General features: G+C 41.0%; 10 protein-coding genes and 1 long non-coding RNA gene across 18 annotated transcripts in view; 5 read left to right on the top strand and 6 right to left on the bottom strand.

Annotated features, from left to right (window-relative positions):
* The window catches only part of LOC115583425 (serine/arginine repetitive matrix protein 1), a 22,896-nt gene extending 7,126 nt beyond the window's left edge, over nt 1-15,770 (top strand). For 2 of the 4 annotated variants that reach the window (XM_030420249.1, XM_030420276.1), the window contains exons 2-9: nt 1,935-2,029; nt 2,396-2,477; nt 3,764-4,133; nt 6,179-6,253; nt 8,498-9,624; nt 10,362-11,191; nt 11,415-11,663; nt 13,943-15,770. In XM_030420249.1, coding sequence (XP_030276109.1) covers nt 1,935-2,029; nt 2,396-2,477; nt 3,764-4,133; nt 6,179-6,253; nt 8,498-9,624; nt 10,362-11,191; nt 11,415-11,663; nt 13,943-14,196 — 3,082 coding nt within the window. In that variant the 3' untranslated portion in view covers nt 14,197-15,770. The remainder of the gene's footprint in view (nt 1-1,934; nt 2,030-2,395; nt 2,478-3,763; nt 4,134-6,178; nt 6,254-8,497; nt 9,625-10,361; nt 11,192-11,414; nt 11,664-13,942) is intronic. The other 2 variants (XM_030420259.1, XM_030420267.1) reach the window with 2 other exon arrangements.
* Nucleotides 15,771-34,426: 18,656 nt separating this feature from the next.
* Nucleotides 34,427-43,079, bottom strand: ankrd49 (ankyrin repeat domain 49). 3 transcript variants are annotated; one of them, XM_030420653.1, is made up of 3 exons: nt 43,052-43,079; nt 40,625-40,852; nt 34,427-35,131 (listed from the first exon to the last, which is right to left on the bottom strand). In XM_030420653.1, exons 2-3 carry the CDS (start codon nt 40,844-40,846, stop codon nt 34,655-34,657), a joined length of 699 nt encoding a protein of 232 aa, XP_030276513.1. In that variant the 5' UTR covers nt 40,847-40,852; nt 43,052-43,079; the 3' UTR covers nt 34,427-34,654. The 3 variants fall into 3 exon arrangements, with proteins under 3 accessions (XP_030276513.1, XP_030276602.1, XP_030276422.1); XM_030420742.1 differs by having other exon boundaries at nt 43,056-43,079; XM_030420562.1 differs by having other exon boundaries at nt 42,935-43,071.
* Nucleotides 43,080-48,988: 5,909 nt separating this feature from the next.
* gpr83 (G protein-coupled receptor 83) lies at nt 48,989-66,587 on the top strand. The gene is made up of 4 exons (XM_030401267.1): nt 48,989-49,670; nt 50,597-50,722; nt 59,567-59,700; nt 62,847-66,587. Exons 1-4 carry the CDS (start codon nt 49,233-49,235, stop codon nt 63,562-63,564), a joined length of 1,416 nt encoding a protein of 471 aa, XP_030257127.1. The 5' UTR covers nt 48,989-49,232; the 3' UTR covers nt 63,565-66,587.
* On the bottom strand, nt 60,595-67,268 carry LOC115571767 (uncharacterized). 2 transcript variants are annotated; one of them, XR_003981983.1, is made up of 3 exons: nt 67,221-67,268; nt 66,883-67,123; nt 60,595-60,798 (listed from the first exon to the last, which is right to left on the bottom strand). It is a non-coding gene; the product is annotated as an uncharacterized LOC115571767 (long non-coding RNA). The 2 variants fall into 2 exon arrangements; XR_003981984.1 differs by having other exon boundaries at nt 66,883-67,089; nt 67,221-67,248.
* A 21,928-nt stretch (nt 67,269-89,196) lies between these two features.
* On the top strand, nt 89,197-94,114 carry cdk2ap2 (cyclin dependent kinase 2 associated protein 2). Its single transcript, XM_030418335.1, has 5 exons — nt 89,197-89,300; nt 91,063-91,218; nt 91,613-91,704; nt 92,496-92,616; nt 93,459-94,114. The coding sequence occupies exons 2-5, from the start codon at nt 91,164-91,166 to the stop codon at nt 93,524-93,526; spliced, it is 336 nt and encodes a 111-aa protein (XP_030274195.1). The 5' UTR covers nt 89,197-89,300; nt 91,063-91,163; the 3' UTR covers nt 93,527-94,114.
* A 68-nt stretch (nt 94,115-94,182) lies between these two features.
* aip (aryl hydrocarbon receptor interacting protein) lies at nt 94,183-98,782 on the bottom strand. The gene is made up of 7 exons (XM_030418317.1): nt 98,630-98,782; nt 97,905-98,087; nt 97,631-97,819; nt 97,161-97,337; nt 96,906-97,047; nt 95,549-95,772; nt 94,183-95,454 (listed from the first exon to the last, which is right to left on the bottom strand). The coding sequence occupies exons 1-7, from the start codon at nt 98,726-98,728 to the stop codon at nt 95,449-95,451; spliced, it is 1,020 nt and encodes a 339-aa protein (XP_030274177.1). The 5' UTR covers nt 98,729-98,782; the 3' UTR covers nt 94,183-95,448.
* A 510-nt stretch (nt 98,783-99,292) lies between these two features.
* tmem134 (transmembrane protein 134) lies at nt 99,293-103,699 on the bottom strand. The gene is made up of 8 exons (XM_030418327.1): nt 103,467-103,699; nt 102,754-103,013; nt 102,607-102,674; nt 102,426-102,512; nt 102,261-102,337; nt 101,708-101,752; nt 99,783-99,836; nt 99,293-99,667 (listed from the first exon to the last, which is right to left on the bottom strand). Exons 2-8 carry the CDS (start codon nt 102,967-102,969, stop codon nt 99,585-99,587), a joined length of 630 nt encoding a protein of 209 aa, XP_030274187.1. The 5' UTR covers nt 102,970-103,013; nt 103,467-103,699; the 3' UTR covers nt 99,293-99,584.
* Nucleotides 103,700-105,587: 1,888 nt separating this feature from the next.
* Nucleotides 105,588-111,110, top strand: serping1 (serpin peptidase inhibitor, clade G (C1 inhibitor), member 1). The gene is made up of 11 exons (XM_030434922.1): nt 105,588-105,741; nt 106,075-106,122; nt 106,246-106,354; nt 106,459-106,620; nt 106,710-107,012; nt 107,689-107,904; nt 109,167-109,310; nt 109,414-109,617; nt 109,697-109,836; nt 110,128-110,350; nt 110,632-111,110. The coding sequence occupies exons 2-11, from the start codon at nt 106,075-106,077 to the stop codon at nt 110,877-110,879; spliced, it is 1,797 nt and encodes a 598-aa protein (XP_030290782.1). The 5' UTR covers nt 105,588-105,741; the 3' UTR covers nt 110,880-111,110.
* Nucleotides 111,111-111,183: 73 nt separating this feature from the next.
* On the bottom strand, nt 111,184-188,177 carry doc2g (double C2-like domains, gamma). Of its 2 annotated transcripts, none has more exons than XM_030434940.1 (11): nt 188,000-188,177; nt 151,158-151,563; nt 150,633-150,712; nt 150,002-150,076; nt 144,043-144,152; nt 135,365-135,491; nt 135,031-135,087; nt 133,136-133,260; nt 121,271-121,352; nt 120,904-121,000; nt 111,184-114,684 (listed from the first exon to the last, which is right to left on the bottom strand). In XM_030434940.1, exons 2-11 carry the CDS (start codon nt 151,543-151,545, stop codon nt 114,545-114,547), a joined length of 1,281 nt encoding a protein of 426 aa, XP_030290800.1. In that variant the 5' UTR covers nt 151,546-151,563; nt 188,000-188,177; the 3' UTR covers nt 111,184-114,544. The 2 variants fall into 2 exon arrangements, with proteins under 2 accessions (XP_030290800.1, XP_030290791.1); XM_030434931.1 differs by lacking the exon at nt 188,000-188,177 and adding an exon at nt 153,871-154,147.
* cabp4 (calcium binding protein 4) lies at nt 168,361-196,676 on the top strand. Its single transcript, XM_030434951.1, has 9 exons — nt 168,361-168,469; nt 174,744-174,800; nt 175,094-175,192; nt 175,535-175,664; nt 183,163-183,193; nt 183,556-183,699; nt 191,360-191,469; nt 193,321-193,468; nt 196,065-196,676. Exons 2-9 carry the CDS (start codon nt 174,745-174,747, stop codon nt 196,091-196,093), a joined length of 747 nt encoding a protein of 248 aa, XP_030290811.1. The 5' UTR covers nt 168,361-168,469; nt 174,744; the 3' UTR covers nt 196,094-196,676.
* A 1,180-nt stretch (nt 196,677-197,856) lies between these two features.
* On the bottom strand, nt 197,857-210,130 carry lonrf1 (LON peptidase N-terminal domain and ring finger 1). The gene is made up of 12 exons (XM_030434912.1): nt 209,386-210,130; nt 206,601-206,719; nt 205,602-205,724; nt 203,087-203,278; nt 202,758-202,971; nt 202,291-202,396; nt 202,071-202,185; nt 201,828-201,949; nt 201,554-201,712; nt 201,215-201,377; nt 200,801-200,953; nt 197,857-199,528 (listed from the first exon to the last, which is right to left on the bottom strand). Exons 1-12 carry the CDS (start codon nt 209,978-209,980, stop codon nt 199,370-199,372), a joined length of 2,220 nt encoding a protein of 739 aa, XP_030290772.1. The 5' UTR covers nt 209,981-210,130; the 3' UTR covers nt 197,857-199,369.
* Between the last annotated feature and the right edge of the window lie 5,690 nt (nt 210,131-215,820).

Genomic DNA, 215,820 nt, shown 5'->3' with positions numbered 1-215,820 from the left:
AGTCCAGATGGGAGTGGAGTGGATCAATACAAAGACAGTGGGTCTGGTTGATATCTCTGCTGAATGAGTATCTCGCTCTCTCTCTCTGTTGTCTCTGTCTGTCTTTTTCTCCTCTGCTCCCTTTTCTTATTTTTCTCCCCCGTCTTCTTTCTGCTGCTTTGGTTTTTTCTCTCCTATCCCTTTTTTCTTCTCTCTTCCTCTCCTCTGTTTTTTTTTCTTTTTTTCTCTCTTGTCTGCACGCACACACTCACACACACACACACACACACAGTAATGAACACCTCAAAATCCAAAGCACGATCTTCCAATGGCCTAGATTTAAGAGCCTCCAATGTCATGCGAGTAAAAAATAGACTGACGGAAAACAATATTGAGATCTGTGGTAACAGAACTAGCCCAGAATCGGCAGAGGCAGGATCAGTTTGGCTCCTGTGAGCGAGGCGGTTTTGGCATGGATTTAGTCTGAAGAAGATAATCTCGCTTGGCCATTCTGGGCTCACACAGGTGGCTGCGTTTGAGCTCCCTGGGGTAATGGCACACTCCTTAATGGTGATCCAGGGGTCAGAGCACTCGACTATAAACACTAACTAGATTGCAGAATCTTACTGTGGTCAGTGTGGTCTTAATTCAGAGGTTACAGGAGCAATGCTCTAAAACAGGGTATTAGTTACTTTTTTCCCACCTCTCCACTGGAAGTTATTGTGGCAATTTATACATCAATTTGACCTGTGGGATTTTTTTTAACTTTAAGTCACAAGACAAAGCATCACATCCCCTACTATTCAATTTAAAGAAACAGGCATACCAGTTCATTTTCCTGTTCTTCTGTTGTTAAGATTTACATGCAGTACTTAATTTTGAACCTCAGTACTACAGACAGCTGGTATTAAACATCTGCTGAGTTTTGTGTTACCTTTTTTATTTTTTATTTGATCGAAAGCTTTCTTTTTTGTATTTATTTATTTTAGGCAGAATTCTTGTATGGCTGATTGTGTTTCGACAACATCTTAAAACATTTTCTTTTTCTCATTGGGTGTTTATGTTTAAGTAAGAATTTGAAAAATGGTTTGCTTTGGTTTCAGTGCTGAAGCACAGCTATCTTATCAGCACTATTACCAAAAATGTACATGATAGTCTGCCTTATTTGTATGATAGTGGTGGTTTAATTTTATTTTTGTCGATACAGTTTCTGTGAGGCCGTTTTCTGTTTATATTAATTTCGTACTAATTGATAATCGACTTATCATTGCAGCTCTACTGTGGTGGCAACCCTTTTTGCCCTGGTTCAGCCTGCATACACAGTTTCTTCAATATTTACTAGAATCTACAATTCCATAGATCTCTTTTTAGGGAAAAGGGTCCAGAATGCATAGATTTGTGATATTGTGGTAAACGGGACAGTAGTCACATTCTCAAGTGAATATTTAAAAGTAAAAGTGAAATGGCTGAAATGCAAGAGGGTACTCTGATAACTGTGAGCTTCTAAATTAAAAAACATTCAGGCATTTTATTAACATTCAGATGTATTTTGGCCCTGAGCTTTTTCAATTGTGTGAAGTTTCAGAGGCATTATGTTTAAGACTCCCTTTGGAGAGAGTTTAGCTTGGACTGAACTAATTTCCTTTAGATCATTCAGAGCAGATCATCTAAATCTAAAACCATTGTACTCATGTTCCAGTAATACACAGTAAAACGCAGTTTTAATTATCACCATGTTGTTGCTGTGTGTTTTGTTTTTTTACTTTTTTGGCATTTCATTTGCTATATGGGAGGCGAAACACAGTTTGGATCGACCCATTAGGTGGCCATCAGCTTATTGATCACTTTCCAACCTGATTGATGTTAAGTTTGGCCAGTAGGCCGATTGATTAAATGATAATTGCTTGTGTGTGTGTGTGTGTGTGTGTGTGTGTGTGTGTATGTATTCTCTGCAGGCGCGGCTGTGGAAGGAAAAGGAAAGGGACACCCGTCAAAGTCTTTGTTACACACACTGAGGAGGAGAGCGTGCCTGAACACAGCTTCAGTCCAGGTGTGTGTGTGTGTGTGTGTGTGTGTGTGTGTGTGTGTGTGTGTTATATCTGCATATTCTCACTGCCATCAATTGTTCTTGTGTGTGTGTGTGTTTGTGTGTGTGTTTGTGAGTGGTGTGTGCATGTGCATCTGTCTGTGTGGCTGTTTGATTGGTATGGGGGTGGAGCGTGTGCAAGTGAGTGTGACCTACTTTTGTGCGTGTGTGTGTGTGCTTGCCTATGTATGTGCTGCGATGTGCACCTGTGTATGTGCTCCGGGAGATGAGGTGATGACCTTTGTGTGTGTGTGTGTGTGTGTCTGTGTGTGTGTGTCCTTGCATACTTGGTGTGTAATCCTTTTATACTGACTGTTGCTGTGCTCTCAGGTGATCGTAAGGAAGTAGCAGAGAATAAACGACTCACACTGGAAGGGCCTTTCTGTAATACAGAGCCTGCTGCTCAAAACTGGTGAGTGTACATTCTTGTTTTGTATTGTTTTTTTTGCTGTTATGTTAAACATTTTGTACAGATATCAATGTGTGACACTTACTGGAAGCCTGTCTAAAGGCTACGTCTTTCACTCAGCTACAAGATTTAAACAAGAATGAATGGTGGCTGATCTTAACTCAGCGCTCGAGGACAGCTTTGCCTGTGAGCAGCACTTATGATTCCTTGTCCTCAGGACTTGCCAACCCTGTTGGTTTTCATTTTAGCTGTATAATCAGGCTGATGTATAACCGAGATGTCAGAAGAATGCAGTTTACTAGCCAGTAGGATAGAAAATCAGTGGCACTGTGAGGACTAGGATTGAGAATCAGTGCCCTGAAGCACTGGCATGAGACTGTATGTGTGGATTCGTACTGTTTGCTTTACACTCATTCAGCTGCAGTGGATCCCTTCTGCAAGGAAATGAACCCTACGGTTACAGAATGTACAATACAATGAGGAAAAATAATTACAATAAAGTCACGTCTGCTTACTTACCTTATATGGAAAAATCCCTATTAAAGCAATTTGTGACACAGACAAACCCAAATCATTACTTAGATCCATAGCAAAGCTCAATTAAAGAACTGTTATCAACCTTTAACCCATATATCTGACATATGACCCCTCTACATAATGTCTGTACAGTACTCACAATGAACCGGATTAGTTAGAATATGACAAAACAGAAAAAATGATTAATTTCATTATCATTTAATAAGACAATTATTTTTAACTCATTTTGTCGATAAAGTGACTGAAAGTTTCCAGAACCCAAGGTGAAGTCCGCTTTTGTCCCATTAAAAGTACAAAGAATTAGAATGGTACTGAGTACCTCCGCCAAAGCCCAACAGTCCCCTTTTGTACTCACTCATAGAGCCATCAGCCACATAATTGTACCCGATTTTGTTCATCAAGATCCATAAATTATCCCCTGAGAAATTAACTAAAATGTTGAAATATTATCTCAAAATGTCAAAAAAAAAAATCTGAACCAAGAGTTTATAGGGTCTATTCTGGGCCAAGGCTCATCCTCCATCCAGGGATAAGTGGATAGTCCTCTTTGGCCGAAGTAATGCATACCTGTAATACTTGTGAAAAACATTTTAAAAACTGGAATATGTCAATATTTGGCACTTTAAATTGATAACTAAAGAATATTGATTAATTTCTGTCAGTTTACTTTTTGTTTAGAGAGTAAAAACTCATAACAGATACACGACACGTCTTTCCAGTCTAAATTAAAATTTTCCATCTTCACCTCCTAGCAGTCCATCAGAGCAGGCTCATGGCAAAGTCTCTTCTGGATCCAAGACCAGCTCCTGCCCGGTCTCCACACCAACCCCAGCTCCTGCTGCTTCCTCTGCCCCAACCCCGACCCCAGTCCCTGCTCCTGCCCCAACCTCGGTGGCTTCGGCTCAGGCCCAGTCTCTGACCCCCGCATCCACAGCTCCAGCTGCCCCGACGGCCTCTGCTCCAGCCCCGACAGCCAGCTCCTTCCCCCCCTCCCCTAACTGCCGCATCCGAGAGGTCCACTGTGGCAGCCAGGTGCGACTGGTCGTTATCGCCATCCGAGACATCACCAAGGGGGAGGAGATCACTGTGGATTACAGCCTGACAGAGTGGGGAGAGAACCTGGTCAGTGCCTTGAATAACAGACACACACATTAGACACACAGGTATTAGACTTGCGACCACCTATGAGACAATTGATTCCTTCATCCTCAACAGCCAATGTCTTGCATTTTGTTGCCCTTGCTTCCTTGTTTCACACTGGACAAAAAAACCCACAAAAAACATAAAAAAAAAAACTGTCTTTAATGTGACTCTGTACAGTCGGCATCCACTCCCGCCTTGAAAGACTGACAGTACTTGCAGGTGATTATCAGCTCTAGCTCTGAAAATCCAGGTGAACACGCTAATAATTGCCCCTTGTAAGCAACAATACGACTTTTCCAACTCTTTCCAAGCAGCACTCGAATATACATGCATGTGCAACTCTCAGCAAGATTACTTTCTTCTTCTATCATAACAACCAATATGTCTAACTTAGAATGTCTTTGATTAAGACTTTTTGAAACAAGTTTTAAAGTCTTCTGGGCTTAGTCTAGTGAAGTGTTCTGATCCCTGCTTTTTACTGTTTTTCCAGTGTGTTTGTAATGTCAAACATAACACATGGGAAAAAAACTAATCTGGAAAACTTGTCCTTGCAACTGGAAAGGAGTGAATCGCCCATCTTTTAGGGGTTTTTCCTTCAGTTAAATTACATGCATATACATGCAGATTTTGGTATAAACCTGACAATGTCCTAATGTTTCCAGTGCAGCTCGAGTTGTCAGCAATTCAACAAATGATCAAAAAACATCAAAACTTGATGTTGAGATTCTGGACTCACCATTTAACACTGATGCTCAACAGGCGCTCAGGAAGAAATTAGATGTAAAGAACTTCTCGGCTAACAGAAGCATCAATAGACAAGAACACAATGCAGTTATAGGGCATTATGTTTTGATTGAGCAGAGCTCTTCATGCTTGGTCTCACTTTACTATCTAATTTCAATTCTTATCCTAACCTCAACCAAAACACGATTTTGACCTCAACCCTAAACTCAATTTCCAATCAAAAACAGCCACTTTATCTCAAATGATCTCACATTTCAATTTTCTGTCTGTCCTTGGTTACTTGGTCCTCACAAATATGGAAAGACATTCACACACTGTGCACACTCTCTGATGACTTCAGATAGGCAACCATATGTGTATTCACACACTGTTGATCAGCTTTGCACACTCACTGTCAGTCACGTAGACACACACACGCGCACACACACACACACACACACACACACACACACACACACACACACACACACGTACACACACACACACACACACACACACACACACACACACACACACACACACACACAGCTAAGCAAGGCATGGGGTTACCATGGTGATGGCAGAGCTCCATTTCTCTCTCTACCTATAGTGCTTTAGCAACAGTATCCAGGGTTATAACATTACATCTGTTCCTTTAATGGATCTCATCAGATTGGATCAATTTACTCAACTAAATGATGATGATGATACCAGAATCCATTTATGGAAATTTAATTGACAAAATTGAGATATTGACACTGAAGGCTTTTTAAGTGGGACCACAGTTCCTACAGAACCATATTTTAACATCTGTAATTTGGCTGAGATGAAGTCTGACACAGATGTTTTCAGCTTTCTATTATCAGCTGATTGATTTGCTCTGTGCTTGGTAATCCAGCCTGAGGGTGTGGAGCGTTTTTTCTCTGGGAGAAGCACAAACTGCTGCTTATGGAAAGTGACAGTATATAAATGGAAGCAGACTGACATTAGTTAGGTAGCTAAAAAAAACAATAGACGTTGGCACTCTGTAAAAAAGACTCTATATGGACACTCACCCTGATTGACAACCCTCATGCTTATTGCTCATGAGACACTCACAGTGTTTCAAAGCACATCTCTGTTCACTTCTTTTGTTTGGCTTGTTAGTGGAAGATTTGGAGTCCTAATCAACCTCTGTGCTCATGACCAACTGTGGAGGGGTGTCCTCCTGCTCTCTGAGTGACAGTTGAGGCTGATTGTGATGGCAAACATTAATGAGCAGTGTGCCGGCAGTTTTAATGCGACTGCTTTATATCCCGCAGGGTTTCCGTGGTACCGTGTCTCCAGCACAACACGAGTGTAACTCTGACACAGAGAATAACAACAATATCAAAAAGGTAAGAGAAAACGCCACTTTTTTAAAAGAACTGAGACAATCCATTTTATTATTTTAATAAGAGACGACTAGATGGTACACACCAGCCAATTTTAATTGAGCCAGCTGCATGGTACGTTGTGTTTCGAAGAAAAGGGTGTTGCATTGTGGCTCATTTGCGTAAAGCTGAGGTTTTGGCTCGTTTATGCAAATAAGGGACATCCTCTGGAAACTCCTGAAAACTATAAAGAGTTACCCATGTCAAGTTAAAACAAGGATAGACTCTAAAACTGCGTGGATTATTTCTGGCCAAAAATTTTTTAAAAAACAATTTTCAGAGAAAGTTTCCTAATGAGCTGGTTTGAAAGCCCAGTCCAGACAGCCCATGAGTGCTGTTCGTCCAATCAGGTGCAGCCAGTTCGTTTGTGTTTGTGTTGTTATCAGGGGGTGTAGCCCGTGTTGGTCAAGCATGTAAGATGTGAGTCAAGGAGGGAAAAATTTGACACTAAGTTAGGTTTTATAACATTTTCTTGATTCATCACTTGAAATATTGGTAAATCTTAACTCCTTAACATCCAGTTTCCTATTCTTTCCCCTGGACAGTATGGCATGAACAATTCGAACCAAGACTATGTGATCCATTCTATCAAATGTGGAAATATTCAAGATATCTGGCACATGTAAATGTGTAGTTACATGGACTACAGGATTATCACCTGAACCTGTTGCTTGTCTGTTTGGTGCTACGCAGAGAGTTTGAATTAATTGTTCGACTGTCCAGCCTTTAACTTTGCTGGTTCACGCTCACTGCTCTCATAGCACTGTTTTTGGCCACAGCAAGCATTTGTTTTCAGTGAAAAGGCGCTGGTGAACATAGTGGAGTGTGTATCAGCTAAAGACACAGATATTTTTACCCCAAGAGTTGATAGAGACCCCAAACAGAGCATGATTCATAGACTTGTGTTTATCAGACGGTAACTTTTGGTTAATAAGTTCACCATATCAACTTGATAACAGTACTTTCATAGTTGATTCTGCTGCCCCATAGTGACCCAAAGAAAATAATTGGTTGCCGGTTAATGACACAACTTCCCCCAAATCCATCCTGACATATTTGGTTTCTTGGGAAACTTTTTGATCCTCACTCTGATTCAAAATAAACATCTGTGGGTTTGTTTGGCTGCACAGCAGAGTTTGGACTGACTGTGTTTCTGCCAGAACAGTGGTATTAAAGTCCATTTATTTTCCTTAGAAGAAAAAAAAAATTAACGAACCAACATCAACTGAACCTTCACTGAGAGACTTCTCACATACAGTAAAAACGTTATTCTGCTGTCCATAGCGTGCCTCGTACTTTTAGCTTCAACATCTATGCAGTAAAAAAAAACACTGAGTCTCAATTCAAACACATTATCGGTCAGCAGCTGTTTATGGAGTTGTGATGTGATGCTGTGCCTGCAGCAACACTGATGTTGGACTTACTCCGCCTCCTCTTGACAATGGATTTATTATGAATAAAAGGCATATGTTATCATCAGGTTTAGGTCCTTCAAATTATAACAACACAAGTTACTCGACCTGTTAATGTTTAGTGTCATTGTGCTGTCTGTTGTCTCACAAATTGGTCTGATTGGCAAACACTGCATCACTCACTTTGTGTGCACACAATTCACTGTTGACACATTTCTGTGTAAATGATAAGTGTAACCAACTAGTATTTCTGGTACTAACTAGTGAGGATAGGAACATTTAATTGAGTTGTGAACTGATCATGCACATCCCTGCTGTTCATCGAGTTAGTCTGGTGAAGATTGAGCTCAGTAATGTCAGCAACAACATTCAAACTATGATGGTGCCAACCTGTTACATCGTGGTGACATCTTTGGGTAGTAAGTTTAAAGATCTCAGTGGTTTTCTGTGAGTTTATCAGTGACAATGACGCTTGTTGAGGAAAAGCACCTCTGGGGCTGACGGAACTTTTATCTTTGCAAGATATTGAGCCTTAAGATCCTGTAAAACTGATTTACTAACTCGTTATTAAGTCAGCTGAAATAAACTTAGCTTAACTCAAAATAAGGAAATGCAGGTTTGAATAGTTAAAAAAAGGAAAATATATACATTAAAAAAGTAATCTGTTTCTTGTTAAAACAAAAGAATAATTTGAATGCAACACGTCTCAAATCTTTTTTAAACATTGTATTAATTCAACAAAAAGCAGGCAAAATGCTCTTATTTTTCTCACCCTGTCACTGTCTCTCACTACCAGGAGGATGAGCCTCTTCCTCTGACAGCCCAGAGGCAGCAGCAGCGGCAACAACAGCAGCAGCAGCAGCAGCAGCAGCAGGAGTACGTCACCCCATCTTGGTCCCTCTCCCCTTCCTCCTCCCCCATCTCTCATTCTGATGCCAGTGACTCAGACGCTGGAGATGAGGACACCAGCCCTCGAGGGCGCGCACTACGCCGCCGCAAAAAACGGCGCAGCACTCCTTCAAAGAAAAAGACCCCCCATCGGACCCCACCGGGGCGGCCACCATCAGGCCCCCCTGCCAGCATTCCTCCTCACAATCGTCCAATTCCTCCATCCCACTCTCCAGCCCAGTCCTCCTCTCCCTGCTCATCTTCCTCCTCGTCAGCTAAGCCTGTGTTTAAAGCTCCGGCTCCGCTGGGCTCCAACACCACAAGCAACATCAATGTCCCCAGAGGGGGAGTGTCTATAGACTCCATGCGCCAAACCTGTGAGTACTGTGGACGCCACTTCCGCTCCCTGGGCCGCCACTTGGATAAACACCATGCACACCAACCAGAAGTGTGCTCTGCCCTGGTGGAGCGCTACACACAGATGCCCCGCCTGCATGCACAGAGCACAAACCCAACGACAGCTCACACACAAACTCAGCAGCACTTGAAGTCGCCACAAGTCGCCGGTCAGAGTCGCAGTTCAGATCTTCCACAGAGTGACGTACAGGACCTTTCCATGTCTCCGCCCACTCTCACAGCAGCCAATCATTCCCCCGCCTCGTCTGGAATAAACTCCACCCCTCCTGTGCTGACTCCTCCTCGTGGACAGAATGCAGTGCCGGTGTCTGTCTTAAAGCGAAGCCCCCCACCTGTGACAGTGGCACAGTCCAGGAAGGGAGGAATGAGGAGGCTGAAGAAGGAAATAGAGGAGGAGGACGAGGATGAAGAAGATGTAGAGGTTGTGGAGGTAAAGAGGCCCAAAGAGGAGGACGATGTTGAGGTCCTGTGCCCCCAGTCCTTCAACAACAAGTCTGCCAAAGAGACACCAAAGGAAGAGGAAGATGAGGAGGAGGAGGAAGAGGATGAGGAGGAGAATGGAGTGATGGAGGTGGAAGATGAAAGCGGGGGAGAAGATAAGGAAAAGGATCTGCTGAGGTAACTTGAGCTCTTTGCCTGCTGCATGACCAAATTTGAAAGAAAGGCAGCAACAGATGATTGTTTATATGATTCACTGATTATTTTGTTCACAGTTTTGTTTTTAGGTGAGGGTACAATTTTAAATAGTCAATAACTTATGCTCACAATGTGTGACTTTAGGAGTATTAAGGATCAAAGCAAGGGAACAAAAGTTATAGCTGCACTGATGAGTTGATTAACCAATTGATGATAGTTTGACAGAAAAATAAACTGGCAACTATTTGAATAACTGAGTAATTGTGGTTGTAATATTTTAGGTGAAAATGCCAAATATTTGTTGGCTCCATTTGCAGATTGATCTATAATGAAATAAATAAATATTGGTTGCAGCCCTAAAACAAATAATTCATTTTGTGCACAAATCAACTTAAAGTTCACCTCTAATAGTCTCTGTGCTCTTTAGTAACATGATTGCTTGTATATTAAAAATGTTGTATGGTACAATAGTATGCTACCAAAGTTTTCAAAGTGCTTCTTTTGTCAAAGCGACAGTACAAAACTCCTTATTTACTGTCATAAATGATGAAGAAAAGAAGCACAATTTCACAGTGGAGAATCTGAAACCTGCTTTAAAGATTACTCAGTTAGAAAATCAGTAGTACGATTCATCTTTGCTGGTTAAGTTCCTGTAATGTTCTTGAAACAAATAATTTAGACATACAAATAAACTAACTGCACATTGTCTCTTATTACAGCGGCTCCGGGCGTCACCACCTGCTGCCCCTCTTGTCCTCCTTGTCCTCTTTGGTGCTGTACCTCCGCCGTCTGCAGCACTCGGCCTTCCTGTCTCTGTCTCGGCAGCTGCAGTCAGCTGAGGCCTGGCGCCTTCTTTGCCATTCCAGCCTGGCTCTCCTCATCCTCTACAACCGACGACGTGAGTGTGAGGTCTCCAAGCTAACCATCACCGAATATCGCGCTCGTGTAACTCCCCAGTGCCCTGTTCCTGTCCCACCTGGAGCCCCTCCAGCTCTCACCCCATTGGAGGCCTCCCTGTCCCCCTTCGAGCGCCTGGTTCTTCCTCACCTCCCTAGAGTCGGGGTGCAGGGTAAACGTGGACGGGTCCAGCCCCTGATCCTCCCCCCTCACTGTGAGCCCTGTCTGGAGCTCCTCCTGCAAACACGGCAAGATGTGGGAGTCGATCCCGCAAACCCGTACGTCTTCGCCAGGCCCTACCACTCCCCGGCCACACCCCTGCGAGGCACTGACCTCCTCCGTAGCCTGGCTCGCTCAAGCGGAACCCGCAATCCCCGCGCCCTGACCCAGACCAGGGTTCGCCGGCAGGTAGCTATACTAACCCAGCTGTTGCTCTTGGGAGAAGGCGAGGAGCCTGGGCAGCCTGGAGGCAGCGCTGTGGAGAGGCTGGAGCACTTCCTGGAGAGAGAATACCATGTGACACAGAACTGTGCCGGAATTGGCCAAGACCCAGGCCTGATGGGCAGAGTGGGCCGAGTCGTGCTTTGTGGAGAGAGAGACGGAGTGCTGTTCAGAGGAATGAGCCTGAACCACATCTGCCTGGAGCTGGATGGTGAGATGTTTGGATGGCTGAATGAATGAATGAGTGGGACTGGTGTCTTTTTGTGTTGTCCAAGAAGAGCTGTATCATCCCTCCCTGTGTGGTGTCAAACATCCTCTGGCTGGAAAAAGGATTATGACCCTTCCTCCAGTTTTGTGTGTGAATGGGAGGTGTTTATGGAGAGTAGTGACAGATTAGACTGACAAAGTGTTTTTCTTACTTGCCTCCTTTCCAGTTATGTCAGGAAACTCTGCAGACTCGTACTCAGAGGGAGAGTCTGAAGGGGAGCCAGTGAAGGAGAAGCCTGAGGCGCCTGCCCCCGCCCCTGCTCCGACCCCCACACCTACCCTGCTGTATGTCAGGAAGGGCAAGAACAACGGGCGTGTGGGACGACCCAAGAAGCTCAAGAACACCCAGCCACCCCCTCCACCTCCTCCACCTCCCCCGGCAAACCGCAGGAGAGGCTCAGGTCAGCCCACATCAGGTTTGTTTGGGTTTAGAATATATGTGCAATGGCACAATTACAAAAGAAGTACAATTACAAAAAGAACATTGTGCTGGTGAGATTTAAAAAACATCTGCTTACACCTAAAAAGATATTAAAAATAAACCAAATAAAATAAAATAGAGATGATGAAACAATGAACAATGAACAACAAATGAAATCACATCAACGATAAAACAACAGGAAGGAAACAAAAACTATGTAAAATTTTGAAAAGAAGTTAAAATAGAGTTCACTCGTGTGTGTTTGCACGTGTATCCAAGGAGACAGAGGAGGAAACGTTCACCTGATAGGCAGTTCAAACTGTTCGGTTCCTCAGACAGGCTCCAAGTCTCTATCTGAAGGTGAAATTTACTGGTACATGTTTATCCCAGCAGGCGAAGTTCACTTGTCAAATTGCAAGAAAGCCACACTGCTGAGAGCACATTCAGCAGAAACAAAATAATGTGGACACGTTCAGAATTCCCCATTTTAAAGTTACAGAAGAGCTTTGTTAAAGAAATGTCTGCTTATTGCAGCCAGAGTTCTCCCTGCTCAGTCCCATTGGTTGTTAGATGTTGTTGTTCACTGATTAACAAAACGTCATTGTCAGAATTTGTGTTTATAATGAGAACCAATCAAAAATGTTCATATCTGAGAAGATCCAAATTCATCTTTTATGAACTGTGATTTCCATTTCAAATTTTAGTTGTAAATCTGATCTAGAGCTGCAACTAATGATGAGTCCAAGGTGATATCTGAAGTTGTCTGTCCAGCAGAACAAAAGTTGAGTAATCTATTAATTGAGGAACTGTTTATCTTAAAACTGATAAAACAAAAGCTGAGGGATACATTTGCCTTTCAAGTGAAGTGAGGAATGTTAGTATCTTTGTAGCTGAATAAAAATGCTCTCATTGGAAGTTGTATCTTCATCAGTCCCATCAACTCCAATCTACTTCTGAAATTGATACCACAGACAATCAGTGCTTGCTCACTTTCATATCACGGGCTGAAGGCTGAGGGCACCCTAACCTGAACTTGAGAGCGTCACCTGGCTGCATTGGAACATTTTCTGCCTTTTCTAATGGATTTTTTTAGGAACACAGTTTGCCTGACGTTGAAAAGTTTTGTCAGGCAGCTTGCAACAAAAATTGGACACTGCAAGATCCCTCCTTGTCTCATAATTGTTAGTCTGTCAAGTTGTTTAGGATGAAAAAGAAACCAGTGGACAACAAATATGGACAGTTTGCATTTTCCTAAACTGTCAGGAATAAATGAAAACCAGTGACTTTGGAGTTTAAGCTGAAACTTCCAACAGACGAATCAAAGTTTTTCATATTCAAGCCATTGCCAGATGAGCTCCATCCTGCACTGGCACGCGTGTAGCTGCATTTTTCATCACCTTATGGCAGAGAAACCTAACTGCCACAAGGGGGAGACAAAGGTTAGATACTCCCACTCTATCATCCCCCTCATCTATACAGTGGCTGGAAAAGTACAAACACTGCAAGTACTTTTGGACAATGTGGCTCACGTGAACAAAAACCATTCAGAGTTTTGCCAGAATTTCCGCCTCGATAACAGCAGCTGACAAACAACCTCATCAAAAGGTCAAATTAGTAGCCCATCTGGAGCTTTTGATCGTATCACTTAAGCTTTATCATCAGATGGAGAATAACATTTGAAACCCTGCTTTTAAGCCAACATGAATGATGAGTCCTTCAAGAAAAAACAGAAAAACAAACATCTGTAATTCTGTGAGTGCTCGTCAAACTCCAACTGTGAATGAAGTTTGTTGAAGTTCGTTTGTTATGATTGAAGGCTCAAGAACAGCAACTAAATTGAGCTTTTAGTGAAATAGTGTTTGAATCTACAATGATGTTGCCTTAAATTTGACTAAACATATTCAAATGTAGAGCATTAAAGCATTTTGACTTGCAGTGTAGATCACCATTTCCATCCCTACTTTACTTAATCATTATATTGATTGTAAAGGAATAATTAGCTGACCAAGAAAAATGTATTTGTTTCTTTATCATACATTTTACTTTAAGTGGGACCATATTTACAAAATCAACATCATAAAACTAACGACTGAGCCCATATACCTCCTAGAGAAATGTTTAATGAGGTAATAAATCAGATGAGATGTAGGGTAATTTTCTGACAAGAGTACCTACAATACAACATCTTTTTGCAACCAGAGAAGTCGCCCACTGCTGGCCATTCCACTGTGGTTAAAACAAGTATAAACTCTATTATTCTCTCTGCACTTGCAGGAAAGCGAGGGGTTCTGAAGCGTCCCTGGTCGGAGGCGGAGCGCGCGGCAGTCGAAGAGCACCTGACCCAAAACATCACCGAGCTCCGAGTCCCCGCCAAGGCCGACTGTGAACGCTGCCTGCAGCAGTGCCCTCTGCTGGTCAGTAACCACCGCGACTGGCGAGCCATCAAGTTCTACTGCCACAACCGCATTCAGCTTCTGAAGAAAAACCAGCGGCGTGAGAGTGAGCCCCTGCCGCTCACAGTCTGCTGAGAGGGGGGAGTGATCGGGGGCGGGAGGGGTGTTGTGCAGCTGATCAGAGCAGATTCTCAAATGGTACCCTGCTGCCCAGGAAATGCACTAATTTTGAGACGACAGTCCTAAATTTCACTCAACTCTTGTTTTTGTCATGGCTTCTAATTTGACACCTGATGGCTTTTTTATTTTGAGCCATACAAGAAACAGGAAATTTGAATCTTTGCTGCTCTACTTTACGGTCTTAAAAATTACGCAAGAGTCTTGTCGGTGCTCCTAAAGTCTTGTCAAAAGCAGTGCACGTGGACGGGTGTCGTTTGAGACATGCCTCGGTGGGACTTTAGAGACCACGGCGCCGGCCACAGCCTGTGTCGTATTGTATATGGACTTTGTTTTCTCTCCTACCAAAATGGACACACTAAACTGAAATGTAAACATGGGGAGGCAGTTGAGCCCTACAGTGTTGTTATATGAACGTCGTGAAGTAGCATTTAGTGTTTCATGCACTTGGAGACGTTAATAGGACAAGTGGCCTGTGCTCGGGCCACACTTTTCTTAATAGTGGCTATATACATTAGAGTAGGCCTAACTACTGTTAACATAGAAGAATAGCCAGATCTTTCCTCCAACAAGCTAGTTCTTCTTTTCATACAGCTGACTGTGCAATTCTGACTATGGTTTCATTTTATATGGACCTTGATTTACATGTAAGGTACTAGTTGATGAGTGAGTTACACTTTTGCAGTTACTATGATGCTTCTTCTTTTAATCAAAAAATGGAGCGCAACATCACGACGGAGATGATTTTCCTGAGTGACAGTTGTGGGTTTCATGAGAGAGACAATTAAATGGCCTCAGAATGTTGTGACGTTACGTTCGGATACCTAAGATGTTTAGTTCAACCACATCAAAAAAACTGTTGTCAAAAAGCTACCATTTCATACCATTTCCTGTTGTTTGTTGTTGTTGTTGTTGTTTTTTTTTAAGCCTGTTGCACATTTGTCATTCATAGCGGTAAAAAAGGTGCTATAGGCCGATAAGCTGGACATCACTTTATATGTGGAGAGGATATTCCTCTTGGTTGTGTTAAAATTTCTGGGCATTTATCAGAGAAGTGATTGTTCTTTGTCACCTGTCTGTTGCATTGTCTGTGTTGTTTCCCCCCCCCCCCCCCGACGGCTAGAGCTCCTCCTGTCCTTTTCCCAGCCACACTACACGGTTTCCATCTTGACCAGATTTTTGGTTTCTCGTCAGTGTTGCTGGAAATCTGCGTCCATCGGACTAAAATCTCCATGAAACCTCATGACGGATACTTGAAGTTATTTAAAACCTTTTGCAGAATCTTTATGTTCTTTCTCGCTCTAGCCTTGCCAGTTACATTGTACATAACAAATATATTATCATTATGCTAACTGGTTGTTTGTGCTAGACTATATGTAGCTTTTTCCATTTCTGAGTTATTGCTATCTGTACATAAGCCTGTTTGTAAATACTCCTCAGAGAAACAAAGAAAAAACACAATGTATGACATGCCTTGGTTATTGTGTTATGTTTTTTCTTTTTTATAAGTCTTATAAAAATTTAAAGCTCCATGTTTTTGTGATGTGGTTATTTGTTTCAATCATAATAATGGTCAGTAAGTATTTACAGTTTTCATGAAGTACATTGTTTGAAACACTAGATGGAGGTGTTGGTTCACAAACAAGAAACAGTTCAGTGACTAGTTTTGAGAGTTCCTACTGCAGTTACAGATGTTCAGATGAGTAAAGAAAATATCTTCCTTCCCTCGGTGTAAAACTGGTAAGTGTGCAAACACACACAGACAGTATGACTCATATGTAGATGTCAGAGAAGGCAGCAGGTATTTTCATCGGGCCTCCGGCCTCCATTCTCCATCCTGGTGACTCTTGGTTGGCTCCTGATCAGACAATGTTTTACCACAGTTCCTTGTCTTTACATTCAGTCATGGAGTGCCAGGGAACACACACCATGAAGTGTCATCTGCAGATTAAGTCTAAATATACACACACCTTAAAACATGACAGTTTCTGCTGTACAAGTCATGCAGACATAGACTGATGGCTAACAGAATAAGAATTGCCTTTATTGCCAAGTAAGTTTACACATACGAGGAATTTTCTGCGGTGTAGGTGCAAAACAACGAACAACAGTAACAGTACTTAAGAGATGACAATAAAAACTATAAAAATATAGAGCGAATATGAATATAAATAGTGTGACTGATTTTGAAGTTGGTGAAGACTGTCCAGATTTGTCCAAGTTTGACCTAGATTGTATAAGATCGCAAGTAGATACTGATGCAAAATAAGAGCGTCAGTGACTAAAACTTACATTAATGTAATGTAAGTGAAGGGGGAGGGAGGGGGGGTCAGGTCACTAACACCCCTGAGAATGGTGCTGGAAGTTAAAGTACTAAAATTTGTAAAATTCCTGCATTCATTCAGAAAAAGTATGCATGTATAAATCAAAACATACCTTAAATATCAAAGTAAAACGGCTCCTTGTGCAGTAAAATTGGAGAGACGTTAAACTTTATCTAGTGTGTGTGTGTGTGTGTGTGTTTGTTGTTTCGTCTGTGTTTGGGTCAGCTCACCAAGACAAATTGCGCTCAATTGTGTTCATGTGGAATCAAAGTATTGAATCTTGAGTGTTGAAACAAACCACTAGAGGTCAGCAAAGACAAGATGTTGAAGTTTAAACAACATTGAGCCGCTCTCTCCATCTTCCTGGAGCATTTGCCAACACTCAATATAACCTGGCTCCATCAGTGTTTTGCGAAAGGTTTAATGAAGATTTAAGTCTGGTGGCTTTGTTGCGCCTCCTCCTGTTTTGGCTGCTGCTGCCTTGTTTCCTGTCGCAGATGTCAGTAGGTGTGATTAGGTCGTCATTCATTGGGAACACCTGGGCCAAGTGTTGAAAAATGTGTCTTTAATCTGTTTAAATGTCAACCACTTTTTTTTTGTTTTTACACCTCCTCATCCTTGTTTTTCCAATATGAATGTTTGCTCTGTGTTGGTTTGAACGACCTGAGCGTGGTGACATTTTGGCCTCGAGATGAAGATCAGTTTCCCAAACCCATTAAATGTTTCTCGAGTGGGACGTCAAACTCACATAATACCCTGAAGATGAAGAATAGAATAGCCTTTATTGTCATTGTAGTGTGGGGGGTACAACAAAACTTAGGGTGCTCTCACAGAGCCACCGTGCATCACAAAAAGAAGACAAACAGTGCAAAACAGCATACCACAAAAACATAAACAGCATACAACAAGACAAAAACAAAAACAGGCAAAATATTTAAATATGTACACAGCAGAATGTAGAAATATATATATGTATATATATATATAGGACTTCTGTCCTCCGTGGGAGGGATCTCCTTCCATTCACTCAATGCATTCAGGATTTTTTCATGCTGATCTATGATTGGCTAAGACACGTAAAATGACGCGCTAAGGGAGGACGTCCTCCCTTACCAATCAGCAACCAGAATACAAGATTGACAGCAGGTTGGTCCAATAACATTTCCCAAATTTCATTCTCACGTTTATACAGCCGTAAACAAAAAATACTTCTATGTACCGTATTGACCCGAATATAGTACGAGTTTTTTTTTTTTTCGATTAAAATTATGTGAAAAAGTGGGGTCGTCTACAATAATAGAACGTCTCTGGTCGTCTTATAATCGGGATCTAACCGCTGACACATGCTGATAGTTGTCTGGGTCGCTACGCGACCGCAACGGCAGAGGGCGCCAGCTTATTGTAGAGACGTCACTGACACTGTGGCTGCGGTTATCTGTCAATCACAGCGGAGAAGAAGTGACAGGAGATGAAAAATGGAGAGACGCGGTGATTTTACGGAGCAAAGTGGATCAAGTGTGGCAAGTTAACAGACATCTGAGGCGGAGCTATGAGGCTGATTTTAAGATAATGAGATCAATGCAGCGGAGGTGCCAAACAACTGTCAGCCAGCCAAGAAATATGGAGTTACGGAGTGTATCGTCCGAAGATGGCGGGTCCAAAAAGATCGTCTGAAAACGCTAACAGTAAGAGAAAAGCTTATCGTGGTCCTCTAAGCGGCCGCTTCCAAGAGATTGACAGGAAGGTGTGTGAGTTTGTTACTGTGAAACAAATTTTGGATATCAGAGTCTTTTTCTGATGATTAGTCTTGAAAAGAGGGGTCGTCTTATTATCAGGGTCGTCCTATATTCGGGTCAATATGGTATTTTACAGCTTTCACTGCTCGCCATGCTCGGACAAGAAATATGGAGTTTTCAGCGACATTGGAATCGGTTTCAAAGGAAATATAAGCACATTTCTGATAGAAAAAAAACTATTGGGAGAAATCAGAGCGAAGCAGTCAGAAACATAATTCATAGTTTTCGTTTCGTTCGTCCTGCTGGAGGAAATAACGTTAGCGGCACGACCGGGCGATTGTGATGAGTGATGTGTTTGATGTCCTGTGCTGTCCTGAAGTGTGTACATTGATTGCTGTGGTAGCACAGTGAGTAGAGCAGGTGACTGGGGATCAAATTCCGTAAGGGATATACAGTGGTATTTTTTTTGTCTTGTATATTAGCCATTTAATAAAATGTTTTTTAAAGAATTCTTTTAAGTCATTGTTTTATTGCTTAGTTTTCATTAAATATAAGAAAGTAGGGATAAGTAGTTGTCTTGTATAAAATAACATGACACCGTGGACTGGTTTTCCTCCTGTCCTCCTCAATTTTTTCAGTCACCAGCCGCCACTGGTGGCGACAGAATCAATTTTCAATGACCTTGGCATACAAGAAACTTTCTCTTTCTTTATTTTTTTTCAATTATCTTTTTATAAACCTTCTCCTTCTGAAATGTTGGCACTTTGCTTTCAGAGGAGTTTTAAACTGTGAAGGTATTCGTGTTTTGAACATTTCGAGTAAATATTGTGAATGGATGCTGCTGAATAACCATAATACTGTGAACTGTTTTTCCCTCTTGTCCGAGATGGTGGTAGCAAAGAGCCCAGAACGAAACAACATCTCATCAAACAATTTGAATTTTGTATAAGACACATAAGGATGTGTAGGCAGGTTGACATTTGCCTGCTAAGAGCAACTCTGTGTTGCTGAAGTCCTTTGAAAAATAACTTGACATTTAACACTCTTCAAGCATCGCTCTGGAGAGGTGAATCAACGTGTACGCCGTTTTCCTCTCTGTTTGATCCTCCTCATGAGGTCTAAACCAATCCTGAAGAAGAGATGCAGGCTGGTACTAATGCCTATAAATGACTCCTGGGTCAGCCTGACACCATGTCATAGTGTCCTAGATCAAGACCCCAAAACACCTCCGGATGGACCTGTCCATGGTGTGTGCATGCACTAAATCATATGTGTGAGTGTGAGTGTGGATGAAGCACGGTCCCCACACAGAGGCCTTTCACCAAACCACTATGACACCTTAATATCCAGGGAGCAGCAGCTACTGGGTATATGAATAAAGTAGCAAGTCACAAAGCCTTAATGTGTTGAAATATGTGAGAAAACCCTGTAGACCATTGAGGTGTCTGGAGGACAACACATTCTGACTTACTTAAGTTAGATTCAATCATGACTGACCCACTTAGTTTGAATTCAGTCATGACCAATTGATTTTCATTGTGTGAATAGAAATCCAGGAGGTAGCTTCCAACTGTAAGGGTCAAAGGTAACAGATGATTAAGTGCTTAGCTAAGCTTGACCTGCATGCCAAATAATAAGGGATGACTAAGCACAGATAGAACCCCTTTGTCTTCTGTTAAGTAATTTGGCAAGGGAACCAATCAGAAGAAGTGGGTGACTTTGAGGAGAGACTCTTAAAAAGGCCCTGACAGAAGGAACGGGGGGTGGCATTTGGAAAAACCTTGTAAGAGCACAGGCTGAGGTTTTGATGGAGCAGAGGACAAGCATTTTGGCATTGTTTTGTCCACAGATTTGAAAATATCAGAATGCGGCCGCTTCTGATCCCGGACTCAAGGCATTAGATTTTGTTTAAATAAAGATCGCTCTATTTTCCACCCGGCCTTGCCTCCGCAGTATCCTTTATTATCGAACTACACGCCGACACCTTTGAAGAGGGAAGCCCAGACACATCACCATCTCACTCTATAATGTCTGTTCTTAACCATTAAAGTGTTGGAAAGAGCTTTGAGATGTCAGTAGAGTGGATAAGTCAATTTACCATACATCTCATGTTCCAGGAGCAGTAGAATATATATGGACCGTCTGCAGGCCACACAGCAAATTGAAGGAAAAAAAAAAGTGTAATTCAAGACATTTTCTTTCATAATGTGATAGAACAGGACGTGCTGCACGCTCTCACGTCTGCAGCAATGCTTTGGGGTAATTTCCTGCGTCATCTTCGGCAGATATGGCACCATGGTCTGAGTTAATACTTCTCATTTGCTGCCTCGTGACTATCTTGTGACAAAACTTTGACTAGTGTTAGGGCAGAGACCTAATTTACCTGCTGATAAACACGTTTGCTGATTTCTCGTATCTCCGCAACAAAAATCACCAGCCATCCAATAAAAAAGAAGAAAAGATATCTTATTTGCAACACTAGGTGTAGTCTCTCGGTGCTTCATTTTTCGTTTGTAAGCAATCATTAGGGAATTTGACTCCTCTTAGCATAATGTTAGCTTCCTGGCTAATAGGTGAGCCAGAGTGTTTCTATGAGCTGAGCGGGCTTGAGCACAAATATTGCCACATGTTACCAGATGATACCCAGACTGATAACTAGTACATCGTGGCCTTTTTCAGACTGCCATCCAAAACGTGTTTTTTTGCCGTACGCAGATCGATTTTTTAGGAAGTCTGGACAGCAAAATATGGACTTCTCCAGATGCGTCTCAGTCCAGATTGCTCTAACTGCTCAAAACAGATGTCTTATGTGTCACTTTCAACGCAAAAAACAAATGACAATATGAACTCCAGAGTGACAGAAGAGCATCACCACGGCCATGTTGCTACGTCGCCCACATTGTTACCACTGCAGCCTGTTCTGATCGGGTGGTGATGATGCCTGGACACGCATATCCAATGTAATCACTTGCAAATAGCATTGCGGGGAGCGGGTCTTAAAGATCTGATTTGAGAAGAAGATGAATCAAATCTGAAGCAAAGCTGATTATAGAACAAAATGATGCTTTATAAAGCCCCTGACCCACTCACCATTTACATTTACAAAACACCAAGATTGAAAAGTTGACAGGAGCACTGCTGTGTGTCCTTTCTGTTGTACCATTGGAGTGAATCAGGCCTGACACATCACCTCAACACAAAGCGCTCGGAAGAGAGCTCAGAGATCAAACCTAGAGGAGCCATTGATGACATCATGAGAACTTGTTGTATCTCCACCTGTCATGTGGAAAAGAGACATAAAAGAGGACGACAGTTTGAATGTTATGTGTTGTGAGAAATGAATTCAAGGATTAAAAGTGCCCCACTGGCTGCTGAGCGAGCTCGGCAGAGCCATAACAATGAAAGGCAACTCATGACCTCCGATTCAGTCTGTCAGTCAACAAAAGGAAACCATTAAATATTGACAGAGTCTCCAAAGCACATGCTGTCTTCTCACAGACAGATAATCCTTCATATGAACCCCCCAGGATTTTCTTTGCCTTTCTTTGTAAACTTTGCATGTTCTAACCTTATTCATGTCAGTAATGTCCACACACATTATAAATATATTTTAAAAGTGCTTCATTGGAGGGTGTGGATTTAGTTCTGGCCTTCTGACTATAACGTTTCATTCTACTAACCCTAACCCTACTCTACAACTCACCTGACGCATGTTGGGATATTGAGCCAAGTAAGCAAACTGAAAGAACAGCTGCATGATAAAGCACAACATTTGAAACTTGTGTTGCTTGGAGTGAAATATATTGAAGCAAAAAAAAAGCATTTTCAGGAAGAGCAAACAGAGAAGGTATATTAAAAGCATTTAGTTCAGGCAGTGAGCTTGTGTCACATTTGCAAAACAAGCGCATCCTTTACTTGAGAGCTTTCGTTCAGTGTATTAAGATGGCCGGTGAGATCAGTCGCTCAAGGTTCCTCAGTTCGACGAGGTGATCAATCAAGAAGCACTCGCTCCAGAATAAAGTGATATCATAATATTATGCATCAGTTTTCAACAGGAAAGCTTGAGAGCACCTGTGACGGAGCAACCCTTAACAGATGGGATGAATAGTTTTGACTGCAGAACTCAATATATTACCCAAATACAGTTTATTAAATTGCAATTTCATAGCCTTTCCTCGATTTTCATTATTCTACTTCACTTTCAAGCCAGAGTTCACAAAACAAACTGTATTCTAATGTGATCTTGATCAAATTTAAACTTCAAAATAACTTATGAACCATGTGCTATTGTGGCATTGCAGTTCTCTGGCTGCTGTCTGTAGTTTGGACACTACTTTTTAGTTAATTGGGCAAATTGAAACATTTAGGGACATTAAGAAGTGTCCCCCTGTCAAATTCACACTCATACTTCCATAGTGAAGAAAAATGTGTCGTGTTTTATCTCATCATCAAAACATCGGTAGTTGATTAACTTCATATCTTCATTTCATTTTGTTTCCCCACACTTAATTACTGTTTATCTTTAATCGCCGGCGAATTCATTTAAAAATGATTTTACCTCATACTGGCAGACAAAACAATGTTTGTAGATGTGCACAGCTGCAGGTGTGATCATTGGCTCAGCTGGGACAAAGACATGACATGTATGTTTGATCAGTCCCACAACGTCCATGCTTCAGTGACTGGAACAACATTTCAGAAATCTGTCCAACAACATTGAATATTTATGTTTTTCATTCCTTCAATCAGAAGAGCAGCCCTTTGGCAAGGCTTAACAATTTTTTCCTTCCCGGTCTCAGGAGCTTTAGGGCAGCTATGCGTCGCTGACTGACAACAATGCAGTTGCATATATTCTCGTCACTTCCAGCACTGCCTCAGATTGACGTTGAACACCTGACTTTGATGTACTGGCACAATATAAACATTATTTATGCACGTCTTTGAAAAAAAGAAGACCCACATTTAGACGTTTGTGGTTTTCTACTACTGATAAGGTTTCCCAGGAGGGAGCTGTATGTTGTTTTGTGCGAGGCTCAGCTGACTTACCCCTAGATAGCCTCAAACAAACACTTAAATGCCCACACACGCAGTCACAGGCTGCTGAACAGCCCCGAGACTGTGTTAATTAGTCAGTGTTTACTTCAGTGCTGCTTCCCTCCCCTGAAAGAGACTGAGGTCAAAATAAAAATGAGCACACGCTGCTGGTTGTGTACAATAACATATAAAAAAAAGAGAAGTTGTGAAAATTGAATTCATTTAATTTAAAAAAGACAAGTTATGCTCATCTTCAGGTTAAGGTCAACTAATGGAAAAGGTTTTACATGCGTTGATGCTCAGAAAACACATCGGCTTTCTAGTACTGTCCAGAGATCTGTTTTTGTTCCTGTTTCTTTAAGCCTCCCCCTCCTCAATTATGCAGATATGTGACATGGTGAGGTAGTGTGATGTCACAAAGTCCCAGAATTACAGACGAGGCGTTTTCAGATCAGTGTTTTCTGTGGGCGAGATGAGCGCCTGTTCGTGCAGACTTAGAACTTTTTAACTTTCAGGATCTTTTACATGCAACAAATCTACAAACCGAAAAGGCGCGACATGTTGCCTTTAAATCAAATAAGAGATGAGATAAAAAATATTTTCACGCTGTTGTAAAATGTGTCCGAATGCAGAGCTATAACCATAACCAACTGTGTGAATGGCGATGTCATCTCATGTACAACACTTACCCATATGCCAACAATTTCTTTGCATACTGATGTTGATGAAGGTTCTCAGTCATACAGGTCATGGTAATGACACGGCAGTGCTGTATCATAGGCAACTGGACTTGCTTCAGTTTCTTGAAGACGTTGCCTACGATACAGCACTTCAAATACTGATATTGAAGTTTTACATTAAAACATAGTCACACTCACTCCCCAGAAATTCACAACATGCTTCCCGCAGCTGTATCAGCTCCTCATATTAGATGAGTGAGTCACAGCTCTGTGACTCACAGTCTGGAGGTGTGTGTCTACTGTGTAAACAGGGTCTGAAGCACCGTGTTGTGTCTTATATTTCTTTGTTAAGTATAGATTTAATGAAATCACAGGAGCTTGAGTAAATTTAACTCCCAATTTAAAAAAGGTCAAAGAAGTGGTTCATAATAGGCTGAACTTTAAAAAAAGCAAACAAACATTGAGTTTGATAAGTGCTTAGTGACTGTAAAGTGATTGTTAGAACTTAACCAGATAAATTGAACATTCAGCCTCTAATTAAAGAGCAAGCATGGACACAGGGTGACATAGTATGGAACTGACATGTTCATGCTCACACGTACTCCGTGTGCGATGTGCAAATTAGCCAGATATGACACGCATGATTTAGTTATTTCTGAAATGTCACCTTTTTAAATTTTGATGTGAACATCAGGGTGGCAGTGCCGGAGCAAAGACAGCAGGACAGGTTGAGTCACAGGATCTCACGGTGTATGGTCCACGGTTGTTCGGAGGTTCCTGCGTCTCCATCATGAACCATTTAAACAGACAATTTTCCACAATGTGCCTCCGCTATTACTCGACACAAACATGTTTAATTCACCCAGAATAAATCCATATTCCACGTGCGACCAACACCTCCCCCGATCAATATTAGATGTTTTATCTTATATAATAAACTAATGGAAAATCATTGTGAGCTCAGTCGAAACCCTTCTTGTACACTGAAAGGCAAAAGAACACATAATCTGCTTTATAGTTGTTATGAAAAGGAAAGAAACAACAGAAACGAGTTCAGTTTCATTGAGGCTGGTCCAACAAGCTGTAGCGAGTACAATCTTTCTCTGTATTTTTAGCGAGATGGACGTCACAGTATGAATTTACGACCCCAAACTTCTTTGTATGAATGTTATTATGTTTTTACTTTTCTATTTACTTGGTAACATTATTACGACCACGTCTCACTGAATCCATTACCGCAAGATTTGAGGTCAGCTAATGTGTGAGCCAATGTATATACCCTCACCACACTTATATTTACAGAGGCTTTAGTGGATATATTTTATAGTAGATCAATCACCTGAGGCTGCAGGTCCTCTTAGCTGAATGGTGGTATATGGAGAGCAGGGATTCAAACTAATCAGGTGAAGAAGGTGTCAAGGATGCAGATCCCTTGGGGGGGATGAAGAAAAACATGAAGAACAACATTAGAAAATATCGGTTTTAAAGTGTGGCCTAACTGTTGATTTTAGCATGAGGCCATTGGGAGACTCTCCCTAGAATTCATGTAATGTCTCACATCGAGAGAGAGCAGAAAGTGGTGTTGAGGTGCATTGCGTGCACTATACAGTAACAAACTTCTTCAAACAACACAAATATGCGTTATGCACAACAACCTGAAGGATCAAATGGAAAACACAGTATATCTCGTTGGAGTTAAAGAGAGACAGATAGTGGGCTTGCTTGGTTGTCACAGAGACAGCTAAGCCTGAAAGCTGCAGTTCGAGGGTGTGGTAAAAGCTTGCCAGTGGACACAGTGGTGATCTTTTGTAAAAAAAAAAAATCATTTTAAAGGTCAGGAAATCACAGCAGTACAGCTCAGTATACCCGTTATTTGCCTCAGAAAAGTTTCAACCAATACAACGAGCCAGGTGGAAGAACAGCGAAGCCTCGACTACCAACACATGACCATGCTGCAGCCATGTGACTGCTCCAAGATCCCCCCCAGAGGCTGCTTTAATTGTGAAAATCGAGCTCTGGCATTCACAAAAGAATTCATTTCTCCCTCCTGCTTGATCGACTACCAGCCAGTTATGTTACCTTTTGTATAAATGTAATGGAGAAATTGAAGAAAATTATTCCTATGAGTCATGCTCAGAAAACCATCCAGCAAAAAAATGTCTGAGACATGTGTTTAGGTCACAGGGAGCATTTTACCCCTGCAGCTCTGCTTCGCTACAAAGACATCATTGTGAAATGTGCAAAAACATCCCACAGTGTAGTCTAACTCATGTTCCTCTCAGTAACAATGTGCTTGGTTGACCATGGCCATCGCTTTTGTATCTTTGCCTCAGTACATGGTGAGCAGGGCAGTGCTGATCAGTCTTGAAGCCACCGGTGAAATAATTGATATTCCTGCACACTGTTTTATTTGCAGCCTTTTATTGTGCAATAAATGAATCAATCAGCGTGCTGTTCGCCCCCCTTGGTTGTCTGCCTCCCTACAGCTGAGAAGCAGGTTTAAATCTTTGTTCCTACTTGTCCCTTTCCATGTAAAGTTTTGTTTTTGCATCATCAGAGCGACGCCGTGATTGTCGCCTATTCTTGAAATTGAGGTGAAACCTCAAATAAACGCATAAAAGCAATCCAGTGACAGACATAAAAATGGCAGTATACACTTTTTGAATATGATCGAGATAAAGGTGTCTCATGGACTCAAGACATTAAAATGATATCCATCTTCTCATTGAACTCTTGGCAAGAAAGCAGATGAGGTTTTCCTCATAATGTCAAACAATTCCTGTAATCCCAAAACCGCATTTCTACCAAGGGACGCTGAGGTTCACATTTAAACTGGACAACAGTTCATCACAGAGGCTAAAAATCCAGTGTTGTTTGCTTTTATAAACTCTGCTGGTTTATAACCTCTTACACGACACGATGCAATACTTTGTTGATAGCAGAGATTGCGGTAAATTGGGTAGAACAAAGGACACGATAGTCTGCAAATAACTTGTCTGTCAAACAACTGTTGGTGGAAATTATTTTGCAGAACAGGCAACCACTGCAATCTGCTTTTCAATTTATATATGCATATCTTACACCTGAGGGTGCTGCTGTGTCCTGAGGCTTCTGGCATCCACGGCTCTGATTATCAGATTATCAGAAGATCATAGTTAAAAAGAGAAACGAATGATATACAGAAGTGTCTCATAAAGAGACAGCTGTAGTGTCTCCACAGCTAGCGTGTGGTGCTGAACCTTTTCCAGTGTTAAAACCAATGACGATTTCATTTTCAGAGTGATTTTGTCAGCGGGTACATTTTTATATGTCATTTCTTAAAACAGCTGGGAAGGTCCTGCACTCCTGCAGCCACAAACATCTCGCTCGCACTGCTCCATCTCGCCCTTTTCATCAATACTCTGAAGGCGTCATTACAAGTGACTTAGAGTCACAGGTGGAAATCATGGGGGGGGCCTTGAAAAAATTTGTATTTGGGGTTTCAGTTCTGGCTTTAGCAACGAAATGATGCAAGTGAAAGTGACAGAAGCAGTGAACACCATCAGTTCAGAGCCAGAGACTTTGGAGGAGTTAAAAGTGGCGTAAGCAAATGTTTTGTGTGGTTTATACATTTGGCCCCTGGCGTAAGCAAATGTTTTGTGTGGTTTATACATTTGGCCCCTGGTTTTGTGTCGACATAAAGGGCAAGAAAAATTTAAGGGTTTGCCTTTAAAAACATTCAGGGATGTCCTTTACACGAATTGCTATTGAGAATGTTTTCTGTTTGTTGCCCCCCCTCATACCTCCTCTATACACCATATGAAACGAGGACATTGTATTTTCCTTTCACTTTCTTTCCTTTATAATCTGGATCTTGATGCACATTTCAAGGACACATATCGCACAGTGTAGACACATTGAATGAAGGATGTGACTCAGTTTGAAATTAAGTAAGGATTCATTTGAAAAGGGTAATAGGTGAGTGTTTTGGCAGAGATTCAGCAGCTGCTTCACTGATTAAATGTTAAACCATTCATCACAGACAATAATTACAGAAGCAGACCTCATCGTTGGCTCATCAAACACACTTTGCTGTGGCTGTGTTGGCTGTCCTCACATTGAGATTGATCTGAGTAGATTTATCTGTATGTGCTTGTACTGTTTGTGTTTAGTTGGTGTTTAGTTTGTGTTATCTGTTGTCTGATGCCTGCACACAATACTGTGACCGGATCAACAAGTCCTTCAAATAAGACAGTGTTTTTCTGATCTGACGCCTTATCATCAGAGCGCTTTAGTCGTTTGAGCCTTACAACACTGATGCAAACCCCTGTTTGAAGAAGTAGAGCAGATTTCCGATGTAAGGTGTTTTAAGAGATCATGGTTGGTGTCAGGCTGATTCCATCACTGAGGTTAGAGGAAACTTTGATGTCATAGCGACAGTATTCAACACCTGGCTGAGGTGGATGTCTGATGGAAACGGAAAGCAAACAGCTACGTCCTAAATGTTTTGTTGACTCCATGCACCCTGACCTTCACCCTGGGGACATTGTCACGAAAACATCACCCAAATCCCCCTTTTGCTTCCATTTGAGTCCCTATGGCAACTACAGGCCTTTTTACTCTGTTGTTCTGGGGCACTCGCTGCTGCTCTTCTTCTTTGGTGGACGGGATCATTGTTTTCAATATTTGCACTTTGTGTAGCACTAATGAAACATTATCTAAGCTGCACTATTTTTCTTACTGATGCTGTAAATAATGCCTATGTTTAATCTAAAAGGAAGGTAATCGTGAGTCACTCAACTCTGTAGCCCCAACAGGAAGCTGTTCTTTTGGTTACTACCTGCTCAGCATTTAACCTTAGTCAAACAAAATTAGCAACTCGATGGTGAACACTCTGCAGTTAAAGATCAGAACAATATTTCCCCTTAGGATTTAGTACAGGCAAAAAAAACAATGCGAGGGAGTAAATATCGTTATTATGGTATGTCTGGAGGCCACAGACATGGCGGTCAATGAATAATAACGATGCTGCCTGTCGGCTTGTTGAGAGAGCATTTGAAAAGAAGATCATCCACTTTTCTTTTCTCAATTTAAAGCTCACCCACAAAGGAAAATGCAGTGGTTGCCAATTCACCCTCATGCCGACGGAAAGTGAGGGGGATGTTTTCTTAGTCCACAAAACATTTCTGGAGTTTCACAATAGAACAGCGTTGCATCATTCTCCTAAACAACTGAAGCAGACGGGGACTTTTATTTGAAAACTAAAAAAAAACTGTAAAAAGCTCTTCACCTACATGAAGGCTTTAAAAATGGTACAAAAGAGATCTACTCAAATGAGTCTGGGATCTCAGGACATCCGGAGACTTGGATTGTGCCAGAGGAGCTGTATGGAGCTATTTTGTGCTTTTACGTTGTTTGACGTCTTAAAACAAATCCCAATCTACTTGAATGGATAGGAAATGGACTTGCATATCTGTGTCACTTTTCCAGTCTACTGACAGCTCAAAGCGATCATCAACACTTGTCACGTTCACCCATTCGCACACACATTCGTACTATGATGGCAGAGGGCTGCCATGAAAGGTGCCAACTGCTCATCAGAGGCAATTTTGGGTTCAGTATCTTGCTCAAGGACACTTTGACATGCAGCTGGAGGAGCGACCAGCGCCATTGCATTTACTGGATGAGCTCCTGTACCACTTTGTTTGTTTAGGAGCAACACTGGTTTGCTGTGAGGCTCCAGAAATGTTTTGTGGACTACAAACCTCCACCTGGCTTCCAATCGGCATAGGGGTAAGTAGATAAAGACTGAATTTTCCTTTTTGGGCAACCTCGTCCTTTAACATAAACCTTCACAATGTTCCCTTTTAATAGACGCTGTTTTCTTCTCTTGTTTTCACCCTGAAATAAACATAATTACGTCATCGTAAGCTTAAAACACATAACAACACATTACGGTATGAAACCTGCTCTAAAAGCTCCTGAGCTATTTCCTGCCAAAGGGAAGCTGCGCTGGCTCACGCGTGTGTTAGCGACCAATCAGAGCATACTGGGCTTTTCAGGATGGCTGTCAAGAACTAAAACAGGACAGTCTCTGAAAGTCTCAGACAGGGAGAATACAAAGCTGCAGCACTGCACAATAGGCCTCTGAGCGAGACATTGCGTTTGAGCCTGATGAGTCTCATTTAAACAAAAACAACCCAGTTTTCAAGACAGACTGCATAAAATTGCTTGAGACATTTTATAGGCAGGTGTCGGATTTCCAAAGAAATTTCCCTGAACTGGAAAATCAAACTTCCATTTAAACACACTTAATTATGGATTTATTTTTTGCAGGTAAGTCTGTGCACTGTATGTGTATCTACAGTTGCACTGAAAAAAGGACTGTCTTTGCCATTTTTGCGAGTCCAGCTGACCTGCAGTGTGCTGACCAAAAGACGTGAAACTGAAGCAGTTGAACACAAACTCAAATTTCTCTTGAAGTGGCACCAATTTCAGGATTGCTGGAAAGACCTCCTCAGACTTCTTTCCCTGAATTCATTTTCTACAAAAAAAAAAACAAAAAAAAACAGGAAACCATGGGAACTGAAATATAAAGCATGAACCCGTTGGTCCTCCACTGTCCACGACAACAAAACACTTTAACAATATGTACAACACAACACCAACTTTGTATCATTATTTCTTCTCCTCTGTCTTGTCCTCCCCTTAAAGCCAAATTCAAAGTTGCACTTTGATTATGTTCTCTTTATGCCAATTTCTACCTTTACTCCACTACATTTTAGAGGGAAATGTTGTACTTTCGACTTACAAATGGATTATTGACACATGATCATTGTTTAAGTAATTTTTCTTGCAAAAACATTTTATGGTTCTCATATCTGAGGATTTGCAGCTTTTCTTTTTATTTTAATCTATCCTTAATAATTTTGAGGTTTGTATTATTGCTTGGGTTCTGGGCAGCTACGTCAGCAGATTAATCCATATTGAACATAATCAATATTTGCTAAGATAAATAGCAAATAAAACCTAGCCTACAACAGTAAAATCCTGCTTTTTTTAATGGATAAGTGACAATAATCTAAAACCATATACAGCAGTCTAACAGTTACACGGGCCTTTTACGTGAATACTTTCGGTTAATTTCCTTGATGATACTGGAATAGCCTACTTTTCGTCAATATTTTCAAAACATGGATCTTAATTGTAATAGAGTAGTCTGTTTATCTGAATTTATCTGAATACTTTCTTCACTTCTAACACCCACCATCTGTTCGGAGTACAAATTCAACAAGTGGAAAATTCTCACATATTGCAGCTTTAAATCCATTCATAAAAACAAGATACTTTCTTTGCTTGTGATATATGTTTTGAACTTTTTCAGCTTTCGCCTGCAGTAGTTGGGGTGCCACCCACTGTGCACAAGTGTGAGCCCTTGAACAGCCGTAGCATTGCCCTCGTCAGGGCATGCTCAGTATTCACCTTCTGAGACCAGGTCGACCTTGCACAGGAAACCAGCTACATGTTCTCTCATTTAAATGTAAATATTACCTCGATGAAGGCACGGACTCATGCAGGAGAGGCTGGGAATGAATATCAGCCTCAAATTAAGATGTTTACAGACACCCTGCTAATATCCTTGTTGGAGACATAACACACCAAATCAGCAGTATATTTGTGCCCTGCATGTCTGTGATGAAGCTGAACACTGAAAGAACTCTTTAATTAGAGGGAAAGACATGATGGTCCCAAACAATGGTTATCACCAGATCATAGCAACCTGTTTATCTGGGCTTCTTATAAAAATAGCAACAGCTGCACACTGATCCCAAATGACAACAGTATTTAACAACACAGCAAGGTCAAAGGTCCTTTTTGACCTGATAAAGATGCTCTTTCTTGCATCCGGTCTTCTTAACCAAGTTGGCAGAACAAGCTTACCAAGCAACCCTAAATTAAAGCTAAAACTGTTGGCCAGTTACTTGATTAGACGGCCGACTGAAAGTTTTTTGGGGGAAATATTCAAATAATTGTTCTCAAGCAAAGAAAGCGTCAAAGGCTCTGGCTGCTCAAATACCAATATTTTATGTTTTCCTGTGTCATCGGCATGTTATAAATATTTCTGGGCTTTGAACGTTTGGAAAAAACAAGACATTGGAAGCTGTCAGATTGAACTATGATGGAATTTTTTTAATTCAATTTTTCCAATATCTGATGTTTAGTAAGCCACATGAATAATATAAGGAATAACTGGTAGATTAATTGATTATTCTTCAGAATAAATTGTGATGCTGGGCAGAGCAGTGTCGGATCTTCTTTTTTCAAAACTGAAGTGTCACTTTCCAACACACCTGCATTTGAGTCATTTGGATTTGCGTATATCATCTTTAAAAACAGTTTAATTGCAGCCATACCCTATGTTTTAAATTTGTATTAACATGTTACAAAGTATTGTCCCAAGACATCTTAAATTAACAAATTCATTTCTGTTTTTCTTGTTTAGCAGGAAACTCAACCAGACCTTTTTCTGTGATCGGATTAAAACTGCTCACAGTTTCGATGAGACACAGTGTGAGAGGACGACTGGCATCATCAGCTATTTGCAGTCTAGCACATCCACTGCGACAGAGGCTGATGAAAACACTGACTGTACCAATGTAATTAAAAACTGAAGCTGTGTATGAAACTGACAGCTGTTGTGACAGGACTGGAATTATTAACCTCAAACATAAGCCTCCCTACAGGGTCTTTAAGTAATTATTTTCCAATCTCATATTAAAGATAAGTTTTGAAATACAATCCACTTTCGGAAGCATTGTGAACTGCTGTATAAATACAGACTGTCCTCACTACCTGCATACACATACATTGAAATAAGGCCGAGGAAAAGCTGTGTGAAATTGTTAATATGACACTGCGTCTATGTCAAACACTACAATAAAACATTGTCACCAGGTGTATTAGTTTAATGTTGTAACACACACACACACACCTCAGCAAAGCTCAATATTTTATTTCAGAGCAATCAGAGCCTGTTTTAGACTTCTTCTCAAGGACTTGTTTGAATCTTGTGCGTGCAACTTTTTTTTCTTTTTTTTTTTAGCTCTTAAAATCCTTGAGTGATTCATCTGAGGACCTGGAGCATTTAAACGTTCCCTTTTTTCAACTCCAACACGATCGGCAGTGATGGACTATGTTATAATGAAATCACCTCCCTGTGACCTCTTCAGAGCTTCAGAAATGGGTTTCGTGGTATGAGGTGCGTAGCTGCTGCATAATGTTGTGCACGATTCTCTATTTTTCTGAGAAAACTGAGAAGAATTCACGACGTTACAAAAATGTCAAGGACAAGGAATCAACATTGAGAGAGACAAAAAACAAAAACCTCAGTATGTGGATTGATATCGAAATGGGACGAAATTACTTATGGTGTGTAGGAGAGGGGTGACAGAAGGATTAGGGTTAAAAAAAAAAGCTGGATGGTATTCTGTCTCTGACCGTGACAGGCATTTGTATTGGTTTATCTATAAGGTGCTTATGTGAAACTTGCCACCGTATAAATGTGCTTCGCTTCAACGGTCCTTTGGTTCTTATCAAACTCGCTCTAATAAAACCAGCTGTCACTTCAAGTCCCTCAAGTTTTTACTGAATCTGGAAAATCTGCTTTTTGAGTTTCTATGCCTCAACTGCCTGGAAGTCGTTGCAGAGCTCCCCAAAAAGATTAATACTGTGACATTTTGTGATTTTTCAATCCATAATCATAAACCAGTAAGCTTGTGTTTGCGACCATTTCAATTGGACAGGGACAGAAAGAGACTTAACTCAAGCCCTACCTGAACTATTACTTTCCACTTGCTTGTTTGTTTTTTGCAAATATCTTGTATTTTTGTTATCTTGTAACTTTGTGCATATTTTTCTGATTCCTTTTCCTGTACTGTCGCATCTCGAGCTGTTGTAACAAGGGAATATCCCCATTATAGGATAAATAGTTTGAGAAAGAAGTTTAGTCAAACCTTCTGTCCCCGAGTGCTCGAACTGCTGTGTGTGAAGTTTGGAACAACCACGTGTCGGCTACCCCTGAAGATTACTGTGACCCATGAATGCTAATCTTGTGATATGGAGTCAAAAATCATTTGTGTATAATTTTGTTTTATCTGCACCAGGATTCTGATTTACTCCAAAATTGAATGGCTTCTTCCTTGGCCCATGCTTTAACCTTCCATCTAGTTTCAGGAAAATAGTGCCGGTCACTTTTTTGTGATTCTGCTGAGAAACAAACCAACCCAAAAAGAAATATAACCTCTTTACTGGAGGACATGCTTTTTTAAAAGGCACTGGTAGGGGAAACTTTTCTGCGATGAAAAAGCTACTTATTAAAAATAATAACTAAAAAACAAGTGCATTCTTTGTGATAATCAGAAAAGATCAATGATGATTAATTATTCATAATTTATTAAGTCTTTAATAGAAAACACACATTTCATTGAGACCATGGACACTAACACAGCTTCAGGGGCAGACGAGGAGACAAGGACATGTTTGTCAAAGCATATTCACACACTGCTCATATTGCCAACAGTTTTATATATAAATACAAGTTCAAGTAATGAATGCCAACTTATATGATGCTTGAGCTCATATCTGTTCTTCTGTCCATTGTACCTCATGACATGGACACCACATTGACACAGTCTTCAACCATCTCAAACAGGAAGTGATGCGGGCCACTGCGTCTCGCCACCTCACTGGCCGTCTCCCCGCTGCTGCTGCGAAGCCCCGGCTTCAGGTGTCTCTGAGAGAGGAGGAGCTCTAACGTGTTGGCTGAGTCGGTTTTCACAGAGCTGGCGTGGGAAGCAGCGAGGTGCAGCGGTGTGAGCCCGCCATTGGTCTGGGCATTCAGTTCTGCTCCGTGTTGCAGGAGGAGACTCACCACGGTGATCCGGCTCCAGCGGCAGGCACTGTGAAGTGGCGTCCAGCCGTCGATGGTGCGAGGGTTGACCCTCGACCCCGCCGAGAGCAAAGCAGAAACCACATGGACATGGCCGCTGTACGATGCACGGTGCAGTGGAGTGTAATCGTCCTCATCGCAGCAGTGCACGAGTGAAGGATCAGCAGTTAATAACACATGGACTGTTGGAAGCTGAAAGACAAATCACAGAAAGGCAGGAGGTCAGGAGACTCCATTATTTTGACATGATAAATCTTTTTCCAGCTTTTTGGTTATTATTATCTTCCTGGGGCTGGAAATGGCCTGGGAGCCACCAGTTTGAGACCCCTGTTTTAGACATGTTGGTGGAATTTTTGTAATAATTTGTATATTCAACTGGACAGTTGTGTCAAATTTCAAGAAATTCCCTGAAGGCCTTATTGAAATATTGCATCTACAAAAATGGGATGGATGTACAGACAATCAGAAAACATAATGCCTGTGGACACAGCTGTCACCAGTGCAAAGGCATAAAGAGTTGATGCAGCGCAGCCTGAGATATAAAAGATTTGTGTCCCAAGAATGGGTGAAAACCCTGGATCCTAAATTTCCCAGAAGACAACTCGATAGCTTCTTTCATTAAATCCTCCCGGCAAGTGTACCCATCTCTCCCAAAGCTCCAGTCCCTTCCGAGCATCGTTTGCCGAGCTTTGAAAATTTTAAAAACAAGTTACATCAGCATCTCCACCACCTGCTAATGTTTTTTCGACTGATGGAGTTTGATTTACATAACTGCTGCTTCTGATGTTAATGGCATGCCATCTAATGTGGTTTCCTTGCCTTTGCCACGACACAAGTGTCATGGCCAAGCTGAGCGCAGGATACCAGCAAACTCTTGAGGATGTACATATGCGCAGTAGGCATTTCTGCTGACTGTAGAGGGCATTAATGTATATAATTAGGTGACGATGCTGATGATGTATGATAAGAAGGATTGCACCAATAAGAGGAGAAGACTGCCTTTCCTACAGAGGGAGGAAATGTATTCAACATATCTGAATAGCAGGACCTAATGAAATGAATTAATTTGGGTGAGAATATTTTTGAGTACCTTTTAAGTCAAATTGCTTTCAGAGAATTAGAGATAACAAGCAAAAACTACAAGTACATGACCTCCCTGGGATCAACTTATCCTGATTTAACTGTAGTAAAGAGGAGGAAAATATTGTATAATTTTTCATTTAAAGACACTGCACAGGCTCTTAAATCAATCTAAATGCAAAGTCACTGCACAATAAACAATCACAAAACACACCTTGATACAAATACAGTGCAGAACTAAACAGATATCATAGCTGTTTCAGGTTTCGGGGTGCATTAATGTGTTCACTCTCTGTGAATTCTTCCCTCTGAGCCTCTTATTGCCTCATAGTACGCAAAGTCACACAGCTTTCCATTATGCAGCCTAATTTCAGCATTAATTTACAACTAAACTTAAAATTTTGTTGCAAAGGGCCGCTGTGTACTCTGCAGTTTATTTAGATTTAATAGAATTAAATGATGTTCTATGAAGATTTTATCTTTTGTTACAATGGCAAAGTAAAACTGTTTCGAAAAGACTACAGATGTAATACAGGTCCTCTGCTGTGCACAAAAACAGCGAGAAACATTAAACAACTATTCATGATTTCCCTTTCTTTGGTAGAACAAGCTCCAATTTAGTTCTTAAACACCAGAAAAGATAATCACAGCCCAAAGAAAACAAAAGAGGATGTCAAACATAATTCAGTCATGCTTCATTGAGCGACATAAAAATGTTCACTTAATTTCGAATAGATACGATTGTGAAAAAAAAAGGCAAGTTGAAAACCCTGCACAGCTGTAGTCAACACCACTGAAGGAAAAGTACATTTTTACAACATGGCTCTTTCTTCTAAAGATGTTAGTTATGTCTTTTAGAGCTGAAGCTATACGTCTCTTAAATGACAGACAGCCTCTCCAGTGTAAAGATTTTTACTACTCTTCTGTTTTATACCATTGTATCTTCGGGATTAGGGCTGGTAAAAAACAGATTTGGTTACGTCACATTTGGATCTGACAAACTGTGAAATTTATCAACCAACACCAGGTTGGACATGTGCTAATTATTTTAATCAATGAGCTCAAGATGTACAGAAAAGTGTGTGCTTTTGTCTCGTGACTCATTGATTCATGTTTTCTCTTTGCAGATAAAAATATGTCAGTTCTGTATACAAACAATAAACACTTCAACATGCAGAATGAAGCAACACTGCTTACTTATTCCTAATCAGAATTCACAGCAGCACATTTCTCACAGACACTTTTATTAAGCTCCAACAATTCTTCTCTTAATGTAATACACTGATAAAATCAGACATGACGCACTCAAACAACATTCAATTCCCTCACAGTGGTAAATAATAATTGCGTGTGTTTTAAGCACTCAGAACCGCTTTGAAAAATTCTAGTTAGCGCGAGCGAGGGCCATGTAGTTGGCTCTTCCTTTGTTTCTATTGTTTCCCGTGTAGCTGTCTTGACTGTATGAAGGTTGTGCTGAGAAAGCGTGCTGCAGTGCAAATGTGGATTATCGTCCTTTATTCACTTGTGGAGATGGGAAAAAGAAAAGCATGTATAAAGTTGTTAAAAACCATGGGAGACTAATTCCTCTTAATGTTGCACTTCAATACAGCCTTTTCTTTTCCATTAGTGGCATAAAAACGTGTGACTAATGTATATTGTAATATTTTGTGTGGGGTCCTACATGCTCAAATATAAACTGAAAACAATTCTCAGTGACCTGCTGATTTCACTCAGCTCTTTAGGAAAAAAAAAAACTGCTTCCCAAAGGTGAAGGTCTAATTGCTATACTCATTTACTATGCGTAATTGATCAGTAATTGCATGCCTCCGATTCTGACCTCAGAAATAAGCATTTGGTTTCATTTAAAAGCCACTTCCTCCACTCCAGTATTTAGCTCTATAATTAGATTTTTATACCGCAAAAAATTCTGACACTGATCGACTTTCTGCCTGACATGGCAGCTAAGTGGTTACCACTCTTAAAAAGTCCTGAATATAAGCGACAGTCAGTCAGGCATCGGTTCTGGCTGAAAAATGAGCAGCGACAAATCAGTCAACCATTGCTTAAAACTGACCCCTGCAACAGATTTTTCACAGTAATGGACAGGTGTGCAAATTCAAGTTTGACAAATGCCCAGCCAATGACAGCTGCCACAATTTAAAAGAATTGCAAGGAGAGGCGAGAGAAAAGAGAAAAGATCGAGACAATTAACAGTGCTGATGATGTACAGGATGTTGTTTGGGAGCAGGAACAACAGAGGAGAGGAGTGTGAGTGCTGTTATTAAGATGATAGCAGAAAAAAATAGTTATCGAATAGGCACAGTGTGTGATATGTAGCAGCACATTGCTATAATATGGAACCGCATAGCAATAGAATTTAATATTCATAAGTATGTTTTAATTAGTGTATAATCACTCGAAAGTAAATGTCTTCATGTTTTCATTACCTTAGAATGAGCCATTATATCTACATAGGGAGAAGGTCCACGGATGCCGCCATAATGACCGAAGTGCAGAAGAAGAAAGAAAAAAGCAAGTGGCTGCTGATTAAGATTACAACCGACCGTGACATATAAATATTTCTCCTGCTGCTAATGATACAAAACCTTGATAATGTACAATGTTTATTGGCATTTCATTAGTCTCACTTAAAAGAAATGTCGGTACTATACGTAACAGATATTAAGGGCTGGGAGTGTGCCAGACATTCAAAGTAATGTCTTAGGGTGACAGATTAACTGAGAAGTCTGTTCATTACAGAGTTAAATTCTTTGAATGTTTCAGAAGTGTTCCATAATTTCTTTGTATGATCATGTATATTTTGTTTGTTATAACCTATAGTTTTACAGAATAAATAACTAAATACATCTTCATCTCATCACTTGAATTTGCAAAAATACTCAACACTGTTGTGGGAGAGTCCATATTTATATATGTTTATATATGTATATACATGAGTATCTATGTATATCTATGTGTATTTATGCATATATTGAACACTTGAGATTGTCTTCATTATTCTATTTTATTGTCTACTTTATTATTTATTTTATCGTCTACTTTATATTTATATCCTTATCTGTATCTCCTGTTTCCATTCATGCTATCTTTCTATTTCTACTTTGCACGGAGCATCTGGAACAAGACAATTTCCCTCCGGGAATTAATAAAATATTCTGATTCTGATTCTGATGATGATTTAGAAAATTCGTTTCTTGTCCCTGAAGGCCACCGTAGCCTCTGGTGCTTCTCCAACGGCTTTGCAAAGGGAGGGAGTGTTGCAATCTAGAACCTCACTGCTAGATGCCGCTAAATACTCGATATATTACACTGTACCTTTTAAATATCACATTATGCTAATATCAGTAACTGATAAGACTGCTAGCACCAGTGCCACTTCTGGAAAAGTCAAGCACTAGAGATGCAGCGTGATTAGGGCAGGGCAGGGCTCGACAATTAGGGATGCTTGGGGCAAGTGAAATGCCACGAGCATGTGGTACAAAACAGTTAAACATCTTGTTTATTGCCAGGGCTGATGATGGAAGTGGCCTTGTCATCTCTGTTGAAATGCTGTCAGAAGTTTGTTGCTTCACATCTATGACAAAAAAGTCAGTGCTGATTATCTGGTCAGATTCAAAATCTTGTTTATGTATTCTTTTATACATACTCCATGATTTAAAACAGATTTCTGATCATTTTGGACATACAAATACAATCATATTTCACCGCTACAGTGTATGTCAAAGCTTTAAAAAAACGTAAGCTTAGGACAAACATGAAGGCTAGCTGAAACCTATAAAGACCAGGCCAACCACACATGAAGACTAATTCCATCAACTTGCACTGATTTTTTTGTCTTTTAGAACAAAACTGACAACTGAGTAAAGACGCAAACAACACACCGAATGACTCAGTAATTACTCTGGAGTTCTGGCAATAAACGAGCTTTCAAGTACCTGTCTTGTGCTCTTTGACCAAAACAAACATGGATGTTAACCAGCAGCCCAATCTGTTCATTTGCAGTATAATTTGTGCTCAAAAGACCGTCAAGGGGGGAAAAAGCACAGAGTTTTGGTCAGGTCCTGATGGAGCTGTGAGGACAGTGCAGACTTTATGGTCTACAGTGAGTATTGGGAAAAAGGAAGCTAACTTAAGATAAAGCCGTTCATTAACTGGTATACTGCATGTCTCCTTCTGTGATTCCAAACATGTTTTGAAGATCTTTATGAGAATATCTGGCAGCAACTGGATCTGATTTTAGATAAAAAATCTTTACATATCACCTATTTACCTGCCCACCGTCAACACTGGACCAGTTCACCAGACCATGTTCAACTTGGTCCAATCAGCCTGCTTAACATGGGATCATTCCCGTCAAGTGGTCATTCAAATACTATGCCAAATCCTTTCGTAAGTTACAAAACATGGCTTCCTGTTATGAGAAAATGCAACATACTGTTCTTTATATTTCATGTTTTGATCAGAAAGAGAGAAAGTGAGGTAAATGGAGAGGGAGAGATAACTACAAAGAGACTGGAAAGTTAAAAATAATGAGCTGCATGGGTGGATGCTGCAGCTGTTATCTCAGAACAAAACATCACTTACGCGATTGTTTTCCGCTGCCCACAGAATGAGTTCTTTTGGTTTGTCTTTGAGAGTTTCCTCTTTTTCTAGATACCACTCTTCACTTCGATCCCCCTCATCCTCCTCTTCCACCTCTTCTTCATCATCCTTGCTTCCAGTCCACAGGCTGCTGGCCCCTCGGGGGATCAGGTGTCCATGTGTATTCAGAAGCTCAAGCTGGTTAAAGTCTTCAGGAAACTCCATCACTTGCTGTTTTTTTTTTTGAAAATCCAAGATAAAGACAGACAGCGAGACCTTAGACGTATTTTGATCAAACTGATTACAAATTTAAATCAGAAAAGGTTGATTAATGAACAATTTTGATGAAAATTAACATTCAATTCTTTGCTTGCCCCTGGATTAAATATGAAACAATCCCCCACCTGGATTTTACTATTCACTGTCTGTGAAAAGCTGAACTGCCTCAGGCTGTCTTACAATACTAATGTGCTGCCTTGACTCTAAATAGTGTCGGACAAGTTGTCTTTGAAAATCTAGTCACAATATTTATTATTATTAATTTATCCATACATGAGCTTTCCTTTGAATAACAAAAGGCACATTTTGAAGAAATTCAAATGCCCAATTAAAGGTTTATTACCAAGCTCCTATAACCTGGAATTCATTCCAAAATTTCTCCTGAGCTCTTTCAAGTAAAAAAAGTCACTGTGCTTACTCTGCTCCCAGTGTGATGTTTATATTCAGCATTATAAAAATCAGAGAAGCTTCTTGGCTTTTTTTTTGGTTTTAACTTTTTGGAATGATTCACTTAAAAAAAAAAAATGAATTGGCAACTATTTTGATGATCAACTGATTGTCCCTTTTAAAGCAGAAATGCCAAGGCTTCTCTCATTCTTGTTTCTGCTTGTTTGTTTTTCTCTGTTCAACAAATAAAGCAATAATGCATATGAGGCCGAACAAAGCTAAGTTATGGATATGTGGTGCAGAGATGAGGACACTTTAAAACCTGGCATAGGTATGTATGTGTTAACAGGAGATTTCCAGAGTTTCCTCTGCAGGGTGAGACAGTTGGAGATTCACGTCTGAGCATTGGTGGGAAACAGCGGCTACAGTGGTTAGCTAATAAGCATCTGCTGCCTTATGACAACACTGAGGGGACACGCTGCCTCACATTCGTAAGCAAAAATGTCATGGTCCATCATGATGTTATCGTCTTATCGTCATATCTCAATTCAGCAGACATCGCCTAACCCTAAGCCCATGCCTACATTGCGTGGCTCTACACAGGTGCAGCAGTTTGACATTATGACTGTGACATAAAGGTGCATACCACCACGTACGGTGTGTAGATGCTGCACTTGTTAAGTCAACAAAAGCAATTTGGCTTTGTTGGTTAAAGTTATCGGCTCGATTTTCTTTATGTGCCAATAACTGATTATGTTAATTTTCCAATGTTGGACCGATCATTTATCTGTCCGATGTATATCGTGCAGCCCTAGTTTAAAAGAGATGGGGAGGGGTTGTTTTATTAAAGATATAAATAAGCTTTTATAATTATTTTTTGTTTGTTTACATTGATTACACTGATTACAGTTATAAGAAAAATATACTACTCAAAATAAGTAGGGACATGAGCGCATATATGTGTGTACACGGATAAAGTCGAATGAAATGTGTTGCATTATTTTAAGGAGCAGTAATATTCACAAAACATAACACAAATTCAGATATGTCACAGAATAAACAAGAGAAACACTAAATATCCTCATATGCTTAACTCATTTTGAGTAGTGTACAATTACATACATTGGCTAATATTATCATTATTAGAGAGGTAGTGATGCCTTTTCTTTTCTCTTTAGAAAGATCGGGAAGTGCAGTTGAGACTGCAGAGTCTTGGGGATGGAAAGAGAAAAAACGACTTGTGACTCGGACCAAATGACTTGAGTCAGATGACTTGGACGTTGCGGAGGAGTGCTGTCAGTGAAGTGGGAGCAGCTAGCATTTATTTTAGCTAGACTGTCAACGGCGAGGCGTTGTAGCCAGCGTGAAGCTAACTTTAACTTCGATGCCACGGACGTCCACTTGAAAGTTGCATTAATGCGCCTCACTTTACGATATTTACATTAACGTTAGCTACCGCTGAACACGTTAGCTAGATAACGACAGTGTAGCTGCTGTCACGTCTGAAGCTAAACGACTGTTGAAGCCAACTGTTATATTTACACAACAACGGTAGAAATCTACGTTAGCGTCACGGGTCCAAACTAATGTTTACGCAGCATTTCTCTTCTCTTGTCAATACGACAATTTTCAAAAGCTTTCACTCACCTTTTCGGTTTTGCGGCTTCACAACAAACTACAGTCACATGTAGTGACGACATATGGGATATGTAGTTCTTTAACAAGTAATTGTAAGAGCACCTCTTTATTAAAAGACATCATTACCCACAACTACTTCGCTGCTGTCTTCTTCTTCTTCTTCTTCTTCTTCTTCTCCCCTCTCTTCTTTTTCTTCTTCTTTGGCTCTATTTCCTGTAGCGCATACGCTGGATCCGTCTGTTTCTGCCATCTACCGGTCATCATTATTTGCATGAAGGGAAAATGGAGTAAACTAAATCAAGTTTCTGCTGAGGTTTTTGTGCCCCATACGTGTTATATATATATATATATATATATATATATATATATATATATTATATATATATATATATATATATAGATATATATATATATATATATATTATATATATATATATGATCTATATATGATCTATATATATAGATATATATATGATCTATATATGATCTATATATGATCTATATATATAATATATATATATATATATATATATATATAATAAATATATGATCTATATATTGATCTATATATATATATATATATATATATATATATATATATATATATATATATATATATATATATATATATATATTATATAATATATATATATATATATATATATATATATATATATATATATATCAGTTTAAAACACTGATTAAACTTAAAAGAAAATTAATAATCTTCTTGTCAGGCTGCAGATGAAGATTTCCATTAAACTAATATATTCTTTTCAGATAATCCATTACATGCTGCATTGACTGATTTAAAGTAAAAAACAAACACCCTGATTGAACTGATTCTGAGGGGACCTGCACAGAGGGTGAATCCATCTGGAACAGAAAAGGAGACACAGGCAGTCTGTAATTAGAGCATTAGACTGCATTAGCAGAGCACTCTGTTGGATGGAAATCACCCTGACATTTTTTTAATCAATAAACATGTCAGCTACTTCACTATAACAGAAACACAATACGTCACAGGGAAAACTGGTCTCTGCAGGTGTTTTCTGTCCCAATAAGCTCACGCACACGTTAGAGACTGGAAGCCCTGGTTGATTTTCAGCCTGTATGTTATATCATTCGTTCGACTTTCCTCGGGAGTTTAGTGACATCTACACTAGCAGAACAACCACAATTAGGTAGTAGCAGGGGCGGTTCTAGGGGGGGGGCCAACAGGGGCCAGTGCCCCCGTAACTCTGAGTCTGGACCCCCCTGTGGCCCCCCTGACAGGGATTCCGCATTAATAATACAATGACAGATTTCTTGCAGTGATTTTGTTCTGAAGGGAAAGGCAGAAATAAAGTGTCTCAGCAGTTTACTACCCAATCAAAATTGCTGAAATTGTAAACACTACTTTGTCTGAATGAGGGATTTATCCTTTTTTCCGGGTTGTATGTGCCCCCTAACAAAAAAGCCGGCCCCAACCTGGCCCCCCTATTAAAACTGGTCTAGAACCGCCACTGGGTAGTAGCTGGAATTTGTTTATTCTATTGTACCTATTTGCTTTTTTATATATTGTGTGCGATATTGTACTCATATAGACTGTCTTTCTTCCGGAACAGAATGACCCATTGTGCATCTAAAGAAGAATAATGAGAGAGCAGCTCCTTTTCTCCATGAGAACTCCACCATGACAAGTAGTTGTAATTCTCAGAATCTGGCCTGACGACAGGTATTGAGAATATTGAAACATATCTTCTTGCTGATGGTCTTGTTGACTTATGTGGGTCATTTAAGGCATTGGTATTGAAAAGAAATATGTTATGTATGTTACTGTGGATGCCCCACTTATCCTTATGATTGTAAGTGCTAATTATTCTGTGTGGCTCAGCTGCTGAACACCCTTGACCTCGATAGGATTCGGTGGCACAACAGCATGAGCCATGTCATTGAATCAGCACCATAATAAAGTAAGCACAATGTCTCCGTGTGTACTTAATAACAATGTGATTTAGACAGGGTGGATTTACTGCTTATCTGATTTGCTCCTGCTGGTAGAGCCAGTCTGGAACTGCATCTATGGAGCTCAGTAATCTATCCATATAGTGCGTTATGTTCCCTGCTCTGGGGATTAAACCAGCATAAATGTATACAATTATGCATATGCTGCTACGAGACTCAAAGGCACTTCAGGAATAAGAAACGTTAGGCCATCGTCCCTCAGTTAAGTAAGCACTATCTGTTCCACATCCCATATTCCGTCCACGTAAGAAGCAATTACTGTGAATGTTTTGATCATGAGGACAATATAGAGAAAGGATGGAGTTCTTACAGACGGACAGTGGACCATCAGATGCATAGTGGGACTTGAAAAATAACAATGTTTTCTCATGTTTCTCTCTGCTGAAAGAGGACACGATGTTCAGGATTTTGATATTCATGATAAGGCAAACAAACTGCTTCACGGAGGGAAGACAAAATTAAAATCAACAATAATAATAAGCCGCGGAAGAACTCCAGATAACAGTTCAAAATTTGGGAGCTTATTAGTTTTCTCGTTGAGAATTAGAACAATGTCACTTCTGTGCAGTAAATATTAAAAGCTATAGCCATCAGCTGGTCAGGTTTGATCAGCACAGATGTTCAAACAGCTGGCCTGGCTAACCGCAAATTGTTGTTTTTACACTTTCAACATTTTTGTAAAGATTAAACTAGTGAGACATATTATATTAATTATAGTGAACTTTTGGGTGCTGGTTGAAATATTGTCTTGTCTTTGGACAAAGCTAAGCTACATTTACATTTATCAGATGCTTTTGTCCAAAATGACTTACAGTTATTGATACGCTGATGGCAGTGGCTGCCATGCAAGGTGCCGCCCAGCACATCAGGAGCAGTTTGGGGTTCAGTATCTTGCCCAAGGACACTTCGACATGCAGTGACCCTCCCATGACAAGACACTGGCTCTACCCCTGAGCTACAGCCACCCCAGACTGGGTCTAATACACATCAACATCATAAATATGATCACACTCAAACAGACAGACTGTCTCCTCTTTGAGTTTAGTACATGTGACCTGAAGTGTATAATACAATGTAATTTAAGTTAACTAACAGTTCCTGGGATTCGGTGTTACATAAATGTAAAGAAAAATAATAAAAAATACTGAAATATTGTTATGAACAGTAAATGTCCTCACACTTTCCACGCTTCCTTTTATCACCATTCACCACTTGAGCATGGATGTTAGATAATTGTGTGGAAGAATGAATGTGTGAATGATTCTCCTAATATTATATTCATTGCTAGTGTATGAATTTCTCCACACAAATTATTGCTGCTGGAGTGGACATGGTTTAAAGTTGTGACTCAGATGGTGAAAAAGGTGATATCCTGTGATGAATCTCTTAAGTAATTCACTGATATCTTCATCTAGTCATGTTCAGAGCAAAACATTTTTGTTTATATCAAGTCTCGGCACAGTTAATATGCAGAATATTTTTTTTTACGTTGCAGCAGACAACTTAGTCTAAATCACTATTAAAATTCTAGAGCTCTGAATATCCACTGGAAACTCCTTTTGATTATTCTCATTTGTTTTAATTATTTTTGCACTTTCCAGATGTTAATTAAATTTTTTTTTGTAATTTTTTTCTCTTCCTTCACCGTATTGACGAGTTGTACTGCAAAGTAAAAAAAAAAAGATTATCAATGTTCTTTTACAACCTGAAACATACATTTCTCAACCAGTTCAGTTTTCTAAAACAATTTACAGTGTCAGCACAACATTGTTTTTACACAAACAATGCACATGTTTACATACAATTGTAAAAATGATTATATTTAGTAATTTAGACAACAAAAGATCACTGCACAGCAGACAGTTATTTGCTATAATCTGTGAAATCCAATAGTAAAAACTTGAAAACACAATGAGAGAAAACCAATATAATCAGGTGATCATTTTCCTTTCTAATTTTAAATTCTGCAAAATGGAAAATCTTGGAAATCAGTTTTTTTATTCTATTTTTTACAAAAACTGAGGGACCCAGCCAGACACACAGAGGCTCTATTAAATGAAGAGATGAACTTCTTCCTCTGGTTGAGGTGAAACGTTCATGACCACCGGCCACATGATGAGTTTTCTCTCTTGCTGGATGTTAAGATGGACCTTGACTGAGAAGGTGGTTGATTAGCTTTGTTACATCAAGGTGTATCCGTCGCTCGCACATATGTTTGTATAGTGAATCTATACACGTGATTTGTATCACATTGCTGGAATTGCTCAAGGTGAGATCACTATGTTGATGGAGGGCTTTAAGAAACTGGTTCACCAGCACATAAAGGCAACATCCAAGCCAGCCTTGACCAACAGATCCACAGGATGCCATATCTGTGCCACTGCCCGCCACTCAGTCTTCACACACCTAGGGAATAAGAATGGCTGCATCGAAAATGCTGTGTGTCGACTTCAGCTTAGCATTCAGTATAACCTCACCCAGGAAGCTGATTGGAAAACTTAACACTCTAGACTTGAGTGTCCCTGGTTGCACCTCCTCGATGTTAGTGCTTGACACTGAACCCTGCGAGGGTTGTGTGCTCCACCGCCATCATCGGCTGCATTACAAACAACGATGAGAGTATGTAATGAGAGGAAATCAACAATCTTGCAGAGTGGTGCAGAGAAAACCTTGAATCTACTGTTTGGCAAAACCATGGAGCTGATTGTTGATTTCAGAAAAAAGGAGGCAAAGACACACACCCAGCTGTCTACATCAGTGGAGCTGAGAAACAGTTTCAGGTTCTATCACCAACCTGGTAAATAAAAGCCCAGAAAAAGCTCTATAGAGAAGTCTACTTCTTTTGGAAATTGAAGAAGGTTAAATTACCGGGACAAGTTCTCTTCAGCTTTTACAAAGGAGTTTTAGAAATAAGTCAAGGATCAGTGATATCAGTGAAGTGAGGTGTCTGCACAAAGCCCAAAGTTTACTAAAAGACAACACCCACTGTCGTGTCCACTGCCGTACTGCCAGACTATTGTCCAGCTTCATTCCTCAGGCTGTGAGACTCAATGCTACACAAGAACAGCTTTTCTTGAGGTTAAGGTATTACAACTTGCATTTTGTTGTACAACCCTGTGTTACAGAATGGCAATCAAGTGCACCGTGAGTTAACCATGTATTAAGTCCTGTAACAAATACTATAAGGTACTGTGATCCATGCTCTTCTTTTCATTGCAACCAAATTTTGGTTTATGCAAAAGTAATATAATCTGATCCAAAGACAATAGTGATCTTGTAATGTTACCTGTTAGTGTGTATCTGTGGGGAGATGAATGTTGTCAGGGTTTGGCAACAGTTGATTAGTAAAGAGAACTGAGCCAAATAAAAAAACAGATTTTTAAAAAGAATCTTTGATTTGGAGAAATGTCAAATCTCACGAGTGAATCAACATTACCTTGGTGTTTAATTATGCAACGCTGTTAATCAATTAATCAATTAGGCTTTTCCTCTTACTTTCTATGCATGGCCTGAGGAAATTTCCATTCATATCCAGTAACGGCTGGATTCACACAATCTTATTTAACCTGAATGTAGAGCCCCTCTGCCTCAGGGTGAAGGAATTGGCTGTTCTTGCCTTGGGCTATCAAATTACAGAGAGACAAACACCAAGGACAGTATCCAGTCCAACTGAGCTCACAAATACATCCAAACACACACACACACACACACGCACGCACACACACACACACACACACACACACACACACACACACACACACGCTGTGCATCCCCAGTGTCCTGTATAGTGCTGTCTCTCTCTCTCTCTCTCTTTCCCTCTCTCTCTGTCAGTCTCCCTCTGTCCCTCCATTTCTCTCCCTTTCTCTCCCCCTCTCTCTCTGACCCCCTTGTCAGCCCCCCCTCTCTGTCCTCTCTCCCCGCTCCCTCTCTCCCTCTCTCTCCCTTCCCCTCTCCCACTTTCCCTCTGTCAGTCTCTCTCTCCCTCTCTCCCTCTCTTTCTCTCTCTCTCTCTGCCTCTCAATTTCAATTCAATTCAATTGGCTTTATTGGCATGAGGTTACATCGTACATATTGCCAACCCTCTCTCTCTCTCCCCCTCCTTCCCTCTCTTTACCTCTAACTCGCGCGCACACGCACGCTCCAGTTGTATAAACAGCGGTCTGGTGGCATTACACACACACACACACACACACACACAACCTGTTGCTCACATGCTTCAGCATCTCCACATCACACCAGTTGAGCCGACAGCGTCACAGATCGTCTCCCCGGAGGAGGGAGGTGAAGCGGCCGCGGTGAGATGGGAGCCGTATGTGCGTGGCTACCTGTGGCGCTGCTGTGGATGAGCAGCCCGGCGGCAGCGGGACACACACTCAACGACTCCTCACTTCTGGGAGACGGGACGTTTTCCTACACGGAGCATTTACTGAACTTGTCGGGGCAGCTGGATAACCGGACCTCCAGGTTCTTCCTCCTGGACTTTGACGAGGGGATGCTGGAGGACTGGCGCTCTCTGGCCAATAGGAAGCGCCGCGGCGGGGAGTCGGAGGACGCGAGCGTGAAGGCGCTGCTGGTGGCCGCGTACTCCCTGATCATCGTGGTGTCTCTGTTCGGAAACACTCTGGTGTGCCATGTGGTGGTGAAGAACAAGCGCACCCAGTCCGCCACCAGCCTGTTCATCATGAACCTGGCTGTGGCTGACATCTTCATCACTGTGCTCAACACGCCCTTCACCCTGGTAAGACCCCCTTTCACCTCCACTTCACAGGTGTACAAGTGTGTGTGTGTGTGTGTGTGTGTGTGCACTCTTAGGTCAATTATTTAGAAAACAAAGTAGACAAACTGTTCTCACTTTTTGTGGATTTTGGGAGGCTGGTAACATTGAGTGAAATGTTTCCCTTAAAGAGGCACTTTGTAGTTCTGGAGAAGAAATTCCAACTCTTAATTTTAAGATTTACGATATTAATGAGGTAACAATACAAACTCAGACATATGTCATATTATGGTTCTTTCAGTCATGGTTTCTATTCCCCATAATTGAATAAACAAGCTGTAGAGTATGAAACTGTTCATTTCCACAAACAAACCGACCTTAAAGGACAGCACAGAGTTTGTTTATTTAGTTTGTTGGGGCATAAAAAAACAACCTGTCTATGAAGAAACTACATTATGCACCTTTAAAATCACCACCATCGTGAAATAATGATAATAGAAAATAATGTTATTAAAAGTGTGTTTTGTTCCAGTTTTCCAACTTTGTTCAGTGCATTTAGAGATGCTGTCCAGACCACCACTTGCTTGAAGAATTAAGTGTTTTGTAGGTTACAGTATGATATAATGTTGTATGAAGACTGTTGGCACCAGAAGATGGCGCCATTTTTGTCTTCATAAAGAGGGAATCTCTCCCCCTCTCTCCTGGAGAGAGAGGGAGAGAACAATGAATTAACAGCCTAATCTTCATTTTCTATCTGTATCTATCCATTCGTTCCCTGGCAGACTTTCTTTGAAACCACGGCTTTTGAAAGCACATTTCACAATACTTCCAATTATTGATTAATTCGGTCTCAGAGCGATTGACCACACGCCTGAACTTGACAGTGTCATTCAGTGTCACGTCATTGATTGATGGATGAACAGGCCTACTGCGTGTGTGTGCTCCCTCAGGTCCGCTTTGTGAACAGCACCTGGGTGTTCGGGAGGACGATGTGTCACATCAGTCGCTTCGTTCAGTACTGCTCCCTGCACGTCTCCACTCTCACCCTCACCGCCATCGCGCTGGACCGCCGACAGGTTTGTCTGAGATCGAGCACTTCCTCTGTTCCCTCTTCATGGTTTGACACCACTTGACTGTGTGATGTGCTTAACAAAACGCTGTGAGGTCGTGACATGAATGAATGAATGTTTGAATGAATATGCCCTGTCCCTCATGGAATCATTCAGACACATTAACAAAGAAAATATCAGAGGTGCCCCAGCAGCTCAGTTGGTAGAGATTGCCCCACTGTGTACAAATCTGACCCAAATCTCTATTATCCCATTTCCTGTCGCTCATCATCAGCTATTCTATTCCGTATACCAATGAAAAGACTCCCTCGAATGTACAACAACCTAAACATTCCAGCATGTATTCAGTAGACATTCAGCATTTGTCACATGACTGGTATCGGAGATTGCCGATAAAACGTCTCATTCTCTCACACAATGTCCCAGCCACAGCAATATCTGGTTGGGAACACGTCACAATCAATAGCCTAAGAAACCACTGAATAATCTGATTCTACAGTAGTAACTAGTAACTAAAATGATCATGTCTTTTCAATTGAAGAGGAAGTACAAAGTTGTAGAAAATCGAAGTACTCAAGTAAAGTACCCGAAAAGTGTACTCAGGTTTTTTCCATCACTCATTCTTCTAAATTGTGACACAAAGAGTTTCATTTTTATTGCAAATGAAAATGATTTTCTTTTTCAGTGAGACCTTGAATGTTAACCAACCATCATGTAGCACCACAATGCATCAACATCACATGAACAGAAACAAAGAGCTCTCCCAAATAATATAAAAACGCTTCTGGACATGGAGATGAACGTTTCAGCCACAAGGTGTTCTTCATTTGTGATGATACCTTGACTTAAAATCACTTAATTCGGGGGCCTTTTCCATGCTTATGTTGATATTTGTGGTTAATTGCGATTAAGTCAGCGTATAAATTCTTGAGCCACCCCGTGAACATTTATTTAGACCCACCCCTGTCCAATATTTCACCAGAGGAAAGATGAGATGAAAGTTTAAGAAGGTGAAAACAGACAAGCGTAGTAAGCAGAGGTCTGTTTTTGGGTACGTCCCTCTGGCATCAATCGTCCCACAGTCCCTCAGATTTTTTCTTGTGATTCTCCGGCGCAGAGGAGCGAGCCACTGGAAACAGTGCATTGTTGTCACATGTGCTATTCTTAAAGGTGGAACTAATAAAAATGAATGAGTCGGACGACGTCAATTGAGCGCCAAATGACAAAGAAACATCCCAAGTTAACACGTTTTTGAAAGTAGATTAAAGAATTAAACTATAATTTGCAAGTATGACAGTATTTCTCATTTTAACGCATGAACAGACAAATAAACAAGCATGTAGAGTTTTTGGATATGAAGTAAGTCTGTTTGGTTTGTTTGTGAGACTCCTCTAAAAACATATTGCAATGCACCGATCTTCAAGGCTTCCAGTTATTAAAATGATGTTTGTTAACGCTGCCCTGCTGAGAAAAAAAATTGCAGAAAATATTTGCTTCTGCCTTCGCGACACAAAACCATCTCTCACAAATGTCATGCTTAATTATTGCTTCTTCTCCGGATACTGTTGGAGCTGTGTTCTTAGGGAAGTACGACAAGTTTTGTGTGGCAATAATATTATCTTTTTTTAAGTAGACTAAAGGAACACCTCTTCACTGAGACCATTATTACAATTTTAAGATAAAAAAAAAAGTCCATCCATGGCGGATCTTCTAGACTCCAGTGGACAGACATCGAATAACAGGTATCTTCAAAAAATCAGGCTGCAGGGGGAGAGCATGTCTCGTCTTCCGAAGGCACTCAGACTTTCAATGATGCCTTTTGTGATTTGAGACTCAGTCGCCCTGTCCTCATCTTGCGGTGTGCATGGGAAGGGAAAGAAAATAAGTGGTGTTAGCTGAACTGTGTGAGACGCAGGAAATCATCAGGTATGCTTGAAAAATCACCGAACAAGAGAATGCTGCGGTCTTAGTGGTGTTATCACCAAGAAGGACGTGGAAAACAGCAACACATGATGCAGTCGAGTGTTTTTTCTGGGTACTGTTATACTACTGTGTAGTGGACAATTTAAAGTGCAAACTCTGAAAAAGAAGAAGAAGGAGGACAAGGAGGAGGAGGAGACAAAGGACAATCAAGAAAGGACAAGAAGAAGCACTCGTCAGGAAGAAGGACCAAATACCAATACCAACAACAAGGAGAAGATGAGGATGAGGAGAAGTATGAGACAAAGAAGAATAACAAGAAAAAGGAGAGCAACAAGGAGAAGGGCGAGAAGAAGAACAAGAAGAACTAATTAATTAATCCACTTGGGGGAAATTCAACCTGCAAACAAGGTGTTTGGTGTTTGAGGAGTTCAGAGGCAGCTTAAAATTATTTGTCAAATTATTTGCTTGTGAAATTACATAAAAACTGGAGCCTGCTGCACCTGATTAAAGTAAATCTGTATTCTGAGATCTTTTAATCAGCACGATCTGGTTTTACCAAGATGGTCTCAACTTCTTTTTCTGCTAAAAATGTCTGACAAGCATTAATAACTGATTTTATTAAACATTTATAAATCCAAATTGTTAACTCTCCTTACAGTTTGAAAACTTCCTGATAATGTCCAGTTTGATGACTGATGCAGACATACTGAAGACATTTACATTTTTGGAAGTTTTTCAATGGTTGATAAAATATTAAGCCCCCCTTATTAATTTGGTGTTTTATTTAAAAAAACAAATAAAAAAAATTATGTTTTTTTTTTTTTTTTTTTTGACAAATTCAATACAAAGTGGCCAAAATATGAGTTTAAATAAATAATCATATAACCACCACCAGTCATTATTCACTTGAATATGATCATACGTCTGTCAGTTTCCCTTTACTTCATAGTGTAAGGTGCAGAGTAGGGGTGTAACGATTAATTTACTACATTGATGAATCGATTTATATTCCAACTAACTACTTCGATCTTTGCTCGGCAAGTTGGCTATCCAGGCCACATATCGATTAAAAATCGTTTGAATTGATAAGGAATCAATTCTATCGATACTCGGAAATTGCACATTCAATTTAAGCATGGCAAACTTTAAGGATGTGTGTTTTTTTTAGCACTTTTAACGATAAAGACATGTTAAACGTCGCTCGATTCAGTCTGAATGATGGTATGAATATCTTCAGTGGATAATAGTAATACTACTACACTAATAATAATCACTCCACCACCCCTATTGACCTGTAGGAGTCAGGGCAGAGGAGCACGGGGAGAGACCTCTACTGGAAAGGTGAGTCTAAAGGATTTCACAGGATAGAGTCATTTGTGATGCAGACAGTCTTGGCATTTTATGGAACTCAATACGAATATGAAATATGAAGCAGTCAAGGCGCACCATATAAGACTTTATATTATATTATATATTTATTTGTGTTTCAATGTATCTTGAAGGGTCAGGCAGAAGGAGATGCTGAGGGAGGAAAAGATCAACAGGCAAGGTCAAGTCAGAGAGAGCAAGGGGATCCAGAGATGGATCAAGAGGCAGAGGAAGATCAAGTTATCACGGAGAGAGAAGGAGAGCAAACAGACCAAGAGAGTGAAAATGATGAAGCAGCTGCTGATTTGCCAAACATTAAAAACAGACGGCATTATTTGACGCTTCCACCCACCAAGTAACTCGCAATTGTAGCCCTGTTATTTAAAAATTGTGTACTTGGCTTACTTTTGTTGTTAATGCTGTAAACATACTGTTACTGTGCAAACCTGTGTTTGTACTTGTACTGTATTAAAAAAAACCAGATTGAAATAATAATTATAAAAAATTTCTCAGTCTTTGTTAGCTGTTTGTCAAATTGTGCGCTTGCACGCTACTTTCGCTCACACCCTGTGCATCTCTTCTGCAAGTAAAACGGACTGTTTTTTCAACTTCAACTTGACTTCTGAAGGTTACAATGAAATCTTGAGCTGAGCGGCCTCCCCTCCTACGCTCCTCTCACCTGTGGTTACAGAAAGACTATATAGCATGAAGTGGACATAATTAAGAACACTGTGCTTCGTCTGAGCTTCAATCTTGTCATACAGCAGCGTCTGAAATTGCTCACTCGCTGATGGATTCTTTTCTCTACATGAATTACAACAGTGTGGAGTTCGCACATTGAAAGACATTTATTATTACCAGCTAGCATTCTATCCATTATAAGCCCTCAGAGTGTACTCTGCAGTCGGCTTTAAACCTGGATTTCAGACCCTCATGACTCATTGTGTCGGGCTGGTCTAATACATCACAACATCACTGGAATTTCATATTTGGTTCTCTGAATCACCATCCTTTAAAAGAAATATGTGTTGACTTTAAGTCTAAACAACAAAAGTACAATAAGCAACTTTTTTGAATTATCCGAAACATCTTTCTCTGTTATAATATTTATATATTTATCACCTTTGATCAGGCTGTGGATACAATTTAAGAGTCTGCCAGCGAGAAATGCTCCACTTATCATTTCTTTCTGATATTTGCTGAGTGCCAGTTTCAATGTTGGGTAATTTGTAATCTTCCTTCAGGCATTTTTCCAAATCAAAAGACTCCACATCATTATTCTTGGTTATTATATGGCAATTTCACAACCAGATGAGTGTGATCATACACATACAAATGATTAAGAAGAAGTGCATTCTGTGAGTGGAAACGGTTCCTGCGGCTCTGAACAGGATACAACGAGAGCTTGCTATTCGTGTGCAGGTGTTTTGGTGAACAGGCTACAGAAAGAAAACACTGATTATTGTGTGCATGTATGAGAATCATCACTATGTCAGAATCAGAATCAGTATTCCTTTATTGTTCCACAAACGGGGAAGTTTGTGTGCCACAGCAGCCACAAGGACAGTATATTACAAAAAAACCCAATGACGATAATAAGAAATAAACAATATAATTAAAAAAGTAAGACATTGAATAAACTTGTGTATACATATAGACATGATATTGTACAAAGTAACAGTGGGGCAGTGAATTTTTATTTACAAATAAAAATAATAAATATGGGTAGTGAAAAAAAATTACCAGAAATGAGTGTGTGCACACATGAATTCATAAAACATCTCTATTGCTGATCCAGCTGCCATCAGAAACGGATGTTGCTTCACGTCGTGCTTTAGAGGAAAGTAAAGCAGCAGTGTTTTTTATTCAGCCATCGCACATCATACAATACATACAAACAGTGTAAACGGTATGAACACGGTCAGCTGTCTATGAATTGGGTTGTGACTGATCAGGATTCAACAGGAAACAAAATGTGCATACATGTCTATCCAAAAATGTAAGCTACCCCGCAGAAATATGAAAGAAAACAACAAAAAAGTTGTTCACTTGCGTCTTCTGAAGACCAAACTGACATCTAATTTCTTTCAAAAAGTCGTCTCTTCTTACCGGATTCTTTATGCCACTGCTTGCCTCCTCTATAGGAGGGCCTAAGATGCAAAGAAAGAGATGTAAAGGTCGGTCCATGGCCACTTGCTTCTTTCCTCCTTCAACCAGAATTGTCTTCTTTCAGGGTTGTGTGCAACACTCAACTCCTCAGCGGATTACTCAAACATTAAATCAATACTGATGTATTTCAACAAGTACAGTAGGAGTAAAAACTGCTTTGCTCCCTGCCCAGTAACCATGCTTTATCTGCACATGTAATGTAGAGTTTTAGAAATTGTTTTGTCGTCTTATTATGTGTATATTCAATGTACGGGGAACATTTTTGTACTTCTATGTGCTACCTTGTATGCAACTGGACTTGTTTAAGTTTTGAAGATTTTGAAGACATTTCACCACTCATTCTTCAGTTCTAACTAACTTGAGGGGAGTTTGCAGGCTTTTAAACTCTGCGTGGGAGTGTCCTTACAGAGGCGTTAAGGACACTGAGAACCTTCAACAACATCTTTGTACTGCTTGTTTTTGTATTTGCATGTTTTTTATCTTGTGCCCCCTGACTGCAAACCAAACCAAGTTTAATGTCAACCTAGGATTATAATGACTAAACTGAACCGAACTGAGCACTTTATGTTCAGTTTGTATTATTCAAGTGTATTTTTTTCCTGCATGGGAGTCCTTGACACTCACCAATACATGGTGGAACCATTACGTGCAGTTAATTTAATGCTCAAAAGTGTGATTCAGACAAAGGTTTGCGACAGTTCACATTGATGGGAATCGGCTAAGATGACGGTCAGGGAGAACGGAGGCAGGCGAGTGAATGGGCAGTTGGCTGAGCAGAGAGCATGCGGACCAGACGCACGGATAAAAGCGGGATTTATGGACCTTTTTCACAGCAGCCATTTTGACACAAAGCAGTAGAGTAAACACAGGCGTTAGCAATGGTACCGATTAAGATTCTGTCCCATTCAGGTCAAACAGAGTCGAGGTGCTGCTATTGTGCATGTTGGCTCACTGGAAAGTCTCCGCTACACCGTCAGTGGAACAGAACTTTTATTAACTGTCATTAATTAAACCTGTGTTTACCTTCTATTTCATGTCAATATGGCAGCTGTGGAAAAAGTTTATCAGAGGGTCAAAACAACATGAAGAATGAGAGTAACATGTTTGTATTGGACCACCACACACTCAACGACAACGTGAAGTCTCTGACTCTTTCTCTCACTGAAAAGCATGACATTTAGTTATTCATCTCCACTCCAAATGTTAATTGTTTAGAGACTTTCCATCAAAACTCAGATTATAAATCAAACCCTGGGACACGCAATCTGGACGTTTACTGACAGCTGTGACTTGAACACAAAAGGCTCCACTCTAACAGGGAATATTCCATCAGCAATGAGTTGACACGGATACAGCTTGATGGCTTTGAAAGGATAACACAGCCGTGCGGGTGATGTGATGTTTCCCTCTGAGGCTTTCATTGTGTCAGCCAGGTCCACTGAGTCTATGTGCCCCAGAGATGTCTCCCCTGCTGTCTGTGCTGTACAGAAGAAGTTTGAACTATAAGAAATCTCTTACTGAGAGCTGAATTGGCTCCCCAAGTATAGTGCCTCTCCTCATAACATACACAGTCGGTCAGCATTCAAATAAATGAAACAGCACAATAGTGGCAAAGTTCATACAAAAAAAAGGTTTTCTGTGGGTTAACGTTTGTGCTGCTAATGCACTAAAGCCCAAAAAGCTTCTATTTTGGGAAGCAACAAATGCACATGCTCCTAATAATGGAGACATTTGACTGGTTTCTATCCGTAAAATGAACAGATGTGAGGAAAGATGCATGTACATCAAATACTGCCCTAATGGGCACTTTGCCTTTGGATGTCTTTTAATAGTCAGTGCACTGCAGTCAGTGCTATAGTGCTTTGTAGTTCATGATGCATCATTAAAATTTGAGCTGAAGCAGGAGCTGTTCTTCAAACTCTGTGTAAAAGCAACCTTTGGTCAGATTGTAAATGGTAATTGCGATGGCCACTGTGACGTCTGCTTGTTGCACATGTTCATGCATGGATAACAAGAAAGGCGCTTGTAGACTGCATACCTCTGCCAAGCCCCAACAGTCCCCTAATCAAGCTTAAGCCAATATCAAACTATCTAGCCCTGTACCACTCCAAAATGCTAAAAAATAATTTGAGATCACCAGATCTAAGATAACAAATAAGAAGATAAGAAATCTTGCTTCAGCAGTAGTGCTGCATACAGCTACAATCACCGTAAATACTGTTTATTTATCTGACAAGACAGTACAGAGATAATACAGTGATTACCAAGACAATGATACCTAACACAGAAAAATAAGTTACATAGGCTTAAATCAGAAATATAAAATATTGTACATGCTCTGAGAGGTTAAATCATATATAAAAACAGAGGTGGTTATCATAAAACCGTATATATCTGTAAAGTCTTAAAATCATAATAAATAATCCATGAAACTAAGTACAAGAGTGCTTCCTAGCATGTGTGCTATGTTAAGATTTAACGAAAGGTTTTGTTCAGTGGTGTTTTAGACGGTGGAATGAAGGACAGCTTGAAGTGGTTGATCTGCAAAAAATATACCAGCCACCTAAAGAAACACGATTTTTTCTGATTTCTGAGCCGGGGGAAGACTGGGAACAGGGTGACAGATACCAAGGAAATCTAGAAAAAGCATAAAAGCAAATAGGAACACAGAAATGACAGGACCATGACCGAGACTCAAAGCTCAGCTGCAGGAATGTCGTAGCTGTCCCACTGAGGGACAGGTGGCTGCAGGTTTTCATTTAAATCAAGCAGGTGCAGGACTAGGCTCAACTCTTTTAAATTCAGTCTTCAGGAGGTTAATTAGTCCCCTCGGGTTTGCTCTTGATTGGTTGATCAGACACCTGCAGTCACGAAGCCCTTCATTGAATAGGTTGGATTTTCTTATCTCATTCACTGGAACAGCCATCAGTTTCCTCTTTCCTTTCACTCGGTAGGTGTCTGATGTGAGTGAGTCATGCAGTAGGTGCAACAGTGACAAGGTTCCCATTTGACACATGTGGTCGTCACTAAGCGGCACTCACAGGAAAAAATACACGTAGACCCTCCTGATACAGGTGTGCAGACATAACGAGCAAAAGGTTAAAGAACTGCAGTTAAAAAAAAAATTTTTTTGTTAACTGTTGGTCGTAGCAATCGTTAAATAACATGACCTGATGTTGGTGCTCTGCATCACAGCTCGAGGCATGTTATTCATTTGGCATTGGTGGATTTATAATTGGATATGAGTCATTTCCGTATTAACAATGGTATAAAAAAAAGTAACCTTTAGGTTACATCCACAGATGTGGACATACTGTGTATATATATTGATTCTCTCTTTTTCTCTCTCTCTCTCTCTCTCTCTCTGTGTGTGCGTGTGTGTGTTTTCAGGTGATTTTACATCCTTTGAGACCTCGCATGTCGCCGGCACAAGGTGGTGTTTGGGTCGCTGCTATCTGGATAATGGCAAGCTGCTTCTCCCTCCCACATGCAATCTACCAGAAGCTCCTGACATTGACATACAGGTAAACAGGCATTTCAAGGACAGATCACTTGGAAGTGTCTGATAATATTTACTTAGGTTTGTAAAAGAGACAGACCTGGGGTTGATGAAGATAAAGGTTCAAAGAATTAAATGTACAGAAGCAATTCCTAAACTTCTGGCTGTGTCCTATCTCAGACTCTGCATCTTCTCTTAAGTAACCCTAACTACAGCTGTAAACTCAGTTACCGATACCTGTATTTATGTTAAGAATGTACATGTCACTGCCTGTATCCATGACAACAGCAGGCAAGCCCGGTGGCGCAGCGGTTAGCACCAGTAGAGTACCTGTACCATCATGTTGAACATTGTATGATATGCAACATAAAAAAAGATTATTTTCATTATTATTATTCTTACTTCACTCTTATCGTATACCCAGTAATACATGGTCAGGTAATTCTAAAGGTAGAGTGTTAGCTTTTTCAACAGGCTAACAAGAAGAGCTTGGCGATATGTATAAACTTTAGTTCAGAGTTACTTTACTGTTAACAAAGTGATGCTTTATAAACCATAAAGCACTTGCAGAGGTGTATAAGCATCAATTGCAACTTTACACAACACAGTTGCTGAATTAATGGTTAATAAAGCATTTCATTGTTTGTGAATAGTAGCTTCTCTATTAGGCAATTCAAGCTTAATAAAATACAAATTTACTATTTATCACCAATGGTTATTATAAAGTGTTACTGTTTCAAATAATACATTACTTATTTGTATCTCTTTTTCTAAACTGGCAGTTTAGTCTTTAAGGATTTAGTGAGTTCGTTAATACACAGTTATTTATAAGAGGCTTCTCCTTCAATTTGTGTCCAACTAATTGTTAAGCTTCGTAGTAGATATTTGTAGGACCCAAAATCAGACACCAAGGCAGAGGGAAGGTATAAGGGAAATTTCAATTGAAAATACTGCTGAAGGTTAGTGGTGGAGGAGGGCTGAGGCTCAGGTTGATGGTTCAGAGTAGTGCAGGCAGAGGGCTTGAGTGAGTGAAACATGGAATCTCTGATGTTTGAGGAGGTAGAGCTGGAGGCTGGGTCGCCGTGTAGCACGGAGCTGGATCCTGAGGAGGTTTGTTCACCGGCTGAGGTGGAAGAGAGGCAAAGTTAGTCGACTGGCAAGAAACACAACAAACAAGAGAAACTCTAGTGAGAATGTGAGCTAACTGGTAGAATATGTACCACATCCATTTGAAGAAATAAATGAAACACAATCCAACCCATGACACTTCTCTAATACTTGATACTTACTTACTTTATTATTCTTATCCAGATCAATGGACTGACCTCCTTTCTGACTGCAGTGTGACTAAAAATAAGTTTTACTTTCATTTCATTTTGATTTTGAAAATGCTTCAGTGAAAAAGGTCTTCAGGCCAAGTTTGTTTTCTCAGAAAGATGAATAGAATAATGGAGCCAGTGGAGGGCATTTTTCAAAAATATGACGTGAAGAAATTAGTTACATGAAACCTTTCTTGTTGAGATAATAGTAGAAACTTGAGCACTTTCACTGTGTTAACAATTTTACCTTCTCTCCAGAACTTTGCTGGTTTCTCTTTACTTTCATATAGCACAGAGACATGAATTGATGATTTGGCATTTCTAATAGCAGCATTGGCACCGCTCTATCATTATATGTGTCTGATACCCCTTTTCCACTGGTCAAAAACCCCACTTATGCCTGCTTAAATTTGGCTTTTGAATGTAAAGAGAATGTATAAACTGACTCTGCAGCAGACATGGGTTTATATCACCTCGGCTTGGCATTGATCTAAACGTAAGACCCGGGTGAACGTGCTAAATTACTCCATGCAAAGTTATGATGTGTTGTCAACAACAGGTAGTTGCGCATAAATCAGACAGGAATTTGATATCCAGTCTATTAAGGATGTTTCCTTTCCTGGACAAAGGGTTGGAGGTGGAGCCCTGTTCATTCCTATGAAAGCTGCTCAGTGGTGTTTTGAAGCCAAAAAAGCTCAAATTCATGACGTGAAACATGACGTCAGTAACGCAGAATGCAACGCTTCAGATAAAAATCACAAACGAGCTGCCTTGCCTGCTGGAAGTGGGAATAGGGTCAAAAGCAATCCTTAGCATGTTGAAACATTTAAAAAAACCTGTGCAGACCTGTTAATTTTGGTGGAAAAGCGTAATGAGTGTCATCTGAGGTCAGCTCGTCCTGCACTTCAGCTACAGTATGCAGCAGGAACCATTCTTCATGGTCTGTCTAGTTTGGACAGTCATGCACGAGGTAAGAGTGGAAAAAAGAGAAGTTCACATCCCCCAGCAATGTGTGACACACTGTGTGAGGACTGTTCATTCAAGTGTCTTGATGTTCAGACACAGTGTGAAGTTTGTCTCCACCTGGTTTGTCCTGAGGCAGGAATTCACCCTCCTTCATCAAGGGCTGCCGCTCTCTAGGGGGGCTTGGAGAAAAACTTTGCAACTTTGCAGTTAAAATTTTGGCAACGAATACTCAGAGAGATGTGTATCTAAAAAAAAAGGAGACAGGTCAACAAGATCCAGAAACACCCCTCACTGGTGTACCGTCTGAGATTAGTCAGACCCACACAAAGCTAGTTCATGACCCACAAAATTAACAGTAACAGTAAAACAATCCATAATAGCTCCTTGTGTCAACTGTGTAGTAATGCGATCACCCTCATCAAGCTGAAATGTGTTCTATTTCTGATGTGACTTGTGCTGCATTTATGTTCCCTTATTTTGTTGGAATTCCTAGCTGGGTCAAAATTGTGTCTCCTCTCAAAAACAAGCACAGGAAACAGAAAAGTGAATTCTTAAGCACTCCTAAATTCCTTATTCTGAACAAAAGAGAGTCATAATTACAGCCTTCCTTTAGAGGAGGCGAGGAGTATTCAGTTGGTTACAGTTTTGTCTAATTGCTTAAATCTCAGGATTTGCTGTTTCTTGAATCATATTTAACAGTGACTATAGTGACTATTTACGAGGGTTTGGACAAAGCAAGCTATTTGGAAATGTCACCCTGGGAGCTATAACCATCAATTTATCTATTTTCTGCTATTTTATAGGCCAAGGAACTCATCAATCAATCCATTTCTTCTGTGTTTTGTTCACTTTCTTTCACTCCTCTGTATCTAACTGTCCTCACCAGTAAGGACAAGGAGCGCAGCCTGTGTGTCCCAGACTTCCCAGAGCCCTCAGAAGTATACTGGCAGTATATTGACCTCCTGACTTTCATATTGCTTTACATGCTGCCACTCCTCATCATCACTGCCTCCTACACCACAGTGGCCTGCCGGCTGTGGCGTCACAACGCCATCGGTGACACCACAACAGCTCAGCATGCCGCCCAGAGAAGAAAGCGGCGGCGTACATTGGCCATGTTGCTCCTGGTGGTCGGGGTTTTCGCTGTCTGCTGGTTCCCGCTCAACTGCTACGTGGTGCTGCTGTCCAGCCAGGCCATCCACTCCTCCAACGCCCTTTACTTTTGCTTTCACTGGCTGGCTATGAGCTCCACCTGCTACAACCCTTTTATCTACTGCTGTCTAAACCCCACCTTCCGCCAGGAGCTGAGGCTCCTCATTGATATGTGCCAGAGGAAACGGAGGGCAGCGGTGGGGTTGGAGCCGGAGCTCCGTCCCGTGGCTGCCTGCGCTCCTTGTCACAGAGTCGCCTGGCCGGACGACCGCGAGTCCTCGAGGCCGAGGCTCCCTTTGTCTGACCCGGGCCGTGGGTCATCGCAGCAGAGTCATTCCTCTTCCGGTCAGTCCTGCAGCCTAAAAGACACACATGTGCTCTTCACAGCCAGGCAGGTGCTCACAGGAAGAACTGACATCCTCTCAGTGGAGCCCATTGTTGCTGTGAGCTGACTCAGATGCCGCAAGGTGATGGGATTATTTTGTACTTGAGCTTCTTAATCCTTGATCAGGATTTTCTTCATGTTCTGAAGATAACCAGAGATCTGAAAATCTCAGACATATGACTGGGCTCTACGCAGGGATTTAACAGCAGCAGAGCGAGAGATGGGTTTTATGATGACTTTAAACTGAAGAAATGGTCATGAAGTTATTTCCCTGGACACTTGTTGTCACGCTCATTTTTTGGGCGCATTGTTTTTTTGTCAAGAATTGAGGTTTAAGCCCTTTAAAAAATGACAAAACAATCTCATCCCATGGTCTGTTAAGCAGCTGTTCTGGAGCTTTCGATCGTATTGCACGATCTTCCTCAGCAGATGCAGTTTGTCCAGTTGTTCATGTTGAATATTCATTTCTTGTCTGTGAACTTAACCCTCTTTTGCCTCCATGTTGGCCTGACAGTGAAAAAGTGAATTCCTGATCTTGGAAACAACAGTTGATTAAATAATCTCAACACAAAGTCAATTTAGTGAATGATCTGGCTTTAAAAATGTGACACATAAAAAAACAGTGTGCTTATGTAATGGATGGTATGTAATGGATGGATTGCAAAATTAATGCAAACTTCGCTCATTCATTGTGTTACATAAGATAAACTTGATCAATATTTAAAAAAAAACAAAAAAACAGTTCACATGATGTAAATCTCCTGAGTAACTGTGTTGTCCATCTGCGTTTTTTCTTTCAGTAGCCTTCAGACACCTTCATGAATGGTGAGGCTTGACTTTGGTTTACAATTCTGCCCACGAGCACAGAGTCTCAGTGGGTAAATGAACATGTTGGGAATTAAATCATGTTCAAATCAATTTACAGGTTGCTTTAAACTCATCCTGCGGCACACACTTTGGTCCTCTTATTCTCAGTTCACACACAGCCACAGGATTTATATAATACATTTCACAATATTACTCGGTGCCGTAGACTGTATACAAGAGCAGATATTTCAGTTCACTGTTGGAGGGACAATTAACAGAAACGTTTCTCAAGAGCGATTCCTGAAAAACTGTTGACTACAGTTATTATTATAATACTACGACAATTTGTGGCCGCGCTGATGCACAAAATTCAACCGTGAAGTAACGGACCTGACAAAATACAGTCTGAATGTAACTGTAAGTGCATTTTATGCGGCAGAATGTAGAAGTCAATAAAAATGTCGTACAGATTGTTTTAAGTTAACTTTAGTGATGTGGTCACTGACTGTGGTCAGCCACCACCAACGCACTCCCAGAGACTGGGATTGTGGGATTTCTATTGTGGGAAAATTGTTTATTTAGAATTTAATATCATATATGTCTACATTGATTTGAGGCTATTGAGGGGGAATACTCAGTTATTTTCCTGGGAATGTACAGTGTATGATTGTATAGTCTTTTAGTTGCTTAAAGCAGCATTATGTAACTTTATCTTAACCTTAAGCTTTAAAGTCATTGATGGTAAAGTGTCTTGTAATAAGATGATGGTGTCAAGTAGTCAACATATACATTTTTATGACATAAGAGTTGTGTTTGTAGTCAGCACCAACATTAAGTCTGACAAATTGTTACAGACGTGATATTTGTTTTTAAGTCAGCGTTGCTGCACTCAGAAACCAAATCACACAAAAAGCCCATTTCTACATAATGTTGCTTTAAATGCTACTTTACATTGTGTGATTTTGGGATGCCTAAGAAAAATGTCAACAATCTCAATCTTGCATTGATTTTCTGTCTGACGTAGATTCTGACTATTTTATTAAACCCATTTGTTCAGGGGTGTAGTGCGATTTGGTGAAGTACCGGAGCACACCTGAGACGTACAAATGCATGCGTGCATGTGATAGGCGTTGGCCTGCCTGCGGATCCTAAATGCAGCTACTACTTTTGTTCCTGAGCTGTAACTTGTGTGACTTGTTTTGAGCGTATAGGTCAGTGAAATGCAGACCCTCAGCCCACGCACACAGAGTGAATGACAGGACGATATTGTACGTATCCGGCTCGTTACATGCTATACTTGTCACATGATGTAACTAGTTGCGCATGCAGAGCTGTTCAGCTTTGCTCATGAGAAGATGCCAACCTTTGTTCAAAACGTGGCACACAACAAAATTGTTTTAGCATTTTATAACTTCAGTATTTAACATTCAACAGAATTATGCAAACTGTAAACTTTTTACAACTTTTTTTCTCCGGCAGCACTACACCTATGCATCTCACACAATGTGAGATTTAATAGACTTACATGTTTGTTGTTGTTGCACAGTACCTTAAGTCTACCAGATAATTTTGCAGTTTAGACAGAGAATAGCCTGTATATTTATATTTTCTGCTGCTAGTGGTCTCTCAGTCAAAACAATGAAGACAAAAAATGTAGTTTGATGACGTGAATGTGAAGTAGCGCAGGATCATGGGAGTTCATGGTAGTCTTTGTCATCTCATTGTCAAACAATCACCATTGTTGATCATGAAAATATACCTCATGCAACTTAGGCAGAAATATTAACAGACATGCATTGTCTTTAGTTTAGTTAAAGCGACAGGCAACCAAATGAAACACACCTGTACCTTGAAAAAAGTTTTTTCTGGGTTTAAACATTGTTGGGAACATTTGGATGACGTTAGTACAAAACTGTGTGTACAGACATAGACAGAAACATGCACACGCAGTCTGTTTTTTTTGGACAAAAAATGCAAAAAAACAGACAGAAGGACAACAGACAGGGTCAGCGTTAGTAAGAAAAAAAGGCAAAGAAGAAGCGGAAGTGAAAAGAGGCTGGGTGACAATGCAGTGTCCCTGATTGTCCTTCAAGGAGGTTCTTATGAGTCACATGATTTTATGTAATGCTTTCTATAACTGAGGGTCCATTCTATTGGTCCAAGGGCAGAAAGAATGATAAATGTTAAACATTGTGGGGGCGGGCGCATGTACACAAACTACAGTTCCATTCCACCAATTATCCAGACATGGATGTATAAAGGCCCTTGAACATGGGATCTATAATCTGCACACACACACACACACACACACACACACACACACACACACACACACACACACACACACACACACACACAAGGCTAACAGATTCAGACAGTCAGGGCTTCATGTGTCAATTGGGTTTTTTTCCATGGAAAAAAATACAATTGTGAGGAACAGAGATGAACATTCAGGGATTTAATTATTGCCAGGACACGGACTTTAAAACAAGTTGCGATTCTGATTGCTGTGTAGACTACAAAGTAACAGTCACGGACACTGACAAACAGCCTAAACAAAAAAGGTTTTGACACTCACCTTATATTTCATGTCCACCTTGTTATCTCACCTGCAGCCACCTCTAGAAAAATGAATAGGCTGTTTGAATGGTCTGGAGTTTGCCTGAGGTACACACATTCTCACCGCATTTTCCTCCATTGTTTGTGTGTGAGAAAACGCAGACGGATGTTTTTCTCGTGCACACATCAGTGATGAATCTGGCCCCTACATTCCAGCCATCGCACACTGCAACATTTACAGGCCTGATTCATCTCTACACCTTTGTATAGAGTGCACACGGAAAGTTCACTGACTCTCTGCCAATGAAAGGAGGCAAACTACAAGTATGAAAATATGTGCAGGGTAGGCAGTCTTACCTGCTGGGTCATCTTATGAAGATCCTTTTACTGCTGCACACTACTGTGGAGAAAATGAAATTGGTATATTTGCATTTGAAAGAATAACAAACAAAGTTCATGGTCTGTTTCTATGGCACCATGAAGTTCAATGAAAGGCTGCTGTTTGGACAACCATACATGCCCTGCAGATGGTTTACAGAACATGTGGGGTGTAAGCACATGTAATCAGCACAGTGTTTATACAGATTTATCCAAATTGTTTGAAAACCATTTTTAAACTTTTTTATTAACACCATGTCAAACATCAGATAGAGACAATGTTACATAACAGACTTTCTGCTCACGACAGTCACAGACAAATACTGTATGAGTTATATATGTTCTTTGCTTTGAAGGACACCATATGACAATACTGGGATCCAGCATTGTTAAATACAATGTAATAGGAGACCTCACTGCTATCCACGCAGGGAAGTAGCAGTGAGAGTGGCAGTGAGCGATGGTGAAAATATAGGACCACTGTTGTGGGTGTTCAGTGTTTCTTTTGAAAGAAATCCTTTTGTGTGTCTATTATGTAAAAGTAAGACAGTGAAAAACAGCAGGAATTTTTCTCAGTTTCTTAGTTGCATTATTTAATTGCCAAGATATAGATGCAGTTTCATCTTCCAGAGGCAGTCAGGAATTTGTGTTAATAATAATAATACATTTTATTTATAGGTGCCTTTCAAAGCACTCAAGGACACCAGAAAACTAGTACAAGAAGTCAGTATGAGCAGCTGAAAGCTCTAGACCCCATTGTAGTCAAGCGGGCAGATGGTGTGGTGAGTTAACCCTGTAAGTGTGTTTTTCTGTGCCTGTCTGTCTTTAAACATTTGTTGGTTGTAATATTTTGCTGTAATTTGTGTATGTCAAAATATATATTGTCAAAGTATGTTAAATTAAAACAACTGATCTAAGTGATCTTACAATCCAAACAAATTAAGAACGGACATGTAATGTGGTTCAATCATGGGATTGCATGAGACATTCTGCTCCCGATGGAAAAACGAGGGATAGGAAACATTTCTCCTGTCTTCACAAACCTTTTAAAATGACAGCACCTCTATCAGATTGCTGTTTGTTGACTTTTGTTGGCCCAGCATTCAGTATGATCTCCCCCATTAAACTGATTGGAAAAACTTTACACCCTGGGCTGGAGGAACACACTCTGTAAATGGAAAATAAGCAAACATATCAGATTGGCAGTCGTACCACCTCCATACTGCTGAACACTGCAGTCCCTCAGGCAACCCTCCTGTTCTTACAGTGAACCCAAGACCGGTCAGAGAAAGCCTCACAGCCTTTGCAAGATTATTACAGCGGTGAGAATTCATATCAGGAGGAAATCATTTCAATATTTATTATGTTGAACACTCTGGGCCAAGTAAATATAACTCAACTGAATATTTAATCATCAGTGTGTCTTGTTTTGTCCACATACAGCATAATGGCTTCGAGAGGGCTGCTGGGGGAAAATATACCCATACACTCACAGGTGACAGGTGACCTATGACTGACAGGTAGCAGCAGGTAGTGTTATTTTCTGGCTGGTGGGAGAGAGATCTCTGATTTTAATGGATCGAAGCAGCCCAATTTTGGTGCGCCACAGGAACCTTTATAGACCCAGAAAACCAATACAAAACAGATTTGTTTTCCCCTCAGAGCAACTCGGATGAATGGGTTTTTGATTTTGGCCACATTGTTTTTAAAGAGCCGAAATGTTTTATGAGGTTGAAGAAAGCAGTGTTACCTTCAAAGCCACTCTAATTATAATTTTTTTTATTACCAATGGATTACATACTTACATCTCTCTCTCTGCGCTTACCAGACACAGCAGGCAGCTATTTTCACAGAAAAGCTTCTGACAAATCCACTGTATATTAGCTGCCCAGCACCAAACAGTAGACAACATGCTGCCGACTAGCTGGTGAATTTAGCAGCTGAGAAACACAGTGCCAAACATGCTGAGAGGCAGCATCAGTGGTGTTTAAGCACACGTAGAAACTGACACATTAGACAGGGTTTTTTTTTACTGTCTTTGCATTTTATATTGTCATGTTATGTAATGCTGTTTGTGTTATGTTTGTAACTATTCCTGTGCTTTGCTTTAATTCAAGTTTTTATGTAATCTCTTCGTAAAGTACGTTGCTCAATGTTTGCTGTTTTCAGATGTGCTCTAGAAAAAAAACTTGACTCGACTAATACAGATGTGAGAAAAAAGCCAACACATCACTTTGTTGAATTTTCACTTGATTATTTGGAAGTCATTTTTAAAGGGACAAATTTCCCCTGATATTATGTGTTGTGTTTATTTTCACATTCTAATCCACCTGCGAAAAAAAGGTTATATAATATGTAAATGTGTGTAGTTCACATGTGAAAGGTGGATATTTTCATTCATGTGAAAAAAGCCAATCACGGAAACAAGGCTGCTGTTTGCTTTCTGCTGCTGCAGTCAGCATTGTTTTTAAAGCCTGACTACGGTTGTTCCGTAACCTGAACAATGTGTTTAATTGTTAAATTGTATCATTTTAAACATAGAATAAAACTTACCTTTAACTTTACCTAAACCAAACCAAGTCATTGTTTGGATTTAAAGGTGGATGTTATCTGAAGTCATATATCCGGTATATCTTTTGTACGTATAGTTTCTTGACACAAAACATTACATTTCGTCTATTTATGTGTATTTTTGTATGAACATGTTGTTTTATTTTATTTTAAACAAAACAAACAAAACAAGCTTGATACATGCCAACATCTGTTTTCCTATAAAGGCAGTTTTGATTAAATTAAGCTGAATTGAAAAGAGAGGCGTAAAGTGGGAGAGGAGAAAAAGAGGGCCCGGCAAAGTGAGCTAGCTGGTGGAACGTTAACTTCAGTAAACGTCTCTGCAACAGAATACATAGGTGCCCTGACATAACATTAACAATGTTGTTTCTTCTCATTCTGCTGATAAATCTAGTTTATTTTTGAGTGTTTAAACTAAAATTCTTGCCAGATCTGACACATAGCTCCTTTACCTTAACAAAACAGTGTTTAGCATTTATCAGCTAATCAGGCAGATTAGCCCCTTCAGGGGTTGGTGAAGACCGTAACAGAGCTGATGGGAGAGAGAACATTTAAACATGCGTTAATGTGACGCTAATGCAAGCCTTGATAAAAAATAGGATGCCAATCATAGCAGAGGGTTAGAAATAGATGGATGTGAATGATATAACCCTCTTTTTCTTGTCTGTCTCTAACACTGTCAACGTCCAATTGAGGCAAATATGTACAATGCCATCAAGTTCAGGGGAATCGGGCTCTGGCTCTGAGGCTAGAGCTAAAGTTCAGTTTGTGTGCTACGATCCAATCTTCTCTCTCTGCAGAAAAATGCAGAATAACAGTATTTTTTTGTATTTGGGTTATGCCAACCGGAAAGTCTCTGAAACTGTAAATGCTGAGTCCATTAACCTCCGTGCCAGGAGCAAGGAGCGCTTTTCAACGATCTGAAATGTCGCTCGTATGACGTTTGATATAGAAATGATGCTGATGACTAGTCAAAGAAGAGGCAGTTTCATGAACAGTCTCCAGCTGAGTGCTTCTGAAAAAGATATTATATATTTCTCTCTTCAGCGGCATGTGGCTAACATTCATAATTCACCAGAATCTGAACTTGCTTTTCTGTGTCGTTTGCTCACCATCATCAAGACATACAGATCAAAGAAGGCTATGTAGTTATTTTCAGACACACATTTAGCAGAGACATTTTCACTCGAAGACCTTCCGCTCACCTCCCCCGTCACCCTCTATTAGCTCATGTAAAACAGCTTCTCTGGCTTTTAATGACTTTAGGTTTTCCTTTGCAGCAGTAAGACAGGACTAACTTTGCGAGCATCACTCAACTTAAAGATCCCCCATAAGGAACTCATCCATAGTTGTTTTGAATGTTTGAGACAGACAGGAAGTTGACTTTTTGTTCCAGGCTGCAGCAGAATTACGATACAGCGAGGAGGGATACGACAGAGTTAAACCATCCTACGGGTTTCTGCCTAATCATTTCCAGGAGCTCTGTTCCACCCATGATGCGGCTGTTTTCCAGCATCCTGGAAGCATGTCTGGCCAGGATTAAAGACAAATCGCACAAACGCAGACCTGCACCCTACTTTTTGAAATCAATTTGCAACAGTTTAGCACCTCTGTGAGAGCAAACACACATCCAGAGACAACTATAAGGAAGGCAACTGGTAGAATTTTGGCCAAAACTAAAAGGATGGCAATGTTAGTCTGACATTTTTGTCCAGGTTGAAGGATTACCATTAAACCTTGTACAGGTATTCACAGTCTTCAGACAATGAATCACTCTGATCCTCAGACATTTTCTCATACCATGACAAGGCTGACATTAAAAAAAAACCCAAGTATTTACCTCAACAACTACTGAGAGTTTCCTAAAGGTTAAGTGAGTGATTAAGAGGGGATCCGTCTATGCCAGCAGCAGGTAATACATTTCACTCTTATACCAGTGCTTTGACCATGTAGCACAAAAGCAATGACTTTCCTATCAGCCTCAGCCGTACCTGCTAACTAGCAACTGTTAGCATTCTCACATGCAAAACTAAAATAGTAAACATGGTAAAAATTATACCTACAGAAGTTTAGCATGCTGACTTTAACATTTAGCTTAAAGCACCACTGTGCCTTTAGAGCGCATGGATCTACTTCTTAGACCTGGATACATACATGTCATATATTTTGTTGAGTAGTGCGCTAGCATTTTCCCAAATGCTTCAAACAAATTTACTCAAAGTAACAGTGCGTTACATTTGGTTGCCTGTTGCTACTTCCGCAGGAGTGAAGATGAGAAACGAGACTAAGCGTGTATAAAATGTTATGTTGTATAATTCAACGGTAAAGCGAGTTTGACGGCAGGAACAATTGAGTTGATTTGCATTAAAAATGGCTTGTTATCTCAGTTTACATAAGTTAGAGAGCAACAGCACACACAGTGTGTGTCTGTGGTTAAACTCTCAATGAATTCAGTAGTTTACTCACCGGAGACTGCTTCTCTGTCTTTTTAGTACTCTCTCCTCTCTGTTATATTGAAAAGTACATTTAAGATACATTTCCCCTCCAGCACCACTATCACAGAACAACTGAAAAGTCAGGTTGATAAACAGGGATGAATATAAATCATCTTTTTAATCCAAAAAGTTAAGAAATAATCTCTGAGATTTCCTCCTAGTGGTACAGTCGTGGATCAGAGCAGAATCCAGAGTGACTCCAGGTGTTTGTTCTCTAGATGGTCTGGCTCTAATCCAGATTCTGGAGCCGGTTCTAAGCAGCTGTGTAGCAGCCCTTGCCACCTGCTCCGCCCAGCACTCCACTCAATACTCAGCAAACATCTTTGTACATATTGTAAGTTTAGATAATCACCGCAGTGAGATTGATAATGTAATGACCCCCCACAGCAGAAAATTGGGAAACACTAGCATTCAACCAGCTGGACCAGTTCTGTAACTTCATCACTCAGTACAGCATTTAACAGGACGGTCACCGTCCAGTCAAACACTCATACATTTTGAATGTGACTAAAGTTGTAGTTATGACCACACAAGAAAATTTGACTTTTTATCCATTTTCTTTAAGAGGGGTGATGGCATACAACTACACATTGCCTCAAATGCCTGCCTCCGATACTTACATGAACCCGCTTCCACTTAAGAACTGAGACCTTACCTGAACTGCTCTTCAGTCTGTCGCTGATGGAAGACCTGAAGCAGAGGTAAGATATGCCACAAAATGATTCAATGGGAGCTCGACAGATGATAAAGGTCCTTTTGACCGGCCGTGTCAACACAGTGCCTTTTACAGAACATCGCTGTTGCATAAGTTGCATAATGAAAGAGGGTGATGATGGGGCAGAAGCACAACACGATCTAAGCATGAGTCACCCTTCAGCTGATTATGAAAATATCACAAACAAGCTTTATATCTCTGTAATGATGGAAAAACTACTTTCTGAACTCTTGAACTGGCATTCCATTTTTCATTTTTTCTGCTGTTTTTCCTATGCAGTGCTTACGTTCACTGCCAGATACCTTCTTTTGAGCCCATAGGAACCTTGAAGCCCCTTAACCTATATGATGATCCCTCACTGGCTTCCCATTAGCGAATGCTGCCAGTTCAAACACAAATAAACCCAACTTCCAGGGGTTGTTAGGGCGAAACAAAGAAGAATATGAAGTCACCAGGCTTATTTTCATTTAAGGGATTTGCCTTATCATAATTGTATTAGTGGAATTGTTTGCATTTGTGACATCAGTTGTGTTGTGTTGCAGTAGTGTTGTAATCCATATTAGAAGAACCAGCTGTGCAAATTTCATTTAAAGGCCCAGTGTATTTGTTGTTTTTTTATTCTCAAGACTGTTCCACCCAGTCCCGCTCTACTGCACTGTGATTGTCTTTGAATGACAGCAAATTATTATGCAAACGAGCTACGCGTGTTGGGCCAGGGAAGCATCCCAGTAGAGGTTGATGGAAGAACATGGAGATTTGATGAAACTGGCTCTCTGCTGCAGAGGATAAGTTGGTAACAGGGATAGTCCACAAATATCACCAGTTAGCCCAAATAAATTCGGGACAGAGTTTGGAGTTTGGAGGAAACTGCTGGAATCAGGCCTTCATTGTCAAATTTCTACAAAAAATAACACTTCTGTGGGAGAAAGGATCACAAACAATAGACATTATAGCAGTGTAAACTATTGTTCAGTCTAATGGCTCCAACTGCTGTGTCCTTGAGGGTGGATGGATGGTATCTGGATGTTTGTTTCCCACCGTAAAGCATGGCGTTAGGAGGATTCTGTGACACATTTGGCAAACCAGCTGGAAAATGTCCTGACCAGTATTGGGAGTAAAGAGTTACATTACTTACATTACTGCGTTACAGCAAAACGTAATGCATTACAGTAATTGCATTACTTTTTGCTGTAACGCAGTAATGTAAGGCATTACATAAAAATAAAAAGGTAATATTTCACTCTGTACAAATCTCAGTAATGTGCTTTACAATGCATTTTAAATCCGAAATTAAATGGTGTGTTGTTTTCTTTTTTTTTTAAGTATTTTTTTGGCCTTTTATGGATTTATTGATAGTACAGCTGAAGATATGACAGGAAACAGGGGGAGAGAGAGGAGGAATGACACGCAGCAAAGGGACCCGGGTCTGCTGCAGAGCCTTGGCACATGGGACGCGCACTCTACCAACTGAGCTAAACAGCGCCCCAATAGCGTGTTGTTTTTTATTATACATATTCGCCAACACCGATACCAACAAATCTGCGTAAATGTTTACTTCCTGTTAGTGCTAGAGAACTATCGATTGAGGAGAAGATGACAGCAACAACAGACAAGTTGGACTCAACATTCGCGAGATGGACATACGCTCATTATTTTCAGTTAATCAGAGACAAGGATGTGAAGAACATTACAATTAAGTGCACTTTGTATGCGAAACCAAAAGATCTCTATACCTAACAAAATAGCACAAGTACTTTAACAAAACATCGAGAGCGGTGCGACACTAACATTAAGCTAGTGGCCTTAAGAAAGCAACCTGAGGATGAGAGCAGAGAAAAAACTAAGCAGCAAAAACATTCTCCCGTTCTGTGATGCTTGAACCTCGAGAAGTGAGGAGACTGGTGGCAGAGTATTTTGTCGAAGATATGCTGCCATCTTCAACAGTGGTTCTCCATCTTTTTGAAAAATTGTGAGCAAGATCCCCGTCCAGGCTAGCAATGACAAGGTAAGCCATCTTTGCCTCAACAGGTTAGTGCTGCTGGGCTATTGACTACAATATAGCCACCAGAACAGCGACATAACGTCAATCTGTTTCACATCAGTCTGTATCCAGATAAAACATAGAAACACTTCTGTTAAACACAATAAACATTAGCTAAATGGCCTTACAATGTAGGCTGATATTTCCATGTAAATCTTCTCATGGGACTGAAACAGGCAGTAAACCCCAAATGTTTAAATTTTAACATTGCAATTCATGTTCAGCATGGTGGCCCTTTCAAAAACTGTTGTTTTCAGTGTTGGTGGTTGTGAGTTTTGGTAACATAAAAATAATGCAATACTAGTGGAATGCCTTACAATTCAAAGACAGTAATATCATAATGTAACTAATTACTTTGAATTAACAGTAACAAGTAATAAATAATGCATTACATGTTTGGAGTAACTTACCCAACACTGGTCCTGACGCCTCATTAAAAATATCCAGCGGTTTCATGCTTACAAATGCTGAAAACAACCACGTCCACCTGCTCCACTCCCCTGCTCCGAGCGAGTTTAAATTTGAACATTCATTGTTCGCCAGTATACATTTGAACATCCATTGTTTGCAGAAACATTTAATTCTAGCCACTGGGTTGGCCATCAAACCGAAAAGGCAGTTACTTTGAAGAATCTTGAATATAAAACATATTTTGCTTTGTTTCCACTTTATGTACAAAATGTGTTTTTTTTTTTTGCTTTTCTGAAATATCATAAAAAATAAAGAAAAACCTTTTAAAAAGAACATCATGTAGATTCATAAATATGCAGAAGATAAGTATCGCTAAGGAAATTGCCATAACTTGTAATTAGTGACTCTGTCAAGGACATGCAAAATAATTACTCCTCTGTGGGCGGCTGTTGAGGTATTGACTGTAGAGAATAAAAGTCGCTGTGCAGGACGACAGGGTACAATCATGAATGTTCCTGGCAGGTCAGGTCAACTCTTCGTTCTGCGGGTAAATGATTATTATGAGCAAAGTAATTAACAGCTGCAAGACGAGGTTTTAGAAAAAAACAAAGCAATTAGTTTTCCTTTTATGTACAATCTGTACACTGACAACAAAGGAGTCATTTGAGACATTAATGTAAAAGGAAAATCTGTAGTCCTTGCTCAGAGCAAAAACACATTGATCTCAGTGTATCTGCGAGGCTTCATCAGTCTTCAGTACAACACTTCCTCATTGTGTTGAGCTGCAATGAAGGGACAAGAGGGAACTTTGTACTATTTTTCATGGAACCCATCAAGTCCACTTCCACCCACACAACATTCATACTGAATTAATGCATCAATTTTCTGCATGTTTGTTCTACTTTTCAATCCAGGAGTCCAACAATTGCTGACTGTTGTTGCACACCTGGAAAACTAAAGAAAGCACTTAGTGCTCTTGTGGCAGCCTTGACTTCCGCTTGAGGCTTCCAAGTGTGTACTGAGCGTCCATTATATATATGAACAGTGAACAAGAAGGGCATGGAGAGATTTCAGACATGGCCATGAGTAACTCTTCACAGGCATTCATTCTGTTGTCCATAGCTCTGAACACCAGAACCAACGAAGCAGCCATCTCATCAGATAATTTTTCAATTTTATGCTGTGATAACACTGCGTTTATAGTCCGGTCAGGTTTACACACGGAAAAACCATTTGGTTGATGTCAGGAAAAGACTAGTTTTGGCTTGAAATATCTTGTTTTGTGTCATAAGGCCTTGTCTAAAATACCAAGGTTCTGTCTGGGAAATGTTATGCAGCCCCGTCGCCAGGCTATAATGTTAGCTTTTAACATCAAAGATGCATCCGAGACTGACATTTAAACGCAAATGTGGCATATCACGTTCACATGAAATGCTTATTAGCTGACTTTCGCATCAGAAGACGGAAGTGATGCTGGTGGCGACCAAATAGCCAACCACAGTTCACGTCACACCTGGGGATATTTCAAGCCATTTTCATGTTGACTTAACTGAATGTTTTCCATGAGACGTGGGGATATTTGGAGCTGTTTCTGTGGCGTGAAAAGTGAGTGGTGGAAATTACCTGCTGGCATTTATATCTGTTTTTGTTTTCTGCCCAAAACTGGCTATTTCTTGCAGGAAGTGGGACCATCTTCATCTTCTATTGGGGAGAGTAAAACAGGTATTTTAAAGTCAAACCATGATGTTTTCCTAACCCTAACCAAGTGTTTTGTGTGCCTAAACCTAAGCAGAGCATAAGCACGGTGTTGTGTCTGGAGAGAAAAAGAGAATGCAACCTAAACAGACATAAATTTGCAACTTGAAGAAACATTGATTTGAACTTTTTTTGTGGTTTTGCAGTAAAGTACTTAGCTAACATTTATTCTGGTGATTGGATTGTATCCTGGCGTCTATTCACAATATACAGAATGTTAAAGACGCAATATTAAACTGCGATCACTGGCTCGCATGTAACTCCACCACCATCAGCTCCACCTCCAGATGTGAAAGTTAGGTCACAATCATGCAGTGATATGACACATTTTCTGGAGATGTCAATATGGTGCGAAAAATGTGGTGGAAATTGCCTGCAAACACGCAGCGCTCATGAAATGATGAACAAAACATCGGTGGGTAGATACCTTGACACAGAAGTCAGAGGGGAATGTCTTGAAATAGAGAGGGGCTCAAAATTTCACATCAGCAATCAAAGAAGCTGTACATTACTGACCTGCTGCTCATGTAAATCATTAACCCTAATAGAAACCTTCCAGATGCAGTAATGGAAAAAACTAATTCAACCAACAGTGCAACACTAATCGCACCTTCTGTCAAGGTCAGCAGAGCTTGTCAGAGATATATAGTCTTTCTTTCAATTACCGTGCTAGACATATACAGTACTGACAGAATGTGACAACATGTGTTTTCATGTGCTGTTACAGAGGCATGAGAACATATTGACGTCATTCTTCCTGAGTCGCAGAGCCGAACATCATGCCATCCTTTCTAATGTTGTGGCTTTTAGGAGAAGTGTTATTTTGATATTCATGCTTCTTCAGTCAGTTTTCTTTTTCACGAGGTTGACTGATCGTAGTGGTTTTGTATTCACCCCCTGCTACATGTAGCCTACAGTGTCATACACCATGTGTCATCTGTGTGATTGGGTAGCTGCGCTGTGTTAACCTCTGAGGTCCATGACTCTACGGTTGCTTGGCGAGCATCGTCACCCCTGATCTAAAATCACAGGTTTTTTTTTTTTCTGAAAGTACAGCTTATTGATGGAATTGACAACACATCACACACACAAAGACACACTGTGTTCCTTTGACCCCTTCAGCTCTGAACACCAGCATGATTTGAAAAAACTAAAAAGAAAGAAAAGGTTTGTTCAACTTCAATATCAAAAGAACATTTTTTACAAAAAGCGATGTTATGAATTCTTCTTTTCAATGGTCAAAAAAGGTCTACTTCTTAGCTCACTTCAGAGTCTCTCCTTCTCTCCTTCAAATGTATGTATTGATTTTTTTCATGCCGCTTTATATTCTCTTTCATGGATCCTTTTTTCCAAAACTGTGTGTCCATGTTGTTTGGATCCAGAGGACAGAGGACAGATTGTGAGGTACCTTTTGTCACAAACTGAAAATTTACGAGGTAAAACTCAAAGGAGTAATTGTAGGAATAGTGATATTATTCATATGAACTGAGTTTATAGGGGAGCTCCGGTCTCCGGTAGCGGTGCGGTGGCACAGAGCTCGGAGAGCAGACCAGAGCGCTGCTGTCGGCGTTGCAGCCCCAGCTTGGAGCAACAGGCTGTTCTACTGTTGTGCTAACTGTGGCTAATGCTCCGTGCTCGGCGCCGGGTACTACTACCACACTCCATATGCATATAGAGACCGGAACTCGGGAGCTCCGGGACAGAACCAGATACACAGAGACTTGGACACATCAGGAGAGAGCTTGAAGAAAAGTCCGCGAGGTAGTTGGACTCTGTGTTGCCCAGAGACGGCCGGCACACGGGCCCTAAAATGGTGTATTAAGGCTGGACCGTCCAGCCCCACCTTCCCACAGGCTGCTGCCATTGCCTTCTCAAATAATATGCAAACCACACTCTACTTGCCCCTCCCCTCAGGCCCCTCCCTCTCGACGCCAAAACAGTGACAGAAAGTTGAAACTGAAAATCAGTGACACTGAAAAAAAACTGACATTGTAAAAAAATCTGTCACTGAAAAAAAAGTGACAAAAAATCTGAAGATTGTCATTGAAAAATACAAAAAAATCCCAATAAAATAAAATGATAAGATTTTCGGATTTGAATTATTTGCATTAGTTTCTTTTTTCAGTGCCAATACTTGTTTCAATCCCAATACAACTGTTTTCAACACAAATGTTTCAATGACAATGTTTCTTTTTTCAGTACTGGTTTTGTTTTCAATGCCAATTTTTTTTTTGGATGCCAAATTTTAAAGTCACCATTCTGGCTCCATATATATCCATCAACCAGTGATTGCAGTAAAGATCATGTTTATAACAGCAGATGATATTTGATAATACAGGTCATTGGCACTTTGACCCAAAAGTGAGATTTGTGATCAACGGGCGTTTGCTCGGAGCAGCTACAAGATAAACCCCCCAAGGAGTCCAGACCCTGGTGGTGGTGGTGGCTGGTGACTGCTTCCGAGACAGGTGAGCAGAGTAAATGATGAAGCTGGTGAATTAGCAAAACCTGGGCAGTAATGTGGAGGTGGAGGATGGAATACAAAACAGCAGCATGAATGAACTGAAGGCAGTGTGAGAAAATTACATAGTCTTCCCATTTTGTTATCAAATGTGCTGTAATGACAGGAGGAGGGAGAGAGATTGTCACGTTGCTTGAGGTGTCACAAGAGCCACAGGAGGGGGCACATACCCCACATGGGAAAATACACAAGCTTAGATAAGATGACATTTACTGTCCCATCTGTTACATCAAAGGGTCACTGTCCTGGGAAGACAGGATACACCCAAATATCAAAGAGTCATTATTCTGTAAAGAAGATGTTTTATGACTGTTGTAAATGAAGGTAACCTCCTCTCTGTTCCGTACTTAATGGGTAACAATTCAGAATTCGAGAGAGAACGCTGTTGCCTTCTTCTCCACACTGTGTGTTATTAAATGAGATCTGGTTCATACGCTGAAGTCTGAAGTTCTTCAGAGACTTAGCAACTCTCTACCTCACAAAGGAGAATTTCCACTACAGGCAGAGAGAGAGAATCATTTTTAAAAAGACAGCAGGAAGAAGACAGGCTAGCAATGTGACACCAATGGCAGATTAGCGCCGAGTATGAGACATCCCTCACCGAAAGAAAGACAAGACAGTCATGTTACATAACCTGCTAACACATAATAGAACCATCTGTTAAGAGTGCAGAGAGTGTTTAATTTGGTGAACTTGTTTCCACTAACCAAAAAAAATAAAATAAAATATTTTGCTGGTTCCACACCGGAAAAATAATTTGTGCTGAAAAAAGAAAAATCTCATGGGAAAAATAAATAGTTTCTCTTGAAAATATTGGGTTTTTTGTTTATTTTTTTTCATATTTCCACGGATGGAAAATTAATGTGTGTTATAACCCTCAACACAAATCTCTGGACAGTGATGATTCTCCTGTAACAGCTGGCAACACCCCACACCATTTTGTGTCTGTCAGTAGAACACACTCATACCCTGATGACTCTGCCGTCACTATCAATCTACATCCTGAAATAAAAAGCGTAAATGGTGTTTATCTGTCCAAGTCTGATAAAAAAAAACATCAAAATCAATTACTCAGCCTAAAGTGTATTCATAGAGTTCAAAGTGAGTTTTATGATTACACTGAATGCTTTGTGGGACTTCAACCATTTAAAACGAGTTCTGTGAAAGGTCAGACAATTTTCTTTCCATTAAACACTCATCGTCCAGTTTCTTTGCCTTTTACAGCGTCTTGTCATTCAAACTAACGACAATCCATTTCAGAGAATCCTTGCCCCAAGAAAATGTCAAACTGAGTCTATCACCTCAATAAAGCTGTTACTGGGGCTGTACATGTATCCCACTCAAACGCAACACATTCCTTCTCATATTGATGATGTGTTTTTCATATATTGTTCTCATTTCTACAGATTCATATCCCTCCCTTTCCGACTTTCAATTCACGCTTTTCTCTTCATTCTCCCTTTTCTCTTTTCTTAGCCTGAGACCATTGCCTCTCTTCAAAAGGCAAGCAAACAGGAGAGCCAAGAAGACTCCACATCACAACTTAAGATAAGATATGATAGGACAGAATATGAGACAGTACAATACAGTGCGATACAGTATGATAGTGCAGGATATGATACGATATCATCTACTTTTATGTTCAGTTTACAATTGAGTGCATTTTGCATATGAATGTTTAAATGATGCAATATCTCCCCAAAATGCTCCTCTGGAGTCTGCTGGTACAGAACTTAAAGTCATCATCTTTTGTCCACAAAGGCCACTAGAATCAACAATAGTCAAAGCTACTTGGACCTTTAGGACCACATGTGTTTTATTTTTCATTATCTCAACACAATAAAGTAATTATCTAACGAGTTTTAGTTAATCATATCATTATCCCGTGGAAGAAAATTATTTGTTTCCTGGGGAGGTCAAGATCTATTATTAAGACAAAACAAATGTGTTATCCTGACATATCAGTATAAGTAACGAATGAAAACTAACCTTTCCTATCTTGCATTTGTAGATACAAGTTGGCATGAGCACTTACCTGACCTCGACAAGAAAATCCCTGCTTCAGTGGTTGATTGTGACTGCGGTCTGGCAGGAGCAGCAGCAGGTTTTGAGAACCCGTTTTATTATTTCATGGATAAAACCCTCATGGCGTGAGATAAACAACTATAATTTGCTGCTTCTTGAGGTTACCTTATTACGAAAAATGAATACCCACACCCACAGAGCTCTCAAGAGTAAAATTAGCAAGATTACCTGTTGATCTGCAACCATATGTCTTAAGTGCAGCATTTTCAGTATGAAAGTGAAATGGCACAATGCAAATGAGGCACAGACTGAACTGCAGTTAATTGTTGACTAAAACCCTCTGGATGTAGGAACGGCTGATTCATTTTAGAAGAGGCGATTACAAAAAGTCTCTGAAGCTGCATAAAAGTACAGCCTGGGTCAAGAAACGAAATAATTGCATTTTGGTTTAAAAAACAAGCAAAGCATGGGCGGTTGCGGTACTCAGAGAGATCAGAGAGCAGCACGCTCTGTTGGGCATCAACATCATGTTTACACGGTATTATCGAACAATAGACTTGAAGCTTAAGTAAACACTTCTGGTCGTGGTGATCCCTGTGAGACGCAGTTGCGAGCGTGCACAGAGCTGTGGCTTCACATATGAAAATGGGAGCCTATATGTTGCCCAAGATCTGACAACAAACTTTCACTCAAGACAATGAGTGAAATGGGCTTTTATGTTTTTGATATCTTGAGAGCTGTCTGAGAGACGCTCCCCTGGGAAAGCTCAGGAAAGTGATGTGTGCTGCTCTTCAATTAAGGTGTCACTGTTAGCCAGACATGCATTCAACCAAACAAAAGGGTTCGTCTTCAGCCTTAAAGTTTTTTATTTAGCCTAACCAAAAGATACTGTTTGAAAACTCTCCTCTCACAAACCAATGAGAGGAAAAGTCAACTAAGCACACTAATCATGACTTGACAAGGTGTTTGTTTTTTTAAGTAGACGGTGTCAGTTCATTGTGGCAGTACTCACTGAATCTCAAGCACTTCTCTTGAAAAATGTGATTTTGTCTCCTTGGAGGCACTTTGTATAAGGTGCTGGTGTGATCAGATGAAGGAGGAAGTAGAGATCAGATAGACTATACTGACTGTACAGTTGGCGAAATGCCTGACCACATTTTACATCATGAGCATAGATTTTATCATAAATGCTAAATATAATGCATAATTATATCTATGACCTCTAGATGTGCAATACCTCTCACACTAACCCTCATGTATATACTCAAGAAGGTGTGATTAGTACAGATTGTTGAGCCCCCTGAGGTAAACTGCAATTCATGATTTGGGCCTTTTTAGAACAATTTTGACTTTACAAACTTGACTTGAGTTTGTATTGATAGATAGAAATGTGAGTCGGTCTAAATTAACAATTTACCTGCTGATATAAGCTTCAGATTGCCTCATTGATGAGTCACAGTTACCACTTCTATCAAAGCCAGCTGAAATGTTTTTGTCTATTTAATGAACATCATTCCCTGCTGATCAGCATCTGAGCACAGCGAAAGACGACGTCAAAGCACCACAAGGTTTTCATATTTCTGAAGGCCAGCCCTGCTGTGAATAAGTGGCTCTCTGGTCATGAAAATACAGTTTTACACTCAGTTTTACACTCTGCCTGCATATTCAGCCAAAAAAGGGTTCATATAGGCCTTTTACACTCATACAGACTAATCTAAGGTATTTGCCCGTGTCAAATCAGAGGCAACGCTTCCATGAAATAACACATGTGTGTTTTGTAATGTTACATAATTGTAATATCTTTACCATATTATTGTCTGACATTTATTGCCAAATCATCTTAAGCTCTAAACACAAATCTTAGCCTTTAGTTGGTTTCTGTTAAGTTCTCTTTAATAAATGAGTTTGATTTGCTTAAGCAGTTACTGTGTGGACCTCCCTTCTTTGTTGTGCTCCTGATTGAGCTAAGGGCATAACAATGCAATGGTCTGTGAACCTGGCCCCGCCATACAGTACATACAGTGTTTGATTTGACAGAATGCAGGAGAGTGTATCCATTATATCAAGCGTTTACGCAAGGAAAAAAGACTTGGTAGTCTGTGATGGAAGGACAGAGATTACAGAAATGGAACAACAACTGGAGTTAAATAAAGAATTATAACTAGCTCCACCTTGAACAGCTACAGCAATAAAATGCTGTTTACACATTGATGGTCAATGTCAACAATCTAATAGTGTCATAATATATCAGTCACAGGGCAAAATTTACAACTGGAAAACTACTTCTATGTTAAATATACATTTTGCTAATAGTGCAAATGTTCTTTGACTTAAGTAGATTTCACCTCAAGCTCCAGTCGTCAGTCAACATAACAGAAACATAAATATCCCACATTAGAGGTCACCGCAGATCACGTTTCAAATCCACGTTTTAATCCGAAAACTTTAAAAGTAATCTCTTATTCTTAGTTTCAGCTGATTATACAGTAATGAATTCTCAATAGTATAGTTAATTTCTGCCATATTTGGCAAAACCCTACACGCTGGACCTTAAGGTATGATTAATAAATGGAAAAGAATTTCCTTTTTTCATAATGTAAGACACAGTCCTGCTTTTTTGTAGTCATTTCTATGTAATAAGATTTTTTCTATGGTTCATATTGTGGAAACAATGTGGAAAACATTTTCCTCTGCTACCATTGCCCTGATCATTTTTCCTCTCTGCACACTGTCCACAATGCTGAAATCTACTCTGACGAATAACCACGGGGGCGCTCAGACAAAGGCCCAGTTGGTGGTGGTAGTAACTGTAATTCTCCTGGACATTTCAGCTATCCAAATATAACTCTCAGTCCTGGCAGCCTCATTAACTCCAAAATAATGGTGACAAGACGTCCCTGTGAACCATAAACAGCATCATGACACTGTGACAAGGCTTTCACTGTTTAGACAAAAATCCCTGATCTGTCAGTGCATGAGTAAAACCCTTGATTTCATAAGGTATTATCATGAATATTCAACTTCAAGACATTCATCTCACAAATCAATGATTTGTTTTCATTATATATCTTGTACATCTGGGAAGTGTGTTTGTTAACTGTATCCTATTCATGCAGTAGATAGATGTAACACTTACTTAAAGGAAAAAACCTTTGAAGAAAAACCCAGGCACTACTTAATGTAAATGGAAACAATTATGTGCTATGTAAGTGCAATTTTCAGGGAACACGGTTGCACTTCTTCAGCATAATGTAACTCATGTAATTGGTGTGAAAATTCTTTCAATCCGTTTCTCTCCTTTCTGACACAAGAAGAACCATTAACTCTGCAATTTGCTCATAATCCCTGCGATGGTCCTTCTTTTCCATCCTCTGACAGGTACGCCAAACTAAAGGACCAATCTTTGCCCATCTTGGTCCTTAAGACCACTCTTTTTTGTGCTTCCATCGTTTTGATTAATAGGCAAAGATATTCCAGCTCATTTAACCTTTTTCAAAATGTTATTTCTGCTTAGCATTTTGTTCTTTTTACCAAGCTTATATTGGCATAAAGTCAGGAGAGTATATGTAATAGTAATATTATACTTTCAGACACCAGAATAATAAATAGTTTTTTTTAGAGCTGCAAAGATGAATATATTTATCAATTACTAACTATTGAATTAATCAAAATTATATTATATTATCTATATATATGATTAACAGTATAAATATTAGCAGAGCTTCACAGTCTGAGAAGTGAAGCTAATGTGGATTGTCTCTAACCTGCATTCTGTCTGATGAGCAGTGCCCGACTCCATTGGTTTAAAAAAGAAAGATTGTATAAGGGTTTATGAGAAAATTTCCATTCTTCTCATTTGATCTATTACCTTAGTAAACAGTTTTGAAATTAGTTTGTGGCCTCAATCAATAGTTTAAAGTCTTCCACAATACAGCATGATATTCCTTTTGGATACTGTGGCTCCCTTTAGGCTGAAATAGACCATAAAGCAGGTTGTGATTTAGGTCACGGCATTATGGTGTGTCTTCTGGTTCCCAATTAAGGTATCAGTAGGATCCTGCTTCGCTCTCTCGTCCAAATATGGTCACTTCTGGCAAAACAAAACAAAAAAGCAAGTTGGCTAAGGCTGTAATGGCAAACACGAAGCTTTAAAATGTGGTCCCCAAACCAGTGGTTGAGCATGTGTACTGTGTGTCTTGCTTCTATTTTGAGGTAATACGGAAAATTTAGATAATTCACCCTGTTTTCTTTTTTTTTTTTTTTTCACTTTGCTCTCATCGTGAAGCTTCAAAGGGAAATCTAAGAAATGTGACATATTGTAGGTGTGCGTAGGAGGTTTTCTAGTTTTTAATGGGGGACACATCTGCCAAAGCTTTTAGCTATTCGCGCTTAAAGATTGAGCCACACAACAGCCTTTTTAGGGGAATGTTGAAGGTCTCAGCAAAACTAAATCAGGTTTACACAACCCTGTTTAGTTACAGCTAATAATAATAATAATAATGTGTTGCTGCGGTAAAAGCAGGACAGAATTTAAATGTTATGAAAGTAAAAGGATTTTTTCAAAAAATTGGAACGGGAATAATCCGGTGCACGGATGCAGAGAACTAACACATGGAAAGAGCTCGACATTGTACATGAAACAAAACAAGTTCTGTAGCAGGGATCAAATGTCTTTTACATTCTCTTATTCTTTACTTGAAATGTGCTTCTTCTTCTCATTATTATTATTATAATCTCTGCAAAATAACCTTAAAGCAAAACTCTCGCCAAAAAGCAACCGAGGCTTTATTTGGGATTGAATATGAGTCAAACCGTCGTATGAAAGCATAATTACGACGAAAGAGGAACTTTTAAGATTTACCGTAGTTTCGGTTTCGGGCACGTTAATTTTGAACGGGAGTGCATGGGGCAAGACATGCTAGCATCAAAATCGCTATTTTTAGAACACTAAGAAGGCTCGACACAACATGAAACTTTGCTCGTGTAGCATCACTAGGTTCTCTACTCATGAACAAGAGCACTGAGAACATTGTTTGTGTACACAGAGTTTATGGAAAAGAAGGTTTTTGAACTACTCACGTTAGCTGCTGCACCACCTGCGCGTTGCCGTCATGGCAGACAAAAAGTGTCGATCCCCGAGTGCGACCTGACAGGCACGCTTGAGGAGCGGTTTACCATTACTCTCCTGTCGTCGGTAAAAACGGGCTTTTGTCACGAAAGTGTCCAAGCAGCAAGTTTGGTTGTTGAGGAACAGGAAGTTGTGGGAGGGACCTAGGCGGATGATTGACAGGCAACGACGGTCGGACAGCGATATTGAGAGTTGAGAGATTTGTGACATTTAGCGTGTTTGGAGTGTGTAGTTAGTGTGTAATGTAGTGTTTGGTGTAGTGTGTTTAGTGTGTAGTGGAGTCGGTTTTTTGTTTAATGAGTCAGAATAATGAGGAGAAGCTGAATGTGGAGCAGGCAGTGCAGCTCCTCATTCAGCTGGAAGGAGCTCAGGCAGACCTGAGCATTGCCTGCGTTTTAATGTAAATAGTTACATATAACTTTGTACATTTTTTAAATGTATGCACAAATTTAGCAAACAACAATTTATATTTGCATTATAAGTAAAAAAAAAAAACATGTTAAACATATTTGTGGTTTTCACAGTAAAAAAATCTAACTTTTTCTACTCGGATTTTATGTTTTTTTTGTGATTTTAGGTCCATTGTGTTAATACAGTATGTCAAAATGAAAAAAGAACTGTACAGTCACACATGTGAGGTTGTGCTGAAAATAATGACACCAAGTAAATAGCTTTTAAGGTGAAATATAATGGCAAAATCAAAAAACTCAAAACTCACTTCTTCGATTTAGCCTTTAATTAGCCCTGATATCAACTGTAAGCTTCTTCAGTGGGTCGGTGTCAGTCTCAATGAGTTCCTATACTACTAGAGTTACACTGTGCTGCCGACGAGAAAACAATCTGTTTATTCTGATAAATACTGCATTTCTCTAACCTTTGTTTTTGTTTTCTGTTCCCACAAGCTGCAAGCTGTGTCACTCTCTATAGCTTTCTCCTCCCCTCCTCTTCTCTCTCCTACTTCTCTTCCTCCTCCTCCCCTCTTTCTTTCAGGCTCCCTTCTGATGGACCACGGGCCCCTGGGACCATCCACCATTTCCGGGCTCCTGCTGCCTTGAAATACTGACTGATCTGGATCGTCACACCCCGGGCTCTCCTGGATCATTGCTCTCCTCTGCTTCACTATCTCCTCATATCTTTATTTCTGTAAATCTTGATGCCTCTCTCTGTCTATTACTAATTATGTTGTGTGGCCTGCCCTCTTCCAGGTCAACATGGTGGACAGGAGGTCGTCTGGCTCAGGCTCCACTTGGTGATGCCTCGTCCTGCTCGGTCGTCTCCTGGTTCCACTAACATTGCATAACTTGTATCAGATCTTCTGTCGATGTACCTGTAAACTGTGAATTGTTGCTCTTTTCTGTACACACAACATCTATTGCATGTCTGTCCGTCCTGGAAGAGGGATCCCTCCTCTGTGGCTCTTCCTGAGGTTTCTTCCATTGTTTTTTTTACCCTGTTAAAAGGTTTTTTTTCCATCAACATGTGAAGTTTTTCCTCACTCGAATCGAGGGTCTAAGGACAGAGGATGTTGTTCACTGTACAGATTGTAAAGCCCACTGAGGCAATGTGATTGTGATTTTGGGCTATATAAATAAAATTGATTTGATTTGATTTGAAAATAGTCAGCCAATTATACCCTGGAATATCGGATTTCACAACAAACCTAAACATCCCAGACGTCCCACCTTCAAACACAGCCTCATTTGGCCATCCATGAAAAAGCTGCTTAACCTCCCACTTTTTTTTTTATAGGAATACACTTTTCTTACGGGCACTGCACTAGTAAATGTACATTTTCTCAGCCATTTCTTGGTTTTATCCATTTCGATTCAACGTCTGGTGCTGTATTTAAAAAAACAAAAAATCAATAAAATTTGTTTAAAAATGTATTACATATAATGGAACAGAAAACAACACATTATAATAAATAATGAATGCATATGGAATCGACTTGGGGTTGTAAAGATTAAAAAAAAAGTTTTTAAATAATGATAAATAGAAACATAATACAAACTCAGCCGTGTCCTGGTTAAATTAATGTCGCTGTCAATGTTTGGCGCTGTATTTTTTTCCATTACCTTTATTGAAAATTATGTACATGTATGTAAATACACTAACGTATCAGTCACGCATTACATATAATGGAACATACAATATAATAATTAATTAATGCAAATTGAAAACCTCTAAAGTTAGGGTGAATGTTGGTACATTTTTAATCGTGTGTGTGAAATTTACCACACATATGGGCGTCATAGGTTCCGCTATTGTCCAATCATGTGGCTTTAAAAGTAAAAAAACACCGTAGTACATTACGCGTCTCTACTGCGCAGACTCACGCTCAGCTGAAGCTCAGCCAGGTCTCGTTTCCCACAGAGGATTTTAAGTCTCCTTACAAAGGTAAAAAAAATGTTTTACTGCTCCTTTTTTGTGAGCTTCTCGGTGGTCACAAGTGTAGCTAACCTTTCTATCGCCCGCTCTCTGTATGTAGAATATCAGTGCCGAATCAGGGGTATTTTTCTGCCCTCTACTTATGTTGTTATGCTAACCGGTAAGAGCTAGCTAATCTAAGCTAGCTAACATTACCAAGTAGTAGTTAGCTTGGCACCTTCCTCTAAGCTAACGTCAGCTTTTGTCTCATTAGGCACCGCTGGCTGTGGTCTGCTGTCTTTGGGCGATCACATTCAGACTTCCGGCCTCTGAAAGGTCTTTGTAAACTCGACCACACGACACTTGTCAAGTAACATTCACGACTAACTTGGTATCAGTTAGCCTCTTAACACCCACCAGTTTTGAATGACATTATTAGCTGGAAGGATGAACGGAAACGTTAGTAGTTGTCGCTGGTCAACCTCCGCCTCGCCTCACATTATTCAGGTACATATCATTAAATACAATGTCTAACACTGCTCAGTACCGTGCCACCCTGTTGCTCAATGTATTGGCAGCAAAATATCTTATTAAGGCAGTGGAAGTTCATTTCTGTCTTGTTGTCAATGAAAGACAATTCAAAGTGTTTTATACAATGCGTAAACAATGTTGAACACAGCAGGAAACACAACCTACAAGACGTATTTAAAGGATGGAAACCGTTTAAAAGGACATTGGAGAATAAAAATAGGGAATAATGACAACATATTCAAAGGTGTAAGTTTAGTACAAGGTATGATGATGCTCTGTGTTGCATAGTGACTAAATGAATGTGTGTAAGAGATGTGTTGGAGTGGGAGTTTTATGGAAAAAAAGCAATAATTTAAACCCTTGTAGCTGTTTAGTTGGTGATTTCCTAATGGACATCTAATGTCAACTTGGTCTTGTGAGTCTTACTGAGGCTAACAACTTGGAAGTCATTGATAATGCCATGTTGTTAACTGGTGTTCGGATTGGATGTAATTCTGATTAACCATTTGCAGATGCAGAGAAGAGCCCGACTGACACCCGATTTTTTGTGGCCAATGTCGATATTAGGGAAAAATTCCGATATGAACGATACATTGACATTTTTTACAGTGATCCCTCAAATGTGGTTATCAAACACTTGTGACAGTACTGTTTAGGTTTACAATAAACTTAATTGTCTAGAATTGAAGCTGTGCACTGCAACAGTAAAGTTGGTCATTTTAAATTAACCCAAGCCTCTTTTTCTTTATTATAATCTTTGAAAAGGAAAAGTTTTCATATTGGCACAGATATGCAGATACCAATACATCTGTGACGGGCTGATAGACCGACACTGGTGGGTAATTTTGGCCAACTGATCCATTGGTTGAGCTCTAATGCCGACCATTAACAAACATCAATTCCCCGGTTTGAGTCTGGCTTGGGGCCTTAGTTGCATCTTGTGACATCTCCCTTGTTATCTGTCTTCTCAAAAATGCCCACAAAATACTAAATCAAAAATCCCACCCCTGCTGCTGTACAGTGACAGGTCAGAAGTCTTGTACTGTGATTTATGCATGCATATAAGAAAGGCAGAGAAATTTCCACATTGATTTGAGGCTTTCACTTAAATAGTCAGAACCTGAGAAATGTATCAAGGTTGACATTGAGCCTCCTTAAAGATTGGTGTATATCCTGAACAAACCTTAACTCCCATTGTTATTTTGTGAGTATACATTTTATCCACTTTTTTCTGTGTGTCTGCCTATTTTCTTTCCATCAGCTCCTAGGAGCTCATAACCATCAGTAAAGCTGTATAAGCACCGGGTTGACGGGACCGAAGGAAGTGGCGCGTCGTACGGGGAGCTGCCTGCTGAAATCGCCATGAGCTACAAACCCATTGCTCCTGCGCCGTCTGGCTCCAACCACACGCCCCCAGGTGCAAACACCGGACAGCTTAAATGTTGGACATGCAATCTTTAAATTATCATTAAAGTAATTCTATCTATCTATCTATCTATCTTTAGCTAGTTGCTATTTCTCTGTGTAAAGGATCTAAGACATTTTCACACTATGGTCATGAGAAGTAATTCAGATCAACAGTCTGGTTCCTGTTATAAATCAATGGTAGCCTAGCCAAGACAGTGCAAGTAATCTTATCAACAATACAATACAATACAATACAATGGTATAGATGTGATAAAGCACTCTGAACAGTCTTGACTCACTGAAACTTAATAACATCTTCAAAAAGCGACTTTCTCCTTATTGTATCATGTTAGTTTGGAAGTTCCAGCTATAGAGTGTTATATCTGTTCTCCTCTTGTGTCCAGGCTCGTCTGTGCCCTCCCCATCTCTCCCCTCATCGTCCAACTTTAGGCCGGCTTTTAGTGACTTTGGCCCACCCTCCATGGGCTTTGTTCAGGTATGTCTGCAGTATCCATACTGTACTGCACAAGCGTGTACTTGTGCACGATCGCTTTGGCAGTGTTTTTGCATAACAATCCTTTCAGTCCAGGGTGAGCCAAAAACATCCAGAGCTATTATTTTAAGACATCTTATTAATTGTGAATCTTTTTTTTTACCGAAATTACTTTACACACTGTACAGGTGGTCTCCCATGTTCTGGGAGTTGTTTGTAACACTGTCTTTACAACTATTTTTCATTTGTCCTATAATAGAGGATGATGACAAACAATTAACAGGTCAGGCTATTTGTTGTGACATGACGTTTTGCACAACATGAGTGGCTGATGCCTTCACTTGTGGAAAAAATTATGTTGCTTCTTCATTGTGTAATATTTGTTTTCTTTTGCCTTTTTAGGTTGATTTTAAGTATGATATTTATTTTTATTTACTTTTTTTTTTCCTATGCATCCAATAGAAAGAATAAAACAAAGGTGCAGTTCAGAGTTGAGGTAGCCTTACAACATTCAGATATACAACAAGGTGTAAGGGAAATTCTTCTGCAGTTAATCAACTGTCAAAAATGTTTAGGGGAAAGGATGAACAGACAAACAAATGTCTTTACGCTCAAATGTTATTTATGTTAAATTGATAACTATAAACTGACAATAAAGTAGTTGCAGTAGTGTTGTTGGAATTGGATTTTTATTTATTTTTTCTTTTCTCTGCAGTTTGCCTTAACTTGATGTAAAATTCCAGCTGTGGCATGTCTTTATGGATCTTTTCTTTCTCCCCCAAATCCACACACAGCCTGTCAAAGTGTCTCAAGGGTCCACCTACAGCGAGCTTCTCTCCGTCATTGAAGAGATGAGCCGTGAGATCAGGCCTACATACGCTGGCAGCAAGAGCGCTATGGAGAGGCTAAAGAGAGGTGTGTTTCAAATGTTCATGATTTTTGTGTGGTGTGTAGGTGGATGTTGTCCCTGCTGTGTGTTTGTGCTTCGCTCACCATAGTTTGCTTTAAACTCTATAATATATGTAATCAATTGCTTTTAAGGCCAATGTATGCCTCCTTTGTGTACAAAAATAGATATGTCTATTCAAGTACCTATAACTGCCCACATACCAAAACATGAGGGCAGAGTTCAGATGAATAGGAGGTAAAAAAAACAAAGAACATTTGTTCTTTTGTAGTCCGTATAACATAAAACATGAAATATTTGATTCAATGGTTCAATAACTTAATTAACTTAATTGTGTAAGTGTGCCCTATTTTCTTTTTTTTGTCATCCAAGATCTAAGTCTGGTTGTGGGTAATATGACCATGTTTTTTTTAAAATTTGGAGCAGAGGTCCCTGATACTGTCAGGTTTTGTCTTGAAAATTAATTCCTGTCAATTCATTATGTAGTCAGCCCAATGAGGATGAAAAGTGGATGGAATTTGGGTGAACTTAGTCTTCAGTTGTGGTCTGTCATAAGGGTCTTTGCATTTGCATTTTTCATGAATAATTATGAGGATGTGTAAAAATAATGAACCTGTGTAACTGAAATGGAATCACATGCATTGGAAACCTCAGTGACTGCACACTAATTAGACCTGCAGTCCTATTACCTCAGCAGCACTAGCTGTTCTTATATGCATTAGATTTCTGTAGTGGAGGTTGAACCACACAGAGGGCATTAATTGCTTCTAACTCTTTTTCCTTATTTAATGTCATTAATGTCAGACTGTTGATTTAACACCTCCTTGCACCTTGTGTTTGACTTGTTCAGGTATAATCCACGCCCGTGCACTGGTCAGGGAGTGTCTTGCAGAGACGGAGCGAAGCGCCCGCACATAACCTTTTGGAAAGATCCCTTCACCCCTCACTCTTTCCCTGTAGGAGCCTGTCCGCTTCAAGATCGTCTGTTATACAGCCTTTTTTTTTTTTCATCCTCTCACCTTTTCCCCGCCAGCTTTTTCTAGGTGCATTATGCCCTTCTTGTCTCCACTGTCCCCTGCATTCCACCACACCCATTTTTGTTCATTACAAACTTCATGTGACCTGTGGGGTGTATGCAAAATGCAGTTTTGTATCTATTTTAAATAAGAGTCTGGAGAATTTCAACACATTTTTGAGTACAGACCTTAGTGCTATTTGTTCAATGACAGCAAATGACCAAGAAAGTTTAGTGATGAAATCAAGTTTCTATTCTAAACACTCTGAAACCACTTAATATTTTTTGTTTATCAGAGCATCTTGACTATACCCCATTTCCTTTCACCCTTGCTATGTTTTCATCATATTTTGTAGTGTAAACACACATTAGATGTTTCTTAATCCCCACAACTCTGTACATCTCAAGTCAATTTGTTAGTATGGAAATTTTGTAAACCAGATTTTTGCAGTTCGGTATGTATATCTTAATTAAATAACAGGAAAAAAAAACGTTTCAATGGCTGTTTGATTTGTGAAACACAATCAACAATTTGCTAATGACTTACCAGGTAGACAGCTTCTATTAAATGTTTATTGAAGTGTTGCATGGCATTGAGCTCAAAGAGTACACTCCATCTTTCTTGATGAACAAAATATAATCATTTACTAAGGAATGTAATGACATCATTTGTCTAATTGAACCAATACACAAGGAAGTTGATTAGCCTTTTCTGCATGACACACATTTAAAAAGATTCAAAGCTGGGATAAACACATTTATTTTCAGTTACATAATCACAACCTCAATAACACCTCACTTCAGACAGTTGAAAGCTGCTGTCTTGCTGCCTCACACCAGGGTAATGACACGCTCTCTCTACGCAAGTGAAGGAGATACTGAGTGTGTTATAGAGTACATCTCAACAAAAAACATAATGGTGGTATTTCTTACTATATGAAATAAGTACATAAGAGAAAGCAATAGGTAACACAAGTCCATGTCTGTTTATATAATGATTGTCACAGATCAACCCCTCGGTTTCGAAGTTGCATCTACCAGGAAAGAATGCTCATTCCAGTGCTTCTCCTGTGACCAAGATGAAGAAAGGGGGTCTGGTGGTGCAAGGCAGATGTGTGCATATGAGTACATGATATACCTTGTGGAAAAGGAAAAAAGATTCTTGGGTTTCTGAATGGAGAGCATTTCTGTCCAGAATCCACTGAAATCTGTATGAGTAATTTTAGGATTATCCAGCAGTTCTGTGCATATTTCAGAGCAAGCAATAAAATAATAATAAAAATTTTAAGCTACTTGTTTCTAATACTGTGGCAAATTGGTGTTTTTGACATAAATTGCTATACAATTGCTTTCCTCAGAACAAAGGATTTAACAAAAAGTTGCAGCATAAAAAAAAAAAAAAAAAACTCAGGGTAACATTCTGATCTCATCTCATTACTGTAAGCAAGAACATCTTCTGAACCCAGAACAGGCCAATTAAGAAAATTCAGAGCTCACTAATGTTGAAGACCAAAAGGCTATAAATAAATGGTGCTTCTAGTCAGGACAGATATAAGGTTTCTATAGGTTCCTGGACTTTCATTGAATTTCACCTTTAGAGAGGGAGTTTGCAATAAGGCAGGATGAAAAAAGCAACTTGGATGACTCGTGGGTGCATCTGTGTGTTTGACCTGACAGTGTGTGAGATGTTTCTGCGTGTACCATGGAGGGCAGAGTGTTTGGCTTGGGAGCATGGATAAAGACTGAGACACCAGCAGTGTCTATGGTTTCTCCTCCATCTTGAAATTCACAGGCATCCTCTTCTTGTTCCAACCCACTGAGAGATTCAACCCTGTGAGAAGGTAAAAGACAGAAAAAAATTAGCTTATATTATAAATCTGGTGGACAGATAAGCGTTAGTTCCATTAAAAAAAACTCGGACTGACGGTAGTGGCAGTGGCAGGTGGTGTGCTGAATAGGCCTTTGTAGCGACCCTTTTCTTCCTTTTCTTTGGTACGGATCCTTTCCTCCATGATCCTCAGCTCCTTGGCAACAGACAGCTCCAGGGAGGGGTCCAGATCCAACACCTTCGCAAAGTCGGCCCGTGCCTCCGTCTCATTCCACACTGCAGCGTGGGCCTTTGCCCGCTTGTAGTAGGCCTTCACATTGTCTGTTGGGAGGGCGGCAAAACCAAATCAACAACTTCTATATGATCAACACAGCATTTACAGACTCGTCTAAGTCACCAACCTGTCAGGATTATTTACAGGATAATGAAACCAGAACCTTTAACTGAGGTTAATGTGTTTGCAGGTCTACTAGCTACATGGTTCTGTCAATACATTACATTAAACCTGTATGGTTCCCTTAGAAAACTTAGTTATAATTTAATTAATGTATAACAATGTAACAATTTTCTGGGGCCGGTTGTACCGACTGGTCTTCACTAAGACTCCTCATAACTGCTGGAATGTTTCTTGGTTAAGCTCAGTCTTTGGATGGGATTTTAAATGGGCTGCACCACCAGAACTTAAGCCAGGTTTAAGCTATGCACAGTATTAGCGATGTGCGTTCCTTTGAATGCTACTTGACTTTGGCTGTTGCCCAGCAGCAGTGTATGTTACTAGAATATAATTGTTATAAGTGTTGCGTAGCTGCTTAAAGAAACAGCAGCAGATTTATGTGTGCATAGCTTGTGTGTGGTAAAGCACAGGAAAGCAGGCAGCAGAAAGTGACAGTGAATATAAGTGGAGCAGAAAAGTTAGCAGAGTGCTGTCATTTCAACAGTAAATGTACAGTGTAGATTAAAGTCTGTCAGTGATCTAGGCTGCAGCTTCTCAAAACCAAAGTAGGCCAAATCTCCTGTGTTGTTTTCACAACTGCTAGAAAAGTGAAGACATGTTGTTAACAATCTCCCACTGTCCTGCTCGTGTGTAGATTTTTGCTAATCATACCTAATTTGCAATGTTTTAAAAAGAAAAGGCAATTTCACAGACAATATCCATACAGATGTATAGCCACTACAAAAAACAGTGACCGCCAGGCAGTCCAACGTAACACGATTCCCTTAAGAATCACAATTTTTATGTGTTGTTGTGTTAGTGGATAACTTGATAAACTCGAACAATGTCTATAACAAAACTGTCATTACTTATCCCCCTTGCACCATTGTGTCGGCTACTCTGTAACGAGGTCGATGAGAACTGTGGACCTTCTTAACACCTGATAAGCTGAACAAATGAGGGCACCTCACAAGCGCAACTCAAAAATATAATGCTTTAAGATCTGAAAGGATGTCTTTACTCTCATATTTGAAGAGCAGGGACGTGCAGTGTTCGATGACTTCATAGTACTGGCCCTGGAGAAGCTTGCACTGGCAGTAGTTGAGGAGCAGTGGTGTGATCATACAGTCCAACTTGACCCATGCTTCGTCTCCAGGCTGCTCCTGTCAGTCACAGGGGGGGAGACAATGCAGATTTAAGTTTTTGTACCTGAGAAATTTGATACTAAATGAACTGGACCTGATTTTTATTCTCTTGTTATCAACTGTGCTTTAACCTTCATCTGTAGATTTTTGAGGCAGGCGACACCATTGTAGTACTTCTCTGTGGCTTCTGAAATTTTGCCCTGTTTGAAAAGCAGGTTGCCCTCTTCGTGGATCTCAGGCACCAGTCTTAGCTTCTCTTCATCTGTCATAGCCCACACATCAAGCTGGAACGATCCTGGACGCAGTACCTGAGAGGAGGAGATTGAAGTTCATTGGCTCGGACTTGCACCTTCAAACACAACTTAAACCATTTTTTGATCTTACTATCGTATAGAAACTGTTTATGGTGGACGTTTAAGAACTTTTGCTTCTTTTTATCAAAAATCCAAAAACTGCTTCAAAGAAAAAAAAAAGACATATTGGCACCAAAACTCAGGTGTTGTGTCGGCCCTAAGTTGACAAGAATGCAACTATATTTGAATGCAACCCAACATAAAACCAGCATTAATATTTAACTCTGGGCACTCCCCTGCCTGCTCACCTCCAACAGTTCGATTTTAAAGACAAGAGGCTGTGGATTGGCCTGAAGCTCATCCAGGTCCTTGTGCCCTAGAGAGTGGTGGGAGTGGATCTGGGCAATGCCACAGCAGTGCCTTTGGCCTTCCAGTGGGTCCTTGCCAGCACTTATGTTTCTCAGGGACTGGGACACGAGCGGGTACAGTGATGTGTGCTGGGGGGTGAACAGAAATGGTCAATGCAGAGAAAGAACAAGATAGCTCCTACCCTATCAAACCCCAGATGGACAGCTCACTAACCTTAGTGTCGCAAGTAAATTCAGAAACTTCGCCTCGTCTCATGGTGATGACCACTCTTTCCCACACAGCTAGTTTAAACTTCTTGCCCAAGATGAGCTCCATGGGTTTGCTGTGGCCCCCCATGGTCCTGGAGTCATCCAGAACTGTGCCATCACATAGGCTGGTGCGGTAATGGAAGACCACCTGGTAAAGCAGAGATATATCAACATAAAAAAAAACAAAACTTTGTGATAACAACACCTTTTGAAGGATACAAGATCGATGCAGCCGATTGCTTATTTACTGGAAACAATAGAGCTTTTATCTGACCGGCCTGAAGAGCGTCAACACCCCGTCATACTCTGACCAATCACAACGATGGAAACGTGTTTGACACGACATGCTGACCAATCAGCATTCGTAAACACATGACATCCTGTCCCGCCCCCTATCTCTCAATCAGATGGAAAAAACAGAGGAAAAAAAAGCGCAACCCGGCTAAAGAAAGACAGCTTTTATCATATTTAGTGATGTATTGCTACAAGGTAGCTAATCTCAAGAGCTTTCCAGTGTTTTCTTATACGAAATTCGTTTGTTGCAACGTGAAACTACCTGACAGAGTCGAATGTATCGTCCAAAGGTATAAGTAAGCTACTGATAGCATTAGCTACGTGCTTCGTCGCATTTCGTATATTAATTCAGAGGACTGGACTCAACTCGTCCAACCGGTGACACTGTAGTTTTACCTTGGTCCCATTGGGGAAGTCCGATAGCTCTTCATTGCCAGGACTGACCAGCTTCTTTAGTATTCCTTCTTCGAGGAGCTTGCGTGCCTCTTCCTCCATCCTTGACCGAGAATGAGCTCACGACAAATGACGATGTTTGCCGAAGCCGGTTGTTTGGTGGGGCGTCAGAGCGCCCTCCGTACGTAGAGGCTGGGAACTGCTGTTGGCTGTGAATTGATGCCAGCAGGGTAAATATCCCACTCTTATCCTAATATTTATTGAGCTCATATCTCTTCATAATTTTCCACAAGCCATGCCACTGAGAAAATAAGTGCTTGTAGATTCATCCTCAATTAAACTGGCCCCAACGCGAGTCTCCAACTGGGGTCACAGAGTGAAAATTGGTTCAAATTGGACAAACCTTCAGCTTTTTAAATCTATAAAGACCTGAATACAGTGTTGACCACAAAGAAGAGTGGGCTTCTGCTGGTTATCCTACTGGGGTGATAATGGTCTGGCACCTGAGGTGAGTTTTTTTTTTTTTATTGAATTATAGTTTCCTGAGAGGCAGGACTGAAGACCAAGGGGGCTGAAACTGCAGCTGAAGAACTATTATCCTAAAAGACAGTGGCTGCTTTATTCCTTACTTAAACTGCCTTTGTGAAGAATCATAAACGACACAAATTAAAATATACAAAAGTTTAATTGTAATTTCACAGTCATTATTCACACGACATTGAAAACACAGGCAGGACCAATCCTTCTTTTTTCGTGTACATATACAGCAAGTTCAGTTCATATAGTGGAAGCATAGTCGAGGCACTGAGTGGTTGAATAAGTAGTGGTCATAACAATGACAAGAAAACACAACCATGTGACAATACATCTTTTGTTACATGTGACACAAAAAATACAATTCATCTTAAGATAGCAAACAAAGAAATGTAGTTAACATGTGGTGTCAGCTCATAAAATGTCATTTTTCAAAATAAGGTAGATAGAACAATTTGAAGCCTCTTCTTCCGCGGACAGCACAGCTGATGTATATCACATGGTACACTGGAGGAGATACAGGGAATCATGTTGTTAATGTCAACAAAACAAGGCATCCATTTACTGGTACAAGCCCAGGGGAAAGTAAACAAAAGTTCTGGGAACCAAATAATCAGTTTACCTCCAGGGATGAAGAGCAGAAATCCAGGTACAAAGAAAATAGCACTTGAAACACCTGCAAGGACAGTTTCAATACATCACAGCAAAATTAATACAACCACATATGAAAAAAAGTTCAACATTTTGGGAAATTTACTTAATTGCTTTCTTGTCGAGAGTTAGATGAGAAGATAAATACCACTCTCACGTCTGTATGATAACTATGAAGTTACAGGCAGGAGACTGTTAGCTTAGCACAAAGACAGGAAACAGGCAGCAACAGCTAACATATAGCTCAGTCCAAAAGTAATAAAAAACATCTCAAACTCACTAATTTACATTTTATATCCTTCATCCCATTGACTCGATATATGATTCTGTATATATTAACAGATGGGACACAAGCAAAGCTAAAAAATCTAAGTTCACTAGAAATCAAACATTTTTTTTTTCCAAAGATGGTTTCTGTAATTTTAGGTTGTTCTCATCACTCTGATGTGCGTTCATTTTCCTGCTAAGTTTGTTTTTAATTACTTTCTATAAAAAAAAAGGGGGGTAAAACATGTTTCATTAACCGATTGTCTTTTTTTGAAATATTCTGTCCTTTGGCTGCAAATACATTTCTCCATTCGTGGGACAATAAAGGAATACTGATTCTGAAACATAACTAAACAGTGCTGTACAAACTCTGACTCCTAACAACATTACAAGCACAACAGGGCAGTGCTCATCTCTGGTATATTTTGTCTTGATGCGCCACCAATCCTCATATATGTCAATGATTTATAAGTGTAAAAACATTTTTTTTTATTGCTGTACTGGGGATTATTTGCAGGACTATTTGACCAGGCAGAGTAACTTCCTGGAGTCTTGTAATCTCTGTGAGATTGCCAGGAAGCCAGAGAAGAGTCCAGGAAGTTACTGCATCCTGGACATAACCCAAATGCATGTACCGAAACGAACATTAAGTGTATTTTCCCAAAGTGTCAAACCATTCCTTTAAAAGAGACTTAAATGACTGACATATAGAACTACTTAAACTTTACATCCAAAGAGTTACTAACATCATCATTTTTATCCTTTGATTCACTGACAACAAATATTTGCAGAGTATGTGGCAGCAGATAAGTTCTAAGCTCAGACAATCATAGTATAGCTTGTATAGCATGCTGCTACCGTATCATGTGCAATGACACTCCAAAGGCTTGAGAAAGGTGTTTTGTTTGTCCACCTTCAGCAATCTTCTGGATCATCAAAGTTCAAGATTCTCATCTACAACCCAAACATCTTAGACTCAGTCAAACCACATGTCTTTCTTTTTCCAGCTCTTTCCTTTATGACAGTTGTAGTTCAAAGGCCTTGAGTTCTGGGTTAAGAAACACTATATCCTGAAAGGACATTGGCCTTTGGACTAACTGCGGCTTTTCCACCATCAAACTGGCACTGTGTGTGTGTGTGTGTGTGTGTGAGATGGGATCACAGCAACCAAACAAAGACAATATTGCACAGAATGCCCCCAAGCTTAATTTGTGGGCAGCCAAAATACATAACAAACATTTAAGTCTGAATTATAACATTGAAATACAACGAGACAGAAGAACATGTTTCGTTTTATCTTGTTATCTATGAATATAACATAAATACGTTATTTATGTTAAATATATTATTTATTTAAATATCCATTCATGTGTTAAGATATTTTGTATTTTGTTGAAAATGTTGATTTGATTACAATTTAGTCATTTTTATGGGCATTTGTTTCATGAACTGTTTGTTTCTTTCACTGCTTTACTGCTTCTGTGTCCTTTCATTCAACTATCTACACAAGATTTGCATCATGTTCTTATTAATAATGCTTAAATTGTTTCTGATCATCTTGCACCTGGACAAACTCAGTGCCATTTCTTCATATGGACCAAAGTTTACCCGTATGGTACTTGTCCTTACCTGCATTTGGATTCAGCTGTATGACAACACCAGTGAAAATTAGAGCTAAAAGAAAAAAGACAAAATACATCAGTGAAGAAGGAAAAAAGTACACTGTGTTAAGTTTTTAAACACTGTTTTCATTTACTTGAAGCTGGCAAAAAGCTGTCTTACAAAGAGGATCAACAAGAGTACAAAGTACAATGTGCCAATCATGTCAACGAATGACACAACACTGAGCAAACTAACAAGCGTAAACTTGCAAAACTATTCAGAGCAGTATGTTGGCATCAAAATAACAGCGCACATGTACAATTTGAAAGTTATGTCTATCCTGTTTATGTTTTAATTTGATATTTTAGTCATTGAAATGTAATTTTATCTACCTCACCAAAGAAAATAAACATTTTGAAGCCATCAATGGAAGAGTAAAAGCAAAATCGAAACATTTCTCCTTGGGCAAAACAACAATCACAGATCATCATCTCTATTATGTAAGGCGATATCACAGGATGAAATTCCAGTTGGATATCTTTAATTTAATGCTTAATCAAGAACCCTGCTTTAGACTTACCGACTCCAGTGATGAGGAGAAGGAATGAGGCAAGAACGACTCTTCTGTTTTTCTTCACCAGCGGATGGGAAACCCACCTAAACAAGACATTGTTAAGACTGACTGTGTTTGCTGTTGTTCCTGTGTCAGTGAGTGGGTGTATGTGTTCGAGTTGTTTGAACGTACCCGCAGCAGTGTGCAGAAAGATGTGTGACAGAACTCAAGGTGCTGAAGGACCACTGGGAGCTGCAGTAAGACAGAGTTGCAGGGTCACTGTGGAGAGAGAGCGGAAACAGACATTCAAACAACAAGCAGTCAAAAGTGGGAGAAGCTAAATCACATCAATAGTCCTGCCTGTTGAGCCCACCTGATTTTGAAGAAGTTATTGAAAGAGGAATTGCCATTGCTGCCCAAAGCATCTTCATTTTCCAGATTCTAGAATGAGCAGATAATGAAAGAGTTGCAGTTTCAGGTAAACAACATATATTTGTACACGCAGTGGGTGTAGGCGTACCTGATACTTAAGGTTACTGTGTTCGAGGGAGCCGGTGGCAGCAGGCAAGGGATGGTTTTGAGGTTTGGAGAAAGTCAGAGGACCAAATGTCATCTCCCCTCCCTCCCTGTCCTTGTCTCTGGCCTTCCAGCCCTCTGTCTCTCCATCGGACACAGCTCCCTCCTCCTCGTCTCCGTCCAACACGAAGGCATCATCGATACTGAACTGTGTTGCCATGGTGATCGCCTCTTACACCCTGGGGTCCTGTAGCTCGATGCTCACTGTGGGTTCAAAGAAAGAAAAAAAAAAAAGAGCAATTTAGATAACGTGTACACACAGTATTTTATTCAATGTTTATTTGTGTATGACAGAGTTTTGGAGCTTAAAAGTTAACTTTAATGACTATTTTCGAGATTAACTTTACTTTTTGCCTCTGTGTGCCTGTGTATTTCTCTTTTCACGTTTAAAGTACGCACACACATGCTCATGCGCACACAACAAAATAGTCCGCAGTGCCATAACTTCAAGCTATGCGATAAAGTTAACCAGTTCGCGAGCACAGCTAAAAACGGGCATGAAAACAGAGAAACAGCTACCGTACATGTTTGAGCGGACTAGAGCACAGTGGAGTAAAATAAACGACCAGCCAGCTCGTAAACTGGCGGTGTTGTTTGTCTCTGCCATTGTTATTGCTCTTTCCGCTAGTCGATCAGATGACCAGGATGAAAACTTACTTTCTTAAGTAAATCGTCTCTCCAGGGAAGTCCAACTCGACTCCACGTCGTTAAAACACCGGTCACATACTTGCACAATCCGCCGCAGCTCTGTTTAAAGCGTCCCTTCCAAACTTTTTTTGTGTTTACGAGTTCGAAAAGCTTTTTTTTTTAAAGGAAGTTTTGAGCCTCGTCCTTTTTTTTCTTCGAACACCCGGCTCTCGATTGCACACGACTGATTACGCCCAAAGAAAGAGCTCCTCGGGACTCAGTCCACTTAATCGAATGTCGGTTTGTCGATCGACCCACTGATTTACATAACATCAGTGCTGAGGGGAGTATTCGGATACTTTACTTAAAGTACTCCATTACAAGTACAGTTCTTGGATTGAAAAAGTTATATAAGCAGAAGACTGTAAGTGTTATCAGGGAAATGTAGTTGACTTGAAGTATTTAAAGCAAAAAGCAGGCGAATTGTTTACTGCTAGCTTAGTTGTTTACTGTTGTTAGTGAACAGAGGTGGGGCTAATTTTGACAGGTTTAGGACTGCAACGAATTATATGCCTAATTGATTGTTTTCCTTATTGATGAATGTGATTGGTTGTTTAGCTTGTACAATGCTGTTTTTCTAGCCAATGGTCCAAATATCAAAATTATGGATTAAAATTCGGTCCAACCATTAAAAAGAGAAGCATCTCAATTTGTAATCATCAAAACAGTTGCCAATATTCTTCAGCTAATCAGTTAACCCACTAATTAGTGAAGCACAGTACTCAAGTACAGGAACTTAGTTACATCCCATGCATTGCATAAGATAAAAGTAATATGGTTATACAATATACAAAATTGTTGTTGAAACTTTATTTATGCTAGAATGGCACTCAGTAGAGTGCATACCTCTGCCAGTGCCCAACAGTCCCCTTTGATTTTATCAAGCTGAATCCAGTATCAAACTCGATAACCCTGTATTACTCCATATTTTAGACAACCCATAACTGCTAAATTTCAAATTACCAGATGAACAGATTTTTTCCATCAGGATCCACTTGTTATTCCCTGAGTAATTAACAGAAATGTCAAAAAAATACCCAATGTTAAAGAAAGTGAGAAAAAATGTCCTGGACCCATCTCTTTATCTGGATCCACACCAAAAGATCCTGCATCCAAGTTTCTCTGAAATCCGATACATAGTTTTTGTGCTGACCAACCAGCAAACACACGTACAAAAGGACATGGGTGAAAACATAACCTCCGTTGAGGTACTAATAGGAATCTTAGCATAACATAAAAAAGTTCTGCAATTATTTACCTATGGTAAACAAAAGCCTTTAACATGAGCTGTTAGAGTACAACAGCAATTAGAGATGAAAAGATAAATTAATATTATGAAAGCTGACAATTTTATGACCCTTTTGTTTTGCTAAATCATTTCTTTCAATCTGAAAAAATGTTGAATTTACATTAAAATATTTGCAAAAATTTAAGTATTTAAGTCAACTCATCTATCTAAAAACTATTAAATTGGAATTGGGTATTTAGCAGGGGATCATGGTAGGTCCAAAACCCACCAATATACAATGCTATTAAATGTACACTGTATTCAATGTATTAATTTAATGATTCAATTAAAAAATACGTATTGGCACATTGCCTACATGTTGTTCAAAGATTCAACATCTTTATGCAGAAATAAACAAAATATCAATGCAATTAAATTCTTGTTTCGCTAAGAATGTAATGATTTATGTCCATAACACTGTTTTCTGCCAAACTCAGCTTGTGTTTTAACTGGTGTCCTTGTCTGTGTGTAGTAAGCCCACTCATGCAACCTTTGGCAAAATCAAATTATGTAAAACACTTCAGGCCAAAACATTATTTTATGCAAATTGGAACTGAGCAAAAGTGAAACTGCTTATCCACCCCCAAATACTTGTAACTGTGTTCCACTTCAAGATTTAGATATGATCGGCTTAATAACTGTTATCATAAGAAATACATGCAAATACAATATGAAAATAAATGCAAGGCCAAATAAAAACAGGAATATAGATGATCCCACTTGATATCTGTTGCCAGCATGTGAAATCACGTGATTTCCAGCAAGTCAGAAGACCTGCATTAAGCAAACAAACATCTCTAAACCAACAATCACAGGTTAGTCAATGTCTGTTGCAGTTTAGGGCAGCAGACAGTCAGAGGTGGTAGATCCTGTGAGCAGGGGTCGGATGTGACAGAGACATTACTTACAAAAAACAACTGGTGACTGAATTTGGATACATTTGGAAATCGAGGAAATGTGAGTGACTCAATGTTTTACTGACTTTTGTTGATTTGATCACTGAACTGAAGGAATATTATCCACAGCATTTTACGCATTACTTTACTTCATCTTCAGTTTTTTATGGGATTAGATTTTGACAACGATATCCCCTCTCCAAGTGGAAGCTGCAACTACAGAGAATCACCGTTTAAAATGTGTAAAAAGTGGAGAACATCATTATGTTTCACAGGTTGCGCCACATATCGATCTTGTTTCCGGCTTGGTGCCATATTTATTTTGAAATCCTCGCCTAAAAAAACAACTCTTGCATCGTACTAATCTTATTTGATTTCCTTTGCTCTGCTCTAGATGAGACTACAGGCCATACTTTGTCTCTTTCTGCAGCTCTTTTTTGAGGTAAACATACTTAAGAAAATGTAGAATTGATCTTTCTAAAAGGGTTTTCAAAATCCCTTCATTATTTAACAAAACATAGAGCTTCTCTTGAATATGGCAGCTTGTGTTTATTTTTCTGTCTAGCTATCATCATGCACACATCTCACTGTGATGCCTGGTTCAACTCTGGAGCTGCCCTGTCTCTCAATTCAGACTGAATTCACTGATGCAGCCATTACCTGGGAATTCAATGGTCTTATAATATTTCCGCAACTACCACATTATTCTCACTGTATTGCAAAAGAAAAAAGTTATGTATTTTGTCATTTAAAAAAAATTATCTCTTTTTAAACACAGGCAAAGAAATAAATGCCCAGTCGTCTGACTCAACCACACTTAAAAAGGATGGCTTATATCTTGTTATATCCCCTGTTACTGCTGCTGACGCGGGCGAGTATGTGTGTTTGGCAAAGGAGACAGATGTCGAGATTATAAGGAGATACTCTATTACAGTTATTGGTGAGCTCTATACATGCATGCATCTATGCAACACTCAACAAAAAGCTTGAATCTGATCAAGTTTAAAGTCTTTGTGTCTCTCTCTGCAGCAACAATTGTCTACACCATAAAGATAAACGTAGGGTCCAACGTTCACCTGCCATGCCATTTCCCACCTTCCAGCCAAGTCTCGGCCAATGCACTTTGGTTCAAAGAGATGGGTGCTGGCATAACGACAAGGCTGACTCTTGGAGACAGTTCAACAGAGGATGATGCGAAAGTTGAACAGCTTTATCCAATGGACCATGATCAATCCATCATACTCAGACACACTGCGATGGAGGATGCTGGAACTTACCATTGTCAATCTGCTGAGGGGGAGAAGCTGAGCACTGTAAACATCATTGTTGAAGGTAGATTTGGCAACCTTTTCTATATACTGCTATGTTACACATTCCATGCAATTTAGAAGCAGTACTTGTTTTACTAAATGTCAAAAGATCAAGCTCCTAATAAGCTTTTCAACAACAATTTAAGCATGTAACCTGCAAACTAAATAATACTAAAAATACTAATTAACTTTATCTATGTAACACTTTGATAATAAGAGACAGACCAGATTTACTCCATGAGTGCTGAGCAAGACCTCTGACTTATCATTATTAAATTTTAGTAAGTTTTGGGGCATTAAGGTTTTAAAATCTGGCAGAAAAGTTTTGAGTTTAACTAGCCAGCTAGGATTGAAAACACAATGGGACCAAGGATGGAGTCTTGAGGGACACCACAAGTCAGATGAAATGTTGAAAGAAGTTTCCTACAGCAACAGGAAAGGTTTTGTTAGAGAGATCCAACTGTAATAAACATAGAGCTATGCCTCTGATGCCTAACCAAGTCTCTTAGTGATGCAAGAGTATGCTATGATCCACAGTTTCAAAGGCAGCACCTAAATCTAAAAGAGAATATAGAATTGAGCAATCGCCTCTGTCTGCAGTAAAGATGTCTTAATTTCTTATCCATGCTGAGGTTTTGTTATGAAATGTTGGCACAACATTTATGTACATTTTAACTGTCTGCCAAACTTTCTTCCAGTTCCTCCTACGACTACTCCTTTCTCGTGCAACAGCTTCACTGAAGCATGGGAGCCCTGCCTGGATAAAAACAGTCGCACCGGGGAACCAATGTTGCAGGAATCCATTACAGAGTTTTCCATGAAGCTGTATTCTTACTTCAGAGAATCTCAACCCTCAAGCAACTTGCTCTTCTCTCCCATCAGTATCAGCGGGATACTGTCTCATTTGTTGTTAGGTATGAATCATTTAAATAATTTATTCCTAAGCATAGTCAAAGCCTGGTCATGTTCTATGTAACTCATTAAAGAAACACATACACCATCCTGCTGCAAAAAATACTTATAAGTGCACCAAACTGCTGAAAATATTCCCAACAAAAACATGATTTCCTTCTGTTTGAGAAATGTTAAAAAACTATAGTGTCACTGTTCAGGAAATTGCTTAACTTTTTTTGTTTAAAATGAGAGTTTACATTTATGTGCCACAACATTATAACCACTGACGGGTAAATAACACTGATCATCTCGTTATAATGTAATGTTGTTCCTTGGGTCTATGAACTGACAACACTGCAGACCAAATACACCCATTCATGGCAAGAGCACTCCCTGATGGCAGTGGCCCATCCAGCAGGACAATGTGGCCTGCCGCATCACACAAGCTGGTCAGGAATATCCCGAGAAACATGTTAATATGGTTTACAAAATCTGCAGATCCCAAAACAATCAAGAATCTTTCGAAAGTGTTGAAACAAATCTGCCGGGATAACCCAGATATCCGCAGAAATTATTTAGGACTGTGTGGTGATCAGAATTATTAGATCCAGATAATCTCACAGTGATATAAAATCGCTTTACTGCCAGTTAAAGGCAATTTGCGGGGTTTCTAAACCTGAGTCCTTTATTTAAACTGTTTGGTGTGTAAATGATAAAAAAAATTCGAACATTTCTGGAATCTGTGTTTGTGTGGGGGATGGATGTCAAAGTTTCATCAACGTGGAATGCTAGGACCCAAGGTTTCCCAGCAGAACATTGAATTGTAACCAGATCGATTATTCACTTCAACTGTAAGATGTTTTGAGACTGATCAGTGTTTTTTTTCAACAATGTATGCCTTCAGTATAAGATCAAATGGGCTTGGGGCTGAGTGCTACAGACAAGAAAGGAAGATAGAATGTATTACGAGACAATCAAACACATTGCTGTTTTTGATCTTTTCATGGAATCTGTTGAAAATAAGGAATGCATAGAATAACACAAACCTTATCCTCTATTTGGTCTAAAAGGCAGCATTTTCCAGTGTTACCTTTGCACACTTGGACAAAATAAACTTTTATAAGACTTGGACGTTACATACAAATAATGTTTCTCGATTTTAAATGTCACAGGAGCTTCTCTCTACCTACATTAAATGTCAGACCTGCTTTGCAGCTGCCTGTTGTCTCTAAATTACAGTATTTCTACATAATGGCTTTTTTCTTCATCCTGTTATCTTCAGGTGCAAGGGGAGACACGCGCAGAGCCATTGAAAGGGCTGTCTGTGTGCCTCACGACTTCCACTGTGTTCACTTCCAGTTGAAGAAGCTGAAAGAGAAGCTGGCCAGCTCCTTGCAGATGGCTTCTCAGATCTACTACAACCCACGTATTACAATCACTGTTTGAAGCTTTCAAAGAGATGGACAGAGATTCTGAGTGCATGAAGAGCAGAAAGGATCTCATCATATTTTTTCTGTTCTCCTCCTCAGAAATGAATCTGACTGAGTCCTTTATTAACCAGTCTATCCAGTTCTATGATGCTGAGCCTGTGAAGCTGCTGGAGTCCAGCAAAGAAAACACAGAGATGATCAACAACTGGGTGGCAAATAAAACCGACAATAAAATCAAGCATCTGGTCGACTCGGTCTCACCCACTACACAGCTGATAATGCTTGACGCTGTCTCCTTTAGTGGTCAGTAAAGTGTGTGTTCTCAACTGTGTGTTACGTGAAAGTGGTGGAAACTAATAAACTGTCTGTTTGTGTGTATCAGGTCAGTGGAAGTTCAAGTTTGAGCTGAAGCCCCAGAAAGGATTTTTCTCAAAACTGGATGGTGATCTGGTGAAGGTGCCACTCCTCTATCACCAAAAATACAAGGTGGTAATGACGCACGTCGTTGAGCTGAAGGCACAGGTAAGGAACAGCCAACAGCCATCTTAAACCCTTTTCTATTATTATTCTTGACTTGAGTTAGTACCTCCTTTGGGTCTTTCTTTATATTTTTCTGCCTCCTATGTTTGTCATGCATCAGAGCACCAGGGCAAATTCCTTGACTCCTGATTTAGATTCGGATTAATTCAAATTGACCTTCTGCTGTATTATTTTGAGATTAGATTAGATTTGGTAGGGGATTTTAGGCGTACCACTGGGATCAACTTTAAAAACCCCTGCTGCTCACCTGGTATTTTTGAACTCTGCCAACAGGTGGCGAGGTTTGCTCTCACGGGTGACAGCAGCCTTTACATCCTGCTGCCTCCCTCCAACACGGTGTATGACCTGCAGCAGGTGGAGGAGAGGATGACGGACATGGCTGTGCATCAGATGATAGAACATTTGAAAACGCTCTCTCCACAGAATGTTGAAGTCACTCTGCCCCAAATAAAGCTGGATGTGCAGCCAGACATGCACATACTTATGAAGAAATTAGGTTTGTTCGTCTTTTATATTCTGCTGTCTGTCACCCTCTAGTAGCCAACAGCTTACTCACACCATGAAGTCAACACCATACATAAAGCTTTGCATTTGGATACTTCCTTATCTACCAGGCAGTATCAGTTGTTAAAGGTGCAATATGTAAAACTTTCAATTTCAAATTCATACTTAAGTCAGCATATCACCCGAATAACTGCTAAATCTAACTGATCCGTTTACTTACCTGCTTTTGACCTCCACCATCATATTCCTTCATTTGTCTTTCCCCTCAACCAGGACTGTTATCACTCTTCGAGGGTGCTAACCTGTGCGGCCTCTACTCTGAAGACATGCTGGTTTTGGACGATGTCAGGCACAAAGCTTTCCTCGCGCTGACCACACAAGGAGTTGAGGCCGGAGCGGTCACCTCCGCTGCATTCTCCCGCTCCTTCCCTTCCTTCTCTGCCCTGCGGCCTTTTGTCATGCTGCTTTGGAGTGACCAGGCCAATGTGCCGCTCTTTATTGGCAGGGTGACTGACCCATGAGAGAGAAGTTGGAGGGAGTGGAATCAGGGGCAAATGGGCATTAAGTCTTTTGATTGTCTTGCTTTGCTTCTTCTGAAAATCTAGACTCGATATAACTCTAATTAAATTCAGCTTCAGTAGTGCTTCAAGTAGTTACTCAAGTGAGTTGCAACCCTCACAACAAAAACATATATAAAGTCCTGCGTGTGTCTCATTTTAAGGGATGATGAATAAACACGTTCACACAACACATGTGCTGCCTGTCATGTTTGTTTTTTTTGAAGGATCAAGCACAATGTTAATCATTAAAAGACAGACAGACAACCACTGAAACAACTTCAATTTATTTTGAGAAGTAGTTACACAAACCCACCACAGGATGGCAGCCACACTGTGTGATTGACATTGACTTTGAATGCACAGGGACTGCAGTGGTGAATTCCAATCTCATTCGCCCCTGCCCTCCTGCAACATTACCACTTTAATTTCAATTTATTGAGGAAGACAAGTGTCAAAATCTGTGACAATAAAGGTTTTGTTTTCTTTAAATCAAGAGCTTGCAACTGAGCAAAAAATACCCTGAATCATCGTATTCACAAACAAACAAACAAACAAACAAACACTGATGGCAGGAGACTGAATAGATGGCATAGACTGTAAACACATCAGCATTCAGAATGATCAGCTAAGGTTGCACTCTATTATACAAGCTGATAGTAATTGTTAAACATGCAGCTGTATTGCAGATAAAACTGATTACATAAGCAAAGCGGGGTCAATAGACAAGAGTCCGAAAATTCGGAGACTGTAAACAAAACCAACAGATCCAGAGACAGGAATAAGCCACCATCCAGCCGGAAATGTGAACTCTATTAGATCATTGTCACCGAGCCCAGCCTCAATCAAAGCACTGAGTATTCCCAGAAAAGCATCTTTGATGCCTGGATAAGACGATAATGTTGTTGTTTTGGTTTGATTATCTCACTGCTGACGTGCTGGATGTTTTGATGTGCATAGAAAAAGTACAGAATAAAACCCGCCATCCCTGCCCAACCCTCCTCTTATCGAGTCAATGAACTGAAAATATGTTTAGGCTTCCTGTTATAACAGTTTGTTTAGTTCCAAGCTTTGATAATGCCCAAGCCCTTTTTATTCGAAACCTAATTCACCAGTGAAGGATCCATTTTTTTGCAGCCGACGATGAGACACAAGGTTGCTGAAGGACACCAAGAATATGAGCAGCCGGATCGATTCAACAGTTAGAAAACTCCCGGAGGCCACTGACCGACTGTGGGTGTGCTGTTGTGAACCAGTGTATGGCCAGAGCTGTAGTGTGAGACGAAACGGGGGAGTGCATCTGATATCCTGGCAGACTTTTAGACAATTCAGTGATAGTCGAGCCCATATACACCATCGATGCGCAGAGATGTGGACAGAGACACATAACGCATGTCAATTTTTCCCTGCTGCCGAATGTGTTTCCATGGACAGCGTTACCCCATTTTACCTCCCAACGTTTAACTATGTGTGTGCTTGGACATACATATTTGTGTATTTGTGTGTGTGGTAGTAAGGTAGGATCCATTGTCTTTGTCTGCACACAGTTTATCTCAGCAGGCAGTCCTGTTCCACAGACACGGACACAGTGGTCCCAGTGATCTTGTCCTCTGTTCCAACAAAGTATCACAGCAGTTAAAACTGTAATGAAATACGGTCTACAGAATTCCTGTACATGGACAATTTCTAACTGTTTATGACTTTCAGTATCTATCTTTCTACTATTATCTACTACTATCTTTCATGCCTGCACCCGGTTGCTTTGACTGAATGGAACACCACATTTATGAACAGCTCTGGAGTTGCAGGGAGGTGGCGCGGCCCTCATTTATTAACAGTGTGTAGAAAAGGTTTTATCTTCTGTCTTACAAATCTTCCATCTGTGTGTACACACTGTTGATAAATGAGGGCCCAGGATGATCACATCAAAATCCAGGGTTCACATCCAGCCTGCAGTGAGGTGCAGGCAGCAAAAGCACTTTGGTTAAGGTTAGGAAAATAGAATTTCAGTTATTCACATGAAGGGACTTGTGTTCTATGTACAGTACAGGAATCCTGTAGATCAAATTTAATCACTACTTCACAAACCACTGTGATACTGTGTAGCCTGTCCAGCAGATGAACTTGATGCCACTATAGACCTGGTATTTAATCACAACGGGATGAATGCAACATTGATCATAGCAGTGACTCCTTCTGGTGGTTGACTTCAGCCCAGTTTTGTAACATGCATATATAACTTTTGGGATCCTCTCAGTGCGCGCGGGTGTACAATAGTGGATTAGGGACGGTTTCCAGCTTTAGGCAGCCATATTCTCACACAGATAATCAGAATTGTCACATTAATATATCAATACTGCGATGTTGCCCTGCAAAAATGTTGCATCATAACTGTTGGAGCAGAATTGGAGCTGCTAGTTCATACCGTGCAGCTGCAAGTGAAAGCAGAAACTTCCAAAAGCAATATCTGCAGATACAAATTTAACCTTTCATCAGGAAAGTCCACAAGAGTGGTCAGAGGTCACGTGTCAGCATATATTCCTTACAGTCACTGTGTGACTGTCTGGCGGCGGGTGAAAGAGATGGTAAAGGTCTGGCACTCATGATTGACAGCTTGTCAGTGTCCTCCAGCCAGGAACACTCGCACCACTGAGACCTGCGGCGGCGGCGGAGGATTTCTCTCTCTTATGTGTCTCTCTTGTCCTTTGTTATTATTTCTTCACACCTCTGTGCTTCGGGAGTCACGTGGAGACATCTTGAATGGGGCGGCATGGTGTGAATGCAGACAGACAGACACACACTGCACAGACAGAAAATGTAGGCACTCATATTCTCGTAGCCCTCATGCACGCACGCACACACACACACACACACACACACACACACACACAAACACACATATACTGACACGTTAATGCCTGACATGAAGGTGTATAGAAAGCCACCATCACTGAAAGACAATGAAAGACATAAGAACACTGAAACGGTAAAGGTACAAATCCACCAAATGGATCATTTTGTGCTTTATAATACGGTGTGTTTGTTTTGCATCAGATCACTAAAATAGAGACTTCCCCCTTCCACAACATCCCCTCTCCTGTAACTATATACCACATTATGAGTCACTAGGGTGCACATACATTTGGCCCCATTTCACTGAATGAACTTTGAGTACATTAATCTCAAAATTTCTTCAATATTAGGTGTAAATCTGAATGACAGAATACGAGCGTCTTCCACAGATACAGTAAGGTCTAAAGCACAATTTTTGTGAGTACTGTTTTGTTACGTCAACACTTTAATGAGGACATCGTCACAATTTGGTTCACCTTTAGAAAAAAAATACATTTCCAAAAATGTATTCAGATACACATCTTTACCATCACTAATATTAGTATGAATATCATATACTAATAGTTGGTGCTGTAATTATATGATGGATTTCATTTTCAACATTATTATTATTGCATGTTTTATCCTTTGCCTCTGTTCCTGCTTTACTTGGTCTCTGTTATCAGCCATCTTCCAGTGAGACAAATGTGTGTGTGTGTGTGTGTGTGTGTGTGTGTGTGTGTGTGTTAGTGTGTGTGTGCGTGTGTGTGTGTGTGTGCACGGATGTCTTGTGTAATCTAGTCCGGTTTGTCACTGCTCGGGGCTCCTTGCTGTGTGAGCGTATGCCAGAACTCCACTTTCTTCCCTTTGTTTTTGAGACACTCGAACCAGTGTTTGAGTCTCTGTCCGCTTGCATTGATGCCCAGCTCCACTCCACCTGCAAACACAGAGCCAGAAACAGAGAGGAGGCGTCAGGAGGTGATGGGAAACAGTGGGTGGGAAAGAAACTGTGAGGAATCTACAAAAGACCATCAGTGTTAAAAGCACTGAGATTTTAGTTAAGATACTAACACGACAATGTAAATATACTTGAAAACAAATTCAACTTCTGCCGAGAAGTAATCCCAGACTGATATCATTATATTCTACATCATTTAATTTAACAACGTAATTAATAAATGGTACATCTAAAATCGATTCAATTTCAGTTAAGCAATTGTTAATGTTTATATAAATCTCCTGCAGCTTCATAACGACCATCCAAAATGTGTTTACAGATGAGCTGCACAGTATTCATGAAGCATTTATAAAGTGTTATAAACATCAGTTGCAACTTTTGCTTGATTAATAGTTTATAAAGCATTTCATTTGCTAACAGTGGACTAACTTAAGTTTAATCAATTATACATTTATTGTGGTAATAGCGGTTTTATTAAGTGTTACTGTTAAAGATACAATTTTGTAAGAAAGTTGATTTTTGACACATCAGATATTGATGCTTTGGGACTTTCTTATAAATTGGACCTTTAACACAAATGCATCGATTGTTCTGCTGTGGCCCGTCCAGGTGGAGCTCGTTCCAACTTCTTTATCTACAGGTCAGTGGTTGAGTCAAGCGCTTTCCAACCTCGGGGTCAGGCCCCTCCAAAGGGTCACGAGATAAACCTGAGGCATCGTGAGACGATTAATAGGAGAGAAGAGAAGAACAAAAGAAGTTCCGACTTGCTCAAGACTTTTTTTGTGAAACAGAGGGTCATTTTTACATATAAACCTGCAATAACTTTTTGGGGAGTTTCGAGGCAGCGGAAACAGGCTGTTAACACATTATTGAGATTGAACTGGTTCGCAGCTTGTTAGCGATTGTTGAGCAACGTTGGGTGCTGAACTCACTACTTTTTTGGGATTTGGACAGAATTATGTCAGTACTACTTGTATTTCATAGTTCTCACCACATGTCATGTTTTCACTTTCAACTTCCTTCTTTTATCTGTTTTCCAGCCCTTCTTCCGTGTACACCTGAGTGTCATTAGTTAATCACCCTTTCTGTATTTAAGCCAGTGTTTTCCTCTCGGTCTTCACTGTTGCACGATCCTGTTGTCTCATCGTCTTTTTCCCTTAATTTGCCTCCTAACTCTTTGTGTCAGTTCTGGTTTCTGCCTTGTTTTGCTTTTTTGCTCTTTTATTACTCCTCGTTTTTTGCACTTTGTGTGCTGTTTGTTGCTCCTATCTTGGATTTCAGTTTTGATTAAAGCTCTTTTCAACCTGCCTGCCTCAGTGTCTGCATTTGGGTCCCTTTGTGTTGAACCTGACAACGTGAGGAAACACAAAGACAAAATATAAAAGCTGAATAGTGTGCGTGTTTGATAGCCTGAAAGCCAGCGCCCCTGCAGCAGCCGCAGCTGTTGTTAGCACGTTAGCAAAGTGCCAGAAAAGTACAGCAAATTTCAGGTACCATATTTGTTATGATGTCAATGATCCCTGGCCTTACACCTGATGAATGTATGTGACATCCACTCTCTTTTAGCTCTGTTTTTATACCAACTCCTAAGGAAAATAAGAGTTTCTTTAGCTGGTAAATGGTCTGGCTGTGTTCATCAGCCTGCTGAGCATGTAGTGCACAGAGGGGTTTTTAGATCCTTTTCTTTGAAAACACCTGCCTGCTGTGGTCGAAAACGACCTTCTGAGAGCTGTGAGAGTGAAACAAAACAGAAAAGTTGTGGTTGATGAGCTGAAACTCTCTATGGATCTCTGTAAAGCAGAGGGGGCGTTGCGGATTCAGGTGATAATTCCCTGTATGTTCGTCACAACATGTTTTCACACTGTCTCCTATAAATTGTCATTATTGACGCTGTAAATTACACCCTATAACGAGCTTGGTCGACAATCTATTTTCTGTTAAACTGCTAAAAAACTCAGACAGCTAATGCTTGTCACGAATGCTCTGGCATCAGAGCAGCAAACAGGGGGACAGAGTGAACAACAGTTGTATTATCTAGTTAATATCTAATAAACAACAAAAATGCAATTGATCTTCATGCCAATAAAGTTTATCATTTAACTGGTGGACAGACATGGGAGCAAAGACGGACGCAAACAGACATCTGAGATAACATTCCTCCAGACAGAGGAAGAGGAAATAGATAAGTAGCTGGGGAATTACAGGAAAGAGAGATTTAGATAAGGAAAGATTTATTGAAAGAGCATGGGGGGGTTGGGGGGGTAATTATTCAGAGAAGCAGGAAATGACTCATGTGAAAGTGAGCTTGAGGTGATGGAGGCGTTGCCGGAGAAGCAGACTGTAAGGCCGAGAGATACAGGCAGTTGTCACACCGAGGTTATTACAAAGCCATTCCCTCAGCTGTGATTGCACAGCTAATGGAGCGTGAAGTTTTAAACATGGTATTTTGGCAATGCAGCCTTTTAACAGCACCTCGGAAAATGACTGCCGTGAGCAGACGAGGCTCGATTGTTGATCTTCGTCTCATCTGAGCTCGGCACTGAACACTGCCTCAGACGCCGCCGCTGGGCGGACTTGAGCACCCTTAAAGTGTTTCCTACCCTGCATCCTCCTTAACTTCCCTTTCACACTGACACACACTACTCGGAGAGTAGCACAGGACCTGTTGATAGAGTTTCGATACAGGATGATCACGCACAAACACTTTGTCACCTCCGCCGCCGCCCCCACAACACTCCCACCACCTCCGAAGCAGAGATCGATGGAGTGTTCCCTGAGCCTGCGGGTTGTTAATGACAAACAAACGGTCAGCCAGACTGACATGTGTAGGAGGACAGAAGACGGATGAGGAACTGAAGTCAGAGGAGATGACACAGACGAGGGCGAGGCTGACAGCCAGGCTGGCGAGCACGTGTCCATCAGGACTTCAGGTTGAACCTTGTTTTCTGTCTGCTTCCTTTTGTTCCTCACAAAATGTTCCTCTGCTGCACTTTGTCTCATTGTGTACGTATCTAGCAGAACTGTAGACCTGCAGACATCAATATGATTTTAAAAAATGCTAACTGGATCATCAAGCTTTGAAAAATGCTTGAAGATCCATCATCCCCCCTGCGATACCTCCCCCCTCCTTTTGTGGCATACATTCGAAACTTTTTATCACTTTCCCAAATGAGCAATACCAGCGATGCCTTTGAAGAACCAAACGCCATCTACATTTGTATGAATCATTACTTCCCAGCCCTCTCCCTTTGATGGTAGGCACTGAACAATTTGCCTTTGACGTATGTGAAAGGGCATTTTGTATAAATCCATTAATTTGAAGCTAGTCTGACTCACTGCAAGTCGGCCACACGCCATTGGCATTCTCTTCCCTTCTGCTATCTGTGTATTTCATGCCACTCTCGTCTCTACAGGAAACAACAATAACATCCTCTGAGCAACCTACGTACATGCTGAAATTGGCAAGTTATCCGAATCTGACTGCAAATGGTACGAAGTAAACAAGCTTGCAGTTTTCACGTGTTTTTTCTCAGGGCTTCTCACATTTCTTTGTACCAAAACAAGTTCCACCCTGACACAGCAGCAGGCTGACCTGTACCACCCGACAGAAACTATTTTATTCCCATGTCAAATCTCAATTAAACAGGGTGTGTGATCAGTAGGAGTCCGGGGAAATATGTGGACCAGGGGAATGTGCAGTATACTACTCATTGTAATTATTTTATGATAACTGTTGACACACTGTCTCGCCTGGACTGTGATGGCACTGATAATGGCTGCTACAGATGATATCAGGCTACTGATGTTATCGTCTGTCTAATGTGTGTTTAATGTGTGTGGGTTCTGTGCTGCAACACAAATTGCCTCTCAGAGCACGTTCAAGTTTTCGAATGTCTAAAACACTATATGGAGAGGCACCAGCGCTGCATCCTGGGCCTTGGGCTGCACAAGACATTTGTGATTGTATGTACTAAAACTTGCTCTGATAAGACTTTTGACTAAAGAGACTTTTCTTCATCTTAAAATAACAGCTTCAAAATCATATTGATGGTACAGTGTCTCGTCACAGGGTGAATGGTGTCTCTGTCTCAGCTATTACTTGTTCCTGCACTTTGTAACTTTGGAACTTTGGAACATTGCTATGACATAAGGAGTTTTATTGGTAGTTAGCACCTACATTATTTCTGATGTACGTCTACATTAATTGACTGAAAGGCCGATTTCTACAAAATCTTGCTGCAAGACTTGAACTTCCTCTCAAATATTTAAGATTTGCGATGAAACACAAACCTTTTCCCTCCTGCTGCCAAATCAAACGGCGTCATTCTTATGTTCCCAGGGTTAGGACTTTCGACCCGTACAAAATAGGAGGGTTAAGGTGTATTTACAGAATATAAAACTGGCAAACAGTGGATCCTGAGAATATAGATGCAGTTGTCAGTGTATTCTTCAAGTACCAATCTAAATTTACTGGAAATATTCCTGTCTAGGGTGACATGAGGCAAGGCACTGACATGACACCAAAAACTGAGAAAATGGCTCCCTGCGACGAAATTGATGTACTTTATAGCGGAATAGCTGAAATTTACATTGACGTTCATGAAGAAACTGTGTTTAGTGAATTAGTCACATCACCAAGGGCGAAATTTGGTATCAACTCCGGGGCGGACGACTAAGTACGTACATTAAAAAAAAAAAAAGAGAGAAATTCTAGAGGGGCGCAAAAAAGTCGTACTGTAACTCTGCTCACGAACACTTTGTCACTCTGCCAGCTACGGAGAGCTACATTACATTGCCAGCAGCTGCAAACATTGGTCATTATCACTGTGGAGAACTAGCAAACATCAGCTAACCACAAGCTAACATGAGAGCAACCTGTACGCTAATTAAGTGCAGCAGAAATAAAGACTGGTGTTGAATATAAATGTGCAGTGTGATATATCTGGGGGGACAAACAACATTGTTCCTCGGATGGCGGGGTCGTGGCCCTCCTGGGATTTACGCCCACACACATCATGATAAATAGCTGATCTGCTTATTAAGATGAGTATCTGCACTGATACTGGTATAATGGACTGACTAACCCCTGCTGGAGTCTTCTCGTCTGCCAAAAGAATTACAAACACTTTTATCTTTATCATCTGTTCCTGTAAGGTTTCCCAGACACTGTACATGTGCACCTCAACATTCGCCACTCAAAATTAGAGGTTAAGTTGAGCTTCATGGTCAGGCATGGGGGCTTCCATCTCTCCTTGTGTATCGATCTTTCCCACATCCTCCACTTGATTTATTGTAGGTGTTTTCTTATTGACTCTTGCGCTCAGATTTTTTTTTTTTGCCACACCGTTAAGCGTTCTCCTTGATGTATCTCTGAAATCTCACCTCTTACCGTGTCACATCCTCTATATCTTCTGCTAAGCCTATTAGCCCACTTGTTATTGCACCCTTACACCAGTGCGCTCGGCCCTCTCCATCAACTCCTTTTCGCCATTCCTCTCGGTCTTTGTGTCATTTTTCTCCCGGCCCCAATTAACATAACTGGCAGGCTGCTGTATCTAAAACCTGTAATGATAATGGTCAGGGGAATGGCTCTTATCTGGGGCTGTATGTTAGACCGATGGCCTTTTCTCCCAGCAGGGCTAATAGCTCACTGGGCTTATCTAAACACAGGGTGTCTCCCACCCACCCGCTGCATCGCACACACGTGCGCACACTCACATAAGACGGAGTAAAAGCGCTTTGATCTGAAGGCGTTCAAGCTCGCAGGGTGGTAATCCATTCCCACTGTGCCTCCCCGCTACTTCCCCATCACTCCCTAAGCTCCCATGTGCTCCATTGCTGTGATATACACATCAGGCCACGCCAAAGCTGTTAAGCAGCCTGATGAAGGAGCAGCGATCTGATGTGCCAAGTCCACGAAGGATGCGGATCCAGAGGCGAACATCTTTACTTTTTGATTTCTAAAGCTTCTCCATTTCCCTTTCCCCTCAAACTCTCCTTTGCAATCGTACTCCTCAAGCCCCATAATTACCCCCTCATCATTTCTCTTTTTTTTCTTTTTTTTACTCTTCTCTCCACCCACGCTCGGCCTGGATTTTATGTTTTCTGCAATTGCATCACTTTCATTCAAACTGTCTTGTACAGTCATCTACTCTGCTGCTGCTGCTGCTGCAGCTGCTGCAGTTTCTCTCAGCCTACCTATGAAGTCGTTGCTCATTCCCAAGTCGTAGTCCCACACAGAGATCTCCAGGGTTTTCTTTGCCAGCTGGTCCAGGGGTACATCATATGAAAACTCCTGTGCAGGTGGGGCACACAAGAGCATATTTATATCAATGATTCATAAACACGAGAGTTGAAAGGAGCTGAATACGTAATTTAGTGCGTTTTCAATAGAAGCATGCAGATTGATGCTGTGAAAAGACTGTCAGATTTGATATTATTCTAAAAAGGTATGCTTAATTGGCAGCTCCAATTCACCACAGAACATCGTTCTGGGCTCAGGAAAAAAATCACAGAAGGTGCCAGGTGTATTGTAGATACTTGTGGAGCAGACGACATGTTGTACCTCATTGAATTCAGGGTTGAGAGTCTTTTTCTTCACTGAAGTCTTGTACTTGGACTTTTTTCCCATATCTGGCTGCAAGATGCTAGAAAAGAGAGAAGAAAGAAGAGAGAGAACATAAATCTACTGGGACATTCCAGGTTGTTCCAACCTCAGGATAACAGTTTGCACCAACAGTTTGACATTTTTGGAAACATACTTATTCACTCTCTAGCCGAGAGTTGGATGAGGGAGTCAAAACTTATCAAAAATTAAGCTAAAGCCAGATATTGGTTAGCTTAGCATTAAGACTGGAAACATGGGGAAACAACAAGCCTTACACAGCTGATGGTCGGAAGATTTGGTTACCTTTGGACATCACCATCGGTTTGTAAACTACCATTCAGAAGTCTGGAGTTTGTCATTATGGCCGTCGCCATGTTGGACAGGTAAGACCATTGCGTGTTCCGATATCCATACTTCCCGCACTTACTATACTAAGTTTGAATACTTAGGGTGTTCTGATATCGATCGCGGCGAAAAGAAGTGTACCTTGGACCCAGATGGTGCCCCCATAACGCTCCGCACCGCTTTTTTAGAAATGGCTACCGAGAGGACAGCGCCTGCAGGCTGCAGCAGAGCCATTTTGCAGGATTGTAGGATTGTATTTGTTAAAAAGCAAAGTCCTAGATGTCTTTTGTTCACCGTTCAAAGCGGGATGTTTTTGGCGGGTGACGAGCCACGGCGGCTGTCGCGATCGTAATTTCCAGTAAGTGCACCACGGAGTTTAAGATTTGGAACAACACTCATCTGCTGAAATCTGCGTACTTAGTAAGTGCGGATAGTGTACTACGTTTTAGTGTACTCGTGGAACATATTTGGGAGCGAGGGTGGAGCTGGGGGTTATATCCTGATAGGATCTGACTGAGAACATGAGTTACAGTTACAGTTACAAAAATGAACATTGTGCTGTGTTGGAGAATACTTGAGACTTTTGATTGAGACTATAAACCCATCAGGAAACAATCTGACATCTTTATTTAGCCACTAACTGCGCCCCCTGCTGGCCGCTAGAAAGAATGCAGGTCTAAGGCTAGTTTGCTTCCTTTTATTCCCAGTCATTATGCTAAGCTAAGCTAACTGATTGCTAGCTGTAGCTATATACTTGCCTGTTGGTAGAACGTCCATGCCCCCTTTTGTTTCAGCACCAAATTGAAAAGGGAAAGTAATGCCATGCTAAAAAGACACTGTGTTGCAAAATTGCACTGTGAACAATAAAAAGCACCGCAGAGACAATTTTTCTTTTTATTTCTCTTTAAGGACAGTAGGAGAGGAGATGAAAATGGTAAACTGTGGCACCGGGACAGTCAATACGTATCTGTCCATGTCGAACGCTTCATTGCAGGTTAGTTAATGATGTTACTGATTCACTGACACATGTCCTGTTCGTGCACGTAGGTCAACAAAATCAAAAAATAGTTTTTTTGATTGTGTAACTACAGTTTTTACTGTGAAAAAATATGCCATTTAGAATGGAGTTTGGTGTCTGTCCAGTTTAGGGACAACATGGAGCAGAAGGTACTTTAATGTTAATAATTTACATAAATTTAGATGACCTTCTAATAATGAACCTCATGAACAGCAAAAAGTAAAGCCAACCCGTTTTATAGTAAACAGTCAAGTAATAAGTACTTTGATGGAGGCAGACAGAGAGGACACTCATCAACTCCTATTCCTTTCCTCTTTTCCATATAATGATGCTGATCATCGACGACTACAGAACATGATATTTGCCTGACTAGTCGTGGGATTTGGGATCCTCATAGCTAAAAAGCGATAAGGTATTCTTATTTCATGCTATTAAAATTCTGACCTCAAAATTCTCTTTTACCGCCAGCCAAATTAGAGGAGCTGCTTTCACTCATCAAGGACTGGGGGGATGACGCAAGGACAGAGTTGCTCTCATGTAAAGATGTGAGAGCAGTATTCATCTTCTCATCTAAGCGTTTTCCCCCCCAATATCACAAACTATTTCTCTGGCTCATCTCAGGATACTCAGTTAACCCTTATCCCGTGCAGCCCCATTTCACCCTATTTCTGGATAACTGTGTGTGAGTGTTTGTACATTACAGATCCTCATATACATGTCACCTTTCAAACAAGGCCAAGACAGTCCTCATTTCTGAGATCAAATAATTCATTTGACTTTTAAACTTCTATCCTGTCGTGACAGTAAACTTGGCTGAACGACAGGAACAAAGGGAGACAAAAAGTCTGCAAAATCTCTCTCAGAGATAATTGTGACCCAGAAGTCTTTGGAACAAAGGCGGGGACAGCGAGGGAATGAAAGGGAATCAGAATGAGAGACCACAGCAAGATCATAATCACGCCAATGTTGGAGAACTATACGCTCCAGCGAAGAGGCAACAGAAGGATCGCTAGAGGGCAATTGGAGTCATCATCAGCATAAATTCCAAGTCAAGATGTTCAAGCGGTGAGATATCTCACTCTTCCAGCCTCCCCCTCCTGCCAGTGACGAATCCTGGCCTGACAGCTGATGCATGAGATGGGCTTGGGGTTGTCACTGCAGAGCCGGAATCAGAGCGAGTGAAGGATTGGGGGGTTGGAGGAGGGGAAGGAACAGGAGGCGGCGGAGGAGGAACTGACAGAAAGCAAGGTGGTGGCATAGAAACATGAGCCGCTGTAGGCTGTCAAAGCCGGAAAATGTCATTCTTTGATGATATGAAATGACTGGGATGAAGTTGAAGTTATCAGAGACAATATGACTTCAGTCCCCCTGATGGTTGTTGACAACTAAAAGATGTAAACACACATCGTTTACCGTCATTACGCCTCAGTATCAGAGTGTGTGCGCACACTTTCACAGTGTTATTTAGTTTTATACAGCAGGTTTCAAACTGGGTCTTGACTATCCAAGTTTGCCAGATAAATCACAAAAGATCACAAGATGGTGACAGTGAATTTATAAGAAATGAAAAATACATACTACTGTCTGACTTCTTGTATATCTAAAAAAGAACTCCTCACAACAAAGGCTTAGTATGATCCTGCAGTACACTAACACTATTCACCACAAATCTTTTGAAAACATTTAAATACGCTGATGATTAGGGCTGGGCGATTAATTGAATTTCAATTTCCATTTCCATTTGGCTTCCCTTGATCATGAAAACAAGACAATCATAATAAAACAATCATTCTGCCGCACGCCATCTCTTGCGTGTTTTGAAAAAACGTGTAGAAGAAGACGGTAGAAGATGGCAGAAATGCAGCCTTTGGTCGGGAAGAAAGGTAAAGCGAATTCTGTGGTGTTGAAACACTTTGGTTTCGAGGAGTCTGACTCGGAACAAACGAAGATATTGTGCAAGATATGTCATGCGACCGTGTCTGCACCTCAAGGGAACACAACCAATTTATTTAACCATTTAAAGTCCACACACAGAGTAATACATGACCAAGTAGTGAAGGAACAAAAAAACTCGAAAAAGAAAAGCTCCTCGACTCCTGCCACCGCCACACAGTCCTCAATTAAGGATACAATGCCACCGCATATCCACCCAGCTCCCACAGGCATAAAGAAATAATGGATGCCGTCACATACATGATTGCCAAAGACATGTGCCCTATCAACACCGTTAGCAGAATTGCGCTGCCTGCCCTTTATGATGAATGTCAGGTAAAAGTTGCAAGAATAGTGTCAACAGCATTATATTTTGCCACCACAACGGACCTATGGTCGAGCCGCACCGGGATAGTGATTATTTTTTATTTTTACATATTATTTAATTCATTTTATTGATATATTTTTCTCATATTTATTTGCATTTTTCTTGTTTTTCAGGTCAAACTTATTGTGATAAAGGAAATACCAGAGGTCAAAGTTCAATAAGTGCTTGTTCTCAAATCAATGAATAATCATCTTTAATAATCTTGATTACAATATAAATCAAAATAATCGTGATTATGATTTTTGCCATAATCGAGCAGCCCTACTGATGATCCTGTAGGGGATGGGCGGTCTATGAACATGAGATGATGAATCATTATATAGGTGGGAGGTGTCTGGTCTCGTCAGCTGGTGCAGCCACCGTACAATAACCTTAAGTTTATGGCCCTGTCCACATGTACATTTCCGAAAACAAAGGTCATTCTGTTTTGGCCTTCTGGTTCCAGGGTGACACTGTTGAGAAACTAGAAGGGTAGTGATAGTGGTAGTGGTAGCGTCTGGATGACGCAGACACACTTGTCCGCCTCCTTATTTAGCCCTGCTGGAAAATGTGAGTGTTGGAGTAACTGTGTTTGTACGTTGACAAAATGCATGTTGTATTGTCTATAGTCAATGTTTTGTATTATACAGGAGGATTCTAAAAGAGATTCTGTGTACATAAATAAACCTATTGGTACACTGAACCAACTGAAATGTTTTGATGGAGAAGCTTTTCAATTTTAAGTCCCGGGGTGTCGTTAACTGTGTGTTCAGACAACACAAAGTGAATTTTTTCGTGGCAGCACAAAAACTATGGAAAGATAAAAGGTAGACATCATGATAAATTCTTCTCCTAGTAATAAATATCATGTGCATCTGTTACACTCCAGATTATAGGGCTGATCCAGTGCAAGATGTTCATATTATGTGCCCAAACAGGCTCTGTTAGGTGTTTATTCAATTTTATAAAGGTCACTTCTCCATAAGCTAATAAGCATTTATCCTCCAAAATGCCCGGTGCTCATGGTCTTGCGCGCACCGCCTGCACACAAAAAAGAAACAAGAAGAAAGAAAGGAATCAATTGAGAGAGGCAGCCAAACAAAGCCTCTGTTTGACCAGCGGCATGCACGACGGTTAGGTGAAAGCCTGGGGGACGCCTGAGTCTGAGCTGTGCCAAATCACATTTTACATACGGCTCCAAGGCAGGGGTTTCCAATTTCCACAATAACAAAACATCATTTGACAGCGACATTCATAATAATGACGGCGTAAATAAAAATATTCCGGGTAGCCGCAACCAAACTGTGGTTGAATTACCGTAGAAAAACTCAATGTGAAGAATAAGTCACACCACGGAAGGCTGGTCCACAGAGATAGGGAGGATTATCCCTTCAGTTTTTGTTCGCAGCTTCCTTAAAAAGTAGCTTGTTCACCGAAAAATACAGTAAACTAACTAATCATGTATTTCTGTGCTGTACACATTGACTGTTTTCTCCACGTGTCACAAACCTCTACGGACCGATAAGGCTAACAGCGGCTGGCAGCTGTTCTCCTCTATAACGATGATGAAGTTTAAATACTGCTCTGTGAAAGTGTTTTGTTTTTCAAAATTGGTGAAATAAGGGCAAGTAAGGACAATTTATTCTAAGAATTGGGTGGACAAAATAACAGAAACGCCTACGTAGCGTGTTCAAATCTAACACCAGAACTTTAAAACATGTTTCTCGACAACATTTTGAGCGTACGTAAGCATGTAATACAGATGTTAATGACTTTGTTGTCATCCGCACTTTACCACACAGCACTCCAGTCAGCAGGTCATCTGTTTTCTATTATATGTTGTTCAGTTTATCATCATCTACTTCTTATTTTTTGTAGATCTCTGTATTTGTGAGGCCTTTTGTTGTTTTTTTTCCTACGCACTCTTGCCTATATATGCAATAAAAAAGCAATTAAGTCACTCTAATTTTCTTTTCTAACCCCTACCTCGTCTGACTGGAGATGGAAGATAAAATCCACTGTCCTTGGTCTTTGCAATGTGCTTCGTGTAAAGCTAATAGACAAATCAAGAGGATATCTTCTAATGTAACATTTTTAGGACACTTCAGGTTTGCTCTATGTCAAATTAAAACAAACGTCTAACCTTTGAGGAGACAGACGTTATTTGGTTAACACAGTCTGCTGCTCATGAGCGTCAGATCAACTCTTTGCACAGAGAGAGCGCTGTTGACTTTGTTACCCGTGTCTTAAAGTTGGTTCACACCTCAACACGGCCCGCTGCCGACGTGCACGGAGACAGTGGATGAACTTGCGGTCCTTTAGGATGATTAAAATTACGTTGAACTGGGGTTTACATTGGAGTAGTGGCAATTTCTTTCAAGCTGTTTTCTGTGCGCAAACAAAATAGAATTGTGAATTCAGGTCCGGCGACAGGACAGGGTTTAATTCAAACTAAACTAGAGACCATCAGCACATCAGCTGTGACGCCCGTCAACATGATGACCTTCTGACCTGAGCGCTCATGGGTCGGACCACACCCATCTCCATTTTGACCTCAACTACACACCTGTGACGTTTCATGGCCACATCTTGTGTGATTGTGATGGCATCACACTGACAAAATCTATACAAAGGAGGCAAAGAAGTCAAACTGCTTCTGTAGTTCCTGCGGCAAAAAGGCATGTATAGGAGCACAGTTTACCATGATGACACACAGACTCACAAAGTGGAAACATTACCAGCCCCATTGTCAATGTTACAAGTATCCTCATTGGTGAGAACCAATTAGAAATGAGCAACATTCTTTCATCTCCTTTCTGTCTTTGTCTCTTGTGATTTTGGACCCACATGACTGAATCACACGACAGCTTGACAACTCTCTAACTGCCAGGATCATGACAATTTGGACCCTAAAATCGTCCCGACAGCATGTTTAGGTTACAGCAAGAAAAAAAACTGAGAATGAGAGCATCGCTGCGAATGAGAGAGAGAGAGAGAAACAACAAGAATTCAAAAGTGACAGGGAGCGATGAGGGAGAGGGAGCCAGTGTTAAAAAGAGGAACCGAAGTTATGACACAGAGATGCAAAAAAACAACAAAAAAATGTGATATAAAAAATGAGTGACAATTGGGAAAGAGGAGCTAAATATACGCCCGCTGCAGAGTCGTGATTTGCACTTCACACAAGCGCTCGCAGGAAAAGAGAGAGAGAGAGAGAGTGAGAGAGCGAGAGAGAGAGAGAGAGAGAGAGAGAGAGAGAACAAAACTGTAAAAAGATGGCAGCGAGCTTGGTCAGCTGGAAATATCTGACATGTTCCGCACTTTTTTCTGCCTTCACGTGCCTTTTCTCTGACAGAATAATTAAATTTTTTTTTACATATTTAAGGTAACGTGTGGAGAGCGGGGGGGGGAGGGATGTAGGTCCTTCTGAAGGATGCAAACTCATTTAGTCTTTAAATGCTAATTTGTCCTTTTAAATAGAAGACAAATTAGTTCTGAGATAATTCTGACCTTGTGTCACTTGAATGGCTTCAAAAAGGCTGATTGAGAGTCACAGAGAGAAAAAGGACCAACTGGAAAAAGCCCTCTAGACAAGTGAACGCACACACACACACACACACACACACACACACACACACAGCATGGATATAGACAGACTGGCATCAAGATCAGCTTTAGTTACAGCTGCAGGACATCAGCGCTCTGACAGTGGCGTAAGTCAGAAAGCCAGCGAAGCAAATTAATTCCTTACTCCTATATCGACTTAATTGCCCAGTATACTCTAGAGACATCATTTACAGACAGCAGCAATACATTCGCCTTTCTTTTTTTTTTCTTTTTTTTTTGTTAAAAGTAAACTTCATGAAAGCTTCACTGTATTATTTATGTTGGAAATCACAAAGGGATGCATTAAGAGAGCAGCGTATACTCTGCAGACCGACCACTGAACACTGAGGTAAAAGAGGCTCTTTGTGATGATTCTGAGAGTCCCCAGTATCAAAGAGAACAAAAGGAAACTCTGGCAGAGGGACAAAGGAAAAATCGAAACAACGTAAGTGCCAGAAATAAGAATCGGAGCAGAGGCTTAAACAAATCATGTACACTAAGAGACTGTCCAAAAAAGAAACAGGCGGTGGAATGAACAAGGGGCAACATGAGGAGGAGCGAGATACTCCGGGCGCAAGTGATTTCTTGGTGGACTAAAAAACATTGTCCGTCAAAATGAGCAAGTGGTGGAACAAATCAATACTGCGGAGAGAGGGAAGAAAAAATATCCATCTGCATGTCTGAGCAAGGAAGAGTTTTCCTTCTTTGTCTGTTTTTTTGTTTATCTCATCCCTCTGCAAAAGCACAGAAGTCCTTCAAAATCCCCAAACTGTGGGTGAAGATTTCCCACTTATACAACCGACTGAAAACAGCATCAATAAAGTAATTGCAGCTGCCCTTCTCATTCAGACCGAACCTCTCATTATTGAAAGAAAAACTAAAAAAACGTCCATCTGCAAGTCCCCGGACTTAAACTTCAGAATGTTTTGTTTCAGTTTAGAGATTTGGGTTAAAGGCACTAACGACTGCCTCTCATTTATCTTTTAACACGTCACAGTCAGTGTTGACTTAACCATCAGGAGCAATTTGGGGATCAGTGTTTTGCCCAAAGACGCTTTAATATGTGAAAAAGAGGAACATGGGAACAGATCGCCAACCCTGATTAGCCAGCCTACTGAATTCTAAGCCAGTCATGTTTGGCCTTTTCACTCGCACTTTTGGACACGCTGAGTCAAACCATGCCTGCATTTCTAGAACCAGCTGTTGGGTTGCACAGTGCCCGGGATGGACCCTCCCTGGAGAGGAGCCAAAGCATGCCTGCCCTACTTCCAGGCGGGCTGTGGTGACGTCTACGAACTCCAGCCAACCCTTGATGATGCTCTATCTGCAGCCACTTCTTTGACCGCTGCTCAACACAAGCGGATCTTATAAAGAAACACCTGTTGAAATGTATAATGTAATGTAATGTATATGTATATGCTACATGTTAGAATGCGCAGTATGCAATTTCTGCCACTAGTGGTCTCTCAATAAAAAAAACAATGACAACTGAAAATGTATGATAGCTTGATGATGCTGTGAAGCGGTATGGTAGGGGATCTGTTGTTGTCTTCATTGTTAAACAGCCACCATCGCCGATAGTTATCTATCTGACGTGACTCCAGCAGAAATGTTTTATTCACGCTACGTTTAGTCACGTATGCTATCTTCCTTCCTCACTTTCAGACATGTCATCTGCTGTGTCCCTGGAAGTTTCAGCACCCTTACCATCAATACTGAACATTGATCTAAACATTGAGGAGTCTTTTTTCACATCTTAACACAGAAATGTCTGACATTTTATTATCCCACCATTTGAAGAGCAATGTCTCATTACAGTCATATATCTGACGCTACAGGGCTTTGTCACTTCAATGTAAACAAATGTCAGTTTTTTGGCATTTGCTGAAATGACTGATGCCTGCATTTTTTGCGTAGACAGTCTATCCTTCACTCTGGATTAAGGTCAGCCACTTCGTCATGTATGCTGGATTTATAGTCTGTCATGATGGATGTAAACTTCTCTATGGAGGTACACAGACAGGGGTGTTATGGGTAACTGCATATCGCAGAGGTGCCGGCGAGCTCCCCTTTTGGAATCACAAACAATGCATCATGTGGCAAACATAAATAAATGATTGTCATTTTTGAATATAAAAAAAAAATATTTAAATAAGCCAGACTGAATGACATTAGTGCACATTCCCTCACATGCCGCCGGCAGCACACATCGGATCAGGAGGACACGCGGGCCAATCCATCTCTTTTTCTGCATCTTTTACCATCATCCTCAGGCCAAAAACAAACCTCTTGGTCAAAGGGGTCTAAATCTAAGACAAAAGTTTCTTGTTTGTTATTGAACCTTAAATAACTACACTCCAGTCACAGTCTGATCAACTGAGGAAACCAAAAGCTGCTTTTAAAATTTCCTCTAGAAGCAATCTCAGCGACCGGCTGCTCCTTCTACCTCGAAGCCTCCCACTACTGGAGGTGGTGCTGGTCACAGGACCGGTTGTCCTGTTATGTGTGGGAGCTCTCTCACTCCCTGAACTGTTGGTGTTCAAGTGAATCAGGCTGATCAGAGATGAGCTGTGTGGGTTTTATCTGTCAGGCAGGTGGCCTCAGGTGTGCAGTGATGGTCAGTTTGCCTTTCAATCGCCTCTGTGTTTCACACTTTGAATAGATTTGCACCGGCTAGGAGAAGCCAAAATGCTACGACAATATGATTGGGATGATACATCTAGGGCCACAAAAAACAACTGTTTTAGTAATTAACCTTGGCTTATTCTATAAAATGTACGCATGTCAGAATTTCCCCTTCACATGGCTTGTTTTGTCTCACCAGCCGTCCAAATTCAACGATATTCAAATTAAAATGATTTAAAACACAGAAAACAGCAACTACTGACATTGGAAAAGGTGGAACAAGTTAATCTCTGACTTTTTTTTACTTAATCAGCGACTAAACTAAAAGATTTAAAAGATTGTCTGTAAATAAATTTGTCGGTGGTGTCACATCTGGCAGTGACGTTTTCACGTTTCCACTGGTACTACGGGCAGCTGTCCGATCGGACACCTTTATCATGTGACCTCGGGGTTGTCATGGTGATATGTTGTCTGCGTGCAATGCCAATCAGACGTATTGCAGTTTTACATCCCTTCGCCCACACTGTAGCCTTTCCTGTTGATGAGTGTTGTATCATGCTGGTGTCAAAGCGGAGCATCTGGCTTTGCCCACTCAATCCAGTCAAGTGTGAAGAGCAAAAGGTTACACACTGTAACTCTTGGATCTATGAGCAGTCTACGCACCCTTTAATCTAAAATGTGTCCATGCAACACACCAGTGCTGTGTTCCTGACAACACAGAACTAAAACATTTTCACCATCACACCAAAAAAAGAAGCAAGGAGCACTTCTCAAAGTAGGAATTCCTGCTTGTAATCTCAGCACAACTTGTTGCAAAACAATCTACACAGACTTCATGAAGTGACAGCATTAGTATTAAGACAGGGAATGGAATATTTGGATGAGTGTACAAGAAGTACAGAAGTGTAGTTAAGGAAAATTCATAATGCGTCCGTTGCCTTTTGTCATTTTCTCTTCTCTATTGTCGTCATATGCACTGCGGCTGCACTGCTGATGGCTCAGTGTGTCAGTATACTGACAAGAAAGTCAATATGACAACAAATCATGCTTTATTTTTAAATAAAAGTGTAATTCCCAACTGATCAGATACTAAAGCTGGATGTAAGTATGCGTATTTCCTGTATCTTACTAACTAGGACATTTAACTATTATCTTCCACACAATGCAATCCACGAAGGAAATGGAGGCGGCGCTAACAGGTGAAAAATCAAAGAAATTGTTGCTCCTATTCCTGAATCTGTACCACGGAGGTGGGGAGTGCAAAGATAGCAGGATCAATAGAGTCACTATAGCCACATGTATGATATGAAGATTTCATGCCACAGTGATCCTGCAATTCACAATAATATCCCAATAATCATCAGAATATGCTTAAAACTAAAATGGTACAAAAATATACTGGGATCTATGCCTGCAGTTTGTTAAGAAACACACATTTCCGTCTTCTCCCGGTTGTTCCTTAGTTTGGAATCTGTAGTATTTCCACACATCCTTTTTTATGCAAGATAAACTGGGCAAGCTGAGCCTTTCGCTCTCTCTCCAAATGTTATTAAACTACTTTCACTGGCATGAAGCTGACTGTGTGATGTGAAGATTTTGTGATAATCAAGGATGATGGTGAAAGCAATACATTAACAGCCAATAAGTGAGTAATAACAGTAGCTGGTGATAATAGTAATTATTCAGTGTTCAAAGTCTTGTTAGGAAAATGCTTAATTCTTAATACAGTTATATTGCTTGCAAAATAAGATGATCTGTTGTTCAATGTTTTAATATTTAAAATGAAACAATCCCGTGGCAGAAAACACACCACACCCTACATTATCAGCGAACACCGCCATGTGAATGTGAACTGCTGATGCAGAATCGCTGCATATGAGCATAATTTGTAGCAAACCTGGTCTGTTCATAAATACCAGACATGACTTACATTTTGACGAAAGGGTCAGAGTAGCCGTTGGAGTCCATGGCAGCCAGATGGGCGCAGCGTATGATCCCAACCAGCAGGCAGCTCTTCTCTGTGTTATAGCATAGTGACACCAGGATGCGGCCACGCTGGGGACACAGAAAACAGCAGTGTCAGACACAGCACCTGTTTTCAAGCTGACTTTTGCCTCTTCGGTGAATACACAGCGGGGGAATCCTGGACCAGGGTCAACAAAGTTTCTTCAAAACACTCAATGTAAATGTAACTAAAATAATGCTAGCGAATAGATTAGCTGTGATTTGTCACAACACTTTCCCTTCCTAGGATGTGTAGGTGTGTCTGTAGGGGCTGGCCACAGGAGCATTCAAATTAAAGCTTGTAATTAAAGGTCTTATCTGAGGCCTGGCGAAATGACACTGCCTGGTTGTGCTTTTAATCTGCATATTGAACCATAAACTGAGTCTAATCAGGGACCAAAAACCTATTAGCCTATGTCTCTAAAATCATGAGGAGAACTGAGATAAAGACCACCGGAGGAGGAAAAACTCTGGACTGACCGGCAGCTGTGGTGTGACTTACAACATGTTGCTGTAAGGAGCAGTTTCCCTTCACCCTGCTCTTTTAGAGTTCATGCTTTGGACACATACAGAATTAAAGTTTCAATTAAAGGTGTTCCTGAGAACGTTCCATCTCCCTCCTTCGAGTTTATTGACCGAATCACATTGAAGTTGCAGTAACAGTTACACTGGTTCTTTAATTGCATTGTGGACACAGGTAAAATTGGCAAACTTGTTTAATGGCGCTGTCATTTTCAGCCATCACATTTAAAGGTTTATAAGTCTGTAGCGCGACCTCTCTGATGTTTCTGATATGCTTGTTTTATGTTCTGTGCGCGCATCTCAGACTAACTGCTATTTTTGGGTTTACTAAAGCTGTCAGTCAAAGTTTTCTTATTGATAGATAAGACAGCACCACACATGCATTTTAGAATAGTTAGATGTATACACTTGGAAAGAGCATCATTAAAGAAAGACATTTAAATTGTATGTAAACTAATGCATGATGTGGGGGTCATTGTGAACAAACATTGTGATTCGGAGCGGCTATGAAAATTCCTACGAAAGCTGCTCAGCAGCGCATGAAGCCAGAAAACTTTGACTCCCCGGCCAAAAAAATGACCCTGATCATCCTGGCCCATCGAGCGAGCACACTCGAGACTTCCGCAAACCAACTTTCCAATTTTTATTGGACCGAGTGGCTCGAATAATGATTGTGCAAGAAGTCATTTCACGGGGGATGTGACGCTCAAAGAAACGTATCCACCAATTTACAGCCACTCCTTTCACAGTGTAAGCTTATGGGGAAAAAGTCCCAACTGGGCCCCAGTGCATCATAGGATTTTATAATTACATGTCACTATTGCAAACATTGCTAACGTTAGCTAGATACGGTTAGGGCAATATAGAATGATTGGGCAGACCAGGACACAGATCCCACATGATACCAACATACTGAGAAACCTTGTTAGAAGCTGGAGCCAACCGTCAGAACTCTTACTGAGGGAAACAAAACAATCATTTTGGACTCAACGGTTTTTTAAATTATTAAACCTAGTTATTTAAGGTTTATTAATTCACAACCCTAACCGGGTAGTTTTAGTCTGCACCTTTCTAAAGGCTCTGGTGATGCAATATTCTTTAGTTTAACTGTTGTCTGCATAAAAATGTTTTCCATACCTTTAAATCCACTAAAATGTCTGTCTCTGTTAAGGTGAAAATAATAGGATGGATTATTACGATTAGGATAGGATGAATTAGAATTGCTGAGAAGATGAGCTGTGTTTGGGTTAAAAATGTTAATATTAAGATCGGTGATGATAAAGCTGATGACAGTTTTACCTCCTCCTCTGCCACAACCGCCCCCTGCTCCACCGTTTGATTGTTAGTTTCTTTATTCTGAAATGAGAGAGAGAGATAGACATCATGGTTATAGCCCACAGAGCCTGCAGGTGAATATCCATTACACGTTATAATGCAGCATTTGAGATTGATGCCTGATGACCCCGGGCATACATGCACAATGGAAACAGGACACATCTTGATATATATGTCCAGAGAAAACCCATTTGATATTTATGTGAACAGTCTGTGCACAGCCCACATGTACAATCACACACACACACACACACACACCCACACACACACACACACACACACACATATTGTAACGTACCTGTGCAATTCTCTCCAGGCCCATATTGTAGCGCTTGTTCTCGCCCTCTCTCAGTTTCTTCAGAGCCACTCTCACCTCACCAATGAATTCATTTCGTCCGAGTCTGTCCATGTCACACACGCACAGCCTTCACCAGGCAGACGATGCATACAGATGCAGGGAGGGAGAGGAGAGAGGCAGGTGAGTCAGAGGAAAAGTTACACGTGAAAGCCGGCTGCTGCCGCTTTGCCCCGCTCATTATCGTGACGGCGCCGTAGACGGCGTGCCAGTTATATCCAAAGTGCATCAGAACAATCAATCAGAGCCTCCATCTGCAACACAAGACAAGTTCTCTGCGGTTTCACATGAGCAGCCTCATGAATGATGATAAGCTGTGTGAATGCTGAAGAGAACGAGGGTTTTCAGAGGATTTCAATCAATGTCCTTCTTGCCTGTTGGTTGTTACTCAGTCAGACACTAATTTGTTGTAATTGAAACATGTTAGAGGAAAGAGATTAAAAGCTGAAGGCAGGTAATCAGTTTTTCCGTCTGCGTTTTCCCTGAATTGATTATATGTTATACGCAGGTGAAACAAATTAAAAAGGACTGCTGTCAATGAATTTGCATTCATTACTTTAGTGCTTTCATGGAGTGACTGCGTTTAAGATGAAGCCTCCTGTGATACTTAAAAGAAAAGCCATGAATGCTAGTGGCTCTGTGAGGCTGCACTTAGGCATAACAGTGCTTTGGGCTAAATGCTTATGTGCTGATAATTTATGCCAATGAGATGACGCTTTAATTATGCTCTCACATTGCTCAGTGACTGTGTACATACATAACAATTTGTATATTAACATGTTAATTCCATTACAAGAGAGACTTCATGTTTGTCTGCAATCAGGTGGGGAAAAAAGTGCATTTATTGGCATCGGCGTAACAAAACAAGCTGGAAAATATCAGCGTATTGGACAAAAAAATCAAAAAAATCAATATCATGCATCACGACTTTACACACAAGCAGTGTTACTGAGCAGGATGTCGGCACAGTGAAGATGACTTGATTGCTTCGAGCTACAGCCGAGATTAATCTCTCTGTTGTTCATTTTCCCCTTTGGTTGCACTCTTAATTTGAAAAAAAGACAACTGAATCTTCTTCTATATTGCCACAGTCCTGTGAAATGAATTCTTCCACAGGGTGCACTTATTTAAACTGATGCTCATGTTTGATGGAGGGTGAATATTCCATCAGCTACAAAACAGTCTTCACAGCCCATCACCTGCTTCAATATTCCCTCTGTGCTCCAATATTCCCAGATGGACTGTAGCTGCTCTTGATTTCTCCCGTGCTCTGCACTCTACACACACACACACCTTCCCCTCGTCCTGTTCGCTTCCTGTCTCTCTGACATTTGGACGTTTGACATGCTGGTTCCAGCCTTTTAGTCATAACTGATGAGTATCTCTAGCAGAAGCTCCGGAATAACTCTGACTCACGGCCGCGGCTGTCAGATGATTTATGTGCCTTTGCTCTGTCATACATGTGGGGCTCTCTGGTGAGATGAGGGGTTTCGCCGTGAAATGAGACACCGGTTCCACCCCAAACTTTTGGCTCTTACTGTGCAAGCGCTCCATCCGTTTCATCGCACCCTCTCCCACAATCATCATGCTTTTAGAATTCCTCCTAATACCAAACAGATGCTCGTTGAATCTGTTCAACCCCAAGGTGCCAATTTTAGTGGTTAGTCATTAATGAAATCTGCCTTGAGAGTTACGTCGGATGACCAGGGTGTTTTAGCGCTCCTGCCTGGTGTCTGTACCTGTGAATGTGTCTCTTTTTAATGGTCTCAAACAAGTAAGAAGGTTGCCAACAAAACACTGACAACAAGGATGATCTTTGCTCTTGTATATTATATGTTTTCTTCAAAGGATCATACAGCTCCTTGGCATCTGAATCTTGATATATATGTACTTGGAAAATATGCTATATTGCTTTTAATCCATGTTATGAGGATTTATTTGATGAAAGGCTTTTCTACATTTGGCCATCACTTCGTGTTCCCAAATATTAATTAAACCGTTCCAAGTCCACTTGAATGATTCAGTGTGTTACATGCCAGACAGAAAAAAATTCAAGATGTTAATATTATAAAGGCTTAAAATGATAATCTACGTTGATGTTTGCGAGGAAATCCCAGCGATGATTTCCAAGAGAGATGCAGATATAACTTTAATATCAGACAGTATTTTAAAGTCTCAAAGTTAATCAGTCAGTAAATTAGTCCGTTGATTATTACTCAACGGGAGGCACTCTGTTGAATACTAATCAACTGATTTCTTATTACAAGACTGTGAGTCCACCATCATGCTTGCAGCTTTGTGAAGGCACACCAGCAAGATAAATTCTCAGCATGCCAACATTCTCACAATGACAACACAAACATGTTAAAGCGAGGCAGGTGTTATGTTTATCCATAGGTGTCATTCACACCGGGAACACTGTAGAAATTCCCCAACACTATTTGAAATTGACAGTTTGCAGAAATGCTCCGATCAATATCTCGCACCAAGAAATGTCGCCGTCGGAGTCCAAGTGTCCACCCTCTGGGCACTCGCTGACTTCAGTTGTACGTACTGTGACGTGTTCGCTGTCATCATGTGAATTCTGCGAAGGACGCGAGACAGCAAGCCACAGACAGACAGGCCTAAAGACTCCAATAATAAAGTGCATTCTGCTTACCTCCTCAGCCTGTTCTTCTACTTATGTCTTTATCAAGATGTGGTTGAATGTTATTTGTACAGTCGTTGTCATCACATCCGTATTGCAATGAATTGTTGGTATTTCAATCAGTCAAGTCTGCACCCCAAGTAAACTCTCTGGAAGTCTACAAACAGTCTGCTTAGGGGCCCTTCAGGACTGGATGGACTGTGGGTTTGGACAGCCCTCAGCACTCGCAGATGTCACACAAAACACGCCTGCAAATCCGCGAGTCTGCAAGAGCTGAGAAGTCCAGACGGTTACTTTCAGCCAAGAAATGAGAACCTTCTGCTCTCCTTCAGAACCTGCAGTTGAAACTGGCTGCTGCCGATCTGGTGAGGAGTCCTGACAAAACCTTATCCACAGACCTAATATGCAGAGTGCACAATAAACTAAGGCCAAGCGACAGCACCTCGACATGTGCACAAAAACTGTGTTATTGTTCATTGACTAATAAATGTAATCAGCATATAAAGTAAAATTTGATTTTGCAATATGTCAATCTGAGTGGTTAAACCAGCTAGGGAGAATAACTAAAGGTTTGCAAACATACAGCAGATCATTACATCTTATTTGCTGGACTTTATGGCCCATAATAAGACTGTGACTTACAGTACAGCACTGCTCGCTAAAGAATATCTCCTGCCTTTTTCATGCAAATGTTGAATACCATTTTAAAATAGTCAAATCTTTTTCGGAGCCATTATATCCTCTACACCTTTCCACACAAAATGAAGAACACTGCACTAGATAATTATTTCAACTCTTCTCGTCGGGGAATCTGAATGTCTGTATGAACTTTCATAGTATTTAATTTAATAGATGTTGAAAAGTTTCACCAAAAACAACATCGTCAACGTCAAGCAGGTCCTTAAGACAAAGTGAGATCACCAAAGTTTTTAGGATTCGTCATCTAGGGACCATGAGCTTCTAAACAATATGTCACAGCAGTTTATCCGATAGATATTGAGATATTTCAGTGTGGAAGTATTGAGAACCTACAGAATTACCTTTTTGCAAACATGGCAAAAAAAAATCAATCAATCAACCCCACCCAAACACATCATTTTCACCCTGACATCTAACACCTAATAAAAGATTTCTTTCCCCCGACCACATCAGTACCCAACTACAAGTCTAACCTGAGGCGTCCAGTAGCCAATCTCAGCCTCTCCCTCACTCCAATACCAAATCAAGTCCTACATTTGTCCCTATCTCCCCACAGCCGAGGACAGTGCGAGTCTATTACCAAGTCTGACAGAGGAACGGAGAGATAGAGGGAAGAAATTGAGGGCGAGACTAGACCTGGCACTGACATCATGTTGGTAGTGCTTTAACACGCGCACACACACACACACACACACACACACACACACACACACACACACGCGCGCGCGCGCACACACAACACTGGATCTTTTGATACCCACCTCTCATCACAACACCCACATGATCCATCTCTCCTCTGTTAACAGCCTGATCTCTTTAGTGACAAAAGCCACAAGGAGTCTTAATGATGAAATCCTCCCCAAAGTCACAACATACAATTCCCCTGAAAATGTTTTTCAGTGCGTTGTGTCATTTAAATGAGGGGAAGAACTGAGGGATGACATTATCACTGGCCCTGCTTTTCTACATCATTTGAAATTTACCCAAAGGCAGAGACAGACTGCAGGAACTGAGAAATTTTGGACCAAATCTCAAAATCGTGTTTGGCCTCACTGCAGTAACAACATCTTCAGAGCAACTCAATCAGTCTCATTTTCATGCATCAAAAGCGACTGATTAATAAACTCGTTCAGTGCCGTTCTTCATGTCTCTGATATCTTCTACAAATTAGTGACAGCTCACAAAATCAGCCTTGAAACAAGCAGACTTTTACTGGAGATAAGTAAGACGTTCCTTTAAAAATTAGACAATTATGATTTTAAGACTTAATAACAGTTTTGAGATGGAGATATTTGCAATGTATTCCAGTTTTGTTGCCTTTCAAGATCTGAGCACCTTGAGCAGCCTTGCTACAGCAAATGAAGGATTAGCCGGTATGAGGCCAACTGTGAACTGTGGATTGAGGACATTAGTTATTAGCTAACTCAGCTGGTTCATGCTTGATAACAGACATGACCTCCAGTGGCCCCTTAAAGATAAAGTCTGCACACTGAGGAACAGGTTTGTTGAATACAGAATATCAAAAACATTAATGCAGTTACAACTTTGAGAGATTTTTTTTTTGTCTCCAAGCCATTTCATAACTAGCTTCTATTTAGTCCTGCCTCTCTATTTGAGTGCATTTAGCCTGGACATAATGGCTTTATATAATCGCCGTAACCGCAAATAAGTGAATGAAAGGGCTGAAATAAATAAATAAATAAATGCACTAAACTTGTCCTCTGCCTTCACTTTCCACACTGCATTTCTTTCGACAGCATTTATCCTCCAGCACAAAGAGCGGTGCAGTAGAATGGACCTGACACCAAAGAAATTTTTAATGATCCAAAAGCTTTTTGGCTGCGCTCCAGCTTCTATCTCTCTGATATGAGCTGAAGAAACAAACAGTAAGAAACTGCTTCCAGATGTTCGCGCCATTTTTGATAATATTCATGATCAGCAATCACCGACTCGACTCACTTGACTTAAATCCTTTCCCTCCTTGTGGAGCGCAGGTCATCCACAACTCCTCTCCACCGTCCTGGGCTGCCCTCTCCAGCTCTAACCATGTGTCACCTTCAGCAATTACTGCTCTGTATAGTAGCCTAGTTTTTATAAGTAGTTGCAGGGTCCACCATCCCCGCACTAGATTACCAAACTAAGCATGAAGGATTCCCTGGAAACGATGCACACTTATAATCCAGCACAATTCATTTTATCTAAGTAATAACAGCTGTTTACTGTCAGAGCCGTGAAAAATTACCGCTACACTAACTGAACATTGTCTTCATTGTCAAAAGAAGAGGTTTTTGTTCCAATCACAAACATTCAACAAAAATGTGTAATTTTCCATATGTTTTTTTTGTAAGTGAATCATTTTCAGTAGTATTGGGAAATAAAAAGAGTGGCCACAATGAGCTGTGAGATGAAGAGCTTCAGGTGACAGGCTATAAAACCTCCTACCCATCAGAGAATTCGCTGTGGGAAAGTAATGGTACCATGTGCAGCATAAAATCAGACCACAGCCAGAAAAACAAAATGATGATGTAAATCAGTATTGTGTAGAACCTACGTAATTTGGTTGGTGCCCTTAAAAGTAGACAACCATTAGATATAACCCTCTCTCCGAACACTCTGTTTTGGTGCCTGTCCCTTTAAGGCCCCCTCTTGGTAAGCCTAGTGTGCTATGACAATGACAACTTTCAAAAGCAGGCAGGTATAATGTTGGCCTTGTTCACTGTCAGATCATTTTCAAATTTAAACTAACCACAAAATGTTGAGGCTGATGGGAATTCCTTTTATTATTTCTGACATTATTTTTCTCATGCTCTCCATTGCTGCTGCACCTCTATTCAGCCTCTGTCTGAATGGCCCAACCAAAACGCCCAGTCTGCTCTGATTGCTCCGCTCTCACAGGCCTGAGGTCAGCGACTGTATAGTTGTGACATCACATAGTTTTTCATTTGCAGGCAAGTTTCTGAATATGGAGTTTTAGCATCTTGATACTTTAACAGTGTTTATTGTATATACCCTATTTATACACCACTGTATACTGCACACTTGTGGTGAAATTAGACTGGCCTGGTTGGAAGGTAAAATTGAATTGCTGCCTTAATGTGTCTTTTTTTATCAAACATAAGGTGAAGCACTACACGCTACCAATCCCAGCTGTGGAGATTGACACTAATGTAGATTATTTTAAAATTAGGATCTATGATTTATTGTGAATGTCTTCTCTTTTATTTGGACCATGAATCTGCAATAAAGTTCTGAATTGAACTGAATTGAATAAATAGCACCTCATCCTGCTTTCTAGTAATAAAAAAAAAAAAAGACAGGAAATCTTGCTTTCTACAACATGCAACCTTTAATACAGTGAGCGCTTGCTTGGCTGCAGGATAAATAGATAAGCCGGTTGCTCTTCTGATGTTATTCTGACAAAGTAGCTGCTCACGCATTGTTTGCTGTCGTTATTAAGCCTCACTATCACTGTCAAAAAGCAAGCAGGAGTGAGATATAAAGGATTACAACTTTAAAATCTACTTAGAATACCTAAATGAAATCACTGCTTAAAGTTAATCCTTGTTCTCACTCGAATACACATTCATCTAACGTGTAATATTGGTTTGCTCCGACCATTGGCCCAGTTTGATTATAAACTTGGCCTGCAGTGTCCAGGCCTTCAGGCATGTCTACAGAGAGGCTGATTCTGGACCGAGTCCTCTCGCTCAGCGTTGTACAGAGCACAGGGGATCAAAGAGTGCAGCCTCCCCATCCTGTGCGCCCTGCTGCGACCGGCAGAGTGGGATGCAGCAGGGCACAACCAAGTGAGTAAACATCTCTCCGGGGATCCCTCTCTGTTTCTCCATTCTCCGACTGTCCGCTGCTTTCTGTGGAGTAATGAGCACAAAGTCTGTCTGCTGGCTGAGGTATCGTGCTGGCGCGGAACACATCCAGAGAGACTCTAAGCAGATTGTCTTCCCCTCTCTCTGTCTATCGCTTGGTTTTTCCCCCTTTCCCTGTTGTCAGACAGCGTTTTCACTCACTCCGGCTCCTCTGCTGTCTCACATTTCTCACTGTCCTCATTCTTTCGTTTTTTCCCAGCTAAGTGAATTTCTTCATTCATCACTTTATCCATTTCTCCACACTCTCTTCAGCCGACCCTTGGATTCTTTCCGTCCATCTATTCTACCATCTTCTTCAATCTTGGCTTCCCTTGTTTCCTCCTCCACAATGCCTTAACTGTCACATGACATCATTCACGCTTTTCCTCCCACTCTCTTTGTTGATCTTGGGAGTCACCTCTCCCTCTCCCTCTCGTCAGCTTGTGTTTGACACTGGTCACACTCTGCCTCCTCGTTTTGGCTTCCCAGAGCCCCCCATGCTGGTTTGTGTCTGCAGGCTTTGTCCTTGAACAGAGGTCAGACGGGTTTCCTATAGTTTGAAGGGTCTCTCCTCAAGCTGCTGTTTGTGTGTATACGTGTGTGTGTGTGTGTATATTTAGGGAAGGGGAGTAAATGTTATTTCCTAATGTGTGTCTTCTTAAAAGCTCAAGGACGTGCGTTGTTTGCAAATGTGTGTTTAAGCGCGCGCGTGCATGCGCACGTGCTTGTGTGTGTTTTCTCTACGTACAGAGGAGGGGCAATGCATGTTCTTTCCTGCCAGTGATTGTCCTTGACACACACACAAGAGGATAAGCACACACCTGACGGTCTGCATTTGTGTGCGCGGGGGAGATGAGATTCATGTCTATGTGTGTACACTCACTTCCGACTGGATATGTGTGTGCATGCATACATCTGAGCGCGACCGTGCTTGTGTTTCCTAAGGATAAACAATGCCATCCAAACCTATTATGAATCCGCCGAGCAAACTGACACTGATTGTGCGCAACGCACATGTTCACAAACAAAAACACACACGGAACTCCGTCTCTGAATCAACGTACGCATGCAGGATGACAAGAGTGCGTCAGACTTTTTGGGCCAAGATGGCTACGCTTGACCTCAATCAATCCATATGGAGAACGCTGTGGGGAAGTGGGCGGGGCATTACCGCGCAGACAGCACCTGAGCAGTTACCGCAGCAACAGCAAGTAGAACAGTTGGCTGGCGTCGCCTGGCTGCAATAATGAATTACCTGGAAAAGCCCAGTGGGAAGCATAGGCGGTTGTTGCCAGTTCACTGGAGGATTAGAAGCATGGATCTTCATCCTCCACGTAATAAACTGGTCATTTAGCTGTCTGGGGTATGGTGCTAATTGCTGGCCAGAGGGAAATTCTGAGCCGAGCACCTACCTGAGAGTTTTGGTGGTCATGTCGGCCGCTGTGATGCCATGATATATCAGCGTTTCGTTCCACACTGGGTTCAGCGTATTCTTCAAGGTTTTTGTGCGTAGCTTGTTAGCCTAAGGAGATAAAGAAGAAGACGTATGAAAAGAAATTAATGGAAAGGGAAGGATCAAACAAAGAAAAGAGGAATGAGGAATGTTCCAAGGGTGAGGGAGCAAACTTGTCAGATCAGAACCAGAGAAAGAGAATAAAAGATCATGAAAAGGAAGCAAAACGAGTGACACAAAAATATCAAGAAAGAAGGACGGAGAGAAAAAGAGTGGGGAAACATCATTTATCTCTGTCTCTAGGGAAATCACGGACATCTGTTGCCTACTTTGTAGAGGAGAGTGAGAGGACGCGAGCCTTCCCTTCCCTTCCCTCGCTTCACCTGTCCGTCTGTCCCCTCCCAAACATGATAAGACAAGCAGACCTCCAAAATAAGCACTCTGTTTCAAGTACAACACAACACAGCAGCCAATTAAACTGCACAACACATTTGGCATGAAACATTAAAGCTTTCCAGAAGAGGAAATGTCCATGAGCCCTTAATGGCATCATCATCCATAAATAAAGTTTGCAGCCATTTGGTGCCTCATTCCCCACAGTTTCCTTCAGGATGTGTTCATCTTGTTTAAGTTTTGATTTATATTATCTTATAGGATATTATGTTATGTTGTGTAACATTATTTAATGCATTTCGAATGACTCCCTAGTTACATATATTCTGGCACACAACTATCACAAAGCGATACGTCTGGTGTAAGTGGCCACACTCTAGACACATTCTTCAGTCATAAAATGTGGGTTCATAAGACTTTGTGGAGCCAAAGTACAGCTATATGGACGTCCTGAGCAGCAGGAGTGGCCACCAGTGGTGGAAAATATTTGCCTGTACAGGTATGGTTGCTAGTTACCTTGTAGATTTACATTTTTCACATTGTAAACAAAACCTATTCAAAGATGAAAACCAATAATACGTTGATCAAACTAACAACTGACAGTCTTTCTTAGTTTTATACAAGAATAACAGAATCACCAAGGTCAAAGCCAGGCAGGTAGCATCAGGCTAGCAGCCAGGTGTAAGGCAGTGGGTCTACGATTGGAATAAATAGAAGTGGGCCAATATGCTTCTGGGCTGATGGGGAAGTGAGGACAGGTGTATAGGTGGGCGGGAAGGTCAGGTAATGAAGAAAGTCAGAAATACAGGGACTACTGCAGGGTATTTGGACTAACATCTGAAACAGCAGATGGTTAGTTCACGGCAGGGGAAAAAGGAAAGGGAAAAAATGGGACTAGGAATTAATTATTATCGTGACAGTTCCCTCCTCTGGAGACGGCTCCTGACTTCCCTCCAGGCTGTTCCAAAGAACTGCAGAAAAAGTCTTCAATCACTGTCTCAATCTGAAAAGTGCCAGTCAGGATTATATCAGGAAGACTGAAGACAAGTTGGCCATCGATGAACCAGTTGGTTGGAGGGGTCTGAGGGAGGGCTGAAGTAGGCTCTCCTTCACAGGCTTGACCTGGGAGACACGGAAAGTGGAGTGATTCATATTGACCAGAACAATCAAAGATGGATCTTTGATCACTTGAGAGATCCCACAAAGCTAAGAGACAATTTCCTGGACTCCCCTGTCAGAGGTAAGTCCTGTGGGCGCATTCGATGGAATGGGCCACTGGCAGACTTTTGAGGAACGTTGTGTGCATTCCCTACCCACAGAGGTTCTTTGCACCAATGCAGGGTTGCAGGAGGAGATGCATCAAACAGCCATCTCCATATCCTGGCTCACACACTCCATCTGCACACTGAACTGTAAATGGAACAGTGTAAAGGCTGATGGTGGCCCTTATGAGACTGCAAAACCCCTTCCAGAAATGAGAGGTGAATTGAGGTTCACAGGCGACATAGTACAGGCAAATGTTGGTACAGGCAACAGTTGGAGAAGTTTGGCAGGAGCCTGGCAGGTGTTCGTGTACTAAGAGCAGAACAGTGAGTCCACAATAAACTCTCACTGTCACATCAAGGAGCAACAGAAACGCTGACTTACAAGAGCCAGTGTGCATCCATCCCAAGTACCTCAGCCCCATTGTACCAGTTTCACTCTTTCAGAGTTGGCTTGACAGCTGATGATTGCCAATGTAGCAGCTCCTCTCCGTTGGGGACAGTTTGACGTTTTAGCTCCCCAAAGGCCTCCTCGGATGACCAGGACCACACATGCATAGTATCCTGGGAAATGAAGGCTTCGAAGGGGGCAGCCACAGAACTGTAATTATGGATGAAGCACCAGCAATAATTGGCAAATCCCAGGATACGCCTCAACTGCTTGAGAGAGGATAAGATGCGACAGTCTGTGACTGCCTTGACCTTGGTGGGGTCATCTGGCATTGGCCAGACCAAAAGGCTTCACCAGTTATTCATAGTGCCTTGGTGCATCAATAGCTGTTTGACAGTTGGAAAGCTGAGGGTATGAGCTGAAAAGGGAATCTCTTTCTCACTGTGGGGGGCAGAGCAATTTGTCTTTGGTGTCCACAAAAAAGAATCATGCTCCTGCTGGTGGCAAGGACACCAGAAGATATCTGCTGCCAAAGAGTCACCGATGTTTAATCCAGTACTTGAGTTTTAGGGGCAGTGACTGAATAAAGCCAACTGTTGGATGGAAACATCCCCAAGAGGAGGTTGGTGGCACAGTTGAGGGATGGTGGGATGATGACCTCGCTCAAGCTTTATAAGAGATCTTGTTAAATCCAAGGTATTCAGAAGTCCTGAGTGATCAGGATACTCAGAAGCAGAGGAATCACTGAGAATAGGTTGATGGTCATCGCCCTCTTTGTTGGCTGTGATTAAACAGACCTCAGATTGCCTTTGTTCCCAGAATCTGGTGGTTGAAAACTTGAATTCACTGGTGAACATCTCCCACTCTGTGGTAACCCAGTACCTGGCTTTGTTTGTGAGATAGGACAAGATTTAAGCTACATGGGATCGCTCACATGGCACATTTTTTAAAGAAACCGAGTTATCCACTGAAACCCTACAATGGGAGAAGAATAATGTGACCCTTACTGCTTGGTAATTGCCCAGATCGTTCATATTCCTCTTGAGTTGTTTGTTACTCAGGCTTTCTGATTTTAAGGCTTACATCATCATGTTTTTTTTTTCTTTTCTTCACTTTAAGGAGCTCCTCTCACAGACACAGAAAACATTGCACAACCATTTTCACAGGCTTATAATGACCAAAATGACCTCAAATGTGCAAAGTACCCCTTGTTGGATAAGACACAAAATCATTATTACTAACACAAGCTCTTTAATTTATTCGAATGCACTGTTTACTCTTTTATTTTGGTAACATTTCGGAAATAACAACACAGCCAAGCTTATAGGGAGGTTTTTTTTTATCTTTAAAACGAAAAAATATATCTTTGTGACCCATTTTTAAAGATTTACATCTTAGGAGGAACAATTTGACTTGGGGCTGAATGCCACCGACTGGCACAGAGAAGTATGAAAGCACTGACAGAGGACTAAAACACATTTTGAATTTTTGTCAAATAAGAAAAATACGAAGAATCTACAGCTCATCTTTTAACAGTCTACAAACTGGTTAGAAATATCCGCACCTTTGCCAGTTCATTCACTCTGAATGTCCAGTTGGTAGAGAAAGTATGGAGGCTTCTTTCTCCAAACACTCCTACTCATGTCTGTCTTCTCCTCGCTGCCACAGTCAGCCTCTTGCTAACGCCTCAGGGCCAGATGCTGAACCTTCCCTTCCATCTTTTTTCTCTTGGTCTGTTTTTTGTCCCCACATCCCATTGTTCTGCCTGGGCTGCCTCCTCTCTTCCCATAACTGTCACCTTTTAATTCCTCGTTTTCTGCTGGAAACTTTGGGTTAATCCACAGGAATCAGTCCTCTGGAGGTTGGTCCATGAAGGGAACAAGTTGTTTCGATTCATGTCGTTTGTTTGATTCATTAATGTGCAGGAGGCAGAGTCACGATTCGCTGTGGTGTTTCACAGCTGTATGTGTGCCAACAACTGCTTCACAAACAATCATCGCCCCTTATTGATTGAATTGGCTTGACTTTCTGAGCACATATCCTGCCACATGTTACATCTACAAAAGCTTAAAACACAAGTTCCCTTTCCCTGCCCTCTGTCACTCCCAGCCTCCATTTTCCCTCGACACCAGTGCTTTTGCATCTGTTTCTAAATGTTTTATCTCTAGCCTTCCATCTGTCCATCACACACTCTGCTGTCTTTTTCTCCATCTGTCTGCATGGATATTTTTACGTATCTCACACTGCCTCTCTCTCTCAATCCCTTCTTCCTACAGCTGCGGCTGAGCAGTCTGGCTGTGTGCGGGTTTTCCATGCACCACGATTAGGAATGGACAGAGGAAAATACCAGTGACGATGACAGAGGAACTAGGAACGACTGTGTGTACATGTTTGTGTGTGAGAGCAAGAGAGGGACGATAGAGAAGGAGGGACGGATGAAGAGAGCATCTCTGTGTGACTGAGACTAAAGCCTTAGCATGTGTCTGTATACACACAAGGTCATGCGCCGCATGTGTTACAGCGCATGTTTGACATCTCAAGACAGCATGCTCGACTGTGTTCCAGTTAAAGAGTATGTGCTGGAGGACATGAGACCGAGGAAGAGGGAGGACGATGAGTGGGACTTTATCGCGTGCCTCTGCTCTCAATATTTTGAAACTCGATTCTTTACAGAAACTGAAACCTTTTGTGTTCTGGATTATTCATCGCAGTGCTTGCGTGCAGAGTCTGACTGTGGCCAAGAGTAGGTGTGTGAGTGTGTGTCCATCACGCACACTTCTGCATGTGCACGTTCGTACGCGGCCCCCGTCTGGTGGTTATTTAACAAGCCGCAGTTCATGGTTGCCTACCTACTCATTGACGCTTTCTCTGCGCCCCCCCCTCCCCTCACCACCACCCCTACCATCCCTCTCCCCCCCCATCAACGCTCGCCTGTTGACGTGAGCCGTGTAACAATCCTCCCTGTTTCCATGACAACCACCTGCTGCTGTCCTCCCCTCATCTGTCTCCCCCTCCCTCTCTTTCTCCACTCCCCCTCTCTCTCTTTTCCCCCCCTTTTCCTCCCTCTCAGTTGTCTCCCTTTTCTCCACACACTGTTGGTATTTCAAGGTCAAAGAGGGTCACAGGCAGATAGTGAGATAGAGACAGAGATATGGGTGGAAAGTGGGGAAAGAGGAGCGATAACAGTGGGAGAGAAGACAGACAGAGGAAGGCTGGAGGACAAAAAATACCCCAGACATTGTTATTGTTAGCACCTTAGACCTCAGACAGTTGCCTCACCCAACCCGGCTTGGCTCTGTTTTCCCCCACCCCACATGCTTTTCATAACCTCCTTTCGTGTCAACCTTGAGCCAAAATGGCCGACAACAGGTTGCATTCTGCCGGAGCTGGGGGGTTGCTGTTGTGGCAAGCCTTATCTTCCCTGCTGCTTGAGCTGAAAACAAGACAAGAGCTGTGCAGCAGACCAGAACGTGTTTGTGCTCGATAAAGCAGAGCGCCGGACGAGCCACATTAAGCAGTAACCAGCCAAAATGTGCCCTGCTCAACGGCTTAAAACGACACACTAAATTAACCCGCTGCTGTGTGTAACCCATGTTATGTTGCATGTGCATTCTGTCCTTTTCATGCCGTCTGCTCAACAAGAATCAACAAGGAAGACTGTTATTTACAAATATAAATTTTGGGGGGTTTTTCTTCAGTTGAATAATGTATGAAATGTTTTTTCTATTTTCAGGCTTTTCAATAAATGATTATCTCATGCCAGCAGTTTGTGTGTGATGTGGGACTTTCCTGAGGGAGTGTCAGTGTCTGGGACAGCCCAGTGTGGTTGCATGTTACGTTAATTGCCACTGAGGTGAGGTTGGAGTAGTGACCTTGCTAGCCCCGGGGAGAAGATGAAGCTTGACGTATGGATCAGCCAGCCCATTGGAGTCCATGGCTTTCAGTCCCTGTGGACACAAGCAGACACACACATGCACTGTAGTGTCAAAGGTGACGTCATCATGCCCTCAAACGCGTCACACAGCTGACAGGGTCAGAAAAAAAGAGGGTGAATGTGTCAGACCTCCTCTACAGTAGTTACATCTCAACGCCGCCTCTGGGTGTTTCTCTCCACGCCACTATTTTCTACCCTCCTAGACTCCTTTTGCGTTGTCCTCAAGAGAACCGTTCAACATGATTTACATAATTAACATCATGTGACAGTACACAATATGTAATACAAGGCTTGTGTCCTTGTACAGTAGCCACACCAAAAGCAACAGAACGCCGTTATCCAGCATTTCGTAGACTTTTGTCTGGAGCTGTCACGCTGCTGAGGGCGCGTGGCGAGCTCGTTACTTTAAAAAGGTTGAGAGAAAGCAGTCTGACGTCTTGTGCGAACATAAAAGCATTACAGGGGAATTGTTCTCATTGGGGCCTTCAAGGAAGATTATGCAACCGCGCATACAGAGACGAGCATACAGAGGCCCGTTTATACGGTGAAGATATTGAAATAGTGTGTACCTTTGCCTTGTGAATCGTACAATGAAGACAGTTGTTCTCCTGATCAAAGAGCAGGGTGAACTCCAGCGTTCCCAGGTAGGCTGAAAACAAGACAAACCACGGCAATTACTGCCGGTGAAGGGACAGACACACTCAGTCAATCACACACACACACTCAAAAGCTCTGAGTCATATTTGTAGCAGATGGCCTCTTAAAACATGACGCGGCTTAATGTGAATTGATCTGTCTTTTTTGATTACTGTTTGGAAACGAGCAGAAACTTGCAGGCTGCAGCATTGTCTCATAAATCATCAGAGGCGGTCTGTCACCTAAAGTAGGAGTGACAAACACTCTGGGAAAAAATGCTTGACTCCACATTTGCTCTGAAAAGAAAAAAATATGTTGTGCTTCTGCAGAAAATGAAGAAAACTCATTTTGAGTGGGAATAAAACGACTGCTGGAAGTGTTGTTTTTCTTTGCCTATTAATCTGCACATGAATAAACAAACACGCGGGAAAACTTTGTTCGCCCCTCTCGGAACTCACTGTCATCATCATCAGAGTCGAGCGCCTCCTCCCTGTCTCCCTCGTTGCTCTCCCTCCTCTCCCCATCCTTGTATCCTCCACCCGTCTCCCCGTTGAAAGTCTCCTCTTTTAGGATCTTCTTCTCCCTCGGAGGCGGGGGCGTGCAGGGATAGTCGTGGAAACGTGGGAAGAAGTCAGAGATCTGTGGGATGGGGAGGATGGGGCCCGGGCACACATTGATGGCAAAGTGCTCCTGCATAGAGATCTTGACCGGCGAGGGAGGCGGGATAGCGTTGGAGTGGGGTGTCGCCGAGGGGGAGGAGGCGGACGAGGAAGGGGTGGAGGTGGAGGAAGGGGGGATGGTCAGGTGGGAGGTGGAGGGTGGCGGCGGGGGCTTGGAGACGCTCATGTGGACTGTCGAACGGGACTGTGGGGTGACAATGAGGGGATGAGACGGACAGAGAAAGAGATGGACGAGGAAGGACAAAGAGATTAACAGCAGGGATCATAGCAGAGGGGAGGAACAAGAGGCTCAGAACTAGAGGAAAGAGACAAGACAACACAGTCACATCCTCCTTCTCAGCCGAGATCCCAACTTTTTTTTTTTTTGTATAGCAGCAGTGGCAGCAGGGGGATCGGCAACATTAGCAATATGTTAACATTCGCAGCACATCTCATACATCGTGGAGGAAGCTGTAATAAGCGTCTGTGTTCATCAGTTGACGCAAATCTGACTCCTTCAAAAGCCAGAATAGATTTCTTTGCCAGAACCTTTTGGCACTTCAAGTGTGACTCACACATTGTGTCAGCACACCATGGCTGTGCTCTGAATTAATATTCAAATGTAGTGCTGTAAAGTACGAACAAGTGATGTCACTTGTGTATCTGCACTTCACTTTAATCCTCCCCTTATCACGCGCATTCACTCCTCTCTCTCTCATCTGCAAGTCCCCTGAGAAATATTTACATAATACCATTTGAAGCTTCTCTTAGTCCTTAGCATATTTGTCGCTAAATGAAGCGTAATAACTGTTGCCGAACTCCAAACCTCGTTAAAGCCAAATGCTATCATTTCCTATTTTCCTCGCAGTGATTAAGACTTGCTTTTTCCTCCGCACTCCCACTGTGCCACCACTCCGTTTATTATTTCAAGAACTGGTTTGATTTGGGCGATCACAGGGACCGACTTCAAACTCGGATGTGAGGATTGTTTTCTTTGTTTACTGGTGCCGCTGTCCCAGATTAAAAACTTTGAATTTTGAAGACAAAAAAGAAGTAGATAATGAAACAGGCAGTAGCACAGTAGCAGATCCACTTCATTCACAAGTACCTCCGCTAGATGACACAACTAATTCACCACTCTTAGCACGGCTACATGGGCAGGTCATTACAGGATGTATGTCACCTGTCATCACCCGGTTTGTTGTGTCTATCGTGTCACAGCTGGTTAGTATCAACACCCAGCTCTCTCTCCCTCCCTTTATGTCTGTACATGTTGTTTGTGACAGATACGTTTCTTATCCGAACGCAAATAAATAACCTCTTCGGAGCCCCGTTTTTTGTCTTGTGGTGACTGAGGCTCCGACTAATGATTATCAATTTCACCCGTATGGTTTAATCTATCTTTTCCTTTTCAGTTAATCGATTTCGCCATTTGGATCACAAAATGTCGGGAAAATGTGAAGATTCCAAAGTCCAAAGTCCAATCTCACGTGGTGGAAATGCTTGTTTTTGTCGGACTGAAAGATAATCCATTAACAATTATACAAAACGAAGAAAAGGCAGCAAATTCATTGCCACTTTTGATTGAAAAATGGCTCAAACGATCAGTCGCTTGTCAGAACTGTCGCAGATTGATTCTATGTCGATCGGGTGATGGATGAATTGTTTCAGCTTAAGTTAAACTTCCGTTTGCTGTTCAACTGTTTGGATTTGCTTTTGGTTCAGTTCAGACGTTCAGACTTTGGTTCAAACAACAAAAATGAAACTTCCTGAAGAAAGCCAGTAATCTATGAGTTGACAGCTTGGGGCGGCCGCCAACCCAGAGCGGCAGTATTTGAGGGTCTCTCTCAAGGAAGATCATTGTGTTCCTTTAAATCAACTTGCACGACCTCCTGTGCTTTTTCATATACAAGCATGTCTGTGGGTAGATAAGACTCTGCCTTCACGCTGACATCGTCTCAACAGAACGAGAAAAACCCAGGCGCAGACCCAAACAGGTACTGAGGGGACTCCACAGTTTTGGGGGAAACATCATAACAAATAGCGACTCTCTCCATCTTGCACACACTGACATACGTGTTCAGAACCCAAAACACACACTGCAGCCGACATCCAAACAGAACAAGACTTGACTCAGTTGTGAACTGCCTCTCTGGCAGCACATCCCTCCTTCCTCACTATACTAAGTTACAGCACTTAAACAGACTCTCGCCATCTCTCTCTCTCCTGTTCTCTCTCTCACACACACATGTGCATGAAGACCAGATGATAAAGACCCCAAACCGCTGGGTCCTGTCTTCGATACCTACACTCATTCAGTCGCTCACACTCGTCTTATGTAACAACACCCAAATTCACTGCTCGGGTACCCACATACGGATGATCACTTGCAGCATGTTGCTCACAAACTCAGCCGCTCTCGCCCCTCTTCCATCCAGATGCACACATGCAGGCACATGTGCGCACACACGCACACACTCAGACATGCACCAATATAGCCACAAATACATACCCAGGGACAGTCTTCATCTGTGCCAGCACTCCATCTTGCCTGCTCTCACGTCCTGTTTCTCACACACTGAGGAGCACGAAGACCAGCTTTGAGTCAATATATCCCTCTGTACTCTCTCTCTCTCTCTGTCTCTGTTGGTTTCTCCTCCTCTCCTCTCCCCCGTCCCTCCCTCTTCCCCTTCCCCTTCACTTGTGACGTATCTGGTTAAAATCCCAGTCAGTCGCTTGCAGACTGTGCATATATAGTGCCGTCACTCACTTTCTCAGCATTCGGGATGGATTTAAGGAAACCCGGGAAAAAGGAGGTGTGAGTGTGTGTTTGTGTGTGTACGGGATGAGAGAGAAAGTCACAGACAGACGGGCAGAGCGAGACAGAGAGACAGATGAGGAGACGGACCGACATCAGACAGACAGACACCAGTAAAAACAAGCACACTCAGGCAGATAAATAAACGGTGGAAAGAGAGGAAAATGAGTGTGAAAATATTAAAACACACACAAAAGGAAACATTGCCCAGGGATCAGGAAAAAAAACAACAACCCCACAAGCTGAAGGACGGAAAGAGGAAATTAAATTCTGCGTGTTGACTTAGCTGAACAAAATACTCTGCCAGCCATACAATCACACTGCCAGATTACTTTGTGTTGGTTATGACTATGGCCAATATCAGCCAAGCATATGTGTGTGTCAGTGTTTGTGTGTGTGTTTGTCAGCATGCATCCAACTGTGGCAGCCCTCGCAGTATCGTCTGACACCTGCCACAGTAATAAAACGAACCAAACAACACAATACATCAAATAACAGTGTGGATCTGTTCGGGGTGATGCTGCAGTAAATTACTTCCGGACCACAAGAATGAAGGGATGAACGAGAAGCAGGAGGAAAAGATGTGCGTTTGTGAGAGTTTCAACGCGAAATCTGGAGTGTTAAACCTCTGATGTTCGGTTCTTGGAGACTTCATGCTCTGTGCTGAAACAATGAATCATATCATCAGTATCTGTGATGGGTTTTGACATTTTACAAAGCACGCCCCTCACAAATACCAAATACGTCAATGTGTGTTTCTGTAATTTTGATTTGACCTGTGATTGACGACGGTGACATATTGTACAAGCATGCAGCCTGCTCCAATTTATCAAGCACTGACTCAAGCTTCTTCATGCTTTAATACAAAAGCAAAATATCTAACTCACTCTTGCATCCTTTATCATTATATTTGGTTGGTTGTACATCATTGTCCACTCCCAGACAACAGCTCTGGCATATCTTCAAAATTACCTCTGTACCCTTCTCTGTCTCCCACATACGCTCCTTCAAGTGGCTGCTTTAAAGAGGAAAACATATTATGCATATTTTCAGGGCTTTCTTTTGGTTTCCTCATCTCATACTGTCCAGTGCTGCAGCTCTATATTCCCCCTCTATCTTAGTTTTAGCTCCTGACTCTTTAAGCTTCCCCCCTCCTGAATACCCAGACTGCTCTGATTGGTCAGCTCACACACGCCTGAGCCGGCACTGCGGACAACAACAGAGCAGCTCTGCTAAAGCAATTCTCACCTGCCAAACTTGCCATGAGGCATAAATTATGCAACTGTATGATACTGATGAGGTGTTCAGGAACAGTGTTTTCTGTGGGTGAGAGGAGCTTCTGTTGGTGGTACTTTGAGGAGCCATATTGTTTGTCTTGAGAGTTGTTTGATTACCTGTTCTTTTCTTCTATGTGATTGTTGTTCATCACGTTCTGATTATGATGTGATGTGATATGTTGTGATTGTGTATGGCTGGTACCTCGGCCAGGTCCAGTTCTTGATTTCAATAGGAATACCTGCTTAAATAAAGGTGAAATAAATGAGTTTAAAATTGAGTTATACCTGTCTGAAGTCTTTCTCAGTAATCACAGTGCAGTTGTTAATTCAAATATCTGCATAATGGACTGAAAACTCATCAAACGTGCCTTATCATGCTCGCTTTCACAACGCTTACCTGACATCTCTCGAATCATAGCCTGCACTAATGCTGCCGAGGCTGAAGAGCCTCTCGACAGTCGTTGGATTTCTCCCCCTCATGCTTTAGTGATAGATATGTCAAATAAGTTAAACTAGACTAATAAAGCCATCGTTTGATAAATAAATACAGTTAATTTGTCATTTAAAGAGCATTAAAAAAAGATTGTGTTTATTTCCTTATTATAATGATAAAGCTGATGTGGACATATGTAAAGTTTAGGGGCTCTGTGGAAGCCCGTCGTTAGTTCATGTTAGCAGACTCCATTTTTAATCTGACATTAGCTACTGTTGTTCGCTGTTAGCGGAGAGTAGAGAGTCACTGAGGAGGCGACTGAGAGAGACGAGGAATTCTTACATAGGGCCCCTTTAAATGTCAGTTATGTAACAATGCATAGTAACGCCCATTAAATGTAGTATAAAGAATAATTTTCTACAAGGGGCACATTTTGTAAATTAATGCACCACAACATTAACACACTGTAGATTTCTTGTTCTGTAATGACCTTTTGGTAAAGCAATGAATATATAACTAGCCATATTCAAGAACAGCCCAGATACTGCATAAAACATGAAATACTTCCATATATGGTGAAGTAATAATGATTACAGGGATTATAAAGCTTAAAGGGTTAGGAGGAATATATTTCAAAAGGAAAACAATTAAAAGTTAAGAGGTGGGGAGCTGAAAAGAAGACTTCAAAGGAATAAAATGGCCATAAAAAAATGAAAAACTCTCGGAGAAAAAGAGCCAAAAACACATCTTCTACGTCACAAATAGCAGTAGGGCCCCTTTGATTGGAGTATGTGGCGAAGAACACAGAAAATAAACATTTCAATGACGCATTGATGGTCGGAAAACCGTCAAGTCATTAACTGATAACCATCTAATTTTCCACGGTTGAAAAGTAGCAGATGAACAACAACAACCCTAGTCAATTAAATTAATGGTCAGCTGGAGGAAGATGTGAGGTGACTGCGTGCGCTCGCCAATTTGTAAACACTTTGATTTACTTTGGGCATCTCATTACTAACAGCGTCATCTCATCAATATTGCGCTAACAGACCATTACACAGTATATTCATTAATTTGCAAAAAGAACATGATGGCTAAATGAGCCGAGATGAGATAAATGAATGCACAGTCTACCGATGTCGAACTATTTGTCTATAAACATGTGCTGTAGACATGGGATACATGCCTGAAGTAGCTCGGAAATTAATGCAGAAGTGCTGCTGAAGCAAAAACTCTGGTTTTCTGGGAAGATGACAGAGTCCTCTCACCATCCACAGCATCAGTGATCAAACATCTGCAGAGCTCTCACAGCTGACCTGCTGACCACCAGGACTCTCAGATGCTCTACACGTGTCTGAGCAGCTAAGAGACACAGTGTTTTATACCAAGAGGGCTCTTACTTTAGTTTCAACACCTTTAGGTCACGGATGATTTACACAGAGATCAAGATTTGTGCATTATCCCATGAGAAAATAACGATAGTGTTGAAAATCGCCCTCACCGGCAATGTTAGAGTAAAGTGACAAAAAAAAATCCTGGCGCTGTCTCTTTTTCCGGATCTGCAGCAAAAGTAAATGGGGCCAGGACCCGTCTTCTTTCCAAGTTATGTGGAAATACATTTAGTCATTTTTGTGAAATCTTACTGACGAACCAACCAACCAACAATCAAACAGACAAGAGTGAATGCGTCACATTTTTGGTGGTGGGAATCCAGGGGTTTTTTGGCTATTTAGGGGATTTTATATGCTATGTTATGTATTTGTTGCCAGTAGTCCAACAAAAATAAAAAAGTAATAAGTATTTCACCATCACATTTTTATTCCTGGCAGTGGGTGAGGGCTTTTTAGCAGCATCTGGACCTTTCAGTTGTGAAATAAATTGATTAAAGAACTTTGTAATTTGGTACAACCTTGGCCCAAGACAGTTTCAGTTAGTTTAGTCCAGACCATCGTGCCCTCAAAGAACTGTTTGTCTTCTGCCTATTAAGATGTTTACTGTCAGAGGGCGACCTCTAGTGTCCGCAGTACTTGTGAATTATGGGAGAAAAGGAGGAAGTCAGGTAATGTATCGAAAGGAACATCTAACAGGACTTTCACCCATGAGATGAGTGTCGTGTCCACTGAGAAACCGAAATTCCACTTGACATGGCTAAAAGGCTGTATTTCCTCTGTAGCCCCCTAGGCAACATGTGAAAAAGGCCTTTCTTCAATACAACAGAGCAACAGAAAATAACATGAACAGAACAAGACAGGGCACAATTTTTTAAAATTGGAGATATAATATGTAGGATTTCTGGATCATTTGATAAGCAGGATCCTTTAAATTCTCCAAACAAACTCCGAAGATTACTTTACTGTGCAAAAGATGCAAGCTAATGTATACGATTGTTTGTGTTCAGGTTAGCTCTTGACAAAGACTCCGGTTTCTCTCTCAACGTTCCCCTTCTCCTCTCCATAACTCATGTGCATTTTCCCTCCAGTCCCTGTTGGCAGTCAACATTACAGTACTTAAACATTCGAAAATGGAGGTCAGCTCCTCAGACTACTAAACAGGAGTAAACTTGGCAGAATTCGATGTTATTCCAGGTATTTGATAAACTCTCTCTCGGCTCTGAACACTCCGAAACCAACACTCAGCAAATGTCTTTTGTTTTGTGTCTTTGATGGAGAGCCCCCTATAGAGGCAGAAGTGACATATTCACATACAAGTTGAATACGGGCAAACTTCAGATGACTCCTACCAATAATATCACATGAATGTAAAGGTGACAACATCATAACCACAGATTGACAATGCGGTGAGCGAGGTGATGAGTACATTCGATAGGCACAGGCTTAATTGACACCGTTTTCATCCGCAGTGACATCAAACCACATGGATTTGTCTGGTTTACCGTGTCCGAGACAGTTCTGAGGAAGAAGCGCAATCAATTGTGCTTGAAGAATGAAGTCTGGACAATGGCGCTGTGGTATTGATCTTTCTGGGGCAAACATTAGGTAGCCCGTCGGATGGATATGTAACACAGTGGCATAGCGGAGAAAAGTAAATGACAGTCAAAGGACGGATAAAGATGCGTGATGCAAACCAGATGAGAAATATTACTTAGTAATGCTGCATTGTTTGCAAACAAAAGCAATCACAAAACCTACCTCAAGTGACAAATAACAGAGTGTGTACAGAAAAATCAAACGCAAACGCACATCCCTCAGCCTCCACTTTGGCGTGATTAAAGCATTCACGTCGCTCTTGTGTGCAATATAAATAATTAACAGCTAGAAGGAGAGAGGGAGAGAGAGATCGGTAGGAAGGAGGGAGAGGGGACGACCAATTTGTGGAGGAGCATTCATCCAGTCCTTCTGCATGGCAAGATAATCTCCTGCCATTACTACAGCACAAAGCAGTGCAGGTTTTCCATTAAGTGTACGACCACAGCCTCCCCAGCCTCTCAGCCAGCCATTAGCTTTGAGATTAAGTAAACCTCTATTTACATACTGTAGCAGTGCCACACGCTGAATTTTTCAGCATTCGGCACCACACAAGATGGGGAAAAAAAATGCATAGATTTTGATAAAGATCAAAGGAAACGCTCACCCTCTCCTACACTCGTCCTTGAAAGATCATGCACACATATCTTGAATTCCTGAGTTACTTCTCCGCTTCTTTTACATTGCAATGCTGAGTGTGTCCTGACACCGCTCCCTAACCAAACATACATTTTTAACCAGCTCCACGGTGGACATTAGCTGGTGGCCATGACTCCGTGACTCAGTATTTTGCTCAATGTCATGAATAAATTTGCAGGTTGATGTACAAAGTGTTGAACTTACAGGACTGCTATGTGTTGTACGTAATGACAGTCCAATCTTTTGCCATTGCCACAACTGCAGTTATGAAGGAAAGACAGCTAATGCTAGCGATAGCCCCTGGCTAGCAATAGTTGTTTCAGTTCTTCCTGAAAGGCATGTGCACGGCATAACATCTTGTTTTTCATTTCCACTAAGGTTAGAGCAGCCACACCACCTCACATCATCCAGAGATTCAGAGTCTCCCCTATTTTTTTCTGCAAAGCAAGTGCTTCGCTGCAAAAGTACATATAAATATATGTATACCTGAAAACGATCTGTAGACAGTCATGTTCACATTCAAAGTTTGTATCTGTAAAATATGTCACAGACATGAAAGGAATATACAAAATAGGTGAAGGCCAATATTTGTCCTGTACGCTCTGCTTCTTTCTCTCTCTCTTTCTCTCCTGCTTTCCCTTTCCCTCGATGAGGATGAAAGATATTCACGTCATCATCTGTAGCAATACACAAACTGCATGTGGAATAATTTCCGAGCTGGCAGTAGCAACGCTGTTCGTGTAGACGAACAAGAGCTTATGAGCTACAATAATTTAGCCATGCACGCTCAAGCTGGACATGAGTACTAGCTGTAACAGACCGGAGCAAAACGACAAAGGCCAGCTCACTTTTATTAATGGTGGAGCAGATTGTTGCTGGAGTTTGCGAGTTTGGAGGTAGACAGCTGTGGGCTAAGCCCATAGCTTCTGGAGGAATAAACACCCTGAGATGAGGCGAGCTAAGAGTTTATCTTTGAAACCTTAGGGATAAAAAGTGACTTTATCTTCACTCTCGCTTCTCAACCTCTGCAATAAAGAGTTCAGAGCAGATGAAATCCACTTTGTACTGCTATTCTCTCTCACTGGACTGCTGGGAAGGGGGAAATGTACTTCATGAACGTACAGAGAGGAGATGTGAAAAAATAAAAGACACTGTCGAACAGTGTATAACACAAAAGAACCAGAGGTCTCTGGTGAATGCTGACTTTAGTCAGAGGATATAACACAACACCCTTGATATCTGGTGTGCTGGTGAAATTCACTTCTCTTTCTTTGTAGCATCAGGCAGCTAAAGGCTCACTGGAATCAAAACATTACTGTAGCAACTAATTATGAGTGCCGTGATTTAATCAAGGGTGTGTTTTTTGTTTCTGAATTCAGCTTTTCATTTTAAAAAAGGAAAAATGTAACACTTTTTTTGTCATTTTGCAGTAATAGATAACTTTCCTCATGATAGCAGGACAATGCTAATTTTCCTTGACTATCTGGGGCAGTCAACACATCTCAAAGAAACGGCAATGACAAGAAATGTAGGAAACTTAACAGGCAGCGTGACGTTGCCGAGTGCATTTTTTAACAGGTGGCTAGTTGTTGATGTTCCCCCGGGGTGGCAGTTGGTGTCACAGGTGCTGCTTGCGCTCCACATCACTCTGCTTCGGGGGGACTCATTGGTTCGTGTTGGCAGAGAGTGCTGTTCTGTCAAGGTGCATTATTCTTCTCACCACACGCCACGTCCCCAACTTCGGCCCCTGCATGCCTTCTGGCCTCGCACAAGAGGCATCTCCCTCCACCTTTCCCATCGCTGCTATCATCCACCACCAACATCACCTTCCGCTTTCACCTTTCCCTCATTTTATCAGTCTTCCTCTCTCTTCCCCTCTCTTTCTGGAGGGCAGTTCCAGCACAGACGGATCCCATTAACCCTACCTGTGATTTGTCCTTAACTGTGACAAGCAGGGGCGCACACACAAAAAGAGCAGACGTGTTTTTAAAAAAAAAATCTGAATTCAAGTTTCCATTTTTCTAACGTTTTGTGACAAGCCGAGCCAGTAATGCAGGAGAAAGAATGACCCCTGTCAAAAAAAATGACAGATTGACAGAATGATATTCCCTCAGGTTAAATGTGTTATTTCACTCTTTGTTTATTTCATACCTCTCCCTCGTTCCATTTTTCCATTTGTGTGCACTCTTGGAGAGAAGTCACTCCAACATTTAGGTGATGTGGTTTTGGTCTCTATTCCGTGTTTTCATATAGCAACTTTATTGGTTCTGTTAGAAAACAAGCGACTGGATTTGAAGCGTGGTGAGTCGGGGTTGCTCATGAGGTCTGAGGTTGTCTTATTTATTGCTTTTTATCTCTCATGAGATTGAATCACTCACCCACTGATGGTGATCTCCAACCAGCCTGCTGCTGTAACTCCCAAGTGAAGCTCAGCACTAACACAGCCACATTATTTGCAGCTGACCCAATTAGATCCTGCATAGATACTGTGATACATATTTTTCCCACTCCACTCTTTCCTTTTGTTCACCCTTTATTTTTTTCCTCTGCTCCCTTTGATGAATAGCTTTGCTTTTTAGGACAAATGACAGCTCCGTGATTAATTGCGCGTGCACTCTCACTCCTTCAGCCTCTCGCTGCTCTTTCTATTTCAATTTCTGTTTCTCACCCCTGCGTACCGAGAAATATTCTATCTTTACCTGGGTTTGCCCCATCAGCATATTCCCATAAATAAAAGAGGGGGGGAGAGGTTGAGATGGAGGGGAGGAGGGGGAGGGTGTGGAGGAGGGAAGTGTGGCCCAGAGGCAGGGCAGTAGGCATGTGCGAAGTGGAGGGTTGAATGGATGGAGAGAGAGGCGAGCCAACTGCTCCAGATCAGGAGTGTGAAGGTGACTGCAGAGAATAAGACGGGGGGAAAAAGAGATGAAATGGAAGGGAGAATGTGAATGTTAAAGAGCATAAAAGTGGACGGACAAACAGAGATGCGAAGAGATGGGCTGAGATGGAGAGATCAGAGAAGGAGGATGTGAAACAAAAATGTCAGAGAAAACAAGGAGGTATTGACAGGACGGCTAAATTAAAAGGTGGCTTGCGTGAGGATGTCAGACCAATCTCCACGGCCAGAAATGAAATCCCTGAGTCCTTTTCATAATTTGGAGAAGAAAAAAATAGCCCCCCTATTCACACAATCAAGAGAGCGTAAATGCGAAACATGACAGGAGAATGAACAGCAGAGCACGCGATGGAGGAGATGAAGGAGGGAATCGAGGACGTGTTGAAATAACAGTGATTGTAGCGAGGTGTGCAGCCAGTGCCCCGCGGCAGGACGTCACACTGTGCTTAATGAGGCAACAGTGCAGGCAATTAGTTCCTGATATGACATTATCCGTCACCAATAAGTGAACACATCATTAACCATGAGACCCCTCCAATAGACCCTTGGAGAACACCTCTCACTCAGACACGAACATCATGTGCGTGTTTCCCTAAACACAGAGGACAATTATTTTTAATGGATCGACATCATGCCAATAATGTCCCGTTTTATTTTCTTCTCCGGAGCATTCACAGGACCCAAATATAATCAATAACTGTGTGACATTTAATTCTTAACCAGGAAAAATCGACCGTCTCCAAAAATTATGTTCCAATGCTACACATTTCCAACAGGCGGCTGCCTTTTGTTCCCGTAAACCCATATAGTCCCCAAAACAATTTCCCATTGGGCCAACAGTCTGTTGTTCCCAAAACACAAACTCTCCCTGGAGTTTTTTGCCCTTATTATCATTGTGTATTTGGATGTGGAGAAGGATTTCATGTTAACAGCAGTTAGGTGACCTTACTCGCTATTAATGAATACTAATAGACATGTGGTTTACGTTGGTAAACAGTTGCTTTCTGGTTGGTTTAAGCATCAAAACTACTTGGTTAGGTTGAGGGAAAGATTGTGGTCTGGGTTCAAATAAGTCTGTTACCTCAGTTGAGACATATGCAGAGTTGGCAATATCAGACGTAGTATTTCCAGACCAATGGATATTTGTTTATGTGTTTGCAGTAGTGTTGGGGGCAATGCATTGTGTGCTACAAAAGTACTGAACAATAATAGATTACTAAATTATTATCAAGTGGTAACAGAACACATTTATGATAGGGATTTTGGTAGCATTATTAAAGTTACTGTGTCTGTAATCCTTTACCACCCAAAATTAAGTGTTGAATGGTGTTTTTATATATTTATTTTTTACAATATATGTAGATGCAGCTGTAGCTCAGGAGGTGGAGCGGGTCGTCTGGTAATCAGAAGGTCGCTGGTTTGAATCCCAGCTCCCCCTGGCTGCATGTCAAAGTCACCTTGAGCAAGATACTGAACCCCAAATTGCTCCTGATGAGCAAAATATGAATGTGTTTGAATGGGTGAATCTGACAAGTGTTGTAAAGTCAATAGACTAGAAAAGCGCTATAGAAATGGCGGAAAAATAAGAACAATAATGTCTGGTCCAGGACACATCATATTTCCTTTTGGTTCTGTAAAGTACTGAGGTTGGTTTTAGCCCATAACTTGAGGGATTTGTGCAGTATTGGGATACAAGAGATACAATTAATTTATGAATTATTAAAGTGTCATGTCTTTTAACCCCATTTGGTTTTGTCACGCCAAATGTAGTAAATGTAAAAGTAATCTCATCTAAAAAAAAATCAACATGACAACTTGGGGTGGCACAAGTAATAGGTGAATCTATTTTCTAATGCGGCGTCATACCTGATCAATCTTTTGTTTCTTTAAGATGACAGGCAGCTGCATGTGCTCGGAAAGAACGTAGTGCCACACAGTCAAGACCGCATTCTGAAAAAAGCTGTATTGTCTGAACACAAGCAGACATATTGTCTGGATATTAGTTCGAAATCATGGGGGGAATCTTCTTGTGTCCTCCTGCAGAAACTGTTGCGTGTTCGGGTTTTTGTAGCCTCGTTGTTAAAGTGTCCTCAAGTGTCTTTTAGAGATTGTCAGCCCTTAGTGAGTCCTTAGTTCAACCCACAGGAAAGCATGTCTGCTGAAAGTGTCTCCTGACGTCGACTGAAGAAATATACTGAGGACTGAATCAGCTTTCATGCAGCCAAGAACTGCTGGTGTCACAGATGATGAAAAAGACTGTGTGAGCGCTTCTAAGAGCCTGACAGGAAGAGACTATGACAGACAAGCTACAGAAATGTGGGAATTATGTTATGCTTGAATGGAAACATTTAATTTTTTACTTTAACGTTTTGTAAACAGGGTCATCGATTTTCTCTAAGTGATTCGATCTTGAATTCTGTAAAGTATATCATTACATGGTTAAGGCGTCATTAAATGTCTTGTGCTCATGTTTAGGCTCCTCACAGTGCTTGGTAATGTCACAAACGTCATGGTCTTGATTAAGTGCTAACTACAGCTGTCATGCCTGTTTAATTTAGTAGAATTCATCCTCATGTGTTTTGTTGTGACTTCCAACTTCCCATCTTTGTCTCTTTCCCTCCCTTCTCTTGAACGTATATCTGAAGGGGAAAGTTCACGTGAATGCCCTCTCAAGTAGGAGCAACAACTCGGAAAGTCAGAGTAAACTTTGGTACGTGAGTTTGCAGCGTTGACATCATATGACTCTGAAACATGGCAGACGAAAGGAAACAGTGGGTTAGTGATAACACGTATATCTGTGAAATATATTTCATGTCGACCATGATCGATTACCCTTGCTCTTCTTTGTCACTCAAATACCTGAAACAGCTGTCAATGTAGAAGTTTTGGACTTCAGGTAACATTATTGAAGCTTGCTCTTTGTTTCTTAACCTGCCTGCCGTGCCGTTTTGCATTTGGGTCCCCACCGATTTGCAAACTGTAACAACGCACCAACCATGAGCACGAGTTACCAAAGTCCTGTATTTGTGCACTTTCATCAGAATGTAACAAAGCAGTAGTAAATCCATCTAATTTGTCTGAGTCAGGGTTGGAAAAATGCCCCTTACATCACTGCATCTGCTCAGCATATGGCTTTCTGATCAGCATGTGCAAGATTTTGCTCACAACTGCACCACTGCGTCCAGCCAATCCAAGCCAAGCCAAATACAAAAGTTTATTTCCACTTCAGTAAACAATTCAAAGGTCCACACTCCATTGGGAGCTGACTGGTGCATGAAATCGACAACATTATTGCACTCCCTTGTCTTTCTGTGAAGGTAAGGGGTGAAGTAAGTTTCCACTTCCTCATGAAAAGCAAAGCGCTAAATAAGTGCTTTCGCTGGACGCACTAAGCATATTTGAGCGTGGCGAAGGTCTGAACGCACGGGGGAATAGGCTCCTCAACAGATTCCCACTGCAGCACCGCCTCGCTGGGCAAATAAAGACGGAGGGAGGAAGATAAAGTGAGAGAAACAGTAACAGGGGAAGGGAGCATAAAAATTAGATTATGCTTTGCGTGCAGTTTTTGTTTTCTCGTGAGCGCAAGAAAGTTTTTTTTGCTCTACTTACTGGGCTATCATCTGCCTATTTAAAATCGCTTCAGTAGACCCGACAACTCATGCATCTGCGAAATTACAGCACATTTTTCCGACAGGGAGAGGAGATTTTGCATTTTTGGGGCATTTCAAAGCGAGATGTGACATTTCTGTGAGTCATAGGTCGTGCAGCAGGTTTGTCCAGTGAAGTGAGACAAAGTTCAGACACTGACCACTGTAGAGCAAAGCAAAATGCCAAGGAGAGGAACAATAGTTTGCACGGACAGTTGAACCGCTTTGATGGTCACAGGCGCCAAAAATGTGTTGTTCAGGCTACTTTTATTGGAGGAAAAATATCAAATCTAAGACAAAGACAATTTTGACCTTGTTTACCAGCCAAGTCACCAGGATATAACACCTAGGGTTTCAGGGGTGACAGTTATTTGTACGAAACATGGCATTACACGTTCACATTATATGCATACTAGCTAGTCAAACTTAAATGTAAACAAGATTACGGGTGAACTTTCATGTGTCCATTCAGCGTAAACAGCAATCATGTTTGGGACAAGTTGTCTGTCAATGAACAGTGTGCTGTTCTATGGGAAGTGGCTCCCTGTATGCTCTGCCTGACTAAGAGCAGTCAATCAGTGAAGAGACACTCTGTGATGAAAGGATGAACGGAACAAAGAGGACGGGATTGTCACTCAAGCTACAGTATGTAAAGCACACACACACACACACACACACACACACACACACACACACACACACACACACACACACACACACACACACACACACACACACACACACACACACACACAGCTTTACAAAGCGTCTTTAGCTCAAAGCTCAAAAAGTAAATCCACTGTCATTATACTGCCGACATTTAACATCCCACACGTCAGTATGTGGACTTGTCACTTCAGGCTGAAATGGACGTTCCCATTTTTTCTTTTTTTTCCCCCCCGACTGGGAGTTAATTAACTTCTTGAACTTTGAAATCTCGTCTCTTCCATTGGGCTTTTTTCCCACACTTATTGCCATATATTAGTATATATCCAAGCATATATATCCAAGCTCCAACATGACTGTTCATCATGTGCAGATCTTCTGAATGACGAATCCATTATTGTTTACACATTTCCACCAAACTCAGCAGGACATCTTCGGTCTTGAAAGTCCAAGTGTTCAATCTTCTCTGTCCTGCAGTCACAGCCATATCAGAGCTGGTCGCAAACCCCTCATGTGTAATTGTGTTTTGTTAAAGGCAACAACTAAACATAAATATTGAATAAGCAGCGATATTAGAAACGCTGTGCTCTGAGGCTGGATCCCAAGAGTTAATTTTTCATTGCATCTCTCTGTAGGCGCACTATTCGGTCACCACCGAGTCATCAGAAATAATGAAATGAGCTTGAAACGTAAGCCATATGGTGTGTTTGTGTGTTCAATAAGAATGATGTTTTCAGGGTAGAGTAATATTGTGGATCGATCTGAGGCCATTGTTGTGTAAGTAGGAGTTTTCACAAAAGGGAACATTTAGCCATAACTCCATGCAGATAGAAAGTCAGTAGAAGTTTGGTAAAACAGCGTGTTTCTTCACAGCTGACGAAAATGTAACGGAAAAAAAAAAACATATACAGCTCATCTGGCATAATCCAAGTCTCAGAGAGCCCCTAGATTTGAAAAGATGTTATCTTTTGAGGCCTAAATCCACACTGCTGAGCTTAACGTGTTGGCACACACCTGATCTGTATTTGCTGCAGTCGGGGTAAATAAAATTTTTTCAAATCAATTTGGGATGACCAAGCTTACGGAGACTCTGTTATTTTATCATGTGTTAAAACAAGTCCTTGTCTACTTCAGTTGTTTGTGAGAATACACTGTTTTGTAAATGCTGTTTTGTTCCCTTTTTTTTTTTTTTGCTGTGAAGCTCCAGGAACGTCTTTCAGTGAAACTTCACCTTATTTTCCATCTGTGTAGAGGTTAGGATAATAACTGAATTTCAGGTTTTTGGGTGGACTTGTACTTTAATGTTATCCCTTCATATTATTTATATGTTATAAATATTGACATGAATTTGTGCCTGTAGTCGCGGTTGATAGAATTTATAAAGGTTTCATGACTCCCGCATCTTGAATCTAAAGCCGTTCAAACCGAAATAGACTGAAATGAAACATATAAATTCATCTGGATTCATAGAACGCCTCATCTGCTACCCTAACATAGCTGCAGTAAGACAATATCATTGCCCTTTTCGCTCTTGAGGACAGAGGCAGAAGGCTACATCTCTAATCCTGACATATTTAGCTGGATAATCACCTTCATTATATAATCCTCAGGTTAGGTGCAGCTTCGTACAATAGAGATACGCCTCATTCACATCATCATCAGCAGAGACAAACAGGGAGGACAATCAGATTCAAACAGAGCAAACACATATTTAAATTGTCTATTTCTTTTCATTCTTTCCGTGGCTGAACAAGGTAAGCTTGCAGAAAATGCAGCTATTTGCTCTACTAATAATTTGTAGTGAAGCTTCAACAAATGTATTCAGCTTTGGTTCACTTTGCACAGATCACACTTTAATGGGACTGACAGACGCCTCCTCACTGCATCATAATATATCTAGATCTTGAGTATGTATATATTTGGCTTTTACAAGCTGACAGATGGCTAGCAAACTGTTTCCGTTCATTTTTGTTCAATATTTGTGCCCCCGCCGCTTCCTGCAATCGCATCAGCGGACTTACTTAAAGCAGCTCCAGTGTTTCATTATCAGGCGGGGCATGGAGGAAGAGGTTGTAATTAGACAAGAATTATACAAAGCGGCAATAAGGAGTTTGTCCCAAATGAAGAGACGGGAACAGATGTCAGTGGGTGAGAGAAAATATTTCATTCTCCCCCTCCTTTCCCTCGTAACTGCACCAATACTGAAAGCGACAGTCTCATTTCAGGGCCGTGACATGAAATCAGTGCTGGGGGAAGGGGAGGGTGGGGTTGTCCGAGGAGGAAGAGGTGCTGGAGAGGTGTTAAGATAGGTGAAGATAAGATGGAGTGCCAGACCTGACTGCATTACTATCGGTTGTTTATGGATCAGACACAGGCTGGTTTGGCCCCTTTGGGATTGATTGTCTTGTGACTGGACAGCAGGCGAATGGAGAGATAATATGAAAAACAAAGAGGGAACAGAAGGAGAGTGCAAAAGATGGGTGAAGGCTCACCTGAACAGATCTGTGTGTCTTTTTCCTGCCAGGGAGGTTAATTTTAGTTCCAATTTGCTTGACTGTCTTCCTGTTAATTGGAAGAGTATCTATTCAGTGACATACTGTGCAAATTTAGATCATCTGCCAAGGAACAAGTGTTTTGATTTTGACAATTTCATCTGAGCAGATACAGTATGTGAAAAAATATAAAACGCTTAAAGGGAATCCACCAATTTTACACATCAAAGTCTGTTTACAGTTCTCGGGGAGGATTGGTGCCTATGTGAGAATAATTGTATGAAGCTTTTGTGGCTCCACAGGGAGCTGAGCAAAATCTGACAAATGTCCTTAAGTAATGTTGCTTGAGTCGGCGTCAGTTAAGGGCTGACGACTAAAAAGTTGGGAAATTAAATTAAGGTGGTGTGTAGTTGGAAGGAAGTGAGCTCACCAGACCTCAGAAGCCTGCTCCTTATCTCTGCTTGAGGCTAAAAATGACGTTATCTTTTGATCCGTTCAGTCTTTCAGCTGTCCATCGTGAGTCTGTCGATGTTATAGGAGAGCAATGCTAAATCACACAGGAACAGACAAGCTGACAAAGACAACAGGAATTACACAGACTATATACACAAGGGCCGATTAACTAATAGGGCACAGGTGAACACAGGAAAAGGGCGGGAAACCACACAAAGGGAGGAAATGGAAAGTAAAACAGGCCACATGAGGGCAGAACTTCAAAATAAAACAGAAAATAACAAAACCACAAGCAAAACCTTGACTACAATAGCTTTCTGAAACTAGCGATTGATATGCCTATGTACTGGTTTTGGTTAAAAATATATTTTTATATATTTCTATATATTTCAAATCCTCTTTTTGTGTCATATGTGTCAATCTGCCTGGATGCAAGTGAAAACATGGTATGGAGTTGGACTAATGATTTCAATAGTATAATGGCTCTGATGCCCACTGGAATTTGACATATATACTGTATGTAGTGGAGAATTAGAACAAATGCAGATCCTTCCACGCAGGTGCACAGCCTGTCTCTGGCATATATATATATATATATATATATATATATATATATATAAAAACGCTGTGCAGTTGACTCTGATTTTGTATGACGATGATAAAACAAAAAAAGATCTAAGTGGCTTCGACAGGAGTTCATTGTGAGTCCGGGGCTTCCGTCACAAAGACAGTTCAACTGGCTCATGTTTCAAAAGAAACAGTGACTGGAGTCACTGCATGTAGATCTGTGGGAGACACATCAGCAAATTGTTGTCGACAGCACACATTTGATGACTGTGGTGCTCATGCATTAGTGTGATATGTAGGGAAAAACATAGGAGCAGCTCATCTTCAAATGACGTAGAATGTCAGTGCATGACATAATCAGACTGTTTCAGCAAGAACAGCCACAACGACAATCACACAGTGAGGAATATTATAGAGGGGGTGCAGTGCATAAACCCCTCATTACAAAGATAAAAGCACATTTGAGAGTTAAGTGCTGCAAAACGCGGATATTCTTGTGGGCGAGTACATAGTGGCCTACATCAAGAGAGTGGTACACGCCTGAATGCTTGACTGCGACAGGAAGGGGGTTCAGTGGCTCTGTTATGTGGTGAGGGGCATTTTGTTGGCATGGTTTGGGTTAGAATACAGCTTAGGTGGCATTTTTCTGTTTTCATGTCTGAAAGAGTTGTAACCAAGCCTGACCTGAGCTTGACAGGCATTCTGTTTCTTACGTCCAAAAGGCAAATCCAAGTCCCACATGAGGGTTTGCCGCCTGGAAAGCAGCACATTTCTGTATTGTGTTCAATTGTTTTAAATTATAAACCTCGGCACTTAAAAGGAACTTATGTTATTATATCTTATGAATTACATCTACAAACATTTCTATCCTGATGGGAGGGGTTTCTTCCGAGATGACAATGCCTCCATCCATAGGGCACGATGATCTTCATCAGATATCAACCCAACAAGTCAAATAAGGTATAAAGCTTATAATTTGACACCTGCTTCAGATGGCATCGCCCTCTTCCCTCTGCTATCTGCAAGTTACTGTTTTCAAAATCCCCTCTGCTACGTGACTCAACAACCACCATCTCCAAGCTAGCAAACTACACGCTAAAATTGGCAAGTTATGCAAAGACGCTGGCAGCTGTTTTTGTGTTGATTAAGCCATTTCAATGGCAGGGCTCACCTCCACATGTGTAAAACAAGTCCCACATAACACAGTTTCGCAGGCACGACAATCGTTATTCATTTAAAAGAAATATAAAAGCCAGCGTGTTGAAACTTGGTGCTACCAGACTATCCTTCAGCGCTGACAGTGCTGCGGAGTTAGGCCTGACTATGCAGAGGCTACAGCCCACCTGAACACATACAGTATGGGACATATTCAACCAAAATATTGGACAGCTCTCCAAACAAGGGAATATCCTTTGGAAGAATGCGGCTCCAACCCTCCAGTAAAAACATAAATCAATGCCAAGGTGCAGTGAAGCTATCCTGGAGGCACTTGTCGGTTTCAACACCTTATTGAGAGACTTTGTGTTGTTTTTTCCTCTGTTTTGTCATCCAGCTATAGTCCCTGGCAGCTGTGGGAGTTATTGCTAAACCTACTTAACCTGGACCATAGAGGTGACAGAACAGGCCAGGAGCGCATCTACTGTATTGACTGTTGTCCAGATGACAGGGTTGTCTGATCAGAAAACACAACCAAAGTATTTTGTTGTTTAGTAAAAAATATCAACTCTCAGAGAACAAAATGTGCTAAATTCGAACTATTTAAGATGCCTTTGGCACATGACCAAGATATAAGCCTTAATAGTCGTAAAGAGTGTGACTCACTCGAAATGCTCCGCAATATAAAGCTCTTATACCCCCCAAATGGGATTTGAGTATGCTTCAAAAATCATGACCACCATCAGCCAATCGGCACGATGTCTGTCGCTGTGTGGATTCCAATGACAACTCGCATCCAGATGCAGGAAAATATTTCCTCTTATCGAAGTACCAGATTTAAAGGATTATGCTCCTCTGGTAGAGTAATGACCTCGCTGAGTGCTATTCTATTTTCTGCCTCTTTTGTGTCTGTTTGTATTCTATGTGCTTCTCGTTTGTGTGACATGTACGGTGAACCTCGGCGCCCTTCACTCTAGTGGCTCTTGTGAAATATATTTAGAATATCCATTCAGTTTCTTAACCCCTCACGCTCCAGCCAGGCCGGTTCAGCCCCACCCAGCGACATCGCAGCTCTCCAGTGCGGCACGCTCTCCAATTCTCCATCGCCATCATCGGCTGCGTTGGCTGTGTTTGTTTTTGCCCGGTCCACCTGGCCCTCCATTTCATTACTTCAATTAGCGTGATTAGGATCTAAAATTGCTCGTGTCGGCTCGGTGATTGACAGCAATTGGCCACTTAGGGAGGAGAGCTGCAGACATACACAGTGCTGCTCAATGGCTTGTGTAGTCAAACGCACATCTGGGCGTGTGCGTGTGGGTGTGTTTGTTTACCCTGATGGGAGTTTGTGCTCACTGAAGATGAGAGCAATTCTTCAGGCAAACAATGTGAGACTAACAACAGTATACAAAATCCAGATACGTTGCTTTACCCCACATGTGCGATGTGAACGTCTGGGGAGAGAGGGAGAGTGGTACAAAGGAGAATATATACATGATCTGATGTATATATAAATAAACCATTGCTATACCATGGGCATAAAGCACAGAGCAGTACATAATGATCCCATAAATAATCTTCAAGGAATTCCTGTAATCATGTGTTGCCTTGAAAAGATTCCTCCCGTCCCCACCCATGCAGCATGACATGCTCTAAGCGTGTTGCAATCAGCACGTATCACATGCACACTGATTGCATGAAAGCATGACAGACAGGCAATCACTCCTCAGTCATGGCACGTTTTGTTCAACCCATCGGGAGTTGGGAAACGCACCTCACTCGGCGGAGGCACATTAAATGGCCCGACGTAATTTAGAGGACTGACTGGTCGGCGTGTCTCTTCTCATTACGGCCCCTCGTCTTCTACGCGGCCCTAAGCAGCGACTGCTGGAGCAGATCTCGGGGTATCTGTCTTCGCACCATCTTTCGCGAGGCGTTGTGTTTATAGCGCATCGGTGCCGAGTGTTGCCGTTCATCATCAGGCGCTGATGGCCTGAACCGCGTGGAGACCATGACAGAACATTAATCTGCTTCTCAAACAGGCAGCCATAAAGTCTCTCCAATGAAAGTCCTACACGTGGGATTTTCATTCACTACCTTTTCCATCTCGATCTTCGTCTATCTCACACTCCCATTTTTCACACCATTCCTCTTCTCCCTTGATCCATTCATTTCAGCCGTATTGAGCTTTCCATCCACTCTGTCTCTTCGTGTATCGTTTTGATTGTACTGTTTGGGTGTGTGTCCTCATGTCCAAATTAATCTCTTAATCTGATTGGAGTGATTCATCCTCCCTCTTCCTCAAGATGTAGCAGTCATGTCTCTTGCTTTGTAAAAATGATCATGTTTATTGTGAGAAAGGACACTCACTTGACTCAGCTCCCACAGATCGTTTTAGCGTCTTCAAGCGAGTTGTTTTCACAGCCCGCAAATTTATTGTTTTGGTCCTTCAAGCTCAGGACCAGTGTTGTTGAGATAAGGTCTCATTCATGTCTCGACTCAACCATGTTTCCATTCTGTCCTGTCTCTGTCTCAGACAAAGAGGACTCTGGAATTTATTTTAAGATCAGTAAAGAACACAACTGCAGGGATATCACTTGTACTTCATGAGGGTTTCTATCAGAAGTGTTAGGTGGATGGTAAAACATGAAAAAAAGAGTGTTGAACTTGAAAATGTAAATGTTAAAAGTTAATTTCAGCTCCATGTGGTTTTGTCTGTATTTACTGCTCACACACATATTATTCACCTCTACCAAGATTTCAGATTTTCAAGCAAATGTGGATATTTTAGATGAAATTAATCCGGGCCAGAGTTTTGGATGTTCCACATTTTGTTGTAAGTTCATCATGGATTGTGGGACTCAGTCCGATACATTCTCGTCTCGGTCATGACTTGGTCTAAGTTTAGGTGGTCTTCACTACAATACTGGCTGCAGGCAGCTGTTTTTAATGCAAACGAAAATGCTCTGATGAACCCACTGTAAGCTACCTGCTCAGCAGCGACTGGCAGATTCAAACCTGGTGAGCACTGTGGAGGATTTACCAAATGAGAAAGCTAGACATTTTCCTCCTTGAAGGAAAGCAAAATGCAGCTGAAAGGAGAGTGAGTACTAGACGAGTTTACAGAATGTTAATGATTCTCATTGTCCGAACGGTGTGTAAATATGAAAATATTTGCTCACACACTTACGACTTTATAACAACTTCATCTGGTGTTAAATTAATTAATGCAGCTTTAATAATGATGACTATCAAGTTGTTTTTCTCCATGCATATTTATTTTTTGACTCTTCTTTGAGGACATTTCTTGTACTTTCCCCCACGCACACATCACTTTCCACATTTATCTCTCTCTTCTGCACAGGATGTCTTTGAAAAGTGCAAAGGGAGGACCAGAAAGTAGACCATCCTCTGCTGCCAGGTCAGTGAAATCTGATGAAAAGAGCTTTAGATTTGCACTTACTAAGATATATACACAGAAGAGATAACATAGCCTGCTTTGGAAGGATTTTTTGGGTAACAGCAGTCTGTGAAATGTCCAAAAATTAGATTCAGAACCCATCTTAACTTCCTCAGCAGGAGGGTCAATCCACGTGACACGACACATAGATTAGTGTTGTCAGTTATGAGATTTTTTTCTTTTTAGAAAGTATTAATATTAATTTTCAGACATCAAGTGCACTTTGAATTGATTAAGGCTTCTTTATCTCCTAGCATGTCTCCACGAGGAGGGAGGGGTGCACCAGCTGGCAGATCGCCAGCGACGAGATTCAAAAGCAAGGCCCTTCAACTCAGCCTCTCCAAGAAATTCTGGTTATTATCATTCTCTGTTTCTAATCAACATTGATTAGGACAAGGGGGAGTGGGTTGTGTGGATTCGTGCACCCAATTAGTGCCATCGATTCGTACATCGGCTGCAAATCAAGCTTTCAGAATTTCAAACTTTCTCCTTAGAAACACATCCTCCTTGTTTTAGGTGACTGACATCACCACTGATGTCAGCTGGACTGCTGACGTCTTTTCAGTCATTCCTCTTGTAATCACCCAAAAGGCACTTCAATTTTGTCTCTTTAAGTAATTCAGGAGGGGGTAGCATAGGCGTGGTTTTGATGATGACAGCTCTCAACACTTGGCACGCAAATGCACACTTTACAGCTCAAAGTCACCCTCACCCCAGGGGAAGGGCGCTGGTGAGGAGAGTCGTCGCAACAGTAAAAGGAGCCTCAGCAACAGCTCGGCGGTGGCCGCTGCCTACATCTCCTACCTCAATAAGCTCTTTGGACAGGTCAGTTCAACAGCACATTGCCACTCATACTGCTAGAGCCCAGGTTAAACCAATACAGTTTCAAATTTCCTGTTTATATTAAGAAACCTTCATTAGGAGCAGGTTTCGGGGAACAGGACCTTATAAATAGCAGGTGTGCCAGCTAATTATCGAGTTGTGTTAATTAAGCTTCAAGTGACAAAGCCAGCCTTATGCTTCAAACTACGATGCTCTGCTTACCACTCTTGCATGAGTGGAAGTTCTGTTCCTGACCACCACTACCACCCACTGTGTTAGGCTTTCAGTTCGAGGGGCACCATCAGAAATGACACTAAATTGGTACCTACAGCAACATGTGGTAGTTTAAAGCATTTGTCCACTGACCAAGCTACTGTGTTTGACGCATGTGGAGTGAGAAAGGGCTGGACAAAGTCTCGGACATCTACTGGGAAATGGATGCTACGACCTGGTGGCATATGCATGTTGGCGTATGAAGCCAATAAGTTCACCTTTTGAGTATAAAACTCTCCAACTCTTCCACATCAGTTAAGTAATTTGGAACCCATAGAGCATGCGCACAAAAGCCATGCCAGCAAACGGCTAACTTGAATGGGGATTGAATTATTTAATCATGTGGCTCTTCTCAACTGTCTAAAATGTCAACTTGGAAACTCAAACAAATTTGATAAAATTATTATAATGAAAGGAGTCATTTTGCAGGGGTTGTGACACACACACAAAAAGTCTTTTTGGGGGTGAGTGCATCACATGACGTTATAATTACATGGTTTGGCCACTATTATATGTCAAATTGGCTTCTGAGGGCTTAGACAAGGCCCACTAGCAGCTGTAGTGATTATGACTCACACACAAAATTATGCTTAAAAAAGGAGAGAGTCAGTTACAATCATTTAAGTGAATGGATGGCTCAACAAGACTTGGCAGGACCATTGGTCGTGACCAATTTCCTACCACAAGCCAGTGGTGGTTCATTGTACCCATGACCACCATTGTTCTGATTTAATATTTCCTATTTTATTTCGCCATACCACTTTTCATCACAACATATGTATCTGTCAGTCATGACAACCAGGTCCAGTTCTGTGAGTGGTTCTCCATTCACTCAGGACAAATGACCTCCAATACGTTGTTATTGTGAAAAGAAACAGGAATAAGTTTAATTCATAAAAGATAAATAACTTTATATTACTCTGTTTTGAGTAAAAATTGGTTTTGTCTGTATTCATACAGGCCATGGGGCTGTTACAGGGAAAGTTTGGAGGGAAAAAAGTCAATAGACTGGAGTTTTATAGACTGAGTCACAGCAGAAAGAAACAACATTGACTTTAAAGTTACACAGAATGGAGTGGGAAAATGGATCCATTTGTTCAGCTGTTTTTAAGTGGTAACTATCGATCGGAAACACTGGTTGTAGCTGTTTGCAGTGAGCGATGACTGTCTGAAAACCAACACCCTGTTTGCTAACCATTAATTGCTGATACAGAATCGAAGCGAAGTGACTACGGTGAGTCAATATCATTACCCACCTCTATTCATTCAATGAAAAAAAAAAACATCTGGTCAGGACTGTGGGTTGTTACATCATCCTCAAAATCTAGAGGAAAAAGAAAGTATTTTAACTGATGCACACTGGGCCGGCGTCCATGAACACCATGGTTGGTTCAAGTTAAACTTTGGCTCTGCCCACGCCTGATACCCTGATCCTAGTTTGCTGTAGGGCATCACTAAATATTTGGACTACTGACAACTGGAAATGAGCCAACAAATGATCCAGCTCAATGGCACCTTCACCATTTCTGCCAAAAAAAACAGTTGATTTATATGGAGAGCAACATTATACAATCAACTGTATATTTGTTTGTACGCACTTATGGGAGATGTCTTTAACAAAAACTTAACATCGTGGTATTTTTAAGTGTTTAGGAGACAGAAGCAGACTTTGTTGACATGGTTAGTGTCTCGGCATGAAGGAAGTGGATGTGGATCGGATCCAGCTGCTAATGAGACTGCTCCTTCAAGGACAGAACCCTAAGTGGCAAATATCCATTAAAATGATTGGTGGAAAATGGACATTAATTGTTAGTACTTCCTCTATATTCTACTAAAATTATTAAAGCTGGAACTCCACATGCAGAAAACCACAATAATTTATTCACAAAACAGTCACTGTGCACCAGCACTATGAACCAATGTGTCCATATACATCCCCAGAATAAATGTTGGCAATGTATGTTTCTGCAAAATCACTGATGTGTTGCAACTTTACATTTCTCTATGTAAAATTTTCTGTGTTCACGCTCTGGTTAGGTTGAGGCACGAAACCCTTATGATTAGGAAAAGATTGTGATTTGCCTGTTTTGGTTGCCACAAACACAACTGGAGATGTCGCAACTTCCCGTCACAAATATCTAGTTGGTGTCAGATTTGACAGTTGCCCCGCTTATTATAAACGCGAATGAACATTAAATATTTAGAAAAAAATCATAAAATACTCAAAATATAAGGGGGGAGTTGAGCTGGTGGAGGCATGAGCTGGCATGAGGGTACTAACAGGCCAAGTTATAACTGTCATGATGTACACCTGCTTGAATATGATTGGATTTCACATGTCAGGTGATCCACTGAATCCTACCTGATCTTTTTATTACTAAATCCTTTTCCAATAATGTATTGGTCAAATTGCCGACTGGATCAAGTTCAGAGTGACGTGCTCCTTTTGTGCACTACACTGAAGTCGTACAGAGGTGATCCGGATGGATGATGGGTCAACAAACGGGAGGATTTTTGACTCCAGAGACTGGGGATTTAGGTGTAGGTTTTACGGCATGCCTATTGACCTGTTTTTGTAGAGGGGCGACATTTAAAAACACGGTACCACGAGTCTGGACTATTACATTCCCTCTGTATGACCTGTAATGCTCTCAGTTTAATTAACTGTTAAAACAATGCACCTTGTAAATCTTAGAAGTAGGTTGTTAGTTTGATTCTAGTAAATACCTTCGGCTAAACCAGCCTGGGTGAAAACTTTTAATAAATGAAGAGGATTTTTGTGCTTATAGCAACTGACATATTTTATGAATGTGCTAATTAGCCAACCAACAATATGATCAAAGCAGAGTGAGGTTGTTAAAGGGCCACACTGGCCCACAGGCCGTCAGTTGATTAAGTCTGGTGTAGGGTTTAGGATTGGGCTACAAAACCACTTTGACAGCTGATATCAGAGAAAGATTCAATTTTAATGACATTTTAATATCTGTATCAAGTGTTCGAGGTGTAAACATAACCATAGAATAGTTTAATCATCCTGTAGTGAGCAGATATTGTATAGCAAGACGGGTGTTTTAGCAGAGGACAAAAGAAAGATGTCCTTAGTAAATATTTTTATAGATACATTAATTAACATTCCCTAATTATGTTGAAAGAAAATAGAAATTACATAATCCATGCGGCATTACATATCCTTCAAAATGTGTTTACTGCTGCAAATTAGTTGCTTATTAATATAATTTCACAGTCTTGTCCGTTATGGCTCATCAAAGCCCTGGAAAAATACATCTAATTACACCAAGACGAGTAAATGTTCCCCTGGCTACAACGTAGATCTGTAGTCCAGTTGGTGGATATGACGAGGACAGTTTGTGGAATATGAAGTATTTATGGGATTAATCCTCATTTTGTTTTTGGCATTTACATTTATTTGCACCCCACTCCACAAAAAAACCCATTTCATTTTGCTGTATGATAGCGATAACAGAGGCTCATTAGTCAGGTCACAGGTCTTTTGTTCTGTCGCTTGTTTTCCTCTTTTATTTTTATTGGGCTTCGTAATATGTGTTTTTTTTTTTTTGTTGTTGTTGTTACTGTGGGAGATATTACTAGTATGATTGTTATTAGTAATAGCAGTGGTAGGGATGATGCTATTATTTTATAAGACAGAACTCTAAAAAGATCCCTTTAATCGTGGAACTGTATGGGACCCTCCTGGTGAGACCTTACTACAAAGCAGAGCCAAAGGCTTTTCCATAAATGCCTTCATAACAAGAAAGAGATTTTACCGTAAAAAAAAAAGATAACAGAGAAATCTATGCCGAGGGGAGTTGTGTGCCCAAGAACCTTTTAATGACGTTCTATAACAAGATTCCTTAATAACTAATGGGACCGTTTCATTGTTACGAAGCAATTTATGGGAATTGAAAGACCGTTTCACAGTGACCTTGGGCTTCCGTGGACTCCGCTTCCACATCCCTCCCTGAGTTACTACCTCACCTGCCACGACTGATCTGCCCTGTTTTACCATGACAGTCCCCGGTTTGAATTTACTAGTAGCCAGGTAGGGCGGTATGTGTCGTGCCTACAGGATGGAGGACGGGCTGTTTTGGTTGCTGCTGTGACACTGAGGCAGGGAGACCATCCATTCAGCAGCAGTCCTAATCCCTGCCTCAACACAAGTATTAATAACCCCATTAGCAAGGTTCACTGTCAGCCCTCATTAGATCCAACTGAAGAAGGGGCCGGCTAAAGGGAAAACAATTGATGCATTTACATGTCGGAGCCACGGTTGAAGAGAAATGGGACTGTACTCGTCAATAAGCAGAATATGTGCATGGTGTAGCTGTGTGAGTGAGGACCCTGTGCGTTTATACCTCACATGTGTGTCCATGCCTGCAGAGCGATAGGTAGGCTGTTCAATGGGCCATGTGCAGCCAGACAGAATGAAATTAACTGTTAATGGGCTCGTTGTGACGGATGAATTGAGAGTCTGCATGGCATGCTGTCTAATCCTTTCTGGATGGAGAAAAAAAAAATCCAATTAATGTGTTGACCTTGCTATCTAAATATGCCCTTGTAGACTGAATGGATCCTGTGCAGGGTAAACAGCAGCTTTGGGCAGCAAGAGTTTTTTTTTTTTTTTTTTGTGCTTGTTTGTGTATTCTGCGGCATCAATAACCATATTAAAACTTAAGAGGTTTATTTAAATCATAAGTGTTTCAGTGTCTGAGGCAGGGTTCACATACAGTGAGATAACTCTTGATGCAATTTGCTTCCTGGCATTGCATTTGTGTTTGGAGTCTGTTGGCAATATCATACAGTGAATAATCATTTGAACGGCTGCCACACGCAGGGCCTTCCAAATAAACCATGGGAGCCTCTCCTTTTCCTGAAGCTATTGTGAACTTGAGCAGGATGACCTTGTATGATTTATGTATTAGCCACCCTGAGTGCCAACATGTATTAGGAGGAAAATATTGCACTTCTCTTTGCATTTCGGTTTCCACCGCTGCTCTGATTTATCTATTTATCTCTCACGTTTTCAGCAGTAAGAGAGAACAAATGTGTGAACAAAGGAAGGTTGAAAATTAGGTTTAAATAGAGATAAAGTAATGGAAATTAAGACATTCGATTAAAAGCAAAAATGTCCTCCATGAAAAGCATTGACGTAAATTCAGCATTGACGTAAATTGAGAATTAGCATTAAAAAGACTAAAGTAACACTTAGTGATGATGATGCATTCAAACTGACTTTGTTAGGTTTGGCAAAAATGCAAAAACACCCAGGAGGCAGGAAGGATTACGAACAAAAAAATGAGCTTTTCATGAGAAGCTGAAAAATCCCCCAAAATATAGACATAGAATCCAAAAAAAACCAAGAAGTGCAAAAAGTTAAACAAAAGTTAAACAAAGTTCAACCGAGAGCAAAGTTCAAACCAGTAAACAGACAAGGAACACACCACAAGGAGACACTGGGAGACAAGGGGACCGGCTCAGGTGAATGTCACAGGTGAGAAACACAGGACGAACTCCCCATCAGGGAGCACACAGACTATAAACACACACACTCAAGGGTTGCTTAACATACGAGGAACAGGTGAACACAGGAAGAGAGCAGGAAATCACACAAAGGTGGGAAATGAAAAGTGAAACATGACACATGAGGGCAAAGGGCACATTTCTCAATGTGCCACTCAAAGAATGCAGCTATATTCCAAGTTTTGCAAGTAAAAAGACCTCCTGAGAGTTTTTTTCACAGCAATCAGATATATGTGAACAAGTGAAAATACAGTGGGATAAAAATCTGACGTAGCAAAGATATCAGGTCTGTACATGGATAGATATTATCTGTTATTTCCACCTCCACTTTATCTCAGTTCTTGAATTCTGTTCGGCCTTGATATTTTTTCTTTCTGCGGGAAAGTGAGGAAAAATAAGCCTACAGCAAATCTGTGCACGTTTATGCTCACAATAAAGAGAGCAGTTATAAGCTCCAGTGTCAGTCTTGTTTCTCTGAACTTATAGATATCCTCCAGGCGTGTGTCTTCTTTGTGCTGAGCGATATCTCCATATGTCAGCCTCAGCTGCTCTATAAGAAGATGACTGAGGCTGCATGTTTCCTGTTTCCCCCTGTGGATGTGATGGAGTTCCTATGTTGAGTTGCACACTGAGTCGAGATGATGTCAGCCCTGGCGTGATTTTTTTCTAAATGGCATCTTCATTTAATGATCTTTCGAAGCTTTACACATGTATATTCCAGTCAGTACATGTTTTCAAATGTGCTAATTCGAGCAGCGTTTCAGGGGGTTGATGCATGTGATGTGTTTTGCTAAAATATCAGCACATTTATGGCCAGTAAACTGTACGATGAAGCCCATCCTCTTTAAACTGGAATTTCCAGTGAGTTTCAAAGAAATCTCGCCTGAGGATATGCACATGTGCTGTACTGCAACTGATGGCCAAATTATAATGTGTTTTGATCAAAATTGTCTGTCTGCAACCAGTGGAATGTATTAACATATTGCTATTTTAAGCCCCGAGCACACATAAATTTCACTGCCATCCATTACTTCTAATGACTATCGATGTGGAGACTTTGCTCCTGGCTTCCAGCTTTTACCTCAACTTCTCTGACAACACTGGAAAAAAGGGAGAGAAAGAGGGAGAGAGGGTAAGAGAGAGCGAGCCCTGAGCAAATGTCAAAACAAGGCAGAGAATATTCAACGTTCCACACACAAGGCTGTATGCAAATCACATGTGTCTTGTGTCAGGTTTTTATACGTGAGCTTACATGTGTCTGTTGTGTCTCTGCGTCAGTGCAACGTTTGTGCGACCCACTGTCTCACACACTGTTCGTGCGTGGGTGTTTGTTTGTATGCACGCAGACTCGAGCTTATGCCGCGTCTCCCTCGGGACGATGCAGATGTAGAGCGTGCGTGCCTACGTGCAGCAAGTCTGCGGCATTGTGTGTCGTTTTGCAAATTAGAAAGACATGTCGCTGGGTGAAATCCCATTAGTGTCCACTGTCAGCATAAGGCAGTGTTGACATGATATGCATGTTATTCTAATTTGGTAGTCAAAAGCAGATTATCACTGGGGTATTTCTCTGGAGAATTCTGCTGTTTTAAAGCCACCCTGATTTTACATCTCGTCCTACGATTGCAGTCTTGTAATTATTTCCACTTTCTTTCTCTCTCTCTCTCTCTCTTTGTCTCTCTCTGCTCCACAGGAGAGAGAGCTGATGCCAGAAGAGCTAGATGGTAAGATGTCATTGGTGCAATTATGATCCTAACACATGATAAATAGCTAGTCGATTGCACAGCTTTCATCAATCGCATCGATGTTTTTTCTCCTGTTAAGCTCGCTCCTCTTCGTGATCTATGTGTGAGATTGAGGGTTTGCTCAGTCTGCCTTGGACCGTTCTTCAATGACTCAGAGCTAAAAAGAAAAATCAATTGAAACAGCATAACTCGCTTGAGTCACCAACTTTACGAAAAGTTTTACTCGGAGTGTAACTATCAGTATCTGTGCACGCCGCCTGTGTGTGTATTTGACTCTTGGGACAAAATATGTTCCCCTACTATGCAGGTTTATCACTGTAATTTGTTTGTCTGTCTGCCAGAGCTGCAGGTAGCCTTTAAGGAGTTTGACTACGACGCGGACGGCTTCATTCATTACAAAGACATCGCAGACTGCATGCGGACGATGGGCTACATGCCCACAGAGATGGAGCTCATCGAGATCATCCAGCAAATCAAGATGAAATGTGTGTATTTACCTGTCTGGTTGTGTGGATTTAATTTCTTCCTCAGTGGTTAAAGTGTGTGCGCGTGATTGATGGGTCTCTCCGAGTCAGGTATATGTGAGTAACGTGCGTCCGTGAGTGTGTGTGTGTTTGTGTGTGTGTTGCACAAACACGTGTACTCGTGTGCATACGTTCTTTCCTGATGTTTGTCTTTGAAGTTGGGGACACTGGAGACGCTTTAGCAGACTGATTGATGGCCCTCACACAGCAGGTGCAGGGGCGTGGGAGTGTGAGTCTGCATGAAGAAGCGTGTGTTTGTTTGAGATCTAACGTTCCCTCTGTGCTCTTAACGAGGGTGTGTTTGCCGAGTTGCTGTCTTCTCTGAATGATCAAGTATAGATCTGTGTGTGGTTAGAGTTTAAAGTTTAAGGTGAATCATCATTGTATTGATTTTCGCCACAAGCCTGGAGAACCGGTTCATTTAACACCTACCTAGTGTCAGAGCAAGGCCCGAGAATCTCAGCAAACCCATGAATGTCTGCCAAGACTTTACATAAACCTTCAATGGAGGGCTCATGCAGACACGTGCAACACGGAGAACTATTTTTTTTAGATGTGTATGTCTATACCAGTTGTGCAGTGTGTTGTTTCTTGTGAAAAAAAACACTGATTCTCCTACAAATCAAAAGTTTGATTCATCTGCTATAAATTGCACCTTTGTTCAGGTAAAGCCTGACTTGGTCTGACCAGTAGCGTCTGGCAGTGATTCCAAATTGTCCTTTGTGTCAATCACACGGTGACACGGAAACAACAACATCAAATCCAGAGTCACGGAAGTGCATCAGAGCAGCTGAGCAGAGTCCGTGGACAGTCACGCTGAAATAAACTGTTTGCTCCACGACCTGACATTGCGATTGTCAGGGGAGCAAAATGATGGATCTCCATTTCTCGTGCTTCTGTGTTGGGAAGTCGTGTCACCAGCATACATAGTGACTGATGCCTATGTTGCTACCGGAGCCGCCCACGCAGATATAGTAGGTTGGAGCTGACCACTTCCAGATAATAGTGCTAACAGATCATCTGACAAATCTGAATCCTGCAGTCTGAACATCACTTCAGAATCTCACAATCACTCATTCAAATCTACTTTAAGGAAAACATACATACATTTACATCACATCACTGGTACAGGTAATGTGATGTAAAAACTATTCCCTGATCTAAGATACTTTTATTCACATCAGGTGATCCTTGGAAATTAGCTTGCAACCCCCGGGCTGAGATCCGATGGCTTATGGTGGCTGACGTCACCTAGGATTACTGTGGTTCTGTTACACTACATTACAGTGCAGCATTCATCCTCATCCTCATCCTGTCAGCACACAATGCAGGAATGGGATATAACTAAGTATTTTTATTCACATACTGTACTTAAAGCTGCAGTCTGGAGTTTTGAGAAAAAAGTGGACTTTGTCCAAAATTAGAACGATACAGCTCCCAGGTCCCTCCTTCTTCCTCTCTGCTGCACTGCAGCCCTGCCCTCAAAGCCCCTCCTTGCTGTGCACAAGCAGGCTTGTAACCATGGTAACAGGGGAAGCCAGATAGCCAAGATGTCACATTCAAAATAACAACAACAACATAAGCCCTGATTGTTCTATTTCCGACCAATACAACTGAATTACATTGACGAGTGCCTCATGCAGATCACTGTATATATCCCGAGTAACAAACAATATTGCTCACATCGCGGTGGACGGAGTTACCACGTAACCGTTACCCGGTGCAACGCCATGCTGCCTCTCTGAAGCACGAGTAATGTCATTTCTCTAAAACCAATTCAACTACTTCAGAGCATACTGAACACAAACTAACGTCATAACTGCCCAGCCATAAAGACAGAGCTAAACACCGGAGTTAGCATACAAGCTAACAAGCCAGATTTAGCACCAAGCTACGTAGCTCGACTGCAACATCGTACGGCCATATGCGCTATTGTGAATATTACTGTAACCGCCGCCACCATAGCCTTCTGTTTACAACATAGAATTAACCATATATCAAGCAGGGGTCCTTACTTGTCCAACAGAAAAGCGTCCAACTCTACGTTGCTCCTGAGTCCTTACAAATCCTGCAGCTCCCTCCACATCTGAAATGACGCTCTGATATGTATCCTAGTTTTCTCTTTGGCTCGGTCCAATCCTTCCTTTTTACTCTGCTTTTCTTCGTCAGTCTTCTTATTTCTTTTCTTTGGTGTTGGCAATGTGGGGCATTTTTCAGCTCTGTTGTTGTCTGTTCTCCGTCATTGTTTACAGTTCAGGCTTGAACGTATCTGACCAGGTAAGAACTGGCACTGCACCTGCATGAGGTGCCAACAGCGTATGCGCACAACAGTGATTGACACTTCTCAGACACTCCCCTTGGCTCTGATTGGTTGTATTGAGATGGGAGCGGTGGATTCTTGCAAATCAAATTACGGCCACTGGGTGGAGCCACAGACGGTGGATTTTTACACAGCTGACCTGTATCTTATTCTGCTGTCAGATCATAATGACAATTTTGGCAAATATAACAAAAAAATTGTTACAGACTACAGCTTTAAGTACAATTTTGAGGAGCTTTCCTTGAGTATTTCCATTTTATGATACTTTTACCCCAATACATGTATTTGATAACTCTAGTTACTAGCAACTTTGCAGATTGCGTGCTGCATCAGAACCTATGGCACATTTTTACATTTCTTTATCGGCGATCAATTATGAAAAACCCTGATTCTGATAACCTATGATACATATGGTGTATACACAAATCCAGCGCGAAATCTATGGGCGCCACCATCTTGCCTGCCGCCATTACTGCGTGGTTGCGGACTGTGACTTGCCGGTGCCCTCTAATGGATTTTCAATGAAAGCATCCTGCTCGTGAAAATGTCAGGTGACAGGTAGATAAACAATGGCAAAGGAAAGGGAACATTGGGTAGATGATGTCAGGCAGTGGCCTTAACTTACTGATGCAGGTAATTTATTGACAACATACCGTATATTACCAAATAACAGCCGGGTTTCAATTAACCGCAGGGTCCCCTTTAAATGCCGGATTCAGGTGTATATTTTGATAAATAACCACCGGTTCCAAATAAATGTCAGGTCTAATTATTATTTTTTTTTTAATTAAAGAAGGAGATGTGACCACTGACACTGCAAGTTATTTCTTCTTCGCCTTTTTCACGTGTTGTGCTGCTTTCTGTCAGTCAGTATCACACTGATGATCACCATGGCTCCGGTGCAGCAAAAAAATAAAAAGTACAACTTCAAATTCAAACTTTCTGTCGTAAAATATGCAGAGGAAAACTCGGGAGAAGCAGCCGCTAGACGTTTCTCTGTCGACCAGAGGAGAGTGAGAGAAACGGAGCTTCAGCGTCTGTCCAAGGAGGACAGCAACAGGGCCAGGCTGCCTGCTGGAGGGAGGAAGAAGGCTAGCGAGGAGCCTGAGATAAACATGCGGGGATGAATTATCAGCAAACGGGCACGCCAGGAGAGAGTGTCCCCCAAAATGATCAGGGCGATGGAGAAACAAATGTCCCCCACCGTGAGTGACAGCAGAGATGAGGAGTTTGCAGTGAGTGCTGGTCGGCTGAATCGTTTCCTCCGCCGCAACAACTTAACTTCCAGAACACAACTATTGCCCAGAAGGATGCCAGAGAATTCACAGAGAAGCTGGAGAAGTTTGTGACATTTTTATCCCGGATTTTTGAGAGGGATGAATTAATCGCCTGTCCCAAATTGCCACCTGGTCTCACAACATGTTCTTCCCGGCATTATTGAACAGCATACGCACTAAAAAAAAGAAATAGAAGAACATTTTCGCATCTACAGCTAACGTCTTCAACAACCGCTACGGGACCAACACACTACTTCCTTAGCAGCAAAGCACCGCAGTAATGGTGGCGCTGCTTCACTTCCATGTTTCGCCGGATTTGTGTATATCAGGCTGTTTGGCCAGGCTCAACAATACATATGTAACAGATTTAAAACCAACCAGGAGGAGGGGATGAAACACTCATTTTCAGCAGACATTCATTTTTGTGTCATGATTGCATCTCCTAGAATTGCATGAATTCCCTTCCTGTACTCTTCTACATAGATGAACAACTTGCTTTATAATTGATACACTGAGCCATACAGCAGAATGAGTCACGGACTACAAAATCACATTAGCTTCCTGTTAGGCTGCTAATTTAACTGACACGATCATAAAGTGCACTCTTATGTCAGTAGCTAATTAGCAGCTCAGCTGTAGCACATTAAACAGCAGGTAAACCTACCTGGAAATGTCACTTTGGTCCATTTAGCTGCTGGTGTGGTTCTTACTCTTCTATCCCACTGCTTTAAAACACTTTCTGCCCGTGAATTAAAAGCAAGGGAACTTTGTTTAGTTTGTCTCTCAATCCCCTGCTGATATTAAGAACTGGAGCTCAGTGTGACAGCTGTTGCTAATCCAACACCACCGCCCCTCCAGTTCACTCAAACGAAAAAGGAGTGATTCAGACACTTCCCCAAAGACCGTCATTTCCTTTCAGTAAAAAAAACAAAAAACAAAAAAACAACTATGACACATTTAAAAAACACATTATTATTTTAGCCTGCAAAAAGGGATGACTAAATGTCATTGTAGCTGGTTACATTCACATCAACAACGTTAGCCAGTAATGCCGTATTTGCCCAAAAGATCGACAGTTTTATCTGCAACATTAACTCAATTCAAACAGGTTAGCTAAGTAAGTCTTCTTATCTTATATACTGTAGCTAAATAATTTTAAAGAGGCTCTTTGTTGTGCTGGAAGTCTTTATGTTAGCGAATGCCATTTCCAAACCAAACGTTAGCCACCGTTGCTCTCTGTTAGCATTGAGCTCTCTGTATGGATCATTTTTGATGTAGGTTAATGATTAACAGTTAGCCAGAAGGCCAAATTTACCCAAAAGTTTTACCTTTTTATCTGTGAGCTTGACCTACAATTCAACTTAAACATGTTAGCTTGTTATGTCTTCTAATCTAATGTAGCTAAATAAATTTGAAGGGGCTCTGTGGAACATCTGTGTTGTGCTGGAAGTTGGTCGTTAACTTTGCTTAATTTGTCCGTAGTGAACTCCATTCCTAAACGTCAGCGACTGTTGCAGAGGCACTGAGACATAAATTCACATCCTTGGGCTGTGGCGAATATGCAATATATACCAAAAACTGCTCTGAATGTGACTTTAGGAATGCACCCCCAGATAAAAAAAAAATGGTAGCAGATATAATCAAACTTAGCAAGAACCATTGTAGACGAGTAATTCATTTTATGTACTTTTATTTCTTAGATTTGGCTGAACAAACCCTTGAACCAGGTGTGTGTAACAAACAGCCTTTCTCATAACAGTGATCTTAATTGCCTTGGAGACTTCAGTGTGTTATGTGCCTGCTTTGAGAAATAGGATCAATTTACGCTAGCGTGTTTTAAAGCTTTGAGCCCCCAGGATGATAACACTAATAATGAGAAAAACGTTCGACTTCAGGTCCGCCCTGTAAATGCTTAGCCGCAGAACAGTTATATGACAGATACAGTGAGGCGGTGTTTCTCCACTGCCATCCTCAGGGATCCCGGTGCAGCTGTCTTCTGTGCTACTAGCTAAGGTAATCCGACTCACCTGGACTCCCACATGTAAATAATCTCCTGATTAGATGGTCTTGAAAACCTTTGGATGTGGAGAGCGTCAGCTGCATTAACTTCACATACACATCTCGTGAATGTCCCCATCTGATGCGCACCACTGCAAAAAGACGACACAAACCACTAATGTTAAGTCTACGGAGCGTAAAAGGAGCACCAGACAAATCAGTCTGAATTGAAGGGAGATAAAATGGCTCATATTTCATTGAGACTTTATCACTTGATCATGCGGCCATGAAAATAGTCTCTCTGATAAGAATTATAAGCTTTAAACACGAGGACTTTAATGTTAAGCTGGAACAAGCCGATAACAATACGCGATGCTTCAAATCGTGTACAAAACATTTCACATCCCTACATGTGAGATAAGTATTCAGAACATGGATTTGGTGGCGGTTATTACATTTTATATTCTGTGCCGTGTTTCATACTGTGTAAAATTAATTATTCATCTGTTCAGTGATGCCTTAATTTGACCCACAAGATAGAACAAGCTTCAGAAACTCCTGGATTAATCTCTGTGGCGTAATACCTTCAGAGCCATTAATACCATGAAATTCGCTCTTTTTGAATAAAATTAGTGCTGTACTATCAATTAAAAAAATAATAATAATCTCCTTAGACTTATGGGAGAATTTTTTCTAGCGCATGATCATAGACTGACCCACTTAAGGCACAGAAAGTCTTCGAGGCTGTGTCAGGAAACCCCAACAGACTGCCGCTCCGCCAGGGTAGAGCCAGTTCGCAAAAAAAAGATATCGTACCTTGAGGCGAGTATGAAAATTGTTTGCTAGCTCAAATATCATAGAGTTAACTGTCTTTGATTTCACAAACCCTTCAGCTGCTGTTGACAGCTTGAGCCATTCATATCATGATTCAGCACAATTGAAAAAGTCTTTTCCACGCGGGCAGAGTTTGACATAGTTTGGTTTTCATCCTCAGCAGTCGTGAAACTCTCGAGCGCTGATTCAATTTTTCTGAACCTCGAAACAGCCGCGCGGCCCGCTCTCACATCCGCCAAAGCCCCGATAATGAAAACAGGCCGGGCGCGTTGGTCCACACTATCAAATAAGCCTGCCTTTTGTTCAGCTAATAACATGAGCCTTCCCCATTGTATCGGTCTGTTTTGATAATTACCATGGGGATCGAGCAAAACAGACCTTGTTCTAACAGGGTTAAAGGAAGTGAAATGAGCACATACGTAGCTGAATGCATTTTGGCGGTCTCCATGCAGTGACGACATTCGTAAACTTTTCACAGTCCAGTCAGGAAAGACAAGCAGATACTACCTTTAATGAAATGCTTAAATTAAGAATTGAGTTGCAGTGCTTGTAATAGTATTTGGACTCAGCATTAGCTAACTTGTTGTCAAAATGCCACCATCTTGAAATATGGTCCATGTCCCTCTGCGTTGTTTTTTTTTTCTCTCTTTTCAGTGGCTGATCAATGACAAAGTGGTGAATGATAACAATGAGTCAGATCAGCTACATTTGTTTGCCTTGCAAGCTGGAACACAGCCTAACAACGTTCGAGCTTTCCACCCTGAGCATGGTATCGGAGGGGAATGCCCGCCATGTGAATACAGTCTATTGACTTTGTATTGATACGTTTATACTGTTGTACATTTACCCACCTGGAGAATTCCTGAATACATGAATGAAATGTTTACCTTGCAGCCGGATTTGCAAATGTCTGCTAACGTATTTCCCATTTTAACAAAATGACAATACTGTGCTCTAGGCTTTTTGTTTCACCCCAAAGTGGCCAAAAACATCAGTTAATGCCAGTTGAAGTGCCACTTCTGTTACTAGGTAGATAATTACTAAGCAGACTACTGGAAGCACCAATATCCTCTGACACCTTCATGTTTAATGCATGAATCTGCACGTCAAGCAAGGACTCTCCAGGAGGTCGTGGATGTTACACCTCGGTAGTCAACTTGTACATGTGTGTCTGTGTCCTGTCCTTCTGCAGGGGGTGGGCATGTGGACTTTGATGATTTCTGTGAGCTAATGGGGCCGAGGATGCTGGCTGAGACGGCTCACATGGTCGGACTGAAGGAGCTCCGCTGCGCCTTCAAACAGGTAAGAGGTCCCCGGCTAGACACTGTGAAGTCCGACTTCAAGTAAGTGTAAAGGGGCCTGATACTATGACAGTACTTTGAAGTGTGCAACGGGACTTCTCCTCAGAGAGGGCCAAGAGTGCATGACTCACACTTGTAAACAAGTCAGAGGGAAGAAGGGGAGCTGGTGCTGAATGCAGAAGAAAAATGTTTAACGGGGGGAGGAAAATATTTATATTGATGATGTTTCTATGTCCCTGCCACCCTGCCATCTGTCTCACCTGTTAATTCATGCTCGTTACACTGACGATTTTGTTTGAGATTTTGCTGCGCCTCATTGGTCCGGAGGAAATATCTATTAGGTTACGCTCATCGATGTCAGTACAGAGGCAGGCACCCGAATGCAGAATTGATTGTCCCCTAAAGCCAGGCCCTGGTGTGACATAGTCTCAGACCAAGCAAAATAAATGAGGAGATCTTGTTATTCATAAGCACTGCTTCAGACACCTGGGCTCACCCGTTTAATACATTACAGCATGATAGGTTTGTAATGGTCACTGCACAACAGCTAACACTGATAATGTGCTTTAATGATTGTAACTGACAACATATTGGAGTGTGCATTATGATATCAATTTATCTTTCAAGTGCAGCTTTGTGCATTTAGTTTGAAAAGAAACAGGTGGATTGGACATCAGCTGTCACTGCTCAAGTTATGTATAACAGTCATGTGATGGCAAATAGATATATGAATTCTGTATTTACCAGTAAAATATTTTTACATGGAAATATTAAACAGCATATAGTTGTACACCTCAAAATGTAACAAAATCTGAGCTGTAGCCTGAAACAAATTGTATGAAAATGTGCCCGGACATTTCTGTAAAATCATCTGAAGATGTCTATCCCAGTCTAGAGTGTGAAAACACACTGAATTATTTATTCATTTTGGGGGGCTTTAAAACAAATTACAGTTATTTATTCATGGCTTTGAAATCAGCTATGGCGTGTAAGTGGCCCAGGAGAGAGCGGTCGGAACGACGAGCGGGTCTCCTGATGATGTCACTCATTGGCTGTTGCAGGCCACGGGGCTGGCATAGGTGCCACATAAACAAGGTGTCAATCAATTTGTCAGAGGCATTTTGCTCTCAAATAGCGTATTTTTTTTATGGCTAAAAGCACAAAGAAGCATCTGCGGTGTTGCCATTTCATTGCCAACTGCTCTGTTAACTGCAACCTCCATTTCTGCCATTGTATCCGGAGTTTTTTTCGCCACTCATGTGTCATCGTCAAGATCCTGAGTCATGCCGTGGAAGGCCAGAAATTCACTGTTGTTTGAATCCATTTGTGGAGAATAATGAATTGGCTCGCAACGCTACTGCTTCTGAACAGAAACTTCTGCAACGGAGGTGGATAGTCTGCTCTCTGTACAAATGAGAACACATTTTCACCTCATAGTCACTTCAAAAAGTCTTTCTCACTTCAGCACTAACACCTCATGAGTCAGCAGAGCCCCATCTGCAGACTCAAGCTGTTTTCAGATTACAAGGGACCTCATGCAGCCATGTTGTAATTACATGCTGAAAGTGTGACTTATAAGGTTTGGCAAGGCATGATCTCTGAACCTCTCTGTCTGGTCATATGTGTCTCTTGATTTTTTTTCTCTTTTTTTTCTCCTCATACAGTATACTCATTACAACATACCGTATTCAATCTCTCCAACCTCCCCATTAACCTAGAGCATGTGACGTTCTTCCCTCCTCTGTACCACCTCCCATCCCCGTCACCTCTGATCTGTTTTTTTTGTCTCTCTTCATTCACTACATGTTCGTGTCATCACCTCCTTAATCCCCACTTATGGTGCACATTGAAGTTTGACTGCGATGGCGATGGAAAGATCACGCTGGATGAGCTGAAGGAGGGCATGAAGACCCTCCTTGGGGAGAAGCTGAAGAAAGGAGAGCTGGAGGAGATCCTCGCCGACATTGACCTCAACAAAGACGGCAACATCGACTTTGATGGTGAGCGGCTGGGGACATGAAGGGAGAAACACGTTGGAGAGGAGTGGACTCCAGGCAAGGTGTAACAGGGCATTACAACAATTAATTAAAAAAAGAAATACCGAGACAGACGGGTGGGTGGTGAAGGCTTCAGCAGTGATTCCCATCCAGAGGTACCCCAGGGGGTTCTGCAGTTGCCAGAGGGGTGCGTACACAGACCTAGACTGCCAATTTCCAATTAAACTAAAAGAAATGAAATGTAACTTCACTAAACATATTAAAATATTTGTGCAAAGGAGGAAGAGAAGGGATAAATAGGATTATTGGTGTGATGCTGCTGTTAGATGCTCTCGATATAAAATGGATGTTTTGATATCTTTTATTTTACAGTCTACCTATGTGCTTAGAACAGAGCTTTTTCTCTGTCACCTACACTGTACATGTAGTCAGGGTTAACAGGCAAGCTGTAACCATGGTAGCAACTGCGTGACAGGGTAACACAAACCCAGCGCTTCGGCTTACATAAACTGTGTTTGACTCAAGTCGAGTTTGGACCCAAAAAAACCCCCCAAAAACAGAATGCCTGTCGAATTTGGCGACTACACAGACTCTCTTTGGTTTGGAGGCTGTTGGGCTGACAAATTCTGTCGACTGACAGAAATACTAGAGTCTCCTCTAATGAAGTCAAGCCAAATCCAATATCAAATAAAACATATTTGAATCCGCTAGATCTAGATTTTAATAGGGCTCAGCATCAAATTGCACTCACTCATAGATGACAGCTAGCTAAATAGTTTTATCAGATATTTTGATCTGTGCATCATTCCCTGAGAAAATTAATGTATGGAATAATGCCCTTTCTTGCAATGTTAAAGAAAGTGAGCAAACACGAATGTGTTTTCTCTGGGTCACGACCTTCCCACCATCCATGTTCTGTGGAAGTCCGCTCTTTAGTTTTTGTGTAATCCTGCTGACAAACAAACGGACACGGATAAAAAGCGCAACTTCCTTGGGCAGAGGTAATAAACACTATGCAATGACGACACAGACACACACACACACACACGATCAAAATAAATACCAGCCAGTTGTAGCATCTGATAATTATTAGCATCTGGTGGAGTACAGTAACATCCAGTTCATTGTCCCTTTAGGAAAACACTTTTGAAACATGACGGATGTGGTCAGTGACGGCGTTGCTCGAGCTCATCAGACATTAGAGGTTGGTAACTGCTGTTGCACAGGAGGGAAAAGGCAATCCAGAGAGGACGGAGCACAGGGGTCAGTAAATCTAGTTGGAGAGGGTCGAGGATGAAGGAGACAGAAGGAGAAAATGAGTCTGAAATGAGTGGGGGAGAGGGCGAGATGGGAAAGGAAAGATGTTGAAGTCAAGGTGGGACGGTTGGAGGGGCCAATCCAATCTAATCAGAGCTGCATTAAGCCAATCAATACACATGCCCGGGCACCTTTCACATGTTACACAAAGAACACACACTTGGACGGCTCAAGGACTTTTCAGTTATGTCATTAGCCTGTTTGTGTTACCTCAGAAGCAAATAAGCAATACTATGGAACACAATAACACAAACACACACAGGCACGTCGATGTGCACTTGTGCGGTGTGTTCGTGTAATTACGGCTTGCGGCACAGGAAGGCCTCGGAGGTGTGATCCTGTTTGTCTTGTCTCAGCAGTCCAATCAATTACAGTTATTGGGAACATATGAACAGGCGCGTCAGTCTCAGGGGGGATCAATAAGCAGGTGCTGCACATTATCATCAATTAGCCCCGAGGGCATCGTTTCAGCATATCTGTCCGGTTTAGCCTCATGGGCAGAAAACAAGCATCTGTGGCAGCACTGAGAACATCGCTCAGGTGTCCGGTCCGCCACCCCCCTCCGTTTACTTCTTATGGAGAATGGTTTAGAGGAGTAACTCAGGAGAGGATGTTAGTGGTTTAATCTGGAATTAAGCTTTAGTACTCAGTCGATCGATACATTCTCACCTACAATCAGACGTCTTTCAGAGCAAAGTACTTGAGGAAGTCAATGCGACGTGATTGATTGGTTGGATTCAGAGGGACCTGCCACAAGCTATCTGAGGCTACGTTTCATTGACTGGATACATCAATAGCTGCGCTGACTGACAAGTGAATCTACAGTGAGCCGAAACAAGCGGTAATCACAAAGATTGCCAACAATCACAGGATGAGATTAAATGATCATGGAAATTGGCAGGCGTGGATGGAGTTGTTAACCTTTTTAAATTGAGGAGTTGGATTGTTACCTGTCCAGAAAACCAGTCCTAACCTCTCCCTCGCTTCAACAACAACAACAATGAAACTGTCATATTTAAATGTGCAGCCAAAGTGCTCCTGTATCCTCCTCCTGCTTTTTTCATTCTTTGACACTTCACCCCATCGTCGCTTCAGTTTTTTATTAACTTGGTGATAATGGAAACATTTTGTCATTACATCACACCACGAGCCGGGCTGCGCGTCTCCAGAACAATTCGATGTAGGCCGATAATGATGTGGCTGCATCCTGTGCTGTCCTTTCATGGGAGTGTCATAAGTCCTTATCAGTGGAATCTGCTGCTGTCTCTGTCTGTCTCTGCAGAGTTCCTCATGATGCTTTCTGCACGGTGACCTTTGATGAAAGAAGATGGGGCACACGGCGCTGGATTAATGGATTCACATCGTCTTCCTCTTCGTGTTATTATGTAGTGGAAATGTCAGTCTGTAAAAGGAGTCAGAGATTTGTTTATATTTTCATAATAAAAGTTAAGTGCAGAGGGTAAAGGGTGAGTTATGAAACGCTTAACTCTATGCAACAGTGATGCTCCACTGTCACCCCCTAGTGGCGAAGAAGTGAGCAGACAGGTGTGTTGTGTGTTCATTCCTCTGGGCTCCAAAAAGTGAGTAAAACATGCAGCAACAAACAGGTAAAATCGCTGAAAGGACATTTTAAACGAATGGGTTGCTTCAAAAGTTGAGACTGAGTTTGCAGCCCTGATCTCCTCGTGCAGGTCATTCTAAAGTCTTGGAGCTCTAACTGCAGAGGCTCTGTCTCCTTTGTGAATTCATCTAGAAAAACAAGAAAAAAAAGATGAATGTGAGGATCTCAGAGCGCCAGAAGGAACCCAGGGCACCAAAAGTTCTGTTCAGTTCCTTGGAAAAAGGACTCTAACATAACAAAATAATTTCCCAGCCTGGGATCATTAAAGTAATTCTGTCTATCTATCTATCTATCTATCTATCTATCTATCTATCTATCTATCTATCTATCTATCTATCTATCTATCAGGCCTTTCTTAGGAATCAGTAAATCAATTTTGACATAATTATTTTTTTAACATCATTTACACTGGTATGTAAATGTGATTGGATCTGCCTGACCACATTTAGATGTGGCGTCACACGTGTTCAGATCTTAGGTAGGTGTATATGGAATGCAGTATTAGTCGATATTAAATAAATGTATACATAAATAAATACATGTTCTTATGAAAAAAAATAAATAAATACGCCTGTGAAATAAATCCTTTAAAGATTAAATGTATATTTTGTGAAATAAAAGTACCCTAAAATAAATTCAAGTAGAAAAATCTTCTTTTAAATGAAAACATAATTATATATTTCAAATGTAACTGTATTGACTCATTCATATTTTTACATTTAATCTAAGTTATATGTTTATTCCCATATTTATTTATTAATTTTAGGATTTACTAAATAGGCTATCCATTTATTTATGTTATTTATTTATTCAATGTTGATTAAAATGGCATTCCATAGTATTGAACACAATCCATACAATGTGCTGGTATCTGTGTGCATCATAACATTGATACAGATATGTTGCTTTTAACCAAGTGAAATACAGGTCTTTGCTCAAATTTAGGGTGAGCAGTTACCGATTTAATGTCTTTTCTGTGCCATGTAAAAGCCAAAAGTTGTTATTCAACTCGACTATGCAGCTGGACCTGACATAATATGTCATACGGAGATAGGAATAACTTATGCCACATTAAAAAAAGGGACAAATTATTTAGAATTTGTCACATATTTGTTTCACAGAGTTTTAGAAAGTTTCCCCTGACTCAACAACCCACAAAACTCAGGGTTTTTTTAAGGGAGTCTGGGGCTGCCTCACATTACTCATGGAGGAGCGTGTATCCAGATACAGATCTGTGATTCTCTCAAGCATAAATCAGAATGTAGCATCTGTTTGTGTGGTTTTTTTTGTCAAAACTGATAATAACTAACTTGGAAGTGCTGGTTGTGGTTTTAAGTCCTGAGTATTCAACATTATCAGAAAGATTTTTCTTTGAGGGGGCTTTAAAGCGAGATGAAAGCTTCAGATTGCTCAACATCTTCTGTTAAACAGGTCAAACACTGGACACTTAGGCTGAAGTTGAAAAAAGAAGTGCATTTATTATTCAAATCCTTAACTTATAACATCTGAGCAAAAAGCAAGATCTGTCCAAAAAGCTTTTTTTTTTCCTTTTTTCTTTTTTACAGATGATTTACATAAAACAGCCTTCACGTGAATTCTTCTCAATTCTTTACACACGTTATACACTGAAAAGAAAACAAAAAAAAAAAATACAATAAAACATACTTCATACAATGGCAAAAAAAGGAATGGTAACCGAGCCAATGCATCGTGTTAAATCACGATATGGTGTAAGGCGAATGCAGTCCCGACCGAAGCACTGCAGGTACCGTCCTCTCTCCTCCGCACAGACGGAGCAGCTTTGAATGAAGAATGCTAACCCACTGGCTGTTTACATGCTGTTCTTGTTCTGTCTTGTTTTCATTTGTCACAATATTGCAAGACCCCTTTAGAATTTCTCATAAACAAACACATGGTCAGAATGTACAAATATAACTTATAAATTAATTCAGTTTAAAGTTAGTTCAATGGGCAGCTGAATCTCTTGGTTTAGAGGAGTAATTCTCTCGATCCAGCGGGATTCCACACGACAGACATTTTCTTTTGGAAGATAGAGGTTAACTATTAAGTGGAAGAGAAGCATAAAATCTAGGATGAGACTTCAGGGCCATGCCAATCATCTGACCTAATGATAAGAGATAACACGGCTTAACTGCATTGACAACTTGGAAGTAACTCAGGAAGAAAATGAAGGGAAGAAACACAAATCGTCTCATTCGTTCAACGGTCAAGTCCTTTGCCACTGCTAAGAGGCAGCAATGGAAGTTGTGCGTGGTAAGCATGTGGGAAAAGTTAAGTAAAAAAGAGATCAATTAATACTTTCATCAGTGTTTAATACACATACACCAGCCTTTAGTAGAACTTGGTTTTACGGTGGCTCCCCTAAACCACATCTTGCTTTCACGTTTTGGACTTTCAGCATTTAGGATTTTGTTCCGCAGAAATACCTCCATCGCCCCCAATGCTGTCATAAATCCTACAGCCTGGAGACAAAGACTCCTTTTCACTGGTCGCACCAGAGATGATGCAACACAAACTCAACACTTTCTTCACCTCAGCTCCATCAGCACTACCCTTAAAGAGGGTAGACTCAAAAGTGATAGTTGGATTGACTACTCTCTGTGGCTGCTCTTCTCTCATTTCCAAAAGGTCTTTCACAGATGCTCCTATGAAAATGAACAGAGAGCAGATGAGAATAGTTGCCATCACATTTGTCTTTTTATTTTTTTTTAAGTCACAACAGATAATGTCCGTATCCCTGAGGTGGTTTAGCCACATCTCCGGTCTCAGTGATCCACAGTTCAAGGGTGTTTCAGCTTTGCTCTGATCTCACGAAGGCTTACAACTAGGAACTAGGATGGGTCTTGTTTGAGTAATCTGATGGTAATCAAAACAAAAGTTGGGGAGATGTCGCTTCAAGGTTGCTTGAGTCCAAACAATGTCTGTGGTGGTGAGGAGAGGAAGCTCTAGTTGTTGGGGATGCTCTGCAGATACGTGAGGATTTGCTGGATCTTCACTAGGCGTTCTTTGAGGCTTGTCATGGAGAGGACAGACAGCTGGTAGCGTGGGTCGATGGGGAGGACGGCCAGGAGCCACCAGCAGCAAGCTGGGCCATTAGGAGTTGCCTAGAAGAGAGGAGGAAGAGTTTAAAACCTTTCACAACTAGAAACCTTGTCAAGACATATCATAGGAGTCAAATTAAATTCATCTGAGGGTCAGCTTGATGACTTGCAACAACAACAAACTGTGCCAACATTTGAAATTAAATCTGAATTGTCTTTTTACAGTATTACACACCGAAGTCTAGGTATCAGATCTCTGCACTTTAAATAAGTGTGTATATTCTATTGTTCATGAATTACCTATTACAGTAATCCCTAAAAAAAATCCCTCTTTGTTTGATACAGAGAGCCTGTTTAATACATCTGTACTACGTTCTACATTTTAGATTAAATTAATTAAAGATTGACTGGGTCAAAAGTTAAATAAGTCCACCGCTAAAGATCACGGCCACTGTTTCAGTGTGTGAGCACATAGTAGAGTTTGGAATTCTCTTCATGACGCAACAGGGCCAGTGGGATTAGATATGAAGCACCCATAAAGCTCTTTAGCCTATATTGTCAATAGACTCCGCCCTGCGGCTGTCCTAAGAGCAGGGCTGTAATCCCCTTCAGTGCTGCGAACTGCGAGCTGGAGCCAGAATCGAGCGCACACACAACAACTGAGTTCCGGTATTAAGACCTCAGAGGCAGGTGAATCCATGGTAATGCAGTGTGTCATGAGATGATCCCGTTTTAGACTCACAGTTTACAGTGCCAGATGAAGTAATAACGGCTTTCAAACCGTGCATTATTTGGTTGAAAATGACTGCTTTTGTAGAGCTCATCTGATACGGATTGGAGTCTGTTTTTTTTATTTACACTTCACACAGCATCCCGACTGTTTTGGAATTAGGGTTGTGATAAAATGACTGGGATCTTTGTTTATCTGCATATCTGGTTATTTAAAACGTTGCGACGACCACATGTACCGGAGGCTGGCAGATAAACAAATGACTTGTTGTTCTCAACAGTCTCTGCTCCACCGTCTGCTCAGCTGCGATATGCTACTGAGAATTTTCACAGATTGATCTACAAATAAGGCTAATACCAATCATTCATTTTGACCCTCAGCCAAATGTATATTTTTCTGTGTAAAAACACAGCAAATACAAGGGAACCAAAAAATTTACTTCTATTGTTAACAAATGCAATGTCAGAGCAAATATTTGATCTTATCCTCTGACCCAGACATCTACTCTCCTGCTAGTGCAGCATACAGCTCTGTCTGATATCTGATGCGGAGTGTAAGATTATGCTCCTTCTGTGTTTACAATAGCGACAGATATAGGTGTCTACCTGGATGTCATCTTCTCGTTCCGGCATTTGTCCAAAATGCTGCAGGATCTGGTTGTGGAAGCGGACCTTGAGGTTCTGGAACCAGTCGCGGGCCTGCTCGTACACTGCATCATGCAGCTCTTGTAGACTCTCGAGCTCATCACTGTCCTCCACCTGAAAGAAAACAATTTATTAAGTTTTCAGTGTATTTTGGTAGCTTAATATACATAGACTCATTCCTAAAAAAAAAAAAAAGGAATTGTCAAAATGTGAAGATATAGTGTTAAATCTCCTTTTAGTGACACCCTACAGTCATTTTCTGTCGACTAGAAAGGTTGTTTCTTATCTAATAACAGATCTTAGGTGGCGTGTGACTATAAAAACAAAGCATACTGGAGAGAATATCATTCAAATGTTAGTCATTGTGGTTCTTACCCTGGTATCCTCCAAGTGTTCAATGTCAGCTGTACTGTAACCATCCTTCATTCCTCGAGACAGGACCCGGAAGCGTTTTCCTCCGATGGTATCTACGACTGATCGTCCGTCGGGGAGGAAATGGACACTCCTGATGATTAGCATGCAGCCATAATCTACAAACCTGCAGGGAAAGACGCAATATTTTTTAGACCGTTAAGTTTTGGCAGTTCACTTGTGATAACTTGAAATAATTATGAGCAGTTAATTTCCTGCTTGATTTGACAACTCATGACTAGGAATCTATTTTCTAGATGAGCAGAAAAGTCTAGTGTAGATCCTATAATATTGAATGCTTACCCTTTCTGGGGATCATTAATACACATCCCAAACTGCCGTGTGCCAGTGTCCATGCAGCGGCGAATCATGAGGCGGTAGCGTGGCTCAAAGACATGCAGGGGGCAAGGCACGGTGGGGTAAGCCATGGTACACACAAAGATAGGCACATTCTTCGTCAGGCTGCAAAGAAGGAGAGAAACATTTTAGTCCTTGTAAGCCTCTCTGAACCTTCTGCTCGCAGAAACTTCTGATGATGGACATTAGAGTCAGCCAGACCAGTGACAGAAATACTCACTCAGAAAGCTCTCTGGTCTCCTCCACATGAGTTTTAGTCCTCTCTGCGAACTCCTGACTTAAATACCGTTTGATCAGAGTGTCCAAGACAGTTGTCACCATGTATTTCCTACGTGCAAGGTACTGGAAAGTGAGGGATAGGAGTTAATGATTAAAACAGAAAGCAAGGAACACATATTTTATCAGCACAATGCTAGCATATGAAGAACATCCAGATTCAATACATGCCGAGATTGATTCTCACCTCTTTCAGGCTCTCTTTGCAGAGGGGACACTGGGGCGTATGGTCCAAGCAGCGTTCTAGGCAGCTTTTACAGAAGGTGTGGCCACACGGTGTAGTCACAGGCTCATAGAACAACCTGAAAAGATCACACAGATGCAACATTTATTCTCAATGTTCACAGATTTACAAGAGAACAATGTGAGCTGGCAGGTAAACCTTAAGGTAAGTCTGAGCCCTTTACCTCATGCAGAGAGAGCACTCCAGGTCATTGGGGTCCAGCAGGTCCCCAGGGACACTTCTACAGGTTTTAGCTTTGGCAGCCTGTTTTTTGGGGCTTTGTGCCACACCTTAAATCAACCAGAAAAATAAATGATTTCATAAATATTCTCTTAACATAAAGTAGTTGTTATGTGGGTCATTATATACATTGCTGAGACATAAGATGTGCTTACTACCTATAATCTAATTCAATATTAGTGTAGGGTATACACAGCAGAGCACAGAAGTACAATTCCACCCAACAAAGAGTCTGTATTTCAGTGTTGGGTTGAGTTTAATTTTATGCACCATTACTAGTGTTTGATGTTTTGAGTTCTTATACACGTTACTGGTATATGAACAGAAGCAGAACATCTTTATTTTGATTATTTAAACATAATACATGGGGAAGAACAGAGGAGAAAAGCAATAGTGGGATCAGCCACTGACCTTGTTTTTTATGCTTGCTACTTCCGCTGTACACAACACATGGCTCTGTGTCTGACACTGACAGCTTCCTCTTCAGCAGACTCCCTTTATCCTGGTCTCCCAACTGAGGAGCAGAACAAACTCTCTTCAGTCCCTCTTCACCACAATTGGAGCCATGAATTCGTAGCGACTGTGCTCTGCTCAGACAAGGTCGCTCCAGGCTTTCCCATCGTTTCTGAATAATGACAGAAGAGAGAGGTAAGAAGATGATGACTGTCAACATGTGGCCACAAGAGCATTAAATCAATCATTCACAAATTACATAGCATCATCACTTAGTGTGCTTGTACCTCCTGATTGTCCAGATGGTGGTGTGCTGAGGAGGCGCGGGCTTGGTGTTGTCTTTGGACCGGGCTCTGTGGTTGAGCTTGGGCATCGGCCACCAGGGTTTTACTGCGTAAGTGAGGTGAGGTGCTCTGTGCCGTTTCCCTCAGGCCAACTTTGACGTTCTCATCAGGTGGGGAGAGCAGATCACACAGGATCTGTGAAAAGCACTCCGTTAGTAAAGGTCACCAAAGACAACTGACATAATTAAAATTAAGAAACCTGATCTCCAAAGAAGATAGATGGTTATGGTTATGGCAGCCTCCGTCATCAGTGTATGAATGTGTATGTGAATGGGTGAATGTGGCATGTATTGTACAGCGCTTTGAGCTGTCAGTAGACTGGAAAAGCGCTATAAAAATGCAGACCATTTATGAGCGTTGTCAAATGACAATGACGTGGATGCTGGTGTCCTAACGTTTCATATTAACTTAATATTTTTGGGGACAGAACTGATCTAAAATTAGGTTAAACAACACATTTTAAAATCAGGGTTCATACACATTTTTCAAGGTCTAATTCAAGCACTTTTCAAGCACTTATATGGGTCATTTTTAAGATTTTCCAGCACCTTATTGCTGGGGTGAAATACGTATCTAAAGGAATATATATACACTTGTGATTTTTTTCTTTACTTTTTATCAGAGTTATGTACATTGTATCATGTTGTAAACATCTAAAATTATATTTTATAATAGCAAAAACTTCAGAAATTAATTATCTAGTCTGATCCCAATTTTGTGAAAGACGCAGAGTTATAATGTCAAGCACTTTCAAGCACTTAAACTAAAATCCAAGCACTTTTCAGACCTTGAAAACACAACATTGAAATTCAAGCACTTTCAAGGATTTCAAGCACCCGTACGAACCCTGTAAAATGTTCGCAAGGCTCCAAAAACAGTCTGTGGTTAGGGAAATATGTAGTATTTGTCCTCTTTGCACAAAGAGGTTATTGAGAAAATACTGAACTAAACAATACTGGAAATCCAACAAACATGGTCATAATGTTGTCCATGGAGATGTGAGGTGAAAAGATAAGGCAAACTTTGATCAGACAGTTGGATCATGCTGTGCTCAGAATAGATACAAGCGCAACCTTGTTTGAAACTTCATGTATATGACACAGGAGCAGGGACAAGCAACTTTTCAAGTTCTAGCTTGTGTCTCTGAACGTCATTTTAAACATATTCATAGCTTGTGCTCAAGCCATCATCAGACAGACTCTCTTCAGATATCTTTACTTTTCCTCTATATTTGCATTATTTCCCAATGTCCTGCTAGAAGAAACCTTGCCGATTCCCTGGACCAAATAACGGATGTCAGGCATTTCTGTTTTTAATTCGTGCATGTTTTATCATGTTTCAGTGAGGGTCACAGAGGCTGTTGTTTTCAATTGCAGTAAACTGCTGTTTTCATTCCATGGATAGTGGGGAAGGCCGTTGAGATTCTAAGGGTGATTACAGCTTCAACAAACTTGATTTGACAATCTATCGATGAATGCTGTCTGGCTCAGTGTTGTAGAATGATGTCTAGCCTGAGTCGTAAGAAAGACAGCAAATTCAGACACTACCAATACAACGAGCAGCTCTTAACAACAGGTCCAATTAGGTTCACACACTTCATACCAAGTGAAGACTAGAGATGACTAATGTGATTATGTATGTTTCCTTATACAATGATGATGATTCAGACAGGATTAAACAAAACTCGAGCAGCTCAGAATGACAAAAATCTATGATGTTATTCAGTGAACATATGCAGAACAGCATGACTTAACTGTGTGTCATTTATGTAACAGTAAAACTGTGATCTGGTCAAAAAGTGGAACTAATGTCATTATAGAGTCACAAGATCTGATCCAATAACAACTTTCCAACAGCAGTTGCACAGCATGATCGTAACAGAGAGCAGGGACGGTCTTCATGGCTGAGAAGGTATGAACTTCATCTCGTTCCAGTTGACCTAACATTTCTCATATGCAACCACAAGGTATGGATTTGCATAAACTGACTTGCATAAACATGGATTAGCAAGATAAAATGACCACTGTTTGGCACAATCAAGACAAAGAGGACAATGCACAATGTGAATCCTGTTAAAGACAATGCGATACCCGCTTATAAAACTGCACCTCTTCCTTTTCTCCAGTAAAATGTTTACTTAATCATAAAGCTTAAGTGGATTTTTTTGACTTGCCATGAAATGAGTCAAAGTCCTTTAAGTCAATGTAGTATAAAAGCAGATGCCCGCTATAAAAACAGAACAAATGGATTTGTGCAATAAAGACCCTAACGTTTACGACTATCCAGTCAAAGAGATGGAGCAACAGTGCACGTCAGCTAGCTCCTCCAAACTACTTTCATAATGGCTGGGTGACCTTAACCCAGCAGCAGGATGACGCAGATGATAACAGAAGCTAATATTTAGTCTTTTTCCACACCCGCAGACAAATCATAACTCCCTTCTCTTAAAATCTTTCACCTTTTCCACTTGTCTTTTAGCACAGGGGAAGTCTTCATCTAGGGCCAGGCACTGCAGGAAGACTTGGAGAGACTCGTCCACTTGGCCCATCTCATGTAGAACCATTGCTTTCCTAAACACAGCCTGAAAGGAAGGACAGTATGGGGGAAATGTTAAGGACCCAGTGTTTATGTTTGTGTGCATGCATCTTAAGAAGACACTGGATTTTGAACACATATACAACTTCAAGACAAGCGACACAGCTTTTCCTAATACATTATTTTTCCCTTCCATTCCATGAATCAATGTATTGCCAATTACACATGTGCTTGCATGTGATATTTGCTGCACCAGAAAATAAATAACCTCCCAGTCTTCCGACCAGACATTTAGTCTCCTGTTACTGATATAACAGTCATTAATGGCTCTGACGTTAATCATTGCATTTTTCAGTTGTGGTTTAGAAAACATTCTTTAGTCATGATGCTCTTTGATACCTTATTTAACCTAAGAGAAGACTTTTCATACAATAAGAAGAGGAGATGGTCGTTAAAAAATATGCCTGTAAACAAAGAAACCAACAGGACCTCCACAAAGAAAGTATCCTTTGATGGTGACTCAGTAAATCCATCTGCCATGATGCATCCCAAATTATTTTTGATAACAATTTTATTCTACATTAAAACATGTTAATGAATTAACATGATTGTGTATGACCTGGCCTACAATTTACCTGTGACTGTTATTCAAAGACAACAACAAACAAGGTGTTCCTCGCCTGGGGTTTTTAGGGACAGCAGTCTTAAAATAAACCTTTTATAAGTAATGGTTGGCTGACCAATATACTAGACCAAACACGTGCCAAAGGCATGTGAGTGAATGTACTGGCAATACCACCATCCAACCATCCTTATCCTTCCATCAGCAAGCCAAACTAATAATGAACACAAGCTGAAATAGAACTCTGAAATTTCTGTGACACAGGATGACAAAAAACTGCAATATCAATGAGTGACCTACTTCAGCAGAACATATGGACCAGGAACAAAATTCTGTGTCCTCCAAAGCCAGACGGTATTGTTTGAGAGCCATGTACGCCTCCGCTCGAGACAGCCTTGCCACCGTTGTTGTCTCTGGGTCTGCATGAAACATGGGGAAATGGAGAGGGGGAGAAAATGTGTTATTACACAAAAGAAAAAAGGGTTTCTTAGTTTTCACAGATATCATGGAATTAAGGGTCACTCTTAAGTCCTAAAAATTGACAGTAACACCATACCGACTACATCTAATTGTCAACAATTTAATGGGCAAACCTACATGCATAGGTAGGTAGTGTTAACCTAAAAAGCAAGTTTTATAACTCTGTTAATACATTATATAAACACATGACATGCACAAATTATATATTAACTGCATCACTGAAACCTTTGCAAACAATGCCAAAGAAAAACAGGTTTCATAACCCTGACTAAGCAGCACGAGATCAGTGGATTTTATTTTTTTCTTCGTAATGGTATGTTGCTTTATAGGCAACACAAGAGCGACAAACACTGGCATGTCCTTAAAAACAATAGCAAAAAATACTAAGAAAACAACTCTGAACATGTTCAGAAAGGGCTGAATTTCTTTGGATGATAATAATATGAAGCATTAGACCTGGCAATTGTATTTATGCCGATGTGGATCGTGTTAAAATCAGGCATTCATCTTATTACTCAACTATGTTATTTGTTTTGAGCAAGTCTTAATCTGTGATGCTGTCTATCCTGCAGACATTACTGACTATTGGATTCTTAGTGGATTAAGTTTACCTGCATTCCATCACAAGTTCAGTAAGTTTCACTTTCTTCACTGAATTGCAGTTTTTAAGCACATGGCATGCCATCAATACATGTCATTTATAACCTCTTACTGAGACACATGAGTTCATTTATCTGATACTAATGTGAACAGGACCACGGGTAGTTTGTCTAAACATCTGAATGTCTGCAGGAGAGAATATCTGGAAGTTTCTGCCTCTCCGGTTGTCTGAAGTGCTGATGGCCCTTGCTGTCAAGAGCAGGTGGTCTGTACAGCAGTGACATCCTTCTTCACCCTTGACCCAATGACAGCGCAGAATTCTAGTTTAAGTCCATCACTGGATATCTCGCAGGCAGTGTTTGAGTAACAGGGGTCAGCAGGGATACAGCACCGTTATATGTGTGTTATACAATTTGACCCAAATACCATGGCTGTTTCCATAAGTTCCACATAAACCAGGTAAAAATTCCAGAATGATTTTCCTGTCTTACTGTCAGAGCAGCAGAAACATTTGTCCGGGTGCAGGAGTCAACAACAATAAAGGAAATTAATGTTTGAGTACAACATTCAGAGTTGCACTGAATTGATTTTTTTCTGCCAACACAGATATCTTTTGATTTCACATTCTGATATTTTAAAAAAGGTTAATTACCTGTAATTTATGTACACCTGAGGGTAAGAAAGGTGTAGTGTAGTGAACAAAGATTGATGATTTAGTATCGTTTAACTCTTGTAAAAATTATTCTGGACCCTAGTGACACATGTACTTAGAACTGAAATCGTGTTTACTTAATCTGAAACAGGACAGAACCTCTCCTCTCGGTGTGTATGAATCCGACCAGCCACCGACCGTATCATGGTTTGTAAGTGCTGTGCTAACCCTAGTCCAAATAATAGCAGTTTGTTTTCATATTATTGGCTTAATTTATCAGCTGGAATTTCACTAATACAAATAGACTGCAATATACATTTTCCTAATATTAGTGTGATAATGTATTGTTCCAGTATATATTTTGTGCATCTCCACGCATGAAATAACTGAATGACAAAGTGTCGATTATACTTTCCTGCATGATTAAAAAAAGACTATCTCTTCTGAAAGGCTGTGCTGTGCACACAATGCATCATATGGTTTATATTTGTATTTAGGTACTGGTTCTAAGAGATCCCACTGGATCACAGGATGTGCTCTGTGAACATGCAGGATGTTCCCAACACCTGAACGTGTAGTGCTTTACTAAAGGGCACATCTGACCTTTGTTGCCGCTGGTTAAAGCAGCATATCTCCATTCACTTCACTTAAGTAAGGATTTGCACAAGCAGCCGCAAAACCTCCTCACTCAGTGGCTTGTTGACTCTAATGTTAAATCATCTGCCAAATAAGCAGGCCACTTCCTCAGATTGCATAACATTAATGGTCTGTCACAAAAGCCAACTCGCTGCCTTGCTAAGTGTCTATCTGGACCACCAGCCTCCTAAACTGACCCATTTACATGCGCATTCATTCCGGTTTTAACGTATTTAAGAAACCGTGACTCGTAACTGCCATCACAATTACAAAATACAAATACCCTCCCCCACCTTTTCTCTCTCTCTTTTCTTTTTTTTACAAGTTACAAAACCTGTCCCAGTGTGTCATGACCTGCCTTATGCAACTTGCAGCTAGCGCGCATGCGCAGCTTATGGAATTTCGTAAGCAGAACATTTCAGGTCACACGACAGCCAATAGGAGCTGATCTTTAGCAGCGTGAGGCATGGTAGTGATGCTTACTCAAAATGTTGGTCAGTAGAGCTCACTCTCCTCACCCTCTCAGGGTCCGCCGACAACAAACAAACACCATCACACCTTCATGTTCATGTCATTATAACAGGGGGTTCATTACGTGGCGTTTCAATAACACGTAATATTCCCATCATCCCCGCTGCTGAGCGTGCGCACTTGCAGGACACACCTCCATCCCTCCCTCTTAGAACATGGATGTAAGGTTATTTCAACAACACTTACCACGTTGGATAACGCAGGTGGCTAGCGTCACCGCTTCTTTATAGCGTCTTCTACTGCACAGCTCGTCCACCTCGCTTACTGTTTTGGCCGTTTTCAGCTCTTCAGGGAACCATTTCTCCAAGAGTCCGCACAGAATTACATTCACTCTCTCGTCACCAGTCACAGCTTCCTTGCACAGCTTACATTTAGAGAGCAGCCGTCGTTGTAAACACCTTTTACAATACGAGTGTCCACAGGCTAGGGTGACTGGTTCACCTATAAAGCTACGGCAGCTGGGACAGTCGAACGCATCTTCCGCGGAGTTGCCCTTCGCGTCAGACAGCGCGTCTGGCCCTGTGGTTTTCGTCTTGAAGTTGCGGAGGACGCAGTCCACGAAAGTGCTTAAATGTTCTGGTCGCACAGGGCCGTACCGCATAGCCGCTGAAAACCAGTCAATGGCTTCTTTGAGGCAGTTTTCAGATGCTAACGCGTTAGCTTTCTGTAGTATGAGCTGATGGTGGTCCTCGTCTTCGGAGCTGTTGTCCGAATCAACGCCGATGAAGAAGCCGCTCCTCTCCTCCGCCGCTGCGTCCTCCACTTCCCGCTGGAGCGACATGGTGACGCAAAAACACAAAAGTGAAAATGTTATGTCGGAGAAGGTTTTCTTCTGTTGGCGTGTCTATACATTTTGATAGCTGCCCGTTCGCGGTCCAGCACGGCGAAATGGAGAGACTTTCTTACAGCCGCCCGTGTGTTACGTAAAAATCAGCGTCACGTGAACTGAGAAGTCGCGCTGTGATTGGTCAGAAGGAGTCAGTTACAAAACCAGCGTTCGAAAGTTTCATAACTACGGAAGAGACGCAGAGAAGTTATCTAGAGGAGAACTGCGGGTCACAGCGCTCCCGTCTGAACCCAGATCTCTTTAACTATGTGATACAGAACTACAGGAAACACACATGCTATAGCTCGCTGTTGATATAATCATCGGTGAGATTGAGGTTTATTTTTTTAATCTCAAAGCTGTCAGAAAACCCGCCCTAGAAAGCCCCCTCATAACTGGTTGTGTAAGGACATTTTGTAACGCCCTCTAGTCTCAATTTTACGTAATTTATTTTATTCTCCCTAGCTGTGTCTAACCCATTTTACTTTCGCTTTCTATCACATGATTTACAGTAACATTAATATTGTCTTTCCGTGCATCTCCGGTTTGTGAGCACATTTTGCACCAGAAAAAACGGGATAATCAATGCACGCATGAATAGAGCAGATTTATTTTTGTGTTTATGTTCGATTATCACAAATTTTTGCACATAAATTAGCCTTACACTTGCTCAGTAATATAGTTAAATCAAATAAAAAAGCCTTGTTTACATTACAATGCACCAAAAAGAATGAAAACAAAATCAGTGCATATGCACATTTATTATTGTGTTTAATTTTGTAATTTGTGATTTTCATTTCAAGAGATGAGATGAGGAATATTCAGTTGGTCAAATCTGCCACAACATGGTTGGATGTCATGAAATCATGCACAAAGGAGCTTTTTTTAAAAAAAATCTAAGTCTTTCCCAAAAAGACAGAAAGCGAATCAGTGCAAGAATGAATAGAGGGTACATACTTTTTTTTTAATTTACATTTGTAATTTGTGATGATTATCACCAATTTTTGAACATAAATCAACCTTCTACTTTCTTGATACAATAGTAGCATAAAAATAAAAGAGTCTTGCGTACATTACAACGCACTGAAAAGAAAGATAAACAGTCAGTGCAAGCATAATTAGAGCTAGGGCACATTTATTTTTGTGTTTATATTTGTAATTTGTGATGATTATCCCTAATTTTTGCACATAAGTTAGCCTTCTTGCTCAATAATGTAGTTAAATCAAATAAAAGAGCCTTGGTTACATTACATTGCACAAAAAGAAATACAAAAAATCAGTGAGAGAAGGAATAGAGGGCGCATACATTTTTATTTATATTTGTAATTTTGTAATGATCATTCGCAATTGTTGCACATGAATTATCCTTCTACCTGCCGAGTACTATAGTAAAATAAAATAAAAGAGCCTTGCCTACGTTACATTTACTAAAAAGAAAGAAAACAAATCAGGGCAAGACGTCAGGTTACACGGCAGCCAATAGGAGGGTTATGATTATCACCATTTTTCCACATAAAATTAGCATTCTAAATATTAGTCAAATAAAAGAACATTGCATATATTAGCCTAAATTCTGTAATATATCAAACTCATGATAAAGTTTGTTCATAAAGCAATTTTCAGAACACGATTGCTTTACAGAACCAGATAAAGGTACACACAGCCACCACGGAAACATAAAAATTGCACACACACTCAAGATTAAAACAATAAAACATGAAAACACAGGAGAATGCTGCACGATGCATCCAGCCATCACGCTCCTCTCCAGGCAGACACCTGGTCTACATTACAGAATTGATTTTCCTATTTTATAAAGCTTATAGTTCGAGCCTGCACCGGCTCTTAGCTATGCAGCCATAGGTTTAGTCTGTGGGGTAATTTTTCATGATGCTCTGAGCTCCTCTCTCTTTTTCTCTTTCTGTACACAATCATGCTTCATGAATACGTGTTACAGACTTGGCCTCTTCCCCGGAGTCTCTTTGGTCTCGCAGGTTCCCATGGATGGTGGTTGGCCCTGCTGCTTTGGTCCTGCTTGTCTTCTACCATCATCATCATCATCATCATTATAATTATGGTTGTTATCATTATTATTATTATTATTATTATTATTATACTTTTAGTATTATTATTACTCCTATCTCAATTAGTAAAGCTGTTATTACTGCTGTGGCTGCTGCACCTCCCCTTCCCCCGTCTCTCTCTCCTCTGCTAGACACATCATTTAATGTACACGTTACTTGTTTTCAGTGTTTCATGTTCTGCCCAGGTCTATTTTCCACTTCCACATCCAAAACATTTTAAGTGATCTGTGAAAATATACATAATGTGAAGGTCAAAAGCTGCTGATTGATCCTTATATCCATCCACGCTTTCCTAACCCAGTATAGCTCCGACACAAGAGATGCTCAGTGTAGATCCGCTGTCACGTCATGCTGCTGTCCGTCGCCTCCCATCATCACCTGTCAGCTCGCGTGGTCGTCGGGGCTGCAGCTGACCCGTGGCCCCGGCTCTGCCTGTGACAGCATCAAGCCACAGTTAGCAACATGCCAAATGAAGAATATAAATGGGGAAAAATAAAATGGCCATCACAACAATGTGCTCTTGTCACTAAACGAACACATAAATCAGATTCAGTTATTTATATCCAGACAGTACTGATCTCTACTAGTATTATGACTTAATAGATGGCATCAAAAAAACAAACAAACAAAAAAAAGCATTGTCTTAAAAACATCTCTGGTCTTAAGTAAACACATGATGTGCTTTGGGTGGCATGAAAAAGCATGGAAAGGTGTATTTACCTGCTAAGTGGCGAGCAGGGGAAAAAACATCAACAGTTAAAAATAATGTTGTCTAGCATCAAAGCTTTGTCAGTAAACATTTGATCAGATGTGAAATAGTTATTAGCCTTCGTGATATTCGGTCAGAGCCTTTCATGGTAAAGTTTAATTGCTCTGTTGTGACCCTATAAACCAGGCACACCTTTGTTATCTTGTGTTGTTTAGTTAAAAAGACAAAATAATCAGTCTTTCTAGAACTGATGATGCTCATTCATCATTTTCAACCTGGTACAGCCTGCCGTCTGAGTGGAGACACTGCACTCTGGTGGCCCAAGTGGTCCACTGCTCCCTTAAAGACAGGCAGAGAAGTGCAAAATGCATCCACAAGAAAAGTATGATATGAACATTAAATAAAAGAGTGGACACAACTGGGGAAAATAAAGGCAAAAAACGTGTGTTTTTACAGACAAAACAAACAACCAGACATATTCTACTGAAAGCTGAAATAAACAAGAGGAGACCCACAGGTCATATTTACTGTCAACATACGCCGGTCAGCCACAACATTAAAATCAGTGGCCAGTTGATGTGAATGTCATTGATCATCTTGTTAATGCAGTGCTCTGTGTGTGAGTGGTCATGGCAAAATGTGGGGAAATCTTTTGTAGCAGGGGGCCTGCTACACAAATATGCTTATCTGTTTGTGGAGAGATTTTTGTCTGTGAACTGCGCAAGATACAGTTCACAGACTTTACAGATGTGTAGCTGAGAACAAAATGAAGGCTGGGTTTTAAAATGGGCATAATCCGATCAAAGGGTGCCTGAACTAGTGGGTTAGGGTGGAAGAACTTCACGCCCCTGGCCCAAATTTGTTAGAAGTTGGATCACTGAATTCCAGTTCCAATGACTGGATGTCATATATTTCACCTTCAAATGAGTCCTAACACTGTATTGTCTAAAGATAGTCCATGGGCCAGACGAGATGTCGGTACCACCCAAGGTGGCAAAGGTTGCTCATCATTTTTGAAAAGATACAGGTCATGTCTGTAGGTAACATTTTGGTATGATAACCCTTCCTGAGACACAGCTAAATTGGTGTTATCAGTTGTTGAAGTTACCCTCCACGATTGAAAAAATGCCTTTTAGACACTGGTGCATATCTTTGTATTGGCTCATTTTCAGGACATTTTCCAATGTTTTATATTATTGTGTTTGGTACCATTTTTAAGGGGACACTCAGAGCTTTCATTCAAGGTCTTTTGTCTATATGTGCGACAAGTACAGTGGACACTGGAGCTCTTCAAACTTCTAATTTTCTTTTTTTTTTTTTTTTAATTCCGACTAAATCATATGTTTTCTTTTAGTCCAGCGGCATCAAGAAACATCAGAGACACAAAACACAAAAACTGGAATACTGCCATGACCCCAAGGATTCAGAAAATGTATGATTTATTCATATTATTTCATTCTGAGGGGGTTATATTATATTATAGAAGGGGGCCTTATATTAGGAGGACATGACACCAAATCTGATAAATGATTAAATATTTTCTCACCTTCTTTATTCCACCAGGACTCCATAAACACCATCTTTACTCCTTCTGGACTGCACCAGTTGTATGCTTAAAATAGTTTGTGAATTTCTTAATGATACCATTACTGTGTGGTACCTCTTTTCTAATTTTTCCAGTTAAATTGCTGCTGTTTTTTTATGTCATCATTCATTTTACAGATAACTCAGTTTTAGTTTTTAGTTTAATTTTGTCTTGCTGGCAAACATGTTGGTGCATTTATACCTCAAGCAAGCTTCAAGTGGCCTGAAACTTGTTTGGTTGTCTCATTTGAACCAATGTAACAGTGAGCAATACATATGTCAAGTCATGTGCATTTTGAATATAGTTTGTGATGCAGACCATAGTTGTTATATAATGATCTACTATGGTAAGTAGTAGTGGTGGTTATGTACAATATTTCTGTTTAGAAAATATATAAAAAGTACCAACTTTACATTAAATAAGCTGTTAATGTAGGCTACATGTTAAGACATTAGTTAAGATTCATTTTGATTTATGGTTTCTGATTATATGTTTCTAGTTAAACTGAATGATCATGGCCACCAGTGAGCAAGGAAATAACAGTCCGCAACCAAAGCAACCAAAAATGGAATGCATTATCCACTGCTCTGATGATAGAGAGAAGTTGGTTTCACTTCAAGATATTGACTCCTGGAAAACTCTGCTCAGGGCAGCTCAGTTACGGAATCATGCACCAATTTTAGACACGGCAAATGTCATTCCTGAGGGACAGATTCCACCAATCTACTACCACAGGAAGTGTCGCAGTATCTTCACTATGAAGAAACTTCTTAATGGCATCCTTGGAAAAAAAAAAAAGTGGCTCTGCTGAAGAGAAAGTATCTAAGAGAGCAGCTAGATGTGTCTCAGGAACATTTAGGACGTATGACAGAGAGTGCATATTTTGTCAGAAAATTGGAACCTAGGCTTTTTTTTGTAAATGTATATGAGTCAAACCTTCATGTAAAAGCATAATTACGATACGTATTTCTGGTTTTGGGTCAAACTAATTTTCTCAGTGCAAGGGCCACTTTTACAATAGCATCAAAATCTCTATTTTTAAACCGGTAAGAAGGCTTGACGCAACATAAAAATTTTGCTCGTGGTATAACCAGGGTCTGATACACATGAACACGAGCATTGAGAACATTGTTTGTGTACACAGAGTTTACTAAAAAGAGGCAATCTGGAACTGCTGTCTACAAGCTTCTCCTGTGGTGCCAAGTCCTACTCAGCATGGATGGACTGAAAATTATGGCAAGCTGGCCATTCACTGGATGCGTTCCCCACCTGCACCAAATGTGGTCTTGGAGCTGCTATCATGCAAGTGTGTGCGTTCGTGCAAACTGCCAGATTGCACGTGCCTGTCAAATGGACTGTCCTGCACAGACATGTGTAAGTTGCAGACCTGCAGCAACCAAAAACAAGCCCACGATCC

Source organism: Sparus aurata, chromosome 1 (genome assembly GCF_900880675.1).
Source record: "Sparus aurata chromosome 1, fSpaAur1.1, whole genome shotgun sequence".
NCBI classification, from domain to species: domain Eukaryota; kingdom Metazoa; phylum Chordata; class Actinopteri; order Spariformes; family Sparidae; genus Sparus; species Sparus aurata.
This window is presented reverse-complemented; position numbering and strand designations above follow the sequence as displayed.

Coding starts and splice junctions, on each gene's coding strand:
- ankrd49 (XM_030420653.1), bottom strand. CDS start 40,846: ATGGAGTTTCCTGAAGACTTTAACCAGCTTGAGCTTCTGAATACACAT. Junction 35,132..40,624: donor GGGCAGCGGAAAACAATCGC/GTAAGTGATGTT, acceptor TTTGTCTTTCAG/CTTCCAACAGTCCATGTGTT.
- gpr83 (XM_030401267.1), top strand. CDS start 49,233: ATGGGAGCCGTATGTGCGTGGCTACCTGTGGCGCTGCTGTGGATGAGC. Junction 49,671..50,596: donor TCAACACGCCCTTCACCCTG/GTAAGACCCCCT, acceptor GTGCTCCCTCAG/GTCCGCTTTGTGAACAGCAC. Junction 50,723..59,566: donor TCGCGCTGGACCGCCGACAG/GTTTGTCTGAGA, acceptor GTGTGTTTTCAG/GTGATTTTACATCCTTTGAG.
- cdk2ap2 (XM_030418335.1), top strand. CDS start 91,164: ATGAGCTACAAACCCATTGCTCCTGCGCCGTCTGGCTCCAACCACACG. Junction 91,705..92,495: donor CCTCCATGGGCTTTGTTCAG/GTATGTCTGCAG, acceptor ATCCACACACAG/CCTGTCAAAGTGTCTCAAGG. Junction 92,617..93,458: donor TATGGAGAGGCTAAAGAGAG/GTGTGTTTCAAA, acceptor TGACTTGTTCAG/GTATAATCCACGCCCGTGCA.
- aip (XM_030418317.1), bottom strand. CDS start 98,728: ATGGAGGAAGAGGCACGCAAGCTCCTCGAAGAAGGAATACTAAAGAAG. Junction 98,088..98,629: donor ACTTCCCCAATGGGACCAAG/GTAAAACTACAG, acceptor CTGCTTTACCAG/GTGGTCTTCCATTACCGCAC. Junction 95,773..96,905: donor CCTGCTCTTCAAATATGAGA/GTAAAGACATCC, acceptor CCCTCCCAACAG/ACAATGTGAAGGCCTACTAC.
- tmem134 (XM_030418327.1), bottom strand. CDS start 102,969: ATGGCAACACAGTTCAGTATCGATGATGCCTTCGTGTTGGACGGAGAC. Junction 102,513..102,606: donor AATAACTTCTTCAAAATCAG/GTGGGCTCAACA, acceptor CTCTCTCCACAG/TGACCCTGCAACTCTGTCTT. Junction 99,668..99,782: donor TCTGCTCTTCATCCCTGGAG/GTAAACTGATTA, acceptor TATCTCCTCCAG/TGTACCATGTGATATACATC.
- serping1 (XM_030434922.1), top strand. CDS start 106,075: ATGAGACTACAGGCCATACTTTGTCTCTTTCTGCAGCTCTTTTTTGAG. Junction 106,123..106,245: donor TTCTGCAGCTCTTTTTTGAG/GTAAACATACTT, acceptor TTTTCTGTCTAG/CTATCATCATGCACACATCT. Junction 109,837..110,127: donor TCGTTGAGCTGAAGGCACAG/GTAAGGAACAGC, acceptor CTCTGCCAACAG/GTGGCGAGGTTTGCTCTCAC.
- doc2g (XM_030434940.1), bottom strand. CDS start 151,545: ATGAGCGTCTCCAAGCCCCCGCCGCCACCCTCCACCTCCCACCTGACC. Junction 135,492..144,042: donor ATGACCACCAAAACTCTCAG/GTAGGTGCTCGG, acceptor TGCCTGGTGAAG/GCTGTGCGTGTGTGACATGG. Junction 121,001..121,270: donor TCAACCCTGAATTCAATGAG/GTACAACATGTC, acceptor CCACCTGCACAG/GAGTTTTCATATGATGTACC.
- cabp4 (XM_030434951.1), top strand. CDS start 174,745: ATGTCTTTGAAAAGTGCAAAGGGAGGACCAGAAAGTAGACCATCCTCT. Junction 174,801..175,093: donor AGACCATCCTCTGCTGCCAG/GTCAGTGAAATC, acceptor TTTATCTCCTAG/CATGTCTCCACGAGGAGGGA. Junction 193,469..196,064: donor CGGCAACATCGACTTTGATG/GTGAGCGGCTGG, acceptor CTGTCTCTGCAG/AGTTCCTCATGATGCTTTCT.
- lonrf1 (XM_030434912.1), bottom strand. CDS start 209,980: ATGTCGCTCCAGCGGGAAGTGGAGGACGCAGCGGCGGAGGAGAGGAGC. Junction 202,186..202,290: donor GAGTGCTCTCTCTGCATGAG/GTAAAGGGCTCA, acceptor TGATCTTTTCAG/GTTGTTCTATGAGCCTGTGA. Junction 201,713..201,827: donor GAGACCAGAGAGCTTTCTGA/GTGAGTATTTCT, acceptor CCTTCTTTGCAG/CCTGACGAAGAATGTGCCTA.